At 44.7% G+C, this 288358-nt stretch overlaps 3 protein-coding genes across 6 annotated transcripts; 1 reads left to right on the top strand and 2 right to left on the bottom strand.

The window, feature by feature from the left end:
* Positions 1-39095: 39095 nt before the first annotated feature.
* LOC122923153 (protein kinase C theta type-like) lies at positions 39096-41804 on the bottom strand. The gene is made up of 4 exons (XM_044273884.1): positions 41643-41804; positions 40110-40363; positions 39814-39876; positions 39096-39654 (listed from the first exon to the last, which is right to left on the bottom strand). Exons 1-4 carry the CDS (start codon positions 41802-41804, stop codon positions 39096-39098), a joined length of 1038 nt encoding a protein of 345 aa, XP_044129819.1.
* A 5889-nt stretch (positions 41805-47693) lies between these two features.
* On the top strand, positions 47694-254111 carry KIAA2012 (KIAA2012 ortholog). 4 transcript variants are annotated; one of them, XM_044273881.1, is made up of 28 exons: positions 47694-47980; positions 73924-74205; positions 93358-93520; positions 96127-96285; positions 104146-104336; positions 105742-105925; positions 112729-112832; positions 117122-117332; positions 123134-123283; positions 134060-134251; positions 141361-141495; positions 145018-145086; positions 169055-169140; positions 170448-170504; positions 188383-188547; positions 190034-190156; positions 191394-191471; positions 191624-191758; positions 202133-202247; positions 205981-206148; positions 213384-213480; positions 221879-222038; positions 229963-230104; positions 231428-231771; positions 232876-233078; positions 233465-233637; positions 250691-250910; positions 253748-254111. In XM_044273881.1, exons 1-28 carry the CDS (start codon positions 47894-47896, stop codon positions 253905-253907), a joined length of 4353 nt encoding a protein of 1450 aa, XP_044129816.1. In that variant the 5' UTR covers positions 47694-47893; the 3' UTR covers positions 253908-254111. The 4 variants fall into 4 exon arrangements, with proteins under 4 accessions (XP_044129816.1, XP_044129815.1, XP_044129814.1 ...); XM_044273880.1 differs by having other exon boundaries at positions 170448-170516; positions 202136-202247; XM_044273879.1 differs by having other exon boundaries at positions 170448-170516.
* Positions 254112-261370: 7259 nt separating this feature from the next.
* SUMO1 (small ubiquitin like modifier 1) lies at positions 261371-283345 on the bottom strand. The gene is made up of 5 exons (XM_044273878.1): positions 283191-283345; positions 272260-272337; positions 266354-266431; positions 265611-265682; positions 261371-261986 (listed from the first exon to the last, which is right to left on the bottom strand). The coding sequence occupies exons 1-5, from the start codon at positions 283200-283202 to the stop codon at positions 261921-261923; spliced, it is 306 nt and encodes a 101-aa protein (XP_044129813.1). The 5' UTR covers positions 283203-283345; the 3' UTR covers positions 261371-261920.
* Between the last annotated feature and the right edge of the window lie 5013 nt (positions 283346-288358).

Genomic DNA, 288358 nt, shown 5'->3' with positions numbered 1-288358 from the left:
CCTTCCTTCAGGTGCACTGGGTGGGGTCTTTTGTATGAGTTTAAATTACGCCCCTTCCCAGTGTCCTGTGCGGGTTATAGCTTCTATCTTTATCTTACTCTGAGGAAGGAAGGATTTGCTATTTTTGCTCAGCTACCAAGATAAGTTGGTTTTGTTTTCTTTTTGTGTTCTGTCTAGGCTGTTAGAGAGACACCTGCCCCCTCCAGGCCTGAGGAAGCAGGCTGTCTCTTTTCCCCTTTCCACCATCTTAGTTCAGAGAGAGCTGGTAGGGATTTGTCAGGAGGTTACCTTTATCCCCAGCTTCTGGCCTAGACGCTTGTTTTGTGGTTTTCTGTGTGTCAATTGTATCTTGTATCCTACCCAGCGTGACATTACTTTCTTTTTCTTCCTTTTAGGATTTAAAATGCACACTGGTACAACCATTGATGTGCCGTTGTTTTCTCCTACCCTCACTCTGCAACAGAATACCGATACTTTCTTTCCTTCCTCAGTATCTTTAAGTATTGAGGATTTATCTTTCTTTGGACGTTCTTCATGTAGTGGTGTAGGATGGTGTCCTCTGCAAACGCTGCATGTGGACTTTTTCTTACACTCCTTAGTAACATGGAATTTTCTTAGACATCCGAAACACAGTTGGTTATCCAGTACAATTTTTTTCTTTTCTTCTGGGGACTTCTCCTTCAATTGTTGGCACTTGTGTATGGAGTGGTTCTCTCCAAAGAACATACATTTAAAGGTAGTCTGAAGATTTGCCGGTTCTGTCTCTCTACTGATCCAAGTAGTGACTTTGAACTTGCTCTCGTAGGTATCTGGACCTTTAGCTGCTGTGTTGGTTGCAAAGCTAGTTGCTTTGGCACGTCTTATCTCTCTTGCAGGCCTTTCTTCTAAGGTTTTTAAGAGGTAAGATGATGTTACTTTATTACATGCTATTTGTGCTTCCTCATTGATGAACTCAGAGAACTCTTTAAAACTTGGAAAGTTCTTACCTAGATCTAACTGTTTAGTCACATAGTGATTCCATCTAGAATCCACTTCTTCATGTAGCTTAGTTAGCATCCTTTGGTTTTCTAGATAGTCGTTCAGTACTTCCAGTCCTTGAACATGCAGGATGGCATTGCTGCATGCTTGCAGGAAGTCACCATACTTTTGGATTCTGAAGTGTTCTTTAGGACATGTTTTAGGCCAGTTATTCAGTTTCTCTCTAAAGGATCTTTGTACTAAGAAAGGATGATCATATCTTGCATTCAGTTTTTCCGAAGCTTGCTTGTAGGCTTCATTGTCTCTTCTATAGAAGTTACCTTCAAAAACTTCCTTGGCTTCTCCACCAACATATCTCTGAAGGTAGAATAACTTGACTACTGGACTTAAGCAATGATGCTCAATTATCATTTCAAAGCTTGCCTTCCACTCTATGAACTTCAGTATGTCTCCTGAAAATACAGTAGGTTCCGGAACGGGAAGTCTAGTGAGGACTGTTCTCTGTGGTCTTGCTGGCACAATGGTTGTAACATTCTCTTGACTGTTGCAGTGACATCTAGGAATAAAATCATCCAGTTCTATTTTCGCATTTAGTTCTGAATTAGGGGAGTCCTCTTCTTCATTTTTTCCGTTAGAGATAGAAGGTAAGTTCACACACCTTTTTCCTAACACTGGACTAGATCTCTCTTTGTCTTTCTGAGCAGGGATGGAAGGATAATGACTTCTTTCCTCACTAATTGCTGGAGATTTCCTTCCATTCTCCTGGAGGTATGGAGGAAAATAAGAGTCTGTTTCTTTACTTGGTACAGATTTAAACCTAACACTACTCTGATTCATATCCTCTTTGTGTACTCTAAGTCTGGCTTCTATGATATTAACTTATTTTTGCCTTTCCAGACTTTTCATCTGTTGGCGCTGTGCCTTGATTTCAGCTTCCTTTTCAGCCACCAGTTGGCGCTGCGCCTCGATGGCAGCTTCCATCTCAATTTCTGCTCTCTTGACAGCAAGTTGTTCAGCTAATTCCTTTATTTTGGCTAAAGTATTTGAGGACTCTGATACGGGGGGCGGCACTTCTGCTAGCAAAGAAAGTCCCACTTGTAATTGTGGTTCCACCTAAGGACCTAGCATAGTCTCTCATAAAGAGCTCGCTCATTCTCCTTCTTGCTTTAACTTCATGGTTTTCTGCAGATGATAGTTCTCTCATAAGCTTGACTAAATCTTTAGTGACAGCAGTACATGTGTCCATGTTCTTTACAATGTCCTGGGAAGCTGTCGTATGCGACCGCAGGGTGACATATGCTGCCATAAGCTCTGATTCAGAGTCTTCTACTGTCTCTACCATAATACTCAAGTTCCCTTTTATACTTTCTTGTTTTAACTTTCCACGAATGCCTTTGATGTATAATTTCCACTTCTCATACATTCTGGCAAACTTTTTTCCTTTTAATGCTGCTTCTTGCTCCAAATTTTCCAGCATCTTTGGGTTAAGTTTTCTGGCACGTGATGAACGTCTTGGTTTATCTGTTTGTGCTATATTTGAGGCAAGACTAATGCTGCATCAGACTCTTCTAACTCAGACAGGTTCTCTTGCTCTTCCCCCTCTACTCTATCTTTGCATCCTCTAACAGTGGCATAGTAATATCAGGTTCAGACATTTTACTTTAAATGCTATAACAATCAATACAAATATTAAAGAACCTTTCACTTTAAATGCAATACTCACAAATGCAGAAATAAATGACTTTCACTTTAAATACTTTAGAGTCCGTGTAATACAAACTGTCCTTTGTTTTACTTTATTCCTAAACACGAAAATGTCTCTTAATGCCAAAGCCTATATGCAAAGATAAGTAATAAAGGAAAGCTCTGACCTTATTCTGAAGAGCAGGATACTGTGATCTGTAGGTTGCTGAAACAAATATCAGTCTTAAAGGAGACTGGTCTTTTCTTGATGTGATACAATGCTCTGTGCTGACTTGCGATGCACCGTGCTGACTTGCGATAATCTGTGCTTAGATATGCTGTCTTGCAATGCGCTGGCTTGGATACACTGCTTGTGATGTTCTGTGCTGACTTGCGATGTGCTGGCTTGGATGCACTGCTGCAGGCTCTGGGCCTAGTGGTGGGAACTAGCTGGCGGCAGTAAGTAGCCTCTTCTTGGAAAGCGGTGCGGGCACTCTAGTTCTGGACTTTGCGTCTCTTTCTCTCTCTAGGGATCGCAGGAGGGTTGGCGCTCTTTCTCTGACTGTTTTGCCTTTGCCGTTCTGCCACTTTAAGAGTCGGCTGTAGTTTGACTAATGCACACGTTCTATGGCCTCTATGGTAGCTCCACTGAGGTGTCTTTGCTTGCTCACTCAGGGATCAGTTGCTGCGCCGCGGTATATGCTGGCGCTCCGCTGCTCTAATGTGCTCTTTTCTGTGCAATTTGAAGAGCGCTATTGCTTCGCCCTCTGAGGGTAATAGTTCCACTGTGGCAGGCACAGCACTATGAAGTGCCTTTTGCCATGTGACATTAGAAGAATTTTGGTATCTCTGACTTTTAGTCTAACCAGACTGTCTATTACTCTGTAATTCCTCCAGCGTGGTTCTATGGAAACAATAGGTTTAAAGAGCACACCAAATGCTTGAAATAACTTTTTTTTTAACTTCAACTTTTTTTCATATATAACACTGCCGCCTCCGCAGCAGATATGCATAAGATGGTGGTTCAACTGTTCAATCTTGTGTACGAAAGCGCAAGGGGCCGCCATTGACGAAAGATATGTGTCACCGAGGTTTCTGGCCTCGGTGAGGTAAGAGACAATAATTTTAAGTGTCAGAGGCAGCTAGTGCTGACTGACACTATTGGTTTATTTAGTGTGGCTGTAAAGCCGATCCGGGCCAGCTCTTACTGGGAGCAGCCAAAGTGCAGGTGGCTGGCTGTTCCCCACGTTCCAGGCTGGGTTTTAGTTAGGGATATAAAACCCAGCCAGCAGTCTCAGGTGGTGTGGATTATCCTCCATTCCACAGTGAATCTGTGGAGTCTCTGTGGTTTAAGATCTGCATGATGTGTGCTGTACTAAAGGGCTAAGAGCCGCATTGCTGGGAAGCAGGCACTAAAGCCTGTTGGGGACTGCTACTGCCAAAACCGCTGACAAGGTGATTGATTTTTGTTCTGTGGACTTGCCATGGTGTGAATGAACACCAAGACGGCGAACTGTCATTTTTGTTTACGTGTGAATAAACACTGCATTGTTTAAGTCAAAGACTTTGTTTTTGCCTCTGTACTGCGTCCGCTAATCTGCCTACCAGAGCAAATCCCCACAATTGGTGGAGGATGCGTGTAAACGCAGTAAGGCAGGCCTGAAGGCCGAAAAAAATAAATGTTTTTCCCCGACACAAGTGCATGTCCTACATTAAGCCGGCAAGGTTACGACCCGTGTTCCCTGACAAAATGGAGGTGGTCGTGAAAGCCCTTGTGGAGGCTAACTTGCAGCAGCGGGAGGCTAACAAGTAGCAATAAGAAACTAACCAGATATTGCAACATGTAATGGTGTTGCAGGCGGCAGGAGCATCCCAGAATGTCCACGATGCCCGAAATGCTGTCCGCGCAGCAATTCCTAAGATTACCCCCTCGGATGACGTCGAGACCTATCTGGCGGTCTTCGAAAAGGTGGCTGTGAGGGAAAAGTTACCCCGAGACCAATGGGCTGAGGTCTTCGCTCCGTTCCTGGTATCTGGTCCCCAGCAAGTATTTTATGAGCTTCCTGAATCAAGAGGTCGACTACCTGACAGTATAAGGTGAGATTCTGGCGAGACTCGAGGTGAATGTATTGGTCCGGGCCCAGCGGGTGCATCAGTGGGAATTTAATCCGGCTAAACCCGCCAGACCACAATATTATGATCTGCTGCACCAATTGTAAAAATGGCTGCAGCCTGACAAATTGACTCCCACTGCTATGTTGGATCGGCTGTTGGCGGATGTGTTTTGGAGGGCTTTGCCATACCCTCTCCAGCACTGGATCGGCCAGGTGTCTCCGGATAATGCCTTGGAGATGGTCGACCTGGTGAAGCGATACGAGGCCACCAGAAATCTGCAGGGGGGTTCTTTTGGGATGGGGCCAGGTAAACCCCGGAAAACTCCACTCCAAACCCAGCGGCTGGTGCCAGCCAAACCCGCCATGGAAGTACCCCCTGCAGACCCAGCTCCGGTGGTCTGCTGGCGGTGTCACAAGCATGGACATATAAGAGCTGACAGTCCTCATCGGGGTGAACCCATGGATACCAACTATGGCTACCACCACTCATTGTATGCCAGGAAGCTGTGCATCACAGGTACCTCAGAGACTGTAGACAATAGTCACCTGTGCTAGGTGGAAGTGGGGGACACTCTGGCAGTGGCACTGCTGGATTCAGGGAGCCTGGTGTTCCTGGTAAGACCTGCCCTGGTGAGGCCCACCGAGTATACTGGCCGAAAAGTCAGCGTTGTCTGCATGCATGGGCACTTAAAGGTCTATCCCACTGCCCTGGTCTCTCTATCAACGGTGGCTGGCAGGTGGACGAATGTGGTGGCCCTCGCCACCAAGTTACCATATGAGTTAATAATAGGGAGAGACTTCCCCGGTTTCCCGGCACTATGGCCGGATACGAAAGTTACCGATACCCAGGAGTGTGATGGTGGAAGACGTGGAAAACTTGCCGCCGGGTCCTGAGCTGGCAGATCTCAATGTCTCTGTGGATAATTTTGGTACAGCACAGCACCAGGACCCGACTCTGGTGCCCAAGGCGTATCGCAAGCTCGTATTGGAGTTAGCCCACCAACATGTTTTTGGGGGACACCTGGGCCAGCAGAAAACGCAGGATCGGATTCTACAGTGGTTCTACTGGCCCAGTGTGTTCAGAGAGGTGGAAGAGTATTGCAAGTCTTGCCAAGCCTGTGTAATGCACCGAGCTGTTTTGCGAGGATCTCAACTGCGGAATCGTGTTGCATTAACCAGTGCCCAAGACCCAGAAGGAAGTGAGGTTATAGATCAGGTTCAGTAGTGGATTCCCAGGCGGCTCTCTCAAACAACTGAGCGGAGAGTTAGGGATCCTGACATCATACACCTGTTCCCTGCTCTGAATGTATTATTAGCGGCGAGATGCCATACGCCCTACAGGTGGATGTAGTAATTCATTTTGATGTAGGCAACAGTTATAGTCCATAAATCTTGTTTTCCATAACACACACCTCACTTGCATAAGTTATACAGAGAACAGAGTGCCTTGAATATTATTGTTTAGTTGGAAGGTACTGATAGTCCAGGTTATATTCAGCCACTGAATTCATTATACTTGCGGTTTGGTAGAGTCCTCAGTAGCGTCCCGGATTGCCAGGGAGGTTAGCGGAGTGAGGAATAAGGTTCCCAGGGGTTCCGGGGTCCGGATCCAATGCCTATGGGGGAGGCTTCTGTAGCAGTATGCACGGTGCACACTCCAAATTAGTGGAACACTGTGCATAGCTGCCACGGGGCTTATATGGGGTAGCTCCGCCCAGTGGGAGGAGTCGCTGTGCTGCAGATGGAACCACCCTGCCGATCGTTACAGTACCCCCCTCCCAAGGGAACCCCTCCGGGGTACCCTAGAAGGGGAGGGCCGGTCGGGGAACCTGCGGTGAAACTCCCTTTGCAATTTTGGAGCGTGGACATCATCAGCCACCTCCCAGGAATCATCTTGGGGACCATAACCCTTCCATCGTATGAGGTACTGGAGTCTCCCCCTCCTCCTTCTGGAATCCAAGAGCTCCTCAACCTCGAACTCTTCATCACCTTGGACAATGACCGGAGGTGACGGGGCAGGGTTCCTGCCCGGGAAAGGGTTAGGACGAAAAGGCTTCAGCAAAGATACGTGAAAGGTGGGGTGTACCTGAAAACGAGGAGGTAGAATGAGTTTCATCGTGTTGGGGTTGACGACCTTCTCGATACGGAATGGTCCCAGGAACTGTTTCCCCAATTTTTTAGAAGGAGTACCCAAGCGGAGGTTTTTGGTGGAGAGCCAGACGGAGTCCCCTGCTTGATATGGGGGACTCGGCCTCCTGCGTCGATCATAATAACATTTTTGTCGATCTCTAGCTCGGATAAGGTTTTCTTTAAGCTCCTTGAGGGTCTTCTGTAATGTGGAGATGTAATCTTCAGTAGCTGGCACGTTAGTAGGGATACTCATCGGAGTGAGAGGAGAAGGGTGAAAACCGTAGTTCGAGAAGAATGGAGAGTGAAGAGTGGAGGCACTTTTGGAATTGTTATAGGAGAATTCCGCGAGAGGAAGCAGGCGCTCCCAGTCGTCCTGAAGATATGAGCAGTGACAGCGAAGGTACTGCTCGAGGCATTGGTTTACTCTCTCAGTTTGTCCGTTTGTCTGCGGGTGGTATGCACTGGACATCCGATGGTCTATCTGGAGTTTCCCACAAAGAGCCTTCCAAAACTTGGAGATAAATTGTGAGCCTCTGTCCGATATCAGTTTAGTAGGCACTCCATGTAGACGGACGATGTTAGTCACAAAAACCTCAGCAGTCTCCTTCGAAGATGGTAATTTTTTCAGGGCCACAAAATGTGCCATTTTTGTTAGTAGATCCACAACAACAAGTACGGTATTATGACCATGTGAGGGAGGAAGATCAACTATAAAATCCAGTGATACCCACTCCCAGGGTCTGGAGGGTATCGGGAGATTCATTAGTAGGCCGTAAGGTTGCTTACGATCATGTTTGCAGGTGGCACAAATCTCACATGAGGCGACGTAGTCCTCAATTTCCTGTATCATGTTGGGCCACCAGTAATATCTGCGGACTAAATCCACGGTTTTGGAGATGCCCGGATGACCCGCCATGGGAGTATCATGGCATAGTTGAATTACTTGTGTTGTAACGTTTGGTGGTATATATAGATGATTTCCCTTATAATAGAAACCTTCATCATCCTTACGGAGTCCTGGAGGTAGATCGTTTTCATTTAGGGTTAGACAGTCCTTGAGTCTTTGTCGTAGAGCTACAGTGGCGATAATTTTTTTGGGTGGAATTACCCACGAAGGGAATTCTGCTCCTGGATGGGGATCATTCAAACGAGATAGGGCGTCTGCCTTTCCGTTTTTTGAACCGGGTCTGTATGTGATTTGAAAATCGAAGCGGTCGAAGAAGAAACTCCACCTCACTTGGCGAGAGGATAATGTCTTACCCGTCTTTAGGTATTGGAGGTTGCGGTGGTCTGAGTATATGGTGATTGGGTGTGTTGAGCCTTCCAATATATGTCTCCAATTTTCCAACGCGTTTTTTATTGCCAGAAGTTCTTTTTCCCCTATGGGGTAGTTAACCTCGGCCGGATTGAGTGTCCGGGAGAAAAACCCTACCGGATGTAGGGGCGTCATTAATGATGAACGTTGAGATAAGACAGCTCCAACAGCATGTTGGGAAGCATCCACTTCGAGGACGTACAAGTTGTTAGGGTCAGGTATGGTGAGAATGGGAGCGGATGTAAACCTGTCCTTCAGTAGTTGGAATGCTTCCTGAGCTTCTCCATTCCATATGAACCTCGTGTTGATGCTTGTAAGTCTGGTGAGCGGTTTTGTAGTTGCAGAGTAATTCTTGATGAATTTCCTATAGAAATTAGCGAACCCCAAAAACCTTTGAAGTGCCTTTCTGGATCCTGGAGTGGGCCAATTTTGTATACATTCAATCTTTGTCTGGTCCATCTGAATCCCCTCGGGGGAGATGATGTAACCCAGGAACGGTAGTGTAGTCGTATCAAATACGCATTTCTCGAATTTTGCGTACAGGCAATGGGCTCTCAAACGTGCTAATACCCAACGCACATGTCTTCTATGGTCTTGGATGTTGTCTGAATAAACCAATATGTCATCGAGGTAGACAATGACACAAACATCCAGTAGATCTCGAAAAATATCATTTATAAAATTTTGGAATGTTGCAGGTGCATTGCACAGTCCGAACGGCATCACTTGGTACTCAAAGAGTCCGTAACGGGTGCGAAAAGCGGTTTTCCACTCGTCTCCTTTTCTGATCCTTATCAAGTTATAAGCTCCTCTAAGGTCCAGTTTGGTATAGACAGTGGCAGTGCTGAGACGTTCAATCAGTTCGTTAATGAGAGGCAGTGGGTACCTGTTCTTTACCGTCACTTTATTTAGGGCTCTATAGTCGATGATAGGACGGAGGCTGGAATCCTTGTTCCGAACAAAGAACATTCCCGATCCTGCGGGTGAAGTAGAGGCCCTAATGAATCCCTTTTTCAGGTTTTCCTCTAGATACTGTTTGAGGTGGTCTAGCTCAGGTTTCGCCAATGGGTAGATTCTCCCCTTAGGTATTTCACTTCCTGGAAGTAGATCTATGGGACAGTCGTATGTCCTGTGAGGCGGAAGCATCTCTGCATTCTTTGAACTGAACACGTCGGCGAAATCCTGGTAGTGGTCTGGTACCTGGGTGCCGCCAACCAGTAGTATGGAATTTGTAGGATAACAGGTCTCCTGGCAATACCCCGAATCTAACCGTACCCTTCCTTGGTCCCATAGTAGTGTTGGTCTATGTAGTTTTAACCAAGGTAGTCCTAGTATGATAGGGAATAGAGGGGAGGGTATAATGTCAAAGGACATAAATTCAGTGTGGTTGTTTTCACAGGTCACCATTATAGGTAAGGTTTGGTTTTGAACTGGGCCTGAGGCCGAAGTAGTACCGTCAATAAAACTCACGGACAACGGGGAATTCTTTTTGATCAATGGAATTTTATTTCGCTTAATCAACAGCGTATCGATAAAATTTCCGCAGGATCCTGTATCCACCATTGCGTCAACGGTAAGACGATTTTGGTCCCACTGTAGAGTAAGAGAGGTGTATAAGTAACCCGGGGTTCTGATCTGGGGATCTACGATTTTACATAGAGAGTATCGCTTACCTTCGGACTTCTTCCGTATTACCGGGCAATCTTCTACCCCATGGCCTTCGGAAGAGCAATATAGGCAGAGATTCAGGTTGCGTCTTCTGGTTTTCTCTCTTTCTGTTAGAGGGCCCCTGAGGGCAGCTATCTCCATCTTTTCTTCAGGAGGATGCATCTCGGTTTGTCTACTGGGAGGTAGATATCCATAGGACCGCTCTGCTCTGCGTTCACGGAGACGCCTGTCGAGGATGGTGACACGTTGCATAAGATCTTCTAGGGTGAGGGGCATGTCACCTCTTGCCAACTCATCCTTCAGTGCTTCGGAAAGGCCGAGACGGAACTGGTTCCTAAGACTGAGATCGTTCCACTCAGTCTCCCGAGCCCACCGCGTATATTCCGCGATAAAATCCTCAACAGGTCGTCTGCCTTGTTTAATGCTCCTGATGGCGGATTCCGCCGTCAGCTGCTTGCTATGGTCTTCATACAAGAGGGCCATGATTGTAAGAAATTGGTGGTAGTTGTCTAGGACGGGGTCCTCCCTCTCCAAGTAGGTATTTGCCCAGGCTCTGGGCTCCCCCCTAAGAAAGGAGATCATAGTGAGGACTTTTATCCGGTCAGTAGGGTAGGTCCTAGGACGAAGCTCAAACATTAATTTGGAAGCATTAATGAAATCTCGGAACTGCTTGCGATCGCCTGAGAATAGTTCCGGAGGACTGACCATTGGCTCAGGTCCCTCCCTTGGGGGGTTTGTGTTCTGTGCGACAAGGTCTCGCAATGTCTGGTTCTCTAGTTGCAGGTTCTGAACATCCTCTGAGAGGTTCTCAACCTTTTGTGAGAGGATGACGATGTGTCGTGCTAGTTCCGCTGGATCCATTGAGGTTCCACTAATATGTAATGCACCGAGCTGTTTTGCGAGGATCTCAACTGCGGAATCGTGTTGCATTAACCAGTGCCCAAGACCCAGAAGGAAGTGAGGTTATAGATCAGGTTCAGTAGTGGATTCCCAGGCGGCTCTCTCAAACAACTGAGCGGAGAGTTAGGGATCCTGACATCATACACCTGTTCCCTGCTCTGAATGTATTATTAGCGGCGAGATGCCATACGCCCTACAGGTGGATGTAGTAATTCATTTTGATGTAGGCAACAGTTATAGTCCATAAATCTTGTTTTCCATAACACACACCTCACTTGCATAAGTTATACAGAGAACAGAGTGCCTTGAATATTATTGTTTAGTTGGAAGGTACTGATAGTCCAGGTTATATTCAGCCACTGAATTCATTATACTTGCGGTTTGGTAGAGTCCTCAGTAGCGTCCCGGATTGCCAGGGAGGTTAGCGGAGTGAGGAATAAGGTTCACAGGGGTTCCGGGGTCCGGATCCAATGCCTATGGGGGAGGCTTCTGTAGCAGTATGCACGGTGCACACTCCAAATTAGTGGAACACTGTGCATAGCTGCCACGGGGCTTATATGGGGTAGCTCCGCCCAGTGGGAGGAGTCGCTGTGCTGCAGATGGAACCACCCTGCCGATCGTTACAGCCTGCCAGATAACCAGCCCCCAGCAACATTTCCGTAGTCCCCTGGTCCTTCTCCCGATTATTGAGGTTCCATTAGAGCGGATCACTATGGATATCATAGGCCCAGTACCGAAGTCCGCTAGAGGGCACCAAGACATCTTGGTCATCCTCGACTATGCCACTCGGTACCCGGAGGCGGTGCCACTGCGTCATACATCAGCCAAACTCATAGCTAAGGAGTTAATGGAGATGTTTTCCTGAGTGGGTCTGCCTAAAGAGGTTCTGACTGACCAAGGAACCCCTTTTATGTCCAAGGTCATGAGATAACTCTTTAAGTTGCTCCACATAAAACAGTTGCGGACATCCGTCTATCACCCGCAAACGGACGGCCTGGTGGAGAGGTTTAATCAAACATAAAAAAATATGTTAAAAAGAGTGGTGTCTAAGGATAAGAGGGACTGGGATCTTCTTCTGCCCTATCTCATGTTCGCAGTGCGAGAGGTGCCTCAGGCCTCTACTGGGTTCTCGCCCTTCGAACTGCTATACGGCAGACATTCCCGCGGTCTGTTGGACGTGGCCAAAGAGGCATGGGAACAACAACCCACACCGCACAAAAGTGTTGTTGAGTATGTCACCCAGATGTAAGGGTGGATGCAAACAGTGTTACCTCTGGTTAGGGAGCATATGGAGGCAGCGCAGCGAGCCCAAAGTAGGGAATATAATTGGCAGGCTCGGGTCCGGAACTTTAACCCGGGTAATCGGGTATTGGTGCTGGTACCAACCGTAGACAATAAATTTGTAACTAGGTAGCAGGAGCCCTACGAGGTACTTGAAAAAATTGGAGAGGTAGATTACAAGTTACATCACCTGGGGAGGCGAAAGTCGGAGCAGGTGTACCATGTGAATCTGCTCAAACCCTGGAAAGATAGGGAAACCTGTACGGAAGACAGCCCACGTCCAGGGTTTCTAGGCGAAGCGGATTCGGTCCCTCTATCTGAAGCAAGGGAAGCAGCTGCCACAGTGACAATTGCCGACAGCCTCTCCTCTAAACAGGCGTAGGAAGCCAGAGAGTTCGTTAGTCGGAACACGGATGTGTTCTTGGACTTTCCTGGACGCACTTCCATAATCCGACATGACATTATCACTGAGCCTCAGGCAAAAGTCCGGTTAAAACCATACCGGGTACCCGAGGCTCGGTGACAAGCCATCACGGAGGAAGTGCAGCTAATGCTACAGCTAGGTGTCAGGGGGTGAATGGGCCAGTCTTAATACCCAAGCCGGATGGGACATTGCGCTTCTGTAACGACTTCTGCAAACTGAATGAGGTGTCCAAGTTTGACGCATATCCCATGCCCCAAGTAGATGAGCTTTTTGAGAAGTTGGGCCAAGCCCAGTATTTTTCTGTGTTGGACCTTACTAAAGGGTACTGACAGGTACCCTTGACGGAGGCTGCCAAGGAAAAAACATCTTTCATCATGCCAGAGGGGCTGTATCAGTACAAGGTATTACCCTTTGGGCTACATGGCGCTCCCGCCACGTTTCAAAGGCTAATGGACATTGTACTCCATCCACATCGTCGGTACGCTTTGGCGTACTTGGACTATATCGTTATCAACAGCACCGACTGGGAAAGTCACCTACCTAAAGTACAGGCTGTAGTGGACTCCCTTAGGAAGGCTGGCTTAACCGATAACCCAAAAAGGGTTAGAAGAGACCAAGTACCTGGGGGTATGTAATTGGGCGCGGAATTATTAAACCTTGAATTGAGGCAATTCGGAATTGGCCACGACCGGTCACTACTCGGCAAGTAAAGAGAAATATATTTCAAGGAGAGCACTAATGTCCCAAGTTTTTGGAAGCCCACGGTCACCAGCAGTAAGACTCTTTTCCGCTGTCAATAATAGACATAAGAATACAGATGAAATGTGACCAACGTCTTCCTTTGTGCAAGATTTATTTTCAACCAACACATCAGACAGGCAACGTTTCGGCTTCAACTAAGCCTTTCTCAAGCCATACTAAAATCCACAAATTGTGAGCATATATACCTCCCACAAGGGGTTGTGCCAAAATTTTCCTCCAATAAATGCTTAGTATACAGTCATATATATCATCATATGGTCAGGGGTGGATTAAGTGCATGATAGGCCTGGGGCTGTCTACCCAACTTGGGCCCCCCTTTTTCTGTATGAAGAGGCTGCTGTGCTTCGTAAGCACCAAAGTCTCTTCCTAGGCCATATGACATTGTTCACATGGTCTTGGTGCAGCTCTGTCCCATCTGAGTAATTGGGTCTGAGCTGTAATACCAAGCAGAGTGCTATCAAATGGACAGAGCTGTGCTTGGTAAGGAGCAAAGAGGCTGAGGCGCTCACTGGAACATCGCGGTCTCCTCAAACAGCTGATTGGTGGGTGTGCCAGGAGTCACTAACCTGTGTCCCAGTCGGCGCTCACTCGTCCATGGTGCAGGCACGCTGCGCACACACGTCAGTATGCTGCGTCCGGGCACAGGCGCGGCGCGATGACGTCATCACACCCGCCTGCGCTGGGATTTTACTACCGCATAGGCTTCAGGCCTACTAGTCCTGAAGCCTATGGCGGTGATCAGCGGATGACGGAGAGGCAGGGAACTATACGCTCCCGTGCCCCGCAGTAGTTTGTGGGCGCTTGTGTCAGCGTTAGGCCCCCGAGAGATGCCAGGCTCGGGGCAACCGACCCAAACGCCCCAATTATAATCCACCACTGCATATAGTGTTATCCCATATAATAGACCATTTTATACATGTTCTTCTCACCAACAATAGTGCATATGTGAGCTGCAGTATGGCCACCACCGCCTGTCTCCTCAGCGTCCCTGACGATCCACTGCGCATGTCTCCGCTCATTGCGTCTTGCGTCTCGGTATATCCCACTGCGCATGTCACGTCCCTTCTTTTTTGGTTTCACACAACTTTATTGACAGGGACAGCGGCATAAAAATCCCTGTTTTCACATTATATATGCTCTCATGTACACCGCAATGTGAAGAAGTCAAATATTAACTCCTTCCACAGCGATTTCACATCCATGGATCTTGGCCATATACTGGTAGAAATGGCCTTGCAGTTCGCCCGGCGGTCGTTTCGCAGCAAACTTTGCTTGTTCGCGATTCGCCGAACATTCGAACATATGGAGATTTTCGCGCTCGCTATATTCTTTTACATTGTGAAGAACTTTGACTCATGACACATCCATCAGGTGGTACAGGACAGCCAATTAAGACTTTTCAGCACATGGACATATCCCCTACCTTACAAATAAACCTGAACTGGCCGCCATTTTACATTCAGTGTTTTGCCAGTGTAGGAAGAGGTTGCTGCGTGGAGGGACAGGCTGTTAGGGACACCAAACTCTAGCTAATAGGGCCATAAAAGTATTTTTAAGGACTGGTATAGGTGTGCTATCGAGAGGGGTGCGATATACTTATAATACACTTTTATAATGAGTCAAAAACACATAGATCTATATAGTGATCACCTGGAAGTCAGGGGCCTAGGGGCTAGGGGGTTACTAGGGCCATTTTTATATAGGGTAAGGTTCTGGATGGGGTTGCTCTTATCAGGGCGGATGCTCTGTGGTTAGGCTATCAGGGCCATAATAGCACCCCCCTGTAGTGCAATATCAGAGACAGTTCTTTGCCCACCCTGTCCTTCAATACCACATCATCGTCTATCCCAGGGATAGATGTTTTTTGCTTTCCCTCCGGGATTCATGGATGTGCACTGGAACCCGCCGAATTGTGGTAGGACATATGGTTTCTGATTTGGTGCCGCCGAGCACTTGTTACTGCCTACCACATCTATGCTTTTTGCTTAACTTTAATAATTTAATTTATTTTCATTTTGAGGGATATCACATGTCCGCAAAATGGGTCCGCATCCATTCCGCAATTTTGTGGAACGGGTGCAGACCCATTCATTTTCAATTGGGCCGGAATGTGCTGTCCGCATCGGCATTTGCGGATCCGCACTTCCGCATCCGTGCTTCTGTTTCCGCCAAAAAATAGAACATGTCCTATTCTTCTATTAGGCATTTTCTATTATAGTGCCGGCGATGTGCGGTCCACAAATTGCGGAATGCACATTGCCGTTGTCCATGTTTTGCGGATCTGCCAAACACTTACGGACGTGTGAATGGACCCTCATAGTAACATTATTAAAGGTTAAGTTTTATCTTTATGTATATTCTAATGGACTATAGTGCATTTGTATTGTGTGGCAGTTGTGTGCGGTTCTGCTGCGATACTGCAGGTATATAGAGGGACAAGCGTTATTGGAGCAAATAATTTCTACTGGTGTGATATACCAGTCATCCCCCAAAAAACTGATTGAAGCGAGGTGTTATATACTAATATACTTTCTTTATAGTGCATTTGGGTACTGCATAGTGCATTTGCGCATGCGCGTCCGCGAAAATTATATTGCCGATATTTCACATAAAAAAAATAATAATGAATGGAGATTGCAAATTCGATTAATACATCGGGTATGTCACTGTTCATGTTGTGGGACTATTTGTGCACTTCTAGTAATTATTTCTTGGCTGCAAATATGAGATGAAGGTTTTTCAGGTTCGCCTGCTATTAAAATGAATGGGACCCGCCGCGAACTTGCGGTTCGCGAACATTTGATCGCGTTCGCAAACCGTCCCAGCAGATGTTCATCCATCACTATATACTGGCTACTATTCTATGTTTGTTCTAGTACATATCAGGATATCCATACATATCACCAACATCCCACCCCTGTCAAAGTTTATTTGCTGTGGAGACATGCGCATATTGCCACCATTCCGCAGCTCACTATAAAACAAAAACATAACCCAATATTAGCATATATATATATGCACTTATCATTTAGTGATCAAGTTACTTAATAAAATACACCATAGTACCATGTTACAATGTTATAAAATGCATTAACATCACCCCATAAAATCCCATATACCTAGGATAAAACCATACAAGGATAACAGGGGCATCATAGGTGACTCACATTATATTCTACATTCAAACCCCTCAGCTGTAATGTCTGCAGCGTATGAATCCATCTGAGTTCCTTCTGCTGCAGAAGGGCTTCTCTATCTCCACCCCTGCATAATGGGGGTACAGAGTCAATGACCCTAAACCTCAACTGGTTTACAGAGTGTCCTTTTTCTTTAAAATGTTTCGGTATCGGCAACTCTATAATCCCCTTTCTAATCGTACTTTTATGCTTATTGATTCTCTCTTTCACCTCCATAGTTGTTTATCCTTTATACATCATGCTGCATAGACATGTTATTGTATATACCACATAGTCTGACCTACATGTACAGTACAGACTAAAAGTTTGGACACACCTTCTCATTCAAAGAGTTTTCTTTATTTTCATGACTATGAAAATTGTAGATTCACACTGAAGGCATCAAAACTATGAATTAACACATGTGGAATTATATACATAACAAAAAAGTGTGAAACAACTGAAAATTATGTCATATTCTAGGTTCTTCAAAGTAGCCACCTTTTGCTTTGATTACTACTTTGCACACTCTTGGCATTCTCTTGATGAGCTTCAAGAGGTAGTCACCTGAAATGGTCTTCCAACAGTCTTGAAGGAGTTCCCAGAGATGCTTAGCACTTGTTGGCCCTTTTGCCTTCACTCTGCGGTCCAGCTCACCCCAAACCATCTCGATTGGGTTCAGGTCCGGTGACTGTGGAGGCCAGGTCATGTGGCGCAGCACCCCATCACTCTCCTTCATGGTGAAATAGCCCTTACACAGCCTGGAGGTGTGTTTGGGGTCATTGTCCTGTTGAAAAATAAATGATGGTGCAACTAAACGCAAACCGGATGGAATACCATGCCACTGCAAGATGCTGTGGTAGCCATGCTGGTTCAGTATGCCTTCAATTTTGAATAAATCCCCAACAGTGTCACCAGCAAGGCACCCCCACACCATCACACCTCCTGCTCTATGCTTCACGGTGGGAACCAGGCATGTAGAGTCCATCCGTTCACCTTTTCTGCGTCGCACAAAGACACAGTGGTTGGAACCAAAGATCTCAAATTTGGACTCATCAGACCAAAGCACAGATTTCCATTGGTCTAATGTCCATTCCTTGTATTCTTTAGCCAAAACAAGTCTCTTCTGCTTGTTGCCTGTCCTTAGCAGTGGTTTCCTAGCAGATATTCTACCATGAAGGCCTGATTCACACAGTCTCCTCTTAACAGTTGTTCTAGAGATGTGTCTGCTGCTAGAACTCTGTGTGGCATTGACCTGGTCTCTAATCTGAGCTGCTGTTAACCTGCGATTTCTGAGGCTGGTGACTCGGATGAACTTATCCTCTGCAGCAGAGGTGACTCTTGGTCTTCCTTTCCTGGGGCGGTCCGCATGTGAGCCAGTTTCTTTGTAGCGCTTGATGGTTTATGTGACTGCACTTGGGGACACTTTCAAAGTTTTCCCAACTTTTCGGACTGACTGACCTTCATTTCTTAAAGTAATGATGGCCACTTGTTTTTCTTTACTTAGCTGCTTTTTTCTTGCCATAATACATAATTCTAACAGTCTATTCAGTAAGACTATCAGCTGTGTATCCACCTGACTTCTCCACAACGCAACTGATGGTCCCAACCCTATTTATAAGGACACAAATGGCATACACGTCCCCTTATCTTGTTTCTTTCTCTTATTCTGTTTCATCACACCTCCTCCCTTATCACATGCTAACATCTGTGTGCCCAGTCGACACAGAAGGGCACCTGGGTATCCCTGCTGTATAAATCTGGCACACATCTCATCAATCCTTATCTGCACTTTACCTTCATCCGACACAATACACCTAACCCTCAAGAGTTGGCTCCAGGGTAAAGAATCCTTCATATGTTTTGAATGATTACTCCAATAATATAGCATGTTATTCCTATCAGTTGGTTTCACAAAAATGTCTGTCTTAATCAATCCTTCTTCTATGTACACAAGCACATCCAGGAATTGGATTGATTGTTGTGACCTAGTCATAGTGAAGGCAAGTAAAGTCGTTCCTGGGAATGGTGGGATACTATATGAGGTTTGTCCACCACTTTGCTACAGTCGCCGCACCATTGACAGGCTTTTTGAAGTGGCGCAAGTCAGTGATGGTCTAGTGGAATGAGAAAGAGGAAAAGGCTTTCTCCGCTCTGAAGTCGGCCCTGTGTGGTTCCCCGTGTTGATTACGCCTGACTTCAAGAGGGAGTTTGTGGTATAGACAGATGCCTCTGAAGTAGGCCTCGGAGCTGTACTCTCTAAGGACATCAATAGGGAGGAGCATCCTGTTGTTTTTCTGAGCCGCACACTTACCCCAGCCGAGACTAGGTACAGTATAGTGGAGAGAGACTGCCTGGCCATCAAGTGGGCACTCGAGTCTCTCCGCTATTATCTGTTGGGGAGAAAGTTACGTCTGGTAACCGACCACTCCCCTCTCAATTGGATAAGACAAGGCAAAGAGAGCAATGCTCGGGTCACCAGGTGGTTTTTGTCTCTACAGAACTTAAAGTTTTCTGTGGAACATAAGGCAGGCAAGTTACAGGGAAATGCAGATGCCCTGTCCCGGGTACACTGTCTGGTGGGTTTTCACCCCCTCAGGGTTGAACAAAGGGGGGAGGAATGTAGGAAAGCGCAAGGGGCCGTTATTGACAGAACATATGTGTCACCGAGGTTCCTAGCCTCGGTGAGGTAAGAGCTGGCAATTTTAAGTGTCAGCGGCAGCTAGTGCTGCTGACACTATTGGTTATTTATTGTGGGAGCAGCCAAAGTGCAGGGTGGGTGGCTGTTCCCCACGTTCCAGGCCGGGTTTTGGTTAGGGATATAAAACCCAGCTCAGGTGGTGGGGATTATCCTCCATTTCACAGTAAATCTGTGGAGTCATTGTGGTTTAAGATCTGCATGATGTGTGCTGTACTAAAGGGCTGAGAGCTGCATTGCTGGGAAGCAGGCCCTAAAGTCTGTTGGGGACTGCTACTGCCAAAACCGCTGACAAGGTGAATGCTTTTTGTTCTGTGGACTTTCCATGGTGTGAATGAACACCAAGATGACGAACTTGTGAATAAACACTGCATTGTTTGGCCTCATGCACACGACCGTTCTGTTTTTTGCAAATGGGCCGCTTGTTCCGTTCCGCAAATTGCGTATCCGCAAAACACGGAAGCTGCCCGTGTGCCTTCCGCAATTTGCAGAATGGAACAAGCGGCCCATTGTAGAAATGCCTATTCTTGTCCACAAAAACGGACAAGAATAGGACATGTTATATTTATTTTGCGGGGCTACGTAACGGAGCAAAGGATGCGGACAGCACATGAAATGCTGTCCGCATTTTTTGCGGCCCCATTGAAGTGAATGGGTTTGCGTATGATCTGGTATGGTTGTATGCAATTTGGATTGCAATATGGAATTAGAATTTGGATTGTTAACTTTGTAGTTTGCAATTGGTGGAACTGTAAGTAAACACACATACAGTATTATTCACTTTCCTTGACTTTTTATGTATTTTGGTACCTCACAACCTGGAATTAACATGGATTGTTTGAGGATTTGCATCATTTAATTTACAGAACATTCCCACAACTTTGAAGATTTTTAATTTTTTAATTTTTTATTGTGAAGCAAACAACAACTAGGAAAAAATAACAGAAAAAGTCAATGTGCACAACTATTTATCCCCCTAAAGTCAATACTTTGTAGAGCCACCTTTTGCGGCAATCACAGCTCCAAGTCGCTTTGGATAAGTCTCTATGAGCTTGCCACATCTTACCACTTGAAGGTGAATGTGACGAATACCAGACCTCGTGCCCTCTTGAAGTCACCTACGTCGAGCTCACGAGATACGGTATGGTTAGGGGTTACCAAAGCGTGACATTACGCCCTCCAGAGGAGCAGGTAAGGTCAGCTTGATACAGTTTACTCAGACACCTCCTGTCCACGCGGGCACAGAGGGGCAACGAGCTGAGAGCCTTTTCACTGCCGCTGCGAAACAGCACCTTCTCAGCCCGGGTATACTGCGACCAGCTTCTCATTTGATCTCATTTGATATAAGCCCGGTCCACTAACAGGATTTTATAGGGTGAGAAACCAACTCTATGGAGTGTATGGCTTATTGTTGTTTCTATGTACAGATACTCCAGTCTCTGCTGTGAAACTCTGCAGCTCCTCCAGGGTTACCTTAGGTCTCTGTGCTGCCTCTCTGATTAATGCACTCCTTGCCCGATCCGAGTTTTGGTGGGCGGCCGTCTCTTTGCTGTTGTGCCAAATTCTTTCTATTTGGTTATAATAGATTTAATGGTGCTCCTGGGGATCATCAAAGATTTGGATATTTTTTTTATAACCTAACCCTGACTTTTACTTCTCACCAACATCGTCTCTTACTTGTTTGGAGAGTTTCTTGGTCTTCATGGCAGTGTTTGGTTAGTGGTGCCTCTTGCTTTGGTGTTGCAGCCTCTGGAGCCTTTCAAAAAAGGTGTGTATATGTAATGACAGATCATGTGACACTTCGATTGCACACAGGTAGACATCATTTCACTAATTATGTGACTTCTGAAGGTAATTGGTTGCACCAGAGCTTTTTATGGGCTTCCTAACAAAGGGGGTGAATACATACGCACATGCCAATTTTCTGTTTTCTATTCCTAAACAATAGTTTAATTTATATGTTTTTCTCATTTCACTTCACCAACTTAGACTATTGTGTTCTGATCCATCACATAAAATTCAGATTAACAAAACATTGAACTTAAGGCTGTAATGTAACAAAATGCGAAAAAAATCAAGGGGGGGTGAATACTTTTGCAAGGCACTGTAACTGGTTCAGTATACAGTTCTAATCACTATATTAACAGTAGGAACATTATATAACTGTTTTAAATATCTATTTTAGCCTCTCTGATTCCATAAAACACAGCTCTTAGTGGAGTAAATGTCTGTTCAGCTTCTCTCCTCTGGTTCTAGCAGCTCCTGCTAGGGGAATTTCCCACACAGGCTGTGTGTGAGGCTGGCTGTGATTGGTCAAGACTCCTGCTGTGTGTGAGGCTGGCTGTGATTGGTCTAGACTCCTGCCCAGCAACAACAGTTTAACTCTATGCTTTCTGTTGTTTCTGCTGTGTCATTGAGCTTACCTCACATCCATATAATGAATCGTAAAGGCATATTATCTTTTCTGCTTATGTGAACACAATATATAACAGTTATATGACATCCAAACATGAAGTCACTGTAAATAACTCTGCTTTTTGCTCTAACACACAAACATAGGAACTGTATTAAGGTTATTGGCAGGTCTAGCTGTATAAACATATAAGCTATGTTAGCAACCTAGGACAGGTCTTAGGTGGCCAGCTACACAAGGTCACAGGCATCTCAGGCAGCAGGGTAGAAAAGCCCTGTGGCCTGTACGAAAGACTGAATGTCATTTTATTTTTTTCTTCTTTACTTAGCTACTTGGGGAGCATACTACTGGGGCACTATAGGGGAAATTACTAGACGAAGTCCAAACAGCATGCTCACTTGGTGTTGTGGCCCGCATCTCACCTCCTAAGCTCCTATCAGTGGCGTTCTAAATGGGGGGGGGGGGGGGGTCCGCCCCAGGTTCCGTCTCCCAGGGGGATGCCAGAAGCAATGAGCGCTTCCATCAATACAAATGGAAGTGCTCATTGCTGGAACGCTGGGAGTTGGGTCCTGTCATTTTCCCCTCCTTCAGGCAGACAGCGCACAGAATAGTGAAGCAGGAAGACTTCTCTCTGCTCCACCATTCAGTCAGCAGGCAGGGATCGCGCTGCTAGCATGTGTGGGCGAAGCCTGCAGTAGAGTTGTTGCGATTAGATTTTGATACCATAAAAAAGTATTGCGATACTCGATACCATTCTATACCACGTGAAAAAAACAGCAGCAGCAGGAATTATTTTAATACTGGGGGGGGGGGGGTTGTGGGGGGCGGGCGCACTACGCCACCGATGACAATTAACTTTTAATACAGGAGTCGGATGCCTGCAGCAGATCAGCGGCAGTTAACACTTCAGGTGCTGCACCTGAGCGGTTAACTGCCTCAGATCACGGTTTCCGGCTATGTGATTTTGCTGCCGGCACCTGCCTCCTGTATAAAAAAATAAAGACGACCTTTCATGGGTTCGGACTTTGTTAAGAAGCAGGCTACATAGAGCGGCGCCCAGGGATCTCCCTGCAGTTACTATTATTCCTGGGCGCTGCTCCGTTCGCCCGCTGTGGCCCAGTTACCGTCTCCTGCTCCGTATGCTAATTAATGCTATGGGAGCAATTGGAAGGAGACATCAGCTTCTCTCCTGGGCATTCCTTCTCCCTGGCTGTGACGTTCTGCACTGCGATTGGACAGCGCTACAGCCAGAGAGAAGGAATGCCCAGGAGAGAAGCTGATGTCTCCTCCCCATTGCTCCGATAGTAGTAATTAACATACAAAGCAGGAGACTGTAATGGGGGCACAGCGGGCAAACGGAGAGGCGCCCAGATATAATAGTAAGTGCAGGGAGATCCCTGGGTGCCGCTCTATGTAGCCTGCTACTTAACAAAGTCCGGACCCATGAAAGGGGTGCGCAGTGCGCCCGCCCCTCCTCCGCCCCTCTCTCTTTATTGGCAGCGCAGTACAGGGGGGAGGGAGGGACTGCTTCCTTCTCCTCTGTGTTGCGGAGGTAACATGAGCGAGCTGACAACAGCGCACTCATGTTCTGTGATTCTAGACTGCGCAGCAGCACAGCCCAATATAAAAAAAATGGAAATATAGTATTGATTCGGTATCGAAATTTCGATACACGCAACAACCCTAGCCTGCAGCCCGGTAATCTGCATAAACTCTGCCCACACATTTCTGCAGAGCAATCTGTGCCTGCAGGGAAGAAAGGACTGTGAGCTTCAGGAATGGGGCAAGAGGAGTAGGTACTGTGTTTTTTTTTTGTTTTTTTTTTTTAATACAGAGGGGGCACAGAGTGCTTTATTACTATGGAGGGGGCACAGAGGAGTTTATTACTATGGAGGGGGCACAGAGGAGTTTATTACTATGGAGGGGGCACAGATCCAGAGGGCATTACTACAATGAAGGGGGCACAGTGGCCATTATTACTGTAAAGGGGGAACAGTGGGCTATATTACTGTGAAGGGGGAACAATGGGGATTTCTACTACAGAAGGAGAACAGAGGGCATTTCTAGTCTAGCACAGTGGGCATTATTACTGTGAAGGGGGCACAGTGGTCATTATTACTGTGAAGGGGCACAGTGGGCATTATTACTGTGAAAGAGGCACAATGGGTATTTCTACTACGGAGGGGGCACAGAGGGCATTACTAGCAGAGTGGGCATTACTACTATTAAGGGGGCACAATGGGCATTATTACTATAAAGGGGCACAATGGGGATTTTTACTATGAAAGGGACACAATGGGGATTATTACTGTAAGGGGGCAAAATGGGGAATATTACTGTGATGGGGCACAATGGGGTTTATAACTGTGAAGGGGGAAAATGCAGATTATTACTGTAAAGGGGGCACAATGGGGATTATTACTGTGAAGGGGGCACAATGGGGATTATTACTGTGAAGGGGGCACAATGGGGATTATTACTGTGAAGGGGGTACAATTGGGGCATTACAATTGTGAAAGGGGCACAGATAGGAAATAATTACTGTGAAGGTTGTACAAATAGGGCAATACTACTCTGAGGGGGTACAATTATTTTTTGGAGTATTGGGGGGGCCTGAGAAAGAACCCGCCCCAGGTGCCAAACACCCAAGGCACACCACTGGCTCCTGCTCCATATCCTGCAGACAATTAAAGGAGCAGGAGGACAGAATGTGGCAGCTGTTGATGGCTATCACAAAGGGACAGCTTCTGGAACAGTATGTTGTGCTGCACTGTGGTATTTGGTTCTGCTGGATCAGTATTTTGAACTGCACTATGGTATTGCTGTCCCTGCCTATTTGTGTTGCCCAATCTACTTGTGTTGCCCCATATTCTATCATTTTGGACGCAACTGCAAAAATGGGCCATTTTCATTCTTTTTTTCAGGGTCACCTTAAGTTACCATTCTGCCCCTGTTCTGTAATCTTGATTTCCAAATAAAATGCTAAATTTACTTTCATCTGAAAACAGGACTTTGGATCATTGAGCAGCAGTCCATCCCTTTTCTTTTTAGCCTAGATATGACGCTTCTGACATTGTCTATGGGTCATGAGTGGCTTGACAGAAGGAATGCGACATTTGTAGCCTATGTCCTGGACACGTCTGTGTGTGGTGGCTCTTGAAGCACTGACTCCATCTCCAGTCTACTTCTTGTGAATCTCCCCCCAAATTCTTAAAATGGCCTTTTTTTGTTTAACAACCCTTTCAAGGCTGTTGCTTGTGCACCTTTTTCTACCACACTTTTTCCTTTTACTCAACTTTCCATTAATATGCTTCAATACATCACTCTGTGATCAGCCAGCTTCTTAACAGTGGCCTTTTGTTGCTTACCTTCCTTTTGGAGGGTGTCAATGACTGTTTTCTGGACAACTGTAAAGTCAACAGTCTTCCCCCTGATTTTGTAGCCTACTAACCCAGACTGAGGGACCATTTAAAGGCTTAGGAAACCTTTGCAGTTGTTTTTGGTTGATATGCTGATTAGAGCGTGACATCATAAGTATTCAATATTGAACTTTTTAACAATATTCTAATTTTCTGAGATACTACTTTGGGGATTTCATTAGCTGTAAGCCATAATAATCAACATTAAAATAAATAAACTCTTAAAATAGATCACTCTGTGTGTAAGGAATCTATAGAATATATGCATTTTACTTTTTGAATTAAATTACTGAACTAAATTAACTTTTCAATGATATTCTAACTTATTAAAATGCACTAGTATGTCGGCTGGTAGGAGGTTTGTGTGCCAAGTCTGTTTTTTTTAGTTCAAGTCTGGAATCTTGTAAGCCAGGCAGATATTTTGTAACACTGTACTGTAGGGGGGATATTACACTGCGTGATGTATGGGCAATGAGAGCGCTGATGGATGATAAAACATCCACTGCAACTCGTTTGCACTGGCCTGATTACACCGGCCGATGTAAAGGAGCAGACACCTTGATTATTGTTTCTGGGCAGCAGATCGCTGTCCGCACAGCACAATAGATCTGTATCATCCCCATACAGTAGAGGTGATCACTGCATATAAATGCAGCTCTTTACCTCCACTGACGAGCAGGTAATTGTCGGAAAGTAAAAGTGGATTTACACTGCCCGATATTCACCAATCCGAATCTGCCTTTCTAAATGTTCCGCCGATCACCCGATGAATGAGCAAAATACTTGTTCATCGGGTGATCCTGTTGTGTTTGCAGTCTAAACAGGAATCTGCTGCCTAGTGCAGCTGTATAGAGATGAGTGATCGCAATAGCGATCCCTCTTCCTCACACTGTTTGTTCTCCTTCACTGAACAAACATCCGACTGTTGGGAAGGAACTCTTCCTTCCCAACAATCGGCATTAGCTCGGCCCGTGTAAACCCTCCTTAATACTTGCTTCCAAACAATTGCCTGCTCCATTGGGCTGTGTAAAACCACCTTTAGATATCCATTAGTTACTGTTATGTTTTTGATTATAGTGCTATATAAATGATATTAAAGAAATGACATTGATGATGGTCTCACCTAGCTTTCCCACAATAAATGCCCAAGATACATTGGTAGTTAACCGTGTATTGGTGACTTGGCAGATTTGCAATTTATGGGTCAAAAATTATTGGTGAAATGCTTTACTTTTTTTGATATACATACCATCATAAACCAGTGCAAACCTTACAAGAAGCAGCCAATTGCTGGGAAGGAAACATTCCTTCCCAACAACTGGATGCTTGTTTAGTGGTGGTGAAGCACTTATTATTTTCCATGCAGCAATCACCTCCACAGTATGAGAGCAATCGCTACTGCTATCGCTCATCCTCATACAGCTGTATTATCTGCCCGACAATTGGGCCGTATAAAGGTCCCTTTTAAATGGGACAACGAACTGCTGATCGCTAGCGGAGGAGACAGGTGCATTTACATGCAGTGATCTCCTCCTAACTAATAATAGCTAATGCCATCGCTCTTCCCCATACTGTCTATTTCCTGGCAGCAGGTCGTGTTTACAATACAGGATCTGCCACTGGGAACTGATGATTTTTTGTGCCGCCCAAAAGATAAAAATACCGTAATCGTCATTTACACCGTTAGATCATCACTAACGAGCGTTACTAGTAACACTTGTTAGCGATGATTGTTTCAATTGTCGTCCCATGTAAAGTGCCCATAAGCCCGCCAATACAGTAATGAAACCTGGACCAGTGGTGTTTGCATGTAGATGGCTGCAGCAGATAAGATCCCTGAGCTAATAATACATAGCAATGAAAGGAAGCAATGTGATTTATCTCTGTACACACCGGATTGTATGTACTTTCTCTTGCCCTCTGAATTGTTCAGTGTTTGTCAAGCACGTTTTCACTTTCTCTGCTGATTTCATAAGATGAATTGAAGGTTTCTCTGCTGGTTTCTTAAGATTAACTGATTGTTTAACCTAAATGATCTACAAGTACGCTTGTCATGAGTGGTAGATAAATGTAAGATGAATCCACCAATTTCAGCAGGATCGGATGAGGATCTAATAAGTATGGAGACAGCTCAAACCCTACATTCATGGCAAGAAGCATCAGATATGTTGGTGTCTGGCAGGGACTACTTCACCTAATAAAATAAACTTACACGCTAGCCGATCCATGTCCAAGTGCACGTTTCTGAAGGAGTGGGGGTAGCTATCAACAAAGACTGCTTTGTCTCATTATCTGAGGTAGGGGTGCATATTCAATCAAATACATAGTTGGCAACAGTCACACATTTTCCAGGATTTTACCTAATTTTACCAATTCTGGCAAATCTAGGTTGTTCACATATGAAAATGGGAGGGGCTAATGTAAACCCCAGTTCTTCAGTGGAACTTCCCGATTTGGATTGGCGCATGGTCGTGGCTTATATGCACCTTAATTTATCAACGCTAATGTTAGTATAAAAGTATGAAAATAGGTGTTCCATGTACAAGAGATATTACTGTCTCCATGGCTTGAAAGGATCTTCTTTGGAGATAAATGTCTTATACATCTAAGGCTACTTACATGCCAAGAGGCGACTGGACAAAATCGACAGCACACTGTGGTTTTTGTCCAGCCGCCTCTCGGCTTTTTTGCCTAGTGAATGGGTCGGGAGCGGACTTTTGGCGGCATGGCGGGCTAGCGTTAGCATGGATCCGTCATGCTGTTCCCCCCGCCGGAAATGCCTGCCGGACCCTGCTGCCGCAAGTGTGAAAGTAGCCTTATACATACTTTTGTAATCTAGAACCATTTTTTTGACATTTGTAGGAGCATAATGAGATTTTATGGGGGATTCAGCCCGCCCAACCCTATGCAGGTGCAGATTGCTATGGAGAAATACAGATAAAAATGCAAAAACACAAATGCAATCGCACACTGCAACCAGCACTCTGCCCTGCCTTTATGCTGGATGTTGAATAAGGCATTGGTATACATTTTGGCCAAAGCGTAATAAGCCACTCACCACGTCAAGTCAGTATAAAACTGAGTCTGCTTATATAGCACCTACCAGTAGCCATTTGGCTCCAGGAGAAGTATATAGTGGGCTCAGCATGCATGTTGGTACTTGCATCCCTGGATCCGATGAAAGCTGTAATGGCACCGGACAGGGTTAAAAGCAGAGTGTGCTTGGCGTGCATGCTGTACCTACACTCCCTGGACTTTGTGTGGCTGTCATGGCCCATAACAGGTAGGAACTAGTGTTAGGGACCACTCATGAAGGCGACCTTGACGTGGTGAGTGGCTTATTACGCTTTGGCCAAAATGTACACCAATGCCTTATGCAACATCCAGCATAAAGGCAGGGCAGAGTGCTGGTTGCAGAGTGCGATTGCATTTGTGTTTTTGCGTTTGTATCTGTATTTCGCCATAGCAATCTGCACCTGCATAGGGTTGTGTGGGCTGAATACCCCATATTTTTTCTTTGTAGTATATATTGGAGGCGTGGCGATCTCTAAGCAGTCATGCACACCTGACCAGTTAGTATGCCCTGGAGGCTGGTTTTAAAGTCAGTATAAAACTGAGTCTGCTTATATAGCACCTACCAGTAGCCATTTGGCTCCAGGAGAAGTATATAGTGGGCTCAGCATGCATGTTGGTACTTGCATCCCTGGATCCGATGAAAGCTGTAATGGCACCGGACTGGGTTAAAAGCAGAGTGTGCTTGGCGTGCATGCTGTACCTGCGCTCCCTGGACTTTGTGTGGCTGTCATGGCCCATAACAGGTAGGAACTAGTGTTAGGGACCACTCATGGAGGCGACCTTGACGTGGTGAGTGGCTTATTACGCTTTGGCCATAATGAGATTTTGTTTAAATGTTTCCTCATTATATCTTCAAATCAAATAACATTTTTTCTTTTTACTCTTTTTAAGGGGTGGTCTGGCTGCTGTGACTTTCACAAGAACACAGGTCCTACTTCTCACAATACATGATCCAATGGGGGAATAGGCTCTTCCCTAAACAAGGATGGAGAGTCCACAGTGCCGCGGGCTTCTTTTTCTTATCTCATCCCCTCAAATGGGATCCCTGTTCTTGACATCATGGGCACTACCACCCGTCAATTGTTTATACCATATTTGATGATAATGTAGAAAATGTTAATTGCAGGAACACCTCTTAAACTAATCTACTTGGGGACAAATCACCACTTAAACCAGTCATTGGATGAAGTGGCGCATGTTACCATGTCCATACCTGGACAGAAGTTAAAAAGCTGGATGATTTTGAAAAGTGACCCAGGACACAGAACTGAAACTACAGTGAATGGGTAAGTGTGGTCTTTCATAAGGTAATCCATGTTAGAAGACATAAGTAAACAGTTAACATTTCCCAGAATACCCCTTTAAGTCCCCGCTGCCTTGATGATTGTCTATGGCAATACCTCTGACTACTGCTAATATCTTTCCCAGTCAGTCAGTAACTGATTAAATGCTGCAACTGAAGAGACCACCAGCAAAGAAAAAATAAAGGGATAAAGGACTTTCTCGTTCAGAACTCTGGGAAACCCCTTCCGATCACAGTCATTTCATTAGTTTTTTGCTTTTGTTTTTATCTCCCGCCTTCCAAGAGTCATAACTTTTTATTTTTCCATCACCATACTCATATGAGGGCTTGTTTTTTTGTTTTGATGGCACCATTTAATATTGCATATAATGTACTGAGAAACAGAAAAAAAATGTATGCCGTATAATGGATAGAAAAACACAATTGTGACATCATTTCTTGAGTTTCGTTTTTACAGCATTCAGTTTGTGGTAAAGATGACACGTTAATTTAAATTTATATGGTTTTGTTATGTTTTACTACTAAATTAAAAAAACTTTTTAAAAAAACAGAGCAATATTAATTTGCTTTTTGTCACCATATTCTGACTTTTGTACTTTTCCATCGATGGAAGTTTGTGAGTTTTTGAGCTTTGCATGATAAATTGAAGATTTTTATATTGGTATGTATTCAATTTTTTGGGAGAAGAGACAAAAAAAATAGCAATTCTGGCACTGTGCCCTCTACTGCAGCTCAGTCTCACTGAAGTCGGGGACACAATCATATCTGTCACTTACAGGGACATAGTCAGGGCCGGCCTTTGGGGTGTGCGGGCTGTGCGGCCGCACAGGGCGCCATAGCAACAGGGGCGCCGGGCGGCCGACAGCCCGCAATGTAATATGGGCAGGCGAGGCGGCACTTATGTTTTCCCACGGGCCCGGCGCCCGTTGCGGTTTAAAAAAAAAAAAGTTGCTTATATAAGTTCGGGGCGGCTGGCGGCGCCCCTCATTCTGCGCCGCCTGAGTGGCTGAGGCTGAGCGCTTGCCGCTCTAAAGAATCCTGCCTGCGCCTGTTAATGTAGTGTGGCCGAGCTCTGTTAGGTCCGCGGTACAGGAGCTTTTGTTTCCTGTACCCGGCCGGACTGACAGGAAGTGCTCACTTAGTGTGCACTTCCTGTCAGTCCGGCCGGGTACAGGAACAAATGCTCCTGTACCGCGGATCGAACCAGAGCTCGGCCACGCTACCTAGAGGTGGAGGTGGGAGTAGAAAGAGAGTGAACAAGGGGGAGGGGGAGGGGGAGGAAATAATGGAGATGTGATTGGGGGGTAAATAATGAAGAGTGATGGGGGGGGAATAATGAGAGTGATGGGGGGGAAATAATGAGAGTGATGGGGGGGGATAATGAAGTGTGGGGGGGAATAATATGAGAGTGATGGGGGGGGGAAATAATGAGATGATTTGGGGGGGGGAATAATGAGAGTGATTGGGGGGGTGGGAAATAATGAGAGTGATTGGGGGGGGGAAATAATGAGAGTTGGGGGGGGGCATATGAGAGTGATGGGGGGGCACTCCTGCTGTGCTGGGGGGCCCTACTGCGCGTGATGGGGGGGAATATGCAGTGCTGGGGGGCATCATGCGAGTGATGGGGGGCCTCTAGAGGTGTTGGGGGGCCCTCCTGCGCGTGCTGGGGGGGGCACTCCTGCGCGTGCTGGGGGGAGGGCCCTCTGCGCGTGCTGGGGGGGGGCCCTCTCTCGTGCTGGGGGGGGGGCCTACTGCGCGTGAGTGGGGGTGCCCTCCTGCCGTGCTTGGGGGGGGCCCTCTGCGCGTGCTGGGGGGCCCTCCTGCGCGTGTGGTGGAGGGGCCTCCTGCGGTGCTGAAGGGGGGGCCCGCCTTCGCGTGCTGGGGGGGCCCTCCGACGAGTGCTGGTGGGGCTCCTGCGCGTGAATAGGGTTGCCTCATGCGCGTGCTGGGGGGGGCCTCCTAGCGCCGTGCTGGGGGGCCCTACTGCCGTGCTGAGGGGTTGGCCCTCCTGCTCGTGCTGGGGGGGGCCCTCTGCGCGTGCTGGGGGGGCCTCCTGCGCGTGCCCGGGGGGCGTGTGGCATAATGCGCGTGCCCCCGGATAGGGGGGGCCTCATGCGAGTGACAGGGATAGGGGGGGAATACTGAGAGTGAAACAGGGAGAGGGGGGATACTGAGAGTGACAAGGGAAGGGGGGGGGGAAGAGTGACAAGAGAGGGAGGGGGGGGGGGGAGAGAGTGACAATGGAGTCCCCAGAGCCAGACTGCAGCCAGAGTCCAGATCATCTTATTGTCCTGGTGGTAAGTAGACAATGCAATATGTTTATTATTTAATTGTTTAGTTATTAATACTACATTGGAAACGAATTTTCTCAGCTGGACACCGGCCGACACTGCGCATGCGCTGGGAGCCTCACCAGCGGTTAGGGTAGGGAAAAAGCACTGGCCCGTACGTAATTTTTCCCTTCCCTAGCCGCTGGTGAGGCTCCCGGTGCATGCGCAGTGTCGGCCGGTGTTCAGCTGAGAACATCCATCCGATCACTGCGCCTGCGCATTGGCCCATAGTTTTTCCCTACCCTAACCCCGGCGAGGCTCCTGGCGCATGCGCACTCTGCTGTGAAATTTCCCTAACCTGTTGTTGTGCGCCTGCGCGGCGCTGCACACCTCCTCACGTCATGTCCGGTGCGACCGGAAGTGACGAGGGTAGGGAAATCTCACGAACTAGGGAAGTATAACATTACACCGGCCTTTGGGGTGTGAGGGCTGGTAACTACTTGGTTGGATAGTCAGCCAGCCAGCTTATGCCATGATGCCAGCAACAAGCAGTGTTTTTTTTTTTTTTTTGGGGGGGGGGGGCGCCACAAGGTTAGCTCGCACAGGGCGCCTGAACACCTAAGGCCGGCCCTGGACATAGTCAGTGTCGTAGCCAAAGGCTCATAGGCCCTGGTACAAGAGTTCAGCTTTGGCCCCCTTCCCTCAGTGCTTTGTGGACAGGGCCAGGGAAAAAATAGAAATGCTTCCCCCCCATGCAAAATTCTTGTTCTATGAACAGCTCTGTGGTTCCTTCTCCATTCACAGTGCTTGTTCCAGCACTGGAGGCTGCAGAGAACATGTAATTGGTGAAGGTTCGAAGTGTGAGACCCTCACGGTTTGGTTATTAATGACCTATCCTGAGGATAGGTCATCGAAATCGAGAGTCTGGAAAAAACCTTTAATGGGGTTGCCTGATGCTTTATAAAATTTTACGGGGAAACAGCCAAGCACATAAACTGAAGAAAGAAGTTGAACTCACCTGTTTAATGTCCCTTCGATGCAGACCTTTGTGTCCGGTTCTCCAAGCTCCTGGTCCCCGTCAGACCAGAATTAGAAGATTATGTCACATTCATGGATCATGTGACCACTCAGCCAATCACTGGTATCAGCAGTCACTAGTGCATGAACGTCACATGAATAGCTAAGCAGTCATGTGATCCATGGATATGATGTCATGGCTTCCGTTCCTACAGGACCCATAGCATTGTACTCGAGGCACCTTTACCCGGTGAGTTTAACCCCTTTAGCATTTAGCTCTGATTTAACCATGTGCATTGTACCTCTAATGTGACATCACTATTTGCATTATCATTATGCTTTGACATCACTGTATGTGCTATCTCTGTAGTGTGACATCACTAAGTTTATCATCTATATAATGATGCCATGTTTGGTAATAGCTGGTACTGTAAAAAGACTGAGCTGCAATTCCAGACTATCAAATGTATGGCACTGTGCCACGTAAACAATAAAGGGGGTGCTGCGTTTAGTCAGCACCTTGGAACCAAACCTGAGTTCAGGAAATGTTTTTTTACAGCACAAATGAATTTATGAAGTTATTGCGCAAAGTCTCGCGAGACTTTGCGAAGCAATAACTTCGGCTCATCGTAGCCAATGCATTCTAATACTGTAGGGAGCTCCTATTCCGTAAAGTATTAGAACAAAGTTTTATGCGAATCGACTTCGGATGTTTCATCCGAAGTCGAGTTGCTTATCCCTAATTATAATGAGGTGTCTGACAAAGCTGGCTGACAACCCCTTGGAGACTATAATAGCAGTATTTCTGGTTGTCATCCATCTTTCCCAGAGACAGATTTAAATAAAGAACAGAATGGAAAAAATCGGGAAGCAGGAGAGCAGTGTGCATGGAGCAAGGTGTGATCTGTGCCTGCAAGTGGCGGCATTATAACAGACAAGACCTCTATGAGCAACATCTGGACCCCACACAGGCAAATGATCCAAGCCCTGAACTCCATATTATGACCATCAACCTCTATCTTGTTCCTTCTTGAGTATATTTGTAGGCTTGTGAAGAAGGCTGTTACACTTCTTCTCCAGTGTCCAACCAACGTTGAAATCAAGAGGAATAATATGATCTTCTGCAACTTCCTAGGCCCATGCCAGATATGAAGTGAGATCATGAGGGAGGGTTAAGAGAATACTAACTGAGGTGCTGTGGATATAAAATGATGTGGAATTACAGACACCATAACCAGATGTGCATATCATATGCTATTAAACAAAGACCTTCATTTATAAATGAAGCTTTATATTCTAGCTACCATGCCATGACTGGTGGATAGTGGGGAGGTGGTAGCCAGGGGCGGGCTGGGACGGGGGGCAGGGAGGCAATTGCCCCCCAGGCCGCACTAAAGTATGTGAAATGGGGGGGAAGTGACATGGGGGAGAAATGTGACATGGGGAGAAATGTGACATAGGGGGGGAAATGTGACATGGGGGGGGAAATGTGACATGTTGGGTGAAATGTGACATGTTGGGTGAAATTTGACATGGAGGGGGAGAAATGTGACATGGAGGGGGAGAAATGTGACATGGAGGGGGAGAAATGTGACGTGGGGGGGTGAAATATGACTTGGAGGGGTGAAATGTGACATGGGGAAAAATGTGACACAACCGGGGTAATGTAAAAAAGAGGGGGTGATGTGACATGGAGGGGGAGAAATTTCACATTTCTCCCCCTTCCGTGTCACATTTCTCCCCCCTCCGTGTCACATTTCTCCCCCTCCGTGTCACATTTCTCCCCCCTCCGTGTCACATTTCTCATCCAACCCTATGTCACATTTCTTATCCCACCCTATGTCACATTTCTCCCTCCTCCATGTCACATTTCTCCCCCCTCCATGTTACATCACCCCCTCTATGTTACATCACCCCATGTTACATCACCCCCACCGAGTTCTGGTGGTGGTGGTGTGGGGGCGCCAAAATGTAGCTTCGCTTGTGTTGGCAAAAATCCTTGCACCGGCCCTGGCTGTCAGGCGCTCTGTGATGTCACTCTGTGCGAGCCTTCACAGCATAGCTGACAGCAGTAGGGTGCAGATCTCGTTGGAGGAGAGGAGCGGTGGTTTCCAGGAGCAGGAAGGGTAAGTATTTTTTTATTTTTATATTTATGAGGCTCATGGACACTTCTAGGGGCAGATGAGAGGCACTGGGGGCTGATGGAGAGGCTACTGGGGGCTGATGGAGAGGCTGCTGGGGGTTGATAAGCTACTGAGGACTGATGGAGAGGCTGCTGGGGACTGAGAAGCTACTGGGGACTGAGAAGCTACTGGGGGCTGATGGAGAGGCTGCTGGGGGCTGAAAAGCTACTGGGGACTGAGAAGCTACTAGGGGCTGATGGAGAGACTGGTGGGGGAAAATTATTACTACTAGGAGGTATTATGCAGAGCTTTACTACTACTGGGGGGCTATGAGGAACATGATTAATAGTATGGGCACTATAGTGGCATTATTACTACTAAGTGTGCTCTGGCAGAGAATTATTTCTATTAGTGGGATTCTGGAGAGCACTGTTACTTTGTGGGCACCCTGGCATAGTATCAGCTTAGCACAATTATTTTTGGGGGACATTATCTTTATACTATTAGTGTCTGGGCACAGTTATTTTTTAGAGTACTGTGTGCCAATAATTGTCGAAGTGGGCACTATCTGTGTGGTAGTAGTATTTCCAGGGGGACTGTTTCTGCAGTATAGTATTGGGGGTGGCAGGAAAGGGTGTTCAGAAGATGTGAAGATGATGGAAATGTGAGAAACTAATGTCTGTTTGTTAATCTCTGCAGAAACGGGAGATGGCTGAAAAATCATCATGGCGGTCTGGTCTGAATGTAGAAGATAAAGAAAGAGAACGTCTACAACAAAGGTGACATCACTGGATGTAAGAGGCCGGGGGCGCTATGTAGGCGAGGAGATGCTCCGGCTCCTACATCTGCCATTTGCAGAAGGAGGATTCATAACTGGGTGAGGAAGGCCAAAGGGGGCAGCAGGCCATGGGCGGGTGGCAGATGGTGGGGGGAACCACAAGCCTTGAGCAGGATCTGGGGAGGGAAGAGAGCGGAGGAGCTTCCTGGCTGTAGCCTGCTGTTAATTGTATAATATGAAGCAGGCAGTGCAGCCAGGACAGGCCCTCCCCTCTCCGTATGATGTGTAGAGACAGGCCTCAACAATAGAATTTCAGCTGTACAGTGTTTGTTGGGAGTGGCCTATTATATGTAGGAGGGGCTTTTAATAATGGGCGGGGCTAAAAATGGCCCACTTGACTCGATTTCCCCCCCAGGACTAAGGCTGCCAGCCCTCCCCTGGTGGTAGCTCACAGGTGAGCAGGTCCAGCAGCCATTAGTGTGACACCATCTGCTCACTCTTGTCCTGCCGCACAGACATCTCCTCCTGTGACGATCTCTAATGTCGCTGACTGCTGGCTTACATGCTTTTTGCTGGCTGTTTACAGTGGAGAGCTTAGAAGAGGCTGATCCTCTGGTGTGAATTATGGACTCTACTATGAGAATGACACCATCGATGTACATAAAGGGTATCGCCTTTTCACCTTGTTGCACTGAAAGCACAGAGCCCTGTGTTACTTATGTGCGGTGTCACTTTGACAATCTGTGCACACGCAGTACAGGGGAACAGTGCCCAATTCATTTATGCTCGCTAAGGTGACCAAAACCTTTCCCCAACTGATTCCAAAAATTACAGTAATTTTCCCTATACTTCTGGGACAACGTAGGACAGTCAGCGTCCCATAGGATTACTTTCCACATAATCTGCACGTCTTGATTTTTGGGAATACAACATTGGGGACATTAACCACATTTATCAGAAGACCACGCATCTAATGGAAATAAAGACACGGACACACAGATGTAAGGGAGGGGGCAAAAACTAATATTTTATTTTTACTGGTTATAGGAGGTGGGATTTTAAGGCTGAGTTGATCCAGAGGAAGGCGAAACCCCTAAGAGGAAAAGAGCCAATTATCCTCATGTAAGGGGGAAAATTCCTTCCCGACCCCAAATATGGCGATCAGAATAATTCCCAAGATCAAAGCCAATGTCTAACCTATCTGATTTCTATAGATTTTATTTTAATATTAAATTTTAGATTATAAATCTATTTTAGTACTATGTACTGTATATTAAAGTGTGATATGTAAAATGTATGTAACTAAACCTATTTATAGACTGTTGATCCAGAGGAAGGCGAAAACCCCCTTGAGGAATGAGCCAATTGTCCTCTTTATAAGGGGGGAAAATTCCTTCCCGACCCCAAATATGGCGATCAGAATAAAATCCCAAGATCAAAAGTCACTACCTAACCTATCAGATTTTTTTTAGATTGAATATTAATAAGAATTTTATGAATGTATTTTATCACTATTTACTTAACATGTTTGTGTGAAATGTAAAATGAATAAAACTAAACCTAATAATAGACTGTTGATTCAGAGGAAGGCGAAAACCCCCTTGAGGAATGAGCCAATTGTCCTCTTTGTAAGGGGGGAAAATTCCTTCCCGACCCCAAATATGGCGATCAGAAAAATCCCAGGATCAAAAGTCACTAACTAACCTGCTTAGTATAAAGAAAACAATATATTTAAAATATATTTTTACTACCCTAATACTGTAATATTTGTATGTTAGCTAATAATTTATCTATTTTTTTTGTTTTATATTATGTTTTTTATGTGACTATGCAGATCTATAATACTAAACCTATTTAAGGCTGAGATGATCCTGAGGAAGGCAAAAACCTCCTTGAGGAATAAGCCAATTATCCTCAAGGGGGAAAAATTCCTTCCCGACCCCAAATATGGCGATCAGAACAAGTCCCAGGATCAAAGCCACTATCTATTTGTCCTATCTGTCTGTGTCTATACTCATATATATGTGTCTATAGTTGTGTCTGTACTTGCGGTTTTGTGTCTATACTTATATCTATGTGTCTATATTGTATCTATGTGTCTATTATGTGTATCTATACGTCTATACCTATATCTATCTATGTGTGTACTGTTGTGTGTGTGAGGTGTGCTACTTACCAGGCCTGTGCAGAGATGTTACAAGAAATCAGTGAGTTCAGGGATAACAGCCGCTCCGGTAAGATCACTACTATCTGCCCCAGGGATACAATATGCGGCTGTTTTTCCTGAACTCACCAAATGCCAGATGGAATCAAGCACAGGCCATTCCTGGGGCGTAGAGGGTCTTCAGGAGGTCTTCAGGAGGTTGTGAAGTCTGATGCCAGCCAGGTATTGGAGGATGCCAAGTCAAGGTCCAGGGCAACAACATGATGGAAAATCAGCAGCATTAAGATGTTATAGAGAGGATGTTATAGGCAAGCCGAGGTGTTATACAGCAGCAGAGATGTGTATCAGGAGGCACAAAGCTCTGGGCAGTAGGCACGGGCTGATCCTGCAAGACGTAAGAGAGAAATGTTAGTTTTATGGTTTACCCATTTATGGATATAGAAAAGTCACTAGTGTAACATGACAACAAAGGCTATATTCACTTCTGCGTCAGAGGCTCCATTTGGGGCCTACATCATAGAGTTCGCCAAAAATGGCTGAGGAAAAAGTCCTATGTGTTCTTCTGAATGGAAACCAAATGGATCCCATTTTTGTAAATAGTATCTGTTAGGCTCCAATCCTGTCAGTTAGGTGCTGAATCCAGCACTTACTTTAGTATTGTTCTTCTGCTTCTATAAAGGAGCAGAATAGCGGAAATACATAGCACTGATGTGAAAGCAGCCTTATCCTGATCAGATGTCTACCTGATATCTAAAAGTGTGAATTTCTGAATAAGGCTCAAAATATATATTTACTATGAGATTATAGTAGGAATTTTGCAAATATGGGAGTCATGATGGAGATCATGATAGTTGTCAACCAGAATTACCAAAAGCAGATATAACTCAGGAGACGATGACTCAGAGACCGCTGATATTTTAAAAGAAATGTTCTTTCTAATAAAGTCTCAAAGGTATGTGAAAGGTAGTTACAATGTATGGGTATCATGGTAGGTGTATGTAGCTAAGTATGTATAGGTATATAGATATATGTATAGATTTGTACAGGGGGTGCTCACCAGATGGTAACGGATCCCTTCACAATTTGGATCTTTTCATCACCCTAAGAAAAAACAGAGGCATAGTAATTGTCAGGAGCAATCAGAACGAAGTACAGGAGGGACTAGAAGATTATGGACCAGACGATACTAGAGGATTCACCACCATTACAAGTAAGCGCTGATACTGGTCTGGTCCTGGTCTTCTCTTGCTTTATCATTAGAATGTCACCTGTATTACATATATTTCGCAGTACAGGGAGTAACATACTGATGAGTAATGTCTCCATTATATCATCAGTGTAAGGGGAGGCAGGATTCTATAGGACCTCATGTTCTCATGACATCATCAGCAGAGGAGAGGGATCTTACCGGGCCAAGCTTGGTGACACATAGGAGAATCCAGCCACGGGGTGAAGTGGTGTTGTATCCTTCGGCCACTGCAGATATTTGTTCTCCAGAGCTGCCCTGAATGGTATACATGGCGGCTGTGCTCTCCTCTCCTCCAGTTCCTCCCAGACAATGCTGTTAAAGAATGGATGGTGTCTGATGTTCTTATAGACACCCAGCCGCTTGTCAGGGTTTTTACGCAGCAGTTTTTTAATAAGATGTTGCACGTCGGCGTCCAGCCAAGATGGGATGTATGGCTTGGCTCTGGTGATGGATTTGTACGCCTCTTTCCTGATGGGGCCATAGTAAAATGGGGAGCGTCCTGATGACATCCTGGACACTACAATCCCCAGGCTCCACCAGTCAACTGCTGTGTAATACTCCATTCCGACAAATACCTCAGGGGCCATAAAACAGTGTGTACCCGTCACTCCACTGGTCTTATTGGAGGAGGTGACACCATCTTGGGCCAGCCCTAGGTCTATGATGCGGATGTGTCCATCTTTATCCAGCATGATGTTCTCTGGCTTTATGTCTCTGTAATGAAATAAGATGACACATGAAGAAAGGAGAATGGTGAATGGGTCCAATGTAGCAGTGATACAGGAGACATAGGATATCAGGACTCTGGGAAAGCTGGGTGCATTGTTTCCATTATTACAAGGAAATAGGGTGATGTGAGCAAGTTCTTCTTACCGGTGGACGATGTTGTGTCCATGGAGGAACTGGAGGCCACATACAATCTCTGCTGTGTAGAATCTGATGGAGCGAACAAGATGTAATGTCAATGACATGAAATCCATCTCTAGTAATATCATGTTATTACCAAATTGTCTGTCACCACCAGCATAGTAGAGACGCTGTTTATGGCAGCCTGTATTCCCTCTATTCTTCACATTGATCTCTATCTGACCTGTCATGTCCCCTTCTATTCTCCAGTCACTTTCTTTTCAGTATTTGCCCTTCTGTCTCCTGATCAGTCATTTACTCACCTTACATTGTTGATGTCCAAGTAGCCGCACATTTTGATTAAAGCCTCCAGGCTGCTGCCGGACAGATACTCTGTGATGAAATAGGCCCGCTCCTGAGACTGATGTGCGGCATAGAGATGGCATAGGAATGGGCAGTCTCGGGCCTCCAGGAGTATCCGTCGCTCTCTCCTTAAAGCTACTGCATTGTCCCCTGTTTTTCTAATACTTTTGATAGCCACATAGGTGTTCCGGCGGGGGACTGATGCCAGGAGCACCTGAAGAAACAAATGGAAGTGGTTACAGGGCAATTCTTCTACATTTATTACATGGGGGATTTATCTCAAGAGGTTTCTGGCTGTTCAGCTGCCTAAAAAAGAGGGGTGAGGGAAGTGGTCTTCAGTCAGGTCAAAATCCATACTCTACAACTGTGCAAAAGTGAGCGAATATATTGTGGTGTCTGCTCTTGGACACGTTATAGAGATTTCTCTTTTGCCATACCTCATAGATATAACTATAGAAAGCTGTAGGCAGGACTGTGGGATTATGGGGGATGTTATTACAGATCTACATCCACATTAGATGCAGTACGGATGTAATACAAGCATATGTGTATGTGTGTGTGTGTATATATATAGCAATATATCCAACAAGTGTGAACAGCACAGCAGTGTTCCATGATGGCGGGTGCCAATTCCTTCAGTAAAAGAGTGTAGTTTATTCACCAAATAACAATGCTTCGGTTCGCACACTGCTTGAAAAAGGTTCCATTGTGCGAACCAAAACATTGTTATTTGGTGAATAAACTACACGCTTTTACTTAAGGAAGTGCAGTGGATTTTCTTGAATTGTATATATATATATATATATATATATATATTTGGGGTAATTTATCAAACTAGTGTAAAGTAGTACTGGCTTTGTTGCCCATAGCAACCAATCAGATTCCACCTTTCATTTTCCAAAGGAGCTGTCCAAATTGAAGGTGGAATCTGATTGGTTGCTATGGGCAACTAAGCCAGTTTTGCTTTACATCCGTTTGATAAATGACTCCCAATGTCCTTATTGTAGCCTACATGGGCTAAGTAAACAACAATGCACTTCTCCCAAACTCCTCACCCCCTGAGATCAGCTCTCCAGCACTGGAATCCCCCTTTCTGGCAGATTAGACCTAATGTGGAGGCTTATTACAGGGCAGTGCTATAGAAGGAGCTGCGGATACCAGTCACACATATGGATATAATGTTACTGGAGGGTCTGAGCACTGGAGATATGACATATAAACAAGGGAAGATGGGGGCTGAGAATTTTCTGGAATCTGTCATTCACCCTAATGTAGAAATGTACAGTTGGCATCTTAGGAGTCTGAAATGGCTGATAACAGAAAACAATAGATTGCATCTAGCTGCCCAGGAAATAATGTAAAATTAGGATAACTGTCCCTATAGCAAGAAATAAGAAGTTATAAAACTTACTATGCCAAAGCTGCCCCTACCCAACACCTGATGGAAGGTGAAGCGATTGATGTTAAATTTGGGGTAGGGGCTGGATGATTACAGGGTCCTGGCTGCCTCCAGCCCTTGGCTCCTCATCCTCCAATATCCTGTCATCTTCTCTCCTCTTCTTCATCTCCTTGGATCCGTCTTCGCAGTCTTCCTCCCTCTTCCTCTTCTCATCTTCTCTCTTCTCGCTGTCTCCTCTGTGTCCAGTAGACGCCATGTTCGCTGCTCCTGTTCAGTCCAGTCGCTGCCGCTGACAGTTGAAAGTGAACGGCAGTTGGTCGTGTGCAGGTGACTTGAGGTCAGAGGTCATGGAACCTCCGGTGGCACCTGCTGCCAGTGGTCCATAGACCTGCTCTGCCATATACACTGATGTTGGCATCAGTAGTGGTGGTCTGCTGTCCAGAGGAGACATTGGAGACATTCATGGCTGCTTCTTCTAGTGCTGTATTATTAAGAGATGGGGCAGGGGATGGGACTTCTATGTCTGACATAGCAGAGGTGCACCTGGCCAGTAGCTTCGGGTGTCCTACTGAATTCAACTGTATGGCAGTCCTCAGGACAGTGATAGAGTTTAATACTGTAGTGAGGTATGGAAGCCCATGGCTCCCTGCCCTGCTATTTACCCTCATAGGCCACAGGCAACTATGAGGCAGTGTACAAATGTCACAAGGTCACAGGCATCTCAGACAGCAGGGTGGAAAAGCCCTGTGGCCTGTACCAAAGACTGACTGTCATTTTATGTTTTTCTTCTTTACTTAGCTACTTGGGGAGCATACTACTGGGGCACTATAGGGGACATTACTAGACGAAGTCCAAGAAGCATGCTCACTTGGTGTTGTGGCCCGGATTTCACCTCCTAAGCTCCTGCCAGTGGCGTACTAAGGGAGGGCACGTGGGGGACGGTCCGCCCCAGGTGCCGTCTCTCAGGGGTATGCCAGAAGCAATGAGCGCTTCCGGCAATACAGATGGAAGTGCTCATTGCTGGAGCACTGATAGCTGGGTCCTGTCACTCACCGCTCAACTCCTTGCGCTCCTCCCCGCCTTCAGGCTAGCAGCACACAGAATGGTGAAGCAGGAAGACTTCTCCCTGCTCCACCATTCAGTCTGCAGACACGGATTGCGCTGCCGGCATGTGTGGGCAGACCCTGCAGCACGGTAATCTGCATAAGCTCCACCCACACATTGCTGCAGAACGATCTGTACCTGCAGTGAAGAGAGGACTCTGAGCTTTAGGAACGGGGCAAGGTACTGTGTTTTTTTGTATTGTTTTTTTTTAATACAGAGGGGGCACAGAGGGCTTTATTACGATGGAGGGAACACATAGGATTTTATTACTATGGGGGGGGCACAGAGGAGTTTATTACTATGGAGGGGGCACAGAGCCAGAGGGCATTACTACAATGAAGGGGGCACAGTGGCCATTACTACTTGAACTTTTTAACAATATTCTAATTTTCTGAAATACTGACTTTTGGGATTTCATTAGCTATAAGCCATAATAATCAACATTAAAATAAATAAACTCTTGAAATAGATCACTCTGTGTGTAATAAATCTATAGAATATATGCGTTTCACTTTTTTAATTAAATTACTGAACTAAATTAACTTTCAATGATATTTTAATGTATTAAAATGCACTAGTATGTCGGCTGTTAGGGGGTTTGTGTGTCAAGGCTGTTTTTTTAGGAATCTTGTAAGGCAGACAGATATTTTGTAACACTGTACTGTAGGGGGGATATTACACTGCCTGATGTATGGGCAATGAGAGCGCTGATGGATGATAAAACATCCACTGGAACTGGTTTGCACTGGCCTGATTACACCGGCCGATGTAAACCAAATACGGGAGGAACGCTCGTTTATTGGGTGAAATAATTGTTGGAGCACACACCTCGATTATTGTTTCTGGGCAGCAGATCGCTGTTCACACAGCACAATAGATCCATATCATCCCCATGCAGCTCTTTTCCTCCACTGACGAGCAGGTAATTGTCGCAAAGTAAAAGTGGATTTACACGGACCAATATTCGGCAATCCGACAATTAGCCCTTCCGCCAATCACCCGATGAATAACCAAAATACTTGTTCATCGGGTGATCCTGTTGTTTTTGCAGTCTTAACCGCAATCTGCTGCCCAGTGCAGCTGTATGGAGACGAGTGATCCCAATAGCGATCCCTCGTCCTCACACTGTGAAGGAGATCGCTGAATGTAATTGCAGAGGTCTCCTTCACTGAACGAACATCTGACTGTTGGGAAGGAAATCTTCCTTCTTAACAATCGGCTTTAGCTCGGCCGTGTAAACTCACCTTTACGCTTCCTTCCCAACAATTGCCTGCTCCTTTGGGCTGTGTAAACCTACCTTTAGATATCCATTAGTTACTTTTAGGTTTTTGATGATAGTTCTATAAAAATTATATTAAAGAAATTACATTGATGATGGTCTCACCTAGCTTTCCCACAATAAATGCCAAAGATACATTGTTACTCATCCGTGTATTGGTGACTTGGCAGATTTGCAATTTATGGGTCAAAAATTACAGTTGAAATGCTTTACTTTTTGATATAAATACCATCATAAACCAGTACAAACCTTTCAAGAAGCAGCCAATTACTGGGAAGGAAACATTCCTTCCCAACAACTGGATGCTTGTACAGTGGTGGTACAGCACTTATTTCCCATGCAGCAATCACCTCCACAGTATGAGAGCAACTGCTACTGCTATCGCTCGTCCTCATACAGCTGTATTATCTGCCCAACAATTGGGCCGTATAAAGGTCCCTTTTACATGGGACGACAATCTAGCAAATTGTCAGGAAGTTAGCGCTCCTTCACGACGATCTGCTGATCGCTAGCGGAGGAGACAGGTGCATTTATATGCAGTGATCTCCTCCAGAGTATGGAGAGGAGCGATGGCTAATGCCATTGTTCTTCCCCATACTGTTTCCTGGCAGTAGATCGTGTTTACACAGCAGGATCTACCACTGGGAACCGATGATTTTTTGTGCTGCCCAAAAGATACAATTCCCCGATGAACGAGTGTTTTGCTCGCTCATTGGGTAATCATCATTTATACCGCTAGATCGTTTCAATTGTCGTCCCATGTAAAGGGCCCATAAGCCCGCCAATACAGTAATGAAACTGATAGAAGCCTGAACCAGTGGTGTTTGCATGTAGATGGCTGCAGCATATAAGATCCCTGAGCTAATAATACATAGCAATGAAAGGAAGCAATGTGATTTATCTCTGTACACACCGGATTGTATGTACTTTCTCTTGCCCTCTGAATTGTTCAGTGTTTGTCAAGCACTTTTTCACTTTCTCTGCCGTTTCATAAGATGAATTGAAGGTTTCTCTGCTGGTTTCTTAAGATTAACTGATTGTTTAACCTAAATGATCTACAAGTACGCTTGTCATGAGTGGTAGATAAATGTAAGATGAATCCACCAATTTCAGCAGGATCGGATGAGGATCTAATAAGTATGGAGACAGCTCAAACCCTACATTCATGGCAAGAAGCATCAGATATGTTGGTGTCTGGCAGGGACTACTTCACCTATTAAAATAAACTTACATCCTAGCCGATCAATGTCCAAGTGCACGTTTCTGAAGGAGTGGGGGTAGCTATCAACAAAGACTGCTTCGTCTCATTATCTGAGGTAGGGGTGCATATTCAATCAAATACATAGTTGCTCAACAGTCCCACATTTTCCAGGATTTTACCTAATTTTACCAATTCTGGCAAATTCATGTTGGTCACATATGAAAATGGGAGGGGCTAATATAAACCCCAGTTCTTCAGTGGACCTTCCCGATTTTGATTGGCACATGGTCGTGGCTTATATGCACCTTAATTTACCAACAATAATGTTAGTATGAAAGTATGAAAATAGGTGTTCCATGTACAAGAGATATTACTGTCTCCATGGCTTGAAAGGATCTTCTTTGGAGATAAATGTCTTATACATCTAAGGCTACTTACATGCCGGATAAAAACTACAGCACACTGCGTTTTTTGTCCGGCCACCTCTCGGCTTGTTTGCCGAGTGCATGGGGCCGGAGCGGACTTTTGCCGGCATGGCGGGCTAGCGTTAGCACGGATCTGGCAGACTGTTTCCTAGCCGGAACAGCCTGCCGGATCCTGCTGCCGCAAGTGTGAAAGTAGCCTTATACATACTTTTGTAATCTATAACCATTTTGTTGAGATTTGCAGGAGCATGATGGCATTTTGTTTAAATGTTTCCTCATTATATCTTCAAATCAAATAACTTTTTTAAAAACTTTTTTAAGGGGTGGTCTGGCTGCTGTGACTTTCACAAGAACACAGGTCCTACTTGAGGAGAATAGGCTCTTCTCAAAACAAGGATGGAGAGTCCACAGTGTCGCGGGCTTCTTTTTATTATCTCATCCCCTCAAACGGGATCCCTGTTCTTGACATAATGGGCACTCCCACCCATCAATTATTTACACCATATTTGATAATAATGTAGAAAATTTTAATTGCAGGAACACCTCTTAAACTAATTATTTTTAGGGTACTTTCACATTAGTGGCAGGGGACTCCAGTAGGCTGGTTCCGGCGGGTGAACAGCCTGTCAGATCCGTCCTGCCGCTAGTTCATGTGTGCCCCCGGCGACATAGTACGGAACTCCGCCCCCGCCCCTATTATAGTCAATGGGGACAGAGCGGCAGTCCGGGGGGCACACAAGGACTGATCCAGCATTCCGGTATTTTGAATGCCGGATCCGGCTCTAATACATTCCTATGGGGAAAAATGCCGGCATTCAGGCAAGCGTTCAGTTTTTTCCGCCGGAGATAAAACCGCAGCATGCTGCAGTTTTCTCTTTTGCCTGATCAATCAAAATGACTGAACTGAAGACATCCTGATGCATCCTGAACGGATAACTGTCCATTCAGAATGCATGGGGATATGCCTGATCAGTTCTTTTCCGGTATAGAGCCCCTGTGACGGAACTCTATGCCGGAAAAGAAAAACGCTAGTGTGAAAGTACCCTTAGGCGGATAAACCTCCAGAGCAGGAGGGATGACCGGATTCTAAATCGCCGGTATTCATAAATGTCCTCCTTTGCGCTTTTTAGGTTCTTGGTCAGTAATCTGATTAAATTCCTAAAACTTCTGTGTAAACATTTCTAAGTTACCATATATCTAGATGAACAGTGTAAGGTTACCATTATAGGAGGTGCCGCTCAGCTTTCCAACACTATGGCATACCAATGCTGCCTAGTTGTTGTGGTGGTGCGCATCAGAGTCGCATTTTTTGCGGCTCGGGTGCGGACCCATTCACTTCCGTTGCTCCATTCCGTGGCCCCGCAAAAAAAATATAGCATGTCCTATTCTTGTCCGTTTTGCGGACAAGAATAGGCATTTCTACAATGGGCCGCCCGTTCTGTTCCGCAAATTGCTGCTTCTGTTTTTTTGCGTATCCGTGGTTTGCGGACCACAAAAAACGGCACGGTCGTGTGCATGAGGCCTTATGTCATTAAATATTGCCCGGATTTTTTTTGCCTGCATATATAGCCATATTTCACTTTATGAACTGAAGGAAAACCAGGTGACAACCCCTATGGAAACACGAATAGTTAAATTACTCAGCTTTCCTGAAAGCAGAAGTAGGAAATGGCCAAGTAGTCTTCTTTTTGTTAATATAAATGATTCAAGAGGACAACTATATTTGCTAACAATGTTTCTGAAGTTTGGGAAGGGGAATATATTACTTTATACCTGACATATAATAAAGCATCAGCTACTTATAAATGTAGTTTTATAAAATATGATTATTATAATGCGTTAGAACAGCAAGAGTCCGTTCAGTGCTACTCTTCTATTTATACAGGGGTGAAGAACAGGGATGGGAATGCGCTGTATAATTTAGTATATGCCAAGTAATTGCACCACTTTTACTGCTGGTATTTGCACACATCCCTGAGGGCTCTGATCTCCTTCATTGCTACCAAGGTAACACCAGAAACAATCTCTTTTAACAATAAGGAACAGAGAAGAGTTTCAGAGAACGACTTGGGACAGTGCCGTCTATGGCAACCAGTGCAGGGCAGACAAAACAAACTGTGAGCAATGGGCGGGACTGGAAATCCTGACACAAGTCTTTTCTAATATACAGATCCATCTCTCCGGCTGGAAACAAATCACTGGATCATTTTGTGTGTCCTATCCCCCAGGATTTATTACAAGAAGGAGAAGGCTTTCCCCTCGGGAGGCTGGCAGCCCTGGCACGTGAGAGTGCAGGATCTGGGAGGACCACCATTGCTGGAGGTCGGCCATGAAAGATGTCAACTCTCTCACTGCTGAGCCGTGGGAATGCCCAGGTGGTCAAAACCTCTCAAGAGAAGCTAGTGGTTCGCTATGAACCTGAGGTGAGATGGATATTTCACATAATCAACATGGGTTGTTGTTTTTTGGTCAGTTTTGACTATACATACAGTATATGTTTATATACAGTATATATATATATATATATATATACTTGTGACTAAAATTGGTCCATGTGCTTTCTGACAGGCCAGGACCCCTACAGTGCTGGGCCGCTTCTAATGAATTATCACTCATACAGGTTGTTTTTCTAATTACATAAAAGTCATGTATCTCCAGAGGAGGCAGCAAGTGCTGTGATGACCTTTATTTAAAAAAACTGGGGAAAAAGTTAAGCAATTGTCCTTAAAGTGTCACTGAACTTTTTAAAAACGTAAGATATATCATAGCGAAATATCAAAGGTTTTCATCTATGACGGTCAAAGTGCTGAGGCCCCCGCGATCTCTAGAACGAGGAGAGAGAACTGCTCAAATAGCACGCTCTCCTCTCTGCAGGAGACGGAAGTGAGACAGGTTCATAGACTTTCTATTAAGCATGTCTCATGCAGATTGGAGCGAGAGCTTTGCAAGTGCTTCTCTTTCCTATTTCTTGCAATCAGTGGGGGTAGCAGAGTACAGCAGGTGACTATTTCCAGCAGTCTCATAGAGAATGAATGGATTGGCAGGGCGCATGTGCATCCTGCTGCTTTGTCAGGACAGGAAAATGGGACCGCTCGTTCTCGTGATTGGTGGGGTTCCCAGCGGTCGGACTCCCACGATCAGTTACTGTGGATAGGGGATAACTTGAAGACTTTGCACACCCCCTTTAAAGCTGCATTTACATGCAGCAGTCATCAACTCCGTATGAGGATGAACTATCAGTACTACAAATGAACCCCTGTACAGATGTAACGTTTCTCAGCCCAGGGTGTCATGCCCCCAAAACAACAGATTACCCAACAAGCAATCATTTTGCTAGCTTCTCAGGTGAGAAGCAATGATCGAGAACAAGCGTTTGTATAAACTTTTGTTCATGATGACTTTCCTTATAATCTCATGTAAAGGGGCTTTAGTACAGAATTTCTTTTTTGCCAATAAGGGTACAGCCGCACGGCAACATGTGTCGCATGACAGCAAGACACAGAAAAATCGCTCAATGCAAAAATACGCATGACTTGTCTGCAACTTGCTGTTGTGCGACTATTTTAAAACTGTGATTTGGCTGTGAAAACAGTGCCAAGTTGCAGGCAAGTCACTTGATGAACGCAATTTACATTAAAATTAATGGCGTAAAAGTTGCAATTCACTTGCGACACAAAATGTATTAAGTCTGGATTTTTTGCAACTGTCACATTGCAATAGCAGCATGTCGCCTAACGCACTGTGACACTGTTGACATCATTATGTACAATGACGCACAATACATGTCGTCGTATATCCGTGCCCTAAAGGGGTCTGCAAAAGGTCAAAATAACTAACAACTAGCATTATCACTATCAGCTGATAATGGGGAACTGGCGGAAGAGGAAAATATGTTCAGGGAAATGACAGAATCTATAGCATAAGCTGCTTGCTTATATACATATGTATGTATATGGGTCTCCTTCCCTCTGTAAAGATATTACTTTTTTGACTCCCAAGTGATTGTGTGTCACCATCCTACACAGTTTATCTTATCACAAACCCTCAAAAAGTAACTTTTGCGCCTCACCAAAATACTGTATAAACTGATGCTTTGCACCCGTGTGCCAAGGCCAAATAAAAGCTATTAATGGAGCACAGAATTAGAGTCCATTCACATGTCCGCAAAATGGGCCTGCATCCGTTCCGCAATTTTGCAGAACGGGTGTGGACCCATTCACTTCTGTTCCGAGGCCCGCAAAAAAAAATAACATTTTTATTATAGTGCCGGCCATGTGCGGTCTGCAAAATGCGGAACGCACATGACCAGTGTCCGTGTTTTGCAGATCCGTAATTTCAGGACCGCAAAACAGTTGCAGACGTGTGAATGGACCCTAACATGGAGACACTGGAGCTATAGATTTTGTAAGAGAGTTCAAGGGATGATCGTGGATGATAGATATGTGTCACCGAGGTTCCTGGCCTCTGGGAAGTAAGAGCCGGTTTCATGTGTTGCTCGTTGACTCGTTGCTATTTAGTATGGCTGTAATAGCTGATCCGGGACAGCTCTTACTGGGAGTAGTCAAAGTGCTGGGTGGGTGACTAATCCCCACGTTCCAGGCCAGGTCTTGGTTTTGGGCTATAAAACACAGGCAGCACTGTCAGGTGGTGTGGATTACTCCTCTTTGACAGTGGAGCTCTGTCAGTCTCTGTGTTGGGACCAGGGAGTTTGGGCCTGCATTAAGGCCTGCCACCTTGTTGGTGTGAAAGCAGGTGGATTATGCTTTGTCCAAGGACTTCTTCTTTTCTGCATGGTGTAAACAAACATAGAATCACAAGGTTTTCCTTGAAACAGACTCTTTTTTTGTAATTTACTTAATATTATTATTATTATTTATTATTAAAGCGCCATTCATTCCATAGCGCTGTGCATATGATAAGGGGTGCAAATACATAATACAGACAATTGCACTAATCATAAACAAGATGAGTTACAAACTGGTACAGAAGGAGAAAGGGCCCTGCCCGTGAGGGCTTACAATCTACATGGTATGGGAGAAGGACACAGTAGGTGCGGGTGAAGCTGGTCATGGCGGTATAGAGGCAGCAGGGTCACGGGTTGTAGGCTTGTCTGAAGAGGTGAGTTTTCAGGTTTCTTTTGAAGGATTCCATTATAGGTGAGAGTCTGATATGTTGGGGAAGCGAGTTCCAGAGTATGGGGGATGCACGGGAGAAATCTTGGAGTCGATTGTGGGAAGAGGCGATAAGAGGAGAGGAGAGAAGGAAGTCTTGTGAGGATCGGAGAGTGCGTGTGGGGGTGTATCGGGAAATTAGCTCACAGATGTAGGGAGGGGACAGGTTATGGACGCCCTTGTATGTATTTGTTAGTACTTTGAAGTGAATTCGTTGGGCAATGGGGAGCCAGTGAAGGGATTGGCAGAGGGGAGAGGCAGAGGAGTAATAGGGTGAGAGGTAGATAAGTCGGGCAGCAGAGTTGAGGATAGATTGGAGGGGTGCGAGAGTGCTAGATGGAAGGCCACAGAGGAGAATGTTGCAGTAGTCTAGGCGGGAGATAATGAGGGCATGTACAAGCATTTTCGCTGATTCAAAGTTAAGGAAAGCACGGATGCGGGAATTGTTTTTGAGTTGGAGGCGGCAGGTAGTGGATGTGGATGTGAATTAATGTGTGAATAAACTCTGAACTGTTTAATTCAAAGACTTTGTTGTTGCCTCTATACTGCGTCTGCTAACCTGCCTATCAGAGCGAATCCCCACACATTATAAAATGTGGATAGGACTAAGGTAATTTTTTTACACACGGTCATGAGCCAGGGAATCAATGGGCTTGGATATTTGCTGTTGGGTGGTACCAATTTGGATTTTTTCTAAATGAAATATGTGAAAATTCTAAGTACCTGGCTCCTCAATAGGTCCATCTGGCTTCTGAATCTCCAGTATTTTGTCTCTTCCTGGTTCAAATGTATTATATTAGCGTGAAATAAGGAACAGTCATTGAAAACTGTACATTAGAAACTGGAAATGTCAAACTAGTTCCCAAGATGAATGTGTCATCAGAAAATGAACTATTGTTTAACCCCTTCTACCCTAGGTCTGTTTTCACCTTCCTGCCCAGGCCTATTTTTGCATATTTGACCTGTGTCACCTATGTGGAAATAACTTTGGAATGCTTTTACTTGTCTAACCGATTATGAGATTGTTTTCTCGTGACACATTGTACTTTATGTAAGTGATACATTTGAGTCAATATTTTTTTCCTTTATTTGGAAAACACATAAAAATTTACTGGAAACTCAGAAAAATTCACTATTTTTGAAATTTTCTATATTTAAGACAGCATACCTGTATAGTATATACCTAATAAAATAGCTATGAATCATCATTCCCCATATGTCTACTTTATGTTGGCATCATTTTGTAAATGTAATTTTAATTTTTTAGGATGCCAGATGGCTTTGAAATTTAGATGCAAATTTTAGATTTTCCAGAAATGTTCCAAAACCATTTTGTTTAAAGAACCAATTCAGTTATTAAGTCTTAGTCTTGAGGGGATTACATGATATAAATTGACAATAAATGACCCCATTTTAGAAACTATACTACTCAAGTTTTTCAAAACTGATTTAACAAACTTTTTTAACCCTTTGGGTGTTTCACAAGAATGAAATGAAATGGAGATAAAAAAAAAAAATTTTGCTTTTTTAGGCAGATTTTCCATTTTCATATATATTTTCCTGTAACACAACAAGGGTTGACATCCAAACCAAAGTCAATATCTATTTCCCTGATTCTGCAGTTTAGACCTCATTTGTGGCTGTGAACTGCTGTATGGGCACACGGCAGGGCACAGTGTGCAAGGAGAAACATATAGATTTTGGAGCGCAGATTTCACTGAAATAATTTTCAGGCACCATGTCACTATTGAAGACACTCTGATGCACCACTACAGTTATACATCTCAAAAAGTGACCCCATTATGGAAACTACACCCCTCAAGGAATCTTTCAAGGCATATAGTGAGCACTTAGATCCCAAAGGTGTTTCCTAGAATTAGGAAACACTTGACTGTTAAAATGAAAAAAAAAAAAAAAATTTCTAGCAAAAGTGACTTTAGGCCCACATTTAGGCGAATTTTAATCGCGAATATCGCCAATTCGAGAATTCGCTAAGATTTTGAATATAGTGCTATATATTCGTATTTGCGAATATTCTAGATTTTTTTTCATCTGAACCATGATCCCTCCCTGCTTCTTGCTTGTTGGCCAATGAGAAGGCTGCAATGTCTTTGTCTGAGCTTAGCAACACCCCTAGCAACCAATAGGAAATATAGGATTACACTTACCGGTAATCATTTTTCCTTGAGCCTATGACAGCACCCATGGATAGCATCCGCCCCCTTCCTCAGGACAGGAAACAGGAAGCACAGCCTCTTCAAAAGGGAGGTACAACCCCCATCATGCCAGTCCTATTCCAAGAACTAAGGAGACAAAAACACTACACCACAAATCCACAACAGAACAAATGCTCATCTCTGTGTGCAAACACACGTATACATCTCCCTATATATTCTAAAATTCTTTCTTTCTTTTTTATTATATATTTTTATTTATTTATTTATATATATATATATTATTTTTTTTTCTTGTAAGGGAGGGAATTAGGCGGGTGCTGTCATAGGCTCAAGGAAAAATGATTACCGGTAAGTGTAATCCTATATTTCCCCCCTCGCCTATGACAGCACCCATGGATATCTAGGCGAGATCAACCTAGGGTGGGACAACTGCTTGGAGGATTTTACGCCCAAATCCCAAACCCTCCTGTGAAGGAAGCTGCAGCCTATAGTGCTTAAAGAAGGTATGAGCAGAACTCCAAGTAGCTGCTCTGCAAATCTGGTCAATAGAAGCGGAAGCTCTTTCTGCCCAGGATGTAGACACTGCTCTTGTTGAGTGTGCTCCAAACCCGGCAGGAGGAGGAACCCCTTTAGAGGAATATGCCAGATAGATGGCTTGTTTTATATACCTGGCTATGGACTGAGAGGAAGCAGGGGAGCCCTTCTTCTGTCCCTGAAAGGAAACTACCAGCTTAGAGGACAACCTCCATTCCTGAGTGGCCAAAAGGTATTGGATTAGACACCTTCTAACATCGAGGCAATGAAATTCCCTTTCCTTCTGATTCTTGGGTGAGGAACAGAAGGAAGGTAAAACTATATCCTGAGACCGATGAAAGGATGATGAAACCTTTGGAAGGAAGGCAGGGTCAGGAGATAGAATAACCCTATCTTCTAAGATATTGAGATACGGTTTTTCGATAGAGAGGGCCGAAATCTCACTCACTCTTCTAGCGGAAGTAATGGCTAGCAAGAAAACTAATTTAAAGGTCAAGATTTTAATAGAGATGTCCTCAATGGGCTCAAAGGGATCTCCGGTTAAGGCAGACAGGACTAGGTTCAAATCCCAGGGGGGAACTCTGGATTTCTGGACGGGAGCGAGTCTAGAAATTGCAACTACAAATCTCTTAATCCAGAGGTGGTCTGCTAACTTATACTCAAAGAGAGCACTTAAGGCAGAGATATGGACCTTTAAAGTACTGGGCCTCAGCTTTTTATTCCAGCCTTCCTGGAGGAAGCTCAGGACTAGAGGTAACTCCGGGGGATCCAAGACATTAACTGGCCTGTTTGCAAATCGAAGGAAGGCCCTCCAAACTCTCAAATAGATTTTTGAGGTAACAGGTTTTCTGCTGGATAAAAGGGTGTCTATCACCTCCCCGGAAAGACCCTTCATCTCTAGGATCTGCCTCTCAACAGCCAGGCTGTCAAGTGCAGGCTCTCCAACTGTGGATGAAGTAATGGTCCCTGAACTAGTAGTCCCGGGAAGACGGGAAGTACCCAGGGGTCTGCTACCGACATCCTCCTTAGCCAGGAAAACCAGACCCTCCTGGGCCAAAAAGGGGGCTATAGTAATTACTAGGGCCTTCTCCTCCCGAATCTTCTTCAGGACTCTTGGGAGTAGCTTTATAGGAGGGAAGGCGTACAGGAGGCCCACTCTCCATGAATGCGCCAAAGCGTCCACTGCCGTGGGCCGCTCTAGTGGGGATAGAGAGTAGAACCTTTTCACTTTTCTGTTTCCCCTTGTGGCAAAGAGATCCACCACCGGGAGACCCCAGAGAGCCACGATGTCGTTGAAGACCTGTTGATCTAGGGACCATTCCCCCTGCCGAACACAATGCCTGCTCAGAAAGTCTGCCTTCACATTCTCCTTTCCCTTTAAGTGTACCGCCCTGATCGATGGAAGGAAATCCTCTGCTATCTCGAAAATCTCCCTGGTGAGAGACATTAGATCTGGCGATCTCGTCCCCCCCCTGACGATTGATATAGGCTACTGCCGTCATGTTGTCGGAGTAGATTAAGATGTTTCTGCCTTTTAAAAGGTGGAGGCACTTCTTCAAGGCCATGAGGATCGCCAGGAGTTCCTTGAAGTTGTGAGATCTGGGAACTATCTCCTGATCCCACTGTCCCTGCAGAAGTAGAGATTCTGTGTGAGCTCCCCACCCCCAAGGACTTGCGTCTGTAGTCAGAGAGAGGGGATCCTGCCTTGACCAAGGGACTCCTCTCTGAAGGTTGGAAAGGTTCTGTCCACCACTCTAAATCTTTTATTGTACGAGTTGAAAGGTAGAAGAGGGAATCCAAGGATAGGGGATCTTTGTCCCAAACTCCCAGGATCTGCAGCTGAAGTGACCTTGAGTGGAAGTGGCCCTCTTCTTTAGTAAATCTGCAACTTCCAGACGCAATGCTTCTAGCTTCTCTGGGCTGGAGCGATAGTCCGTCAAAACGAACCTTTCTGGAGGAGTTCTCAGGAAGTTCAGGCAATAGCCCTGTGAAATGATTGAGAGGATCCAGGGGCTGTTTGAGATCTTCCGCCATTGATCTGCGAAGAGGGAGAGACGACCTCCAACCGGGCATCTGGCGTCATTGCGGAGGCTTCTTAGAGGCCTCTCCACCTGAAAAAAGAAACCCTTTGCTCCTTTTGGGCGCATTACCAGACTGCCTGGGAGTTTCTCTTCTCTTAAAGTTAAATCTGGCCGACTGAGAACGAAAGGGCTTTTTAGGAGGCTGCTGATGAATAGAAGGGAAACCCTTTTTTCTGTCAGAGGCCTTTTCCAGCAGATCATCCAACGTGGGCCCGAAGAGAAATTCACCCTGACAGGGAATAGCACATAATTTCGCCTTCGACCCTGCATCCCCCTTCCAGTCTTTTAGCCAAATCGCCCGACGGGCGGAATTTGAAAGAGCTGCGGCTCTTGCTGACAGCTTCAGGGAGTCCACTGAGGCATCCGCTAAGAAGTCAATGGCACTGTACAGAGTTGGGAATGACGAGAGGAGTTGTTCCATTGGCGCTCCTTTCTTCATCTGCTCCTCCATCTCCTTCATCCAGACCTTTAAGGACCTGGCCACAGAAGTGGCGGCTATAGCGGGCCTAAAAGAACCAGCCGTCGCCTCCCAGTTCTTTTTTAAATAGACCTCTGCTCTTCTGTCCATAGCATCTTTTAGAGTTCCCGCGTCTTCAAACGGGAGGGCTGCTCTCTTAGAGATTTTTGCTACCGGAGCATCCAACTTTGGGGCTCTATCCCAATCAGCAGAGGCTTTGTCCTCAAAGGGATACTTCCTTTTTAGGGCAGAAGGCACGAAAAATTTTCTGTCCGGCCTGCTCCATTCATTCTTAATAACCGAAGTTATGTTCTCGTGCACATCAAAACATTTCAATCTTCTGGGACCTAGGCCCTCGAACATGGAATCCCTCATAGACTGGGGTTCTGCTTGATCATCAAGCCCCATAGTTGCCCTGACAATCCCGACTAGAGCATTAATGTTCTCTGGGAGGAACAAGGGTCTCCCCGCCAGCTGCTCGTCCTGCGAATGATCCGAGGATGGAAGTTCTCCCTCCTCCTCTAACCCGGATAATAGCTCCTGATCGCTCGAAGCGGGAATAGAGACCGCGGCGGAAGTACTAGGGCGATCTTCAAGCAGATTACTCAAGGATTCTTTAACTGTTTCTCTGACTTCATCCTTGATAATCTTCTTTAGGCTTGATAAGAGAGAGGGGGCCTCATCCTCCAATAATTTGCCTACGCAGGCCTGACATGCAGGTTTGCCCCAACCGGACGGTAGCCTCCTTTTGCAAATAGCACAGCCCCGCTCCTTGGACCTTGACCCCCTTCTCTCTTTAGAAGTCTAAACACATAAAACAAAGACAACCATCAGGTACTGAGATGAATGGAAAATGCAGGGCATTCGCCCCTCTTACCCCCACCGGTACCGAGGATTCGTTGGTGGTTTCAGTGGGTTCTGCGCGCTGTGTGGGCTCCATTTTCTGCCAGTGGCTGTCATCCATGGAGTTCACTGCAGGCCAAAACACCAGCCTGCAGTGAGAGCTGGCTGGTTTTTGAACTTGCCGGGCGCGCGCCAGCACCCTCCCCTTCCGGTCCAAGGCCCGCCTCCTCCCACTGCCAAAAGCCGGAGGCCAAGATCCAGCGCCGACTGATGACGTCAGCGCCGGCCTGACCTACCCGGAAGTATGCGCGCCGCGCTCGCGCGAACGCCAGCGGCAGCCGAACATACGGCACGGCCGCAGAGGTTCGCCAAGCCGGGGACACCGAAGCAGCCCCGACGGGGGAGTGACGGGACGAGAGGGAGTCCAAAGGGGCCAGACTTCAGCAGTGGCTTCCGAGGAAGACTTACGCCGCTCGGGTAGGCCCTCCTCCCACGGGTATCAACCAAGGGGCTCCCGCAGCTCTGCTCTTCAACCGCTGTGCATCCACCCTGTCCCTTAGGACAGGAAACAGAACTGGCATGATGGGGGTTGTACCTCCCTTTTGAAGAGGCTGTGCTTCCTGTTTCCTGTCCTGAGGAAGGGGGCGGATGCTATCCATGGGTGCTGTCATAGGCGAGGGGGGAAAGTTGCCTACCCCTTACTATATAAGAACCTCCCCAGCAGCCATTTTCTGCATTTTCTTGCAGTTCTGAGAAGAGACAGCAGTGTCATTGCTGTGCTCTCTGCTTTGCTGTGTCATTACATTAGATAGTTAGTTAGCTTATATATATATATATCTATATATATATATATATATATATATATACAGATAGTTACTGGGAAATGTCAGTGTAGGTTAGATTGTGATATAGTGTAGGTTCCAGTGCAGGGTGTTAGGTGGTGTGATAGGTTCTGCTGTGCATACATACATGCTACAGACATAGTGCTGTGATGTTACAAGGTCACAACAATACTTAGTGCACCAATCAGTAATATGTCTGGAAACTACACCCCTCAAGGAATCTTTCAAGGCATATAGTAAGCACTTTGACCCCCAAAGGTGTTTCCTAGAATTAGGAAACACTTGACTGTGAAAATGAAAAAAAAAAAAAAAATTCTAGCAAAAGTGACTTTAGGCCCAAATTTTTCACTTTCACAAGGGAGAACTGGAGAAAATGCACCCCTAATGTATTACCCATTTTCTCCTGATTACAGTAATACCCCATATGTGCTTGCATACTGCTATATAGGCGTACCACAGGGGTCAGAAGTAAAAGAGCACCAAATGGCTTCTGGAAGGCAGATTTCACCGGAATAATTGACAGGCGCCATCTTGCATTTGAACACACTCTGAAGTACCCCTAGAGTGGAAACCCCTAAAATGTGACCCCATTCTGGAAACTACACCCCTTAAGGAATATTTCAAGGTGTGTAGTGAGCACTTTTATCCATCAGGCGTTTCACAGAATTAGGAAACACTAGGCTGTAAAAATGAAACATTACAGTTTTGTCCAGAAAAAGTTGCTTTACATCCACATTTTTCACTTTCACAAGGGGTAACAGGACAAAATGTACCCCACATTTTGTAACCCATTTCCCCTGAATACGGTAACACCCCACATGTGCTCAAAAAGGAATGCATGAGCGCATGGCAGGGTTCAAAAGGGATGGAGCACCATAGGGCTTTTGGAGGACAGATTTTGCAGGATTGGCTTTTGGGAGCTATGTCGCATATGAAGACACCCTGAGGTACCCCTATAGTATGAACCCCCAAAAAGTGACCCCATTCTGGAAACTACACCCCTTAAGGAATGTTTCAAGGTGTGTAGTGAGCACTTTGATCCATCAGGCGTTTCACAGAATTAGGAAACACTTGGCTGTGAAAATGAAAAATTAAAATTTTTTCCAGAAAAACTTGCTTTATACCCACATTTTTCACTTTCACAAGGGGTAACAGGACAAAATGTACCCCACATTTTCTAACCCATTTTACCCTGAATACGTCAACACCCCACATGTGCTTGTAGCCTGCTCTATAGCCTGAATTGGCAGACATGGATTTTAGGTGCCATGTTGCATTCTAAAAATTCCTGAGGTCCCCAGACCAAGAAGTGACCACATTTTGGAAAGCGCACCCCTGTACGAACATTCTAAGGGGTGGAAAGGGCACTTTTGACCTAACAGTTGTCTCACAGAAAAGAATATGTAGTGGTTGTTGGAAAGTGGGTATGCAAGCGAGGTGGACTAGATCAGAGATAGGCCTCATGCACACGACAATCTGCGGATCCGAAAAAAAAACAGAAGCTGCCCGTGATGCCTTCCGCAATTTGCGGAACGGACCGGGCGCCGGCAATATAAATGCCTATTCCTCTCCGAAAAGCGTGGACAACAATAGGACATGTTAGATTTTTTTAGCGGAGCCATGGAACAGAGCCACGGATGCGGACAGCACGGATGCGGACCCAAACAACGGTCGTGTGTATGAGGCCATATGGAAATATTACAGCAATTATAAAGGATGAAATTAATAATTCATGGATGAGTGGTAGTTTCAGAAACAATCCTTTATGCAGAGGCCAGGTTGATCAGGGCAGGTGTTGCACTGATAAATGGTGTCCTTTCGTATTCCCCTTTTGTAACAAACCCGGCATCTTTTTTGGGTCTTTCCCCTCTTCGCTGTTTGTGGGACTTCATCAGGGAAATGTTGTCCTGGTACAACTCGGGCACTATGACCTCCTGACTTTGGAGAATTAGGGCCTTGATGACCACCTCTTGGAACTGAAGGAAAGTTCCTGTGTGGCCTGCAGCTCGGTGTAAAATGTGTGCATTGTACAGTGCCATCTGTACAATGTATATGGCCAGCTTTTTGTACCACACCTTAGTTTTACGCATGGCACTGTAGGGCTTCAACAGAACTTGATCAGACATATTAACCCCTCCCATGTGCCTGTTCTAATCAAGTATGCAGTCTGGCTTGTTGACAGTGGTAGTAGTACCTCGCACTGTGCCGCAAGCCACATTACCTCTGGCCTTTAGGGACATGAATAGGGGGATGCTGGTGTAATAGTTATCCACATTGAGGTGGTAACCTTATCCAGCTGTGGGTGCAGTAAATCCCACACTATCTTCCCAGTAACTCCTAAGACGGGGGGGGGGGGGGGGGGCGCCATTCAGGTGGTTATATCCGGGAATCTTTCCCTTCATAAACCCGGAACTTGTAGGTGTACCCCGAGGTACGTTATGTGCGTTATAGTTAGAATGTAGGAATTTCAAAATGGATTAAAATCTTGAGCGGGACATGGCCATATTGTAAATTGGAGTGTGGTACAAGACATCTTAGCTCCAATATTGTCTCATTTAGTTTTTTTTTACCAGGCCCATATGCAGCAAGTGTCCCAAAAACGTCATAATGTCGGCTGCATTTACTGTGGTCCAACCAAGGCGTCTTGCATTTGAGGATGTCGGATTTTGAGCAATAAACTGCTGGGCGTATAATTTTGTTTAGGTCACCATCAAATTTATGAAATCATCAGAGAAAAAGATTTTGAAAAAATCTATTTTTTTGTGAATCCTGTGCAGTCAATCTGGATTCCAGAGTTTCCCACTAACTCTGGAATTTAGGGCTTATAGTTCTCAGGCGGTGTGGTCCATAGGTGATCACTGGTGGGGGCTACTTCATCTCCCCTGGGGCATCTCCTTGAGGGTTCCTCATCACCAGATGATGATGGAGTATTGGAGTAGAGGAATGTTGCATTCTCTTCTCCCTCACTTGTAGAGTCAGTTTTAGAGGCAAGGATGGCGTATGCCTCTTCAACGGCGTACATTCTCTGGGATGGACGGGACATTTTAATTTTTATTGGTGTGTGTAAAGTGAAAAGTGTCAGGGGGGTGTATGTAGTGATTTAACACGTGAGGGGGCTTGTAATGAATTTAAAATAAAATTTACGATAAAGAAAAAAAGAGATAGAAAAGAGAAAAAGATAAGTGAAAGAATAAGATAAAAATTTAGAAAAAAAATCTAAACTAGTACTAACTAAAATTGACTTATATACACTGAAGAACAATATAAACGCAGCACTTTCGGTTCACAAATCTGTCTAAATCTGCGTTAGTGAGCATATTCTCCTTTGCCGAGATAATCCATCCCACCTCACAGGTGTGGCATATCAAGGTGCTGATTAGACAGCATGAATATTGCACAGGTGTGCCTTAGACTGCCCACAATGAAAGGCCACTCTAAAATGTGCACAGTTCTGCCCTACTGAGGGGGGGGGGGGGGGGGGCAGAAAACCAGTCAGTATCTGGTGTGGCCACCATTTGTCTCACGCCGTGCAACACACCTCCGTCGCATACAGTTGATCAGGTTGTTGATTTTCTCCTGTGGAATGTTGGTCCACTCCTCTTCAATAGCTGTGCAGTAAAGCAATTTTCGTAATGCTTTCTAAATGCTATTAGGAACAGTTCAGGCAAGATGGCAGCCCCCATAATCATGTTCAGGAAATAGAATAAAAAATCTGCAATCAGAAAATAAAACCAGATAAGAAGAAAAGTATTTGTGTTGCCATCTGGTTTTAACTGGCAGATTAAAATTTTGGTGACAAATTTCCTTTAACTGGCTCCTTCCCATAAACACTGATGACCTGTTTGATCTTACCTGGTATTTCCTGTTCTGGAAGGGAAGAGCCTTCTGGAGTTCTCCTGATCAGGCATTGCCGGATAGTACCACATGCCCGCCAGATCCCATTATAGTGATATGCCGGGATTTGGCGGTACAAAAACTGCTGCACGCAACGGTTTGTGTCAGGCTGAATCTCTGTGTTCTCTACCAGAGAGCTGTGCCGCAGATGTGAAGTTAGCCTAAGCTGGTTGAGACTTTTGGTGGCCAAAAAGGCTTATTTAGACCATGTTCTGTTGACCATTGGTGCCTTTTAATTGATCTGTCCTTTTGGCCAGAAAACTAACATCTGAAACTCCTAATGTCCGGCCAGGTTTAGGGCTCGGTCACCTTTGTGGATGTTCGGAACTATTTACTGTGAAATGACCTGGCAATGGCATTATAGGAGAACATCATGTAAAGTTTAATTTGCTAGTGATCGGAATCAAACTTGAGGGACACTACACACAGAGGAGCACCAACTACTGGCTGATGCACAATGTATGGCGTACAGACGCACGTACACCCTATTCCTTAGCAATGCTTTCCTTACTAAAAAAGGTATTAAATGACCCGTCCATTCGTGAGGTGTCTTATTTCTAATTAGTAACTGATTTTGTCCATTTTTCTTTTTCTTAAAGGGGCTGGCCCCTTTCTGGCTACTTTTGACGAATGTGTATGTAAGATGATTATATGGCACTTACTAATATAGTCTTTGTAGATATTCTGTGCTGGTTGCTATATTTCATAAGCCATGTCCCCTTGCTAGGTAAATCTTTTGTGCTGTCCACATAGAGGTCCGGTCCATAAGATGGCCGCTGATGGAGGGTCATGTGACCAGGCACATCACTCACCCACCTCCCTTCTAACACATAGAGACATAGAATGTGTTGGCAGATAAGAACCATTTGGCCCATCTAGTCTGCCCAATATACTAAGTACTATGGATAGCCCCTGGCCCTATCTTATATGAAGGATGGCCTTATGCCTATCCCATGCATGCTTAAACTCCTTCACTGTATTTGCAGCTACCACTTCTGCAGGAAGGCTATTCCATGCATCCACTACTCTCTCAGTAAAGTAATACTTCCTGATATTACTTTTAAACCTTTGTCCCTCCAATTTAAAACGATGTCCTCTTGTAGCAGTTTTTCTTCTTTTAAATATTCTCTCCTCTTTTACCTTGTTGATTCCCTTTATGTACACATGGCACCTGCACTCAACTCCCAACAGCAAGTGTAAATGGAAGGTGCAGAATATTTGAATGGAGGAGACCGAGTGATTTGTCTTGTCATATGACCGTCCATTAGCAGCCATTTATGGACAGGACCTCCATGTGGACAGCACAAAAGAATTGGCCAACAAGGGGCATAACCTTATGAAATATAGAAAATGGCACAAAATATCTACAAAGGCTATGTTAGTAAGTGCCATATAGTCATCTTACGTACACATTGGTCAACAGTAGCTAGAAAATGGACAACCCCTTTAAAATACGGTATATCTCCAAAACAAAAACAAAAACAGAATATCAAAACTGCTAAGTGTGAACTAGGCCTAATTAAGATCTGTCTGATTTAATTAGGCCTAGTTCACACTTAGCAGTTTTGATATTCATTTTTTTTTGTGCTTTTATTTTACAAAAGTAGAAATGGACCCTTCAAATAAAAGTATAATTGAAAGCCTTAGTTTATTTTTTTTGTATTATATATTTTTTTGCAACTGCATCCAAGATACAAAGTGTAAACTGGCCCTTACCATAGTAATGCCTCATGCACACTGCTATACCGCTCAGTAGCACAAAGTGGACTTTCTGCAGTAAGACTATCAACAAATTTGGAAACGTCAAATTTTACATTTATAAAATAGTTGTTAAAAATATAAACACACTTTTTCTTGCTTTTAAAATATTTGTTTATTAACAGTTTTCAAACCAAAAAGAAATAGAAACTTACAATTACATCAAATGAATGGTGACACATTAGAGGTATTACATATGAAATATTCTAATAATCTGACAACTATGTAACACATTTTAATGCTTAGTTATGATTTCCCAAATACCAAAGCTGCACCACTGAGAGATGAAGGTAATGACACGTCCCCTTTTGATTTCCCTCAAGTCCAGTTTGGTCATGGAGACTTTAGGTAGCTTCAAATCACTATCCACTTCAATGTTCACACATATCCACACATAGTTGTCGCCATTGAAACCATTTAGGAGGAAGATGTATTGATCTAAATACACAAACCAGAAGAACCAATTTCATCAGAATCATTCAGTAGTGCAGTCTCAGGCTCAGGGTCTGTAGCTTCCAGGGACCATACCCAAGCATAAAAGTGAAATCTTAAAAAAACATTTTCACAATTTTGATTGTAGACCTGTTAAACTTTTTTCTTGGTCCACATTAAATGGGAGGCTGCCAGTAAATGTTCAGACATTTACCTGATGCTTTCCATGCCCTCCATAGTTGTCATTGACAGGTGACAGATACGGTGTGTTCACAAGTGTAAGAAGGCCTGGGCTCTGTGAACAGTCTCAAGAGCTCTTTGCTCTGATTGATTTTGGGTGCTTGTGGGGACAAATGGAGCACTGTAGTCTGCACGTCCTTATCTCTACACAAAGTGTGATTAATGAGATGAAAAATGGTTCCTGTGAGCTGTCACAATTTGTGTCTGAAATCGGGACAGATTTTCACCAACACTTAATAGAGGTGCACTTTGGATAGCAAACAGCTGACTTCATTTTGGTATAAGTTTGGGCAGAGGTGGACACAGGCAGCAAAGAGCCCCTGTGTAAAGGATGTACCTGCCCCCCCTCAAAACCACACATACAAATATAAACATATATAGTACAGACCAAAAGTTTGGACACACCTTCTCATTCAAAGAGTTTTCTTTATTTTCATGACTATGAGTGTGCAAAGCAGTAATCAAAGCAAAAGGTAGCTACTTTGAAGAATTTAGAATATGACATTTTCCGTTGTTTCACACTTTTTTGTTATGTATATAATTCCACATGTGTTAATTCATAGTTTTGATGCCTTCAGTGTAAGTCTACAATTTTCATAGTCATGAAAATAAAGAAAACTCTTTGAATAAGAAGGTGTGTCCAAACTTGGTCTGTACTGTATGTGCAAATAAAAAACATCTTGTGAATATGTTTACAATCTGTATATACACTCACCTAAAGAATTATTAGGAACACCTGTTCTATTTCTCATTAATGCGATACCAATCACATGGCAGTTGCTTCAATGCATGTAGGGTTGTGGTCCTGGTCAAGACAATCTCCTGAACTCCAAACTGAATGGGAAAGAAAGGTGGGCTATAACAGCAGAAGACCCCACCGGGTACCACTCATCTCCACTACAAATAGGGAAAAGAGGCTACAATTTGCACAAGCTCACCAAAATTGGACTGTTGAAGACTGGAAAAATGTTGCCTGGTCTGATGAGTCTCGATTTCTGTTGAGACATTCAAATGGTAGAGTCCGAATTTGGCGTAAACAGAATGAGAACATGTATCCATCATGCCTTGTTACCACTGTGCAGGCTGGTGGTGGTGGTGTAATGGTGTGGGGGATGTTTTCTGGGCACACTTTAGGCCCCTTAGTGCCAATTGGCCATCGTTTAAATGCCATGGGCTACCTGAGCATTGTTTCTGACCAAGTCCATCCCTTCATGACCACCATGTACCCATCCTCTGATGGCTACTTCCAGCAGGATAATGCTCCATGTCACAAAGCTTGAATCATTTCAAATTGGTTTCTTGAACATGACAATGAGTTCACTGTACTAAAATGGCCCCCACAGTCACCAGATCTCAACCCAATAGAGCATCTTTAGGATGTGGTAGAACGGAAGCTTCGGGCCCTGGATGTGCATCCCTCAAATCTCCATCAACTGCAAGATGCTATCCTATCAATATGGGCCAACATTTCTAAAGAATGCTATCAGCACCTTGTTGAATCAATGCCACGTAGAATTAAGGCAGTTCTGAAGGCAAAAGGGGGTCCAACACCGTATTAGTATGGTGTTCCTAATAATTCTTTAGGTGAGTGTAAATTCCCTTCATACTAGTTCACGCCTCCAACTCTGCCTAAAGCATAACTATACACACCCAGTGGCGTAGCTATAGGGGTCGCAGCGGTCGCAATTTCGACCGGGCCGCTAAGCGGTAGGTAGTCTTTATTTTTTTTATGTAAAAAAATGGTCTGCGTCCGGCTTCATACCGAGGGGGGACATGAATGATGATCAGTGGTGCCGTGTGGCAGTGTGTCTGAATTCAGAAGGGCCCAGACCGGCCATAATATGGCAGCAAATAATGAGGAGCCCGGGGCAAATGAAAATGAAATACTCTGTGGGCAAAAATCGAAATGTATAGAGGGAGTGGGCGGGGCAAAATGAAATATAGTAAGAGTCTCACTATATTTCATTTTGCCCCCTTTCTCTCTATATATTTTTAAAAAATTGCCCACAGAGCATTTCATTTTCATTTTGCCCCTTCATTATTTTCTGCCCCTGGCTGCCCTCATATTGCCGGCTTGGGCCCACCTTTCTGAATTTCTGCCGCATGGCACCACTGATCATCATTCATCTCCCCCCCATCCCTCATATGAAGCCAGTGTGCGCCATACATTAAAAAATAAATAAAAAAGACTCTAGTGGCTAGAGTATTATTATTTTTTTAATGTACGGCTTCATACAGAGGAGGGGGGGGGAGGGTATGGGTAGGGGCAGAGGCAGAGGCTCGCGAGGGGGGCCCCAATTCAGTTTGCCCTGGGGCCCATAGAACTCTAGTTACGCCCCTGTACACACCCAGTACCCTTAATGCTCTGCCGGTCTGTGTAGGACGCACCGCTCCTCCTCATACACAGACCAGCAGTGTGATGTCTGACACTACATCCTGCTACTGCTGTGGATCCAGGTCCATATTTAGATTTGATGCTGCCCTAGGCACTTTAGTGCCAGCTTTCTCCCTCCAATGAAGTTCACAGCTGATGGTAAAATGCTCCTAGGCCTTCAGCTATCCCTCAGGACTCCCTCATACAGTTGGACAATTAAAGGACTGACCTGTTACGTGTGCGCTTGGCAGCTGAAGGCATCTGTGTTGGTACCATGTTATTATTTGCCTGCATTGCTGGGAAAAATGATGTTTTATTATATACAAACGGGTGCTTTACCATTACACCTAGAGGCTCCGCTCTCTCTGTAACTGCTGCGCCCTCTACACTTTAACATGGCCCGGTGGGATGACATTTTCGCTGCCAGGCCCTGTCAAAATAGACAGGGAGCGGCAGTTGCAGAGACAGCAGAGTTTCTAGGTGTAATGGTAACGCCCCCGTTGCTCATAGAGGATCATTTGCATATATTCAAATATTCATATTTTTTTCTCAATAATGCAGGCATATATGAACATGGGCCCAACACAGACCGGCACTGATGGGTGGCTTTAGCGCTGCCCTAGCCATTTTTCAGGCTAAGGCAGCGCTAAAGCATGTCCATTAGTGCCAGTGACATCATCAGGCTCACTGCCAGGCGGAAGCGACCCCCAAATTGTATCCCCAGTGGTAATAAGGCTCCCTACAGTGCCCTTAGTACTAATAAGGCCTCCCTATAGGGAACCTCTTATAATCTATAAGGCACTTCTATAGAGCCCTCAGTAGTAGTAATGTCCTCCACCACTGCCCACAGTATTTATAATGTTCCCTGCAGTGCCCCCTGTAATTATAAAACTTCCTGCTGTACCCCCTGGAATTATAATCATCTCTGTAGTGCCCCCCTAAATTATAATGCCCGTCCTCTATACCATGCAGTCCCATGTAAATAACACCAGTCCTCTCCCTCCAGTCCCATGTAAATAACTTCTCATTCTTACAGTTCTCTATAACATACAGTTCAATGTAAATAATTTAAACCCCCTCCAACACATAGTTCCATATAAATAACATCACTCCTTACCCTCCAGTCTTCTAAAATATCCAGTCCCATGTAAATAACACCAGTCATCTCCCTCCAATTTTCTATAACATACAGTCCCATGTAACAGGTCTCCACTGCTGGGTGCTGCCTCTTTCTGCACTGGTCACATGACTGTGACTTCCTCACAGGTCCTACCTCCACTTCCACTGCTGAAAAGATCACATGACTATGATGTCATCGAAGGTACTTCAGCTATGGAGTGTAGACACAAACGTGCAGCAGATTCACAGTAAGTGCTAATCAGCCCCCCCCCCCCCCCCAAAAAAAAAAAAAAAAAAAACCTCTGCCCCTCCCCACTCCCTAAAACTCCACCCCTCCCAACCTCCACACCAAGGTGCCCAGTTTACCCCATTGGCAGGAGGTAGGGAATGAAAAATATGATAAGATAAAAAAAAAAAAAAAAGCCTCTGCTGGCACTGGGATAGATCATCTCCCTTGCTGGGCCCCTGTGCAGCTGAACCAGCTGCACAGGTGGTATGTCCGCCCCTGAGTTTGGGCGCTAAGGCGGAGATTTATCAAGACCGGTGCTTTCTGCGTAATTCTTTATATCCCCTGCATTGTGGGAGGGTGCACCTAATATACAGCAAGGCACACGCCTCGTCATATATTAGGCGCATCCTCCGGCAGTCCATGTGCTGTAAGGGATCGTCTCTTCTCAGGGGGTCACACTCACAGATATCTCACCAGACAACGGATTTGCATGTCCAAACTGTGCATTTATTTTGACAGTCTTCTTATAAAGGATAGTCCAGTTATACATCACTGGGCGGGGTGAGGTTCCCGCACCGCCAACACTTAAAATACAAATAAACTCCTGCCCATCTAGGCGCTACCTAAACACAATACGTCCCTATCTCACTCATAGAGCTCAGTTCACACATGGACAACATATGCGGCTTTCCTCAGCCAACATAAATACTGCAGCCTCAAGGCTGTGGCAACTCCCGTACCTTTTGGGGGAGTGTGGCCCAGTAGTCCTCCAGACGCTGGGCGTGCAACCCTCGTTCTATAGGTGTCGCTAGGTCCTTCAAACCTCAGGCTATTCAAAGCCTTGTGGCCCCCCCAGTCCTCTTGACTGAGACCACACACAAAGCCTCTGCTTCACAAAAGTCTCACTCTCCCTCCTCAGACTGACCTACTCTGAGGCGCTTTATGCAAGCCTGATTACAGCAGGCCTCACCTGCGAACACCTCAGGTAGAAAGAAAAACCCATACTGGAAGGGTGTGGACTGGGAACTCCCTTTACCAAGCCTAGCCACCAGTCCAAGTAAAATCCAGCCCAGAAAATGTATACAATAATGTCTCAGCAAACTATGCTTTGCTGAGACTACTGCCACTCTCTGGATTTTATCTGTCTCACATATCTGAGATACCTGAAGTGGGACAACACACCTTCCAGCACTGTTCACATTACCACAGTGCCTATACAGAAATCTGTTGTGGCCGATGACAACGCCCCCTCCCCACCCTTGATACTCCACCTTTTTGTGACTTTTTTACACCAGAAATCAGGCACAGGGAGTGATGACAAGTCTCCCCCTAAATTTTACAGTTTCAGTAACGCATACATTGGTGGATTTGAGATGTTGTGCTTCCATAACACAAACAATCATAAGATTGTAGGATAAAGGGGTCATCTCACTTCAGCAAATGGCATTTATCATGTAGAGAAAGTTAATACAAGGCACTTCCTAATGTACTGTGATTCTACATATGCTTCCTTTGCTGGCTTGATTCATTTTTCCATCACATTATACACTGTCTGTTTCCATGGTTACAACCACCCTGCAATCCAGCAGTGGTGGTCTTGCTTGCACCCTACAGAAAAAAAAAATGGCCTATGAGAACTGCCGTGGTCCAAGCCACCAGAGAGGCCAGTGTTTTTTACTATAGTGTGCTGGATTGCAGGGTGGTCACAACCCCTGGAAAAGAGCAGTGTATAATGTGGTGGAAAAATTAATCAAGCCAGCAAAGGAGGCAATAAGGACAATCACAATACATTAGTAAGTGCCTTGTATTAACTTTCTCGACGTGATAAATGCCATTTGCTGAACTAAGACAACCCCTTTAAGCACAAAGTTAATAATTTAGTAAGCTAAAAAGAAAAAAAAACAACAGCTATACATTGGAATTTCTGTATACCCCAATCACCTATAAGCAGAGTTTTATATTTTTATATACAGTACAGACCAAAAGTTTGGACACGCCTTCTCATTCAAAGAGTTTTCTTTATTTTCATGACTATGAAAATTGTAGATTCACACTGAAGGCATCAAAACTATGAATTAACACATGTGGAATTATATACATAACAAAAAAGTGTGAAACAACTGAAAATATGTCATATTCTAGGTTCTTCAAAGTAGCCACCTTTTGCTTTGATTACTGCTTTGCACACTCTTGGCATTCTCTTGAGGAGCTTCAAGAGGTAGTCACCTGAATTGGTCTTCTAACAGTCTTGAAGGAGTTCCCAGAGATGCTTAGCACTTGTTGGCCCTTTTGCCTTCACTCTGCGGTCCAGCTCACCCCAAACCATCTCGATTGGGTTCAGGTCTGGTGACTGTGGAGGCCAGGTCATCTGGCGCAGCACCCCATCACTCTCCTTCATGGTCAAATAGCCCTTACACAGCCTGGAGGTGTGTTTAGGGTCATTGTCCTGTTGAAAAATAAATGATGGTGCAACTAAACGCAAACCGGATGGAATAGCATGCCGCTGCAAGATGCTGTGGTAGCCATGCTGGTTCAGTATGCCTTCAATTTTTTTAATAAATCCCCAACAGTGTCACCAGCAAAGCACCCCCACACCATCACACCTCCTCCTCCATGCTTCACGGTGGGAACCAGGCATGTAGAGTCCATCTGTTCACCTTTTCTGCGTCGCACAAAGACACGGTGGTTGGAACCAAAGATCTCAAATTTGGACTCATCAGACCAAAGCACAGATTTCCACTGGTCTAATGTCCATTCCTTGTATTCTTTAGCCCAAACAAGTCTCTTCTGCTTGTTGCCTGTCCTTAGCAGTGGTTTCCTAGCAGATATTCTACCACGAAGGCCTGATTCACACAGTCTCCTCTTAACAGTTGTTCTAGAGATGTGTCTGCTGCTAGAACTCTGTGTGGCATTGACCTGGTCTCTAATCTGAGCTGCTGTTAACCTGCGATTTCTGAGGCTGGTGACTCGGATGAACTTATCCTCCGCAGCAGAGGTGACTCTTGGTCTTCCTTTCCTGGGGCAGTCCGCATGTGAGCCAGTTTCTTTGTAGCGCTTGATGGTTTTTGTGACTGCACTTGGGGACACTTTCAACGTTTTCCCAATTTTTCGGACTGACTGACCTTCATTTCTTAAAGTAATGATGGCCCATCGTTTTTCTTTACTTAGCTGCTTTTTTCTTGCCATAATACAAATTCTAACAGTCTATTCAGTAGGACTATCAGCTGTGTATCCACCTGACTTTTCCACAACGCAACTGATGGTCCCAACTCCATTTATAAGGCAAGAAATCCCACTTATTAAACCTGACAGGGCACACCTGTGAAGTGAAAACCATTTCAGGTGACTACCTCTTGAAGCTCATCAAGAGAATGCCAAGAGTGTGCAAAGCAGTAATCAAAGCAAAAGGTGGCTACTTTGAAGAACCTAGAATATGACATATTTTCAGTTGTTTCACACTTTTTTGTTATGTATATAATTCCACATGTGTTAATTCATAGTTTTGATGCCTTCAGTGTGAATCTACAATTTTCATAGTCATGAAAATAAAGAAAACTCTTTGAATGAGAAGGTGTGTCCAAACTTTTGGTCTGTACTGTATATTTATAAATATTTTTATATACTATAGATATTTTTCCTTTTTTGTGAAGAAACTCCTGTATGGTGCAGAATATGACGGTGCCATATAAATAAGTGGTGTGGTGTTATAGTGCACCACTATTTATTGCCATGTATATGGGATGTATTTCATATTTTGAAACATCTTGCAGTCTCTCAAACAGAGGGAAATTGGATTTGGCAAAGCTGTTTAACAAAGGAAGTTGACGTAGCCGCCATGATGTGTGAATAGTATGAAGCTGTCATCCAGCAGCTGTGCTCTAACACCTGATACGAATTTTGATGGTCACTTTGGTTTGTGCCTTTGATCCTACGTATGGGTAGAAGCCAAAGGTTTAACATTTTTTTCATATGTTACATCCTGTCTAGTAACGTAATCATGTTACCAGCATGTAAGGCGCAGTCATTCACTATAAATGACTGTGGATCTGCGTGTAGCAGTAAGGAATGTGTCAACATTGAAATAGTGAAGATTACAATCTGAAATTTAATTACATTTAGGTAAGGCTACTTTCACACCTACACTTTCTCTTTCCGCTATTGAAATCCATCATAGGATCTCAAAAGTGGAAGAAAACGATTCAGTTTTGTCCCCATTCATTGTCAACGGGGAAAAAACTAAAGTCAACCAGAATGCATTCCGTTCCAGTTCATTACGTTCCCATGACGCACACAAAAGCACTGCAAGCAGCGCCAGGGGATACTAAACAAGATGGATCTGGCGTCCATTGACTTACAATGGATTTAGTGACGGATTCGTCTTGTTCATTTGGGATATAATACAACCAGATCCGTTCTAAACGGATGCAGATGGTTGTATTTTTACTGTGTTTTTGCTGAACCCATGATGGATCCAGCAAAAATGCAGATGTGAAAATCGCCTAAGTGCTACCTGACTATCAGGACTATATACTACAACCACCATCATTGTTGCTGCCAATACGTTGCTCTTGAAAGAACATTGCACTGTGATATACAGTACTTTGTAACTGTGCTTTTGCTGTTCTGTACTACTACTACTACTCCCTCTATTAAGGCCACGTTCACATCTCCGGCAATCTGATCCAGCATAAATGCCAGCTATTAGTGGTACCAAGAACCATTACATGTCCAGCTGAAACCTGAAATTTATGCCGGAAAGAGGCCGGATCACCTCCGGACCTAATTACAGTCATTGGGTGGTGAACTATAGAATCCGGCAAAAACTGTCAGGCTGCTATCTTCCAGAACAGCCTGCCGGAGATGTGAACGTGGCCTAACTCAGTAAAGACCGCTATTTATTGCAACCTGCAGCCTGATTATAGACTCCATCATCTTCCTGCCACTTCATCTTCTGGATAGGTCATTGGTATCTGATCGGTGGGAGTCCAACATCCGGGGCCCCTGCCGATCAGCTGTTTGAGAAGGCAGCGGTGCTCCTGTGAGTGCCACGGCCTTCTCTCGGCTCGCCAAGCACAGCGCTGTACATTGTATAATGGTTGTGTTTGGTATTGCAGCTCAACCCCATTCACTTTCATGGGGCTGAGCTGCTCCTAGGCCACGTGATCGATGAACATGTCGTCACTAGGAAAAGCAGAGAGAAGGCCGCGGTGCTCCTTCCATTCAACTGTGCATGGCCCGGGGAGCGTCAAAGTGAAGACTGTCACTGTGAGTTGTGAGCACTACTACCCATCCCAGGGCCACAACTAATACTCCCATCCTCTTTACCCTACGCCTCCCCAAGGGGTCGCTGCACCTGCGGCCGGCGTGCTATGTACCCCTGTACTAGACTTTTTGTCTGCATATAGTGAAATCGGCCCCCGTATGCCCAGCTGGAGAAGAAAAATACAATATGGGCTGTATATCTGCCAAAATTCATAAATGCATAAAACAAGTAACAAGAAACACAAAAATTGCTCTTTGTGAATCCAGCCTTAGGCCATGAGCACACAAAGAGGCTATTTGTCTTTGCAGAGTTACCCTGCTGCATTTCCCATCTGTTACATGAGCATTTTGCCATGGATTAACCCCTTTTAAACATCCACAGCGTGCCATCAAATCCGCATTGATTTTTTTTTTTGTTTTCCATAGAAGGTGTATGGGGTTTTGTGAAGCACCAAGTACACATGGCCTCACTGTAGTTCTCATGCATAAAAACAGCTCTTAGATTTTGTGCAGACTAAGCCTGCATTTTGCGTATAAATCAAATGTATCCATAGTGCCTCATCCACCAGACTGTGTCCTTTTAGCCTCCGTTGTGTGTACAGCCCCTGACAAGTGCTGGTTTTAGCTACAACCAATGAAAGTCTCGTTTTCAGTTTCCCAAAGCACATGGGGAGAGATTTATCAAAAGAAAACTGACTTAGTTGCCCCTAGCAACCAATCCAATTGATCCTTTCATTTTCCAAAGAAGCTCTGAAAAATGCAAGGTGGAATCTGATTGGTTGCTATTGACAACTAAGCCAGTTTCCCTTTATACCAGTTTTAATAATCTTCCAATAGTTTGAAAATGAAAGTGGTGATCTGATTGGTTGCTATCGGCAACCCTGGCAGGTTCACCTCATGGCTGATGTATTTTGATGTGAATTGTGCTCCAGCGTTCTGTTTTCTCATTTTAGGACTATTTCAACTGGAAGTCCCGTCAGGATTTTGACATCAGAAGATTTCTTAGTGGTAGATGTGCTTCCATTCACTACTGGGCAGTGCCAACTCACAAGACGTACAGCACTAGGAAGGGGGCACTGGTTCTGTATTCCGAGGACCTGGCTTTGCCAGCATGGCATGAATCCCAGGACAGGAGGGTAAAAAGAAGGCAGCGCTACAAAAGGAAGAGTTATCAGACTGAGCTCAGCACTCTTCAAGATTTGACTGGAGCTATTTTATCTTATGGAAGAAAACAGGTACATTTATTGAGGGGAAAAATACCTTTTCTGCATGATAATAACCCGTAAGATTTCTATTTGGTGCAGTAATCAAACCACAGCTGATCTGGATTCTTGGAAGAGGAAATATATTGTGTCATGTCATAAATACAAGGGCTATAGATTAAAGGGGCTTTCCAGGAGTTCAGTATTGATGGACTATCCTCAGGATAGGTCATCAATATCTGAACGGTGGGTGTCCGACTGCCGACACCCCCGCCGATCAGCTTTTTGAAGAGGCTGTGCTGCTTCAGTGAACATCGGCCAGCGACATCATATTCACCAGTCACAAGCAGTGATGGCCAGTTCGCAGTGTTCGCCGATGAACACATGCGATCTGCCATCTTTATTCCCAAGTCCGGCGATGCAGAGGTAAGTCTGTATCTGTGCCTGCGCCGCGAGCCGCTCTGAAATACATACGGTCACCAGGAGCAGGCAGTTCCGAGAACAGCCCGATGAAGGCTGTTCTTGGAACTGCCTGCTCCCGCTGACCGCATGTGTTTCAGAGCGGCTCACGGTGCAGGCACTGGTAAGGACTTATCTCTGCATCGCCAAACTTGGGAATAAAGATGATAGATCGCATGTGTTCGTCGGCGAACACTGCGAACTGGCCATCACTGGTCACAAGGCCTATTCTGCAATACCAAGCACTGCCACTATACACATACCCCCTCAACCTTCCCGGATCTGGCAGGACAGTCCCAGATTTCGGTGGCTGTCCCGCAGTTCTGAAACAGCTGAGGTATGTTGCACTCTCAGCTGATTGTAATGGTGAAGCAGAGAGCCGTCCGCTCCCCGCTTCGCCATACAGCTCGGCTGCCACTCCCCCACTTTCCACTAACCTCCTCATCAGGAGAGTGGGGGCTGTGGAGCCCTGAGAAGGACTTGTTCTTTCAGTGTCTGCAGTCGCTAAAGGACCTCTGATGACGTCAGCAGGCAGAGCTCAGCATTTGATGAACCTGCAATGATGTCACGGTCATGTGATCAGTGCATGGAAAAAAGGAACTTAGAAGTGGAGAGAAGGTCCTGCGACTGATTTAATGTAAGATGCTGAGAGCCTGGGATATGATGAGAGTTGTAGTTCTCTTAAACACCCTCTCTGCTTGGAGGGAGAGACTGAAGCTATTTACCTAGCACTTTAGGTTTGAAGGGAGGGGAGTGATGATTTAACATCATGTTGGAGGGGGCTGGAGAGAGGTAGTGATGTAATTTACATGGGACTGTACATTGGAGGAAGCTGCGGGAGCGAGTGATGTTATTTACATGGGACTGTATGTTGGAGGGGGCTGGGGGAGGAGTGATGTTATTTACATGGGACTGTATATTGGAGGGGCTGAAAGAAGGGGAGCAATGTTATTCAGCATATATGCACATGGATGCAAACAATGGTCGTAGCAGAAAGCCATTTTTATAACCAATTAAAGTCTATGGGGCTAGTCATACAGCCGTTTCTCTAACAGCCAAAGAGTAGCAGCTGTCAGAAAGTAGAATATTTTATTTTTGGACGTGAAATCAATTGGACTGTTTTAAAGGGCTTCTGTCACTCCACTAAATTCATTATTTTTTTTTTGGTCTCCCTACAATCCTTATGCTGCGATTTCTTAATATATATAGCTATTACACTGTTTGGTTCAGTAGTTCTATCAAAAAACGGACTTTTATATTATGCAAATTACCTCTCTAGCAGCAGGTAGGGCGGCTACCTGCTGCTAGCAGCCGCATCCTCCATTCATAATGACGCCCCCTCCTCATGTTGATTGACAGGGCCAGCGGACGCGCTCGTCCTCTGACTGGCCCTGTCTTCGTTTTAAATCTCGCGCCGGTCTTCAGTTGGCGCAGGCGCACTCAGAGGATGACGCTCGCTCGGCCGCTCCATCCTCAGTGCGCCTGCGCCGGGTGTACATGTGACGTCATCGGCACAGGCGCGCTGAGGATGGAGCGGCTGAGCGAGCGTCCTCCTCTGAGTGCGCCTGCGCCAACTGAAGACCGGCGCGAGATTTAAAATGAACTTTTTTAGTTCTTGGACTTGGACATGCAATCCCTAATTGCTTATATAATATGCAATCCTTTGATCGCTCATATAATATACAGAAATACTAGCGTGTAAAAATGACATAATACCTATTCAACACTGCCAAAAGTAGGAACAAGTAGTTGTCCATACATAGCAGACCTAGGGGAAATGTTTAGGTCCCTGGCCGGCATAGCATCCCCTTGGCACCACGCAATCACATTGCAGGGGTATTAATGGGTTGAGGGAAGAAGTCCCCTCCTCTCTCTAACCACTTATATGTCACAGTCAGCATTAACAGGGGCATCTAAGGGGTTAAACAAGTGATAGTGTGGGAACTACTGAACCAGAGTCATAAAGGCCTGTTCACATGGTGGAATTTGCCAGCGGAATTTTGAAAGGGACACCACGTCAAAATTTCAGTGGTGTCTGGAGGCAATTCTGCAGTTCACGAGCTGGAGGTTTAAAGCCATGGTGCTGTATCCAGACGAACGCCACTGCTTTAGGCGCAGGTGTCAATGGAGCTAAGCTGCGAGCAGGTCCACGGCATTCAAATCAAACAACTGCAGCAGTTTCTACTGAAGAGTATGCAGTGGATTTTGACAGCATCAAAACCACATGAATGTACCCTATCCTCAGGATAGGTCATCAATATCAGCTATTTGAAAAGAAGGCCGCACCCGTACGAGCGCTGCCTTCTTTTCATTGTTTACCTGCTTGTCGTCACAACTGCAGCACTGAGCAGTGTAATTACATCTCAGCTGTCCAATTTGCTTTTAAGGGACGGATGCTACCTATTCAAGTGAATGCTACAGAGCCGTCCCATTGAAGTGAATTGGTAAGATGTAATTTCACATACCCACTACTATGATGCTGACGACGAGCAGGTAAACAGTGAAGAGAAAGCAGCGCCCAAACTAACACTGCTTTCTCTTCAAACAGCTGATCTGTCCCCCCCCCCCCAATCTGATATTAATGACCTCTGCTGAGGATAGGTCATAAATACAACATAAAAAAACAGACCTCCCCTTTAGGCCCCCTGCACACGAACGTGTGCTTCCCGTTGCCGTATTGCGGATCCGCAAAACACAGGTGCCGTTCCGTGGGCATTCCGCATCACGGATGCGGACCCATTCACTTGAATGGGTCTGCAAATCCAGAGATGCGGAATGGTGCGGAACGGAAACACGGAACGGAACCCTACGGAAGCACTACGGAGTTTCGTCCCGTACTTCCGTTCCGCAAAAAGCTAGGACATGTTATTATATAAATTGTATAAATTATACATGAATCGTGATTGCTGTATGTACAGATCATTGTAGCAGTTCATAATGATAAAGGTTGCATGCTCATTATTTTTTTTTTTTATTATGTCTTTTTATTAACATTTGGTTAAATTAACAGAACAAAGAAACCCCCTTCACATACAAATCCATACCCTCCACTCCGCTTTCAAAAGATGGTAACATTGTCACCACATATAGCAGTGGTTTGTACATCCGTACCTCCCAGCCCACAATACAATAAAGCAGCAACATATATTGCATACAATAGTGTCCATGGGCGAAGGGTTCAGCTCGCGTCCAGTGGCAGTGCTAATTATTCGATACCTGGTTATACTGTAGCATAAAACATATGGGTGTTGATGACCCAAGCTTTGTTTGTCTGGTATTTAATAGGATAACAGATGTTTGGGGGTAAGACTGGGATTTGTGATGTTTTTACACCCACAAGTAATATTCCATATAATCCATAAATCTCAAGCAGCTGTGTTTTTTAATTCAATCTATTTTTATTAGTTTTTAACGTTTTAACAAAATTAAGAGATAAAGGCACATGAACGATCTAGACAGGGAGAAACAGAAGGAGCACAATTGTGAGAGCCCTTGTGATGTGTAAGAGGTCGTTCAAGGCTTCAAAATGCAATGCAGGAACAAAACAGATGTCCACCAAAAGAACCTTGGGGACCTCTAAAGTGGGAATGCGAAAGTGCGCCTGAAACAAAAAACAAGAGAAAAGACACAGAATAACACATACAGGTGATACTGTCGAGGGATGGATATGTAAAAAGTTGGTTATTGTGAAAAGATATTGGGATAGATTTATTAAAACTAGTGTAAATGAAAATTAGCTTAGTTGCCCAAAGCAACAAATCAGATTCCACCTTTCATTTTTCACTAGTTGCTTTGGATAATAAAAGGTGGAGTCTGATTGGTTTCTATGGACAACTAAGCCAGTTCTACTTTACACCAGTTTGATAAGTCTCCCCCATTGTACTTGAGAGGAGGAGAGTGTGGCCTCAATATTTATTATAAGCCATCCTTGGGCCCCAGACTGCATGATTTCTGGCCAATTATCAGGAATATGAACACTCGTTGATCGGCATCTTTCAGCAGCACATCTCCCTTCTATAGAAGAAAGTGTGAGAGGAACAACAGCAATAGCCATCATTCCTCCCTCACTCAAAGTTTCCCATAGTCTGTGTAATCAAACCACTGCAAACAAGCGCCGATTTGCAAACCACTGCAAACAAGCGCTGATTATCTACCATCGGCGCTCACACTGCTTAAAGATAGGGCAGTATACTTTAGACAAGCAGATAATTGTTCAGGTGATTGATGACACGAGTAACTTACCAACACAACACCAATAATAATGGCAAGTGCAACGTGCGCTCGCCCCTAGGGCCCTCTATATCACGTCCCAGGTGTAATAGAAATGCTGAGTGGTGTAGTGCGGCCTAAATGTCTCTTTATGCATGTCACGGTGCTCCTATCTGGATACCGCTGGACCCCAGGCTTTGTAATAATTGAGGAATTTGAAAGAATAACGCACAAACTGGCAGGCAAACTCAACTCTGCTTTATCTCTTTCTCTCCGATGTACTGACAGGCTAGCTTAGTAACTTTGATTCCTTCTTTATGCTATACTCCACTCTTTAGTCTGACTTCGTTTCAGCTAAGGAATAGGTTAGTGACCTGTCAGCTCCAAAATGTCTAAACCAGAATAAACTAGAACTACCACCCCTCTTTCTGGTAGCAAGCAGGACTGGCCCACTTATGCCCAAAGGGTGTAGAATGGAATGGTGAGTTCCATTCTGTCTAAGATAGCTCTGCCAGAAACGCTGTCACCTGCTGGTGAACCAGGCATATTACATGTATAACAGTTGCATAACAATAATATAGATGCACATTGTGGTGAACCTGGAACAGAATACATACAGTCAGGTCCATGAATATTGGGACATCAACACAATTCTAACAGTTTTGGCTCTATACACCACCACAATGGATTTGAAATAAAACAAACAAGATGTGCTTTAACTGCAGACTGTCAGCTTTAATTTGAGGGTATTTACATCCAAATCAGGTGAATGGTAAAGGAATTACAACAGTTTGCATATGTGCCTCCCACTTGTTAAGGGACCAAAAGTAATGGGACAATTGGCTTCTCAGCTGTTCCATGGCCAGGTGTGTGTTATTCCCTCATTATCCCAATTACAATGAGCAGATAAAGGGTCCAGAGCTCATTTCAAGTGTGCTATTTGCATTTGGAATCTGTTGCTGTCAACTCTCAAAATGAGATCCAAAGAGCTGTCACTATCAGTGAAGCAAGCCATCATTAGGCTGAAAAAACAAAACAAACCTATCAGAGAGATAGCAAAAACATTAGGCGTGGCAAACAACTGTTTCGAACATTCTTAAAAAGAAGGAACGCATCGGTGAGCTCAGCAACACCAAGAGACCCGGAAGACCACGGAAAACAACTGTGGTGGATGACCAAAGAATTCTTTCCCTGGTGAAAAAAACACCCTTCACAACAGTTGGCCAGATCAAGAACACTCTCCAGGAGGTAGGTGTATGTGTGTAAAAGTCAACAATCAAGAGAAGACTTCACCACAAGATGTAAACCATTGGTGAGCCTCAAAAACAGGAAGGCCAGATTAGAGTTTGCCAAACGACATCTAAAAAAGCCTTCACAGTTCTGGAACAACATCCTATGGACCAAGATAAACTTGTACCAGAGTGATGGGAAGAGAAGAGTATGGAGAAGGAAAGAAACTGCTCATGATCCTAAGCATACCACCTCATCAGTGAAGCATGCTGGTGGTAGTGTCATGGCGTGGGCATGTGTGGCTGCCAATGGAACTGGTTCTCTTGTATTTATTGATGATGTGACTGCTGACAAAAGCAGCAGAATGAATTCTGAAGTGTTTCGGGCAATATTATCTGCTCATATTCAGCCAAATGCTTCAGAACTCATTGAACGGCGCTTCATAGTGCAGATGGACAATGACCCAAAGCATACTGCAAAAGCAACCAAAAAGTTTTTTAAGGGAAAGAAGTGGAATGTTAGGCAATGGCCAAGTCAGTCACCTGACCTGAATCCGATTGAGCATGCATTTCACTTACTGAAGACAAAACTGAAGGGAAAATGCCCTAAGAACAAGCAGGAACTGAAGACAGTTGCAGTAGAGGCCTGGCAGAGCATCACCAGGGATGAAACCCAGCATCTGGTGATGTCTATGCGTTCCAGACTTCAGGCTATAATTGACTGCAAAGGATTTGCGACTAAGTATTAAAAAGTGAAAGTTTGATTTATGATTATTATTCTGTCCCATTAGTTTTGGTCCCTAAACAAGTGGGAGACACATATGCAAACTGTTGTAATTCCTACACCGTTCACCTGATTTGGATCTAAATACCCTCAAATTAAAGCTGACAGTCTGCACTTAAAGAACATCTTGTTCGTTTCATTTCAAATCCATTGTGGTGGTGTATAGAGGCAAAAATGTTAGCATTGTGTCGATGTCCCAATATTTATGGACCTGACTGTAGATTACATTTATGTTAGACTATTCAAGATAGTAGCAGGGTGCAGGAGGGTTAACACCACTCTGGGGTGTTACACAAGCATTTACAAGCAGGGAGTATCGTGTACATATTTCTAGATATTCGATCATATACTCGCCTAAATGATGATCGCTGACGGTGTTAAGACAGGTCTAGTGCTGAAAGGTCACACAATACACTTTTACATAACCATAATTTATTAACGACAAACAATAATTTACTTGTTCACATGAACGATTTCAGAAACGTGGAACAGGTGTTTTTAGTAAAATTGTTCAGTTGCTACATACAGTACTATCACATGGTTATTGTTTACCATGAATCTCTAGCGTTCGATTTGTAACCGATTATCTACTTTTCCTCCCCAATGAGCCTCTAGCCTCTCAGCTATATAGTTCTTCAAGGTAGAAAAGCTGGTCCACCTTCACTCTCCAATCATCAATAGTAGGAGGTTCTTTCTCTAATGAATAGCTTGGCTGCTTGTATGAGCAGTGTTTAGCAGGCCTATAGTCTTCAGAAGGAAGCCAAAGAAGAACAGTCTCAATCAACAGGGGTATTTTCCGGTTACAAATTGGTTTAATATTATTTTTAAAGGACATCTGTCAGCAGATTTGTATATGAAACTGGCTGACCTGTTACATTTGCACTTGGCAGCTGAAGGCATCTGTGTTGGTCCCATGTTCATATGTGCCCGCATTGCTGAGAAAAATGATGTATGTTACAGACCACGTACACTTTTCTTGATTTAGGATATTAATATTTATTGCAAATGCAAGATGAAAAAAAATTGCACATTGTAATGGAACAAAAAATATGATGTAGTGAAGTTTCACTAAATGGTGTAAAATTGGTGTAAATGGTGTAAAATTCACCAGAAACTGAAACCCTCAAGATCCTAAAAATCCTGTACTGCGGTGCAGTAATTAATGGAACTTATAACCGTAGTGTAAAAGGGCAGTGGGAATTTTATTCTAAACATTAATTTTATTCTTCTCCAAAAGGTTACCCGTGTAAGATTTATAGAATAACCTTTTATAAAAATAATTGATATTCACACCCCAACACAGCTGCCAGCCTGGGAGCAAGCTATAAGCCAGATATGTCCCCAAAATCCCATGCTCCCCCTCTAGACTGGTGGGTTAACCTAAGCTCCTCATACCTGCCCCTGGAGGAGGCTGCAGGTCAGAACTAAGCCCCCAATGAGAAAGTCTGGGCTTGTCTTTTCCCAGCCTGCTTGGTTTTCTGCCTAAGGAAGCTCCAGTGATAACTGTTCATATATGGAGCTGATCTGAACAAAGGAAGCTCCAGTGATAACTGTTCATATATGGAGCTGATCTGGCAGGGCACACCTATGAAGTGAAAACCATTTCAGGTGACTACCTCTTGAAGCTCATCAAGAGAATGTCAAGAGTGTGCAAAGCAGTAATCAAAGCAAAAGGTGGCTACTTTGAAGAACCTAGAATATGACATATTTTTTGTTGTTTCACACTTTTTTGTTATGTATATAATTCCACATGTGTCAATTCATAGTTTTGATGCCTTCAGTGTGAATCTACAATTTTTATAGTCATGAAAATAAAGAAAACTCTTTGAATGAGAAGGTGTGTCCAAACTTTTGGTCTGTACTGTATATATCTGGAGCTTCCTTTGTTTATATCAGCTCTATATAGGAACAGTTATCCAGCTCACCCCAAACCATCTCGATTGGGTTCAGGTCCAGTGACTGTGGAGGCTAGGTAATCTGGCGCAGCACCCATCACTCTCCTTCAAAATAAATGATGGTCCAACTAAACGCAAACCGGATGGAATAGCATGCCGCTGCAAGATGCTGTGGTAGCCATGCTGGTTCAACATGCCTTCAATTTTGAATAAATCCCCAACAGTGTCACCAGCAAAGCACCCCCACACCATCACACCTCTTCCTCCATGCTTCACGGTGGGAACCAGGCATGTAGAGTCCATCCGTTCACCTTTTCTGCGTCGCACAAAGACACGGTGGTTGGAACCAAAGATCTCAAATTTGGACTCATCAGATCCAAAGCACAGATTTCCACTGGTCTAATGTCCATTCCTTGTGTTCTTTAGCCCAAACAAGTCTCTTCTGCTTGTTGCCTGTCCTTAGCAGTGGTTTCCTAGCAGATATTCTACCATGAAGGCCTGATTCACACAGTCTCCTCTTAACAGTTGTTCTAGAGATGTGTCTGCTGCTAGAACTCTGTGCGGCATTGACCTGGTCTCTAATCTGAGCTGCTGTTAACCTGCGATTTCTGAGGCTGGTGACTCGGAGGAACTTATCCTCCTCAACAGAGGTGACTCTTGGTCTTCCTTTCCTGGGGCGGTCCGCATGTGAGCCAGTTTCTTTGTAGCGCTTGATGGTTTTTGTGACTTTACTTACTTGGGGACACTTTCAAAGTTTTCCCAATTTTTCGGACTGACTGACCTTCATTTCTTAAAGTAATGATGGCCACTCGTTTTTCTTTACTTGGCTGCTTTTTTCTTGCCATAATACAAATTCTAACAGTCTATTCAGTAGGACTATCAGCTGTGTATCCACCTGACTTCTCCACGACACAACTGATGGTCCCAACCCCATTTATAAGGCAAGAAATCACACTTATTAAACCTGACAAGGCACACCTGTGAAGTGAAAACCATTTCAGGTGACTACCTCTTGAAGCTCATCAAGAGAATGCCAAGAGTGTGCAAAGCAGTAATCAAAGCAAAAGCCGGCTACTTTGAAGAACCTAGAATATGACATATTTTCAGTTGTTTCACACTTTTTTGTTATGTATATAATTCCACATGTGTTAATTCATAGTTTTGATGCCTTCAGTGTGAATCTACAATTTTCATAGTCATGAAAATGAAGAAAACTCTTTGAATGAGAAGGTGTGTCCAAACTTTTGGTCTGTACTGTATATATACAGTGGGATGCGAAAGTTTGGGCAAACTTGTTAATCGTCATGATTTTCCTGTATAAATCGTTGTTTTTTACGATGAAAAATGTCAGTTAAATATATCATATAGGAGACACACACAGTGATATTTGAGAAGTGAAATTAAGTTTATTGGATTTACAGAAAGTGTGCTATAACTGTTTAAACAAAATTAGGCAGGTGCATAAATTTGGGCACCACAAAAAATAAATGAAATCAATATTTAGTAGATCCTCCTTTTGCAGAAATTACAGCCTCTAAATGCTTCCTGTAGGTTCCAATGAGAGTCTGGATTCTGGTTGAAGGTATTTTGGACCATTCCTCTTTACAAAACATCTTTAGTTCATTCATTTGATGGCTTCCGAGCATGGTCAGCTCTCTTTAAGTCACACCACAAATTTTCAATTATATTCAGGTCTGGGGACTGAGATGGCCATTCCAGAACGTTGCACTTGTTCCTCTGCATAAATGCCTTAGTGGATTTTGAGCAGTGTTTAGGGTCGTTGTCTTGTTGAAAGATCCAGCCCCGGCGCAGCCTCAGCTATGTCACTGATTCCTGGACATTGGTCTCCAGAATCTGCTGATACTGAGTGTAATCCATGCGTCCCTCAACTTTGACAAGATTCCCAGTCCCTGCACTGGCCACACAGCCCCACAGCATGATGGAACCACCACCATATTTTACTGTAGGTAGCAGGTGTTTTTCTTGGAATGCTGTGTTCTTTTTCCTCCATGCATAACGCTCCTTGTTATGGCCAAATAACTCCATTTTAGTTTCATCAGTCCACAGCACCTTATTCCAAAATGAAGCTGGCTTGTCCAAATGTGCTTTAGCCCACCTCAAGCGGCACTTTTTGTGCTGTGGGCACAGAAAAGGCTTCCTCTGCATCACTCTCGCATACAGCATCTCCTTGTGTAAAGTGCGCCGAATGGTTGAACGATGCACAGTGACTCCATCTGCAGCAAGATGATGTTGTAGGTCTTTGGTGCTGGTCTGTGGGTTGACTCTGACTGTTCTCACCATTCGTCGCTTCTGTCTATCCGAGATTTTTCTTGGTCTGCCACTTTGAGCCTTAACTTGAACTGAGCCTGTGGTCTTCCATTTCCTCAATATGTTCCTAACTGTGGAAACAGACAGCTGAAATCTCTGAGACAGCTTTCTGTATCCTTCCCCTAAACCATAATGGTGAACAATCTTCGTCTTCAGGTTATTTGAGAGTTGTTTTGAGACCCCCATGTTGCTACTCTTCAGAGAAAATTAAAAGAGGAGGGAAACTTACAATTGACCCCCTTAAATACTCTTTCTCATAATTGGATTCACCTGTGTATGTAGGTCAGGGGTCACTGAACTTACCAAGCCAATTTGAGTTCCAATAATTAGTTCTAAAGGTTTTGGAATCAATAAAATGACAACAGTGCCCAAATTTATGCACCTGCCTAATTTTGTTTAAACAATTATAGCACACTTTCTGTAAATCCAATAAACTTCATTTCACTTCTCAAATATCACTGTGTGTGTCTCCTATATGATATATTTAACTGACTTTTTATATCGTAACAACCAACGATTTATGCAGGAAAATCATGACGATTAACAAGGTTGCCCAAACTTTCGCATCCCACTGTATATATATATTGGGGGTCATATATTTAGACTGGTGTTTTAGCCGGTCTTAATAACTGTATGCGTTAGATTATGAAGAGAGGCCGGCCTCTACATAACTTCAGCGCATCCACCGCTGGTCTAAATGTATGCGAGCTTCCTTGCTGGCTTAAATTTAGACCATTTTCTATGCCTTCCCCGCCCACGCCACGCGCCCCTTTTTTAGACCTGGTGTGAGCGGGGGGGAAGTCTGGGAGAAAACCCTTTGTGCAGTAATCTGCAACAGATATACGCCAGAAAACTGGCATATATCTGATAATAAATGACCCCCTGGTCAAGTTCTGGTTTGGATTTATTCACTTTTGAAAGTTGTATGATTCAGAGAAACATTCACTTCCCATTTTCTGTTGCTATTGAAAGTAACTGTAGCTTTAATAAAAGTGATGCATGTTGGCAGATTGATCTGGTTCTGCATTTTCTGCTCACTGCTCTGCTCAATGAGAAGGAAATATGCCAATCAGAACCTGTTAAAAAGTGTCCTTGAGAAAGCAGCGGATAGCTACAACCTGTTCATACATGCCCCCAGTCTGGGAGCTTCCTCAACTGTTTTCAGTAACTGGCTCCACTGTGAACACAATGACGGCTTTGTGACTTGTGGAAAGCACTGTAGTGAAAGATATTGTCATTTCGCATTACTTGCCATGGAAAGTGAGCATTCACGTAGCATGGACATAATTTACATTTTCCAAGCAAAGATGCAGCAAAAATGTTAGATATGTGAATTTACTAGAACAGGTCTGTGTCCACTGTTGATGGGCTGGTATCCAGGGGCGTAACTACATTTGACTGGGCCCCACAGCAAATTTTTGAACGCCCCCCTTTCCCCCCCCTCAAGCAACTTGTTTGCAACCCCCAACTCACGTGCAAACCCCACTTCTGTGGCTAGTTGAGATTGGACTCTCAGACAAGGCATAGCGGCCGCCCCGTCCGTTTTCTAAAGTGTCACTGTATATAATTTATTGTATAATACTTTTGGGGGTGCTCTGACAATAAAATCTTTTAGTCTTCCTCCTGAGGGCAGCCACTTCCCCTGCTTCCCCTAGAGCTACGCCCCTGCTGGTATCTATAATAAGCGTATATATGCGCAATACAGTTATATATTGTATGCTACTAAATGGAAACAGGAAACTCCAGGAAAACCAAAGTCTACTAGTGCCTATCCTCTTCCTTTAATAAAAAGTGCCCTGTCCTGGCCGCCATCTTTTTGTTCTTGCTAGATAGGACTGGTGGTGTTCTTGTATCAACACTTCTCAATGAGAGTGACAAGATGTCCATAAGAGCATTGGGCTCTAGAGTTATCACCCACCTGCTGGCACTAAGCAGAAGAGTTGAGGAACCCACCGATGAATAAATTTAATAGGAAGCAAAATTCTTGAAATTCCCATTTAGAGAGAAATGTACCATTTTAGGTGACTTATTTTAGGTATTTTTCCAAGTTTTATTATTTGTTCATTTTTTTAAATTTTTTTAGTTGGTTTCCAATAGTTATGTGATATTTTGGCATGTTTTGTATATAAACTCTATTGTTATTAATGACACTGTGGCAGGTTTTTCTTCACGGTGTAAAAATGTTTGTTTAGTTATGATTAGCGATGTCTGAGAACAAGTTTTTGAAGGGAATGCATTGTTCAGTATTGCTGAAATATATTGTTGAGAGCTTACCAGTGAGATCTGTCCTAATACACGTCTCAACAGACTTTACCGAACAATGGTAATTGGAATAGCTTAGCAACAAAGAAATACAAACTCGACTAGCACACACCTAAACTTAGTATTAAACTAACATACAACTAAATCCCTTTCCTACATCCCATCACCTTACAAGACATTCTATATACAACCGAAACTGATGAAGACCTAAGCTCTAACAATCTGTTATTGTGTAATGTAAGGGGATCGCTTTACTTCAGGGGGTCACGCTCACAGACATCTTCACCAGACACCAAATTTAAGGTCCAAACTTGTGATTTATTCAGGACACTTAAGCCAATACAGGTAATGAAGTCGCAGCTTCACCTAAACATGTGTGACATCCACACAAAACAATAAACACTTACCGGCTAGGCTACATAGCACAGTTCACACACTGTCTCAGGTGTGGCTTTACTTCGCAAAATAGTCCACCCAGGGAAGTGATCAGGCGTTACATAGCTTTGTGGTCCCTCAGTCCTCCTGACTGAGACCACGCAGAGCCTCGGTAGGTCTCTGCCTCCAAGTTACTCTCTCTTCCCCCAGACTGACAGCCTGTGACAGGTTTTTATTTCCCCGTTAAAATCCCAGATGAGACCTGAATATCCCTCAGGCTTAGGGGAAAACAGGCCCTGGAATGGGGTGGACTGGGGAGGTCCCGCTTCCAAGCCTACCTTCCCCAGGCCAATAAAATCCAGCCCATGAACTACAAAAAAAATATAGCTTCAGCAACTATGTTTGCTGAAGCCAGTACCATCCTGGATCTTATTTACCAGATGAGGAACCTGGGTGAGATATACACCCCTTCCTGGACTTTCTCACACATTTCACTGTTCACATCACCACAGTATATACAGAAATTGCAGAATATTTTGTAGTCATGTCAGATTTAAAAAGGACCTTTAAAGGTCTTGTCCCATTACAAGAACTTATCCCCTATCCATGGGATAGAGGCAAGAATCTGATCTTAAAGACGGAGGCCCTTGTTCCCCTATTTGAATGGAGCTTCAGACAAGTGTGGACAGCGGGGGCACCAACAGTCGGACACCCACTGATCAGAAAAGTATCCTCTAACCTGTAGATAGGGGCTAAGTTCTTGTAATGGGATAATCCCTTTTTCTGGCAAATCTTGCATTCCCTGTGAACTTTGAATTATGTCATGGAAATGTATGAATAACTGGATGTTATCATCCTCCTTGTCAGAGGCGGATTGGGAACTTTAAGTGGCCCCCATGTTGTCGGAATTGATGGCAGTTGGAGCCAATGCAAACATGCAGTGGTAGGGGGAGCCTAGGGGGAGTAGGCAGGTCTCATGTACAAGTAAGTAAGGAATTCCACAAGTAGAAATCTCTATCATCTGCAAACTTAAAATGTTATAAAATCTCATCCACACACTGCAAGAAGTTTCCTACATCAAGTCTGCAGATAACTTTACAAAGGTGACGATTTTAAATTACATTGCCATGCTGAGGATTTGAGCCATGGATTTCACCCTTTTACAATGCACAGGGCAGCATTTCCAAACTGAAATCCGCATCAAATTCTTGACAATTTCGGCATGATACACGGTAGATTTTCGAAACCTGTCAGTGTGACAACATCAGTGATGATGAGAACAAATAGCTGGAGAATTTTTATAGGTCTGATTGAGGTCAGGTCAGTGTAGTGTGCACTTGCACCTGGATTCGATTCACTCACCTGACTACAGGTCAGATGCGTGAGTCTTGTGTATATATACACAGTCGATTCATATTATTATGACTACCAGCTGATATCCAGAGTAACCCCATGTGCAGCATGGACAGCAGCTAGACGGACTGGCAGTAAATCAGTAAGGCCCTTGTAGGTTGTCACCTGGAGCCATTCTGACTGCAGTACATCCCACAGTTCTGAGGGGTGTTTGGGGGAGGATCCATAGAGCGAACACAACAATCAAGGTGGTCCCACAGATGCACAATTGGGTTCAAGAATTAGGTGCCAGAGTAATACTTGGTCATACTTTTCCACCCAATGTTACATTTTGGAAGGGTGGAAGATCTCATCCACCTCTGGGAAGAAAATAAGCAAGTATTGATGTATGTGATCTGCAAAGATGAATATATACCCAAATCGATTAAGACTGCCTTTCACATTTATGAGTAGGCCCAGACAATGCCATGAAAACATTCCCCAGACCATAATGCTGCCAACTCTGGCAAATTGCCCCTTTTATCCATGACCACAACGAGGGATACGTGTCCAGACAGGTTATATACCCACCAAGCCAGATCACAACACGTGCCTTCCTTCATGAGCTACACGCTGCTAATGTCGAAAGTAGGAAGTGGTCATAATAATGTGACTGTGTATATATGTATTATACAGCACATGCATCCACAGGAAACACAGAAGAGGAGTAGGGGTGTAGAACAAACACAGTAAGGATTGTCATTGGCCAGCATTATTAGCGTCTTCTTCACACTGCGGCTGTCACACACTGAACGTCTTGACACTTGCCAGCATCACAACCCTGTGATCCATCAGGTCCTTATGTACCCAGTCTATTGAAGTATTACTAACAGGAAGAAACTGAGGAAGGCGCCAGTGGACCGCTATGCAGTGGCCCACTGGGAATTTTTTCCTTTAGGGCCTACTGCCGATTTGCCTTTTTTTAAAGAGTCATACTTCTAATGGTCTAGCCCTGTCCAGCAAGTACTCACAGTGTCCAACAGTGAAGGAACACCCTTTTTTGATTAAAGGGTTATTCCCATCTGGATATTTATGGCATATACACAGGAAATGTGTGGGTCTCAACTCTAGGAGAACAGGGCCCTATCTTAACCCGCTGTCAATTATGAGGTGATTGAGTGGCTTTCTCCATTCACTTCTATAGGAGTTCCCAAAATAGCCGAGGGCGCCTGCTTTGTAATGACTATTATTCAATTTATTCATACATTTCCAGGAGCAATAACAGAGGATGTCACAACACAGAGTTCTAAGAAAAGATACTCCAGCAATGTTATTTTATGGGGAATTCAAGAATTTGCACAGTGTACGTGGTGTCGGCAGCTAAGTATTCACACAAAAACAGAACTGTAAAAAACAGTAAAAAAACTATACCAGTGGCTCACCCTCTCAGATAAAAAATATAGGTGCTCTTTCTGCGGCGCACCCTCCGCCATGTATATTCAAAAAGTACCAATAATAATGAAGGTGACAGGCACTAAATATCCTCGGGCTGCATAGATATATCACTCAAATGTATATATGTACACATACATAGTTTAGTCTCCATAAAAACCGATTAAAACAGATAGTAATTCACATTAAATAAAATATTGAACATGATTAATAACATAAAATATCTCGCTAATATATCAATAGATGATAACCTTAGGCCCTAGATAATCCACACATATATGACAACAATTGGTATATACTGTGATTTTTTATAAATAAAAGTACATAATCGGTCCGGACGACTATAATAAAATATATGGTGTGCTATATATTGGATGAATGGATATGCAGGTTTGTCAACGGTAACAAGAAAGTAGCCAACCCCTTCAGCAATCAGTCACGTTTGAGCCCCTAGATTAGATCACCTAATGAAAGATGTATACACGTGGATCCTCAAGATACAATGGCCTCAGGATTCAATATTTGCAGCATGCAATGATCTTTCCTGGGCCACCGTAAGTTTAAACCAGACTCAACATACAATGCCTCAGACTCAGACCCAACCAATCACCATGGGCATTTCTTTACTAAAACACCTGTATCGGTTGTCTAGTATCTCCTCTTTACAGTACAGTGCCGATACTACATCTCCGATACTGCCCTCTGTCTGTACCAGTATGAGCTACTCCTGTAGGTGTCGGGTGAGGGTGGCTCTGTTTTATTTTTCTGGTGCATTGTGTGTTATACAGGACCCTGAAGAAGCTCCCGTCCTCTTCATAGAAAATGATTTACAGCTTCCAGCATCTCCTCCTGACTGATATATGTAAGGACTTGCATTATCTGCCTTAGATATTTGCTTATTCTTCTTAAATCATGGGATGACATTTTGGGGCTTTGGAGTTATGGGCTCAAGTTACAATGGTTTCAACATACAGCGGTCGTCCAGGAGCTAATCTTTATTGTAAGCTGAGGGATCACTGTACTTACCTTTTACACACCGCTATAGTCCTGTGCCCTGGGTCCCATTCCGCTATCTTCCTTTCCCTGGCTTGTTTTGTCCCAGTGGTAACATGTCCCTAAGTAGCGCATTACTGTTTTTTCCTTGTTGCTTTCTGAGAGTCATATCTTTTTTATTTTTCCATTGACATATGCCATATGATGGATGAGTTTTTTATCAGCACCATTTTTGGTACATACAATTTATTAAGTATTATTAACTCTTTCTGCAGGGGTACTGGAAAAAAAAAACATAATCCCACTATTGTTTCTTACATTATACATTTTAAGCCATTCATCAGGTGGTATAAATAACACTAACTTTTTGTCTGCTATTTAGTAATAGCACTATTTTACCAGTTTTGCCGGAAAAAAAACCCACTTCATTACATTGTTGAGTCACTATATTCATATCTTTTCTCTTTTTTCATCAATGGACCCGTGTGGGGGCTTATTATTTTTGAGTTCCTTTGTAGTCTGAGTAAGGAAAATGTATGAAACTCATTAGTGCATCTGATTAGGCTCCTTGTATAGATTTTATTTTACATTTTATATATCTGTATGGCATAAATCTTTGGATTTGGTACTGAAGCTATATTGGTGCCGGACCTTCCTTTCTTGCATGTTCATAAAGCTGTATCTCCATATTGCCTGATCACTTGTGAATTGGTGTGCTGCCCATTGCTTTGTCCTGCTGGATACCTTTTGATTCCTAATTGTTAGCCTCAACATCACTGGGACTGGTAGTGTGAAATGACAACTCCTGAGCCCAAGTAGGGCTTCCAAGATTGCCCTTCCTATGAGAGTTGTTTGAAGCCAATATTTTCATATCAGGAAATCACATTATGAGCAACTGAATTGCTGCCTTTGGAAATTAGGGAGAGAACAGAACATGGTACCCTCCTTTCAACCTATTCAGACTACCTACTCAGAAAGTGTCTTGAACTGCCAAATGCACAGGGAGCATCAGAGGCTGCGCAATGATGTAGCCATCTTAGATGGTAGAAGAGGAGCCTGGGCATCAGTGGATCTAAAGATGAAAAGGAGGTCACTAGGGAAAGTGATCTGTTTGTTCTCCAGTTATTGAGATTTTTTTTTTTTCTAGAATGGCTTTAAATTCCCCTAACTTCCCTGCAGTCTTAATATGCAGAATTATTTTATGGACTGTCATTAGATGCTACGCCACTCTGCAACAGCTACTTTGATAAGTCAATTTACAAAAGTACAGACTACCATGATTGGCACCTGTATTAAAGTTGTCTGCAGGATAGCTGTGGTAAATTCCGATTCACTTCAATATTAACCTTATATTGGGGAATTGTTCATAATTTTTTTTTTTTTTAGGCAATTACAATTCTTTCTCCATAATCCTCCAGGGAAGAATGTTGCAGTTTTGCTTGAGTCTGGGTTGGAGTACTTTGCACTAAATGTATCAAATGTCGTATGGTGTTTGTTAAATTTGGCACATCTGAAAATGGTATTCCAGTTTTTCTACACCACTATTTCAATAGTTGCAAATCATAAATCTGCCTTAAAAGTGGTGTAAGCAGAACCAGTGTTGTAGCTGAGATCAAAATGTTGCAAAATGTTGTGCTCGGTACTGCCTGCAATATCACATATGACATTTTGGCTCCAAAATCCGTGTGCCCAAGGTTTCATACGTCTTCCATAGCGTATTCTGGTTAGTAGTTGTGTGTTTTTTTGTCTGCATCTTATTTATAGATATATTGCAATTAGACATTGCTGGGAACATATAACCAGCATAACTCGGATTAATCCACGATTGCTGTGACTTCCTGACTAGCGCGGTGTTGTCTTTCTTTAGAAGGATCAGACTGAGCCTTATTGGCAGCCATACCTGCATTTTCTGAATAAAGAGGATGTTCACTGTAGAAGACAGATCCGGCCTGGCTATTCACCAAAGAGATATCTTACCCGTCTCTTCCAAACATGGGATCCAAACACAGTTTACAAGCTACAACAAGAAGGTCAGTGAGCACTGGCATCAGTCACTTTCATGTCTTAATACAAATGGATCACCTATATTTTGTTAACTTCTTATTTCTAATCTGTTTTTATTTTCTGACTGTAGATTTTTTTTTTATTGTATTTTCTTTACATGCGCCCTTGCTCCTCCTGCTTCCTCTGCTAGTCCCTCCCTCCACTTGATTGACAGGACCAGGTTCCTGCATAGTCATCTTGCCTGGTCCTGTGAATAAAGAAAGAGAGGGAAGGGCTGGCAGGGGAAGCAGCAGGAGCAGGGTTGCACAGAGTAGTTTGGGCGACTTTGTGTACTTTGTACTGTTTATATGCATATGGACGCAACAGTCGCAAAAAATCCAGACGTCTCAAGTCACGTGCGATTTTTCCTCATGTGTAACTTTGTACCTTGGATCTCTATGCAAGTAATTTGGAGGTAGAAAGGTCAGGCTTCTGCAAGTATGCAGATATGTAAATAATTACAGGTGTGGTCTAATTAGACACTGGGTCTTGCCACAAGAGGGAGTAAAAGTGATTCCCCCACTGTCCTATAAAAAGACTCTCAGAGTGTACTTATGGGTAGTGTACCTATTGGTGAGAGATCATTTACTGCTCAATATGCCTCTACAATGTACTCAACGACATTTTTCCCAGTTGACAGACTTTGAGAGGGAGCGCATCATTGGACTGAGAGAATCAGGATGGTTGTTTTGACGACTTGCCTGCCATCTAGACCATACTGACCTAGCAGACCACAAGTAGAAAGGATAATTTGATCAACTGATAAGGATGAGCAGCATCCACAGTTTTGTTGTCTACCATCCAGACACAGGTGGCACCTTCTTTACACACCCCTGTCTGTGTCTAGACCATTTCCAGGAGCTTAGCAGAAGGAAATTTCCATGGTAGCACCCATTATGTGTCCTGCCATTGACAGCCAGCCACCGTCGCCATTGTTTGCAGTGATGTCATGAACGAGCAACCTGGACTGCAACTAACTGGAATGGTATCATTTTTATCGAGAAATTCAGGTTCTGTTTGGTCTCCTATGACGGTTGGTTTGCAGTATGGATGCCTCATGGTGAGTTCTTAAATTCTACCTTTGTTGTGGAGCAGCACACTACTCCAACTACTAGTGTGATGATCTGGGGAGCCATCTCATACGTTAGTCAGTCACCCCTAGTAGTAAGTAATATGAGGGACACTAACAGCTCAGCGATATGTACAGGACCAGCTTGGAAACCAGCTCCTACAATCTACAGGCCCAGCTGTAACATCTGTGGGCAAATGTGCTGCAGATACCATACTGAACCTGTATGCCTCCATGCCCAACCATATCTCATCTGTATCCAGGCTAGAGGCGGCTCAATAGGGTATTAGAGCCTCCTTTCAATTATAGAGTTTTACCCAATAAACGTATCCTTTCTCTCTATTATTTTAATCACACGTAGAAAGTTTAATTTGATTCCTGCAAGTCCTTCTTATTGCCTTATTTTTTGTCAGTGAGAGTATTAAGAAATATTAATCAGCACAGAGCTTGAATCTGTTAATTCTAAATTAAAGAAAAGAAAATGTTGTTCATGGGCGGATATTCAAATTAAAGCCGGATTCATACTTAATATTTTAGTCAGGTTTTTATATTTTTGCTTTGTTTTTTCTCAAGTTTTTTTTTTTTTACAAAAGAATACAGGGAACACCAGATCCTGGTAGTTTATTTCTAAAATCATACCATTTTCTTTTCTGGCAATTTACCCTGTGTTTATCGCATTGCAATTTTTGGAGCATTTTTTGTAGGTTTATAAAACACAAAATGTAAAGGAGACCTGACAGAAAAGTGGAGCCCTCTATCAACTATTGTCAGTGACAAAAGCTGATAGAGGGTTCTACTTTTCTGTCAGGTCTCCTTTACATTTTGTGTTTTATAAACTTACAAAAAATGTCACAATGATAACCACAGTGTGAAAGCCTACTGAAAAATAAAGCATTACAGTTTATAGACTGAACCAATGGCTATCCATAAATATCAGCCACAGAACATCTTTCCTATTGTTTTAATGGAGATCATAACTTTACGAAAAATTATGCAGGAATTGAACATTTTCTCATAGGTTCACAACCTTCTAGCAGTACTAGTTTTATTTGGCGTGACTTACATTTTACTTTACATTTTTCTTTATCTTGCTATAAAAAATGTTTATGCAAATGTCCCCAGTAATGTCATTTCACATGGTCTACGTTTATATATGTTTGCATGCTTTATAGGATAGATTCTATGTGTTATTGGTCATTTAGGTTCTGGTAATGGATTTTTTACAAGATATGACTGCATTAAAGGGATTACATGGAAACAGGCAATGTTTAGTATGACAGCAAAGCTCTAAAAACTGCTCCTATTGTATTTGAGGGACTGGCCTGACTTCTTATACTTTCGTTGTATCCTTTATTTGGCTTTGTCTACATTTTTCCATGTCTTAGGAAAGGGAAGCAGTTAAATTGTAATAAAAGCAAGTTTAAAAAAAATATTACAAGTAAATCTGCAAAGTTCTCAAACAGGTTTTAGGATGTGAACCGACAGACCGGTCAAGAATGAAATTTGTGTTTTTGTTTTTTTCAGGAAGCCTTAGAGACTCAGTACAGCTTCAAAAACTCACAGCCTCAGTAGACAGCGGTGGAAGACATCCAGATTTGTCATCTACTCCATTAAAATATAATCGTTTACCTGTCTTTACCTGCTTACCTTACTGGAGCAATACAGATGTGTTCACCAGTCCAGGTATCCTTTAATTTACTAATCGCTTTACTTGCGTTGCGTTGTATCTATTTGTCCAGATTTATTAATCCTGTAGATGGCGTAAACATAGACTCTCTAGACCTGCACCAGATTTATCATAGTGGCTCAGGCTGGATGATAAATGTTGTGCAGGGAAAGACACTTTTTTCTGGCTGTATACAAACTATTGGTTGGCTTACTTGGAGAGAGACACTTATATCAGAATTGTGGAGCATCTTAGGCCCCCCTTTTCCCATGAAGCTCTACCCCTGTCCACTAAGCCTCTCCACTAGTCAAGTATGTCAGAAAAAAGTGTGGAAACCTTAAATCCGTCAAATTACACAACATTTTAGAATTTTTTTGGCATATAAGTATATCTGGTCCATTGTTGTAGTAGTACAGAAGAAAAGTATATATTTATTACCATATTCTATGGCTTGCTTGCCATTTACTTCATTAAAGAGGACCTTTCATCCGTTTCGCAAAAGTCTAATTAGGGTGTTATCTTTTAAGGCGGCCCCCACTGATACCATGGCAGTTTTTATTTTTTTCAAAAGACCCCCTCATTTGTCCGCTGTGGCCCGCTGTTGATTTTGGCACCTTGTATTATAAGGAGTATCAGAACAATGGAGGAGGAGACTGAGTCTTTCTCAGTGGGCGTCTCCTTCTCCCTCGCTGTGACACTCTGCGCTGCGATTGGACAGCGCTACAGCCAGGAAGAAGGAGGTGCCCATTGAGAAACCCTGGCATCTCCTCCTCCCTGTTCCGATGCTAGTAATTAGCATACTGAGTAGGGAAAATACCAGAGGGCACAGCGGGTGAACAAAGTGGCACCCAAGAATAATGGTAAGCACCATAGGATCCCTGCTTTATGCCCTACCTAACGTGCTACTTATCTTATAAAGTTTGGACCCATGAAAGGTCCTCTTTAATATCTTTATTACTTTGGTAAGACATTTGAATGATCACAGATTACAACCAGATCATAGTGTACATCTGGGCCACAGCTGCAACATCTTGTTGGTGCTCTGCATAAAGTTGTCCATACACATTAACACTGTCAGCGGAAACCTCATTTGGTCGACAGCTATCCCTCCCAACCACCCGCATACATGCACACTGGACTCGACTGAGCATTCATGTTTTCTCAATGGGGAGAATAAAGTAAAGCTGACCATTGACATTAAATGAATTGGAGCATTAAGATACGAGCAGACAGTTATCTTGAAAGGACTTTTCCTTACCAATAACTGCCTATTCGTCAGTGGAGTTGAAGAGCTAAATTTAAATGCAGCAATCACCTCCAGTGTATGAGGACGACAGTGATAGCTACTGACGTCACTCCTCCTCCTACAGAGCCATTGTTTCTAGACAGCAGATCACTGTTCACACAGCATAATCTGCTGCCCAAAAACAATGATTTAATGTGCAGCATGAAAGAGTGTTTTGCTCGTTCATTGAGCGATTGACAGCATATTTTCATGGGAAGTTTATTGGGAATGAAAGTTTGTAATAACGTTCATTACAGCAGGCATATGCATGAGGGGATCAGGAGTGATAGCAGTCTGCCAAATGCATGTTTGGCCAGCAGCTATCTTGCTTGTGTGTACATTTGTGGTCAAAAGTTTTGAGACCGACACAAATTTTGGTTTTCACAAGTTTACTGCTTCTGTTTTTATGGTGGCAATGTGCATAAACTCTAGATTGTTATGAAGAGTGATAAGATGAATTGAAATTAATTCAAAAGTAATTTATTGCCATGAGAATTAACTAAAAATATTTTCACAGCATTTCAGCCCCATTTCAGCTAACATTATTTCAGTGACCTTCTCCTTAGCTCAGGAGAAAGTGTGAACAAGGACAAGGCAGCTGCTATCACTCTATCATGCTGATTAGATTAGAAGAGTAGGCTGGTTGCTTTAAAAGGGGGTGGTGCTTGAAATCATTATCTTCTCCTGTTAATTATGGTTATCTCCAAGAGGACACACAGTTCACTGCTTTAAGTCAAAGGGGCTTCCCATGCAAGGCCATTGCTGTTTGGAACTTATACCTAAATCAGTGTTTTATCAGATCATCAAGAGTCTTGAGGAGAAAGGAGAAACGTTTAATTACTCAAGAAAGTCCAGCAAGTACCAGGACTATCTCCTAAAGAGGATTCAGCTATGGGTTGCCACAAGTGTAGAGCTTGCTCAGGAATGGCAGAAGGTAGGTGTGAGTGCATCTGGACACACAGTGTGGTGAAGGCTTTTGGAGGACGTCCTGGCATCCAGAAAGACAGCAAAGAAAACACTTCTCTCCATGAAAAACATCCAGGACAGACTGACATTCTGCAGGAATTACAGGGATTGGATTGCAAAGGACTAGGGTAAAGTTATTTTATCTGATAAAGTCATCTTCGGACTGTTTGGGACACCTGGAAAATGATTGTTCTGAGAAAAAGAGGAGAGCGATACCATGAATCCTGTGTTAAGCCAACAGTAAAGCATCCTAAGACCATTCATATGAGGGGTTGCTTCTTATATAAGGGAGTGTGCTCACTCACAATTTTGCCCAAGAACGCTGCTATGAATAAAGAATGGTATCAAAACATCCTCCAATAGCAACTTCTCCCAATGATCCAGGAGCAATCGTGATAAACAGTGATTTTCTCAACATGATTGAGCACCAGGCAAAAGTGATAATTAAGTGGCTTATTGAACTAAACATTGCAATTTTGAGTCCACGGCGAGGAAACTCCCCAGATCTTAATCCCAACAGAATTTGTGATAAACTACAAGCACTGATTAGGCAAGAATGGGTTGCCATCAGTCATTAGTTGGCCCAGAAGCTGATACCCAGAGTGCCAGGGCAAATCTCAGAAGTCTTGAAAAAGAAGGGTCAACGCCTGAAATATAGTGTTTTTGTATAAACTATTATATAAAATATTCTTTGAGTCTTTGCATACAATATTGAGTCTTTCTCTATGTTGATAAAAATTACAAAACATATGAAATGTGTATAATAGTACTTCAGTATACAAAAAGATAAAAAAAATACTGAAGCAACAAACTCTGTGGAAACCCAAAAATTTATGTCAGCCTCAAAACTTTTGGCCATGACTGTATGCTTGGCCTAAGTCATTGCCAGACTACTCAGGCAGAAGCTTATCTCCAGTGAGAACAACAGGATTGCACAAGTTTAAAGCCAACAGCCTCATCCTTATTGTCACCACCAGACATCTGAGAAGCTCTGACAGGCATTTTTCAGAACCTCCTCCTTGAGGTTCCTTTTGTTTTGCTTTAATTTTCTCATCTCGTTAGCCTCTCTCAGCTGTCATGTAGTTGCACTGATTGCATCCCTTTAAATCCCTTCCCATACTGCATCACTTTGCGGTTTATACAGCTTCCTGGAGTGTATGCATGCTGGATGCTACTACTGAGTCTTCTACAGATAAGTTTTGTTCATTCATTTGTATTTTCCTGTTTGCTGGATCCCAGGTGACCCTGACTCCCTCCGTATCAAGTGTATGGAGCCGGTGGTCGTGTCCCCTCACTATTATAGGGTGTTCAGGTGTTATACAGTCGAGGAACGAGGATATGCGATCATCTCCCATTGAGATTTTTGCATAGGCTGAGCAGTTAGGGAGAGAGCCAGGTCTGTTGCAGGGCTATCCCTTTGGTTCCTTAGTTTTGGATCCAGTCAGTCGGATCTTCATTTTATGTCTTCTAGTTTTCTGTACACCTTCCGTGACATTATAAACCGCCAAAACCATCTTAAGCATGAATCCGGTTTCAACCTTGATTGACCGCATGCAGGGTCTTTCACTGGAGGTAGAAGATCTCCGGAAAACTGTCTCTCAGTTTGAGGTGACCGTTTCTGCTTGCGTTCATGGAATTTGTTCTGAGCCTAAAATCTCGCTTCCGGATACGTTCTCTGGGGGTAGTGAGAAATTTGTTTGTTTTAGAGAGGCTTGCAAACTCCTTTTTCACCTACTTCCCCATTCCTCTGATGATGAGGAGCGGAGGGTGGGGATCATCATCTCGATGCTCAGGGATAACGCTCAGTCTTGGGCCTTTTCGCTGCCAGTGGGGGCACGGCCCCTCCGTTCAGTGGATGAATTTTTTTTTAGCCCTGGGTCAGATATATGATGATCCAGATTGTATTGCTCTGGCTGAGTCTAGACTACGTCTTTTATGTCAGGGTAAACAATCCGCAGAGATATACTGCTCAGAATTTCGGAGATGGGCAGCTGATACTGGTTGGAATGATGCTGCACTCCGAAGTCAATTTTGCCATGGTCTTTCAGAGGGATTGAAAGATGCAGTTGCCTTTCATGAGAGACCTACCTCCTTGAACTCTGCCATGTCTCGGGCCGTTCGTATTGACAGGCGTCTTAGAGAGAGAGGAGAGATCACTCCTTCCTGTCATACTCAGTCCAAGGACAGTGTGGCGGTCTCATTCAGTGCACAGGGGTCTCAGTCGCTCTCAATCCCTTCTGAGCAGGGGCCCATGCAGCTGGGTTTGCTTGCCTCTGACAATAGAGGATTCAGCTCTCATAGGAAGGTTTGTTTCTGTTGTGGAGGTATAAATCATTTGGCAAATGTTTGTCCCTCTAGGAGATTCAGGCAGATTTTTGAGAGTAATAAAGAAGCAAAAAGAAAAAAATCCTCTAAAAACATTCCATCTGTTACTATTGGCAAGGTTGATGCGGAAATTGAAGGTTTTCAGTTTGCTTGTAGTTCCCATTTTGTCCTACCTGCCAGGATGGCGCTAGAGAGCAAGAACATTTTTTGTGATATTTTTGTAGATAGTGGAGCAGCTGTCAATCTCATTGATAGTCAATTTGCTATAACTCATGGTTTCCAGGTATGCACTTTGGGAAAGGATATACCTGTTTTTGCTATTGATTCCGTTCCACTTTCTCAGAAATCGTTAAAGGGCATAGTTCACAATATCCGTTTGATTGTGAGTGATACTCATGTTGAGGACGTGTCATGTTTTGTCCTAAGCGGGTTGCCTACTCATCTAGTGTTGGGGCTACCCTGGCTCACTAAACATAACCCCACCATTGATTGGCAAGCGAGGCAAATAAATGGTTGGAGTGACTTTTGCAGAGAGAATTGCCTCACGACATCTGTTTCTGAGGTTTCTACTAAGACTGTACCATCTTTTCTCTCTGAATTTTCAGATGTGTTTTCTGAGAGTGGTGTTCAGGACTTGCCCCCTCACAGGAGGGAGTACGATTGCCCTATTAATCTCACCCCAGGCGCCAAGCTGCCTAAATCTCGTTTATACAATCTCTCCCAACCTGAAAGGGTCACTATGCGTGTTTATATCTCTGAGAGTCTGAGAAAGGGACACATATGACCCTCAAAGTCACCTGTTGCCGCTGGTTTTTTCTTTGTTAAGAAAAAAGATGGTTCTTTAAGACCATGTCTGGATTTCAGGGAGCTGAACAGTATCACAATTTGTGACCCTTATCCGCTTCCTCTGATCCCGGACCTGTTTAACCACATTGTTGGGGCTAAAGTTTTTTCCAAGTTGGATCTAAGAGGGGCATACAACCTGGTCAGGGTCAGAGAAGGAGACGAATGGAAGACGGCCTTCAATACCCCTGAGGGCCATTTTGAGAATTTGGTTATGCCTTTTGGTTTGAGGAATGCTCCAGCCGTCTTTCAGCATTTTGTGAACAGCATTTTTTATCATTTAATGGGGAAATGTGTATTAGTGTATCTAGATGACATTTTGATTTTTTTCCCCTGAATTTAAAACTCATAAGGAACACTTACATCAGGTCCTCTCCTTCCGTTACCCATTCCTTGCCGTCCTTGGACACATCTGTCCATGGACTTCATTACGGACCTGCCTCGTTCCTCGGGGAAGACTGTGATTCTGGTGGTGGTGGACCGTTTTAGCAAAATGGTGCATTTCATTCCTTTTCCTGGCTTGCCCAATGCTAAGACGCTGGTACAGGCATTTATTGATCACATTGTCAAATTGCATGGTATTCCTTCAGACATAGTCTCTGATAGGGGCACACAGTTTGTTTCCAGATTCTGGAAGGCTTTCTGTTCTCGCTTGGGGGTTCGGTTGTCATTCTCTTCTGCTTTCCACCCGCAGTTGAATGGCCAGACAGAGCGCGTCAATCAGAATCTGGAGAATCAGGAGGATTGGTGTTCTTTTTTGTCCCTTGCTGAGTTTGCTTTAAATAACCGTCGTCAGGAGTCCTCTGATAAGTCACCATTTTTTGGTGCATATGGGTTTCATCCGCAGTTTGGGACATTCTCTGGAGAGGGGTCTTCTGGTTTACCTGATGAGGACAGATTCTCCTCGTCTTTGTCATCTATTTGGCAAAAGATTCAGGATAATCTAAAGAGCATGAGTGAGAGATATAAGCGTGTGGCGGATAAGAGACGTGTGCCTGGTCCGGACCTGAATGTTGGTGATCTGGTGTGGTTGTCTACTAAGAATATCAAATTGAAGGTTCCCTCCTGGAAGTTGGGTCCTAACTTTATTGGGCCTTACAAAATCTTGTCCGTCATCAATCCTGTTGCCTACCGTCTTGATCTTCCTCAGACTTGGAAGATCCATAATGTTTTTCATAAGTCCTTATTAAAACCTTATGTCCAACCCATTGTACCCTCGTCTTTGCCTCCTCCTCCGATTGTGGTTGATCGCAATCTTGAATTTCAGGTCTCTAGGATTGTGTATTCTCGTGTTGTCTGCGGTTCTCTCCAGTACCTCGTTCATTGGGAGGGTTATGGTCCTGAGGAGAGGATGTGGGTCCCATTGACGGACATTAAGGCCACTCGTGTCATCAGGGCTTTCCATAGGTCCCATCCTGAGAAGGTGGGCTCTGAGTGTCCGGAGTCCACTCATAGAAGGAGGGGTACTGTCACCACCAGACATCTGAGAAGCTCTGACAGACTTTTTTTAGAACCTCCTCCTTGAGGTTCCTTTTGTTTTGCTTTAATTTTCTTATCTCGTTAGCCTCTCTCAGCTGTCATGTAGTTGCACTGATTGCATCCCTTTAAATCCCTTCCCATACTGCATCACTTTGCGGTTTATACAACTTCCTGGAGTGTATGCATGCTGGATGCTACTACTGAGTCTTCTACAGATAAGTTTTGTTCATTCATTTGTATTTTCCTGTTTGCTGGATCCCAGGTGACCCTGACTCCCTCCGTATGAAGTGTAGGGAGCCGGTGGTCGTGTCCCCTCACTATTATAGGGTGTTCAGGTGTTATACAGTCGAGTAACGAGGATATGCGATCATCTACACTTTGAGATTTTTGCATAGGCTGAGCAGTTAGGGAGAGAGCCAGGTCTGTTGCAGGGCTATCTCTTTGGTTCCTTAGTTTTGGAGCCAGTCAGTCGGATCTTCTTTTGTGTCTTCTAGTTTTCTGTACACCTTCTGTGACACTTATTTCCTCCAATATTTATCATTGGAGGAGAGATTTGGGAGGCCCCATATACTTTAGATGGCCGGTCCTGCTGAGTACAGCCAACATTAAAAGGGGTCCATCACCAGCAACATCCCTGTGTAACCAAGCCTAGTGCCAAATAGGTATTATTCACCAGATTACAATGGTGCCTTCTTATGTTTATCCAGGCTTCCCTGCAATAATCTCTCTTCTTATCAATATGCAAATTAGGTATTCAGTGCAACTGACTGTTGATTGACAGGGTCAGGCAGTAGGCACGTAATCTCTCCTGGCCCTGTAGTTTCACATATTGCACATATTTAGTGTTGAACTTATTGAAGTATTTTACACTTATTTGTTACATATTGTGGGCATCGGTGTAGTCTTTGTGTGCTCTGGAAATGTCACATCTGAACAATACAAATTTATGAATGCTTTTTTTTTTTTTTGCTTCTTCTAGGGAATTACACCCAATTGGAAGAAGAGGCTGAGAATGAAGAACTGGAATATGACAAGGAAATCCTTGAAATATATGGAAAAAAATCAACTCTACCAAGTACAGCGGCCCTCAGAAAATCCAGTCCAGAGGCAAGAGATTGTTATGTTACACAGAGTTCCTGGAAAGTCAAAGAGCAGAGCAATTCACATATGGTAAATGTACTAATAAACTAAATATCAAGACAAATAGAATAGGACAAAGGGCAAGTGAAGTAGGGTAGCATCCTAAAGTGTTACTAAAGAGGAGGAGGGCAATTTAAGAATAAAAACCAAACACAATTTTGCCTTTAACTTTTTTCATACAACTAATTGGATGCTGTTTCAGAGTCCAGTGAGTTCATCCCTTCAGGGCAGTAAGGGAGCATTGCTTAACTTCAGGAAACAAGGGTGCTGGGGAGCATTCTGAAACCCCATACCTAAGCACCTGGAGACCTTGTCCTGACCTTGTGTACCAGAAGGTAAAGGGTTTTCTGTCTTGGACAACACTTTTCCATGTGCATTGTTATGGCATATGTATACCTGGATTTATTATGTATTTATTTTATGCACTTATTTAGCGCTGACATATTCTGCAGCGCTTTACAAACATTAGCATCAAGCTGTCCCCAATAGGGCTCACAATCTAAGTTCAATCTAAGATGGATCATGGCAATCCCCATAGTATACCCAGTGAGCAGTTACTCTTCTGTGTCAGACTCCCTTTTATATATAAATCTTTATACCATTTCTATATAATATGATTCAATAAACACCCATTAAGTTAGACTAAGGCTGGGTTCACACCTGAGCGTTTTACAGTGCGTTCCTACGCGCTGTAAAACGCTCAACAGGCAAAAACCAATGCTTCCCTATCGGCATGGTTCTCACCTGAGCGTTTTACAGCGCGTACGAACGAGTACGAACGCGCTGTAAAACGCCCTACGCTCCAAGAAATACAGGAGCTTCTTTGGGGCGCATTGTCGCGCGTTCACGCACATAGACCTAGCGGGAACACGCGACAATGGGCGTTTGCTTGTTTCCTCAGCACATATGTAAACGCCCGACACGCTTGTAAACAGCGCTTATCGGGTACGCTTATGTGTGAACCCGGCCTTAGAGAGGTAGAAGGTTGTGAATCAATGGAAAAGGAAGGCCAAAGAAGATAAGCTCATCTGGAAACGAGATTTTTCAGGCACTTTACCCACTTTCCATTCATTGCTTACAACAGAAATCATGAAATACAATTCTATTTTATCTCTCTTGTCTTTGTTAATTATATTCTTTTGAGATGTCATCTGCAATGCCCCAGAAAACCTCTCATTAATTCTGACTTTACTCTTTATTCAAACATTCAACACAATAGGGGAAAACACTATACATCGCTTACTATATTTGGGGGTTGTTTTGGAGCTGACAGATTCACCTATCGGAGCTGACAGATACATTTATTATAATTTACACCAGAAATTATTGTCTAAAATTTAACAGTTATTAAGAATTGTGTACATTATACTGCAATGTAAATTGGCAAATAAAATGCCAGTCTTAGTAAATTTCCTTCATTTTGTTTTTTTAACAGGGAGAAGCACAACAGAATCAGTCAAGTGGAGATGATACAACAGGCTTTATGACTGACCGCCATGAAAAGCCTCCAGCACCTGTAGATGTGTCTTTTTTTATGGAAAATTCTGCATTTCATTATGGAAAGCCTCACATGACTTTCTATGGTGGCCCTTTTGCAGGGCAAAGAAAGCACCCACACAGTGAGTAACTGTCTCAAAGCAACTACCCACTTATAAATAAAAACCTGATATGTAATTCAGTACCTACAGGGGATGATTACACATGATGCAGTTTATCTTCCTCGGATCTTGCTGCTTGGTTGCTTTTTAGTTCAGCTCCATTAGGGTAGAGCTGTGACTACAACTTAGCTACACTGTCTACAGGAAGTCTGGAGTAGTCTGAGGCACACCTCCTGTGTCTGCCTCCTCTTATTGGCTGCTGTGTATAAACACAAGTCTATCACATGCTCACCAAAAATGGATAAAATAATTATAAAGAACACCACTCACTAAACCACCAGTGAGGAAAAGATGATTAATTGATAGCTGTGACCCAGATACTGAGGAGGTTAAAGGGTTGTCCGCTTATTTTATATTGATGACCTGTCCTCAGCAGAAGTGTAGCTAGCTTTTCCAGCACCTGAGGCAAGGATTCAGCATGGCACTCCCCCTTCATCCATCTCCTCACACACACACACACACTTGCCACTCAAGTTTACATAAAGCTCCATCCAGTACATTACTGTACTTACCCAGTTCCACCTGATAAAATCTGCCATAGGTTACAAGGCTGTACCAATACACCTTGCAATAAATGAAAGAACTAACTGGTCCTACAGCATCCAGGGTTTCACTGGCGTGTCGGCTTGATGTCCACTGGATTTGGAACAAGGTCCCTGTGGTTATAAAGAAAAAAATAATAATTATATAAACAATCTCTAGCAGGATTGTTAGCCCTGTAAGACCGAGCCACCCCAATGCATGACAGGGTAATCTAGAACACTGCTTTTCCCTTAGTGGCACCACATAGTACTTATGCCCGCCTTGTGCCCCCTCACAGTAGAAATGCCCACACTGTGCCTCCTTCACAGTACTAATATCCACATTGTGCTTCCTAACGTTAGAAATGCTCACATTATGTCCTAGTAGTAATATCAATATTATACCCTCTCACAGTATTTATGCCCACATTGTGCCTCCCTCACAGTAGTTATGCCCACATTGTTCTCCTCATAGTAGCTATGCACACATTATGCCCCTTCACAGTAGTTATGCCCACATTGTTCTCCTCATAGTAGCTATGCACACATTATGCCCCCTCACAGTAGTTATGTCCACATTGTGCCTCCTTCGCAGTAGTTATGCCCACATTGTGCTCCTCATAGTAGCTATGCACACATTATGCCCCCTCACAGTAGTTATGTCCACATTGTGCCTCCTTCCCAGTAGTTATGCCCACACTGTACCTATTTCACAGCAGAACTGCCAACACTGTGCCTCCCTTACTGTAGATTTGCCGACATTATGCCCCTTCTCAGTAGTTATGTCCTCCTTGTGGCCCCGTCACAGTAGTTATGTCCTCCTTGTGCCCCTTCATTGTAGTTATGTCCTCCTTGTACCCCCCTCACAATAGTTATGTCGTTCTTGTGCCCCCTCGCAGCAGTAATGCCCACCTTTGGCCCCTAGTGCCCCTTCAGCTTCATAAAAATAAAAAAAAGCACAGAATTCTCACCTGTTTCTCTGATGATCAGCACATCCAGCATTCCCAGCAGCAGATGCATTCACATACACACATCCCAGTGCTGGCTGTGCAGGAGGCTTTGTCCAGGCTTGCACGGCTCCTCTCACACACCGAGCAGTGTGATGTGCGACCTGCTGGGGAGTGCCGGAGATCAGCGGAACACTGAACCGCCCGAGAGTGCCATCAAGCCTCTGCGCCTGGGGCATGTGCCCTGTTTGTATTGCCCCTCACTATGCCCCTAGTCCTGAGGATAGGTCATCAATATCAGATCAAGGGGGGCTGACCCCCGGCTTCCCTGCCAATCAGCTGTTTGAAGAGATTGCAGCGTTCGTACGAGCGATGCTTTCTTTTCACTGTTTACCTGCTCACCGTCGCAACTGTAGCAGTGAGCAGCTGTAATTACAACGGCTCCGTCCTATTCACTTGAACACAAGGAAGCCGTCTTATAGAAGTGAATGAGAAGGCTGAAATGTAATTACACTGCGAGCAGGTAAACAATGAAGAGAAGGCTGCACTCATATGAGCACTGCAGCCTCCTGACACAGCTGATCGCTGGGGGTGCTGGGAGTCGCCCCCCCACTGATCTGATATTGATGATCTATCCTGAGGATAGGTGATCAATATAAAAAAAAAGCAGACAACCCCTTTAGGGCTTAGTATGGAGGGAGTCTGGAGATTCACTTTGAGACCTCTTACCAGCATGACATCTAAAACTGGACCACAGTAAATTATGTATAGTGCTGTGAGAAAATATCTGCTCCATTCCAGATGGCCTATGTTATTTCCCATATTTTTCAAATTATAATGGTTCTAACAAATATTAATATTAGTCAAAGGAAAAATTATTAAATATTTTTTAAAAAAATTATTACTGTGTTTTGGAAGAAACAAATCATCCAGCATCCATAAGTAAAATGGGGGTTCTGCCTTTACATAATTCGACTGTGTTTAATTTATACTGAAGGTGCCAATGTACACTCATTGACCAAAAAAAAAATATAACACACCAATCAGGATTTGTTGGAATCAAATGAAACGTTCTATGTGTGAATGTCATGATTATATATGTAAGTGATTATTATAGCATAATAAGGATAACTTTATTGGGGAAAACTGTATAATAGAAAGGAGGCTCTAGGACCCTGTTGGGCCACTTCTTGCCTGGATACAAGATGAGATACAGTTGGGAATGGAGGCATACAGGTTCCATATAGTGTTCTGATGCACATTTGCCCACAGATGTTGCAGCTGGGTCTGTAGATCCTGCTTGTGGTTGCCGAAGGGAGGAGGCATAAGATAAGAAGGGAGGGGCCAAATTCCAATGAGTACCTTTTAGGAGGGCATTTTTTTACGCATTTGGATTCCAAACTACTTCTCACGCTTTAGGGCCCCTAAAATGCCAGGGCAGTATAAATACCCCACAAGTGACCCCATTTTGGAAAGAAAACACCCCAAGGTAAATCTTAAAGATATTCATTGGAATTCGGGCCCCTTTGTGCACCTAGGCTGCAAAAAAGTGTCACACATGTGGCATCGCCGTACTCAGGAGAAGTAGGGCAATATGGTTTGGGGTTTATTTTTACATACACCCATGCTCGGTGAGAGAAATATCTTTGTAAAATGACAACTTTGTATAAAAAATGGGAAAAGTTGTTTTCTACAGAGATATTTATCTCACCCAGCATGGGTATATGTAAAAATACACCCCAAAACACATTGCCCTACTTCTTCTGAGTACGGCGATACCACATGTGTGACACTTTTTTGCAGCCTAGGTGTGCAAAGGGGCCCAAATTCCAATGAGTACTTTTAGGATTTCACAGGGCATTTTTTAAACATTTGTATTCCAAACTACTTCTCATGCTTTAGGGCCCCTAAAATGCAAGGGAGTATAAATACCCAACATGTGACCCCATTTTGGAAAGAAGACACCCCAAGGTATTCCGTAAGGGGTATGGTGAGTTCATGTAAAATTTAATTTTTTGTCACAAGTTAGTGGAAAATAAATAATAATAATCATTTTCCGCTAACTTGTGACAAAAAATAAAAACTTCCATGAATTCACTATGCCCATCAGCGAATACCTTAGGGTGTCTACTTTCCGAAATAGGGTCATTTGTGGGGTGTTTCTACTGTCTGGGCATTGTAGAACCTCAGGAAACATGACAGGTGCTCAGAAAGTCAAAGTGCGTAAATTAATTTTTTTGCACCATAGTTTGTAAACGCTATAACTTTTACCCAAACCAATAAATATACACTTATTGCATTTTTCTTTATCAAAGACATATAGAACAATACATTTAGAGAAAAATGTATATAGAAATGTAGTTTTATTTGAAAGATTTTACAACAGAAAGTGAAAAATTTCATTTTTTTGCAAAAAGTTCGGTCAATTTCGATTAATATAAAAAAAAGTAAAAATGTCAGCAGCAATGAAATACCACCAAATGAAAGCTCTATTAGTGAGAAGAAAAGGAGGTAAAATTCATTTGGGTGGTAAGTTGTATGACCGAGCAATAAACCGTGAAAGTAGTGTAGTGCAGAATTGTAAAAAGTGGTCTGGTCATTAAGGAGGATTAAGCTAGGGGGGCTGAAGTGGTTAAAGGCGCTTCTTACCTCAGGAAGATGCCTGAGGAACTCATGTTTACTAGCTTGTCTAGTTCCAAGTTTGGAGGTGTTTTTCAAGTTCTGCATTGCTGTGTATCGGACCCTGCTTTTGGATTAATCAGATTTTGCCTGTTTGCTACCTGCCTCTGACCTCGGACTTCGTTCACGACCTTGCTTGTTCACTGCCTGCCCTGACCCCGGACTTCCTGACCACATACTTCCCCTTGATGCTTGCACCGATATCTCTGACCCCCTGGTCAGCTGCCACTGACTCAGGGACTGCTCTGGAGTGGCACCTGGCAATTACCCTAGCGGCCCAAGCCTATCCCTCACCATCAGAGGCTCTAGTGAAGACCAGGTAGTTGCTTAGTCACACCCCTCCGGAGTATAGCCAGTCAGTGGCACAGTGGGTCCACACCCGCTTGCCGGTGACGTCACCAAGCTTCCTGGCAGCCCCATGGAGAGCCCGTAAGTCACCGGAACTCTTGAAAATGCCTTTGCCCTGCGCAATGCTCAAGTCAGGGGGGCTGTCTGGGTGAAAATGGAGGTATGAACCTGGACAACCCCTAAGTTGTCAACTCTTGCCTGACAGATAATGTTTAATATTGAATTTCTTATGGGTGATCATGCAAGAATATGGGGAGATCAGAAGGGATAGCTGTCAGCTGAACATGCATTTGGCTAATATCTATTAAAAAAAAGTATATACAGTACAGACCAAAAGTTTGGACGGACACACCTTCTCATTCAAAGAGTTTTCTTTATTTTCATGACTATGAAAATTGTAGATTCACACTGAAGGCATCAAAACTATGAATTAACACATGTGGAATTATATACATAACAAAAAAGTGTGAAACAACTGAAAATACGTCATATTCTAGGTTCTTCAAAGTAGCCACCTTTTGCTTTGATTACTGCTTTGCACACTCTTGGCATTCTCTTGATGAGCTTCAAGAGGTAGTCACCTGAAATGGTCTTCCAACAGTCTTGAAGGAGTTCCCAGAGATGCTTAGCACTTGTTGGCCCTTTTGCCTTCACTCTGCGGTCCAGCTCACCCCAAACCATCTCAATTGGGTTCAGGTCCGGTGACTGTGAAGGCCAAGTCATCTGGCGCAGCACCCCATCACTCTCCTTCATGGTCAAATAGCCCTTACACAGCCTGGAGGTGTGTTTGGGGTCATTGTCCTGTTGAAAAATAAATGATGGTCCAACTAAACGCACACCGGAGGGAATAGCATGCCGCTGCAAGATGCTGTGGTAGCCATGCTGGTTCAGTTTGCCTTAAATTTTGAATAAATCCCCAACAGTGTCACCAGCAAAGCACCCCCACACCATCACACCTCCTCCTCCATGCTTCACGGTGGGAACCAGGCATGTAGAGTCCATCCGTTCACCTTTTCTGCGTCGCACAAAGACACGGTGGTTGGAACCAAAGTTCTCAAATTTGGACTCATCAGACCAAAGCACAGATTTCCACTGGTCTAATGTCCATTCCTTGTGTTCTTTAGCCCAAACAAGTCTCTTCTGCTTGTTGCCTGTCCTTAGCAGTGGTTTCCTAGCAGATATTCTACCATGAAGGCCTGATTCACACAGTCTCCTCTTAACAGTTGTTCTAGAGATGTGACTGCTGCTAGAACTCTGTGTGGCATTGACCTGGTCTCTAATCTGAGCTGCTGTTAACCTGCGATTTCTGATGCTGGTGACTCGGATGAACTTATCCTCCGCAGCAGAGGTGACTCTTGGTCTTCCTTTCCTGGGGCGGTCCGCATGTGAGCCAGTTTCTTTGTAGCACTTGATGGTTTTTGTGACTGCACTTGGGGACACTTTCAAAGTTTTCCCAATTTTTCGGACGGACTGACCTTCATTTCTTAAAGTAATGATGGCCACTCGTTTTTCTTTACTTGCTGCTTTTTTCTTGCCATAATACAAATTCTAACAGTCTATTCAGTAGGACTATCAGCTGTGTATCCACTTGACTTCTCCACAACCTAACTGATGGTCCCAACCCCATTTATAAGGCAAGAAATCCCACTTATTAAACCTGACAGGGCACACCCGTGAAGTGAAAACAATTTCAGGTGACTACCTCTTGAAACTTATCAAAAGAATGGCAAGAGTGTGCAAAGCAGTAATCAAAGCAAAAGGTGGCTACTTTGAAGAACCTAGAATATGACATATTTTCAGTTGTTTCACACTTTTTTGTTATGTATATAATTCCACATGTGTTAATTCATAGTTTTGATGCCTTCAGTGTGAATCTACAATTTTCATAGTCATGAAAATAAAGAAAACTCTTTGAATGAGAAGGTGTGTACAAACTTTTGGTCTGTACTGTATATGCCCAGTATAATGCAGCATTTTTCATAAGAACATCTTGCCAACAGACATGCTGTACATGCTTTACTGTAGTTATTGGGAATGTGTTTGGACCATCTGAACAGTTATCGCCCTGGAATATTTCTAGTTAGGTTTTATGAATCTGAAAACCTGCAATTTAGATTTTACTGTATATTTAGCTTCTTCTTTTTTTTTATGAAACACAATTGGCCATGTAGTTCTTCTGCATTTATCTCTAGAAGTATTAGCATTGCCAAAACACAAACCGGCTTTGTGCTGTATATCTTATGTAATTTGGTAATCATTTGCTACACAGGTAAACAGCATAAGGATTATTTAGAACATCTTCCAGAAGGAGGATTCTTGCCACCAATTTCTCAGCTCCCCAGTGCAGAAGTCTTGAAAGATCCAATTACTAAGGTAGGTTTCAAATGTAATCTTTGTTGTAGCATTAATTCCTAGCCCAGTTTTAACCCACAAGGTATCGGGATTGTGCGGCACAATCAGGAAGCCTCAGATACTGTGAGGATAACCTCTTTAAAGGGAACCTGTCACCTCCAAAAACCACCCCAATCTGCCAGCAGTACCTGACAGTAGCCAGCAGTGTGTTTCCGACGATAATTTTCTTCCTGAAGGTCGATGTGGCTAAAGCTCAGAAAACTTTATTTTATCCCCTGCCGGCGTGCTTCTCTAGTCATGCTTGAAGTCAAGAGGGCAGCGGCCTCCTTGCTTCAAGTCAAGATAACCACACACACTTCCCTGCCCCTTCGCTGTCACTGACAGCCGGTAGCTCGGCTGGCTTTGCCAAACTCTGCATAAGCGCTGTCAGTCACAGCGAAGGGGCAAGGAAGAGAGCATGGTTATCTTGACTGAAGCAAGGAGGCCGCTGCTCCCTTGACTTCAAGCATGATTAGAGAAGTACGCCGGCAGGGGATAAAAGTGTTTTCTGAGCTTTAGCCACATCGGCCTTTAGGCAGAAAATTATCGACGGAAACACGCTGGCTGGCTACTGTCAGGTACTGCTGGCGGCTTGGGATGGTTTTTGGAGGTGACAGGTTCCCTTTAAGAAAGGTTTCTGTAACTAACCATTATTCCAATCAAGAGTGAATGTGCATGCAGAACATCTCTCCCCTGAGGATTTGGAACAGGATTTCTGTAACACGTGAAAGGGAATGTGTCCCCAGCAATGTATCTTTTCATTAAACCAGTTTTAAAGGATTTTAGTTGTTTTTTTCACATTATCTATATTTTTGAAAATATCCTGAAAGTTTTTTTATTGTGTAATAACACTTACTGTTCTGTAAGATTACTTTTCAGTAGTCATCTCATTATTATCACAAGCAGGATTGTAATGACAGGTAAAGAGATGATGCCAGATCTGCTTACCGCATGATGTGAAACAAGCCTTAAACAAGCAAAGCTGAAGCTCAGGCAGATGCCTGCCCCTATACCATGTACAGAAAACCAATAAAAAATACATTCAGAAAATAAAGACTAGAAGAAATATGAATATGTACCTGGTCATAATTAGTAAACACACTGGCCCAGATTTATTAATGTTAAAGTTGGTGTAAGTTTAAATAGGCTATATAGATCTATAACAGATTTATCACAGGGGCTCAGGCTGGATGGTAAATCTGATGCAGGGACGGACACTTTTCCCTGACTCTATACCAACTATTGGTTGGTTTACTTTGAGACAATTTTTACACCAAAATTACACCAAGTTTTTAATGCAAAATGGCGCATCTTAAGCACTGCCCCCTTTCCCATGAATCTCCACCCACTTTCCACTAAGCCCAACCCCCGTTTTTGTCTAATAATGAAAAATGATTGATTCTGTACCACCTCACCCTGCCATTCCTGGTCTTTTTGTTACAGATTTATTCAATGATGTGATGCCCAAGGGATGAGACCCACGGGCTGCCAGTCACTACCACACGACACAAAATCAGCACAGATTAAACATTACTGTGCCAATTACCAGATTACCATCACAAACAGTAAACAGTAGGGACTATGAGTGGCAGGGTCCCTTAACCCTTAGGATACCGGAGGTTTTTTCTTTGTGTTTTCATTTTTCTTCCCTATCTTCCTTGAGCCAAAACTTTTTTATATTTCTGTTCACATAGCTGTATGAGGGCTTATTTTTTTGCGGGACAAGTTGTACTTTCAAATACCACTATTAATTATGGCATACAATTTAGTGGAAAGTGGTAAAAAAAAATCCCAAATGGGGTGGAATTGGAAAAAAACACAGTATTACGGGTTTTGTTTGCTCAGCGTTCCGTTTGTGGCAAAACTGACCCATGCACTTTATTCTCTGGGTCAGAACAATTACAACAATACCCCAAATGTATATGTTTTTATGTCTAAATAGTGTAAAAAAAAATAATACTTTGGGGAAATTTTTTTTTTTACATCACCATATTCTGACCCCTATAACTTTTTTTTATAGGTATATCTACTGAGCTGTGTGGGGCTCATTTTTGGCAGAACAATCTGTACTTTTTATTGATACCATTTTGTAGTGTGTGACTTTTTGATAACATTTTATTACATTTTTTAGGTAAGAGAAGCAATAAAAAATGGCAAATTGGTGATACCCATGATGTTTGTATAATTTTTTCATGATTTTGAGGCTCATATATGAGCCTATAAAATCTTTTTTTTTTTTTTTTTTTTTTTTTTTTAACAATAATGTATTTTTAAACTGCCATTGAGAATTGCTCATTTCTTCTGTTGGCCTGCCATCTGGTGGCCAAAATAAGAATTGCAGTTTGAATGTTAGCCTCTTCAGCGAGGCTGAGCCCATTTAAACCAATGACCAGCATCCTCATTGGCCGCAGGGGATGCTGGTAGGATTCCCGAAAGCACGTACTTCAGAGTTTTTGCACATTTAGATACCGGGATCTCACTTGCATTATTGACAGTCGCGGTAATTAGCCGCAGGTCTCTGCTGTTCGAAACAGCAGAGACCTGCCGGCCATGATGCCCGCTGCACATGCGACCGGGCGCCATGTTTGCCAAGGCCCATTGACACTGCAATCTGCAATTGAGCAGAGTGACGATTGTTAGAGAGGAAGTGTTCCTTCCTTACAATTAGCTGCTTATCAGTGAAGGAGACATTTACATGCAATGATCTCTCCCACAGTATGGGGAGTAGTGATTGGTAATGCCATCGCTTGTCCCCACACAGAATCATTGTTTGCTGGAAGCAGAGTGTTGTTTAAATGGCACAATCTGCTGCGCCAAATGATGATTTAGGTGTCCGCATGAAAGAGCCAATTGGTTGGATGCACCTTACTGTAATTGACGGCACCTTTATACTGGCAGATTATTACTAACGAGTGTTTATTGTTAGCGATGACCTGCCTAATGTTTGGGGAGTGTGAAAAGGGCTATTAATGTAGGAATCAATAGGCTAAAGTACAAATATAATTTAATATAATTTAACTGATAATATAGTAAATGCTTGGAACAAACTCCCAGCAAACATGGTTGGAAAATCAACAGTAAGCGAATATAAATTTGCCTGGGATAAACATATATCTATCCTAAAATAAAAAGGACACAATATAAGGGCATGTGGACTAGATCGGGCATGTGGTCTATTTCTGCCATCGTAATTCTTTGTTTCTCTGGATATTACACATTTTTCAGTGTATTAAACTTTAGTTTTACATCCTCTGCTAGTCTTATTGATGAGTCTGGACCCCCAGTGATCAGGCACTCATCCTGTGCATATATGATAGATTTCATCTTGGGTGAAACTGGCTGACCTGTTACATTCACACATCCGTAGTGTATTACTGATCCGCAAAACACCCGGCCGGCATCCCCATAGAACTGCCTATTATTGTCCGCAATTGCGGACAAGAATAGGACCTGTTCTATTTTTTTCAGGAGCCGTGGACCGGAAGATCGGGGCCGTGGATCCGTTTGGCTCCGCACCGCCAGGCGGACACCAAAACGCTGCAAGCAGCGTTTTGGTGTCCGCCTCCAGAGCGGAATGAAGGCGGAACAGAGCCAAACTGACGCATTCTGAACGGATCCTTATCCATTCAGAATGCATTGGGGCTAAACTGATCCGTTTGGGGCCGCTTGTGAGAGCCTTGAAACGGATCTCAAGGCGGACCCAGAAACGGTGTGAAAGTAGCCTAATAAAGACAAATTGAAAAAATGATTTTTATCTCAAAATAAGTATAATACTATAATAAAAAAAATTGCCCCCTAAGGTGTACATAGCCTTTAAATATGATATACATTATACTAGTAAATCAGGACCATTTTTTGTAACTTACAGGGATGTTCTGTAGACATTTGTTGTAGCAATTGGTTACTACTTTTGAATTAGCTTCTGAGCTTTAACAGCTACTTTCCCACTCACGTTTTGGCTTTCTGTTTGTGAAATGGGCTCTCACAAGTGGTCCAAAACGGATCAGTTTTGCCCTAATGCATTCTGAATAGAAAAGGATCCGCTCAGAATGCATCAGTTTGCCTCCGATCAGTCTCCATTCCGCTTTGGAGGTGGACACCAAAACGCTGCTTGCTTTCTCATAGTTATACAACTATTCACTGCACTCCATACATGAACACAGTACAGAGATGTGAGTTTGCCAAAAATCATTGACACTCATCATTGATATGAATCCATACACTGAATTTTTCATGGTTCCGAAAACATGTTAGAATAATTTATTTTGCAGGTGCAAGAATCCTTAAAGCTACCTCGAATTATTGAAGAGCCTTCCAAAATTCCTCAAAGAAAGAGAAGACGGCATGCCACTGACCCACCAAAGGAACTCTTGATTATACCATTACTTGTACGTTTTGAGAATCAGAAAGTAAACCAGGAGGAGCAGACAGGCATGGGGGAGATCACTAAGAATGGAATTTATAACTCTAGTAATAATGAAGGTATAGTACACTCTGTTATAATCTAGTATAGTAGTGGAATAGGCTGCTTCTGAGCCTACCTCACGGATTCAGTCATTCAGAGTTGGTTTTTTCCATCAATGATGTAGAGTTGACGGTAGGTAAAATGGGTTTGTTGGGTGCCAGTGGTATTTGTCCTAGTAAGCAAATCCAGTAATCCAATCATATAAATGGAAATCAATACCCAAGCATGAACAGAGCCTTAAGATGGGTATACACATTAGACATAAGTAGGTTGATGGTTCAACAATCTTTTGTCCGACTATCTAAAGAATCTTTCAGACACAGCCAACACTTTTCAGACAATGATGATCTGTCATTGGTCGGCTAAAAGGATTGTTCCACCTGACCAATGATTGTTTTAGATGTAACTGTATGTTTTTATCATCTTCAGGCTAATATTTATCGGTACTTTTACCCTACCATTCAGGTATATGTATGAATAATGCAATTCATGCTTTTCTGTCATCCCACAGTTACACTTGCTAACGCCATGATATTCATCATGATTTACTAAATGTCTTGCTTTGATGAAAATGTGTGAGTGTAACCAGATAATACCAAGGATTCAGGGGGAACTATCTCTCCTTATGGAGAGCTCTTATAAACCATGAACGTTCCTCTGAAATTCTGGAAAGAAGGTATACAAATAAGCTCTTATAAAGCTCTGCCTATAATGCCACCATATGTAAGGCAGCTATCCTATAAGTCAATGTTCGACCTTTTAAACAGGCCTTGAGACATGACTTGAATAATAATTAAGATAGCACCTCATCTGCAGACAGCTGTTTCAGGGTGATTGCCCCTCATCAGTGCAGAGCAGAGAGTACTGGCTAAACTGGGTGAGAGACCTAGGCCAGGACTCTCTGTATCTCCTAAATGGTGTCTTACAGGCCAGGCAAGAGGCAAAGCTTTCTAAAAGCTCATTTACATACTCTCTTCCCAGAATTCCAGATGACAGTTTCCTGGCCTATAAGACTCCTCATGCCAATTAAGCTCTCTCCATATAGAGCTGTAGGAGCACATTTATTTAGAGCAACATTTTAGATGCTGGTCTTAATAAATTCCCATAACTGGTGATGGTTCCGCTGAAGTTATGAAGAGGCGCCGGCCTCTCTATAACTCCAGTGCATCCAGCGCCACTTCTAAATCTATGACAGCTTCCGAGCTGTCTTACATTTAGACCATTTTCCATGCCTTAAACAGGCGTAGAAAATAATAAATGAGCCGGGCCTGCTAGCCCGCCCCCTTCCCCGTTCACACCACGCCCACAATTCTAGACCTGGACTGAGCGGGACGAAGTCACAGATAGCACTGAAATACACCTAATTTAGGCATCTTTCAGGATAAGAAATGACCCCCATAGTTTCCTCCAAATCCTGACCTAGGCATCTCACCCTGTTAAGCCAGTACTCTCTGCTCTGCACTGATGAGGGGCATTGAACCCAAAATAACTGTCTGCATATAAGGCGCTGGCTTAATTATTATCCAAGTCTTGCCTTATATTTGGTTGCATTAGAAGCAAAGCTAGCTAAAAACTAATTTGCATAGCCTCTTTTGAGATAATACCAAGACTTGTACCCTTTATAGCTCACTCATGAACTTTATCTTAGGAAGAAGCTTCTTGCTGGCCTTTTTTCCTGTCCTTCTACCTCCTGATCCTTTGACCTCTTTCTTTTCTATCTTCTTATGTCACTTCCTACATCCACTGCCCCTACACTGACCTGCACTCCTAATCTATCTCTGTCAGTTGTTATCTTTCCTGCTCCATACTGTACACTTCCTCCTCCTGTTTTTCGCTAAAAGAATGCAATTTTTTTTTTTTATATCTGAGCTTTTTTATCTTCCCAAGAACCATCTTGAATACATCATGTTTTATCTTCAGTTTGACAATCTTTAATTTTTCTTTCTGTTGTGGTTATAGATTTAGCATTATTATAATTAAACTGACCAATAGCAAAAAATCTAATTGTTTACAGACTGTTTGGATTGGTCATTTACTTCTTTCTGAAATGGACACAGAGTATATTCACTCACTGCAGATTTGTTGCAGAAGTTTCTGCGACTGTCCCATTCATCTGCATGGAGTTTGCATTAACCTGTCTTTGAATATGGTGTTTTGACTGACTAAAGCTTATCATAGATATTATCTTCTTGTTTGAAGAGCATGTAGTGTTCAGTGGGATCAGCTAACAATCTACTATAATATCCTTGGACGCCATCTGGTTATCCTCTGAGAAAAATACCATGTACTATATATTTACTTTATATTGGGCGCTGAATCTCCTTACAGTGACCATTAATGTATGGAGGCTTATTGGTAATGCTCCATAAAAAACTAATATGCAAAGAGAAAGAGAACTATCTCACCAGCGCCACCTATTGGACGTATCTACCTATCAGTCAAGATCCGACTTTCCAACAAACCTTGGGATATAACGATAATATAGCCAAACCAGATAGCGATCAGTAGACAGCTGTTTCGGGGTGCTTGCCCCTCATCAGTACGGAGTAGGATTCTGGCTGGCTTAGTGCAATGTCTTGGAAGAAGCTTAGGCAGGGTGATGAATCTCCTTAAAGAGACCCGTCCTGTAAGGATAGGTGGCACTGGCGAGATGTTTCTCCTTCTTGGGAGATACCTCTTTACTTAATATTAAAAGGGTTTTCTGAAACCCAAAAAATGAGCTGGTGGTCAGAGATATTATTAAACCCCCACTGTTCCAGTACCAACAAATACATTCCCAAATTTTCCATGTGACCCCAGAAGTCAGACACTGGCCTAGATAACATAATGGGCTACCTTATATCTGTGCCCTTTTTGCGGCAGTTCAGGGGAAATGGCAAAAGTAATTGTGTCTCCCACATGTAGGACTTTGAGTTGAGAGCAAAAATTTAATTAATTTTCCAGAACCCATAGCCAAATTACAGTCTATGAAAGGAGTGGCCAAAAGTTTGCAGCAAATAATCTACTTTTTGTGGAGCCTGGGTTATGTGATCTTCTAGAGGAGTAGGATCATGGCCATTTGATGCCTGGAACATTAAAGAAAAACATAGTGAGCTACCTATTTAAGCTACATCACTTTCTATATTACGGTATGGCCATGCTACCCATCTATGTACTAGTCACTAGGGAGTCCTTGAGACACATATCAGCTAATCACTGGTCTATATTCACAGGTCTCCATATTACCAAGTTTCCAAAGCCTTTCTAATTATAGTGAGCAGAAAAAAGTGACAAGAGGCTCACTGAGGGACAAACCGATGGAGAGGCAATCTTCTCAAATCAGAGTAGGACAGCCTGGTGAGCTAACATGATCTACTAATAGTAGAATGAAATCTACTATTTGGCCACCACTGGTCTACAGTATGCTGTAGATGCTCATTAGTAGTGATGGACGAACATCGGCAATCACGATCAAATGTTCGCGAACCGCAAGTTTGCGGCGGGCCTCATTCACTTTAATGACAGGCGAACCTGAAAAATCCATCAGCTCATATTTGCAGCCACCAAATACTTAGTAGAAGTACACAAATAGTCTCACAAGTGACTAGTGACAATGACATACTAGAGGGGGATCAATGACAAAAATTCCAACAAAAATATGTGTCTTAATCAGGGGACATTTTTATGCCTCTTAAAGGGAAATTCTCTTAAATATGCCCTGTTGCGCTACCTAAATGCACTATATAGAAAGTATATTATTGGAATATACCACCCCTGCTTCAATCACTTCTTTGGGGGGGCAACTGGTATATCACACCAGTAGAAATGATTTGTTCCAATAACGCTTGTCCCTGCAGTATCGCAGCAGAACCGCACACAACTGCTGCAGAATACAAATGCACTATAATATACTTTCTATGTTAGAAAGTATATTATAACATTGTACAAGGAAGGCAATCTATTAGAATATACATAAAGATAAAATGTAACCTTTAATAATGTTACTATTAAAAGATATCCCTTAAAATGATTAGCCCCGCCCAGGCCATTTAATACTAGTCGTGACGTCACTGGGCCTGCGGTAAACAGTGAGAAGGCCGCGGCCCTCCTGGAGGGCCGCTGCCTTCTCAAACAGCTGATCGGCGGGGGTCTTGGGTGTCGGACCCCCGCCGATCAGATGCTGATGATCTATCCAGAGGATAGATCATCAGTTTAAACAAAGTGCAGAACCCCTTTAAGCAAAAAGCATAGATGTGGTAGGCAATAACAAGTGCACGGTAGCACTAAACCAGGTTCTTGGCGGCACCAAATCAGAAACCATATGTCCTACCACACTCCGGGGGGTTCTAGTGCACATTGATGAATCCAGGAGGGAAAGCAAAAAACATCCATCCCTGGGCTAGATGATGATGTGGTATTGAAGGACAGGGTGGGCAAAGAACTGTCCCTGATATTGCCCTACAGGGGTGTGCTATTCTGGCCCTGATAGCCTAACCACAGAGCACCTGTCCTGATAAGAGCGACCCCGTCCAGAACCTTACCCTATATAAAAATGGTAAGCCCCTAGCCCCTAACTTCCAGGTGATCACTATATAGATCTATCTATGTGTTTTTGACTCATTATAAAAGTATATTATAAGTATATCGCACCCCTGTGTGTATCACACCTATCATTAGCACACCTATACCAGTCCCTAAAAGGACTTTTGTGGTCCTATTAGCTAGCATTTGGTGTCCCTAACAGCCTGTCCCTGCTCCACACAGCAACCTCTCCTTACACTGGTAAAACACTAAATGTAAAATGGCGGCCAGATCAGGTTTATTTATAAGGTAGGGGGTATGTCCATGTGCTGAAATGTCTCAAATGTCCTGTACCACCTGATGGATGTGTCATGGATCAAAGTTCTTCACAATGTAAAAGAATATGGCGGACGCGAATATTGCCATATGTTCGCATGTTTGGCGAACTGCGAACGAGCAAAGTTCGCCGCGAAACGACCGCCGGGCGAACCGTCAGGCCATTTCTAATCATTAGACAGCTGCCTGCATCTGTCAGTTCCAGGCTGTTAAAAGTGGCTTGAATTAGAAGCACCAGGAGGGATATCAAGTCATTTAATTCCTTAATTGTTCTCCTTGTTAGATGTATAGAGGTTTTATTTTATTTTTACATTTTAGACTTTTTTTAAAGTGATCTGTTTAAGAAATGTGTAGTAGTTGTTCCACATTATGGATATGCTGTTTTTGGTGATCAACACAGAAGAAGCCACATGCTCATATTCTTTGAAGGTCCTGCTCATCCAGCTGCAGAATGGAAATGCTGCTTAACCTCAAACATTTCTTGTGGCCTGCAGAATCTTTAGTGATGAGGCGCTCTGTCAGTTCTCAAAGCTTTGAATTTTACTTCTTGCATTCCAGGACATTCATTTCTATTGATTATTAGCCAAGCAGACAACCATTAGATGCATGTGTGATCTTAACCTTTTTTCTCTGATCATATAAATGAGCAGAACGGTTAAAATTTTGTACAGATGCCAATGGTCCACCAGTCTAATGCTTAACATTTAAAGAACAAAAGGCCTCTGAAGATGACACAGGAACATGAGCTCCTGTTTCATTTCTAGTGTATACTAACCCTAAATAAACATATATACAAAGTATTCCTTTTGGCTTTGATCCAAGGTGGACAAATAATTTGTGGAACCTCTTTTTCTTCGTATGCTCCTCTTGAACGGTTTAGTTCTATATGGTAGCTACATTTCGTTTACTTGCTTAAGATTCAGGTGTGCAATCTACTTGTTCTCTATTGTTTCAATTATTGAATAAGATTTTGTGCTTGTAGAACCTGCTGGTGGTAAATCAAAGAGCGAGGAGGATTTAAACGAAGAGCAAATGGACCCCCCACCTACCGGTGATGTACCCATAGCAGTTGCAGAGAGCAGATTCAAAACGCTTCAGATGGATATTGATTGGAACTTGGATCCTAACACAGGTAACCCATACTTACATTTGCTAAATGAACGGACACTATCTGTGGAAAGGACACGTAAAGGCTGCAATAAGGAATAAACCATTTACGCCTTATAATTGCCTGATCCTCAGAGGAGGTGAAGCTGCACTTTCATGTAGCAATCATCTTCCCTGTATGGGAATGAGCGATCACTAATGCAGTTGCTTACTGCTGGTTTCCAAGCTCCTTCTGGAAGTAACACAAGAGCAAGAACTGGATGTGGGAGCCTCATAGATAGGGTTTTTATATCTCAGCATCACACAAAGCTGAGATCAGCTTGTGCAAATGAAAGCATTAGTCGAAGTGATGTAGAGCCTACGGGCTTTGCGCTTTTTGCACAGTCAAACCTTCTCCAGAGTGACATAAAACTGGGTTATACTGGTGAATAAATAAGCCTATGAGGGTAGAGCTCCTGGTTGACATAAAACCGTAGTCTTAGAGCTTTTTTACATAGGCTAATAGAGCAGGCAATGATCGGGAATGAAGAACGTTCCTTCCCAATATTTGCCCACTTGTTAGCTGCATTTACATGCAATAATGATTGCTCAGAATACTAAAGTGAGCACATTATCAGCAAATGTAATTCTATTAATATGCAGTTAACTTCACTCTTTTTTTTTACTTCCCCAAAGCTTCCGCTATAATATGTCACTGGGACTGAATATAAAGCAGTGTATGAGTCATATATACAGACATACTTCACTAGCAATTCCAGTACAATCTTTGGCACTGGATCAGGAAACAATACGTGACAAAACTAAACTAATTGAAAACCTTTGTTTTTTGAAGAATTTGGCAGAGATAATTTGTCTCTTTAGGACTCTTGTGCTGGAGTATTCTCAGAGAGTGTTGAAATAAGAATCCATGAAGTGTACAGATGATCTCAGTATAAAAAGAAGATGACTGATTAGCCTCTTGAGCTTGTATAGTTCCATCCACAATCAATTATAAAGTATTTTTAGGTTAAGTAACTGGTATAAGTTGCATTTAAATCCTGTAGGTTTTGTGGTTTATTATAGGTCTGTATTTCAGTTGATAGATTTCTTTTCATGTTTTTTACATTTCCATTAAGTGCTTGCCGACCGCTCATTGAGTATTAATGTTCAGGCTGTCCGCACCTATGTCTGCAAGGATGTTCCTGAATGTCCTTACAGAAACGGCAGCTGCACACATTCACATGTCTGTAGTGTATTGCAGATCCGCAATACACCCAGCCAGTGGCGTAGCGTGGGTTGCCAGCACCCGGGGCAAGCCATGTATTGCACCCCCCTCCCAACCTGTGGACATGCCCCTTTTACAGATAATGTAGTAGTCCTATGTAACACCACAGATAACATGGTGGTAACTCTCTGAGTAAAGATAATGTGGTAGATGGGTATAAGGCCCCAGAATTCAGAAAACGTACACAGTGTGACCTGAAGTCTGGGGCCAGGATGCGGCAGGGTGGGCCAAATTCTCAATCCACCCCCCAACCCTACCGTGAAACAAATATGTGTTTGGACATTACATACATCACTAAAAAATATACAGTATAATACAGCATCACATACCTCATCCATCCAGTGAGATCTCCTGTGATGTAGACTTTCCTCAGCGTCTTCATTCAAGATAAGACCGCCGTGATACCTTCTTTCAGCAGCGTCTCATCTCTGCAGAGCTTTATTATTATTAGTTATTATTATATATAATGGCCCCCTCTGTATAATATATAATGGCCCCTCTGTAATATTAGGCTATATAAAGAGACATTATATATCCTAATAATAAGGAGGGGGACATTATATATTATAATAATACAGGGGGTTCATTATATATTATAATAATACAGGGGGGTTCATTATATACAGTAATTATACAGAGGGTCCATTATATATCCTAATATTACAGAGGGGTCATTATATATAGTAATTATAAGGAGGGGCCATTATATATATAATAATAATACAGAGGGGGGCATTATATATCCTAATATTACAGAGGGGTCACTATATATAATATACAGGGGGGCCATTATATATTATAGTTATACAGAGGGGCCATAATATATAATCATTATACAAGGGGGCCATTATATATTATACAGGGCATTATATATTATAGTTATACAGAGGGGCCATAATAAATAATAATTATACAAAGGGGCCATTATATATAATAATTATGCAAGGGGCCATTATATATTATACATAGGGGCCATTATACAGTATCTTATAATTATACAGAGTGGCTATTAATAATGGGCCCTCTATATAATTCTAATATATAATGGCCTCCCTGTATAATTATTGTATATACTGCCCCCCCCCCCTGTATAATTATTATATATAATGGACCCTCTGCATAATATAAAATGGCCCCCTTGTATAATTATTATATATTATGGCCCCACTGTATAACTATAAATTATAGTTATACAGTGGGGCCATAATATTAAATAATTATACAGGTGGGCCATTATATATTAAAAATATATAGAGGGCCCATTATTAATAGCCTCTCTGTATAATTACAATATATAATGGCCCCTATGTATAATATATAATGGCCCCCTTGTATAATTATTATACAGTATATTATGGCCCCACTGTATACTATAATATATAATGGCCCCCCTGTATAATATATCATGGCCCCTCTGTATAATATAAAATGGTGCCCATTCTTTCTAAATATACCGGCCTCCTTTGTATCTCTTCTGCCCACCTCCATAGTGCCCCCAGTACTTACATTTAAAAAAAATATACTCACCTCTCTTCATCACCTCTTGTAGTCTTTGCTAGGGCGTTCCGGCGCAGGCAGTCAGGAACACATGACCATGCCCTCCTGCGCCGCGTCATCACGTCATCTCGCGAGACCTGGCGCAGGAGGTCACGGTGATATAATCGCAATCTCCTGTGCCATTCTACACCTTCTTAAAGCTTTAGGCCTGGCCTGAAGCTTATGTGGCAGAACGGAGGGGATGGGAGTCATAGGCATCCATCACCCTCATTATACTGCCTTCTGCCCCCCATGCTACGCCCCTGCACCCGGCCAGCACCCTCATAGAAATGCCTATTCTTAGAATAGGACATGTTCTATATTTTTCCGGAGCTGCGCGCGCGCTCCGGAAATACAGATGCGGACAGCACACTGTGCGGCCCGCATCCATTCGGTCCCCATAGAGAACGAATGGGTCAACACCCGTTTCCCACAATTGCGGAACGGATGCGGACCACAATTGCGCACGTTTGAATGGAGCCAAATAGTGCACCTAAAGGAGTGCTGTCAGTCATAGCTGGGCTCCCCAAAAAAAAGGCAGAGACAATTTTTTAACACCCGTTTCCTCCCGATGGCTGTATACACTGCTCTAAATTAGCTCTGTCTATACAGATCGGGAAGTGGCAATGCCGCTTCCTGCTACGGTATTATAAATCATATGTTCACTGGGGGCCAGGTTACTGCATAAGCTACTAGGTCATAGCAGACCCAGTTCAGTTGTGCAGTGAGGCTTAACAGCAGGTGCATGCCTAGAAAAAGCTGGACCCCATAGCAAATTTTTGAATGCCACCCTCCCCTGACAAACCTTCCCGCAACCCTCCACCCTTGGCTTATCCCTTGCTGGACGAGTCATTGTGAAGAGTTTACGTTACTGTATGCCACACAGGCCTTGTATGCCCCCTTAGTGCCCCACACAGTAGTTATTTCCCCTTAGTGCTCTCCCTACAGTTAAATGCTCCCTTAGTGCCCCTTTATTACCTCCACACGGTAGTCATGTCCCCATAGTGCCCCCTTCACAGTAGAATTTCCCCTTAGTGCACCTTTCACAGTGGTCAGCCCCCTCTTAGTGCCACCTTCAGAAGTCATGCCCAATTTATTAGCCCTACAGTTATGCCTCTTTCTTTCTCCCACACAGTAGAATGCCTCTTTAGTGCCCCCTTACTGTAGTGCTGCCCTCTTACAGTAATTATGCCCCTGTAGTGTTAATAAAATAAAAAGCAGTAATAACCCCTGGGCTGAGTAGGAGAGCACACAGGCCAGAGGATGATCCTCGGCCCATGTTCACTTCTACTCAGCATCTCACCAATTGGCTAAGAGCACAGCCAGGGAATGAGGCCCAGGCCGTAGTGGCTGACAGAGCTGTCATCCATTATGGCCCGGAATTTACCTGCCAGTACACACACAGAATAATAATTACTGTGTGTGTTTGTGTGTGTACTGGCAGACAAGGCCACTGCTCAACAGACTTTTACAACGTCTCTGCAGGCTGTATTCCCCCTTTAACAGGGGCTAATAAGTCAGACCCAGTTAAAAAATTTTATCTTGTATGACCATATAAAAAATAAAGACAAAATAAAAACTAAAAAAATAATAGTCAAAACGCCCTGACATGTTACACTGCAGATTCTAGCCCTTACCTTGTGATCATAAACTATATCTCCTATATCATATCTCCTATATCAAAACAACTGTTATAGAAAGGACACATTATTTTAGTTGCACCTTGTGTAATTAAAAAAATTTAAAAACACGAGAAACAATTTTTGTGCCTGCATGAAAGATAGGATCACCCGATGAACGAGCGTTCTTCAGGTATTTAGTGGCACCTTTACAGGGCAAAATTTTCAGGGAACAAGCGTTAGCAAGAATGTTCGTTGCCGATAATCTGTCAGAGAGTCTGCCCATGTAAATTCACCTTCAGGAGTCCTGGGTGTGCATTAACATATAGCGCACTGTTTGCTTACTGTGGTAGAATGTGAGTAATGAGATAAAAATTACATATTTACTTTTACAATAGTTTATTTTTTTATGTGGTAGAATGTGAGTAATGAGATAAAAATTACATATTTACTTTTACAATAGTTTAATAGTTTTTATGGTAGCAGATTCCCTTTGACTTTATATGGTGTGAATTTTCTACTCAAAAACAGCACATCCTAAACTGGCGAGGCATATGGCTAGGTGAGGCGCAACTCGTCTAAATCTTGGACTTAAAGAGGACCTGTAACAAGGGATGAGCGAACTTGCATACCGACCTGATCCGTTATGCTGCCCATAGACTTCTATTATGACGGATTGCAAAATGGAATCCATAACAGAATTCACCCAGAACCTGAACTTGTAAACAGCACGTTCGCTCATCCCTACCTGTAACCTATCCTGATATGTGTTTTAGCAACTAATTATTTCCCTCTTATCGTAACAACTTGTGCTATTCCTTTATTATTCCTGCTAGTGCAGCAGCCAGGTACGGGTGGATAATATACTGTACTTGTCGTTACGCCAATTGCAGCGTGCACAGGGCCCTTCCAAGGTGTTATAATGCACGTCCCAGATTAGGAATGCCATAGTGGTGTAATGGCCTATAATGTCTCTGTAGTTTGGTGGTAGTTGTGTCACAATGTCTCCTACCTGGGTACGGCCGGACTCCTGGCTCACTTGCAATAAATGTGAGTGTAGTGATAGTAGGAGTAATAGAAGAACTTTGCTGAATAAATGATGTCCAGACCTTTAGATAAAGTTCAAACGTTGCTTTACTTGAAATAACTTGCATCAAAGCGGTATACAGCTTTGGTCTCTTGGTCCCAGCAGGTTTTGGCAAGGATTGTCAGGAATGAATACTACTACTTTAAATGTGACTTCTGCTGTGTGGGGACAGACTAGCTGTAGAGGGATAAGCTTCCCTTAGGCCTCTGGACTTTCTTCCTGGAACTCTGGAGTTTGTCTGTAGTTTATGCTTTCCTCATCCAACAGAGCTGAAGGTGCTCAGACTGGGAATATGGCCAAGTCTCAGCCGAGAATAAGTCCTTGCTATCTTCCCTATGCAGGGGAACTACACACACACACACACACACCCAACCCCTAGCAGGGGGGTGGGCTACATTCTCTCTAACTTCCTTCTCCACCCATACTGCAGGATGTGGGTCCAGCCCACCTCTCCACAGAGGGGGAGCTAAGCTGGAATAATCCATTCCAACTCAGATACACTAAACTGTAGCTTATACCTGCCAATGAGATAAATATAGTTTAAAAAAGCACATAGCTTTTAAATGGCTGGTGACAGAAAATGAGCAACCCATTCCTAAAATGCTATATTGAAAATCAAATCAGCACAGAATGAACTATTTAGATTCTGATTCACTTATTTGATACACTTAACATTTATTTTCAGAAACTATTGCAAAATATATGACAAGCAGATAAGCCAAAGATCTTTAGGATGTGGCATATGATGAGTATGTTAAATGTGAACTGTAAGCTGCAAATGTAAATCGGTTCAACCAATGAAAAGTGTTCACTTTCATTCTGAATTGCCGGCAAAAATGCTATACATTATATAATGCATGCCCATCAGATTGCTTTGGCAACAGTTTCATTCAAAGAAGCCACAAATCATTTCTCTACTTTTCTAATTAGCTCTCTGTATTTAGGTGTGAGATATTTGGGCAATGTACAGTACAGTCTATGCTCATTAAAACAAGCTTAAATATTAATTGAGATAGAAAAGATTCATCCATCTCAATAATTGGCAGACTTTTCATCATTACCTATGAGCAACCCCTTTTTGACAGTTCCTAAATGAAGCCTGTCTTCACTTATTACATTGCTTTAGAAATCTTTTTAACCACTGGTTTTCAGCAGTTGTGACTAGATGAATCCCAAACTGGTAATTTTAAGGGATTTTTTCTCCACTGGTAATCATTTTTCAGAATGGAATGAAAAAAAATAAAATAAAATCTAATCTCTTTGCCGATCTCTCGCCACTCCCATTCTGATGCTTCCCTTGTCCCCTGGTTTCTGCTCATCTGTCTCAGCATGCAGGAAATAACTAATCAGCCAATCACTGGCCAAGGCTAAGTAGTTATTTCCTGTGTGTAGAGATGAACTGGGGAATCAGTGAAGTTGGTATCAGGTTGCAGGGTTTTTGTGTCCGGTCACAAAATGGAATGCTGCCGGAACAGAAGACATCCTGATGCATCCTGAACGGATCTTTTTCCATTCAGAATGCATGAGGACTAAACAGATTTTTTTGGGGGGGTATTGAGTAGCCTAACTCGGGAACAGAGCCTGAGAAAAGAAAAACAGCGTTTTAATCAGCTGAACCACAGCTGTGTGTCTATGCAAACAGCTGGATAGGAAAGTTGCTGGTGACAGATTCCCTCTTAAGTTTATGATGTTCAGACCTTTAGAACATTTGAGATGAGTTAGTACATGCTGGAACAACATGTCTGTCTTTGAAGTGTTAAATGCACTTGTGTGTTATTTCTGTAAAGCCTGTTGGTAGGCATATTACTAATGCACCTTATTGTCATATGTTTTATATACTCTTTGATATAATTTTTTTGCTTAAAAATACATGTGAGAACGTTTACGTGAAGTGCATATTTATTGCATCCAGAACACATATTAGGTCAGTTTCAACAGACCATAGACATTTCTAGCATATCTTTTATATATTGGGAGAATGGCGGGTGTCTGAAGCTCGTTCCATCCCTCAGGCAGCCAATGGATTGCTTGGCTGTTTCTATATAGGCTCTTTCAGGGGTGGACTGGCCATAGACACTACAGTGAAATTTCCTGGTGGGCTGAAGCCCAGGCATATGTAACAAACGAGCCCTCCTCGGGCATATTTAACAATCTGATGCTCTCAACTCTAATTAATGATGGGAACATCAGGTACTTATGTATCCAGCCAGGTACCACAAATGCCCTCCTGAATTCAACTGTATTACCATTATCCAGATAGTGATACAGTTGAATAATGTGGCTGGCACAGGAGCCATGGCTTCCTTCTCCGCCATTCACCCCACCTGTGGCTTGCATTGCATATGGTATGGCTAAGCACCCCCTACTTGTGTTGCTCCAACCTTCTGTCACTTTGCCTAGGTCACTTTTAGTTTATTTCCAGGGCCACTGTAAGTTGCCAGTCCGCCACTGGCCTCTTTAAGACGAGCAATATGAAACCTGTGTTCTGGATGGATGCCTTCCATGTGCGTTTTTTTTTTTTTCTCGCAGATCCATTGACTTCAGTGAATGAGTCTTGTGGGAAAATAGGAGTGGGATGGTGCGTGTTTTCTCTTTATGGACCATGCAGAAAATCAGTCATATGCACTTTCATGGTTCAGAGTTTAGCCCGCTTGCTGTCTGTTTTACACATGGACACTACCCAGTCGGGAAAATTGTATGAAAGAGCCCAACTCCACACTTGCTCTCTTGTTTTCCTAATTTCCATAAAACTGAATGGAGAGGAGCCATCCATCCGTCTATTTTGCCTCTGCATGGATGTGGGGGCTGGCTCACCAAGCAGATATGTAGGTGGAGGTACTAGAGATGGAACTTCCTCGTACATCATAAGGATATGCCAGTATTTTACTTTTTTTTTGTCCTTTACAAAATCAAACAGATACACATTTCATAGGTATAATATAGAAAAATACCAGTACTATAAAAGGACACATTTACAAAGGGTTATTTTAAAAACATATTTTTGGCAGTAGTATGCCATTGAAATCTCCATATTGATGAGAAATAACTACTGCCAATATACATATATGTTTTAATTTCTACAGTAGATGCCTTAGTTACTGTATATTCAGCAATACTTCTTTCTCATATGGAACTTATATAGAACCGTCTCTACTTCATATGGATTAGATGTTGCTTACACCAGACATATATCCTTCACTCTATAATCCATAAAAGGCATAAATGTGCAGCGGCCAGGTACTGGTGGATAATATTCTGTATTTGTTGTGACGCCAATTGCAGCGTGCGCAGGGTACTATCCCAGGGCCCTTCCAAGGTGTTATAACGCACGTCCCAGGTTAGGAGTGCCAGAGTAGGGTAATGGCCTATAATGTCTCTGTAGTTTGGTGGTAGTTGTGTCACAGTGTCTCCTACCTGGGTAAGGCCGGACTCCTGGCTCACTTGCAATAAATTTGAGTGTAGTGATAGTAGGAGTAATAGAGAAACTTTGCAGAATAAATTATGTCCAGGCCTTTAGATAAAGTTCAAATGTTGCTTTACTTGAAATAACTTGCATCCAAACACTATACAGCTTTGGTCTCATGGTCCCAGTAGGTTTTGGCAATGATTGGCAGGAATGAGTACTTATGCTTTAAATGTGACTTCTGCTGTGTGGGGACAGACTAGCTGTAGAGAAATAAGCTTTTCTTAGGCCTCCGGACTTCTCTCACAGATGGATTCTCAGGGGATGCTTTCTTCCTGGAATTCTGGAGTTTGTCTGTAGTTTCTGCTATCCTCATCCAGCAGAGCTGAAGGTGCTCAGGCTGGGTATTTGGCCAAGTCTCAGCGGAGACTAGGTCCTTGCTGTCTTTCCTATGCAGGGGAACTCCACACACACACCCTACCCCTAGCAAGGGGTGGGCTAAACTCCCTCTAACTTCCTTCTCCACCCATACTACAGGATGTGGGTCCAGCCCACCTCTCCACAGTCCATTCCAACTCAGATACACTAAACTGTAGCTTGTACCTGCCAATGGGTTGCTGCCACCTGCTGGTAGCCAGGAAAATTACATTAACAATTGCATTTAACATAGATTTATATGCACATTTGTGGAAGACATATGCAAAATAATATCTGATGACAGTATAAAGGCTCTTAGGAGATAGTAGCGGGGTAGAGGCATGTAGTAACACAACTCTGAGGTGTTACAAATGTATATAGTGGGAACCAGGGACGGACTGGGAACTTAAAGTGGCCCTGGAAAAAAAATAAAGTGTCCCCATGTTGTAAGGGGGTCCAACTTGACAGAAGGTAAGCAACACAAGTAGGCAGGGTAGCAATACCATAGCACAAAATACCATCCCAGCAGAACCATATACCAGAATGCAGCTTAATCTATTGTCCCAAAAGATGTCCCTCCATGATGGCCATCTATAGATGCCATTTTCTGTCCTCCTCCTCCAGTTGTCTGTGATTAAGATATGGAGAAGGGGCTCGGGAGGTGAGATGTAGGCCACAGCAATTGAATTCAGGAGGACATATTCGGTTGCTGGGCATATATACGAGTACCTGATTCTCACAGTGTTATTTACCTCTGAGAACTCATTATGTATCCAGCCAGTGGCAGAGAGAAGGACTTGGGTGGCCCGCTGTGCATCACCCCATCAAGAAATTTCCCTGTAAGGTCTATAGCCAATCCGCTCCTGGTGGGAGCCCCCTTGTTAGAATTTCATGTAAATATGAGGTGACTATATGATATAAACATTGGTGTAACTACAACTGACTGGGCCCCACCAGCAACTTCTTCGCAACCCCCAACTCACGTGCAACCTCCACTCCTGTGACTAGTCAAGACTGAGATCTTAGACAAGGCCCGGCAGCTGCTCCGTCCGTTTCCTACAGTGTCACTGTATATAATGCCATTGTATAATACTGTTGAGAGGGCCCTGACAATAACATTTTTTAGTCTTCCTCCTGAGGGGGCCCCTTATGGGTCTGGCCCCCAAAGCTACACACATGCATATAAATACTGTCCCACTACTGGATTCTAATGACAAGAGAGAGTTATATGAAATTGAATTAGTTCTATATCGGTCTGCATTGTGGTTTATGGTGTTTTAGTTCCTCAGAAGAGCTTGGGGTTGGGACAGAATTTTATATAACTAAAAATCGTTATCCAGTGACATATATGAAAAATCTGGAACAGGATAACAGTGTATGCTCCATGTGAAATCGATGAAGGAAACATGTCAGAATCAAAGTGCCATGGTGTCCATTGTAATGCACTTCATTTTGTTATTGTTTCTTTTGACAAGGTGGTGATCTTCCAGCCCCAGAGGCCCCTCCACTAGGTTCTCTACCTCCGATAAATAGCAAGAAGAGACCTGGGAACCAAAGCAGCATGGCAAATTTAAAGGCAGCCAATGCTACTAGTAGTGCCAGTGCAATAAACCCAAAAGGTTTGCCAACTGGTATCATTAGAGGATCTCTCCCAGAAGAACTCAAAGGTAAGAAAGAATTGTGATGGTGTGAAAGATCTTCCAGAACCGAGTGCACTTTATACTGGTGTTTGTAAGATGCACCATTCATGTGATCTATGCCAAACTGCCTTTTGGGAAATGGACTTGTTCTTCAGATTATTTAACAGCTGAAAACTAATATGACCCAGACATCTTCCTGGTTAAGGCCTCTTGCACACGAACGTTGTGTGCCCGTGGACGTATTGCGGCCTGCATACGGCCGACTCCGCAATACATGGGCACTGGCCCATGTGCATTCCGCATCACAGATGCGGACCCATTCACTTGAATGGGTCCGCAATCACGGAGATTCGGAACAGAAGCACGGATCGGAACCCCACGGAAGCACTACGGAGTGCTTCTGTGGTGTTTCTGTCTGTGCCTCTGCACCGAAAAAAATAGAACTTGTTCTATTTTTTTGGGGTGCGGTAGGATCACGGACCCATTCTAGTTGAGGCCTAACAGTAATGTGTGTTTGCATGCCCATACAGTGGGTAATGATGTCACAATTGCCTTACTCTATGTTCTGGTGGACCATTGGGTGATTGGCACTCCGGCCTACTTGATGAGTATATAGCATGTTTATCCAGATCACCATGGATTTTACAAACCAAGTGAGCTTTGGCATCTACCAAGGTTTGCTTGGTACTGACACCGGCCCTTATTTCAAGGTCTGATGCATAGACTTGTATATTCCATTCCAGTCATCCTCCACACTGTTTTTTTTCCAGTAGGGGAAGGTTAACATGCATTTTAGTAGCATTGGTTTAAATTGGGCCCTTTTGTACAAGCGTTCTTCCAGGTGATTTTTATATTTAAAATCCTTTAGAGAAATAAGCCTGAAAAAAAACACAATTCCTCGACTTGCTATATTTTAATAAAGGCACCACTGACTCCAGAAACACCAGCAAAACTCCCGAAACTATACTTTTGTGTATGTAAATATTTTCATATTTTTCATATTGCCATAGTCTGCTACCATACATCTAGCTGAATCAATTTAGACTCCAAAAGTGCAGTACAGTGCTATATGTGATACTGACCTTAACCAGTTGTTGGCCTTGGAGCTGACAACCCCTTACCCCAATCTACGGACTTGTGCCCCTGAACATAGAAAAGAAGACTCACCTGTTCATAGTCCCGCTGCTGCTCTGTTCACCATGGGGCCAGGAATTAGCTGAGTTCCGTGACTGCTGCAGCCAATCACAGGCCTCAGAGGTTGCATCAGCATGAATGGTACCTCAATGACATAATGTGGCAGGTCTTCTTTTTTATGTTCAGGGGTGCAGGTCTGTAGCATAGGCGCCAACACCTCCTATAAAAACAGCTCTCAATAAAATGTAGTTGCCTTGTTATGTCACTATTATTAAAGTGGTCTTCCTTTTTTTATTTACAGCTTAAATAATCACTGTACCTGTAACATATTTTGCATAAATCAATAGTACAAGCTAAAATAAGAAACTGTTGTAAGGGGTAGCTCTGTTTCACTGGGGCTGCAACCACACACTTCTTTACGGACACCAGGATTTAGGGGCCAAACTGTGCTTTATTGTGGCACATGGCATGACGAAAAAACATACTAAGCCAAAATAAAACACCTTGCCCGTCTGGGCTCTACCTAAACACATAAGTTTCCCTGACTCACCTCTAAGTACCGCTTAGGCTGGGTTCACACCTGAGCGTTTTACAGCGCGTTCCTACGCGCTGTAAAACGCACAACAGGCAAGAACCAATGATTCCCTATGGGAATGGTTCTCACTTGTGCGTTTTACAGCGCGTACGATCGCGCTGTAAAACGCCCGACTGTCAAACAAGTGCTTGAGCTTTTTTTTGGGCGTTTGTCGCGCGTTCCCACACATAGATATTCGGGAACGCGCGACAATGTGTGCACGCCTGTCTCTGTATGTGCGATTGTAAACGCCCGTACAATCGCGCATACAGAGCGCTCGTTTCAGAATGCTCAGGTCTGAACCCAGCCTTAGGGTCAGGGTCTCAGGCTCCAAGCCTTAGCAGGTTCCGCTCATCAAGCATCAGTCCACACAGGGGAGAGATCAGGTTTCACATAGCCTTGTGGCCCCTCAGTCCTCCTGACTGAGACCACACACAAAGCCTCTGCTCCAGGATCACACACACTTCCCCACACTGACACACTGAGGTTGGTTTTATGCCAGACTGATTACAGCAGTCTTCACCTGTGATCACCTGTCAGGGAAAACCATGCCCTGGAATGGGGGTGGATTGAGCGGTCCCACTACCAATCCTACCATCCCAATACAAATAAAATCCAGCCCTGAATAAATAAAGAAAAATAGCTTCAGCAACTAGGTTTGCTGAAGCCAGCGCCATCTTCCTGGATTTTACTTATCTCATCTAGGTGAGATATGCACCCCTTCCAGGGCTTTACCATGCACATTCCAGTTTACCTCACCACACTGTGTAATATATCTTATATGAGAAATAGGCCTCTTTCTCCACTTATCAGCCACCTATCTTCCCCTCTGCCTCCTGAAATGATCAGCCATCCTCAATTCACAGCTAAAATACACCTTGAGAGATGAGACAGATTATCGGCTCACTGAGAGATCAGGTAACATGCTGCCCATTAGAAGTCTACAAAAAGACGAGAGAAGAAGGAATGAGCTGCTGCTGGCTCTATCTCACCCCAGTGCTAGATTCATAGCAGCACTGCTCAGTACTGTTGTATAATGCTCTCCATGCTGCTGATTCTTAGAGTGTACTAGAGAGAGATAGAGGAACAAGATCTCCTCTTCTCTGGGTCCGCTTGTGAGATCCGTTTCAGTTCAGCCCCAATGCATTCTGAATGGATAAGGATCTGTTCAGAATGCATCAGTTTGGCTGCGTTTGGTCTCCGTTCAGCTTTTTATGCGCACACCAAAACACTGCCTGCAGCGTTTTGGTGTCCACCTGACAATGCGGAGCCAAACGGATCCGTCCTGACTTACAATGTAAGTGAATGGGAACGGATCCGTTTTCACTGACACAATATGGTGCAATTGAAAACTGATCCGTCCCCCATTGACTTTCAATTTAAGTCTGGACAGATCCGTTTTGACTTAGACTTCTTTTTAAATGAATAATGCAAACAGATCCGTTAGGAACGGATACAAGCGTTTGCATTATTGGTGCTGATCAGTCTGTGCAGATGCAAGACGGATCCGCACCAAACGCGAGTGTGAAAGTAGCCTAATCTCTGCCCGTTAGTTTAGGGGAATCTGACAATAGAGATGCAGACAGGAGATGGGAAAACTGGTGAACGATTCTAGGTACAAGTCATATAATGTCCAGAAAGTGTTATTCCTCATGTACACAAGACAGCTTATTCTGAAAGGTCACTTGAAACAACAGGTACACTTTAATGTCTGTGTTTAAATATATATTTCTGCATGTTTGTATTGTCCGTTTTTTTACCTTTTAAGATCTTTGCTGTTATTGAAAGGAAACATTGATTATGCACATAAGGATAAAAAACTTGTACAGACCTAATACTTCTAACAGATGTTAGTTTATTACAGTTGTATTAAAAAACACTCACTGGCCTTCAGAGAGACTCCAGCAGCATTTCACTGGCATGGTTAATTGCTGCTTGCGTACCTGAACATCTGGAGTTCATTTTTTTTATTTCCTTAAATACTTGAAGGTTGCCATCTCCTGCTACTGAGAATACTCAAAATTTTCAGCTTTGTTGTGACTCTTTCCTAGCAGATAACTAAAGCGATACTTGTAGCCGTTATATTTCACACGGTCAGTATTTTCCATCAGTATTTGTAAGGCCTCTTTCACATCTATGTTACCAGTCCCTGGCAGGCTGTTCCGTCAGAGAACAGCCTGCCAGAGCTTTCTAGATTTGGCATAGCTGAATGTTACAGCATGTCTCGAACCAGCGGGTGTGAACCCACTGTGCCAGGTGTCCTACCTCCTCTAAGGGTGTTGTCTAAGTGAACCCCTTGATCTTCCCAGTACTCCTGATGTTGGGGATAGACTTTCCTGAGGGGAACACCAGGTTGCTACCTCTTGAGGAGTATTGGCACACGAGGGAACTGGTCCAGGTAGACCAGGAGGTACCTGAGCAAGGTACCAGAGGCACAGGCGTTGTCAGCAGGCCAAGTCGTAACCAGGAGAAACAGTGCAGGACAGGATGGGATGGGCAGGATGAGGAAGAGGCGAAGTCAAACAGGCAATAGGTCAGGGCAGGCGGCACAGGTAAGGGTCAGGCAATCCGGATCGGCAACTGGAGAGTCAAGGCAAGCAGGCAGGGAACAAACAGGTAGCATAGTCCAGGAATACAAGTACGAGTTAAGAACATAAGCAGATATAATAAACCTTAGCAGGACACAAGGACCTTGACACTGAGGCATCTGGGAAGGGGGCTGAACGACCTATATATGTGCAGAAGGGTTAGGATTGGTCAGCGAGGTCACATAACTTAACCCATAAAGTACCGGCCCCTTAAGGAAGTTCTGCAGGGAACAAGCATCAAGCATGCTGTGGCCAGGGCTAAGAGGAAACTGTAGAGCAGATCCCAGAACAGCAGTACCTACACAGACAGTGCCCAGGACTGCAGCTGTGAATGGGAAGCACTGGCAGCAGATCACCGCTGAACACGGCACCTGGGACCGCAGCGGTAAGCAGGGGAACAGCGGCGCACATCAGCCGCTGTTTCACCGCAATGCTTGCAGGACCCTTTGACAATAAGAGGATCCAGCAGAGATCTGGCCGCTACTCTGCAAATATGCAGGATTCAGTCAGACAAAAATCATTGCATGCAATGCATGCAGTGTTTGTCTGTCCGAATCCTGGCATATTTGCCGGATGGCAGCCAGATCTCCGCTGGATCCCATTATAGTGAATGGGGCTGGTGGGCATTGCGGTAACATTCGGCCATGCTGGATCCAGAGCTCTCTGGCAGGCTGTTCTCTGCTGGAATAGAGACTGGTAACGCTAGTGTGGAACTAGCCTAAGCCAAACTAGGAAAGGAAGCTACAGAGAAAAAGTATAATGGAAAGATTTGAGCCTCTTCAGTGTTTTGGACTCACTTGTGCTCGTGGCTTACAAATACAGGTAAAAAATACAGTATAAGGCCTCATGCACACGACCGTTGTGTGCATCCGTGGCCGTTGTTCCGTTTTCCGTTTTTTTCCACTGACCCATTGACTTTTAATGGGTCCGTGGAAAAATCGGAAAATGCACCGTTTGGCATCCGTGTCCGTGTTTCCAGTCCGTGAAAAAAATAGGACCTGTCCTATTTTTTTCACGGACAGCGGTTCACGGACCCATTCAAGTCAATGGGTCTGTGAAAAATCACGGATGCACACAAGATTGTCATCCGCGTCCGTGATCCGTGTCTGTTTTTTCCTATCATTTCAAAGGCAAACTTGACTTAGATTTTTTTTTGATTTTTCATGTCCGTGGATCCTCCAAAAATCAAGGAAGACCCACAGTAGAAAAAACAGACACAGGTCACGGAACAACGGAAACCGTTTTTGTGGACCGCAAAAAAAAACTAATTTTTTGGTCCGGGAAACACGCTCCGTGTGATGTCTGCATTTGCTGGACCCAACACTACTCCTCTGAAGCAATCTCTCAGCATCATAATTACTGCGAGTTCCTGTCTGAATGTGGGTCTTCTGTATAATGCTGTGATTTGAGTAAGAGGAGCAGTGTTCGGTCCGGGAAATGGAGCCGTCAAATGGAGCCTGTTTCCCAGACCCACACTTGTGTGAAACTGGTCTCAGACTGTCTGAGTTTACTCTGTCTACAAATTAAAGTATTAATAAATCTGGGACATTGTAAGGTGTTTTATATTTCACTGTAAACTTTCATGTAACATCTGGCCACAGCAATTTTAGGCAAGAAAAATTGCACAAAAACACCAGGAAAACCATGTCAAATAAATGCATTTTTTCCCCCAAAGCTGCAATCACATGCAGTTTTTTGTGGCAGTTGCAGATTCAAAGAAATTATTTGTCTTCTTTTTTTATCCACTCCTAACTTTGGCTCAAAAAAACTTGCCACACAAAACAGCATTTGTGATTCCAACCTAAAGGTGGCCACAGTGACAATTTCAGATAAATTAAAATGACAAACCACTGAAACACCGCTTCCATTATTTATGACCTATTGTGGGCCTCCATTGATTGGCTGCAGATCTGTAGTTAGCCTTGACAAATTTTACACCAACATTACCCAACAACAAGCAAAAAAATCTAACATGGTTGATAAACTTTTTAACAGACATATGATGTTGACCATCACACTCATTATTGCCATGTAAAAGGTAGCAACGGGTAGCAGAAAATAGGTTACATCTCCAGGTTATGACCAACTTTATCTGTTCAACCAGTTGATATGAGGGCAGTTTTTAACAAAAGCCATGGGGGCAGAACTAGTCATAAAAGCATGCTCGGTTACAGGGGCGTAGCTAAAGGCTCATGGGCCCTGGTGCAAGGGCTCAGCTTGGGCCCCCCTTCCCTCAGTACTTTGTGGCCAGGGGCAGGGAGGCACATAGCCTTCATGCTGCCTTTGGCAAAAATTGAGATGCCTTGCCCCCCTAGCCAAATTGTAGACCTAACCTCTTCCCTCCAGCCAGTGGTGTAACTTGACCTGCATGCACTTTCTATAATACTGGTGTCTTCTTATGCAGCACAAGGGTCTTTGGGCCCCCTCAGGTCCTGGGCCCGGTAGCGACTGCTAACTCTGCACCCCCTATAGCTACACCCCTGCTCAGTTATAATGTTTGATTGGCCATTTATCCCATAAACTTCAGGTTAGAACTGAAGTTTTTCTGACAATATCCAAAACAGCAAATGAAAGGACCTTCCTTTTAAAAAAGAAATTAAAAAAATGTTTAGGTTTAAAAAGTGTACAATTTTAGTTGTTTTTTTTATAATTGTATGTATATTAGTAAAATATATTTAGATGTTTATTATATTGGGTGTAGCTAGTGATTTTTCTTTTCTCCCTCTATACAATAAAATGTTGCAGCTGTCTAATAAATATAAGTTATCTGTGATAATTCCCTCTATACTCCTAACTATAGACTAATAAATCTGTTCCATGTATGTCTGCTTTTTTTCCAGAGTGCTGTAAAGGCAGTTCTGTAGGGAGCCTTATAATGGGTCCTGACGGGGAGATAGTCTGCCTCTCTCTGATGGGGGCAACACGGGATGCAGACATTCCCATTCGTTTTGATTTCATTGCTGAGGAAGAAGAAGGTAAGATTTATTGTACTATATGGATAGATATGCCCCGATTTTTTATGCCATAGTTTTATTCCTGTAGACAACCCCTTTTCAAAAAGAAGCCGGAGTGGCCATCAGCAGATCGTCATATGTCTGACTTCCCTCACCATTGGCAATCAGCCATCTCAGGAGGATACTGCACATACTTCCCCTGCAACTGTCACTAGCATTACATAGTGGTCATTCAAATAAATGGCTCTCCATCTCATGCAAGGATAGGCTGGGTCCACTGGAGCAAGTGCTGCTCTCCATTCTCGCACATGGAGGAGGGGTCTATGACATCTTAATAGTTAATACAAATATAGAGGCTGTCATCCAGAGCCAACGCCTTGAAATGTGTGTTTTTTTGGTTCCAAGGAATAATGAATTAAGTTTAGTATGCCATAGGCTTAGATAATACCATTAGTTTGGTTCTTCCAGGACCTAATAGAAAATCTGTCTATCGATCTATCCCATATCTATATATATATCTTTCTATCATCATCATTTCATATACAGTATATCTATCTCCTATCATATCTCATAGCTATCTATTTTATATATTTATATCTCATATATGTCTGTCTATCTGTCTGGTATCTATTTATTTCATATCTATCTCACATCTATTTATTCATATATATCTCATATCTTATCTATCTCATATCTATCTCCTATCCATTTCATGCCTGCCTGTCTTATAAGTAATCAGGATCTGTAATGTATCTGGCGGTCCTTTTGTCCTGTGAGACAGACATACAAGGTCTATTAAATGTTTGTATGTTCTGTCCTTGGTTCCTTTATGAAGAAGGCGGGTTATTAGGAGGGGGGCTGTTTTGGGGGGCTGCTGACAAGTACAGATGTAAAAACATGTGTGTTCCATTTATAGAACTACTCTGGTGGGCTGTGACGGCCTATCCTGACAAAATTAACCCTTTGTTGCACTCTAGGGATAGTACAGCCATCACTTACTCCTTATCTTAACAAGATCTACAACATTTCAAGTATTACACCAACCATTTTGTGCACAGTGGAAAAGTTCTCAACAACAGGGGCTAAATAACCTTAATATTCTGTATTATATACTGTTGGAATAATGGACTATAGAGGCGGCCAACTGGAAACTGAAATATTATTAGGCTAGAATTCACTACTGATTTATGGCCAAGGAAAAAAGGGTTGGAAGCGAAGTTCATTGTTGGTTCGCAGGGGGTTCTTATTAGCGATTACTGAGCCACAGGGGACAAACCCGTTTTAAAACTCCCCCCCCCCCCCCTCTCCTTATGTCTTCAGTGTTGAGTTAGACTGGAGAGGCGCTCCTCCTCCCCTTCATGTTTTCACATAGCCGTCCACCCCCTGGTTTTGGCCCTTCTACTCATCGGCTCCAGACTAAATCAATAGTCCACACTTGCAGGCTTGACTCCATCACACTGTGATTGTCAGGAAGGAAAACAAACCTCGCTGACAAAGGTCCCAGCAGACAGCAAAGAATACAAGCCTGGGCGAATGTCAGACAGATGTCCAGAAAACAGTCCTGAAAAGAAAATATCCAAGGCACTCTGTTAATATTAAAAGATTTCACTTTTTTTCAGACATCGAAGATGTTATTTTCGCCTTCTTTATGAGGTTATTAGCTAAAGGATGTTAATTGTGGGACCTGCTGCAGACTCCCCCATTTAACAGTACTCTGTTAGTAAACACAACTGAAGTTACCACATATGTTCATCAGGGAGCGGCCAAGGCCATCCGTGTTCTGGGAGCTAATTTTCATTCACTTTTCTTATTTTCTTATTTCCTTTTTTTGTTTTAGTCACCGTCTCTTTATTAAAATTTATAGAAACACTGCCTTCTCTCCGTTAACCAGACCTGGCGCAAGATCATCAAAAGGATTATTAGATACTACTGCAAAGTGATAACAACGTTTTATTACTTTTTTCATGAGGAAAATATTTATTGTATGTTTGTATTTAAAATATATTTTTAAAAAAAGTAAAATCCAGGAAAACTGCTTTTAGGGCTCTTTCACACAGTCAGTATTTGGCCAATATGGTCAGTATTTATCATGTAAAACTAGGATTGGAACCTACAGAGCAAAAGTATAATGGAAATATGTGCGGCTCTTCTGTGTTTTGGCCATTCCTGGTTTTGGCTTACAAATCCTGACCGTCTAAAAGTGGCCTTATGCCTCATGCACACGACCATATGAATTTTGCAGTCCATAAAAAACGGATTCGCAAAAAATACGGATGACGTCCGTGTGCATTACATATTTTGCGGAACGGAACAGTTGGCCACTAATAGAACAGTACTATCCTTGTCCATAATGCGGACAATAATAGGACATGTTCTATTTTTTTGCGGAACGGAAATACGGACATACGGAAACGGAATGCACACGGGGTAAGTTCTGTTTTTTGGGTGGACCCATTGAAATGAATGGTTCCGTATACGGTCCGCAGAAAGAAAATATGTTCGTGTGCATGAGGCCTTAGATTGTTTCATATTTTTTTTTTGTTTTAGTTTTTTCTAATAAAAAAAAACGCTGTTTGGTTTATTAACAAAAGTCATCACAGTCTGCTTTACATTTTGTCCAGTCAAAAATATAATGGCACTACAAACAGTTTTTAGACAGTTTCCTTGCATTAGTTTTTTGATCTATTAGATTTTTCTTAAATTTCAACATGCTCTGAGTGGTGCATTTTCTGGCACCAGATGAGGAGTTATGGTGGCAGGTTGGATAGCAATCGATTGGCATGAGCAGGCACTTGTGGATATGTACTAGGTGTTCATAGTGTTAAAAGCATGATATTAGTCTGGCCTAGTGGTGGTTTTAATAGGTGTCTGAGCCGTAGTCCCTCACTTTGCAGCAGTGTCTGTAGAGCTGTAAAATCACTCTTCTTTCTTGACACACTGATGCTTACTGGAAGCTGTGCTCTGTAATTTGATGGTCTCTCTGGAGTGTTGGCCCACTCCTACCAACGGGGAAGAACAGGGTGATTAGCCCTTTTCCTGTCAGCCATTCCTTCCTCTAGCAGGAACATATGGCCAATACATGAAAATACATAACAATGACAATACATAACTACATTTGTAGATACCCCCAGGGGTACTGAATTGTCAGCACATCGCTCGGTGAAAACAGATTTGTTGCCGCCAAACATTGAATTTGAAAGGGGGATGAATGATCGTAGTATCGATTGTCCAGGGGATAATTGCTGTATGTAAAAATGCAGCTTTAACAACTGGGCAATAGTCAGAAACAAACGCTCTTCATTTCCAATCAGCATCCTGTATAGTGGCCCATGAATGTGAACCATTGCTTTATAAGGTCTGAATATTCATCTCCTTTTTGATAACCTTCCATTCTGCTTCTGCTATGGAGGCCAGAAATACACAAGAGCTGAGTGTTAATTGGGAAAGCTGCGTAATCAGTGTTACATGAATGATGTCACTTCAGTCTGCATTTCATAAAGACCATGCTCCATTGTAAACATGTCTTATCTGTGTGACTTCTAGATTGCCTTCCAGTGGAATCTGCAGGTCAGGAAGAACAATGGTCTGGTAGTCAGCAGGATTCCGAGAAAGGTAAGAAACCCTGCAGTGTACAAGATAACTGGGTATCAGGAAAGAAGTTTCAATGACTGATAACTAATGGGGCTGATACAATAGGGGTGCATTGACATAGCCCGATACTCAGGGAAATGATCGGGAATGAACCATTAGGCGGGGTTCAGACCTGAGCGTTTTACAGCGCGTTCCTACGCGCTGTAAAACGCTCAACAGGCAAGAACCAATGATTCCCTATGGGAATGGTTCTCACCTGAGCGTTTTACAGCGCGTACGATCGCGCTGTAAAACGCCCGACGCCCCAAGAAGTACAGGAGCTTCTTTGGGGCGTCTTGTCGCGCGTTCCCGTACATAGACTTCAGCGGGAACGCGCGACAATGGGCGTTCACTTGTCTCTGTATGCGCGATTGCAAACGCCCGTACAATCGCGCATACAGAGTGTACGTTCAAGTACGCTCAGGTCTGAACCCAGCGTCACTGCCAGCTCGTTCAACAGCAGTAGAGCTAAATTGTCAGGCAGCAGTATGGGGATGAAAAGTCACTACTGTGATCATTCATCTCCATAAAGATTCATTGTTTGTCGGCAGCACATCCCTATGTACACAGGACGGTGTGCTACTGGGAAACAATAATTTTACCTGCGCATGGAACATGCAATAACCAAAGAACAAGCATTTTGCTAATTCGCCAGATGATCTGCAGCACATTTACACTGGACACTTATAGGGAACAATTGCATGAACGTTCGTCACCGATAATTGTTTTGATCCCCCCCCCCCCCCTGTAAAAGGGCTCTAAAGGCCCTATTACACCTACAGATAATCACTAAGATCATCGTTAACAACTGTTTGTATGAACACTTGTAAGTGATGATCCGGCAGTGTAATACCGCCGCCAATTACCTGAACGAGTCTTTTAACATGTATCAAAATAATTGTTTGCCAGCATCAGATTGTGCTGTGTAATCATCACTCTGCCACCGGCAAACAGTGATTCAGTATGGGGACGAGCAATGGTATTAGCAATCGCGCCTCCACATACTGAGGAGGAGATTTCTGCATGTAATAGCAGCAGTCTCCTCCACTAGCGAGCAGGCGATTGTCAGTAAGGAACGCTTCCTTCCCGACAATCGCCTGAAAAATCTGCAGGTGTAATATACAGCAGGCAATTGTTGGGAAGGAAGCATTCCTTACTGACAATCGCCTGCTCGCTAGTGGAGGAGACTGCTGCTATTACATGCAGAAATCTCCTCTGCATGTAAATGCTGGCAAACAGTGATTCAGCATGGGGATGAGCGATGGAATAAGCAATCGCTCCTCCCCATACTGAATCACTGTTTGCCAGCAGCAGATCCGTGATCAGATGGCACGATCTGCCGCCGACAAGCAAGGATTTTTAAACCTGCTAAAAGTATTACACTGCCAGATAATCGCTAAAGGAAGTTCATACGAACGCATATTAGCGATAATCTGAGCAATAATCTTCAGGTGTAATGGGTCCTTTAGACATACTGTTGATAACAAAATTAATAGTTGCAGTTAAAATGGCTTCCCGTGATTAATGGGGGTCCCAGCATCCCCGCCGATCAGCTGCTGTAATAAGCTTTGGCACCTCAGCCAGTCAACCCAACCTACACAAGCTCTGCTCACTATGTAGTGGCCGGGCCTAGTTACTGCAGCGCCGCTCCTATTCACACGACCACGCCGTGTTTTGCGGTCCACAAATTGCGTTTCCACAAAACACGGATACTGGCACTATATAGAAAATGCCTATTCGTGTCCATGGTTTGTGGACACGAATAGGACATGCTCTATATTTTTTGCGGGACTGTGGAATGGAACTACGGATGCGGACAGCACACTGTGTGCTGTCTGCATCATTTGTGGCCCGATTGAAATGAATGGGTCCGCACCCGAGCAGCAAAATAGCAGAACTGATGCGGACCCAGAATTACAGTCGTGTGAATGTACCCTAAAAGAAGGGCTTTTTCCCCCTATGCTGGTTGACGCCAATTCATAATTTTTCCACCTCACCCACAGGTAGGTATGTTTGTTTGCTTCTGTGATAAATATTAAGGCTATCCTCACATCAGCGCTTGTTATTTCCATTTTTCTGCTCCGTTATAGGAGCAGAAGAACAAAAATTATCGAAGTGCCGGATTTGGCTCATAACAGTATCAAACGGATCCTAACAGACCCCCACTGAGTATAATGGGATCTGTTAGGTTTCTATTTAGGAGAATGTTTTTGAAGCAGAGAAAAAAGTCCTGCATGCAGGACTTTCTCTCCATTATTATTAAAAAATTCTGCAACAGAAGCCCTAAACAGAGCTTCCGGCGCACATGTGAAAGCAGCCTAACACTTAGAAATAACACAAGTATAATAAGTCATGCACATGTATGTGCAGCTCTATTTCCAGCTTTTCAGTGTGTACACAAGCTGTGACTGAAACAAAGCCTATATGTGATCTGCATTGTATAGGGGTAGCGGTGAGCAATAAACATTTCTTGAATGGAGTGACTGAAGGTCAGAGTGTCACCGCGTCCTGAGCACTGAGAGCAGTGTGGAGAGCGTGCTCAGACTGTCCCAAATCAAGATGATTGTTATTGTGCCCCTGTGGCTGTAACAGTGCGTAACTAAATTTTATTTAAAAAAAGGCCAAATTCCTCTGGAGGTCTGGAAACAATAAGGCAGATGGTAACCCTGACATCACCGATAAGTGTTTCATCCCTGTTTTTCAGGACTGATTTTTACCGCATGTTGAAGTGATTACAGATCTTTTTCCAGCAATAACTAATTGGTCCTCATGCATTTTTTTTAAAATAAAGCTGCCTTCCTTCAGGGTTTTTGTTGCCTTCAACCTAATACCTCAGCTCTGTCACATGAATTCAAAGGTGGACCTACCGAATTCCTGTAAACTTGCACATTTAACTCTTGGGCTGCCAAAAGAGTTATCAGTTTCTATAGTTTGCCGAGGGACCTAAAGTAGCCTTTTTTTGCTATTGGTAAAGGGGGTTGTCTGTGATTTGAAGAAAATGTTCTATGAGCAAGATGTGGTTTAAAAATAACCATCGCGTATCCATTAAATCCACCCCTGTCAGGCACCACCGTGCGAGTGGTCCATGCTGGTCCTGCAGCCAAGACGTTGACCTGACTGCAACAGCCAATCGCATAACAGTAATATGCCATGCATGCAAGCGTCACTGCTAAGGCCAGTGATTGGCTGCAGCGGTCACGTGAATCATTGTCTCTTGTAACAGATGAGGTTTACTACAGACATGTCAAAATATCCATCCTTATTCATATATTGCACTGTTGTAGTTAAAAGACTGCAATAAAACAGTTTAAAAAAACCTTTTTAAACGGGTTGTCCAGGTTCAGCTCTATACCCATATTTTCACCCAGGAAGCCCCCCTGATGTTAGCATCGGAGCATCTCGCGCTCCGATGCGCTCCCTTGCCCTGCGCTATATCGCGCAGGGCAAGGGCTCTTTTGTTTACAATAATACACTGCTGGGTGGAAGCTTCCACTCGGCAGTGTGTTCGGTGACGTCTCCGGCTCTGATGGGCGTGCTTTACTGGCTTGGGCAGCGCTAAAGCCCGCCCATCAGTGCTGGTGACGTCACAGGGCTTCCTGGCAGCCCCATGGAGAGCGCGGTACCTCACTGGAACTCCTGAAAATGCCTTTGCCCTGCGCGATTTAGCGCAGGGCAAAGGAGAGCATCGGAGCATGAACTGCTCCGATGCTCAAGTCAGGGGGGCTGCCTGGGTGAAAATGGAGGTATGTCCAGGTTCAGCTCTGACAACCCCTTTAACATTTAGAGTCGAACACGAAACAATGTAACCAAGCATAGTAAGATAAGCGAAGAAAATACATGGTTAGCAAAACTCAGCAATGGAGCAAAAGACATATTTAAGCCCCATGCACACAGCAGAGCCGGGTGCAGAAACCCTGTAAGCCTCTGTGTACCTCTTTAAGTAGCAGCAGAGCTTCATAGAAGTCTATGAGCAGCCTAGTACATATTCCATTTGGCAGTAGAGGTTGTCGCCGCTGTAAGGCCTCTTGCACAGGAATGTATTTTCTTTCCGTGTCCATTCCGCTGAGTTCACACTTCAGTTATTTAGTTATTTGGCCAGTTATTTCCATCAGTTATTTTGAGCCAAAACCAGACGCAGGTCAGGCTACTTTCACACTAGCGTTCGATCGGATCCGTTCTGAACGGATCCGATCATAATAATGCAGACGGAGGCTCCGTTCAGAACGGATCCGTCTGCATTATTTTAGCATATAACAGCTAAGTGTGAAAATAGCCTCGTACGGATCCGTCCAGACTTTCAATGTAAAGTCAATGGGGGACGGATCCGCCTGAAGATTGAGCCATATTGTGGCATCTTCAAACGGATCCGTCCCCATTGACTTACATTGTAAGTCTGGACGGATCCGCACGCCTCCGCACGGCCAGGCGGACACCCGAACGCTGCAAGCAGCGTTCAGCTGTCCGCCTGTCCGTGCGGAGGCGAGCGGAGCGGAGGCTGAACGCCGCCAGACTGATGCAGTCTGAGCGGATCCGCTCCATTCAGACTGCATCAGGGCTGGACGGCTGCATTCGGGTCCGCTCGTGAGCCCCTTCAAACGGAGCTCACGAGCGGACCGACGAACGCTAGTGTGAAAGTAGCCTCAAACATACAGAACAGGTGAATATCTTTCCATTAGGCCCTTTGCAGACGAGCGTGTTCAGATTAGGTCCGGATGCGTTGCGGATGTGTTCATTCAAGTCCATTCAGTTTTGGTTTCCGATCGCGTTCAGTTTTTATTGCGCGGGTGCAATGCGATTTAATGCGTTTTGCATACGCGTGATAAACAACATCTCTTAGCAACCATCCGTGAAAAACGCATCGCATCGCACTTGCTTGCGGATGCGATTTTCACGCAGCCCCATTCACTTCTATGGGGCCAGCATTGCGTGAAAATTGCAGAATATAGAGCATGCTGCGATTTTAATGCAACGCACAAGTGATGCGTGAAAACCAACGCTCATGTAAACAGACCCATTGAAATGAATGAGTCCGGATTTCGTGCAGGCGCAATGCATTCGCATCACGCATTGCACCCGCGTGGAAAACTCTCTTGTGTAAAAGGGGCCTTATACTTTATCTCTGTGTAGGTTTCACTACAGATTTTAGCTCACAATAACTGATGGAAATAACTGATCAAATAACTGAAGCGCGAACTCTGCTTTAGACAACAATGTGCATGGCCCTTACTATTGAAAGAAATCTAGATTAGATCATACTTTTTGCAGTAATTTATCTATTACTGATGCACATTTAGGACACCCATTTTATGCGCCAGAACCAAGGACTGCTCTGTAGTGAGTTTTCCGCGAGGGTGCAATGCGTGACGTGAACGTGCTGCACCCGCACTGAATCCTGACCCATTCATTTCAATGGGTCTGTGTACATGAGCGTTTTTTTTTCACGCATCAGTTCTATGTTGCGTGAAAACCGCAGCATGGACTATATTCTGCGTTTTTCACGCAGCCCTGGCCCCATAGAAGTGAATGGGGTTTCAGGGAAAAACGGGTACGATGCGTTTTTAACTGATGGTTGCTAAGAGATGTTGTTTGTAAACCTTCAGTTTTTTATCATGCGCGTGAAAAACGCATAAAAATGCATTGCACCCGTGCAGAAAAAACTGAGCAACTGAACGCAATCGCAGACAAAACTGAAAGAACTTGCTAACAAAATGGTGTGAGTTTCACTGAACGCGTCCAAACCTAATCCGTCACACTCGTGTGAAAGAGGCCTGAGGGGCTAGCAGACCGATCGCATCCACACATGACATGGGTGACCATTTCTATGAGGGAATTGTGTGGCTGGTCTGAATTTCCTCAAGGCATAACAGCTAATCACTAGGGGTGAGAAAATCTGGAATCGGCTTCTTTTAAAAAAAGGATTACCTTCATGAAACAACCCCTTTAATGGTGTGGTCATTTTAGGCAATCTCTTCTTATATATCCAATCAGATGGACATTCTCTGCTCCGCAGCAAACCAGATCACCTATACTTGTTTCCCTTTCTCCTAGTTTTTGATCTGTTTCTATTTCACGTTAGAGATCCCCAAATGATGTTGCAGACAGACAGTAATTTTTCTTCTACTTCTTCCATCTGCCTTGCGCTTCTTTCCATTTTTGTGAATATCACAAATATGCAGTTATGCCCTTTGATGTTTCCCACGCACCTTGTCCAAACCTATTAGTATCTTTGAGAACAAGAAACAGAGTTAATACAGGTCACATTCCTAGGTCTTTGGTAAAGAAACACCAGTTACCGAGCTTCCTTTGCCAGTCTGACTTCTCCGTGGTGTCTGCTTCTTGTTGACTCGATAGGGTAACCCAATTCCACTACACATTTAGACTCCTTTGGCTTCTCAAATCAACCCTTTGTGTTTCTCTCTGGCCCTTGTGAATTGACAGAAAACAGATAAATTTTAACTGTTCTTTTATTGAACAGGCCAGCTTCTGATTGTAGGGCTGGGGGAAGGGTAGAAGAAATAATAATTTGCCATTTTTTTGCGGTTTCCTCTTGAAATGGTCTCCATCTGCTTTGCATTATTACTGTTTGAAACGTGCCGGGGAGGAGACTCTGTCTCCTAGGTACTAGTGTGGTGAAATTGCTTATAAAAAGATATATAAAAAGTATTCATATTAAAATTAAAAAGAGAAGCCAAATGCCATGGGTATAACTACTACGATTATACAGCCATTGTGGTTTTTTCAGGAATGCTGTTTGTAATCATAGCGTAAAGTTTATAATATTATAAAATTAGGTGCAGTTATGTAAAAAGAATCCCATGAAGGTTTGTTGTGGAAAGCTCTCATCTACGTAACGGTTATAAAAACTGTTATAATTATCAACCATCTTTATTGTATCCATTGCTTTCAGATGAAATGTATTGGAACATTTATCACACAAGCTTTAATATTTCTAGTGCTACAGGTATAGCACTTAACTAATCTGCAAAAAATGTGGGGCAGTGCACAAGCATAAGAGGTCATTTACTAAGACATATAAACCACTTTTTGGCGTGTACAGTGCTGCCCATAATTATTTTTTGACGGGAAATGACATCGGTGTCTCCCAAAAGATAATAAGACGATGTACAAGAGGCATTATTGTGGAAAAAAAAATAAAAAATTTCTCAGCTTTTATTTATATTTGAGCAAAAAATACAAGATGTTCAGCACTGTGGAAAATCTCAGAGGACGTGGTCGGAAGCCAAAAGTGCTGCCCAGGAGGTTAGTTAGAGAGGTGAAAAAGAATCCAAGGATCACCACCAAGGCCATCCTGGTGAATCTGGGCTGTGCTTGTGGCAATGGACTTTGCAAAAGCTCGTCTGGACAAAAAAGAAGACTTCTGGTCTTCTGTGTTATGGTCAGATGAAACAAATATTTAATTGTTTGGTCACAATGATGTTTCCTTCATTTGGCGTAAAAAAGGAGAAGCCTTCAACCCAAAGAACACCATCCCCACTGTCAAACATGGTGGTGGGAACCTAATGCTTTGGTGGTGTTCTTCCGCCAATGGACCAGGGAACCTAATCACAGTAAACGGCACCATGAATAAAGAGCAATACATGATTATTCTCAACGACAACATCAGGCAGTCTGCAGAGAAACTTGGCCTTGGGCACCAGTAGACATTTCAGAATGACAATGACCCAAAACACACAGCAAAAGTGGTGAAGAAATGGTTAGCAGACAACACCATTAATGTTTTAGAGTGGCCCAGCCAGAGTCCAGACTTGAATCCAATTGAGAATCTGTGGAGGGAGCTAAAGATCAGGGTGATGGCAAGAAGACCCTCCAACCTGAAAGATTGGGAGCTCATTGCTAAAGATGAATGGGCAAAAATACCTGTGGAGACATGCAAAAAGCTTGAGTGCAATTATAGAAAGAGTTTGATTGCTGTAATAGCTAATAAAGGCTTTTCTATTGATTATTTAGAAGGGTAGGAATAATTTTGGACTGGACACTTTTTGCTGAAATGTAAATAAAAGCTGAGAAATTGGTTATTTTTTTCACAATAATGCCTTTTGCACCTCGTCTTATTATCTTTTGGGAGACACCTATGTCATTTCCCATAAAAAAATTACTTGCTGGTTGAATAAAAGTAACTTTGAGTCAAAATTTGCCTGGGGTATGAATAATTATGGGCAGCACTGTATCTGTCGCAGTTTGTGGCGCAAAGGTTATTTGTGACACAATCTGTGACTTTTCCCCATTCACACAGGTCTAAAATAGAGGGCGTGGGAGCTGGCTTACATTTAGGCCGACGCCTCTACATAAATTTGTTGCATCCACTGTAGCTAAAGGGGTATTAACCCTTAGGCTCCCAGCGCTGTACATGTACAGTGCTGGGAGGGTCTTTAAACATGGCGCCTGCTCACATGTGCAGCTGGCGCCATAGCTGGTGGTCCTCTGCTGTTTCAAACAGCAGAGGCCCGCGGCTAATGCCTGCGACTGGCAATAATGCCGATCGCAGTCATTTAAGCCTTTAGATGCTGTGGGGAAGTGCGACCACGGTATCTATATAGCGAAAAACCCAGAAGCGTGTGGCTAATGGGGAAGCCAGTCATACATTCTAATACACGAGTCTCTCTGAAGAGACCCAGTGTGTAAGAGCTGCAGTTCCTATGTTGTCCAGCAGGTGGCAGGCCAACATAGGATATCACCAAATTCAACTTGTACTGTCATTGTATGGAAATACAGTATAAGGCTACTTTCACACTTGCGTTCAGGGTTCCGCTTGTGAGTTCCGTTTGAAGGCTCTCACAAGCGGCCCTGAACGGATCCGTACAGCCCCAATGCATTCTGAGTGGATGCGGATCCGCTCAGAATGCATAAGTCTGGCACCGTTTGCCCTCCGTTCCGCTCAGCAAGCAGACACCCGAACGCAGCTTGCAGCGTTCGGGTGTCCGCCTGGCCATGCGGAGCCAAATGGATCCGTCCAGATTTACAAGGTACATTGACACAATATGGTGCAATTTCAAACGGATCTAACTTTCAATGCAAAGTCAGGACGGATCCGTCTGATGAACTTTTAGATAAAAAAAAATTCGGAAATATAATACAGACGGATCCGTTCTGAACGGATACCATCGTTTGCATTATAGGAGCGGATCCGTCTGTGCAAACACCAGACGGATCCGCTTCCAACGCAAGTGTTAGCTGTAATAAATCTGCATATTGTAGCCCCTGGAGGGGATATAAAAAAAAGTTTAAAAAATGTAAAAAAATATTTTTTTTTAATGAAAAATTGAAATCACCCCCTTCCCTAGAATAAAAAAATAAATACATCAAAAATAAAACACATAAACATCATGGGCATTGCTGCATCCAAAAATGCCCATACTATCAAAATATAAAAAATATTTATACTATACAGCGAATGGAATAATGGAAAAAAGTTTCAAAATAGGCAATTTGTAATTTTTTCATTGCTTCTCTTACCCAAAAAAAGGAATAAAATGTGATAAAAAAAAATCACATACTCCAAAACGGTTTCAATAAAAACTACAGATCGTCCCGTAAAAAATGAGCCCCCAAACAGCTCAGTAGATATAACTATAAAAAAGTTATGGAAGTTACAATATGGCCATATTTTACAAAGTTTTTATTATTTTTTGGGTATTAAAACACATACTGACCCAGAGAATGAAGGGCACAGGTCAGTTTTTCCACATAGAGAACGCAGTAGGAACAAAACCCATAAAACCCATAAAACTGTGGCAGAATTTGGAATTTTGTTACCGATTCCCACTACATTGTATGCCATATTAAATGGTGGCAATAAAAAGTACAATGCAAAAAACAATCCCTCATATGGATATGTGAACGGAAAAAATAAAAAGTTATGGCTCCAGGAAAACAGGGAAGAAAAACGAAAAAAAACATTCGGTATCCAAGGGGTTAAGACCGACGTCTAAAATGCTGGTCTTAATAAATGACCCCCAATGTCTGTTAGTGTACAGCAACAAAAGCGGATTTTCTGCAGCAGAATTTCCACCGTAGATTTGCACATATTTTGCTGCAGATTTGTCAGGAACTTCATCTTCTGCATTGCAAAGGGTTAAATCCACGGTGGAAATCTGAAGCACGAGTTGACATGCTGCGGATATAAAATGTGCACAACAGATCAATTTACGCTGCAGATATTCTTGTCCTGTCATTTCTTAACATCTCATCCACTTTGCTGATACTGTGAAACACTGCATTTTGGCCACATGCAAATCCGCAGAGAATATATCCCATGTGCTTGTACTCTAAGGGCTTGTTCACACGACCGTGCCGTGTTTTGTGGTCCGCAAATTGCGGCTCCACAAAACACAGATACTGTTAATGTGCCTTCCGCAATTTGCGGAACAGAACAGACGGCCCTTTATAGAAATGCCTATTCTTGTTCGCAAAACGGACAAGAATAGGACATGACTTCTAATTTTTGTAGGGCTGCGGAACGGAGCAATGGATGCGGCTTAGATGCGGAACCAAACCACGGTCGTGGGAATGAGCCCTAACAATGAGTTTGTTTTCAAACATCTTTTCCAGTAAACTGAAATATCTGTCCAGTATCTTGATCCGTATCCCGATAATGAAAAACATTTGAACACTTGTCAGATGAGGGTAAAACATTCAGGGCACATGCACATAGGACGGACACTCTGCAGATTTGTCGCTGCAGATAATCTGCAGCAAAATCTGCAACAAATCCACAGCAGAATTTCCATTATGAAATTGCTGCAAAATCCGCAGCAGAAATTCTGCTGCAAATAGTCTGCAGAAGGTCGACCCTTTTCAACTGTACCCTAAGGCCTCTTTGATACGGGCGTCGCGTGTTAGGGCCAAATAGGATGCGGGTGCGTCGCGGGAAAATTGTGCGAGTAGGTACGCAATTGCAGTCAGTTTTGACTGCAATTGCGTTCCGATGTTCAGTTTTTATCACGCGGGTGCAATGCGTTTTGCACGCGCGTGATAAAAAACTGACTGTGGTACCCAGACCCGTTAGGTGTTCTGTGTTCTATCTTCATTCAGCAGGACCTGCACTGACGTCACCGCGCTCACCACGTTGTGAGCGGGATTACGTCACCAAAGGTCCTTTTGCAGGTCCTGAAAGAAGAAGCAAGAAGAGGATGCCGACTGCGCGATCAATTGGAACAGGTAAGTTTATTTCTTATATTTTTAAACACCTCAATCTATATTTTACTAATAATTCTGTATTAAGAATGCTATTATTTTCCCTAATAACCATGTTATAGGGGAAAAAAATAAAATATACAGTATACAATAAAATATACAATAAACTAACCCAAACCCAAACTTCAGTGAAGAAGTCCAGATTCGGGTCTGGGTACCACAGTCAGTTTTTTATCACACGCGTGCAAAACGCATTGCACCCGCGCGATAAAAACTGAACATCGGAACGCAATCGCAGTCAAAACTAACTGCAATTGCATATCTACTCACACGATTTTCCCACGACGCACCTGCATCCTATCTGGCCCTCACAAAGCCTCTTTCACATGGGCGATTTTTCCACACGGGTGCAATGCGTGAGGTGAACGCATTGCACCCGCATTGAATCCAGACCCATTCTTTTTTATGGGGCTCTGCACATGAGCGGTGATTTTTATGCATCACTTGTGCGTTGCGTGAAAATCACAGCATGTTCTATATTGTGTGTTTTTCACGCAACGCAGGCCCTATAGAAGTGAATGGGGCTACGTGAAAATCGCAAGCATCCGCAAGCAAGTGCGATTTTCACGCACGGTTGCTAGGAGACGATAGGGATGGGGACCCGATCATTATTATTTTCCCTTATAACATTGTTATAAGGGAAAATAATAGCATTCTTAATACAGAATGCATAGTACAATAGGGGTGGAGGGGTTAAAAAAAAAATCTAAAATAATTTAACTCGCCTTAATCCACTTGCTCGCGCAGCCCTGCTTCTCTTCTGTCTTCATCTTTGCTGTGTAATAAACCTACAAACACCTCTCTGTTAAGACTAGACAGCAAAAACTTACCACCTGTACAGCATACAACATAGCAACAAAAAAGCAAGTGGAGATAGTATACCAAAATATCAATTTATTATCAAATATAAAATATGGGAAAAGGACGGGATGGTAAACAGAATACAAAGAAGCGAAGGGCAGTGTACACAACTGCATATACATCAATTATGTCTGTCTTGATCGCCTATGACCCTTGGACGCTGTGGTGCTATTCACGGACATCCAGCTATAATTGATGTATATGCAGTTGTGTACACTGCCCTTCGCTTCTTTGTATTCTGTTTACCATCCTGTCCTTTTCCCATATTTTATATTTGATAATAAATTGATATTTTGGTATACTATCTCCACTTGCTTTTTTGTTGTTCATCTTTGCTGTGCACAGGAAAAGGACCTGTGGTGACGTCACTGCGCCATCACATGGTCCATCACCGAACCCAAACCCGAACATCTGTGAAGAAGTCCGGGTTGGGGTACCAAACATGCCGATTTTTCTCACGTGCGTGCAAAACGCATTACAATGTTTTGCACTCGCGCAGAAAAATTGTGCATTTTCCCGCCACGCACCCACATCTTATCCGGGCCAAAAACATGACGCCCGTGTGAAAGAGGCCTAAGTCCACCTGCACATGTTGCGGAATACACACAGTTTTTGCTGTGCGGATTCCTATGCTGAAAAACCACAGTGCATTACAATACCAGCAAAGTGTATGACGTTACACAAATCTAATGTACATTTTGAAGATTTTTTGCATGCAGTAATTGAACATTATGTTTGCAGTTTTAGAAATTGTCGATTTTGGTGCAGATATGCTGCATAAGTGCAAATAAATCAGCACAAAAGTTTGTGCGGGTCTTATGGGTGTTCACCCACACTCGTGTGGATTACACTGCGGTTTTTCTGTGAGGATTTCATGTACAGTACCAGCAAAGTGTATGAAATTATACAAATCTCATGTACAGTACACTTTGCTTTTTTCTTAGGTGCAGAAATTAATCAAATCTGCACCAAAAAACGCATCTGCACCTTGTGCAGCCACCCTAGGGGAGTCCTACACAGACAGACAGCAGTTTATCTCCACTCCACTGTCAGATGGGTGACCCCCACAGATCAGCTGTAATTGAGTCACTCTCATCATCTCAGCTCCCACTGCACTGCTTTGGATGTGAACTAATATAAAAAATGTCCTGTAAGGCCACATGCACACGACCGTTCCCTTTTCTGCGGTCCGAAACCGCGGATCCGCAAAAAATGGAAGCCACCCATGTGCCTTCCGCAATTTGCGGAACGGAACGGGCGGCCCATTGTAGAAATGCCTATTCTTGTCCGCAAAACAGACAGGGATGGGACATGCTATATTTTTTTGCGAGGCCATGGAACGGTGCAATGTATGCGGACAGCACACTGAGTGATGTCCGCATCTTTTGCGGCCCCATTGAAGTGAATGGGTCCGCATCCGAGCCGCAAAAACTGCGGCTTGGATGCAGACCCGAACAACGGTCATGTGCATGAGGCCTAACTCAAGTGGTATTAGATGAGAAATACAAAGCATCTGTGTAGCCAACATTTTGTGCCAATTCTAAAGGCGTCCATACACCTACAGCGTCAGCTGAATGTTTGTACAACTGACAGCTATCTCTCCCGATTCCGCCTACTTATACATGCTGAGTTCATGCGAATAGCCTCTCCCATGACAACAAAGAATCAGGCATGTTGAAACTCAATACGCCCAATCCTTACAGTGACATCTGTTGGGGGAAGAGTCAGTACATTCCCATATGCATAAGATAAGTCGGCAGATCCCCCTGAACTAGTGGGTTTAGCTGGCATTTATTTTATTCATGTATGGCCACCTTAACATGAGGTTAGGTTATTAATGCCGGATCCGGTACCAAGTTTTCATGAAATTGCGGCATTGACGGATCCAGTTTTCCAGTCTGCACATGCGCAGACCTTTAAAAATGTGAAAAAAAAGAAAAAAATACCGGATCCGTTTTTCCGGATGACACCGGAGAGACGGATCCGGTACTTCAATGCATTTGTCAGGCGGATCCGGATACAAATTATATCCGTTTGCATACAGATTTCCGGATCCGGCAGTTCCAGCAACAGAACTGCCTGCCGGATTAAACTAACGCTAGTGTGATAGTACCCTTAGTTGGTTCTGAATCTTAAAATGTCAGATAGGAATGCTATAGTGCTATAGAAGAGAGAGAATTTGGAGGTAACCTTGACTTTTTAGGCCATGTAAGGCTACTTTCACACTTGCGGCAGAGTGATCCGGCAAGCAGTTCCGTCGCCAGAACTGCCTACCGGATCCGGCAAAACGCATGCCAACTGATGGTATTTGTAAGACTGATCAGGATCCTGATCAGTCTTAAAAATGCCTGATCAGTCAGAAAAATGCATTGAAATGCCGGATCTGTTTTTCCGGTGTCATCCGGCAAAACTGAGCCAGCATTTTTTTTTTCACCGAAGGACGGATCCATGTGATTGGACCATGTGATTGGACCATGTGATGAGCTCACTGACGTCACCACACGTCCTGAAGAAAGAGCAGAGACCGGCAGCTATGGAGGAGGTGAGTTAATTTTTTTTGTATTTCTTAACCCTCAATTGACCTTCTACTAAGCATTCTAACCATGTTATAAGGGAAAATAATAAAATCTACACTACAACTGACCCAAACCTGAACTTCATTGAAGAAGTTCCGGTCTGGGTACCACATTCAGTTTTTTCTCACGCGCATGCAAATGCATTGCACTTGCGCGGAAAAAACTGAACAACGCAACACAATCGCAGTCAATCCTATCCATCCCCAATCCTATCCATCCCCAATCCGCCTATGTGAAAGAGGCCTAATAGTTCATATCTACATATTATTTTGTTCCATACACAATGGTGGTAAAAATGTATGTATTTTATATAAGGTCTTAAAGGGGTTGTGCCACGAATATAAATGTATCCTGCCCAACAGAAATCGCTGTTATATCACTTTCCTTAAATACCACCCTTTATCGAAACTGCCTTATTCTAAAGTTATTAGCCTACCACTGCAGCAATTCAGTTTTGATATTCAGTTACTGTTGGTTATGTCCTGTAGTGGAGCCTTGTATACAGGACGCACATGCTCACAGCGCTTCTTTTCCTGCCCTTCAATAACCACTCCTCTATGGGCAGTGTCAGTTATGGATGGATTGATTAGTGCCACATGTCCAGCTGATGTCACTGTCCTAAGGGCCCTTTCACACTTGCGTTGTCCGGATCCGGCGTGTACTCCACTTGCCGGAATCACACGCCGGATCCGGAAAAACGCAAGTGTACTGAAAGCATTTGAAGACGGAGCCGTCTTCAAAATGCGTTCAGTGTTACTATGGCACCCAGGACGCTATTAATGTCCTGGTTGCCATAGTAGGAGCGGGGAGCGGGGGAGCGGTATACTTACAGTCCGTGTGGCTCCCGGGGCGCTCCAGAATGACGTCAGAGCTCCCCGTGCGCATGGATGACGTGTTCCATGTGATTACGTGATCCATGTGCTTGGGGCGCCCTGACGTCACTCTGGAGCGCCCGGGGAGCCGCACGGATGGTAAGTATGCTGCTCCCCCACTACACTTTACCATGGCTGCCAGGACTTTAGCGTCCCGGCAGCCATGGTAACCACTCTAAAAAAGCTAAACGTCGGATCCGGCAATGCGCCGAAACGACGTTTAGATTAAGGCCGGATCCGGATCAATGCCTTTCAATGGGCATTAATTCCGGATCCGGCCTTGCGGCAAGTCTTCAGGATTTTTGGCCGGAGCAAAAAGCGCAGCATGCTGCGGTATTTTCTCCGGCCAAAAAACGTTCCGTTCCGGAACTGAAGACATCCTGATGCATCCTGAAAAAAAACTGTCCAAGGAGCAATGGGAGATAGAGTACATAAACTTTAGAGTGAAAAGTAGTTTATGCATAACCCATTTAAGGTTACCATACTTCTTCAGTAGTTGTCTTCTAAAAGACCTATTTATCCCGACTCCCCTATACACATGCATGCTCAGTTTAGCCGAGTGTACATGTACTGTATAGCCAGCGGGTAAAGGAAAGTTAGGGTCCTATTAGAGGGGCAGATACTTTTTTTTATTACCGGGCAGCAAGCAACGATTTTGCGAGTTCTTTGTTTTCAAAAGATGTTCAATTACACAAAACAATAATCCCAGAATATTTTTTGCTGTTTGCTTATCATTGTGATTATTGCGCTTTCGCCCCTAGAGCATTTACATTGTTAACGACTGGTGTTTACATGACAATTTAAGTAATAATCTCTGCCTAATAGGCCCTCTGTCTGGTCAAGGGACCCCCATTCACATCGTTGGCCAAACCTGGCGAGAACGGGGGGTTTGGCCACCATTTAATGTGTATAGGGGGGGCTCCCAACTCTCCCCTGACATCATCTAATTCTAAAGGATCAGGCAAACTGATAGTTTTGCCTGATCCTTTTGTTCTCCCGGGAGATAAGTCATAGCCAGAAGTGTCTGGCAACAGCTTTCTCCTCTTACTCCACTGACATCACATACATGAGTTAATGGCCGCCTCTGTATGCCTTCTTTACTCATTTGTGAAAGAATTAGGCTGCAAACTGTATATAGACTCTCATAAAATAGTGAATTGCCTCTTGATGGGATGGCAGGGAAGCAAAATGGCCTTTTCAGGGGCGAGACTACTGTTATAGTGGCTGCTATGGGGCCCACAGTAGCAGGGGGCCCTCTCTGTCATGACCAGGCCTTGCTTGCCAGTACACACACATATACAGTGTAATGCTGTGTGTGTGTACTATCAGACAAGGCCCGGGCTGTAATGTATGGGGCCCAGCCTTTTCTAGATTCGCCTCTGGGTCCTTGAAATTCTTCATTTGCGCTTCTGTATTCTCACGAGTTACATTGTAACAATCATCTCAGAGAACGTTTTAAGCACATCCAATAAATTAGCCCAAAAATGCATCAGATTTCAATCACTTGGAAGCAGTTCTTTCAATGCCATAGAAGCACAGATCATTGGAACCAATACATGGTATTAACACATGTGTCGAATTATCTGTTGGGCTATGGTAAGTTTTCATTTGGCTGACGAGAGGCAGAGAGAAACAGTCTTGTAAACTGATAGAAGGGAGAGCTTTCCTGTTTTCTTTATGTATTGAAGCCTTGAAGAAATCCTTGTTATATATGTTGTATGCGTGAGTAGTAAGATAGAGACAATGGGGCAGATTAAGGGCTCATGCACACGACTGTATGTATTTTGTGGTCCGTAAAACATGGATCCGGTAAAAATATAGAAGACGTCCGTGTGCATTCTGTATTTTACGGAATGGAACAGCTGGCTCCTAATAGAACAGTCCTTTACTTGTCCGTAATGCAAACAATAATAGGACATGTTCTATTTTTTTGCGGTACGGACATGCGGACATACGGAATTGGAATACACACGGAGTAACTTCCGTTTTTTTTGTGGACCCATAGAAATAAATGGTTCCGCATACGGTCTGCAAAAAAAACAACATTCATGGAAAGAAAATACATTTATGTGCATAAGCCCTGATACTGCAAACTGAGCCAGAATTCTGGAGCACAGGACTTACACCACATTTAGGGCTCATGCACACAGACATATTTTTCTTCCGTTTAGTTATTTTTCTTTATAGGTCCATATACGGAACCATTCATTTTAATGGGGCTTAAAAAAAAGGGAAATGACTCCGTGTGCATTCTGTGTCCGTATGTGTGCCTGTCTGTTCCGCAAAAGAAAAATAACATGTCCTATTATTGTCCGCATAACGGACAAGGATAGTACTGTTCTATTAGCGGCCAGCTGTTCCGTTCCGCAAAATACGAAATGCACATGGCCATCATCCGTATTTTTAGCGGATCCATGTTTTGTGGACCACAAAATACATACAGTTAATGTCTAAACAACAGATCTGCTGCCCAGATACAATGCAGCTGTATGAGGACAAGATAGCAGTAGCGATCACTCATTCTCATACTGTGGAGGTGATCGCTGTATGTAAATGCCGTGCTTCACCTCCTCTGAACGAGCAGCCAGTTGTCGGGAAGGAACACTTACTTCTCGATAACTGGAGGCTGGTTGGAGCGTGTAAACCCCTTACACATTAAATAGCTGTCGGTCTAACAGTTGTTTGGCCGATAGTTAAGGCCTCTAGCACACAAACGAATTTTATTTCCGTTTTCGTTCCGTTTTTGCGGTTTCCATTTGCAGTCCATATGCGGAACCATTCATTTTGATGGTTCCGCCCAAAAAACTGAATGTACTCCATGTGCATTCCGTTTCCGTATTTCCATATATCCGTTCCGCTAATAGATAGAACTTGTCCTATTATTGTCTGCATAACGGACAAGGATAGTTCTGTTCTATTAGGGGCCAGCTGTTCCGTTCCGCAAAATACAGAATGCACACGGGCGTCATCTATATTTTTTGCGGATCTGTTTTTTGCGGCCCACAAACATAAGGGCGTGTGCAAGAGGCCTAAGTATCCAAACTCCCCCATACATACCGTAAACACTTTCGGTTCAGCTGTGTATTAATTGGGGAGCGAGGGGGGAACCCTCCACTAGACACTTCTGGCAGCAGCTTATCTCCTGGAAAAACAAAAGGATTGAGCAAAAATATTGATTTTACCAGATCCTTCTCTCATGCCGACATTATCTGTCATGGAATAGTTGGGATGCCCCCATACATATTGTTGAATCTGCTGTTCTTGGTGGGTTTGGCTATCAATACACTAATGTGTATGGGGGCCTTAAAGAGGACCTGTAACCACTACTGATGTGTATTTTACTAACCACTTGCATCCCCTGTATTGTTATGACTCTATAATATTACAGTCCATTATACTTGCTAGAAATTCTAAATGAATCACTAGCAGTTTGCAAGTTCAAGATGGGTGTTACCAATTGAGGGGGGTGTCCCTGCGCAGTCTGACATTTTTCCGTCAGCGCTGCCAGTGTGCAGGGACATACCACCAAGTGGTAAAAGTGGTAATACCCATCTGGACCTTCCTTGTAAACTGATAGCAATGCATTCATAACTTTTAACAGGAATGGCACAACATAGAGCCATAAGAATAGATGATCTAGAAATGTTATTATGTGGGAAATACAAGTAGTCACTGAAATGTAAGGCATGTACCGGGGTGGGTTCCCCAGGATACAGCGCAGTCACGAACGAGAAAAGCAACTCTGACACCAGCTTTTGTAAAACAGACTTTTTGCTGTAACGGGTTATCAAGGGAGGCTGAGACCCCTGTGTCGCACAGCACGAGTGCCCTCCGATGGTAGTCGGAAAACACTTGAGCAATTTATCTACTGCGATCAGAGCTAACTCTGCCTCGCCATACCTGTTATTACCCTAAAGAAAATGCGAATAACTGTTTGGGTGTGTAGGATGGGTTAGCCTGCGGTGCAACACAAGAGCTTACAATCTTGCAGCATGACACAGAATTCCCCACTTTCTGGGCAAACACATTAAACTGGCTGGAGTTCCTGGGAGGAATGATAACAACACTTTCGGTCTGACACAAGATAGTGGACCTAACTAGCTAACTACAAGCCGTAACTCAGTCTCTAGGCGCCAAAACTTCTATGAGGTGCATGCACGAATTTACTGACCCGGGTCTGTACTGTATTCGCTGGCGGCTCCGGACCGAAAAACAAGTCCCTGCCACAACATGCGATCCTGCAGGGTTTGTAACTTTGCTCCTCCGTTCTCATCAGCTTCCTGAAATCGATGCTCTTTCCTCGGAACAGGATCTGGTTCTGGAACAAATGGTGAGGTCACTTAACTGCAGCTCCAATCGCTGAAGAACGCTCCAGACCTGGGTGCAGACAGATCCTCATTTTCTGGACGGACTCTGGGACTTGGACTGCGATCAGCCTGCTTCAGCTGCAATTCCAGCCACTTCAGGACTCCCTGACGCCTGGATTTGACCGGATTCTGTTCTCCAGCCCCTCTGCCTCTCTCCTAAGATGTCTGCTGCTCTGCCTCCTGCTTCTTCTCCAGACCGAGCAATTGAATATTCAAATACTTGCACAATGTTAGCTGTGTTAAGAAACAGCGGCATCTAGTGGCCAAAACACAGAATGACAGTGCTAATGAATCAGTATTCATACAATGGTGACTGTTTCTCCATCTCACAGAAACACACAGGTCAGGAGAGGTGACAGCTCCTTTTTAAGGCCGCTGCCCATACACATTAGATAGCTGACCACCCCTTAAACAGAGATGACCCCCATTCTCTCTTAGATGCCGGCAGGATAACCATTTGAATCAGATTGACGTTTTCATTTTATTGCCATAAGGGTTTTGTGTGATTTGGGTACAGCTGCATTTTATTGTTTTTGCCTAACTATCCTATTTCTATGTAACGCCTGCTTTTCTCATTGGTGTCTGTATTTAACGGTTATATATTATATATTCACTTGCATATTTCATCTCAGAAGCAAATCGGCACTTCTCCAATATGTAATTGTTATTTTGCTCCATTATTGTCTGTATTCCTAGTACATATCATGTTCTGCACAACTACTTCCACTTGCATAACCTCCGTACTGTCAGTGGCTGAAAGTGTAGAAAACCTTCAGCTTTGAAGTGGAACAACCAGATGCTTCATATCATATCATGTCTGTGACCTTGGCCCATTTACAGCAACTCCCTCCAGGGTTTTTATGACAGAGGCCCCAAGTTTTATAATTGAAGGCAGTCAGCTCTTTAACAATCACTATTTATTGGCAAGGCATTAGTGTTATCAGGGGTATTATAGGTAAGGCTACTTTCACATTAGCGGTTTTTGCGGATCTGTCATGGATCTGCAAAAACGCTTTCGTTACAATAATACAACTGCGTGCATCTATCATGAATGTATACGGTTGTATTATGTCTTATATAGCCAAGACGGATCCGTCATGAACTCCATTTAAAGTCAATGGGGGCGGATCCGTTTTCTATTGTGTCAGAGAATACGGATCCGTTTCCATTGACTTGCATTGTGTGTCATGACGGATCCGTCTCGCTCCGCATCCCAGGACGGACAGAAAAACGCTGCAGGCAGCGTTTTGGTGTCCGCCTCCAGAGCATTCTGAGTGGATCCTTTTCCATTCAGAATGCATTAGGGCCAAACTGATCCGTTTTGGACCGCTTGTAAGAGCAGTTGCCCCTGGCCCAGTTGCTCCTGGGGGGCCCAAGGCAACTGCCTCTTGAGCCCCACTGGCCACTGTAGGGGCCTTCATGGGTCCATAATTTATTAAAGGGGTATTCCCATGTTAGACAATAGGGGCATATCGCTAGGATTTGCCCTGATTGTCTGAGATATATTGAGAACGGAGCGGGGAGCGCTGTGGCTGGAGGACGCAAGATTTCCCGGGGTCCGTCCTCCACCAAGCGCTAATCCCCGCCTCTCCCATAGAAGTGAAGGCCCATGCTCCCATTTCTATGGGGCAGACGGCAATAGAAATGAATGGAGGGCGACTGCGCATGAGCAGTGCGCCCTCCTTCACTTTCGGTGCTCCGTTCTCGATCTAGGTGTGGGTCCCAGCGGGTCCTAGTGATATACCCTTATTGTCTGAGATGAGAAAACCCCTTTAACTAATTAGCAGGACATGTAGGGCATACATGGGGGACGGAGCGGCACCCAGAAATACTAGTAAGTGCAGGGACATCCCCCATGTATGCTCTAGATGTCCTACTACTTAGTTAATAAAGTATGGACCCATGAATGCGGCAGCACTTGTGTTCTCCCTCTTGCTCAGGGTCCAATCAATATTAAAGATAACCCTGGTGAGAGCCCATTACAGATCTCACAAACGTGTGAAAAGTAGCCTAAGCTGGCAACACACGCCACCCCACTTTAAAGATAGTGATGGCATCCTGGGTCTGGCAAGCTATGCGACCCCTGTGTCAGTGCTGGATGGCTTGGTGGTTTTGGAGCCTGGCTGTCTGTGCTGTATCAGGAGCTCAAAGAGAGGTCGGACAGCTGCCTCTCATCACAGAGCAGCCCTCCTCATTATATGTCTCTTTCCCATGGCTCTGTCTTCACTGCCGCCTGTACACAGTGCAGGGAGAGCCTGGACCTTTCAGCCATCACAAGCCAAGCTTTGAAGTTTTCAAATCCTTTCCTCTTCCAGGAGCCAGCCGTGGAGGAATGTTTTTAGAAACCTATCATAGCTCTAAGGAAAATGCATTTGAGAGAAAACAATTGCAAATGGGCGGTTTTGTGGAAACATTTTTATTATATCACCTTATCAAGTAACATTTTTTTTTCTGGCAGTAATTCACTCTCCCAGCTTTTCTAATAAAGTGGAATGAGTCGGATAACCATTAAAGGTGCCAAGGGCTTGCTTCCCAGAAAAACTACTGTAGTGTAATATTAGAAAAAATTATCTACACTATGCAAGGTGTTTGCCTGTTGATACAAATCAGTATCCATAGATTAATGGTCTATGAGAACATTTTGCATTATATTGTGTTATTGGAAATGTGGCAACTTTTTGCCTTGGAATTTATTGACTTCTAAATGGAGAAAGTAACAAAAGAGGGAGCCCAAGTATTGTCACTGTACAACACTCCCCTCTAGTGGCAATGAGCGGGTACTGCTGTGCTAGTATGATGGTTTGCTTTGTCTTCTAGGGGCCTGTGTTACACCAACAGATTATCTGACACATTTTCTGACCAATCACTGGTCAGGTGGCCACCTCTCCATTCACATCTATGATAGTTTTGGAAGTAGCCGAATCAGCGTTGTGCTATTTTCTGCACTCCCACAGAAGTGAATGGAGGGTGGCCGTGCTTGTGCGGTGTGCCCTGGTTCACTTTAGGGTAGCCATTCTAGAGATATATGCAGGAGGAACCTGCACCTGTCAGACATTGGTGGCATATCCTAGCAATGGACCAATCCCTTTAATGCAATTCATAGCTTATTAACTGATCTACCTATGCTACCATTGAATGTATGATTGTAAAGCAGTGCAGAACATATTGGCAAAATATAAGCTAGGATTTGTATTAGGCATCATTCACACGACCGCATTTTCAGTCCACATACAATCCGCATTTTTTGTGGATCACACACAGACCCATTCATGTCTATAGGGATGGAAAAAAATTGGACAGCACACACTGGCTGTCGTTGAGAACCCATTGTTTTCAGTGGGTCCGTCTTCTGCATTTTATTGACATAGGGGGTCATTTATTAAGACCTCTCTGCCACTTCTAAAAAATGGTAAATGAGACAGTCCTGCCGGCCCTACCCCTTCCCGACCTATGCCAAGCCCACCTGGAATGAGTGGGGAAAAGTCGCAGATTGCGGTGTGATCTGCAGATGAAATATGCCTAATTTAGCCGAATTTCAGCTTGATAAATAACCCCCATAATCTATCTCTTTATGGAATGAACATATGGATGCGCAAAGCACACGTATGATCCATGTGTTTTTCACATCTGTATGTCCGTTCCCCAAAAAGATCCAGAACATGTCCTATACTTTTCCATAAAATGCCATCAGTTGACCCATTGAAGCCAATGGGTCTGCAATAAATGCGGATGCAACACAGGCTGCATCCGTATTTTGTGGATTTGTGATTTGCAAAACTGATTTGATCGCATAAATGAGGCCTAAATATATCACATAAACTGACTGTTGAAAATTTTTTACACCAGCTCTGAGGTGTGGTGTATATTTGAGGATAGCCACGCGCTACCTCTAAGCTCTGCCCAATTAGAGTGATTGGCTAAAAACTGTCATAATTTGTAATTTTTTAGGCCAGTTTTCTGCCATAAAGCAATGATAAAGCCCTACCTGTCTCTTCTGTGGATCATTGATATAAAATTACTATGAGAAAAAAAAAATGTAAATGTTGTCTTCTGTTTTCAGAGCAAGACAGTGATAACCCACCTTCTCTCCGGGACTGTTCAGGCTCTTCAGAAAGAGTGTCCACACCTCCCTACCGCAAAGGAAAGGTATTACCAAATAAATTCTGGAAGTAAAACCTCACCTTTGAGTACAGAATCCAGACTTTGTGCTCTGATGGATTGCTGGAAAGCTCTATGGGTTATCATAACTGACAGCGACAGCCAGATAGTGTGTTTTGCATTATCTGGTTGTCGTTGTCAGTCTCTTGGACTGTGAATGGAGTGGCATCATGCATGGTTGACCACTGCATGCGGGGCACGGTCAAAAAGTTTTTATTATTTGTCATGGATCTTTTCTAACATTATTAAGCAATAATTGTCTTGATTACTCTGAAACATGCAAATTGTGATCTGGACAACACGATTGTAGACTCTGATGAATCTGTCGCACAGGTGTGACAAACAGACCTAAGGCCGCGTTCACATCACCATTTTGTTTTCCGTTCTTCTGATTCGCCAGAAGAAAGATAAAAAAACGTATCCTTTATTTTGAGCATCCTCAATGCATTCATTTTTGTCAGTTCTGTCTAAAATCCGTTATTTTTGACGAAGCGATAACGGATCTCAGAACGAGCTGACAAAAACAGATGCAAAATAAGCACAACAGATGCTCAAATTAAAGTATCCTTTTTTTTTTTTTGTTCTTTTGATGTTTTAGAAGAACGGAAAACAAAACAGTTACCTTTTGAAAACGCCCATGTAAAACGCTTCTTTCCAAAGATAAATTAGCATCTTTAGTGTCACTAAGTGGGTTGTCCAGCCTAGGAGCCAACAATCCTAATGGAAGGAACTGGTGCCCAGTTAAAAAAAAATTAAAAAAGGAACTGTCTGCAGTCCCACCATTCCCACTGCCCCATTCCTAGCTATTTGGCTATTCTGGTACCCACCTGAGAAGACGTGGGTTGATCCCATGACCGCTGTGGCCAATCACTAGCACACTGTGCAAGCACGTATGATCACTAAAGCCAGTAATTGACTGTAGCAGTCACGGGACCAAGCCAATCCTGGTGCAGCGGGTACTGGAAGCAGCCAGGAACAAGGCAGCGGCAAGTAAGCCATTCCATCCATTGGGGGTTGTTAGCTCCTAGGCCAGACAACCTCTTTAGCAGTCACAAGAAAAACCTGTGCAGTTGTGTGATAACTAGGATGCCTTTTATGCCAGTGTTTACCTACTACACACTAAACTTGCTCCTCTGACTTTTAATATCCCTGAAATGGAGTGATTTATTATGCCATACTTACGTGATAAAATACAATTTTTAAAAATGCGCTCTGCTTGCTTCTGAATATGCCCAATGTATTTTGTTTGTCATTCTTTATAAGTGCACGTTTGATTTTTTTTATGTATATTTTAGAAGGGAAAAAGGAAGAACCCCAACAGTGAGTCATCTCTGCAAGGGGAAGGTACTGAAGTGAGTGTACAGGTGATGATATACTTTCATATACAATCATTTGGTGTTTGAAAAATACTATAGGGCCAATTCTTAGAAATATGAACAGTTATGATAAATGAAAAATTGTATTTGGATAATGAGGGCTACTGCTTATTTATATGGGTTGCAAATTATAACACGGACTAGAGAAACACGTCAGCATGAAAACTGCAAGATTTCAGGATTATTCTTAAAGGGGTTTTTAAGGAATTAAGAAAATGAAAGTACCTATATATTACTTTATTATAAATATATTACCAAATACCTTTCATTAATTATAATGGCCCTTTTTTCTGGGGCGCAATCATTAGGAAAAATAAAATTGCCGCCATCCTATTAATACACACAAAACCTGTCCTAATTAGGCCTCATGCACACGACCGTTGTGTGCACCCGTGGCCGTTGTTCCGTTTTCCGTGATTTTCTGCGGATCCATTGACTTTCAATGGGTCAGTTGAAAACTCAGAAAATGCACCGTTTGTCATCCGCCTCCGTGATCCGTGTATCCTGTCCGTCAAAAAAATAGGACCTGTCCTATTTTTTTGACGGACAACGGTTCACGGACTTATTCAAGTCAATGGGTCCGTGAAAGAACACGGATGCACACAAGATTGGCATCCGTGGCCGTAGGTTACTTTCATACAGACGGATCCGAAGATCCGTCTGCATAAAAGCTTTTTCAGAGCTGAGTTTTCACTTTGTGAAAACTCAGATCCAACAGTATATTCTAACACAGAGGCGTTCCCACATAGTGATGGAGACGCTTCTAGTTAGAATATACAATGAACTGTGTACATGACTGCCCCCTGCTGCCTGGCAGCACCCGATCTCTTACAGGGGGCTGTGATCCGTACAATTAACCCCTCAGGTGCCCCACCTGAAGGGGTTAATTGTGCGCATCATAGCCCCCTGTAAGAGATCCGGGGCTGCCAGGCAGCAGGGGGCAGACCCCCTCCCTCCCCAGTTTAAATTTCATTGGTGGCCAGTGCGGCCCCCCTCCCTCCCTCTATTGTAATAAGAACATTGGTGGCAGTGTGCGGCCTCCCCCGGCCCCCCTCCCTCTATTGTAATAAGAACATTGGTGGCAGTGTGCGGCCTCCCCCGGCCCCCTCTCCCTCCCTCTATTGAAATTAGAACATTGGTGGCAGTGTGCGGCCTCCCCCGGCCCCCTCTCCCTCCCTCTATTGAAATAAGAACATTGGTGGCAGTGTGCGGCCTCCCCCGCCCCCCCCCCCCACCCCCCGATCATTGGTGGCAGCGGAGTTCCGATCGGAGTCCCAGTTTAATAGCTGGGTCTCTGATCGGTAACCATGGCAACCAAGACGCTACTGCAGTCCTGGTTGCCATGGTTACTTAGCAATAGTAGAAGCATCATACTTACCTGCTGGCTGCTGCAATGTCTGTGTCCGGCCGGGAGCTCCTCCTACTGGTAAGTGACAGTTCGTTTAGCAATGCGCCGCACAGACCTGTCACTTACCAGTAAGAGGAGCTCCCGGCCGGACACAGCAGGTAAGTATGATGCTTCTACTATTGCTAAGTAACCATGGCAACCAGGACTGCAGTAGCATCCTGGTTGCCATGGTTACCGATCGGAGCCCCAGCGATTAAACTGGGACTCCGATCGGAACTCCGCTGCCACCAATGATCGGGGGGGGGGGGGGGGGAGGCCGCACACTGCCACCAATGTTCTTATTACAATAGAGGGAGGGAGAGGGGGCCGGGGGAGGCCGCACACTGCCACCAATGTTCTAATTTCAATAGAGGGAGGGAGAGGGGGCCGGGGGAGGCCGCACTGGCCACCAATGATATTCAAACTGGGGAGGGGGGGTCTGATCTCTTACAGGGGGCTATGATACCCACAATTAACCCCTTCAGGTGCGGCACCTGAGGGGTTAATTGTGCTGATCATGGCCCCCTGTAAGAGATCGGGTGCTGCCAGGCAGCAGGGGGCAGTCATGTACACAGTTTGTAGTACACAGTTTTCACGATGTAACTCATATCCGACAGTATATTCTAACATAGAGGCGTTCCCATGGTGATGGGGACGCTTCAAGTTAAAATATACCATCGGATTGGAGAAAACTCACATCCGATGGTATAAAAGGGACTCCAGACTTTACATTGAAAGTCAATGGGGACGGATCCGTTTGCAATTGCACCATATTGTGTCAACGTCAAACGGATCTGTCCCCATTGACTTGCATTGTAATTCAGGACGGATCCGTTTGGCTCCGCACGGTCAGTCGTACACCAAAACGACACCGTGGATCCTCAAAAAATCAAGGAAGACCCACGGACTAAAAAAACTGTCACAGATCACGGACCAACGGAACTCCATTTTGCGGACAGTGAAAAAATACTGTTGTGTGCATGAGGCCTTACACAGGAGGACAAGTTAAAGAGCTGCACCATCTTCCTCTCTTACTTGTCAGGGATTATGATCCTGAATACAGTTTAATATGATCTTCAGATGAATCTCTGTGGGAATGGAGTTCATGAGGAGACAAGAAGTACAGAGAGGATAGTGGGGGTGTAGATAATGAGCAGCAGTCTTTGTATACAGTCTCCATTACCACAGTCTGTCCTGTCCACCCTCTCTGTACTTTAGCTGTCTCTTCCTGAACTCCATTCCCACAGAGATTCAGCTGTATTCAGGGTGACAAGTAGAATAGAGATGAGGATATGGCAGCTCTTGTCCTCCTGTGTGATTAGGACAGGTTTTCTGTGTACTAATAGGACTGCGGCCATTTTATTTCTCCTAATTATTGCTCCCTAGAAAAAATGAACTATTAAAACTAGAGATGAGCGAATCAAAGTTGACGAAGCGGAATTTGATCCGAATTTCAGAAAAAATTTGATTTACACCGAATCCGAATTTCCTGATGCTTCGTGGTAAAGAATCGCATTTTTTCCTCAAATAGCTGCTGCACATGTTAGGACATGGGACAAAGAACTCTGGGAACAAGGGATCACCCACAATGCTATGCATGCAGCCAATCAGCAGCCAGCCAGCCCTGTGAGGTCACAGCCCTATAAATAGCCTCAGCCATCTTGGATTCAGCCATTTTCCAGTGTACTTAGTGCAGGGAGAGGCGTTAGCAGGCGCTAGGGAAATTTCTAGGAAAGACTTAAAAACTTTTATTTTGCTGAATGAAGTTCAGGGAAAGATCATTAGAAGTGTAGAGAAAGGATAGGGAGGAATTATTCAACACTATAAAAGGAGAACAGGGTCCAATAGGGGACTGTACATCCTGGATTATAGGAATAATCCTATTACACCTTGCTGCACTGACGGGGGATCCAAATTGCCATTATACTGCTGCTTTTAGGTTTGCAATAGATGATACCTCTGTAATTCCAGCAAACCGTTCTTGTTGTTGGGGTGCAAGTGCTGTATGATACAGCCATTAACAGGGTGTATTACTAGAAAATATTTCTACATCTTATTAGTCCTTGTGCGTTGCAGTTATATGTTCTAAAGCCTTTTTTGGCATGTATAAGTGGGGAAAAAGGGGCTTATTAGCCGTTCAACGGTGCAGTTATATGTTCTAAGGCCTTTTTTGGGTTGTGTGGTGAAGTGAGAAAATTACAGCCTTTTTTGGGGTGTATTAATTTCACTTTTATTTCTTTTAACAGTATGTCAGATAGAGAAGTGCCAGGCCATGCACAGATGAGGGGCAGAGGCCTGAATGTTTATGGCGCAGGCATAGGTCGCAGCAGAGTAAGGGGGCGTGGCAGCAGGGGTCACTTTAATTGGCCTGAGCTCCCGGTGTCATCTAGCGGTCATGTCTTGACAAGCAACCCAGAGGTTCTTGAATGGTTGACTCGGTCATCCACTTTGTCCCAAGTGACATCAGACTCCCCCACACAAGAGTCGGTGGGTTTGTCAGACAAAACCCTTAGTTGGCATGGCCCACGAGCAGGCCCTGTGCCCTCACCTGTCCTCAACCTGCCTCTGTCCTTTTCTGTTCCCTCAGCCAGACAAGTATTATATGCTGTGGGCTCAGCTCCACTATACAGCGAGGACAAGCTACTAGAGGACAGTCAGCAGCTACTGCCCAGCTAAGATCTGGAGGAGACATCCACAGCTTCCTCCGGTAGACGGGCAAGTAGTGATGAGGAGAGTGGCGTGGGAGCTGGTGTTGTGAACGGTGAGGCTGCTGGCTCAGAGACCGTTGAGGAGGACATCAGTGATGTAGCAGACAGTATGATGTAGCCGATCGCAATTGGGAGCCGGGTGATAAAGGGGCTTCATCATCATCGGGAGAAGAGGGTGACAGCTTGAGCGTGAGGCAGCGGTGGAGCCAACAAGTCGGTAGCGTGGCCGGGAGTTAGCAGGGTGGCCGCAGTGGGAGGTCGGGAGACAAACGTGCCCTGGGTAGACCACCCACTTCACAGGAGCCTACCTGCTCGGAAAGTAGTGGTGCAGGGGTTCACAGAGGCAGCAGCGGTAGCAGTCAGTCAGTGTGGAGTGTTGAGAGTTAAATCACCTACTCGGCGGTTTGGCAGTTTTTTGTTGAGCCGCGGGAGGAGGTGAACATGGCCATTTGCCGAATCTGTGGGCATAAGGTGAAGCGTGGCCAGGGTGCCAATGTTGGCACCACGGCCCTGCTTCAACATATGCAGCGTCACCATAAAGTGGCCTGGGAGAACCGTGCTCCAATGTGGTAGTCCAGCCTGCCACATCAACCGCTGGATCACCCAGTGGCACGCACCCGATTTCAGGCAGTCAAGGCTCCACTACCTCAGCCAAATGGAGCTGTCTATCCTTCCCATCATCTGCTGGTCCTGATGCTCCTCCTCCTCCTCCTCGTCAGTCATTCCGTCAGCAATCGATCACCGAAGCGATTGCCAAGAGACAACAGTATGCGTGCACTCATCCAACGCGCAGAAGCTGAATCTGCTCCTGGCCAAGTTGCTGGTGCTGCAGTCCCTCCCTTTCTAAGTGGTGGACTCTGCTCCTTTCAGAGAACTGATGGCTTGTGCCGAGCCAAGGTGGAGACTCCCAAGCCATCATTTCTTTGGCAAAAAGGCAGTACCAGCCCTGCACACGTATGTAGAACAGAAGCTGGGCCAGTCCTTGAGCCTGTCGGTGTCTGCCAAAGTGCAAGGCAGCGCCGACATGTGGAGCTGTAACTACGGTCAGAGATAATACATGTCCTGCACAGCCACACCAGCAACTTGACCAGGTGACGCGCTTCCGCCTTCACGTTCTCTAGCCGTTGGTCCTGGGACAATGTCCGCCTCTACCTCCTCATCCTCCACCATGTCCTCAACCTTCACTGCAGGGACAATTCACAGTGCCCCTCCAGCATACCACATGTGCAGGGCACGGTGGTGTCATGCTGTTCTGCACCTAGTTTGCCTGGGCAAACTGAGTCACACAGGGGAGGAACTGCTCCGCGTCCTTCATCAAGAAATTGAATCCTGGCTTTCTCTGCGACAACTCAAAATTGGAACCATGGTGACCACAGGAAGAACATGGTGTCGGCGATGCATCAAGGAGGGCTGAGCCTTGCGCCCTGCATGGCACACATGTTCAATCTGGTTGTCAAGCATTTCCTAAAGTCTTCCACCCATCTGCAAGACATCCTGAAAATGGCCATAAAAATTTGCACGCACTTTAGCCACTTATACACCTCAAAGCACACCCTCCTTGAGCTGCAGCAGCAGAACGGCATCCCCCCACACAGGCTGGTATGCAACGTTTTCACCCTTGGAATTCCACCCTCCATATGTTGGACTGACTATACGAACAGAGAAAGGCTATAAATGACTTCTTGATGATCCAAGCAGACAGGAGTACTCCCCTGTATAACTTCAATGTCAGCCAGTGGCAGCTCATGGATTAAACCTGCCGTTTGCTCAGGCCCTTTTAGGATGCCACGTTATTTGTCAGTCGCCAGGACTACGGGATAAACAACGTAATTCCACTGCTTCATATCCTGGAACAGATGCTGGTAAATCTGGCTGGTCAGGGGACTGGAGACGTGGTGCCTACATTTCACGGCTACATGAGCCCTGTGGGGGCTGAACTGGAGGAGGAGGACATTGGAGCACAAGCAATGTGTAGCGAAATGGGTGGTTTTTCTACACAGGTGACAGGAGAGGAGGAGCAGGAGCAGCCGGAGGAAGGAAGATGAAGAGGAGGCAGAGGACCCAGACACACCGTGGCAGTATGCAGTGGAGATGGAGGCAGGGTGTCCCTCCGAGTCACTTGCGCAAATGGCCTGATGCATGCTCAGTTGCTTGCATAGTGACGGCCGAATTGTCACCATTCGGCCGAGGGATGACTACTGGCTCTCCACCATGTTAGACCCTTGCTACTGGTCCAAAATGGGGGCCTTTTTAAACACGCTGAGAGGGAGGACAAACTGAAATATTATCGAGACATCCGATATAGTCAGTTGGCCACTGCCTTTCTGCATCATCATCCATCTTCTCGCAGGTTTGATCGGGGTGGGGGGGGGGCCCTCTGCGCTCACGTTCCACTGCCATGGCTGCTTATGTTAGCCCAGCAGTCCGTGCCAGCGCTGCTGCCTCTAACCACAGGCAAGGGCACAGGGCTCCCTCTTTCCCTGCCACCATGCGCCGTGCTGATTAGCGCGGGCAGCAGGTAGCTTAACCCCTTAAAGGGATTCTGTCACCTCTCATAACACAAATTCAGATTTTAAACCAGTCATGCTCCACAGATTACCTTGAATCGGCTTTGCTGTTCTATACTGTAATCCGTCCAGTAGTTTTGCTGAAAAACGACTTTTGTAATTATGCTAATTAATCCTGAAGGTGCCCAGAGGGGCGTTATGTTCCACTTTGTGTGCCCAGTAACGCCCCTCTGCAGTGCCCAAAACGCCTTCCTCCTGAATCCCTTACCGCCCACAGCGTCTCATCCCTCTCCTCCCCCTCCCTGATGGCCGAGCGAAGTCTCGCGCAGATGCAGTACCCACTGAGGGCTGCGCCAGTGCGATTTGCTGGAGACTGAGGGAAGAGCGAGCATCGGACGTCACTGGGCCTGGCGCATGCCCAGTGACGACGTTGAAGCTCCTGCCCTCAGTCTCCAGCAAATCGCACTGGCGCAGCCCTCAGTGGGTACTGCGTCTGCGCGAGACTTCGCTCGGCCCTCAGGGAGGGGGAGGAGAGGGATGAGACGCTGTGGTGGTTAGGGATTCAGGAGGAAGGCGTTTTGGGCACTGCAGGGGGGCGTTACTGGGCACACAAAGTGGAACATAACGCCCCTCTGGCCACCTTCAGGATTAATTAGCATAATTATAAAAGAAACACCCCATATGTGGGCATAAACCACTGTACGGGCACACTGCAGGGCGCAGAAGGACAGGAATGCCATACGGTTTTTGGAAGGCAGGTTTTGCTGGACTGTTTTTTTTTTTACACCATGTCCCATTTGAAGCCCCCTGATGTACCCCTAGAGTAGAAACTCCATAAAAGTGACCCCCATCTAAGAAACTACACCCCTCAAGGTATTCAAAACTTATTTTTACAAACGTTGTTAACCCTTTAGGTGTTCCACAAGAATTAATGGAAAATAGAGATACAATTTCAAAATTTCACTTTTTTGGCAGATTTTCCATTTTAATAATTTTTTTTCCGGTTACAAAGCAAGGGTTAACAGACAACCCAAACTCAATATTTATGGCCCTGATTCTGCAATTTACAGAAACACCCCATATGTGGTCATAAACCGCTGTACGGGCACACGGCAGGGCGCAGAAGGACAGGAATGCCATACGGTTTTTGGAAGGCAGGTTTTGCGGGACTGTTTTTTTTTGACACCATGTCCCATTTGAAGCCCCCCTGATGCACCCCTAGAGTAGAAACTCCAAAAAAGTGTCCCCATTTTAGAAACTACGGGATAGGGTGGCAGCATTGTTGGTACTAGTTTAGGGTACATATGATTTTTGGTTGCTTTATATTACACTTTTTGTGAGGCAAGATAACAAGAAATAGCAGTTTTGGCACCGTTTTTACATCATGTGATATTTTTATAGACCAGGTTGTCACAGATGCGGCGATACCTAATATACTTTATTTATGTAAGTTTTACACAATGATTTAATTTTTGAAGCAAAAAAAATCATGTTTTAGTGTTTCCATATTCTGAGACCCATAGTTTTTCAGTTTTTGGGTGATTATCTTGGGTAGGGTCTCATTTTTTGCGGGATGAGATGACGGTTTGATTGGCACTATTTTGGGGTGCATATGACTTTTTGATCGCTTGCTATGTGACCGGATGCCCACTGAATGATTTCAGCGCGCATCCTGTTCCGATTAACCCCCGCCACACCGCAATCGCGTTTTAAACCCATGACGTACCGGTACGTCATGGGTCCCTAAGGCCTCATGCACACGACCGTTGTGTGCACCCGTGGCCGTTGTTCCGTTTTCCGTGATTTTCTGCGGACCTATTGACGCACCGTGCGGCCCCCCTGCCCCCCCTCCCTCTATTGTATTAATATCATTGGTGGCACAGTGTGCGCCCCCCCCGGCCCCCCCTCCCTTCTTCTATTGTATTAATATCATTGGTGGCACAGTGTGCGCCCCCCCCGGCCCCCCTCCCTCTATTGTATTAATATCATTGGTGGCACAGTGTGCGGCCCCCCCGGCCCCCCCTCCCTCCCTCTATTGTATTAATATCATTGGTGGCCCAATGTGCGCCCCCCCCCCGGCCCCCCCTCCCTCTATTGTATTAATATCATTGGTGGCACAGTGTGCGGCCCCCCCGGCCCCCCCTCCCTCTATTGTATTAATATCATTGGTGGCACAGTGTGCGGCCCCCCTCCCTCCCTCTATTGTTTTAAACCCATGACGTACCGATACGTCATGGGTCCCTAAGGCCTCACGCACACGACCGTTGTGTGCACCCGTGGCCGTTGTTCCGTTTTCCATGATTTTCTGCGGACCTATTGACGCACCGTGCGGCCCCCCTGCCCCCCCTCCCTCTATTGTATTAATATCATTGGTTGCACAGTGTGCGCCCCCCCCGGCCCCCCCTCCCTTCTTCTATTGTATTAATATCATTGGTGGCACAGTGTGCGCCCCCCCGGCCCCCCTCCCTCTATTGTATTAATATCATTGGTGGCACAGTGTGCGGCCCCCCCGGCCCCTCCCTCCCTCCCTCTATTGTATTAATATCACATGTCCCAATGTGCGCCCCCCCCCCGGCCCCCCCTCCCTCTATTGTATTAATATCATTGGTGGCACAGTGTGCGGCCCCCCCGGCCCCCCCTCCCTCTATTGTATTAATATCATTGGTGGCACAGTGTGCGGCCCCCCTCCCTCCCTCTATTGTTTTAAACCCATGACGTACCGGTACGTCATGGGTCCCTAAGGCCTCACGCACACGACCGTTGTGTGCACCCGTGGCCGTTGTTCCGTTTTCCGTGATTTTCTGCGGACCTATTGACGCACCGTGCGGTCCCCCTGCCCGCCCTCCCTCTATTGTATTAATATCATTGGTGGCACAGTGTGCGCCCCCCCCCAGCTCCCCCTCCCTTCTTCTATTGTATTAATATCATTGGTGGCACAGTGTGCACCGGCCCCCCCTCCCTCTATTGTATTAATATCATTGGTGGCACAGTGTGCGGCCCCCCTCCCTCCCTCTATTGTATTAATAACATTGGTGTCACAGTGTGCGGCCCCCCCGACCCCCCGCCCTCCCTCTATTGTATTAATATCATTGGTGGCACAGTGTGTGGCACCCCTCCCTCGCTCTATTGTATTAATATCATTGGTGGCACAGTGTGCGGCCCCCCCGGCCCCCCCTCCCTTCTTCTATTGTATTAATATCATTGGTGGCACAGTGTGCGCCCCCCCCGGCCCCCCCTCCCTCTATTGTATTAATATCATTGGTGGCACAGTGTGCGGCCCCCCCGGCCCCCCCTCCCTCTATTGTATTAATATCATTGGTGGCACAGTGTGCGGCCCCCCTCCCTCCCTCTATTGTATTAATATCATTGGTGTCACAGTGTGCGGCCCCCCTCCCCCCCTCCCTCCCTCTATTGTATTAATATCATTGGTGGCACAGTGTGTGGCACCCCTCCCTCGCTCTATTGTATTAATATCATTGGTGGCACAGTGTGCGGCCCCCCCCGGCCCCCCTCCCTCCCTCTATTGTATTAATATCATTGGTGGCACAGTGTGCGGCCTCCCCCCCCCCGATCATTGGTGGCAGCGGAGAGTTCCGATCGGAGTCCCAGTTTAATCGGTGGGGCTCCGATCGGTAACCATGGCAACCAGGACGCTACTGCAGTCCTGGTTGCCATGGTTACTTAGCAATATTAGAAGCATCTTACTTACCTGCTGCGCTGTCTGTGACCGGCCGGGAACTTTTTTTTCATGTCCGTGGATCCTCCAAAAATCAAGGAAGACCCACGGAAGAAAAAAAGGTCACGGATCACGGACCTACGGACCCCGTTTTTGCGGACCTGAAAAAAAGAACGGTGGTGTGCATGAGGCCTAAGGGGTTAACTATAGTATCTGTGTTCCATGCCAGAGTTTGCTTCCTGGTGGAGACTTGTACTGGTGTTTGAAGCTTGGATAGGTGTGTATCTCTTCACCTATGAAGCAGCACATACACGCCCTCTGTCTCACCAGCCTATGGCTGGATTGCAGGAGGTATTTAAAGGCGCTTCCTACTACAGGAAGATGCCTGAGCAACTCATGGTCTCTAGCGTCAAGTGCAAAGGTGTTTTTTTCTTGTCTGCTTCACTGTGCACCAGACTCTGCTTATTGAACTCCTAGACTTTGCCTGTTTGCTGCCTGCCTCTGACCTAAGATCTCATTTATGGACTTTGCCTGTTTGCTGCCTGCCTCTGACCCTGGACTTTGCTTACTGACCTTTCTTGATTGCTGCCTGTCCAGACCCGGATCCTCCTGGCCACGCACGTCCCCTCAGTGCTTGCATCGGGTACTCTGACCCCCTGGTCAGCTGCCACTGATTCGGGGACTGCTCTGGAGTGGCACCTGGCAACTACCCAAATGGCTCAAGCCTATCCTCACCATCAGAGGCTCTAGTGAAGACCAGGTAGTTGCTTAGTTACGCCCCTCCAGAGTATAACCAGTCAGTGGCACAGTGGGTCCACTCCCGCTTGCATAACAATGTATTTGACCCTTCTTCTGATCTGTCAGAAGGAAATAAAAATGAGACACACAACGGGTTCTGTCTGTGTAGCAGCTGTAAGGCCTGTATGGTTCCATCAGAATTGGCTTATGATATGGTAGCCAAAAGCAGGAGTGGGTACAAAACACAGAAGACATGAAAATATTCTCTGTTTTGAATCCACTCCTGTTTTTTTTTTTTTTTGGCTTCAGCAATACTAATGGATTACTGACCAAATGCTGACCGAGTGAAGGCGGATGCTCCACAGACAGGATCTGTTTTTTGGGGGGTTATTGTGTTCTGATGGATCAGAGGAAGGGCAAAATAATCAGTGACGTCAACACAAACGTACTGCTGACCCTCTCCACTCTGTCAGGGAGGCTCTACTTGTATAAGCATTTAATAGTCAGGAATCAGCTGACGACGGTGTAAAAGGAGTGTGCTCTTTCACGCTATAGTAGGATCTTGGGCCTCTGCACGGTTCTTTATACCTGCCGCTAACATCGACCTGTAAGGCTGAGTTGACACTTGACTTATTTAGTCAGTTTTGGCCCCTAACTGCCCAAATAAGTGAAGTGTGCAGTGATTCTAGGAGCGACGCCTGTCATCTACATGTCATACTGACTCACAGTAGTGTTTCACTACCACAGCAGACTCCCTATGGATGTTACTGCAAAGCACAGTGTTCTATACCACTATACAGGCTCTCTGCAGCCAGGAAATAGCTGTTTTTTAACGCGATTCCCGCAAATAAATTCAAATCTAATTATAACTAATGAAAGGTATTTGGGAATATATTTATACTAAAGTAATATTTAGGTATTTTCATTTTCTTAATTCCCAGAGAACCCCTTTAATGATGACGCATTACCCTTAAAGAGTTATTGCTGCAATTTCAAGTTATCCTCCATCCACAGAATAGGACATAACTATTAGATCGATGGAGGTCCTACCGCTAGGACACCAACAAATCATGAGAATAAGGGCCCCGTGCCCCCCCCCCCCCCCCCCCAAATGAATAGGGAGTCAGAAAGGGCATATAAACTGACACTCCATTCATCTCTATGGGATGGCCAGAGATAGCCAAGTACAGTGCTCGGCAATTTACAACAATCTGCACAAGAGAACGGTACAAAAATTTGACATTGCAGATTTAAAAATCTGCACAGCAAGTCAATTTCCACACGGAACGAATATTTGTAAAATCTCATACACTTTGTTGGTACTGTTTTACGCAGCAGTTTTTCCACAGTGAGGCTATAGGTAGCCATTGGTGGCATATTCACTATGGAAGCAAAGCATGAAACTGCTATGAGGAACTATAAGGTCAGGGCTGGCCTGATGCTGGACTCTTTCTTCTGCTTTCCAGCATAAAAGCAAGGCATTTTTCTGTAACTGCCACTAGGGGGAGTGCTATGCACGGAGTCCCCCTGGTGGTGTAGTATGGGGATGGGCGATTGGTAATGCCATCGCTCCTTCTTATAAGGACTCTTCGTTTCCCGGCAGCAGATCGTGTTTACACAGCAGTATCTACTGTCGGGAAATTAGGATTTTCATATTCACACAAGAATCCAATTACCCAATGAACAAGCGTTTCACTCGTTCATCTGTTAATCGGCAGTACATTTACAGTGCCAGATCATTTCTAACAAGTGTTACTATGATCTATGCGATTTTCAGACTGTGTTAAGGGCTCTTAAGATTGATAAAGAGAAGCAGGAGACTTAAGGGCCCTTAACACGGGCTGAATCCCATAGATCATAGTAACGCTTGTTAGAAATGATCTGGCACTGTAAATGTACTGCCGATTACCAAATGAATGAGTGAAACGCTTGTTCATTAGGTAATTGGAGTTGTTTAGTTTTGCGCCAACTTTCAGTGCCGGACCTACAGCAGAACAGCTGATTGGAGGGTATGGGGTGCAATGTCAGACTGGGGATCCTGGGCTAATAGATTTTCAATCAAAGTAATAGACCCTAGTGGCAAGTGATTAGCTCCCAAAAAAAATTCTCCTGGACCTTTGGGGCCCACTTTGGCTTCAGAGGATTGTCTGGTGGTCCAGTCCAGTCAGTCTGACCCTGGCGGGGTGTTGGAACTGTATAAAAGGGTACAGCGGAAACAATAAAAATGCTGCCGAGATATGCCCCAGGTTTTATTTCTGGACCCCGACCTCTCTGATGTTATCTTGAGAGATCCAAGTATAACCTACCGCAAAGGCAGGAGTATAGGAGATAGACTGGTCCATAGCCATTATTCTTACTCAAACCCCTGGGTATGTTCCGTTGTGGTGGCTGCAGGGCATGTGACTTTGTGACCACTACAAAAGTAAATCATTAGTCTGACACAGAGACACTCGCTGTACCTGAGTGCACACAGCAGGTCATGGCGGCATTACACTGTGTCGGTGACTGAGAGGGTGAAGATTTAGGTTCATCTGCAGAGCAGAACTGGGAGTTCAGCAATGGAAATGAGGGGTTCACTTCATACCCAAAGCACATGTTACTGACAGCACTGTCACTTCTCACCTAAAGTCATCGTTTCCGCAGAAGTCACCTTTTGTACAAGACCGGGCCCCCTTCCTCCAGCTGCGTGGTCTGCCTCTGTTGGATGTACACCGCTGGCTTTACCTCTTAATTTTTTATGTTTTTCAGTAGAATCTGTATAAGGCCCCATGCACACAACTATATTCGTCTTGCAATCTGCAAATCGCAGATCCGCAAAAATATGGATGTTGTCCATGTTGCATCAACATTTTTTGAGGACCCATTGACTTCAATGGGTATGTGGTCCTCTCAATACAAAAAATTTCCATATCCACAGAATATCTGGGACCACCACTGATCACGAGAACTGGATCCTGTGTCCCCTTTTGAATGAAGTGTTAGGTCGAGCATGCACATAGCTACTCTGTTAACTCTCTATGTGACTTCTGGAGATAACCGAGTGCAATGCTTCGCTATTTCCAGAAGTCCCATAGACAATAATGCATTAATGAAGCAGAAGGGAATGTGGTTGACCTACCATTCCATTTCTTTGGGGACACAGGATGCCCATTGTCATGATTATGGAGGACCCAGCAGTCCCCACCGATCAGATACTTATCCCCTATCCTATAGGTAAAACCAAGAAAGGCCATCATTATCTGAACAGCAGGGGTCTGACACCCTGCACCCCCATTCGGTTTACTATGAAGATTCATAAAGAGGCTCAGACACATCACTACTTAATATAAACTGACTTCTTTATTAACTGCAAGGTATAAAATGTACAGTAGATGTTCTCATTAGAAGTTAGGGCACTCCTCTTAATTGTGGCCCTGTTGACGATGGGCCTTTGACTCATAAAGAGTTGGGCCTTTTAGCACTCAGGAGAGAAAAAAAAAACTGTGGAGGAAACCTCTAGGGAACCATGGTTGAAGGACTGCCCTTCCCTTAGGCGGTGGAGGAAAACGATGGTACGTCACAATGACAGTAGATTTTTCCTTGAATCAATGGTGAATGTCAAGTGCGTTGACTTCTGCAGAGACCAAGCCTGGAATCTGCCTTTTGATGCAGCAGGAAGCTCACTTCTTCGGTGAATACATCTGACTGCGGAAAGTCTGGTAAATGACAAGTCCAGTGGTGAATGCAGAGACCGAGCCCGGAATCTGCCTCTTAATGCAGCTGGAAACTCACTTCTTTGGTGAATACATCTGTCTGGGGAAAGTCCAGTGAATGTCAAGTCCAGTGGTTATTGCAGAGACCAAGCCTGGAATCTGTCTTTGATGCAGCAGGAAACTCACTTCTTTAGTGAATACGCCTGACTGCAGAAAGTCTGTGGGTGAATTCAAAAACCGAGCCCAGAATCTGCCTCTTGCTGAAGCGCAGGTCATCTGATCCTGACACGGTGGCCACCATATTGTTGACTTGTGGTAGAGTGATCACGTCCAGCTGTATCAACCCATATGCTTATCATTGTCATTGACTGTTATAGCTATTATTCTTGTTCTGAGACCTACTGCTGTATCCAACATAAACAGAATACACCATATAATTGTGAGCTGATTTATTTGAATATATCTTTATAGGGTTTGGAGTTTAGAGTGGGGGACACTACTGTGTGGGGGGCAGAGTGGTGGACACTACTGTGTGGGGGGCAGTGTGGGGGATACTACTGTGTGGGGGGCAGTGTGGGGGACACTACTTTGTGGGGGGCAGCGTGGGGGGACACTACTGTGTGGGGGGCAGTGTGGGGGAAATTACTGTGTGGGGGACACTACTGTGTGGGGGACACTACGGTGTGGGGGGCAGCGTGGGGGGACACTACTGTGTGGGGGAAATTACTTAAATGTAATGTTGATAAGTGCAAGATAATGCACCTGGGGCGTAAAAACCTAAGAGCAGAATATAAAATCAGTGATACAGTCCTAACCTCAGTATCTGAGGAAATGGATTTAGGGGTCATTATTTCAGAAGACTTAAAGGTAGGCAGACAATGTCATAGAGCAGCAGGAAATGCTAGCAGAATGCTTGGGTGTATAGGGAGAGGCATTACCAGTAGAAAGAGGGAGGTGCTCATGCCACTCTACAGAGCACTAGTGAGACCTCATTTGGAGTATTGTGCTCAGTACTGGAGACCATATCTCCAGAAGGATATTGATACTTTGGAGAGAGTTTAGAGAAGAGCTACTAAACTGGTACATGGATTGCAGGATAAAACTTACCAGGAAAGATTAAAAGACCTTAACGTGTATAGCTTGGAAGAAAGACGAGACAGAGAGGATATGATAAAAACTTTTAAATACATAAAGGGAATCAACAAGGTAAAAGAGGAGAGAATATTTTAAAGAAGAAAAACTGCTACAAGAGGACATAGTTTTAAATTAGAGGGGCAAAGGTTTAAAAGTAATATCAGGAAGTATTACTTTACTGAGAGAGTAGTGGATGCATGGAATAGCCTTCCTGCAGAAGTGGTAGCTACAAATACAGTGAAGGAGTTTAAGCATGCATGGGATAGGCATAAGGCTATCCTTCATATAAGATAGGGCCAGGGACTATTCATAGTATTCAGTATATTGGGCAGACTAGATGGGCCAAATGGTTCTTATCTGCCGACACATTCTATGTTTCTATGTTTCTAAACCTGAGCAGATATCCACCCAATGTAGCCATCGGTACAATTCTTTCCCAGCTCATGCAATAAATATACACAGCGACAGTGTGACCCTAAGACAGCAGTATAGCAGTGTATAAGAATAGTGTCTGGTATGAGGTCAGGATATAATTACTTATATTGGAATTTAGCTTTAACTAGAAGTTTTAAGGAGTTTTATAACTTTTGAATTGTTTTCTCAGTCACGGCGCCATTACTATATCTACTCCCTCCTTCCCATGGCACTTTGGCCAGTGCGGTACAATAAGTAGTGTGAAGCTGTGGATGAAAGAGCATACGGAAGAACCCAGTCAGACACCCCTGAGCCGCCAGATCCTCTCTCATCTCCTGTATGATCTGGCACCCTGCTGGGAGACCATGCACTATTTATGAATGCACTCTCTGAATATTTACTACTTTGGAAAGTATGCAAGCCTTGAAGTCCTCAGGTTTCATGTTGTCAGGTTTAGCGGATATAGGTGAGCTGTGTCTTATAGCTCCAGGCGCCTTTGTTTAAAAGTGGAAATTTATACCATCTGGCAGAGAGCAGAATTCAGACCTGCTAATTGTTCTCAACTTTTGGGGGTAAATACCTGTATATGTTAAAATGAGTGATGGTAGCCTTATATCATATTGTTATTTGTTTAAAAAAAAAAACACAGGAAAAATGATTCTTACAAAGTGTTTGCTATAGGTGACTACATTCAATCCTATCTATGTCATGCAGGTACTTTTAGCAATAGAGACATTTAAAGGGGTTCTCCGGGAATTATTTAAAATGGCCACCAGTAACCTGTCCTAGACTGAGCAGGACTGGTTGCCTCCAGAGCTTGTAGAGCTGACGAGGGGGGTGAGGAGACTTGGCCTCACTACACACTACGCTCTGGCACTTGCATATACTACACAATGGTGAGTGTTCCTGTCAGGCTGTTGGTATGATTGGAGTAGTAAAGGGGGTGTCAGTGCAGAGAGTGCTGCTGTGGCTGGCACTGTGATTTGGGCACTAATATGGTTATGGCAACACTGCTGTGATGGGTACTGTCATCATTTCATGATGGGAGTCCGCCAAACCAGGAGTCACTTGTTAGCGTCTCTTCATTCTGGCTTATATAGGACTATCCTGGGCAGAACACCCTTATACATGACATCCTAATAGGGCACATAGATAGGAGTTGTCCTGACATGACTCCTACAAACATTACGAGCATTAGGGTACTTTCACACTTGCGGCAGAGGAATCTGGCAGACAGTACTGTCGCCGGAACGGCCTGCCGGATTCGTCAAAACGTATGCCAACTGATGGTATTTCAAGACAAATGCATTGAAAGGCCAGATCCGTCTTTCCGGTGCCATCTGGAAAAACGGATCCGGCATTTTTTTCATGCGCAGACTGAAAGGACAGATCCAGCATTGCGGTATTTTACAAAAAATCTATTGTATGTTTTTTATACTTTTATTTTTGGAGATTATGGCTATAGAAGCTGTGTGAGTTGTACTTACACATATAGAATGGCCTTACATACGATTGTGTTTTCTTACATCTACTGATTTTTTTCTTTAGAAAGTCTTCTATATTGTCTTATTACTGCACAAACTATATTTCTTTTCTAGGAACTTGAACAACATAGGTTTAGTGAAAAAACTCACAAAGGGCATAAGAAAGATGTCAGTAGTGGGATGAAGAAGGACAAACTGAACAAACTGACTGAGGAGGAAAGTGCTCAAAGGGGAGAGGATGTAGAAGAAAGAAATTCAAGGACAAGATCTCCAGAACAGGTGCCAGTATTCACGTATAAATATTTCTCACTATTGTGAGGAAGCATCCTTATTATATAAATTTTTTAGACAAACGGCATGACAAATGACATCTACGTTTTTTTTTTAATCTGGCATAAAAATAGGTAATTATACCAAATTTTAGGGTGTTAATACACTAAAAGTCAGATTTTTCTAAAATGTCATGTTAACTACATACACTGTATACATCAAATAAAAAATACTTAGCATTTAATTCAACTTAAAGGGGCATGTATCGAAATGGCCCCAGTATCCCTTCATAGAGCGTGACTAGCACCGGTTGCCTCCATTTCTACAGCTACTGGGGGAGGGGGGCCAGTTGAGTGGGCCTCGCTACACTGCGCTTCGGAACTCTGCTATACAATAGATAGTAATGATGTGATCCTGTATCATGGCTGAGCAGCCTGACAGGAACAGGGAGGAGGTACGCAATCCAGCTCCCCGTTCCTCTCACGCTTTTCAGCCATGACAGAGGATTGCATCATTACCTTCTATAGTAGAGTAGCGGGGGTGTATGTCAATATTCACCCCCATTCCCCTGCTAACCAGCTGTGGAATACAGAGATAGAACTTCTCCTGAGTCCTCTCCATTATGTGCACATGCACAAGAGTCTTCTCAATGCATTCCATGGTTGTTTTTCAGATGCTCTGCAGGGGAATGGAAGTGCGTATCAAAAAACGAATTGCTAATCTGGAGTCATCGGCAGATGTCCTATGTATGTGTTATTGTTCTCATTAGGGCTTGCCGGAAGTGACAGATTTCCTTGGGATAGGCCATCAATAGCTGATCAGCAGGGGTCCGACACCCCATATCTCTGCTGATCAGCTGTTTGGATGCATCTCCTTTGCCACAAATCAGTGCTGGAACTACAAAGCATCATTAATTGTGTGAAGGGAGCCGCAAGGGAAACAGCACTGCAGTAATGAGCTCTGTCAACTACACAGTTGGTGGAGCTGTGCAGTTCCAATGCCGAATTCCAGCAACAGAACTACACGCTCAATGGAACGTGACCTCACATGCGCTGCTTGCTGTTCCTTCACTTTGGGATCCCATTCTAGAAACATAGGTAGGTGCCAGAGGCAGGACCCGCAAGTATCAGGCATTTCTGGCAGATCCTAGCGATAAGCCACAAATGTACCAGATGGGAATACCTTTAAGGTGTCTAAATGCCACAACCACAACCTAGTATATGGTTGCACCTAATCCTTTAATATTCCAGCCATTTATTGCAGTGGCTCTCTGCTGTGGCTAATAGAGGAAGAATCCCCCTGTATGGCGTTCATATCTATTAATAATGGATACGCAATATTAATAAACAGAGGGAAAGAAGAAGGGTTTGTTCTAATATGACAATCCCTTTATGGCTACATCATGATGACTATTCTATAATCTGATGTAGTTCAGGCAGGAATCAGATCCCACCAGAAGAAAGCAGGGACACCAACAATTTCTGTATCACAACAGGAAAGCGAACACTATTCTGCAGAAAATGGTTCTGAAGAAGGTGATGAAGCCTCTAGTACAAGTGTCAATGATTTTCAGGATCAATACATTGAAGAAGACGGTACACCTGACCAAAACATGCAGGTATGTTTCAAACAACAAAGCATTTGCACACCCAAATTAGATAAAAAATAGACTTTCTGGTTTTCAGTTTTTGAAGGCGACATACACATGGCAGATTTGTACACACCCTATGCAGAAGCTGAGCTGCAGTACCAATAACAGCCATACTAGCATGTATATCACTGTACCTGAATAATCAGCGAAGGTGATGGGCACTAGCTATCATATGTAGATGGCCTGTCCTAAGAGTCATGCCTTTAATGTCCCAGATGGAAAACCCTTTTAGAGGAGTTATTTCCATAATTTACATTTATCACCTCTTCAGTGGATGTGATAAATGTTTCCATCACATTATACACTGCACGTTCCAATGGTTACAACCACCCTGCAATCCATCAGTGGTGGTCGTGCTTGCACACTATAGGAAATAGCGCCGGCCTCTCTGGTGGTCGGGACCGTGGGAGCACACAGAGACTGGTGCTTTTTTCTATAGTGTGCAAGCACAGCCACTGCTGGTGGACTTCATTTCTAGATTTTTGATTTGGCAGAGAAATTTAGTAGGCATTTAGGATGTAGGAATTTAGTAGTGGGAATTTAGTATAGTCGCAACCATGGAAGCGAGCAGTGTAATGTGATGGAAAAATGAATCCAGCCAGCGAAAGAAACAATATGGACTATACCAATACATTAGTAAGTGCCTTGTATTAACTTTCTCTACATAATAAATGCCACTTGCTGAAGAGAGAGAACCCCTTTAATGATAATGTATTCAGCTGATTGCTTGAAGGCTATAGACACCTTTTGGGACATTTTCCTTATTATTACATTGTACTTATGTTTGGCTAAAAATAATTTTTCCACTTGGTTTTTATTAAAAATTTTCAACTCTAGAGCTGCTCTGATGGTTCATCCTATATTCCGTCTTTTCTCTAGGTTGCTGACAGCTTATAAACACTCATTTCAGCTAAATTCTTCAGTTTAGTTTAATCATAATTTAGCTTAAATTTGTGCTTATGAGCTGTCAGGAGTGCAGAGATAAGAGCTGCACATCCAGCCTCTTATGGATTTCAGTGAAAATCATAATGAATAGTCTGTAGAGGCACTGAAAACTGAAGAAAAAAATATGGTAAAAATGAGTTTTAGCCCAGGATAATAGAAAGCAATAAAAAAAATTGCCCTGAAATGTGTCCATAGCCTTTCAGTACGTGCCTAGTATATTTCATTTAATATATTACATTTCCTTTCTAATTCGGGTCAGCCTTCACAGGAATACATTCAGCCACCAAAAAGCCCTTACAGCCAACCACAGGATCCTACATCTTTTAATAAAGCACCGGTATGTACTACGATCATGTATGTAATAAATGATGTTCTAGGCAAAATTATTTATCATAACTACAATAAACCTTTAAAAATTGTTTCATTCAACAACTCAGTGATTGACACAAAAATACACTAATTTGCTGTACTGCACTCCTCTCTTATCAGATACAAGCAGAGGCTTCTAGCAGGAGCACATCGGACAAAGAGCAGCTGGATTCGACCATACTGGCATTAGAGCAGGGGTCTTCTTCATACGCATACACTGACAAGCTGAATAACAAGAGACACAGTGTCCTTACAGTATGTGGCTCAATTTATAGTCTGATCATTTTCCTGAGAACACCGTAAACAGCTTTATGTCTTACCTTGGATGTGCTCAGTGCTGTACTTATGCAATATTTGAGAGGGATGTCCAGCATTTCACTGTGACTGTATGTGCAATCACTGTATATTGTTTGGGGTAGAAATGCAACCCTGATTAGTTCTGGTTAGATAATAGTCTGTGCTATTATAATAGTCTGTGCTACGTCCAGCTGTGGCAGATTTGCTGCGGATCTGCAGTGTGGATTCTGCATTGAAAATCCACAACAATTTACAACAAAGTGAAAGTCGGTGGGATTTTCTAATCCCATCCACAAGTATAAGAATTAGGGGCAGACTGGTCATAGACTCTGCAGGGAAACTTCCTGGTGGGCTGATGCCCAGAGGACCACCTGGGCCTCACTCAGTCACCAGCCAGGTAAGTAATTATCGGACACTCTCTGAGGCCACAGGTGCCCTCCAGACTCCAGATGTATTGTCATCCTGAAGCCACTAGAGGAGGACAGAAAGTGGCACCTGGCACTGGCCACCACAGAGGTATGGCTTCTGGGGAGGAATTTTGTGCTGCATGGTCGTATTTGGTTCTGCTAGGGCAGTATATGAGTTTGCTGGACCTGTCTAATTGTATTGCCCTTCTGCCAGCTTGGACCTGCCTACAACATGGGGCCACTTTTAGTTGTTTTTCCAGGGCCACTTTAAGTTCCTAGGCCACCCCTCATCAGGGCATGTTCATTCTTGAATTTCGCTCTTTGCAATGGTTTGCTGCAGATCATGTATCTCAGCCTACTGGAATGCAACACATTGCAAAGGGTGGAATCCACAGTAAAAATCTACAACTATTCCGCACAAGAATGAGTGTACTGTGGATTTGAAACTCAGCACAATGCTCAGATTTTTGTTTCCAGGTGAACAGCCTGGAATTTAGAATGATACATTGTAGAAAAGTAGCAGAGATTTGTAAAGGTGTACTGTACAGTGACCCCTCAAGTTACAATATTATAGGGGTTGTGCAAAGTTTGTTATCCCCTATTTACAGGATTGCGGATAAGTAGCTGATCGTTGGGACCACAAAAGATTCCTAGAATGGGGATCCCGTTTTCCTCATGATGGAGCGACAGGTTCCGCATGTGTTCCGCCACTCCATTCATTCATTTTCTATGGGAGCCAGAGATTGACGACCCTTATTTGGACCACCCTTACTCCATTGAGATCCCCGTTCTTGAAATCATTGGGGTCCCAGTTGTCAGAACCCCAGAGATTAGCTAGCTTTACCCTATCCTTTGAATAGAAGATAACTTATTAGAGATGAGCAAATTTCTAAAAAATAAGATTCGGCCGGTTCCCCGAATTTTTATTCTCAGTGAATCGCATTAAAAAACTGCTATTTCCTGGCTGCAAAGAGCCTTTATAGTGGTTTAGAACACTGTTCCTTGCAGTAACATGCATAGGGAGTCAGTATGACATGTAGATGACAGGCGTCGCTCTTAGAATCACTGCACACTTCACTTATTTGGGCAGTTATGAGGCCAAAACTGACCAAATAACTCAGCCTTACAGGTCAATGTTAGCGCCAGGTATAAAGTACCGTGCAGAGGCCCAAGATCCTACTATAGTGTGAAAGAGCACACTCCTTTTACACCAATACACTGATTCCACATAGTTTCTACAGAACCTGTTCTATTAAACGCTTATACAAGTAGAGCCCCCTCGACAGAGTGGAGTGGGTGTCAGCAGTAAGTTTGCATTGATGTCAATGATTATTTTGCCCTTCCTCTGATCCATCAGAACAATAACCCCCAAAAAACGGATCCTGTCTGTGGATCATCCACCTTCACTCGGTCAGCATTTAGTCAGTAATCCATCAGTATTGCTAAAGCCATAAAAAACAGGAGTGGATCAAAAACAGAGATGACACGTGAATGGAATATTTGCAGGTCTTCTGTGTTTTGTACCCACTCCTGCTTTTGGCTACCAAATCATAAGCCAATTCTGATGCAAAATAGGGACCATGTCATGCAGGCCTTACAGCGGTTACATAGACAAGATCCGTTGTGTGTCTCATTTTTCCTTCCTTCTGACAGATCAGAAGAAGGGTCAAATAAATTATGATGTCAGCCAGGCCTAAAGGCAAAATAGTGGCCCAGTCATGAAGTAGGGAGGGTGGGAACAGCATGAGAAGTCCACAGAGTGACCCTATGACATAGTGGTGAGGTGGGAGCAGCACGAGTAGACCACAAAGTGGCCCAATGACAGAGTCTGGAGGTGGCAGCATCATCATCAGGAGGGGGCCACAGAGTGGCATAATAACAGTGTGAAGGTGGCAGCAGCAGCATCAGGAGTCCACAGAGTGGCCCAATGACAGAGTGTAGAGGTGGCGGCAGCATCAGGAGGATGCCACAGGGTGGCACAATGACAGTGTGGAGGTGGCAGCTGCAGCATCAGGAGACCTGAGTAGGGAGGTGGCAGCAGCATCTGGAGACCACAGAGTGACCCGTTGACCTAGTGGGGAGGTGAGTGGCAATACCAGTACCAGTTGAAGATGGTGGGTGAAAGAAGGAGCACTTGGCATCAGATGTGTGGCATCAGGCGGATGGCAACATCAGAATAATAGCTGAGGCAGGCAGCCAGAAGAAACCGGTCTCTTTTGTCAAAGTGTTGGTGTGGCACCATGGATGATCTAGTCTGATGCATCAGGCATTGGTGGGTGGCAATCCTGGCTTATCCACGCCTGATTTATCTTGACAAAGGTCAGTCTCTCCACATTTTGGGTGAACAGGCGAGTTCTTCTTGGGGTAACTATGGCCCCCGCCACACTAAACACCCGCTCTGATGCCACACTACTGGCCTGGCAGGACATCTTTTCCAGGGAAAACTCTGCCAGTTGCGGCCACAAATCCAGTTTGGCTGCCCAGTATTCCAGAAAATCTTCTATGTGGAATGGCAGGGTGCTGTCCAAGTATGCCACCACCTGCTGGTTCAGATCCTGCTCCAGGTCTAGCTGCTGCTGGTGAGTAGTTTATTCACTAGGAGGGAGAAGAAAGCTGCTCATCAGCTACCCCCCCCCCCCCCCCCCCCCGGTCAGACCTGCGAGAGGATGGACGATGACGCAGATAGGCAGCGGCCAACTGACTACATAGGATGTCTTTATAGTAGTTTAGTTTGTCCTCCCTCCCAGCACGTGTAAAAAAGGCACCCATTTTGGACCGGTAACGAGGGTCCAACAAGGTGGAGAGCCAGAAGTCATTCCTCTGCTGACAATTCGGCTGTCATTACGCAAGCAAGTGAGCATGCATCGGGCCATTTGTGCAAGTGACTCGGAGGGACTCCCTGCCTGCAGCCCTCCATCTCCACTGCATACTGCCACGGTGTGTCTGGGTCCTCTGCCTCGTCTTCCTCATTGTCCTGTAGCTCCTCTGGCTGCTCCTGCTCTCCTGTCACCTGTGTATAAAAAAACACCCATTTTGCTACACATTGCTTGTGCTCCAATGCCCTCCTCCTCCTCCAGTTCAGCCCCCACAGGGCTCATGTGGCCGTGAGATCTAGGAGCCACATCTCCATTCCCCTGACCACCCAGATTTACCAGCATCTGTTCCAGGACATGAAGCAGTGGAATGACGTTGTTCATCCCGTAGTCCTGGAGACTAACAAATAACCTGGTCTCCTCAAAGGGCCTGAGCAAACGGCAGGTGTCACGCATGAGCTGCCACTGGCTGACATCAAAGTTACACAGGGGAGTACTCCTGTCCGCTTAGAACATCAAGAAATCGTTATTGCCTTTCTCTGTTCATATAGTCGGTCCAACATATGAAGGTTGAAATTCCAACGGGTGGAAATGTTGCTTATCAGCCTATGTTGGGGGATGCCGTTCTGCTGCTGCAGCTCAAGGAGAGTGTGCTTTGTGGCAGGGGCGTAACTAGAACTGACTGGGCCCCACAGCAAATTTTTTACAGGGCCCCCCTCCCTTAGGGTCCATTCAGACGTCCGCAAGTGCTTTGCGGTCCACAAAATGCGGATCTGGAAAACACAGATACCAGCCGTGTGCGTTTCGCATTTTGATAGTTCCCTATGATAGAAATGCCTATTCTTGTCCGCAATTGCAGACAAGAATAGGACATGTTCCATCTTATTTTGCGGGAGCCGCGGATTGGAACTACGGATGCGGACACAACACGGTGTGCTGTCCGCATCTTTTGCGGCCCTATTGAAATTAATGGGTTTGCACCTGTTCCGCAAAATTGTGGAACGGATGCGGACCCAGAACAACGGACGTGTGAATGGACCCTTACTTAAAATAAAACCTTTGAAAAAACCTATTTGTCTTTGTATCACCATTTTTTGACAGCTAAAACTTTTTTTTAGATTTCTGCCTAAAGAGCTGAAGCTTTTTTTCAAGTGGATGTAGTTTTTATTGGTACCCTTTTTGAATTAAAATTATTTATATTTTTTAATAGTGAAGACATTTTTGGACATGGCAATGCTTTTTTTTATGTGTATTTACCTATATTTAAAACACTGTGAAAGGGGGTGATTGGAACTTTCATCCCAACCTCTGCCCACTCCTTCCTCTGCCAGCCTCCTGTACTATAGCATGCGGTACGTGGCAGCCTCCCCTCTCTGCCTCCGCTGCTCTGCCATATACTAGTGCTTATTATGACACACATATGCATGCATCTGATGCCAGCCCAGAACCATCCTGGCATCACATTTGTGTATATGTAACTTAAAAGAGTGCCATAATAAGCACTAGTAGATGGCGCAACAGCAAGCAGAGAGGGGAGGCTGCCACGTACCGCATGCTATAGTACAGGAGGCTGGCAGAGGAAGTGTGGGCAGAGGTTGTGATCTGGCTACCTGGCAGCTACATGCTGAAGGCTTCAGCATGCAGCTGCCAGGTGGCGATCCCAGCCTCTGCCAGCCTCCTATATTATAACAGAAGCAGATGAATGCATTTTATTATATAGGAGGCTGGTGGGACTGGGATGGCAGCCTGTGGCAGCTACATGCTGCAGCCTGCCATGGCTGCACACTCAGAACTTTTTCTGCTGCTGTAACTGGTCTTACCTCTTCTCCTCTCCAAGTCTGTGAACTTGACAGACTAGGAGAAGAGGAAAGGGTTAACTACTTTGACTCTGCCCTGCCCTCCTCTTTCCTCATGCCCAGAGAGGCCCCAGAACCACTGTGTACTAGTGCAGCTGCAGCAGCAGGCAAGGGGGGGGGGGGGGGGCACATACCTGAAAAGTGCTGTGCAGCATGCTTGTTGTGCCTCCCTTCGCTCGCCTCTCTGCCATGATGCGCAGCTTCTCCCAGCCTCCCCGCCCCTTGAGGAGGACTTCATTTGGGGGCGGGCTGCCACTGTGCTGCCTGAAGAGATTAGTTTGCATAGCGTGCTGCCGACTTGTTCTCTGGCAGGTGTCACGCTATGCAGGCAGAAGAGGCAGCGAGTCAGCAGAATGCAGATAATCATGGATGGAGTTGCTCGCCGAAGCGGGCCCTGTGTTGATGAATGGGGGTGTAGGATGGATGGGAGGGGTGGGCGGGCCTGGCCCCTATGTGACCGCACCAAATGTAAAGGGGAGGGGATTTGGAGGGGTTGTTTTCGGGGGTGGGGCCGGCCGGAAAATGTAAAGTTATGTACACACAGTAAGTGTGTGTGAGACACTGCTCCCGGGCCCCTTGTCAGCCCGGGCCCCGAAGCAGCCGCTTCCCCTGCTTCCCTGGTAGTTACGCCACTGCTTTGTGGTGTACGAGTGGCTGAAGTGCATGCAAAGTTTCCTGGCCATTTTTATGATGTCTTGCAGATGGGCAGAAGACTTCAGGAACCGCTTGACAACCAGACTAAACACATATGCCATGTAGGGCGCATGGCTCAGACCTTCTTGACGCAGCGCCGACACCATGTTCTTCCCGTTGTCAGTCAGGTCACCATGGTTCCGATTTTGAGTTGACGCAGAGAAAGCCAGGATTTGATTTCTTGATGAAGGACACAGAGCAGTTCCTCCCCTGTGCGACTTTGTTTGCCCAGGCAAACGAGTTGCAGAACAGCATGACACCGTATTGCACTGCACATGTGGTATGCTGGAGGGGCACTGTCAATTGTCTCTGCAGTGGAGGCTGAGGATGCAGAGGCGGACATTGTCGCAGGCCCAACAGCGTGAGAACGTAGTGGCGGAAGCGGTGTCACCTGGCCAAGTTTCTGGTGTGGCTGTGCAGGAACCACATTTATCCAGTAGGTCGTAAGGGATATGTATTGTCCGTGACCGTAGTTAAAGCTCCACACATCGGCGCTGCCGTGCACTTTGGCAGACACCGACAGGCTCAAGGACTGGCCCACCTTCTGTTCTACATGATCAGGGCTGGTACTGCCTTTTTGGCAAAGAAATGACAGCTTGGGACTCTCCACCTCGGCTCGGCACAAGCCATCAGTTCTCTGAAAGGTGCAGAGTCCACCACAGCTACATTATCATCATCGAGTACTGTCTGCACGTCACTGATGTCCTCCTCAATGTTCTCTGGGTCAGGAGCTGACTGCTCGCAACACCAGCTCCCACGCCACACTCATCACTACTTGCCTGCCTCCCGGAGGAAGCGGCGGATGTCTCCTCCACATCTTGGCTGGCCAGTAGCTGCTAACTGTCCTCTAGTTGCTCGTCCTCGCTGTATAGTGGAGCTGAGCCCACAGCATATAATACTTCTCTGGCTGAGGGAACAGAAAAGGACAGAGGCAGATTGAGGACAGGTGAGGGCACAGGGCGTGCTCCCAGGCCATGCCAACTAAGGGTTGTGTATGACGAACCCACCAACTCTTGGCTGGGGGTGTCTGATGTCACTTGGGACGAAGTGGATGACCGAGTTAACCATTCAAGAACCTCTGGGTTGCTGGTCAAGACACTACCACTAGATGACACTGGGGGCTCAGGCCTCTTGCTGCAACTCCTGCTGCCACGCCCCCTTACTCTGCTGCGACCTGTGCCTGTGCCAGAAACATTAAGGCCTCTGCCCCTCCCCTGTGCAGGGCCTGGCACTTCTCTGTCTGACATACTGTTAGATCAAATAAATAAATAAAAAGGAAATTAAAACACTCCAAAAAAGTCTGTAATTTTCTCACTTCACCACACAACAGCTAATAAGCCCCTTTTTTCACTATTACACGCCAAAAAGGGCTTTAGAACATATAACTGCACCGCTGAAGGCAAATAATATATATTTTTGTGCCACTAATACACACCAAAAAGGGCTTTAGAACATATAATTGCACCGCTGAACAGAAAATAATTAAAAAAAAATTGCCACTAATAAATGCCAAAAGGGGCTTTAGAACACATAACTACACCGCTGAAGAGAAAATATATATATATTTTTTGCCACTAATACACACCAAAAAAGTCTGTAATTTTCGCACTTCACCACACAACGGCTAATAAGCCCCTTTTTTCCCACTAATACACACCAAAAAGGGCTTTATAACATATAACAGCACCGCTGAACAGCAAATAATATATTTTTTTGTGCCACTAATACACGCCAAAAAGGGCTTTAGAACATATAACTGCACCGCTGAACGGCAAATAATATATATTTTTTTTGCCACTAATACACGCCAAAAAGGGCTGTAGTTTTCTCACTTCACCACACAACAGCTAACAAGTCCTTTTTTTCCCTACTAATACAAGCCAAAAAATGCTTTAGAACATATAACTGCACCGCACAAGGGCAAATAAAACGTAGAAATGTTTCCTTGTAATAAACCCTGTTAATGACTGTATCAAACAGCACTTGCACCCCAATAACAAGAACGGTCTGCTGGAATTACAGAGCTGTATAATGGCAATTTGGATCCGGAGTCATTGCAGCAAGGTGTAATAGGATTGTTCCTATTACCCAGGCTGTAAACTCCCCTACTGAACCCTGTTCTGCTTCAATACTGTGGAATGATTCCTCCCTATCCTTTCCCTGAACTTCTATACAGCAAAATAAAAGTTTTAAAGTCTTTCCTAGCACTGTCCCTAGCGCTTAGTACACTGGAAAATGGCTGACTCCAAGATGGCTGAGGCTATTTATAGGGCAGTGACATCACAGGGCTGGCTGGCTGCTGATTGGCTGCATGCATGGCATTGTGGGTGATCCCTCGTTGCCAGAGTTTCTTGCTCCATGTCCTAACACAAGCAGCAGCCATTTTAGGAGAAAATGTGATCTGTTACCACGAAGCATGAGGAAATTGGGATTCGGTGCAAATCGAATTTTTCCTGAAATTCGGATTGAATTCCACTTCATCAACTTCGATTTGCTCATCTCTACTTATAATCTTGGCACAGCCGCTTTAATTGGCTCCCGGATGACCATGATATGTTGAAACCATTGTAACATGAGTCCATAAATCTATAGAAAACTAGTAAATGGTTCCAAAGCTGCAAAATGTCATGTCAAGATAAGGGAAAGTGAAAATTTAAGAAAATAAGCAGGATAACTAAGGGCTCTTTCACACTTGCGTTCTTTTCTTCCAGCATAGAGTTCCGTCGTCGGGGCTCTATGCCGGAAGAATCCTGATCAGTTTTATCCTAATGCATTCTGAATGGAGTGAAATCCGTTCAGGATGCATCAGGATGTCTTCAGTTCCGGAACGGAACGTTTTTTGGCCGGAGAAAATACCGCAGCATGCTGCGCTTTTTGCTCCGGCCAAAAATCCTGAAGACTTGCCGCAAGGCCGGATCCGGAATTCATGCCCATTGAAAGGCATTGATCCGGATCCGGCCTTAAGCTAAACGTCGTTTCGGCGCATTGCCGGATCCAACGTTTAGCTTTTTCTGAATGGTTACCATGGCTGCCAGGACGCTAAAGTCCTGGCAGCCATGGTAAAGTGTAGTGGGGAGCGGGGGAGCAGTATACTTACCGTCCGTGCGGCTCCCGGGGCGCTCCAGAGTGACGTCAGGGCGCCCCACGCGCATGGATGACGTGATCACATGGCACGTCATCCATGCGCATGGGGCGCTCTGACGTCATTCTGGAGCGCCCCGGGAGCCGCACGGACTGTAAGTATACCGCTCCCCCACTCCCCACTACTACTATGGCAAGACTGCCATCCGTCTTCAAATGCTTTCAGTACACTTGCGTTTTTCCGGATCCAGCATGTAATTCCAGCAAGTGGAGTACACGCCGGATCCGGACAACGCAAGTGTGAAAGAGGCCTAAGGCAGATAAAGCAAGTCCTTACATATATCAGCTGGAAGCTGTAAATCACTGTCTATGATGAGGACAGGAGCTTCTTCGTGGTCCTATATGGCACACAATGTTCCAGAAAGCTAAAATAGAGCTGTCCTCGCCTGCTGTCTAAAGGAGCCGTTCATCCTGGTACAGAGGGCAGTACAGGAGATGTAGTACCGCACTATACTGTAAAGAGAAGCTACTGGTCAAACAGTATTGATTTTTACCAGTAAAATGGCCATGTTGATTGGTTGGATCTGAATCTGAGACAATGTATGTTGAGTCTAGTTTCCGCTTACGATGGCCGAGGAAAGACTATTATATGCTGGGAAACTACCTATCACCCCGAATATTTCAGCATTAATAGCCCTAGTTAACCAATATATGCAACATGAATGTATATATGCAGGTTCATATCAGGAAAGCTCCCTGGCATTATAAAGATGGGAGTTGTGGTGCGCGTCTCACTATGCGTCCAGTATACCATCGACTGCTTTGTAATCATCAAGGTCCTCTTTGAAACATGACTGGAGGAGGTTTTGGTGAGTGGCTTTGTCAAGACACGACTAATGCTTTAGCCTTGTTTACTACTCATGAAAATAATGCACAAACTTTAAGGATGTCAGCTTTGTCTAGATGACATCTTAAGTGAATGCTTGTATGCGTTTATCTGTACTGAAAAACCTAATAAAAATCTGAAAGTTTATAAAAAAAAAATAATTATATGCTGAAAATGTTGTAGAGACATTCCATCATAATTGAAGTCTATGGCCTGCATAACGGATCCGTCCCGTTTCCGTTATGCAGGAGAGGACATAACAGAAACGGAATGGATCCGTTTTGCAGCCCATAGTCTTCTATTATGATGGAATGAATAACGGAATGCCTCTAAAGGCATTCCGTTATGCAATCCGTCATAGAATTGCGTTATGGTCCGTGGTAACTGAATCCATAATGCAATTCTGCTTCTACCACCAAACGAAGAGTGAACGAATTTCAAAATATGAAATTCGCTCATCTCTAATCCCCAGGCCATTGTATCTTGAGGGGCCACTGTACTTAAATACACGTAAAGAACAAATGGCTGCATTCACTTACTGGTATGTTGTAATAATGCCCAATTAGAGGTATTTTCATTAATTCTTTACTTTATAGCAGAAAGATTATCATAAATCAGGCCAAGAGAAAGAAAACGAGCGAGGAGAGCAACAGCAAATAAAACATGAAACAGAACAACGGACAAAAAAGGAGGGCCACCATCCTTTACCAGGTGACAAGTCATCATTTTTAGTTTTACTTTTCAAAACAATCTAAAATAACTAGCCCACCAGGCTTACTCATGGACTACAAGGGTCAGCAGAAGACAAATCCATTTGGAGCCAGTCACTTGTCACAAGGGTTTATCGATAAATCTCCTGTTTGACTTATTTGGGATTTATGACCTGTGTGTAAAAAATAATCAAAAAGGTTTATGATGCAATTACAATGGACATGTGCAGGCCTTTTTTAACACTACATGTTTTTTTTTTTCAGTTTTTGCAGCCGTTTTTTGCGTTCTGTATACAGTCCGTATACAGAACCATTAATTTCAATGGTTCCGCAAAAAACAATGTACTCCGTATGCATTCCGTTTCCGTATTTCCGTTTTTCGGTTCCGTTCAAAGATAGAACATGTCCTATTATTGCCCGCAAATCATGTTCCGTGGCTCCATTCAAGTCAATGGGTCCGCAAAAGAAAACTGAACACATACGGAAATGCATCCGTATGTCTTCCGTATCCATTCCGTTTTTGCAGAACCATCTATTGTAAATATTATGCCCAGCCCAATTTTTTCTATGCAATTACTGTATACTGTATATGCCATACGGAAAAATGTAACGGAAACGGAAAAACAATGGAAACAAAAAAACGGATCCGTGAAAAACTGAATGCAAAACACTGAAATAGCCATATGGTAGTGTGAAAGAGGCCTAAGTGGGGGCTGGGGTCTCAGAATGATTTCCATCACTGGAAGTCCTTTACTGGGGAAGCCCCTATCTAAATTAATCTGAGCACCTTCCCTGGGCTGAAAACTTCACCAGACTGGATCGCTCAACCAATCTTAGGGACCTTTTATGTGGGACAACAGAGTGGGCAGTGATTGGGAAAGTTCATTAGCAGTTATTGCCCTTCTTTTGCTGCATTTACATGAAATCGTTCCACCCTATACAGCTCCATTGTTTGCTGGCAATGTGCTGCCTGCCAACCACTGAATATTTTGGTGCTTTTTGATGCCACATGAAAGATGAGATCACTCAACAAACTAGCATTTGCAGATGTTTTGCTAGGTTTTGATTTGGCTGCAAATGTATAACTAAGGCTGTGTTCATAAAAACAGATTTATTTCAGTTTTTTGCTGTGCATTCTGTAACTAATACAAAATACAGTAGAATGCAGATGTGCCCACCTTTACCTTGGCTCTAATTTGGTTAAAAAGATTCTGTCACCTCGTTTTCGGTTATAGAGCTGCGGACATGCACAGCTAGATCGCCGCTAGCATGTCTGCAATATACCAGTCCTATAGGGCTTTTATTTAGTTTAAAAAATGATTTTAGAGATATGTAAATGAGCTTTGTAAGGTGCCCAAGGGGCTGCACTAACCTTCCTGGTGCCCAGCCACACCCCCTGTGAAGGAGCCCAGCACCGCCTGCGTCCTCCAAATCTCCTCCTCTCGTCACAGTTAGATTGCCGTAATGTCGCGATGTGCGAGCTCGCGCATGCGCAGTGCCTGTATAGTGTTCCTTCCCTGTGCTGGCATCGGAGGACATAGGCGGTGCTGGGCTCCTTCACAGGGGGGCGTGGATGGGCACCAGGAAGGTTAGTGCAGCCCCTTGGGCACCTTACAAAGCTCATTTGCATATCTCTAAAATCAATTTTTAAACTAAATAAAAGGACACAGCCCTATAGGACATGCTAGCGGTGATCTAGCCGTGCATGTCCACAGCTCTATAACCAAAAACGAGGTGACAGAATCCCTTTAAGGACTCTATATTGTATTAATTTTGTTTCATGACAACATGCTGTCAAAATCCTTGACATGCAATACACAACACAACCACTGGTTGGCAGCACATAGGCAAACTTGCCACATGATTCAAGTGTATAGGAATGAGCAGTCCCATACAAGTGAATGGGACGGCTTATGTGTAATTATACCTGCTCACTGCTACAGTGTCGATGGCGAGCAGGTAAACAATGAAGGGAAGCAAGCTCTTGCATGGAGCACAGCCTCCTCTTCAACCAGTTGATCGCCGAAGGTGCCAGGTGTCGGACCTCCGCCGATCTGATATTGATGACCTATCCTGAGGATACATCATCAGTATTTTAATTCCCGTAAAATCACTTTAGACATGAGAATGATTGGTACATAAAAAGAACAGTCATGCGAAAATAAAGACCTACATATTTAAAGGGGTTATCTGACTTGCACTGCACTCCTGGCCACTTCTGGGATCACTTGCTGTACATTGAGGACATGATCTTACATGGTGTAAGAACAGCGCATGCGTGCTGTGGGTTCTAACTCCAGAATAGGAATCAAGTGCCAAATGTATGACACGTGACCCGGAAGTGGCCCACACATGGGTTAGTGCAAGTCGGATAACCCCTATAACGGTTGGATTGTTATTTAAAGCAGAATAGCTTCAACTTAGAGAATTACAATTACGAGTATTGTTACCACTGTTCCTTAGTAAACCTAGTAATAGTTTTAGGCCTGTATTACACCAACAGATTATCTGACAGATTTTCTGACCAAACATTGGTCAGATGGCTGTATACACACACGGATCTTTTGTTATACACACCTATTGGTCACCCAGCAGTAGAAAATGAAAAAAAGCCCTTGCCCTGCACGATCCAGCGCAGGACAAGGGGAGCATCCAAGCTCTGAACCCGGTCATTAATATCTATAAGGACGCCTGCACACAGGTGCGGGTGAATGCACATAAGATCCACAAGAATTTCTGTGCAGATTTATGTGTGTTTCTGCAGCATATCTGAACAAAAATCCGCAAATTCTAACAGCAGATTTGATGCAGTTTTGCTGCAGATCCCATCCTTGAGTGGAAAAAGGTGAAATCCGCAACTAAAACCGCAAACATAACTGCATGCTGCAGATTTGGAAATCGGGTCAATTTCCGTACAGAAAAAATTTGCAAAGTGGACATGAGATTTGTGTAATTTGATATACTTTGCATGTTCTGTACTACGCTGCGGTTTTTCCACACGGGAATCTGTGCTGAAAAACGGCACGTATTTCACAACTTAAGGGTAAGGGTATTGCCACGTGTGCAGGTATTTTAATGCAGTTTTTGAAGGCACAACCAGGAGTGGAGAAAAAAAATTAAATAGAGAGAAGTATCTGTACCTAAGGCTCCATTCAGACGTCCGTAACATGTTTAGCGGATCCACCAAACACGGACAGCGGCAATGTGCGTTCTGCATTTTGCGGACCACACATTGCCGGCACTTAGAATATGCCTATTATTGTCCGCAATTGCGGACAAGAATAGGGCGTGTTCTATTTTTTTCGGGAACGGAATTGCGGACCTGGAAGTGCAATTCCGTATCCGGGCAGCACATCGTGCTGCCCCATAGAAATCAATAGGTCCGCAATTCCGTTCCGCAAAATGCAGAACGAAATTGCAGACGTGTGAATGGACCTTAATACTTTCTCTCCTTTGATGATGCACCCCTGATTTTGGCTTAAAAAACGACATAACAAACTTGCACATGTGGCCATACCCTTACCCAGAAAATCCCTTGCTTTACCAAGTAAATGGTTATTATAAAGAATACTTTGGTTTCTGCTGACATTCAGAAGGAAAATGTGTAAAGTGTAGACATCTTTACCAATGTGGAAAATCTAAGATAAGAAATAAATCAAGACAATTTATTTTTAATGAGGGTAAGAAAACCATTGACCTTATTTCATACTTCTACCACCTTTATGTTTACCCAGATGCCACAAACATCAGACCAAGACTAATGGAGGAGATATCACATCATGAAAGTGCATCTTCTGAACCGGATACCATCAGCTCACAAGAAAGTGCAGACAGTGATCCTGCAGCCCCCTCTACTGGCCAGGATCCGAACCACAGTCAGACGTCTGGACAAGTCATTAAAGGTACTATTGGTCCTCTGGTTGATCACATTTAGGACAAGAAACAGCTCCTGCTATTTCATATTATTCATCTAAACATCTTAATATTTTTTAAGTTGGATTGTGTTTTCAATTAATTTGTGTTTATAATGCATAAACCAGGAACAATGCCTGGTGGGGTTGATCCTGCTGAGTATAAGCATACCTTTTTAATGCAGATCTGTAGCAACAATACTGAGCAATTCACCTTTTAATGTTTATGCAAATGAGGGATTCAGTGCACCCCAGGGTGGTCCTGAGCCCCTCGATATACCTTAGCTCCAGCTTTGTGCAATGATAAGCACTCCTCCTTCCCCTTGATCGTCAGACCTGTAATCTTGTGCTTTACAATATACTGTACATCAGTGCATGAACAGTATATCTGCTTCTTGCCCTACTGCACATGTGCTGATTGTGTAATGTATGGTGCAAGTGTGGGATTACAGGGCCCCGTGAGAGGACGCTGATGATTTCTGGCCCGTCAATAAAGGAAAGGGGGAGTGGCCATCGCTGAAGGACTCAGGTCCACCCCTCGGGGCCCTCATTTTCATAAACAATAAAATATAAATTTCCCAGAAACTGCAGAAAAAAGGTATTCTTTTACTCAACAGGATCAACCCTACCAGGTATTATGCAAAGTTTGATAGGGTTGATCCTGCATAGTTGGTTGGTCCTCCATGCTCAGATTGCCTGTTCTTTAAAATTCAAGTTTATGCTTGCATTTAAAGGGGCTGTGCCACAAAAAATATTCTACATTTTTCAAACTAGCACCTGGATCTCAATTTTGTTAAATTTAGCATAGCAACTGAGCTATTTAATAAACTGGATCTGTATAGCGCCACCTGCTGTTTGTTCTTTTACTTATTTCTCTGTCCACCTCATTTTGGTGGTCGCACATGCTCAGTTTAACCACTTCAGCCCCGCTAGGTGAAACCCCCTTCATGACCAGAGCACTTTTTACACTTCGGCACTACACTCCTTTCACCGTTTATTGCTCGGTCATGCAACTTACCATACAAATGAATTTTACCTCCTTTTCTTCTCACTAATAGAGCTTTCATTTGGTGGTATTTCATTGCTGCTGGCATTTTTACTTTTTTTGTTATTAATCAAAATGTAACGATTTTTTTGCAAAAAAATGACATTTTTCACTTTCAGCTGTAAAATTTTGCAAAAAAAGACGACATCCATGTATAAATTTTTTGCCAAATTTATTGTTCTACATGTCTTTGATAAAAAAAAAATGTTTGGACAAAAAAAAAATGGTTTGGGTAAAAGTTATAGCATTTACAAACTATGGTACAAAAATGTGAATTTCCGCTTTTTGAAACAGCTCTGACTTTCTGAGCACCTGTCATAATTCCTGAGGTTCTACAATGCCCAAACAGTAGAAAACCCCCACAAATGACCCCATTTTGGAAAGTAGACACCCTAAGGTATTCGCTGATGGGCATAGTGAGTTCATAGAACTTTTTATTTTTTGTCACAAGTTAGCGGAAAATGATGATGATTTTATTTTTTTTATTTTTTCTTACAAAGTCTCATATTCCACTAACTTGCGACAAAAAATAAAAAATTCTAGGAACTCACCATGCCCCTCACAGAATACCTTGGGGTGTCTTCTTTCCAAAATGGGGTCACTTGTGGGGTAGTTATACTGCCCTGGCAATTTAGGGGCCCAAATGTGTGAGAAGAACTTTGCAATCAAAATGTGTAAAAAATGGCCGGTGAAATCCAAAAGGTGCACTTTGGAATATGTGCCCCTTTGCCCACCTTGGCAGCAAAAAAGTGTGACACATCTGGTATCGCCGTACTCAGGAGACGTTGGGGAATGTGTTTTGGGGTGTCATTTTACATATACCCATGCTGGGTGAGAAAAATATCTTGGTCAAATGCCAACTTTGTATAAAAAAATGGGAAAAGTTGTCTTTTGCCAAGATATTTCTCTCACCCAGCATGAATATATGTAAAATGACACCCCAAAACACATTCCCCAACTTCTCCTGAGTACGTCGATACCAGATGTGTCACACTTTTTTGCTGCCAAGGTGGGCAAAGGGGCACATATTCCAAAGTGCACCTTTCAGATTTTGCAGGCCATTTTTTACACATTTTGATTGCAAGGTACATTTGGGCCCCTAAATTGCCAGGGCAGTATAACTACGCCACAAGTGACCCCATTTTGGAAAGAAGACACCCCAAGGTATTCCGTGAGGGGCATGGCGAGTTCCTAGAATTTTTTATTTTTTGTCACAAGTTAGCGGAAAATGATGATTTTTTTTTTTTTCTCTTTTTTCCTTACAAAGTCTCATATTCCACTAACTTGCGACAAAAAATAAAAAATTCTAGGAACTCGCCATGCCCCTCACGGAATACCTTGGGGTGTCTTCTTTCCAAAATGGGGTCACTTGTGGCGTAGTTATACTGCCCTGGCAATTTAGGGGCCCATATGTGTGAGAAGTACTTTGCAATCAAAATCTGTAAAAAATGACCGGTGAAATCCGAAAGGTGCACTTTGGAATATGTGCCCCTTTGCCCACCTTGGCATCAAAAAAGTGTCACACATCTGGTATCGCCGTACTCAGGAGAAGTTGGGGAATGTGTTTTGGGGTGTCATTTTACATATACCCATGCTGGGTGAGAGAAATATCCTGGCAAAAGACAACTTTTCCAATTTTTGTATACAAAGTTGGCATTTGATCAAGATGTTTATCTCACCCAGCATGGGTATATGTAAAATGACACCCCAAAACACATTGCCCAACTTCTCCTGAGTACGGCGATACCAGATGTGTGACACTTTTTTGCAGCCTAGATGCGCAAAGGGGCCCAAATTCCTTTTAGGAGGGCATTTTTAGACATTTGGATCCCAGACTTCTTCTCATGCTTTAGGGCCCCTAAAAAGCCAGGGCAGTATAAATACCCCACATGTGACCCCACTTTGGAAAGAAGACACCCCAAGGTATCCAATGAGGGGCCTGGCAAGTTCATAGAAATTTTTTTTTTTTTGCATAAGTTAGCGGAAATTGATTTTTTTTTTTTTTTCTCACAAAGTCTCACTTTCTGCTAACTTAGGACAAAAATTTAAATCTTTCATGGACTCAATATGCCCCTCAGCAAATACCTTGGGGTATCTTCTTTCCAAAATGGGGTCAGTTGTGGGGTGTTTGTACTGCCCTGGCATTTGAGGGTCTCCGCAATCATTACATGTATGGCCAGCATTAGGAGTTTCTGCTATTCTCCTTATATTGAGCATACAGGTAATGAGATTTTTTTTTCCGTTCAGCCTCTGGGCTGAAAGAAAAAAATGAACGGCACAGATTTCTTCATTCGCATCGATCAATGTGGATGAAAAAATCTCTGCCAAAAAAAAAAAATGGAGGGGAAAGGCGTCTGCCAGGACATAGGAGCTCCGCCCTACATCCATACCCACTTAGCTCGTATGCCCTGGCAAACCAGATTTCTCTATTCACATCAATCGATGTGGATGAATAAATCATTGCCGGGATTTTTTATTTTTATTTTTTTATATATATATACAAAGTGTTTGCCAAAGCATAGGAACGCCGCCTCCTCCTCAGCTCGTATGCCTTGGCAAACGTATCTGTCACTGCAGAGGAGAAAATCCCGTCTTGCAGCGCCGCATACACCGACTTGCGTGTAATCTGACAGCAGCGCAATGCTTCTGTCAGAATGCACATCGGTGCTGCAGCTGGTCGATCGGTTGGTCCACCTGGAAGGTAAAAAAAGAAAAAAGAAAAAAGAAAAAAAAAATAAAAAAGAAAAAACCAGGCCGCAACGCAATAATTTTATTAACTTTGCAACAGAACATATAAACTTTAACTTTTTTAACTGAACATTAACGTGTTTGCTTACTGGTGTGTTTTTTTTTTTGTTTTTTTGTTTTTTTACCTTTATAGAACAAACCTCTCCTTCCCCATGGGTCAATGTGCAAAGCGCAAATCGCCCAAAGATGTGGCGAAGTGCGTTATGCACTTTGTCCCATGTGAAAGGAGACGTTTGCAGCAGCAGTGAGTGAATGGGCCCTAATAGCCCTGTGTGCCTGTCCTGGTGAGATGATCCCTATGCTAATAGTGTACCTGTGAGTGGTACTTCCGGAAACACTCTCCAAAGCATAGGGCAGGGTGGTCCGGACAGTCAGGACAGAAATAGCGGGTGTCACGCCTTATTCCACTCCTGCTACAGACACGACATATTTTTCGGGGTGACTGTTGGGTTGAGGTACCAGGAACGACATTGGGGAAATGTCGCTCGTGTAGACGGCTACGGAACCTCCTGGATACAGGAGGTTCTCGATGATCTCTTCCTGAAATTTGAGGAAGGATCCAGTTCTCCCAGCCTTACTGTAGAGAACAAAACTATTGTACAGAGCCAATTGAATTAAATATACAGACACCTTCTTATACCAGCGTCTGGTGCGTCGGGAAACTAAATACGGAGACAACATCTGGTCATTGAAGTCCACCCCTCCCATGTGGAGGTTATAGTCGTGGACTGAGAGGGGCTTTTCAATGACACGGGTTGCTCGCTCAATTTGTATTGTCGTGTCTGCGTGAATGGAGGAGAGCATGTAAACGTCACGCTTGTCTCTCCATTTCACCGCGAGCAGTTCTTCGTTACACAGTGCGGCCCTCTGCCCCCTTGCAAGACGGGTGGTAACGAGCCGTTGGGGGAAGCCCGCGCGACTAGTTCGCGCGGTACCACAGGCGCCAATCCGTTCTAGAAACAAATGCCTAAAGAGGGCCACACTTGTGTAAAAATTGTCCACATAAAGATGGTACCCCTTGCCGAATAAGGGTGACACCAAGTCCCAAACTGTCTTCCCACTGCTCCCCAGGTAGTCAGGGCAACCGACCGGCTCCAGGGTCTGATCTTTTCCCTCATAGACACGAAATTTGTGGGTATAGCCTGTGGCCCTTTCACAGAGCTTATACAATTTGACCCCATACCGGGCGCGCTTGCTTGGGATGTATTGTTTGAAGCCAAGGCGCCCGGTAAAATGTATCAGGGACTCGTCTATGCAGATGTTTTGCTCTGGGGTATAAATATCTGCAAATTTCTGGTTGAAATGGTCTATGAGGGGCCGAATTTTGTGGAGCCGGTCAAAAGCAGGGTGGCCCCTGGGACGGGAGGCGGTGTTGTCACTAAAGTGCAGGAACCGCAGGATGGCCTCAAAACGTGCCCTGGACATGGCAGCAGAGAACATGGGCATGTGATGAATCGGGTTCGTGGACCAATATGACCGCAATTCATGCTTTTTTGTCAGGCCCATGTTGAGGAGGAGGCCCAGAAAAGTTTTAAGTTCGGAAACTTGGACTGGTTTCCACCGGAAAGGCTGGGCATAAAAGCTTCCCGGGTTAGCGGTGATAAATTGTGTGGCATACCTGTTTGTTTCGGCCACAACTATGTCTAAAAGCTCCGCAGTCAAGAACAGCTCAAAAAATCCCAGGGCCGAACCGATCTGAGCTGTCTCAACCCGAACTCCAGACTGGGCAGTGAAAGGGAAAACTACGGGTGCGGCTGAAGTTGGGGACTGCCAATCAGGGTTTGCCAGCACCTCTGGGATTCTAGGGGCTCTACGGGCACGTCTTTGCGGTGGCTGCGACGGGGTCACTACTGCACGTGCCACCGTACCAGCTTCAACTGCCCTTCTGGTGCTCGCTACTTCACCAGGTTGTACGGCAGTGCTGGTACTAGGTCCAGGGAGGGCTGGGCTGCTGGTGTATGCCTCACCACGTAATCCGACAGCACCAGCCCCACTCTGCTGCTCTTGAAGCGGATCCTGCGCAACCTGCGGTCTAGCGACACGGGGCCGGGTACGCCTGGTGGTATCAGGGACCTCAGCCTCCTCGTCCGAACTTTGGGTCAGAGAGCCACTGCTTTCTACAGGTTCGTATTCTGACCCGCTGGATTCATCAGATGAGGGTTCCCACTCCTCATCCGACTGGGTCAGAAGCCTGTAGGCCTCTTCATAAGAATACCCCCTGTTAGACATGTGGGCAACTAAATTTAGGGGTATTCCCTGAGACTACCCAAGAAAAAAAAAGCAAGCCTGTCTTACAAAGGGGAGGCTAGCGAAGTACCGGAGGCCGCTGCGGTTGATAAAAAATATCAAAACAGATTTTTTTATCGCCGCAGTGCGTGTAAAGTGAATGTGCAGTGATCAAAAAAACATTTTTTTTTGTCACTGCGGTGGGGCGGGTGTGGGCGACCGATCAGGCCTGATCGGGCAAACACTGCGTTTTGGGTGGAGGGCGAACTAAAGTGACACTAGTACTATTATAGATCTGACCGTGATCAGTTTTGATCACTTCCAGATACTATAAAAGTACAAATGCTGATTAGCGATACGCTAATCAGCGAATAACGGACTGCGGTGCGGTGGGCTGGGCGCTAACTGATCGCTAACTACCTAACCAAGGGACCTAAACTATACCTAAAACCTAACGGTCAATAACAGTGAAAAAAAAAAGTGACAGTTTGCACTGATCACTTTTTTCTTTTCACTTGTGATTGACAGGGGTGATCAAAGGGGTGATCAAAGGGTTAATTGGGGTTCAGGGGGGTGATCAGGGGCTAAAGTGTAGTGTTTGGTGTACTCACTGTGAAGCCTGCTCCTCTGCTGGATCCAACCGACGAAAAGAACCAGCAGAGGAGCAGGCAGCCATATATCAGATCATATTTACTAATATGATCTGATATCTGGCACTTTGATTGGATTTTTTAAAAATCAGCAACCTGCCAGCCACAATCATTGGCTGGCAGGTTGCTGACGAAATACTGCTGTGCGAAATGCCGGCGCAAACTGCGCATGCGCGCGCGCATATTCGCGTCATCTCGCGTCTCGCGAGATGACGCGTATATGCGTGACTGTGCGCAGCGCTGCCACCTCCGGACCGCACATCTGCGTTAGGCGGTCCGGAGGTGGTTAAACCTTCAACTGCCACCAGTCATATCTTCTGTTAGAAGCTGTTGCCAGTTTCAATGAAAGAGCTGCAGCAGACAGGACATGCCCCCTTAGAAAGGACACGTCTCCCTGAGCTGCCAGATGGAAATAAATCTAGCAGAACAATTGGAGCAGTGAATGGGGAGATCCCTGGATACATGTGAGGTACAGGGCTGGTTTTAGTGTTGTTAGAAGGAGATTGTCTGATGGAATAACCCCTTTAAATTACTAATCCTTGAATTTTCTTTACTAGGCTCAGGAAAACAACCAAAACTAAAACCCAAGACCTCAGAAGTCACAAAGGCACAAAATCCAAAGCCCAGTAATAAAGATGGAAATGATCCTGAAATGTGAGTACCCTGCCTGGAATCATCAAAGGTTCTTAGATGTTTTAACCTTTATCCAGAATTCTTACTTTTTCTCTGAGATCCTTGATCTTCAAATAACATTTCTACATCTTCTCCATACTGTGAACTAGATCAGCTGCAAGAGATATCCTATTCTCTTCAGTCGTCAGTAAATTAATTAGACTCTAAGGCTACTTTCACACTGGCATTTTGTTTTATGTTTTTGAGATCAGTTCAAGGCTCTCACAAACGGTCCAAAACGGATCCGTTTTGCCTTAATGCATTCTGAATGGATAAGGATCAGTTGCATCAGAATGCATCAGTTTGCCTCCGTTCCGCCTCCATTCCGCTCTGGAGGCAGACACCAAAATGCTGCTTGCAACGTTTTGGTGTCCGCCTGACACACAATGTAAGTCAATGGGGACCGATCCGTTTTCACTAACACAATCTGGCACAATAGAAAATGGATCCGTCCCCCATTGACGTTTTGGCTAGGTTACAGATAATACAAACGGATCTGAACGGATGCATGCGGTTGTATTATCTGAACGGAAGCATTTGTGCAGATCCATGACGGATCCGCATCAAACGCGAGTATGAAAGTAGCCTAAGGAGGACTTCCATTTTATGTGATTTAAAAAAAATATATATTTCATTACCAAAGATGTATCTACAGCCTTAGGCCTCATGCACACAAACGTATTCTCTTTCAGTGTCAGTTTTTTTTGTGGACCGTATGCAGAACCATTCATTTCAACGGGTCAAAAAAAACAACGGAAGGTACTCCGTATGCATTCCGTTTCCATATGTCCGTATTTCCGTTCCACAAAAAAAAAGGACATGTCCTATTATTGTCTGCATTACGGACAAGGATAGGACTGTTCTATTAGGGGCCAGCTGTTCCGTTCCAGAAAATACGGAATGCACACGGACGTCATCCGTATCTTTTGCGTATCCGTTTTTTGTGGACCGCAAAATACATACGGTTGTGTGCATGAGGCCTTAGTTGCCACTATGGGGCTCAGAGGCTGACGTAGCCCACTGTAAACCACCAACCTAGACCACCGGGGATTTTAAGTATTAACCCCTAAACCTTCCTAGACCAGTAAGGATACTATTATAACGTCTAAATGTGATAGGCAGTACATATAGAAAGTTACTGTGGTGAAGGTGTGGATGTGGTTTTACTATCCTTGTCATGGGCAATTTGGATACCCCTCATTTAAAATCCATGTGGCCTTGAACGTTGTACCTTTTTGAGCGGAAAACCCAGGTGCAGATTTACTAATCCTGTTTAAAACGTAGACAGCATACATTTAGACTGTGTGGATCCTTTATCAAAGACCGGCTTTTTACGCCATTCTTTGATTTCCCCTGTGTTGCTGGAGTATGCGCTTAATTTATGACTTGCCCATGCCTTATCCTTAGGCCTCATGCACACGACCGCATGTATTTTGCGGTCCGCAAAACACGGATCCACAAAAAATACGGATGACGTCCGTGTGCGTTCCATATTTTGCAGAATGGAACAGCTGGCCCCTAATAGAACAGAGATATCCTTGTCTGTAATACGGACAATAATAGGACATGTTCTATTTTTTTGCGGAACAGACATACAGAAACGGAATGTTTTTCAAGACCCATTAAAATGAATGGTTCTGCATATGGTCCGCAAAAAATCTGGAATGGACACGGAAAGAAAATACGTTTGTGTGCATGAGACGTAAATTAGGCATAGAGGGTCATAATAAATAACCCCCAGTGAGTCTAAAGATGCACCATTTTTATCATGCTGTATGATACATTTGTTTTGCATCAGATCATTTTTATAGAGTTTTTATAACATACAAAAATGACAGTAACAACCCCAAAGCACGGTATTCCAGAATACAAAAGAATATCGAAAGTACAATATTTCACATTGATATCCCCCTAAACCCGGAACCCTTAACCCCACTCCTGTGCAGCAACCACCAGCAAATGAGAAAAAAAAAACTAAAAAACTTAATTAGACTTACCGGTAATTCTGTTTCCTTGAGTTAACCATGAGATTGACCCCTTGACCTCTGTAGGGGCAGGAACACAGATTACTTAGTAGGGAGGGAGACTGCTTGCAGGACCTTCTGTCCAAAGGTCAAATCAACAGAAGCAGACACATCAATACGATAATATCTTATGAACGTATTTATATTAGACCAGGTGGCGGCTCTACAGATTTTGTCTAGGGTAACGCCAGCTCTTTCAGCCCATGAAGATGCCATTGCTCTTGTGGAATAGGCTCTTATATTTGTGGGACTAGTAAGGCCTGACATTTGGTAACAGCAGGATATAGTTCACCTAATCCAACGACCTATAGAAGCCTTGGATGCTTCTCACCCCTTGTTTTGACCAGCAAACTGAATAAGAAGATTGTCATCTTTTCAGAATTTTTTTGTCGCTGCCAGGTATTGTATAATAGTCTCCCTGACATCCAGGAGTTGAAAATGTTCCTCAGATGACATCTTAAGGAAAAGAAGGGAGGACAATTTCTTGGTCTCTATTAAAATCTGTGACGACTTTTGGAAGAAAACCCAGATCCAGTTTCAAAACTATCCTGTCCGGAAAGACAGAGATAGGGTTCTCAGCAGGAGAGAGACTGAATCTCTCCCAGGCGTCTAACTGATGTTATAGCTATTAAGAAAGCAGCTTTGAAAGTAAGATGTTTAATTGAAATGTCCTGTAAGGGAGTAAATGGAGATTTCATTAGACCTTTCAAGACCAGGTTTAAATCCCACTGGGGAATCCGTGGGGTTATAGATGGTCTTAGTCTAGAAGCAGCTCTTACAATTCTTCTTATCCACCTATGGCTGGCTAGATTTGTATCATAGCATGCACCCAAAGCGGATATCTGTACCTTTAGTGTACTGGGTCTGAGGCCCATATTTAGCCCCCTCTCGAGAAAATCTAAAATCTTCTCGATACTTGGGGGAGAATTTATTGGTGAATCTTGTCCCAGCCAACTGCAGTATTTTCTTCCAATTTTTTAGATAGATTGCTGAAGTAACTCTTTTTCTGCTGGCTTTTACAGTAGTAATAACCTTTTCTGAAAGACCTTTACTCTTTAAGATCTCGCGTTTAGGATCCATGCTGATAATTGAACATGCTGGGATCTTGATGAAGGATGGGACCCTGTGATAGAATGTCCTTCTGGAGAGGTATTTTCCATTATCTTCTGCAGTAATAATTAGGGCCCAGGGAGGAAAAGCATAAGCGAGGTTCCAGGTCCAGGTGAAAAAGCGTTGACTGCCAATGGGGTTTAGAGAACAAAACCGCGCCACTTTCGTGTTATTTTTTGACGAAAATAGGTCTATTTAAGGGACTCCCCATTTTCTGGAAATTTTATGAAAAATTTCTTTATTTAGGGACCACTCCCCTGGGTCTAAAGTTTTTCTGCTGAGGTAGTCGGCTTCTATGATTTCTGAACCCTTTAGATCAGGCATGTCCAAACTGCGGCCCTCCAGCTGCTGCTAAACTACAACTCCCAGCATGCCTGGATAGCTTACAGCTATTAGGGCATGCTGGGAGTTGTAGTTTAGCAACAGCTGGAGGGCCGCAGTTTGGACATGCCTGCTTTAGATGGATCGCTGTGACTGAAAGTACATTTCTTTCTGCCCAGAAGAATATTCTTTCCGCCAGACCCTTTAGGCTTGGAGAATTTGTGCCCCCCTGGTGTTTTAGGTAGGCCACAGTTGTTACATTGTCGGGGAATATTTTTAGATGTTTTCCAGACAATAGTTTTTGGGATACTTTTAGAGTCTCCCAGACAGCTCTCAACTCTCGATAGTTTGATGATCTTTGTTTTATTTCGTTTGACCACCTGCCCTGGTAGTTTGAGGAGGCTACCTTTGCTTCCCAGCCCGTGCCTCTTGCATCTGTCACGATCTGGACTTCTGGATTTCTCAACCAGGTTATGCCCCTCGACAGAGTCTTCTTTTCCGTCTAGCAGTTTATATCTGACTTTACACGTTGGGGGATGGTTATCTTTTTCTGTCCCACTTCCCTAGTATCCAGGATTGAGTTATTATAGTATTGGTATGGCACTAGGGTGATGCACGAGGTCATCATTCCCAGAAGGCTCATGGCATTCCTGATAGAACACTGACTTTGGGATTGGAATCTCTTTATCTTTTCCTTGAAAGATACCAACTTTTCTTGTGGTAAAGATGACATCTGAGGTATTTTTGAGAATTTTTGTGTATGGGGACGTGGTAATAGGCGTATTTTAGATCTATGGACGTCATGAAGGCTCCATTTTTGATTAAAGGGATAATGGAAGATATAGACTCCATTTTGAATTTCCTGTAGGTAATGGCTTTGTTTAACCCTTTTAGATTTATAATAGTACAGGAAGACCCATCTGGTTTTTGGACTAAAAAAAGGTTTGAATAATAACCTTTTCCCTTTTCTAGTTCGGGAACTTCTAAATCTAAGACTCCCTTCCAAATTTTTTCTAACACGCTCTGGCTGTGGGAGGTTATCCAGGAACTTCTTTGGAGGGGTTGAGGAGAATTCTATCCTGTATTCGTTTTTTATGATGTCCAAGGTCCACTGGGATAGAAAACTTCTCAATCTTCCCCCAACCTTGGCGTCATTGTTTATCGGATTGTTTATTTTGGGGATTGAGAAGGAAACCTCTGCCTTTCCCCCCATTTTGATAGCTCCAACTCCACGATTTTGCTTTGCCTTTATAGGATTTGGACTGAGGGTTAAAGGAACGAAAGGGCTTCTTTTTACTTTCCTCAGGGAACCCTTTCTTTTTGTCAGCTGCTTTTTTGAGAATAGAGTCTAAGACCGGTCCAAAAACGGATTCTCCAGAGAAAGCAATAGAGCATAACTTAGCTTTAGATTTTCAGGAAGTCTCTTGGTACAAGATGCACATCTAGAGACTTTGGATTTAATTCTGGGCTCTTTCAATCTCTATAAGAGAGTAGTAACCAGGTATCAGAAGACCATACACATTAAGCATGTCAAAGTGATACATATTCTCCCCAGAGGGGAACTTACGGTTGGAGTAGCCAAGGGGGGGTCTGTAGAATCCATCTGGCCTGCAGGGGCATCAGGAGCCGACATCCTATCCTGGAGTAGGAACACCACACTTGAAGCAGCGATGCCTGTTGAATCTGCCACTTTTAACCGCAGGCCTCGCAACTGACATCATCAGCGCGCGCGTGCGCACACGTGGGTTCCAAGCTCTGCCCCCCCCCCCCGTGTCCTCTTCACCTCCCACAGGAGGTCTCTCTGTGAGGTGCCCCCAAGGGACAGGAAACACTGAGGGTGAGAGTGGGTGGTGGCCTTTTAAACTCTGTGTTCCTGCCCCTACAAAGGTCAAGGGGTCAATCTCATGGTTAAGGGCTCTTTCACACCTGCGTTCTTGTCTTCCGGCATAGAGTTCTGTCGTCGGGGCTCTATGCCGGAAGAATCCTGATCAGTTTTATCCTAATGCATTCTGAATGGAGAGAAATCCGTTCAGGATGCATCAGGATGTCTTCAGTTCCGGAACGGAACGTTTTTTGGCCGGAGAAAATACCGCAGCATGCTGCGCTTTTTGCTCCGGCCAAAAATCCTGAAGATTTGATGCAAGTCCGGATCCGGAATTAATGCCCATTGAAAGGCATTGATTCGGATCCGGCCTTAAGCTAAACGTCGTTTCGGCGCATTGCTGGATCCAACGTTTAGCTTTTTTAGAGTGGTTACCATGGCTGCCGGGACGCTAAAGTCCTGACAGCCATGGTAAAGTGTAGCGGGGAGTGGGGGAGCAGCATACTTACCGTCAGTGCAGCTCCCGGGGCGCTCCAGAGTGACGTCAGGGCGCCCCACGCACATGGATGACGTGATCGCATGGCATGTCATCCATGCGCATGGGGCGCTCTGACGTCATTTTGGAGCGCCCCGGGAGCCGCACGGACTGTAAGTATACCGCTCCCCCGCTCCCCGCTCCTACTATGGCAACCAGGACTTTAATAGCGTCCTGGCTGCCATAGTAACACTGAACGCATTTTGAAGACGGATCCGTCTTCAAATGCTTTCAGTACACTTGCGTTTTTCCGGATCCGGTGTGTAATTCCGGCAAGTGGAGTACACGCCGGATCCGGACAACGCAAGTGTGAAAGAGGCCTTAGCCGTCATGGTGGACGAAATGGAAAAATAGGCAATAGGTTATAAATCTGTCAATAGTCCCTATTATACTATAGAGCAGGCATGCTCAACCTGCTGCCCTCCAGCTGTTGCAAAACTACAACTAGTTTTCCAACAGCTAGAGGGCCGCAGGTTGAGCATGCCTGCTATAGAGGGTAAAATCCCTGTAGTCAGTCCTAATATACTAAGATTGTGTGCTTCTGATTCTAAGGGCAGACAATCCATAATATTCTATCCAGTTGCCATTGATCAATATATATTTTCATATCTTTTGATGAAAATTCCTTTTTCTAACTTGAGTAGACTCTGGATTCTTTTCATGAGGGCACAGAGAGTAGGGGCCTCTGGGTCTTTCCACAGAGATGCTATTAGTTTTCTAGCCAGGTATAACAGCTTTGCTATTGCCATTTTATCACCGTCCTGCAGGGGTAGATTATCCACATATCTCAACACACATGTTAAAGGGTTTCTGTCATGAGAAATAACGTTATGTAGCTGACTGACATTAGCGATGTGCTAATGTCAGCAGTACATAACAGTGTGCTTTATAACTCCCTGCCTGCCGCCGTTCTCTTAAAACGTCCTTCACTCACTGTGCCTGCGACGAATACTAAACAGGATGGCGCAGGATTTACAGGACACTGAGGAGAACTCGAAAGTCAATCAACTGGGTGTGCCAAATGGTGCGTAGACCGAGCCTCTAGGTGCTGAAGCAAAGCTCTAATAGCACCTAGAGGCTCATTAGCATATTTTAGTCTTTATTTTAAGAGAACGGTGGCAGGCAGGGAGTTATAAAGCATACTGTTATGTACTGCTGACATTAGCACTGTCACGGCCTATGGTATGTTGTGTGACACTTTCCTTCATTTGGTTGTGGTGTTGAGTGCGTGTGATGGCAGTGTCCCAACCCTATGACTGATCCCCAGGACATGATTGTCACACATGCCGTTGCCCGCAGCAACAGGTGAAGTGTGTGGTTCATGTGTGTATTCCCCTTTAAGTGGCCGTCTTCCCTTGCCTTGTGTGTGAAGGGTTAATTCCCTTCTGTGTGTGTGAACACTGGGTGTGGCTACTTGGGCCTATAAAGCCTCAGTGTTTAGCACGTGTCTGGGGGGTACTTCAGCTATGGCTAGCTGGAGTAGCCTCCTGTCTTATTTCACCTGCCAGTCGGGGCCACCCTTGTGGTCATACTGTCACGGCTGAGGATGGGTAAAACCCTCAGCCGTTAACATCTTCTGGCATCGCACGGCTGAGGGTTTTCCCCATCCTCAGCCGTGACAGTATGAAGTTAAAGTTGATGTGATGTTCAGTTTATGTTTTCCTTTGTTTTTCTGTGCAGCTATGGATCTGGGTTCCTGTGTGTGGATGTGTGTGTGCTGAGTTCTATTTGTATTGTTGTGGACTTCAGCTTGCCTGCACACGGATCCAGTCAGCAAGGCTGTGGCAGGTGGCTGGAACTAGTGCAGCACCTGCCATATCCATAGGCCTGTTTCTGTTCCCCTTTTTCCTGCAGCTTGGCCAGTGAGACTCCTGTTCCTCCGTGTCCAGAAGGAACAGGTCGTCTTACCCTTCACTCCTAGTTCAGGGACCGGTCGGAGGGTGAGTAGGGATCCGAGGTTCCTGAGCATGGGCCCTCCTACCTTCAAGGTCGGCCCATGCAGCTAGGAGTTAGGGACGGATTAGGGATGTGTTAGGAGGTGACCTGTTCCCTAATTCTGTTGTCCTGGCCGAGCAGCCGTTAACATCTTCTGGCATCGCACGGCTGAGGGTTTTCCCCATCCTCAGCCGTGACAAGCACATAGCTAATGTCAGCCAGCTACATAACGTTATTTCTCTTGACAGAAACTCTTTCTGTGGTATAGAGACCTGGTAAACTCTTTTGAGTTCATTCATCAATGCGGATCAAAAGACTAACCGTTTTGGACAGCTCAATTATAGCTGAATGATAAATTTAGTGCATGGCTAAATTGCCAGAGGTAGCAGAGCCCTGTACTCCCTGTCTATTCATCAGTTTTATAGACTTCGAATGGAGCAGCAATGAGCATGCTCAATGGCCTTCCCATTCGTTTGATCGCTGGTAAGTTGACATTTTGGGACAAAACCTTTTACTATTGTTGAACTGGTAAATGTCCAGCTGAAGACTAATATATCATGCTTTATCATTGGGAATTCTGTTGCATGCTGCTTAAAGTCTTTCTTTAAGAAATCTAAACTATTATGCTCTTAGTTTTAAAGATGTGGAGAAAGTGTCCTTTGAGAGGAAAGAGAATGTGCCTGTCACTCCACAGCAGACCGAAGTTAAACAGGAAAACAGCCACACTGATGAGAAGCCACAATTAACAGAAGAAGAAGAGCTGGCACCTCTCCAGGAAATCACCAGCGCTGTGGTCAGTATGCTGCAGGTTGCCACTACTACTACACTCACATCTATCTCTATTCACTGGATAACAAAATATTGATTGCAAAGGAGTTCAACAAAAATGAATTGTGACTAGAGATGAGTGAATTGAAGTTGACAAAATGGAATTCGATCCGAATTTCAGGAAAAATTCGATTTGCACCGAATCTGAATTACCCCACGCTTTGTAGTAACGAATAGCATTTTTTTCCTAAAATGGCTGCTGCACGTGTGAGGACATGGAGCAAGGAACTCTGGGAAGGCGGGATCACCCATAATGCCATGCATGCAGCCAATCAGCAGCCAGCCAGCCCTGTGATGTCACAGCCCTATAAATAGCCTCAGCCATCTTGGATTCAGCCATTTTCCAGTTATACTTGGTGCAGGGAGAGACGTCAGCAGGCACTAGGGACAGATCTAGAAAAAACCTCAGGGAAAGATTATTCAAGGTGTAGGGAAAGTATAGGGAGAAATCATTCCACAGCATTTATGTTGAACAGGGTTCAGTAGGGGAGGTTACAGCCTGGGTAATAGGAACAATCCAATTACACCTTGCTGCACTGACTGGGTACCCAAATTGCCATTATACAGCTCTGTAATTCCAGCAAACCGTTATTGCTATTGGGTTGCAAGTGCTGTTTGATACAGCCATTAACAGGGTTTATTACAAGGAAATATTTCTACGTCTTATTTGCCCTTGTGCGGTGCAGCTACTGTATATGTTCTAAAGCATTTTTTGGCTTGTATTAGCGGGGAAAAAATGGTCTTATCAGCTGTTTTGTGGTGAAGTGCAAAGATTACAGCTCTTTTTGTTGTGTATTAATGGCAAAAGAAAAATATATTTGCCGTTTAGTGGTGCAGTTATATGTTCGAAAGCCCTTTTTGTTGTGCATTAGGGGCAAAAGTAAAATATATTTTCCATTCAGCAGTGCAGTTTTATGTACTAAAGCCCTTTTTGCCATGTATTAGTGGCAAAAGAAAAATATATTTGCCGTTTAGCGGTGCAGTTATATGTTCTAAAGCCTTCTGTGGCGTGTATAAGTGGAAAAAAATAAGGGCATATTTGCCGTTCAGTGGTGCAGTTATATGTTCTAAAGCCCTTTTTGTTGTGTAATAGTGGCAAAATAAAAATATATTTGCCGTTCAGTGGTGTAGTTATATGTTCTAAAGGGGTTTGTGGCATGCATAAGTTGTGGGGATCCGCTTTGGTAGTTAGGACTAGCGGATGCAGTATAGAGTACACAGTTCTTGAATCAAACAGTGGCGTTTATTCAATAAAAGTCACCTTTTCTCCTGGGTGTTAATTCACATCCTGTTAGCAGTTCAGCCTCATCAAGTCCATAGGCGACCTGTTCGCCTTTAGAGGGGCCTGAGTCCTCCAGTCCGGCTCAAACCACAAATCCCAGCACAGCCCTCAGTTCACAGCATACAGTCTCCTGAGCTCCACTGCCAGAGGGCTGGTTTTTATGCCTGGCAAAACCCGGCCTGGAACATGGGGAGTAGTCACCCACGCAGCACTTTGACTACTCCCAGTAAGAGCCGTCCCGTATAAGCTATGACAGCCATGCTAACTCTCAAGGTGTCAATTAGCAATAGCTGTTGCTGACACATAACATACCGGCTCTTACTTCACCGAGGCCAGGAACCTCGGTGACACATAACTTCCATCCACGAAGATTTCAGATACCTTCTTACATACCTTCCCCCCTTTGTTCAACCCTGAGGGGATGACCACCTGCCATACAGTATACCGTTTCTCTGCAATCGGCCTTCCCTGTGTTCCACAGAGAACTTAAAGTTCTGTAAGGACAGGAACCACCTTGTGACTCGGGCATTTCTCTCTTTGGCCTGGCTGATCCACTTGATAGGGGAGTGGTCAGTCACCAGGCAAAACTTTCTCCCCAACAAATAGTAGCGAAGAGGCTCGAGTGCCCACTTAATAGCCAGACACTCTCTCTCCACTATACTATACCTGGTTTCGGCTGGGGTGAGCTTGCAGCTTAAAAAGAAAACTGGATGCCTACTTCGGAGGCATCTGTCTGTACCATGAACTTCCTATTGAAGTACCCGGGGCATGGGATATGCATCCAACTTAGATACCTCGTTTAATTCTCGAAAATCATTACAAAACCACAACGTCCTGTCCGGTTTGGGTATCAGTACTATAGGGCTGGCCCACTCACTTCGAGACTCCTCGATGACGTCTAGTTGCAGCATTAGTTGTACTTCCTTAGAGATGGCCTGTTGCTGAGCCTCGGGTACCCGGATTATGGAAGTGCTTCCAGCGAGGTCTGAGAACACATTCGTGTTCCTGCTGACGAACTGCCTGGCCTCCTGAGTCTGTTTAGAGGAGAGGCTGTCAGCAATATTCACTGTGGCAACTGCTTTCCTTACATCAGACTTAGGGGCTGGAACCTCTCCCCCTAGAAAACTCGTCCGCGGGCTATTGTCAGTACTGGTCTCCAAATCCTTCCACGTAGTTTACTTCTTCAACCTTTTCGAGTACCTTGTAGGGTCCCTGCCACCTAGCCATTAACTTACTGTTCACTGTCGATACCAGAATCAAAACCCGATCTCCCGGGTTAAAGATCCATACCCGAGCCTGCCGATTATACACCCGAATATAAGCTTGCTGCACTGCCTCCATATGTTCCTTTACCAGTGGCAACACGGTTTCCATACGTTCCTGCATCTGGGTGACATATTCATTAACACTTTTATATGATGTGGGTTGTTGCTGCCAAGTAGTTCGAAGGGCGAAGACCCAGTAGAGACCCGGGGCACTTCTCGCACTGTGAACATAAGATAGGGCAGAAGGAGGTCCCAGTCTTTTTCATCCTTAGCTTCTACTCGTTTTAACATAGTTTTTAACGTTTGATCAAACCTTTCTACTAGTCAGTTTGCGGGTGATAGACAGATATCCGTATCTGTTTGATTTTCAGCAACTTACAGAGCTCCCACATGAACTTAGACATAAATGGTCAGTCAGAACCTCCTTGGGTATCCCCACTTGGGAAAACATCTCCATTAACTCTTTTTCTATGAGTTTGGCCGATGTATGTCGCAGTGGCACCGCCTACGGGTACCGAGTGGCGTAGTCCAGGACGACCAAGATGTGTTGTGCCCCCTGGTGGACTTCGGTACTGGGGCTACAAGATCCATACCGATTCTTTCAAATTGTACCTCGATAATCGGGAGGGGCACTAAGGGACTGCGGAAGAGGTGCTGGGGTCTAGTGGTTTGGCAGGTCGGGCAAGACTTACAAAAGTCATCCACCTCTCTAAAGACACTGGGCCAGTAAAACCGTTGTAGTATCTGGTCCTGTGTCTTCTGCAGTCCTAGATGACTCCCGAGAACATGTTGGTGGGCTAACTCTAACACAAGTTTTCGATAGGCCCCGGGCACCACCAACTGTTCAACAGGTTCACCCCACAGCTGGTTTACCCGATATAGCATATTCTGGTGGACCACGAAATGGGGAAACTTCGATTTGGCCCCAGGTTGTTGGGGTACACCATCAAGTATTACCACTTTCTCCCAGGCCCGGGATAGGGTTGGGTCTTGGCGTTGGGCTGTACCCAAATTCTCCCTGGAGACGTTGAAGTCTGCCAACCCAGGACCCGGTGGCAAATCCTCCACGTCTCCCACCATTACCATATGCGGGGTTGTCTCCCCCTCTTCCACTGAAGTGGCGGTCACCCCTACTGCTGGCCCTTTGGCCTCAGGTTCCCAGGGTTTTGGCTGTCCCCTTGAACAAGGCCAATCTCCTGGGCTTATTCCTGTCTCAGTGGCATCCGTAACTACTCATAACCGGCCATAGGGCAGGGAAACCTCGAAAGTCTCTCCCTATTATGAGTTCATAGTGGAGATTTGTGGTGACTGCCACTTTGTGTGTCCACCTGCCGGCCACCGTGGTTAGAAACACCAGCGCGGTGGGGTAGTCTTTCAAGTTTCCATGAATGCACATCACCCCAACTTTCCGGCCAGTATACTTAGCGGACCGCCCCAGGGTAGCCCTTACCAGGGTCACCAAGCTCCCTGAGTCCAGCAGTGCCTCCGCTTGAGTGTCTCCCACTTCCACCTGACACAAGTGGTCTAAAACCTCCGGGGTACTTGTGGCACACAGTTTCCTAGCATATAGCGATTGTCGGTAACCACAATTAGTGTCCATGGGCTCAACCCGATGAGGACACTCAGCCATAGTGTGGCCAGGTTCCTGACACCACCGGCAGATTAACTGGGTCCGGCCCATAGGGGGGTAACCTTCCGGGGGGGGGGGTTTCATTGGCTAATACCGGTGGGCCTGGGGTGGGGAGTTCTGGAGTTTCCTTGCCCTCCTCCCAAAAGAACCCCCATTGAGATTGTTGGTGGCCTCATAGCATTCCAACAGGTTCACCATTTCCAGGGGATACCTGGCCGATCCAGTGCTGGAGAGGGGTGGCAGCGCCCTCCAGAATATGTCAGCCAATAGTCTATCCAGCATAGCCGTGGGACTCAGCACATCAGGCTTTGGAGTAAGTCACAATACTGGGGTCTCGCGGGCTCAGCCGGCTTAAACCCCCACTGATGTACCCACTGGGCCCAGACCAACAAATTTACCCCCAGTCTTGCCAAAATCTCACCTTTTACCTTCGGGTAGTCGGCCGCTTGATCATCCGGCAAGTCAAAATACACCCACTGGGACTCTGATGCCAGTAAAGAGCGACAACCTCAGTCGACTGGTCTCTGAGCAGCTTTTCCCTGGTGGCCACTTTTTCATACATCGCCAGGTAGGCTTGTCTGCGGGGGTCATTTTAGGGATCACTGCACGGACTGCTTTCCGGGCATCGTGGACGCTTGGTGTTGCTCCTACTGTCTGCAAAGCCATTACGTTTTGTAGCAGCAACTGGTTGGTCTCGTGCTGCTGCTTATTAGCCTTCCGTTGGTGCAGGTTGATCTCTTGCTGCTGCAAATTAGCCTCCATGAGGGTCTTCACAATAGTGGAAAAATAAAAATATATTTGCCGTTCAGCTGTGCAGTTATATGTTCTAAAGCCCTTTTTGTAGTATATTAGTGGCAAAATAAAAATATATTTGCCATACAGCGGCACAGTTATATGTTCTAAAGGCTTTTGTGGCGTGTATAAGTTGTGGAGATTCGCTCTGGTAGTTAGGACTAGCGGATTCAGTATAGAGTACACAGTTCTTGAATCAAACACATTGGTGTATAACAAAATGCAGATAAGCTGTATCACAAAACACAGGTGGCTTGGTGTTTGTTCACACACAAGGAAAGTCCATAAACAATAAAAGTCACCTTTTCTCCTGGGTGTTAATTCACCCTCTGTTAGCAGTTCAGCCTCATCAAGTCCATAGGCGACCTGTTCGCCTTTAGAGGGGCCTGAGTCCTCCAGCCCGGCTCAAACCACAAATCCCAGCACAGCCCTCAGTTCACAGCTCACAGACTCCTGAATCCACCACACCTGGCAGTGCTGGCTGTTTTTTATGCCTGACAAAACCCGGCCTGGAACATGGGGAGTAGTCATCCACCCAGCATTTTGACTACTCCCAGTAAGAGCCGTCCCGGATCAGCTATGACAGCCATGCTAACTCTCAAGGTGTCAATTAGCAATAGCTGCTGCTGACACATAAAATACCGGCTCTTACTTCACCGAGGCCAGGAACCTCGGTGACACATACCTTCCATCCACGATGATTCCAGGTACCTTCTCACAAAGTGTAAAAAAATATGGGCCTATTTACCGTTCAACAGTGCAGTTATATGTTCTAAAGCCCTTTTTTGTGTGTGTATTAGTGGGGGGAAAAAAGGCTTATTAGCCGTTGTGTGGTGTCAGGCTCTGCACAGGGGAGTGGCAGAGGCCTAAATGTTTCTGGCGCAGGCACATGTCACAGCAGAGTAAGGGGCATTGGTAGCAGGGGTCACTTCGAGAGGCCTGAGCTCCCAGTGTCAGCTAGCGGTCGTGTCTTGACCAGCCACCCAGCGGTTCTTGAATGGTTGACTTGATCTTTGACTTTGTCGGAAGTGACATCAGATGAAGGAAGGAAAAATGAGACTCACAACGGATCCTGTCTGTGTAGCAGATGCAAGGCCTGTATGGTCCCATCAGAATTGGCTTGTGATTTGGTAGCCAAAAGCAGGAGTGGGTACAAAACACAGAAGATATGCAAATATTCCATTCACCTGTCATCTCTGTTTTGGATCCATTACTGTTTTTTTGGGCATTAGCAATACTGATGGATTACTGACCAAATACTGAGTGAAGGCGGATGCGCAACAGACAGGATCCGTTTTTTGGGGGGTTATTGTTCTGACGGATCAGAGGAAGGGCAAAATAATCAGTGATGTCAACACAAACTTACTGCTGACACCCTCTCCACTCTGTCGGGGGGGGGGGGGGGGCTCTACTTGTATAAGCGTTTAATAGAACAGGTTCTGTAGACATCTATGTGGAATCAGCTGTCGACGGTGTAAAAGGAGTGCACTTCTTCTTGGCACTAACATCGACCTGTAAGGCTGAGTTGATACTTGAGTTATTTGGACAGTTTTGGCCCCGTGACTGCCCAATAAATGAAGTGTGCAGTGATTCTAAGAGTGACGCCTGTCATCTGCATGTCATACTGACTCGCAGTATTATTTCACTACCACAGCAGACTCTTTATGCGTGTTACTGCAAGGCACAGTGTTCTACACCACTATAAAGGCTCTCTGCAGCCAGGAAATAGCAGTTTTTTAACGTGTTTCGACTCGTTCGGATAGAACCAAATGATTTATTTTTTATTCGGCGAACCAGCCGAATCAAATGAAAAAAAAATAAAAATCGCTCATCTCTAAGGGTACTTTCACACTAGCGGCAGGATGGATCCGACAGGCTGTTCACCCTGTTGTATGCGTCCTGCCACTATTTCGCCGTGCCGCTGGACTGCCTGCTCCGTCCCTATTGACTATAATGGGGACGGGGGTAGAGCTCCGACGCAGCATGGCAGTGCACGGCGAAAGGCCGCCGGATTAAAAGTACTGCATGTCCGAATTTTTAGTCTGGCGGCCTCTCGCCGTGCTGCGCCGGAGCTCCACCCCTGTCCCCATTATAGTCAATGGGGACGGAGAGGCAGTCCGGCGGCACGGCAAAATAGCGGCAGGACGGATCCGACAGGGTGAACAGCCTGTCGGATCCGTCCTACCGCTAGTGTGAAAGTACCCTAATTGTGACTTTAACTAGACATAAAAGGGGCTCATAGATGAAGCCAGGTAAGCCTGTTTTTTTAATCTAAAAAAGTCGCAAAGTGTGTTTTTGTGACTTTGGTGTCCCTTCAGCAATTCCTCATGAGTTCTGTTTTCTAGATGATAACGTCAGATTAGACCAGGATTATGACTCATTTATGTTTCGAGATTTTTCAAAATGTCACATCTTACAACAGGTCCTACCCAGTTTTCTCAGCTGTGTGGCTACAATGCTAGTTTGTAAAACAGGATAGGTCATCAATATTAATTACCGGATGACCCCTTTGAGGCCCCTTTACACGGGTCAATGATTGGGAAGGAAAGCTCATTCCCAATAATTGTCCTGTGTGACATTCCACCAATCGCTCGGTGAACAAGCAAACACTTCTTCATCGGGTGAAAGCCATGCTGGTGCAGTCACCTAAATCATTGTTTCTAGGCGGCAGATTGTCCTGTATAAACAGCTATCTGCCAGCCAGAAACAATGAATGTGATCGGGAATGACCAAATGTTGTAGCAATTGTTTGTCGCCATAAAGCAGAGGTGATCACTGCATATAAATGCTGCTCCTCTGACTAGCAGGCAATTATCGGGAATTAATGGTTTGTTCCAATAACTGCCTGTAGTGTTGGCCCATGTGAAGGGGTCTTTAGATATATCCCTGCTTTAATATGGTTAATGTTGCTTGTTTGTAGGCAAAAGACACTACAAAGCTTAAGGGAAAGAAGAAAGCCAAAAATGAAAAGGCACCAAATCCAGAGAAGGCTCAAGCTTCACCAGCCAAAATAGTAAATCAGAAAGCTGGAGCAGAGCAAGGAAAAGCTGCTTTTGTTGTTGGTAAGTGTTTTGCCAGAATTACCGAGCTCCCCAGCAGTGGACTATATAAATTGGGATTACGACTAATATCAAATGTTTGGGAATTTCTTGTAAGGTGTAGAATATACATTCTGCCTGGTTTGCCAGGGTACATGATGTAGGCTAGTTTCACATCTGCGGCATGGATTCCGGCAGACTGTTCTGGCAGAGAACAGCCTGCTGTAATTTTCCAGATCCGGCACTTCCGGATGAAAACCGAATGGCTGCCAACCCCATTAAGTCCGGCAGAGATCCAGCAGCATTCCGGCAAAAATGGGGAGAATCAGCCGGACACAAACCACTGCCTGGCATTCTCTGCCGGATCAGGCGGCTGGATAGCCAAGCTGCAAATGTGAACCTAGCCTCAGTGGGATAGTTTCCATGACTTAAGATTCGATGTGCATGGGCCACTAAGATAAATTTGTTGCATCATTAGACTGCCTGTTTACACTGTCTACACGTTTCACAGGATTAGTAAATCTCCCCAGTGGTTCCCACAGCAGAGAGCTCTAGGATCACACCCAAAAAGAGATCACTGTCACTTTCCAGGTATAACAGCCAGGCATCTATAAAATACAAAATTATCAGGCGATAAATTTAATGCGCCTGATCCATCTTCCCCCCTGATGTCATGTTAGGAGAGTGTCAGGAGATTCCCATACACATTAGATTGTTAGCCAGGTTTGGCCTAGGAAAAACAGGAGACAGTTTAGGGGGAAAAAATACACTTGACTTGCAAAAAATGAATCTGGCTGATCATATAATCTCCTTGTATTTTGGGCCAAACCCCACTCAAATTTTCCAACTGGGTGGATCACATTTTTGTCAGTGATCATAAACTGCATTACATTCTCAAACAATGGTCAGGCAAAATGGACAAAATCTGTAATTTCGGCCAATATTTATCTCATGTGTTGGCTCCTTAAGATAGGCGATAAATATTTTTTCAGCGGTGGCCCTACTCCTAGAACCCCTGCTGATGAAGAAAGGGGCAAGGTACTCATCTCCTTCATTGTTTATATAGGAACAACTGTGTACAAACAATTCTGGCCCTGCCTGATACTGCAGCGCAGTCCCATTCACTTGAAGTTAGGCTAGGCCATCAATATGAAAGTCCCCAAAAAAGCTTTCATGGTTCCTTATACATCGTATCCTTTTAAAAATGGTACTGCACTCCTTATATAATTACAATATATAGTACTGTAGTTACTATATCCTTATACATAGTTCTATTCATGGGCCAGTTATCTCTCATCTTCCTATGTGTTGTCTTCCACTGCCATGGTATCTTATTCTATTTTACAGGGAAACCCAAAAATAAGAAAGGAGAAAGCAACAACTCTTATCGAAGGAAACCTTCAATACAAGTGATGGTGGAAGATACCAGTCATGAAACTCAGGAAACATCTGAAGAGATACAAGAAGAGGAGGACAATGACACAGAAAAAAGTGAAGACTCTTATGTTGTCATTGAATATCACGAGAGAACCCCAACTCCAACACAGTCCAAAGATATTCATCCTGAATCCGAATCACCCAAGGCATACAACCAGATATCAGAACAGACAGATGACAACCAGGTTACGGCCACCCTTGAAGTAACAAGTCAAGCCAATGAAGATGATTATTCAAATAGTGAAACATCAGAGGTACCTTCTGCTTTTTCATAAAATACTATTGATCACTTGTATGGCCTTTTCTGCCTCCTATTCCAATGCTTCCTGGGTTCCCCGCCAATCTCTGCTTCCTGGTCACAGAAATGCCAATCATTGGTTGAGGCAGGTCATCACTGTGGCCAGTAATTGGAGACCAGTAAGTACAGATTGGCAGTGGACTGGGAAGCATCGGAATGGAAGTGGTGAATTATTCTTTCCTCTTTGATAGGTGTAGGACTAAAATTTATGAAAAGCAGTAAAAAATAAAAATCACATTTGTTAATATGTATGAATTGTTGTAGTGCCATGTGATTATATGTATCAGTTGACTAGTGCTAATTGTGAAAACGCACAGGCGGATCCATAGTAGACCACTGAAGTACAGTATGCCACGGTATAACTCTACTATAATCAGTGCTTCTAGGGGACATAGCATAGAGTATGCCAGATGCTTAGAGAGATTTTGGTTGAAGTTTTCCTTTAACAGTACTGATTGGGTACTATAGTACTAATGTAGTCTGTAAAACCCAAACTGAACAGTACTGCTTGTACATAGCCAACATGGCAGAAGCCCAGTGAGTTTGAAAAATTCAGGTGCCTAAAACTTTCTGAGCTTCAGATGTGTAAGTAAACCGTCTGATACTTCAATGGGCTATATGCCATATATCTATATCAGGGACAGTAGAGGGCCCCTGTGGAAGAATAGCGTGTGGACCTGTGCTGTTTAAAGTGGACCTGTCACCACAAAATGCATTGTAACCTGCGGGGCAGCATGTTATACAGAAAGAGGAGCTGAGCAGACTGATATCTAATTTTGTGGGAAAAGATTCAGTAAAAATTTTTTAACTTAAGACCACCCATGTGAACAGCTGTTATTAATTTTAGGCCAAAGGAACCTTAGTGCCTTTTTTTTATTGTGGTATGGGCCCCTGTCAAGTTACATAGGCTGCACCAATTGTTTGTTCACTCCTGATCCATGTAGAATGTCATAAATGGTAGATCAAATCATATAAAGTATATAAATATGAAATTGGTGAATTAAATGAATTGTATTTTGTCTTAAATTATCTTCTAAACATTTATGTGCTTAATTGTTAGGTCACAAGCAGTTCTATCCGCCAGAGGAGGTCATCAAGAGCCCATGAGATCTCAGAGAAAGCAGAGAGGAGAAGACTTGAGGTCGAAAGGAAAAGAAGAGAACGAGAGGAACAGTTACGCCTAGAGAAAGAGCAGCAGGAGAGACTAGACAAAATGAAGGAAGACCTTGAGCAAGAGCAGCTAAGAAGGGCAGAGGAAATACGGTCAGTATAACCCCTCATGAACACGACCATATTAATTTCTATGGTAATGCGGCTTCATCACTGGTGAACACAGTACAGTACACTTTTTTTAAACAAACCCATAACCAACATAAAAATGGGATTCTTTACTGTAAGAGCAGTGAGACTATAGAACTATCTGGCAGAGAAGGTTGTGATGGTGAACTCACTGCTTCCTGTATGAGATCCGAATTTATGTCTGGGTAGTTAAAGCATTTCATAATAACCTCTTCTATTTCCCTTAGTAATAGACTTTTTGTGGACTCCTTAACTTCTGCAGTACAATCATGAGTAGTGCAGTGCAATGAATTGTTGGGTATTAGCAATGATAGTCATTAACACTAATCACTACACTGTTGTCTCACCAGTCTGCGGAAGAAACAAGAGGAAGAAGTAAGGCAGCGCCAGGAACAGGAGAGGGCTTACAAAATGCAACTGGAACAGCAAGCACTAGAGAGAGCGAGGCAGCAGCAAGAGGAACACCGTCGCAAGCTGCAAGAAATGCAGAGGAGGAAACAGCAGGAAGAGATGGCAAGAATAGGTAAGATGAGAACATAAAATAGATAGCCTGACCATATAGCACACCATGATGTGTCAAGCACTTTCAGAATTTTGTTAGTAGTAGGACACTGGCTGTAAAACAATCGTACTACTGCTCTACTACTGCTGTCTTCAAATACACTTGAGAAGTAACAAGGTCAGCATGCTGATCTGCCACTGGTTTTGCTCTCATGGATTTAAGCCGTTTGAACATAGTAACACGGTTTATAAGGCTGAAAAAAGACATCCGTCCATCCAGTTCAGCCAATCATTCTGTAATGTTGATCCAGAGGAAGGCAAACAAAACCCTTATGAGGTAGAGTTTTCCTCATTTTAGGGGGAAAAAATTCCTTCCCGATTCCAATCAGGTAATCCGAAAAACTCCCTGGATCAGCAACTCAGCTCTAGTAACTATAACCTGTAATATTATTACACACCAGAAATACATCCAGGCCCCTCTTGAACTCTTTTAGTTAACTCACTATCACCAGAGAGTTCCATAGTCTCACTGCTCTTACCGTAAAGAATCCTCTTCTATGTTTGTGTACAAACCTTCTTTCTCCTCGTCACACTTACAGTCCTGGGGATCAATAGATGATGGGAGAGATCTTTGTACTGACCCCTGATATATTTATACATAGTTATTAGAATTCCCCTCAGTCGTCTTTTTTCTAGAGTGAATAACCCTAATTTTGATAATCTTTTTGGGTACTGTAGTCCACCCATTCCAGTTATTACTTTAGTTGCCCTCCTCTGAACCCCCTCCAGCTCTGCTATGTCTGCCTTGTTCACAGGAGCCTAGAACTGTACACAGTACTCCATGTGTGGTCTGACTAGTGATTTGTAAAGTGGCAGGACTATGTTCTCATCACGGGCATCTATGCCCCTTTTGATGCAACCCATTATCTTATTGGCCTTGGCAGCTGCTGCCCGACAATGGTTTCTACAGCTTAGTTTGCTGTTCACTAAAATTCCTAGGTCCTTTTCCATGTCAGTGTTACCCAGTGTTGTACCATGTCGTATGTACTGATGACTTGCATTATTCCTTCCCATGTGCATAGCCTTACATTAAACCACATATGCCACTACTCTGCCCAAGCCTCCAATCTATCCAGATTCCTTTGTAGCAGTATACTGTTCCTCTTCCGTGTTAATTACTTTACACAGTTTAGTGGCATCTGCAAAAATGTATATTTTACTGTGCAAGCCTTCTACATGATCATTATAAAAAAAATATTGAGAATAGAGAATAGGGCCCAATATTGACCCCTGTGGTACCCCACTAGTGACAGTGACCCAATCTGAGTGTGTACCATTAATAACCTCTATTATTGAGCCAGTTACTTACCCACATACAGACATTTTCCCCCAGTCCAAGCATTCTCATTTTATATACTAACCTTTTATGTAGTACAGTATCAAATGCTTTGGAGAAGTTAAGATATATGACATCCATTGATTTGCCGCAGTCAAGTATAGAACTTACCTCCTCATAGAAACTGATTCAATTAATTTGACATGACTGACCCCTCATGAAGCCATGCCGATATGGTGTTATTTGCTTATTTTCATTGAGGTACTCCAAGGTACTCTTATAAAACCTTCAAACAGTTTACACGCGACAGATGTTAAACTTACCAGCCTATAGTTTCCGGGCTCTGTTTTTGGACCCTTTTTGAATATTGGTCCTTAAATATAAAATAAGGGTCTGGCTATGACATTACGTAATTCTCTTAGGATACGGGGTGTATGCCAACTGGTCCAGGCTATTTGTCTATTTTCATCTTTTTAAGACCCTACTGTACTTCTTCCTGGGTCAAATAGGGCAATTTTAATTTACTGTTACATTTGGCATTTCATCTGACCGTTTTCTTTCCTCAGTGAATACAGTGGATAAAAAAAATTTAATTGCTTTGTTTTCTCCTCACCGTCCTCTGCAACTCCCCCTCCCCCCACACTCACTTTGTAAAGGACCGACAACTTCAGATTTATACTTTTTACCATTTATATAATTGAAGAACATTTTAGAGTTAGTTTTACTCTCTTTGGCAATTAATCTCTCGGTCTCTAGTTTAACTGCTTTTACATATTCATTTTTTTTCCTTATAGTTTTTCAATGTTTGCTCACTACCCTCTTGTTTTAGTGATTTTAATGCTTTCGTTTTATCATTTATTGCTTTCTTTACAATTCTATTTATCCACATTTTTTCTTGGTCCTTAACCTTTTATTCCCATAGGGTATGTACCTCTCACAATTAGATTTTAGGATGCTTTTAAAAAAATATCCCATTTTGTGGTTGTATGTTTATTTTTGAAGGCTTTGTCACAGTTAGTTAGGCCTATAGTTGGCTAAATTCTGCATTTTTTGAAGTTTGGTATTTTTGCTCCGCCATGAAGAATCACTCTTTTTAATGACGGTTGAAGGTTATTAGTTTATAGTCACTAAAATAATCACTAAACATCCCTCATTGTGACATGCAAGCATGCTTTAAAACACACACTTCTAAACATGAAAGCACACATTTAGAGACTTGCTTCTAGATGTACCAGCATGCTTTCACATTCATAACTCTACTAATGCAGGCATGCTTTTACAGTACACACATTTCGAACACACAGGCACTCTTTTACTCCACTGTACATTAAACTGCACATATGAAATTGCATGTGTGTGTGTGTGTATATATCTGGTATATGTCTGGTAGACAGGATTAGCGGACGCAGTATACAGGGAGTGCAGAATTATTAGGCAAGTTGTATTTTTGAGGATTAATTTTATTATTGAACAACAACCATGTTCTCAATGAACCCAAAAAACTCATTAATATCAAAGCTGAATATTTTTGGAAGTAGTTTTTAGTTTGTTTTTAGTTTTATCTATTTTAGGGGGATATCTGTGTGTGCAGGTGACTATTACTGTGCATAATTATTAGGCAACTTAACAAAAAACAAATATATACCCATTTCAATTATTTATTTTTACCATTGAAACCAATATAACATCTCAACATTCACAAATATACATTTATGACATTCAAAAACAAAACAAAAACAAATCAGTGACCAATATAGCCACCTTTCTTTGCAAGGACACTCAAAAGCCTGCCATCCATGGATTCTGTCGGTGTTTTGATCTGTTCACCATCAACATTGCGTGCAGTAGCAACCACAGCCTCCAAGACACTGTTCAGAGAGGTGTACTGTTTTCCCTCCTTGTAAATCTCACATTTGATGATGGACCACAGGTTCTCAATGGGGTTTAGATCAGGTGAACAAGGAGGCCATGTCATTAGATTTTCTTCTTTTATACCCTTTCTTGCCAGCCACGCTGTGGAGTACTTGGACGCGTGTGATGGAGCATTGTCCTGCATGAAAATCATGTTTTTCTTGAAGGATGCAGACTTCTTCCTGTACCACTATTTGAAGAAGGTGTCTTCCAGAAACTGGCAGTAGGACTGGGAGTTGAGCTTGACTCCATCCTCAACCCGAAAAGGCCCCACAAGCTCATCTTTGATACCAGCCCAAACCAGTACTCCACTTCCACCTTGCTGGCGTCTGAGTCGGACTGGAGCTCTCTGCCCTTTACCAATCCAGCCACGGGCCCATCCATCTGGCCCATCAAGACTCACTCTCATTTCATCAGTCCATAAAACCTTAGAAAAATCAGTCTTGAGATATTTCTTGGCCCAGTCTTGACGTTTCAGCTTGTGTGTCTTGTTCAGTGGTGGTCGTCTTTCAGCCTTTCTTACCTTGGCCAATACTCTCTGAGTATTGCACACCTTGTGCTTTTGGGCACTCCAGTGATGTTGCAGCTCTGAAATATGGCCAAACTGGTGGCAAGTGGCATCTTGGCAGCTGCACGCTTGACTTTTCTCAGTTCATGGGCAGTTATTTTGCGCCTTGGTTTTTCCACATGCTTCTTGCGACCCTGTTGACTATTTTGAATGAAATGCTTGATTGTTCGATGATCACGCTTCAGAAGCTTTGCAATTTTAAGAGTGCTGCATCCCTCTGCAAGATATCTCACTATTTTTTACTTTTCTGAGCCTGTCAAGTCCTTCTTTTGACCCATTTTGCCAAAGGAAAGGAAGTTGCCTAATAATTATGCACACCTGATATAGGGTGTTGATGTCATTAGACCACACCCCTTCTCATTACAGAGATGCACATCACCTAATATGCTTAATTGGTAGTAGGCTTTCGAGCCTATGCAGCTTGGAGTAAGACAACATGCATAAAGAGGATGATGTGGTCAAAATACTCATTTGCCTAATAATTCTGCACTCCCTGTTGAGGCAACAACAAGTTCTGTGGATCAAACAGTTCAGTGTTTTATTCACACTTTAGACAAGTGACAAAAGAAACAGTCATATTCAAACAAAAAGACACCTTGCGGTGTTGGTGGTAATTCTGCCTCACAGAGTCCTTGCTGATAGCAGCACTAATCTGTTTTCACGCCAAACAGGTAGCAAGCCTTCATCCAGACCAAGGCTCTCAGATCCCAACACAGAAAACTGCTATTTAAGGACAGCCAGGTGCTGCCAAAACCCAGACCGGTATTTAAAATCCGGTCCGGTATTTGACCTCACCTGGCTGTAAATCATCCCAGCAGCACATGTTTTCCCAGACCAAACCTCTCACTGTGTCATATACCTCCCCCCTTTGTTCAACCCTGAGGGGGTGAACACGCACCAGACAGTGTAACCGGCCTGCCCTGTGTTCTACCGAAAACGTAAAGTTCTGTAGGGAGAGAAACCATTGGGTGACCCGGGCATTTCTGTCCTTGGTCTGGCTCATCCAGTGGTCAGTCACAAGGCAGAATTTTCTCCCTAATAAATATTAGCGGAGAGATTCTAGTGCCCACTTGATAGCCAGGCACTCTCTCTCAACTGTACTATACCGGGTATCAGCTGGGATGAGCTTATGGCTGAAGAAGACAACGGGATGCTCCTCCCCATTGACTTCCTGAGACATCTTCGGAGGCATCGGTCTGTACTACAATTTTCAAAGTTGAAAAAGCCTCTTCCGCCTGCTCATCCCAGTTAACCATCACTGACTTGTGTCCCTTCAAGGACGCGGCTAGAGTAGCAAAGTGGGGAACAAACCTAATTTAATAGCCCACCATTCCCAGGAATGACTTTATTTGCCTAGTGTGACAGGTCGGGGCCAATTCCGTATTGCCTCTATTTTGTTCACTTGGGGTTTGATGACTCTGCGCCCAATGACATACCCCAGGTACTTAGTCTCTTCTAACCCTATGGCGCATTTTTGGGGGTTAGCGGTTAGGCCAGCTTTCTGAAGGGAGTCCACTACAGCCTGCACTTTGGGTAGGTGACTTTCCCAGTCGGTACAATATTGTCCAGATAAGCCGAAGCGTACCGATGATGTGGACAAAGCAAAATGTCCATTAGTCGCTGAAATGTGGTGGGGGTGCCATGCAAACCAAAGGGTAAGACCTTATATTGATACAGCCCCTCAGGCGTGATGAAGGCAGTTTTCTCTTTTGCAGCCTCCGTTAAGGGCACCTGCCAGTACCCTTTCGTGAGGTCCAAAACAGAAAAATACCGGGTTTGTCCTAACCACTCTAGGTGAGCTCATCCACCCGGGGAATGGGATATGCATCGAATTTGGAAACCTTGTTAAGTTTTCGAAAGTCGCTACAAAACCGCAACGTCCCGTCCGGCTTGGGTATCAATACTATAGGACTGGCCCACTCACTTTTTGATTCCTCAATGACGTCTAGCTGCAACATTATCTGCACCTCCCCGATATGGTTTGTCGCCGAGTCTCGGGCATCCGGCATGGTTTTAATCTGACTTTTGCCTGAGGAGCAGTGACAATGTCATGATGGATTATGGAAGTGCGTCCAGGGAGGTCCGGGAACACATCCGTGTTCCGACTAACGAAATCCCTGGCCTCCTGAGTCTGTTTAGAGAAGAGGCTGTCAGCAATTTTTACTGTGGCAGCCGCCTCTCTTGCATCAGACAGAGAGGCCGGTACCTCTTCTCCTATAAAACCTGGCCGTAGGCTGTCTTCTGTACAGGTTTTCCTATCTTTCCACGGTTTGAGTAAATTCACATGGTAAACATGCTCTGGCTTTCGTCGCCCTAGCTGGTGTACGTTGTAGTTTACATCTCCAATTTTCTCGAGTACCTCGTAGGGCCCCTGCCACCTAGCCAGGAACTTACTGTCCCTGATCACCCAGGTTACAGATCTGGAACCGAGCCTGACTATTATTAACCCGACTCTGGGCTCGATGAGCTGCCTCCATATGCTCGCTAACAAGAAGCAACACTGTCTCTATCTGATCTTGCATCTGGGTAGCGTACACAATGACACTTTCATGTGGAGTGGGTTGTTGTTCCCACGCCTCCTTGGCCAGGTCCAAGACACCGCAATGGTGTCTGCCATATAGCAGTTCAAAGGGCGAGAACCCAGTAGAGGCTTGGGGTACCTCTCGCACTGTGAAAATGAGATAGGGCAGAAGGAGGTCCTAGTCCTTCCCGTCTTTAGACACTACCTTTTTCAACATATTTTTTCATGTTTGGTTAAACCGTTCTACCAGACCGTCGTTTGCTGGTAAACGGACGTCCGTAGTTGTTTTATGTGCAGCAACTTACAAAGTTCCCTCATCACCTTGGACATAAAAGTGGTCCCTTGGTCGGTCAGAACCTCTTTAGGTAGTCCTACTAGGGAAAACATCTCCATTAACTCCTTAGCTATGAGTTTGGCCGAGGTATGTCGCAGTGGCACCGCCTCCGGGTACCGAGTGGCGTAGTCTAGAATGACTAAGAAGTGTTGATGCCCTCTGGCGGACTTCAGTACTGGGCCTATGAGGTCCATAGCTATTCGGTCAAACGGTACTTCGATAATCGGGAGAGGTACTAGGGGACTACGGAAATGTGGCTGGGGCTAGTTATCTGGCAGGTCGAGCAAGACTTACAAAACTCTTCCACTTCTTTGAATATGCTGGGCCAGTAAAACCGCTGTAGAATACGATCCTGAGTTTTCTGCAGCCCCAGGTGACCCCCGAGAACGTGTTGGTGGGCTAGATCTAACACAAGCTTGTGATAAACCTTGGGGACCACCAACTGTTCAATAGGTTCACCCCGTAGTTGGTTTACCTCATATCTTGATGAACCACAAACCGGGGAAACACTAACTCTGCCCCAGGTTGTTGTGTTTCACCATCTACTATTAACAAATTTTCTCAGGCGCGGGATAGTTTTTTCAGTACTGCACCAGGCAATTACACCATTTCACTTCATTCTGTGGTGCATCTTTCTTAGCATTTAATAATAATTTTTAGAACCTTCATTTAACAGCCTACTGGTCTTCATAAATTTCTTGCAACATTTGGTACTATTTCAGCAAAAATAATGGTAGGCTAGTCTGGTCATGGCATCTTGAGGCTGACAGTCGGTGGATGCACCATCTGCTCAGGGCCAGGCCCTACTGTGCAGAATACAGAGGGTTGATGTTTCAGTGCTGCACAATATTTAAAGGCTTAGGGAGAGGCAGAGGAATGGATGCTCTAGCTATACAAGAAGTAAAACGGGCAGATTATAATGAGGCCCAGAAATTGAGAATGGACCACAAGATGGGGGGGGGGGGAGACAGGCTTGACCATGGGGTATAGCTGATGCCACTAGTAGGGGGAGACTAAGCACAAAAGTGCGAGCTCCATCCTACAGCTATATCCTTCCTACAGGGACTAAGCTAAAACAGTTAGTGCAAAAGCAATAGAACAAGCGAGAACAAACAAGAAACCAAACAATGTACAAACCCAGAACCACGTGGGCCATAAGAGGCCCGTAAAAGAGAGAACAGGTGGGAGCTGTGTTCCCCAATGAACGGAAGAGAAACAGATTTTACGGTAAGTACAAAAATCTAGTTTTCTCATCCGTATCATTGGGGGACACAGGCTTGCTTTACAGAGCAGAAACCCTCCGGACAATTAGAGAACCGCCATCTATAAAACTCTACCCCCCAGAGAATTGTCAGTGGACGCAAAGGTGTGTACTCTGTAAAACTTTGAAAAAGTGTCCAAAGACGACCAGGTAGTCGCCATGCATACCTGAAGGGCTGACGCCCCATGATGCACTGTCCAAGAGGCCCCTACTGCCCGAACAGAATGAGCAGTAACCCGAAGGGGGGGGGCCAGGTCGTTGATGAGGTATGCCTACACAATGGCCAAACAAATCCATCGGGAAATGAAGGCTTTGGACGCAGCCAACCCTCATCTTGGCCCCTCTGGAATGACAAATAGCAAATCTGTCCGTCAGAGAGATGACGTCTGAGACAGATAGATACGAACAGCCCGTACTAAATCCAGAGTGTGAAGTGACTGCTCACGAGGGTGAGACGGCACAGGACAAAAGGAAGGAAGAATGATCTCTTCATTGAGATGGAATGCCGACACAACCTTTAGAAGGAAGAACTGAACAGGGCGGAGTACTACCTTGTCCTGATGGAGGATCAGGAAGGGCGACCAACAGGAAAGAGTTGCTAGTTCCGACAACCTACGGATGGAAGTGATTGCGACTAAAAAGGCCACCTTGTAGGACAGGAAGTGAAGGTACGTACACCTGTTGCAAAGGCTCAAACGGAGATGACTGAAGAGTGCTGAGCACCAGATTAAGGTCCCAAGAATTCTACAGAGGAATGTAAGGGGTGCGCAGCGTGCACAACCCCCTGCAGAAAGGTCCAAACCGCAGAAAGCGAAGCCAAGTTCCGCTGAAAAAGAACGGAAAGAGCTGAAACTTGCCATTTGAAGGAGCCGAGAGCCAGCCCCAAGTCCATGCCCGACTGCAGGAAAGACAAGTCGCGGAAACGAGAAGCAAATGGAAGACAGCTGGTGACGCTTGCACCAACTAAAGTAGGACTTCCAGGTCCGGTGGTAGATTTGAAAGGACAGCTGCTTCCTGGCACGAATCGTGGTCTGTACAACAGTATCCGAGAAACCCTGAGCCCTTAGTACAGCAGCTTCAACAGCCATGCCGTTAAATGTAGAGACCCTACATTCGGGTGGAAGATCGATCCCTGTGACAAGGGATCTTACCGAAGGGGAAGACGCCAGGATTTGTCGGAGAGGAGGGTCACTAGGGATGCGTTCTACACTCTGCGCGGCCAATCATGGACCATGAGAATGACAGGCAGACCTTCAGACCTGATATTCCGGAGGAGACACAGAATGAGAGGAAGAGGGGGAAACGTGAACAGACTCCATGGGATCCTTGGACCGAGCGACGAAGGTCTCGACCTTGTGGCTGAAGTTGGAGGCTATGTGATCCACGTCCGGCCGACCCCATCACTCGCAAATGGCCAGAAAAACTTGTGGGTGAAGAGCCCATTCGCCGGGATCGTGATGCTCCCGGCTGAGGAAGTTGGCGATCCAGTTGTCAACGCAGGGATGTGAACTGCTGACAGCGCCGGAACATGGCACTCCGCCCAGCTGAGAATCAGTGCTGTTTCCGCCATGGCTTCCGGGCCACAGCCATGGAGTTGTCAGAGTGGACTCAAACTGGATGTCCCCGGAGATGGTCGGTCCAATAAAGAAGAGAGAGAGAAATCGCCCTCAATTCCAGAATGTTGATTGGGAGGGAGCGCTCCTTGCGTGACCACATGCCTTGACCGGATAGATTTTCCAACACTCACCCTCATCCCCGGAGGCTTGCATCCATTGTCAGCACTATCCAGCAGAGGGGAAGGAAAGAGCGGCCCGGCATCAGCATCGGGGAAATCAACCACCACCTGAGGGCCCGGTGGGTCAGGGCAGGGAGACGTATGAGACGATCAAGGGAGGCTGGGGAACGGTCCCAATTGGTTACAATGGCTCGCTGAAGAGTCCTGGTATGGAACGGAGGGGACTGCTTCGAAGGCAGAGACCATGTGACCCAGACCCTGCATGCAGTGATAAATTGGAAGAGGACAGGGTCGCAACAATGGGAGAATCTGAAGACTGAGAGTGGATAGATTCTCCGGGGGCAAGAGTACCTTGGCCTGACAGGTGTCTATTAACATGGCCAGAAAGGTTAGCCACTGAGATGGATAAATACATGACTTTAGCAGGTAAAGACTTCGTAAAGACTCTGGGAGCTGTGGCCAGGCAAAACGGGAGGGCCACAAACTGGTAGTGAAAGGGACCCACTGCGAACCGGAGATGGGGATGTCTATCATGGACATGTACTCCCCCGGTTGCATGGACGCAAATGACCGATCTCAGAGACTCGATCAAGTGGTGGAGCCGAAGGAAGTGGTTTAGTGCTTTGAGGTCCAGAATGGGACGGGACGTACCCTCCTATTTGGGGACCACAAAGAGATTGGAGTAGAACCCGCGATAGGAACCCGCAGGAACCAGGACGATCACTCCCTGCCGCAGCAGTGTGTGGATAGCTTGAAAAAAAGAATTTGCGGCAGAGAGAGAGGTCGGAGGAGACTAGCAAAAAAAATCGGGGCGGAGGGGGGGAACCTGAATTCCAGTTTGTAACCCTCTGAGATGACCTCTCTCACCCAGGCATCCGAGACATGAGCCAGCCAGATATGACGAAATAGATGAAGACGGCGCTGAAAGCCGCACGTCATGCAGAGGAGGTCTTGGGGTTATAGGACTTGGAGCCCTGTTGACGGGGACGCCAGGAAGGACGAGGTTTGAAGGAAGGCTTGCGCTTCTGATCCAGGGTAGACTTGTCGGTTGGCCGCTTGGGGCTGGAGAAACTCCGAAAGGGGCTAAAAAGAGGCCTTTTTCGACTTGTTGAAACGCTCTCTGTTAGTGGTCTTTCCCTCTGTAGTGTCAGAAATTATCTCATTCAGGCGTTTGCCAAAAAGTCTGCTGCTGGTAAATGGGGGAGTTGTCAAGGCCCGCTTTGAGGCATTATCTGCCGTCCAGCAGGAGAGCCATAGGGTATGGCGAATAGCCACTAAAAGGGCTGATGAGCGGGCCATTAGTCTGGCCGAGTCTACAGAGGCTTCTCAAATATACGAACTGGCATGGGAGAGCTACAGGGCAATATCGGAAAGTTCCTCCGAGGGATCCCCAAGTATAGACCCTGACGCAATTTATTTGCCCACTCACCCATAGCTTTGCTCACCCATTTAGAGGCAAATACCGGGCGCAGTGCTGTGCCCACTGCTTCAATGGATGATTTCGCAAAAGATTCAAATTTTTTATCCCTGTGATCAGAGAAGGAGGCCCCATCCGCCATAGGCAAAGTGGTATGTATTGCCTAGCAGGATATTGGAGGATCAACAATAGGTGAGGACAATCACTTCTTAGCTAAATCCTCAGGAAAAAGATTAAGGACTAGAGTTGAGCAGACACCTGGATGTTCGGGTTCGATGAGTTCGGCCGAACTTGAAAAAAAAAAAGTTGGGGTTCGGAACCCGAACTTGACCCCGAACCTCATTGAAGTCAATGGGGACCCAAACTTTTTGGCACTAAAATGGCTCTAAAATAGTCTTGGAAAGGGCTAGAGGGCTGCAAAAGGCATCAAAATGTGCTTAAGAGCATGGCAACTGTTCTGCAAACAAATGTGGATAGGGAAATGACTTAAAATAACATCAAATACAGAAAAATTAAAAATAACAATCTGCATCCAGGAGTAGGAGGTTGAAGAGGCAGTGGATGGGTGGATGTGGCGGTGTAGGTGGAAGCGGCAGTGAAGGAGGTATATATAGGTAGCCAATACTGATTTGTGTTATTTTTTATTTTTAAATTTCAAAATATTGGAACATATAACAAAATAAAACAAAGAATAAGTGCACTTGAGTACAAGAATGGATGGTTGAGGCTGGTATAAATGTCTATTCTGCACAAGGTATGGACAAGTCCTGTGGGATAAACGTAAACGTAAGCTTGTCCATAATGGCTGTGGCATGTGATAATGCTCTCTGCCGTGCTAAACACAAGTTCACACTATACACTGGCTGCAGGGCAGGTCAGCACCTCCAAGGCTGACAAAGCTTTTCCACATTTGGGCCATGCTAACCCTGCCTTCTCAGGTGCTGGCGGTGCCCCAGCTGGGTTGCCGACCTCTTCTGCCTCCTCTGCCTTCGCCTGGTGCTTCCACTGTGCCCCCACTGTCAGGTGGGAATGCCATCAGCAGGGTGCGCTTGTAGTCACGCATCTTCCGATCAGTAACAGATGTTTTCACTAAATTTAGTTCCTTGTGAGCAATGCAGAGCAGGGGTTCATTCAGGGCAAAAGGTTTTTTTTTTTTTGTCACCCAGCAATAGAACAGAGGATTTTGAGAGATTTAGGCCCCTGTCACCCAGGCACAGCAGGGGTTCATTCACGGCAAAAGGGGGTTCATGTCACCCAGCAATAGAACAGAGGATTTTGAAAGATTTAGGCCCCTGTCACCCAGGCACAGCAGGGGTTCATTCACAGCAAAAGGGGGTTCTTGTCACCCAGCAATAGAACAGAGGAGTTTGAGAGATTTAGGCCCATGTCACCCAGGCACAGCAGGGGTTCATTCAAGGCAAAGGGGGGTTCATGTTACCCAGCAATAGAACAGATGATTTTGAGAGATTTAGGCCCATTTCACCCAGGCACAGCAGGGGTTTGTATACACCAAAAATGGTAAAATGTCACCCGACAATTGAAAATACCAATTTTTCAACTTGGCACTAAAATTGGCACTTTTTTTCATTAAAATGGCTCTAAAATAGTCCTTGAAAAGACTAGAGGGATGTAAAAGGCAGTAAAATGTGCTTAAGAGCATGGCAACTGCTGTGCAAACAAATGTGGATAGGGAAACTTAAAATGAAATAAAATAACTAAAAATTACAAATTATTAACCTGCAACTCAGAGAAGGAGGTGGATATGGAGTCGGAGGTTGAGGAGGCGGTGAATGTGGTGTTGTAGGTGGAGGCAGCAATGGAGGAGGTAGCCAACAATGTTTTTTTTTTTATTGGGGTAGGTAGCCCCCAAAATATTGGGACAAATAAAATAAAAATAAAACAAAGAATCATTGCACTTGACTTGAGTACAAGAATGTATGTTTGATGGTGGTATAAATGTCTATTCTGCACAAGGTTCAGACAAGTCTTGTGGAATCCAAGCCTGGTTCATTTTAATGAACGTGAGCTTGACCACGTTTGCTGTGGACAGGCGGCTGCATCTGTAATGACGACTCCTGCAGTGCTAAATACACGGTCAGAGAGTACCCTGGCTGCAGGGCAGGCCAGCACCTCCAAGGCATACAGGGCAAGCTCTGGCCATGTGGACAATTTGGAGACCCAGAAGTTGAATGGGGCAGAACCATCAGTCAGTACGTGTTGGCGTGTGCACAGGTACCGTTCCACCATGTTGTTCAAATGCTGCCTCCTGCTAACACGCTCCATATCAGCAGTTGGGGCCAGTTGTTGCGGCGAGGTGACAAAGCTTTTCCACAGCTGCGTTGGCGCTGACACAGCTGCGTTGGCGACCTCTTCCTTCTCCCCTGCCTTCGCCTTGTACTTCCACTTGTCCCCCGGCATCAGTCAGGAATGCTCTCAGGAGCGCGTCTACCAGCGTGCGCCTGTAGTCGCGCATCTTCCGATCACGCTCCAGTGAGGGAATTAAGGGTGGCACATTGTCTTTGTAACAGGGATCCAGCAGGGTGGCCACCCAGTAGTCAGCACACGTTAAAATGTGGGCAACTCTGCAGTCGTTGCGCAAGCACTGCAGCATGTAGTCGCTCATGTGTGCCAGGCTGCCCGGAGGTAAGGACAAGCTGTGGGAGGCGTATCGTCTGCGTCCTCCATATCCCCCCAGCCATGCACCAGTGATGGGCCCGAGCTGCGTTGGATGCCACCCTGCTATGAACATGCTTCATCCCCATCCTCGTCCTCCAGTAGTGGGCCCTGGCTGGCCAAATTTGTACCTGGCCTCTGCTGTTGCAAAAAATCCTCTTTCTGAGCCACTTCTAAAAGACTGGCCTGAAAGTGTTAGAGATGACCCCTCTTCCTCCTCGTCCTGGGCCACATCCTCTTCCATCATCGCCCTAAGTGTTTTCTCAAGGAGACATAGAAGTGTTATTGTAACGCTAATAACGGCGTCATCGCCACTGGCCATGTTGGTGGAATACTCGAAACAGCGCAACAGGGCACACAGGTGTCGCATGGAGGCCCAGTCATTGGTGGTGAAGTGGTGCTGTTCTGCAGTGCGACTCACCCGTGCGTGCTGCAGCTGAAACTCCACTATGGCCTGCTGCTGCTCGCACAGTCTCTCCAGCATGTGCAAGGTGGAGTTCCAGCTGGTGGGCACGTCGCATATGAGGCGGTGAGCAGACAGCCAAGCGGCGGCAGGATGAGAACGCCGGAAGCGCGCACAGACGGCCCGGGGTAGTTGTGAATGAATTTCTGCACCACCAAATTCAGCACATGCGCCAGGCAAGGGATGTGTGTCAAACCGGCTAGTCCCAGAGCTGCAATGAGATTTCGCCCATGATCGCACACCACCAGGCCGGGCTTGAGGCTCACTGGCAGCAACCACTCATCGGTCTGTTGTTCTGTACCCCGCCACAACTCCTGCGCGGTGTGGGGCCTGTCCCCCCAAACACATTAGTTTCAGAACGGCCTGCTGACGTTTACCCCTGGCTGTGCTGAAGTTGGTGGTGAAGGTCTGTCGCTGACCGGATGAGGAGGTGGTAGAAGAGGAGGAGGAGGAGGAAGCCGAGTAGGAAGAGGAGGCAAAGAATGATGCCCTGCAATCCTTGGCGGCAGAAGGACATGCGCCAAACAGCTCTCCTCCTGGGGCCCAGCCGCCACTACATTTACCCAGTGTGCAGTTAGGGAGATATAGCGTCCCTGGCCGTGCTTACTGGTCCACGTATCTGTGGTTAGGTGGACTTTGCCACAGATGGCATTGCGCAGTGCACATTTGATTTTATCCGATACTTGGTTGTGCACGGCTCTCCTGGAGAAGTAGTGGCGGCTGGGAACGACGTACTGTGGGACAGCAAGCGACATGAGCTGTTTGAAGCTGTCCGTCTCAACCAGCCTGAATGACAGCATTTCAAAGGCCAGTAGTTTAGAAATGCCGGAATTCAGGGCCAGGGATCGAGGATGGCTAGGTGGGAATTTACGCTTTCTCTCAAAGGTTTGTGAGATGGAGAGCTGAACGCTCCCGTGTGACATGGTGGAGATGCTTGGTGACGGAGGTGGTGTGGCACAGCGTGCAAACCACTCGGGTCTTGTCGTCAGCACATTGTGTGAAGAAGTGCCATGCCAGGGAACTCCTTCAAGCTGCCTTTGATGTGCTCAGTCCCTGGTGACGGTGGCCAGTAGCAGGCGAACTGTTTGGGCGACGGCTGCTCTGCTTTTGCACCCTGCTCCCGCTTTTGCTACGCTGTTGGCTCGGTCTCACCACTGCCTCTTCCTCCGAACATCAGTGGCACGACCTTCATTCCATGTGGGGTCTAGGACCTAATCGTCCCCTGCATCGTTTTCCACCCAGTCTTCCTCCCTGACCTCCTTTTCGGTCTGCACACTGCAGAAAGACACAGCAGTTGGCACCTGTGTTTCGTCATCACCAGAGACGTGCTGAGGTGGTATTCCCATGTCCTCATCAGGAAACATAAGTGGTTGTGCGTCAGTGCATTCTATGTCTTCCACCCCTGGGAAAGGGCTAGGTGGATGCCCTCGGGAAACCCTGCCAGCAGAGTCTTCAAACATAAGAGACTGCTGCATGACTTGAGGCTCAGACAGGTTCCCCGATATGCACGGGGGTGATGTGACAGACTGATGGGCATGGGTTTCAGGCGCCACCTGTGCGCTTTCTGCAGAAGACTGGGTGGGAGATAATGTGAACGTGCTGGATCCACTGTCGGCCACCCAATTGACTAGTGCCTGTACTTGCTCAGGCCTTACTATCCTTAGAATGGCATTAGGCCCGACCAAATATCGCTGTAGATTCTGGCGGCTACTGGGACCTGAGGTAGTAGGTTCAGTAGGACATGTAGCTGTGGCAGAACGGCCACGTCCTCTCCCTGCACCAGAGGCTCCACCAACACCACCACAACCACAACCGCATCCCTTATTAGATGTTTGCCTCATAGTTAGCGTTCACCAAGCAAAGTAAAAAGTGGTTAAGTCTGTTAAAAATAATTAACTGCCAATAAAAACCGTGATGTAGGGTAGTGCACTCAAATTATATAATTTTTACTCTATATGACAGCGGTATTTGTGGCCTAAATGTGACACTCACTTATGCACATGTAATCCCAGATGTGCACTATATCAGAGGTTTTTTTCAGCCCAGTATGCCAAAGCCTCCATGGGGCTCATTCACATAAAAGAACCTGAGAAGTGAAGGGGTCTTCTCACCTGTCTGGCGTGTTCTGCCCCCCTGGTTCCAGCCGGGTCACCACCTTCGGTGTGAGGCCCCTTGGGAGGGCTGCTACACCGGAACAGAGGGGACTTAAAGGGATTCTGTCACCAGTTTTTTGCCCCTCCATTTAAAAATATGGTTATGTTCAGGGAGCTTATAACTTCCTAATGTGGTCTTATAACTGAAATCTGTAGGCTCATTTTGTCTAAAAAAATGTTATAACTAACCTGTCATTCATCCAACTAAGGTGCCCAAGGGGATGTGCATGTCTTCCAGATGCCGCTCGCACCCGCTGCCGTTCGTGCCCTGCTCCTCCTTTTCTGACATCAGCGCCGCCTCAGAATCCTTTGTTACGCCTCCGGCTCTCCCTCACTCCCCCTCCTTCTCCTCTAACATCTCGCGCGTGCGCAGTGTGCCTGATGCGCCAGTGCGGACTTCTCCGTTCGGCTTCATGGACCTCCCGATGACCTGAACACTGGCGCCAGCCTGTGCGCACGTACGCATAATCTGCAAACCTGCAAAGCAGGGAGGTCTGTCTCCTACAGACACTAAGCTAAAACTGTTTTAGCTTAGTCCCTGTAGGAAGTGTATAGCTGAAGGGAGGAGCTCACACTTTTATGCTTAGTGTCTGCCTCCTAGTGGCAGCAGCTATACCCCATGGTCAAGCCTGTGTCCCCCAATGACATATGAGAAAGTAGGCTGAGGTAAGCTTTAAACTTTGAATTTCCAACTTTTTGCCAGAAATGGAGCGTCAGAGACAGAGAGAACAGGAGCGCCTAGAAGCAGAAGAACGTCTGCGACTTCTAGAAATGGCAGCTGAGGAAAGAGAGGAGTACCAAAGAAAGAAGCGGGAACGAGAAGAACAGGCCAGGAAGGACGCAGAGGAGAGGCAAAGGAAGGCAGAGGAAGAAGCCAAGGCTATAATGGAAGAAGCACAGAGACAGGCTCAACTGTTGGCCAAGTAAGTGTATAAGGAGAGTGCAAAATGATCCTGCTGCTTTTCTGGTCTTTTGACTGCAAACACTCTAATCTAGATGTAAACAAACTGTGTATACAGATCAGGAAGTGGCAATGCTGCTTTTTGCTCCAATCGTAGCGATAACATGTTCAGTAGGTCCTGGGTAACTGCACGAGCTGCTGTGTCGTAGCAGACATATTACTGAAGGCATTATTACATAAAACATTACCTTTAGTAAACACAAAGATAAATGATTACGCCAACACACAAGAAATACATAAAAAGGAGGGTCCAGGCACTACCCATGCAAAGTACAAATACTAAGAGACTTCACCCTAGATGCCCTCATATACAGAGCACCTGCCTTGAGAAGGGTGGCCCTATCCTGGAACCTGGCCCTATTGCAACATTTCATCACTGGCCCGATGTGATTTCCCCTGAATCAAGGCATCTGAGTGGTGTGAGCTGCTGCTGCAGTATCTGAAACTTGAAGACTTTTTTTTTTTTTTTTTTTGTACCATGAAAATGTTTAAAAAATATACTTTTTACAGAGAAGTGTGCTGGATTAATTTATTTCTGATACCAATAATGGTATCATTACTGATATTGACTTAGGTGACTGAAAACTGTTTTTCATCACCATTTGATTTGTTTCTCTAGCCAATGCATATGTATGTGTCCATCACTCTTAATATAATATTTAGTGGGCTGGTTTATATCTACAAGTTCATTTGGCATCTATTTTTGCCCCCAATGGTAGTCTCCTGATGAACCCATATTCATGGGGAAACGCATCAGGACAAAGTACCCCTTACAGTACAGGGTCAGTTACCCTGCTACATAGATTGCATTATAATTAATGCAATTTATATCCCTGTCCACTGTATTGTATTTGTACTTGGCATGGTCAGGTTTTTCTTTGTGTAGTGCATGCCAGGCGGCTGTATGCCTCCTGTAACTGGGGCTAATATGTCAGCCCCTGTTACAGAAGAAATCTGCAATGACTAAAAATAAAATGTAATGTTAACCCCCCCCCCCCCCCCCCCCCCAAAGATTTGAGACACTAGTCCACACCACAGCTTCTAATCTCATCCCCAGTGACTGTAACCTGTATATCCCCTGTATCAAACATACCGTAACAGAATAACAGAAAATAATTTTAAGAAAGTATGCTATTCACTTAGTATGCAATTTATTTATTTTTTTAAGAATGTGAAAAAGACTTTGATTCATTCATTGCATTTTCCTGATTATATAAAATGAAAAAAAAAAAAAAAAAAAGAGGGTGATTGGTAAATGGCCTGGTCTTAAAATAACAATACTAGCTAACTAAGGGTTATCATTAGAGATGAGTGAATTTTATATTTTTGAAATTCGTTCACGCTTCATTTGGTGGTAAAAGCAGAATTGCGTTTCGGATTCCGTTACCATGGACCATAACGCAATTCTGACAGAATACATAACGGAATGCCTCTAAGGCTTGGTTCACACCTGAGCGTTTTACAGCGCGTTCCTGCGCGCTGTAAAACGCTCAACAAGGAGAAACCAATGCTTCCCTATCGGCATGGTTCTCACCTGGGCGTTTTACAGCACGTACGATCGCACTGTAAAACGCCCGACGCCCCAAGAGGTACATGAGCTTCTTTGGAGTGTCTTGTTGTGCGTTCCCGTACATAGACTTTCGGGAACGCGCGACAATGGGCGTTCGCTTGTCTCTGTATGCGCGCTTGTCTCTGTATGTCGCTTGTCTCTGTATGCGCGAAAGCTCAGGTGCGAACCCAGCGTAAAGGCATGAAGGTTATTCATTCCATCATAATAAAAGTCTATGGCTGCAAAGAGGATCCGTGCTGGTACGGATCAGTTATGCAGGCCATAGACTTCTATTATGACTGAATGAATAACGGAATGCCTCTAAAGGCATTCTGTCATAGAATTGCGTTATGGTCCGTAGTAACTGAATCCATAACGCAATTCTGCTTTTACTACCAAACGACGCGTGAACAAATTTCATAACTAGAGATGAGAGAATTTCATGTCATCATGTATGCAGTGGCACTAAGTGCTCGATAACCAGCACTGTGTCTAATAAATCACCATGCAACATGCTTGGTCTAGTACACCAATATTTATCATATTCATAAATACAATGCTGTAAGGGATTTAACATTGGGACTGAAAGACCAGGTGATGTATAATCACCGACATGGGTACCACTGGGGCAGATCATGCAGCTGTTATGAGCCCCTAGAGAGCTAGGGCCATTTCAGTTGATCCTGTCCCCATTTTCATGGGTGGTGAGAACCTGCACAAAGGACACAGGGTTGCAATCTTGGAAAACAGGGATGTAGAAAATGTACTTGAGTCATGACATGTCGATATAGGCACAAAGGCCTCCTGTCACATCAAGCAAACATAATAGTAACTTTTTTTTTTTTTTTTATCATTACTGTGTCAGCCCCTGTCCTTTATATACTCCACTGTGTATATGTAGAATTACACTTAGGGTCCATTCACACGTCTGTATGTCTGTTTGCAGATCTGAAAAACACGGACACCGGCAATAAGTGTTCAGCATTTTGAGGACCACACAACGTCGGCACTCTTATAGAAAATGCCTTTTCTTGTCCGCAATTGCAGACAAGAATAGGACATGTTCTATTTTTGTGCGGATGAGGACAGCACATTCCGGCCCCACTGAAAATGAATGGGTCCACACCTGTTCTGCAAAATTGCGGAACAGATGCAGACCCATTTTGCAGATGTGTGAATGGACCCTTATGATTCTACAAGAAAATTATGGAGTTGTGTGTAGAGGGCTAATGCATCATTTATCTTCACAGGCAAACAGCAGCTCTGGAGCAACAGCTGCAGTTTAATCGAGGGCTTCTGCAGGAATCAGTTGGCATGGAACAGACACAAGGCATCACCAGACCTTGGGTTTTCTCCTATTTTGAGTTTCTGGAGCTACTTGGAATGCCTCTTCCAGTAGAAGGGGAGTAAGCTGAAAAATACAACACACATCTACAGGTTCAAATGAGGATTTCCCTATTCAACTGAAGTGGGTGAAACACCTAAAATATTGGGAAATAAGGCATGATATGAATTTCCATTTACCAGCTAGAAAATTGATTACAGCCTCAGGCCCACAACTAGTATTGCATAGTAACATATTACCACATACTTAAAATAAAAATAAAAAATACATGTGTAAATTTGCAGCTTTTTGGCACCACAATTGTCTTGGTACAATCCGTCGTATTATTTGTACATCCTATTTTCTATCCTTTTCACATTGCTTTGAGAAATCAATGCACAATTCACAAAAGATATCCAAGAATATGTAAACTTAAAGTGGCACTTTACTTTCATTAAACTTTTGATATGTTATTGGGATTGGTGTGGGTCTGAGCTCAGAGACCCAATGATTTCAGTGGGCTGCCACTTCTAGGCTAGCATACAGTAACGACAGGCCAAACCTAGCGACAGTGCTGCAAGAGACATTAATCTGATGAGAATAGCTGGCCCCGGCCTCCTCCTGACAATGACTGACAGGAAAGACTCTCAACAGACCCATCTCCCTTACAGTGCTGGCAGGTTCGGCATGTCAGAACTGTATACTAGCCTGAAAGTGACAGCCTAATGAAGTCATGAAAGCAAAGGGTCTATCACTAATACTATACTGCCCTGAGTGAGAGCAGAATAGCATAGTAGAGGTGACAGGTTCCCTTTAAGTAAGGCTCTCTAGAGCAGAAATATTGCACTATTCTTGTTTAATGAATAAAGGATTTTCCTGTGGATGCTATTTTTTGAACCCATCTGTACTGTATATAGACCCTGGTGTTACTTAGTTAATACAGTTAAAAAAACTGGATTTTTGTACTCACTGTAATATTTCTCATAGGATGCAAAGCATCCAACTCACAGCTGCTTGCAAAACCCTGCGACCCAGACTGGCATCGGCAGAGTCCGAGGAGTGGATGTGGTAAAACTTCGAAAACATATGGACAGAGGCCCAGGTAGTGGCCTTGCAGACCTGGGAAGCCGAGGCCCTAGTGGAGTGAGCGGTCAACCAAAAGGGAGGAACACTACCCTTTGCCACATATGCCTCCTTGACAGCCGACCAAATCCAACGGGATATGGTGGCATTGGAAGCTTGCAGGCCCTTACAAGGGACTACAAAAGAAGGGAGTACGACCGCCGGAAGGACTCAGTCAACCGAAGGTAGAGGCGAAGCGTCCAAACGGTGGAGAGAAATGTCTCTAGGATGAGAGGGGTTAGGGCAGAAGGATGGAAGAACAATCTCCTCATTAATGTGGAATGAGGACACCACCTTAGGGAGAAAGGAAGGGACCGGACACAGAACCAGCTTGTCCTGATGGAACACCAGGAAGGGGGACCTGCAAGAGAGCGCAGTCAGTTCAGAGACTCTGCGGATGGAGGTAATCGCCACAAGAAAGACGTCCTTACAAGAAACAAAGGAAAGAGAGCCTTCAAGGGCTCAAAGGGAGAGACCTGAAGGAGCATCAAGGACAAGGTTCAAGTCCCACGGTTCCACAGGAGAACGAAAAGGCAGAACACTGTGAGCAACCCCCTGGAGAAAGGTTCTCACTTGGAGGCGAGAAGCCAGGGGTTTCTGGAAGAGAACGGACAGGGTCGAAATCTGACCCTTGAGAGAGGCCAGCCGAAGACCCTTGTCAAAACCAGCCTAGAGGAAAGACAAGATTCTGGAAAGAGAGAGGTAAAGAGGATGAAACTGACCAGCTTCACACCCAGAGAAATAAGCCCTCTAGGTACGGTGATAAATTTTTAATGATTGGGGGTTGCGTGCGTGGAGCATAGTCTGGATAACAAACTCTGAGAGACCGTGGAACCTCAGGACCGCGGCTTCAACAGCCACGCCGTTAAACACAGCCGAGGTAAACTCGGGTGGAGTAGCGGACCTTGGGAAAGGAGGTCAGGACATAGAGGAAGCCGCCACGAAGTGTTGGCGAGCAGAAACAGAAGAAGATCTGCGTACCACGCTCTACGAGGCCAGTCTGGGGCCAACAGATTAGCCAGGACCCGAGCCACCTTCAGGTGTTTGAGGACCCTGGGAAGGAGCGGCATGGGAGGAAAGAAGTATAAGAGGCTGAACTGGGACCAACGAAGGACCAGAGCATCTGAAGCCAGCACATGAGGGTCCCGAGACCTTGCGAAGTAACGTGGAAGCTTGTGGTTCAGACAGGAAGCAAAGATGTCCACATCCGGAGAGCCCCAACGCTGACAGAGTTGTAGCAACACCTCCGGGTGAGGGGCCCACTCGGCCGGGTCAGGGCGTTGGCAACTGAGGGAGTCCGCTGCCCGATTATCAACCCCGGTGATGTGAACTGCGGAGAGGACCGGAACAAAGTTCTCTGCCCACCGTAGTATGCGTGAGGCCTCTTCCGTGACCCTCATGCTTCTGGTGCCCCCTGGTGGTTCAGGTAAGCCACAGCAGTGGAGTTGTCAGTTTGGATCCAGACTGGGAGTCCGGTGAGAAGGTGCGTCCAGTGGGAGAGAGCGCTAAAAATCGCCGAGCTCCAGGATGTTTATGTGCAGGGAGGATTCCACCGGTGACCACAGGTCCTGGGCAGTGAGGGACCCAAAGACAGCTCCCCAACCCACCAGGCTGGCATCTGTGGAAATCACCCACCAATGTGGGAGAAGAAAGGACTTGCCGAGAGAGAGCATGCAAGGTAGCAGCCACCAGCTCAACTCCCTGTGGACAAGAGGGGAAAGTTGAACCAGGCGGTCGAGGCATGACTGGGACTTGTCCCAGCTGGACAAGATCGCCAGCTGAAGAGGCCGGCAGTGGAATTGAGCAAAGGGAACCATCCGGCCCAGAACCCAGGTAGGGAATCACTGCCATTCCCCAGGTACAGAGGAGAGCGATAAGGGGAGCCAGGACCTTCGTGAAGACCCTTGGGGTGGACGCTAAACCGAAGGGTAGAGCCACAAACTGGAAATGCAGAGAACCTACCGCGAAGCGAAGGAACCGCTGATGGGCCAAGGCTAAGGGGACGTGCAGGTATGCGTCATGTATGTCGATGGACAACAGAAACTCGCCCTCCTCCGGGGAGGCAATCACTGACCTGAGTGACTCCGGACAAGGCGGTTGAGCGCCTTCAGATCCAGGATAGGGCCGAGGGATCCGTACTTCTTGGGAACCATGAAGAGATTTGAGTAAAATCCCTGGAAACTTTCCAAATCGGGAACTGGAACAATTACTTTGAGAGATTGAAGGGAATGAATGGCCTGGAAAAAAAACTGCTGCCTTTGTGGGAGGCGACAAAAAAAAAAAAACAAGAAAAAAAAGCCGGATGGAAAAACCTATCTTGTAGCCGGAGGAAACTACCTCCAGAACCCATGCGTCGTCCGCGCTTGTTCGCCAAAACTCCTGAGAAGGGGAGAAAGCGTCCCCCCACGCACGGCAAAGCGCAGTAATGCAGAAGAGGTTTTTGCAGACTGGGGTTTGGAAGGCTTGGGGTGAGAATGCCAGGCGGGCCTGGCTTTGAAGGAAGGCCCCGCCGACTTTTTGTCCAAGCGGGAAGAGGAGTCCCGAAAGGAACGAGAATTTTTGGACCGCAGAGCCGCCAAGAGAAGGCGACAGCGGCTTTGGGGGAGGAAGGAGCTTTTTCCTCACATGGCTTTAGAAATAAGTTCCCCCAAGTGTGTCCCCAAATAATTTTTCACCCTAAAAAGGGAGACGCATCTGCCGCCCATGTATGGAGCCAGACCGTACGGCGGATGGCCACAGAATTAACAGCTGCCCTGCTAGATCGGCGAGCCGATTCCAGGAAAGCATCACATAAGTACCGGGATACCTGAAGAAGCCGAGAGGCAAGAACAGAAACCTTCGCTTGAGCAGAATCCGGCAGGGACCGGATGAGCTGTTGGCCCAGACCACACAGGCTTTAGCAACGCAGGAGGCGGCAAAAGCAGGCTGAACAGTGGAGCCTGCTGCAACAAAAACAGACTTTGCCAAAGAATCAATCCGCTTATCAGCAGGATCCGACAAGGAAGCCGCATCAGCCAAAGGAAGGGTGGTGGCCTTGGCTAAGCTGACCACCTGAGGGTCTACCTGGGGTGGGACTGCGATGGAAGGGTGGAAAAAGAGAGTGTCCGAACCCTTAGAGGTTTGCAGGCGCTTATCAGGCTGACGCCACTCCTTGGCCAGGAGTGCGTCGAGACACGGGTGGTTAGGAAAAACCAACACAGAGCGTTTGGAACGGCAGAAAGACACTAATTTCTGAGTAGAGGATGAGGGACAGTCCTGCACTCGGAGAGCATCTCTAACTGCCTTAACGAGGTCCTGCATGGCCGCAGACAATGTTGAACTCTGCTCTGATGCTAAATCGGAGTCAGGTGTCCCCAGTAGCGACAGAAGACAAGACTTCGCCTGCCTCAGACTTGTCTGGGGAGTGGCCCAAGGATGAGCGGGACACGGCTGAGACTACTCAAGGTCTTTTACAGGACCTGGTGTCAGAGCAGGGGCGTGCCCCTTCAGCAACATGGTCCCTGCATGGGGCTGAAACTACCGCAAGTTGAGCAGGCAAGCGATTGCACCATGGACCGGGAGAGGCTGGCAAGATTCCCAATGGCTTGGGACAGACACCACAGAGGGGGCCATGGGGTCAAGGCAATGCGCAGAGCAAGCTAGATTGCGGGGAAGGCATCAGGAACCTTATTGCATCAGGAGCACATTTAATGAACAGCTACCCCAATAGGCACCCGGGTTTGGGGGTCTTCTCTGGCCGGAGAAGAAAACTGAGGGGGGGGGGGGGGGGGGGGGGGGGGAGAGAGAAAAGGTTAGCCAGGAAAGGCTATCCTACCAGGCCCCAGATGCTGTGTCCCAAGATGCGCTGCAGAAGCTAAAGAAGATCACTGGTTGAAGCAAGATGGAGTGTCTTCCTCTTCAGAAGCAGCAGAAGATACCGCCCTTATTCAGAAAAGCCGGCACATAGCAGGGATACTTCACCTGCCTCAGAAGGCCCCTCCCGATGTGAGGAGGAAGAGCTGCGCCAAAGCCCGAGATGGAAGAGGGGTGGGATAAGGGCGTGACCTAGCAGGCCAAAAAGCCAGGGGCTAAATTATAGAAAAAAAAAAAAAAAGGCCAGGCCGGAGGTCCGGACGTCGTGGGAGAGCGGAAGGGAGAGCCCCCTGACGGGGAAAAGGTTGCTGACCCCAGCAGGGGAGACGCAACACCCCAGGGAACAGAACTGGGGCCCTGGAAGGCAATGGGTCCAACCGGCAGGCTGTAGAAAAATTAGGTATTTGTGGCCAGGGAATGGATTAACCAACCACCCATACTGCTACATGAACGGTCCCTTAAAGTGCCCCTGCTGATTATTCTATCCCTGGAGAACAGACGCCCTGGCCAGGAGGTGGAAAGGGATGGTTACAGTACTTGCCCTCTGTTGTCTTCAGGCGCCGCAGGGTCACCCTATCAGCAGACTCAACACGGGACCCGTGGGAATGCTGGCAAGCCACTGCGGAGGCAGTAATGGGGACTGGGTGACCGGCGAGGTACTGAAGTAGCGTGCCCGCAAGGGGTGCAACTAAAGTGGCAGCCCACGATTGAGCACCCACCTGCAGCAGGTGAAAAACATCAAGATGAAAAATAAAATAACAGCAAGACCTGCAGAAAAAAGCAGGTCATATCTGCCTCCTATAGACACTAGGAAAAATTGGTTTGCTCCTGCATGTGCATGCCCAGATGGGAGGAGCCAACACTTTTTCCTTCTAGTGTCAGCCTCCTATATACCCATGGTGCTGTGTCCCCTAATGCTATTCACGAGAAATTAGATAAGTCCAAGGAAAAAGTGAATATGTGAATCTCAGAAGGAAGCGAGACTCCGATTTCTACACATTTTCATTAAGCATTAATGTCATTGAGATTAGGTGTTTCAACCACACCTATTTCAAACTAGTGTATTCATTCAAGCACCTTGTATGGATTGCGACTTTAAATGTAAGTTCACGCAAGTGTGTTCAGTCCAGGACACATGCTCCGATTAGGATGTATGATGCTGCGAGTTTGTGCCCGACCATGGGTCTACAGAACTGTACTCGCATAATGCCATGAGTACAGCACAGTAGACCCACGGTCAGGTATGAATTGACCACATCATAAGTCATTAAGATCTGTGAGCTGCGGTCAGTGGAGCAGTGTTTGAGACGGGAAATACAGCCATCATATGGAACGTGTTTCTCGGACCAAACGCACTTGTGTGAAATTTGCTTAAAGGGTAGGTTCATACATGACTGAAAATACAGTGGAAAACGCTATGAAAAAGTTATGTTTCTTGACCCACTCCACTGCAATTTAGTTTTTAATTCTTCTGAAGTCAGAAGAACAGAATTTTATTTTATTTATTTTTTCAATGGATCCTTTATTTTGAGCATCTGCGCTCATTTTGCATCTTTTTTGTCAGTTTGTCAGAGACCTGTTATTTTAGACAGGAGAAAAAGACATGCATGCAGAACTTTCCCTGTGTAAAGTAACAGGTCTCTGACAGATTAGGGGAACAGAAAACAAAACTGATGTGAACCTGGCCCAAGTACACAAATTCAGAATGGGCCGATAAGCATTAAAGTGCATGCAAATAGAAGTTGACTAACTTTTGCTGCAAGATAAGACTTTCGAAGTGACAAAAGCACAAGACCAGTGCTTTATAAAATGGGAGTTTAGGTTGTGTTCATGTTTGTGTGAAGTATGAAAATTTCCCTGGTAGTGATAGGGTCAAAAGGAGGCACAGAAAACGCCAAGACCACACACAAAAAACAAAACAAATGGGGGTCATTTATCAAACTAGTGTAAAGTAGAACTGGCTTTGTTACCCATAGTAACCAGATTCTGCCTTCATTTTTGACAACTCCTTTAGAAAATGAAAGGAGGAATCTGATTGGTTGCTATGGTCAACTAAGTCAGTTCTACTTTACACCATTTTTTATAAATGACCCCAAAAGTGTATAAATCTTGAGTACACAAAGACAAAGTGCTCGCTCTGACCCCAGTGGAAGAAGAAAAACCTTGCATGGGCTCCTGGAGTATAACGGCTTGTAATAGAGAAAAACCATCCAAGAAAGGGAAAATCTTCTAAAGCTTACATTTATTAATGTCCATTAAAATGACAGATTACGGTAAGAACCTGGTTGTTCAAAACACGTAGACCATTCTGTTTGGGTTGCTTCTGAATCTGTATTTTAATGGACATTAATGTAAGTTTTAGAAGATAATCCTTTGCTGGATGTTTTTCTCCATTTAAAAAAAAAAAAAAAAAAAAAGTTAACAAACACCTAAACTTACAGTCTATGCAGAGAAGCTGTAGGACCAGGACTACGTCGTCACAGGCTAGCAGTCCACAGATAAAAGCCCAGACCATAATTTTTGCCTACAATAATAATGGATTAGAGCGCTCACAACAGAAACTAAATGTGATCTCAAATTTTACAAAGGTTTTTTTTTTTTAATATTACTTCAGCCAATACAGATAATGCACTTTTTTTTTTTTTTTTTTTCTATTTTCTTAAAACCCATGCCCCACAAAAATAAGAGATACAACAAACAATTCTCTATACATAGGGGATTTTTTTTTAGCATGACCACTTCTAAAAACACAACTCCTAACTCTTCTAGGCAGGCGCTGGAACGATGAATGTATGGTGCCAAGGTTATTAGACTTTAATATGAAGCAGAGTCCCCAGTAAGTTCTCTCCTCTTGTCACAAAGTTACCAAGTAGACTCCAAGCTGGATCCTCATAGCCCAGAGGCAAAGATGACAAAAAGGCTTGAACTGGTGAAGTGTGCAGATGCTGCTCATCTTGGTACATAGTGTGGCTGCTGAAATGATGCGATCTTAAGGTGAAGACAGCAAGTGGATTACAACAAGAAAGGAAGCCATATGGCGGGGGAGGTAAACAACTTATTACAAAATAAAAAAATAATAAAATAAATCCAGAATGTCAAAAATTTCCAAAGGAAAAAATAAAACGCTAGATCGAGTGGCCCCCAGTCTGTTCCTGATAAACCTCAATAACGTCTTCTTCCTCCATGCCCAGCTGTAAGGGAAGAAGTCACAGGTAAGAGAAACCATGGCAGACAGTGTCAACTCCTCAGTCAGATCAAATACATACATACATACATACATACATACATACATACATAATGACATGACGTGGAAATGTCCTCCTGGGAACAGTACCATCTTCTGCTTACTAGTTTCTTGGATTAAGAATAACATGCACACTTGACCAACATCAACAAAAGCGTACAGTGGTGATGTGACATATTTCCGCTCTATAGCCACCTGCATATGGGTTGCCTTCAGAAGACAACCCCTTTAAAATCATACCTAAACCTCCTATTTCAATAAGCTGTGTACACGGAAGTTCATACACAGCCCATCGAAGTCTAAGGAGAAGGGAGAGGACGCATGCTGCAGCTACTACTGAGAAATTTATCGCTCCCAAGATCTGTATTATTAGGTGAAAATGTATCCAGCTGCCACCCCTTCTGCTGCAAGCCGATCTCTCCTGTATACAAGTCAGAGACCATGATCAGGGCAGCTCTACAAAGCTGAAGGCTTGCTTTTTTTCTGTGTGGCAAGCTGTAGTTTTTATTGGTATCGTTTTGGGGTACATACATCTTTTTGATCACTTTTTTTTCAAATTGTGAATTGCGGATCATTTTTATTTTTTTACTTTTTTCCTGTTATGGCATTCAAAGTTCAGGAAACAGGGATAATCAAATGTTGATTTTTATTGTTTATTTTTATATGGGATGGTGGTGATTTATTTTCTGATTGAATATCTGTTATTCTATTTCCTGAACATGATTAATGGGGGCGGACATCTTGCTTGAGCTGTTAACAGCATTTACAAAGCATTAAAAAAAAAGTTTTACGGCAGCCCCATGGGCCATAGACAGTGCTCAGGAGGGGGCATCATTGACTTCTATGGGAGAGTTTTCTAGGCATGCTCTGTGTCCTGTGCAGAGGTCATTGTACAAGGAAGGAATAGACAAGATTTGACGATCACCTACTGCGGATGGTGGATCCTGTCTTATCTATACACAGAGGTGATATCATTACAAACAGGTTTAGAATAATATATAACTGTATATAACTGCAGTAAAGCGATCAGCACAGACCAAGAAGTGGCGCCAATTATTCAACATAGTGGCCAGTTCGAAAACTGCAGGATTTTATCTTTTTTGTTTAATATATGGAATACATGGACAATTAAAAAACAAAAACAAAAATCTTTAAAAATTTGATTTTAACAGCAGGTCCTTTTCTGATGACACATTCCCTTTAATGAAAATAAAATATATTTTTTAAAAAATTACTGTAATAAGCAATCACAGGAAACTTGAATATGCAATCTTCTGTTCGTGTGTACCATAGACTGCAATAGAATACTGTTGCAGTCTATGGGATGTTTTCTGGCAGCCTGTCACGCTCTAGACAGCTTAGGCTACTTTCACATTAGCGTTCGGGGCTCCGCTTGAGAGTTCCATTTAAAGGCTCTCACAAGCGGCCCCGAACGCATCAGTCCAGCCCGAATGCATTCTGAGTGGATGCGGATCAGCTCAGAATACATCAGTCTGGCAGCGTTTGTCCTCCGCTCAGCTCAGTAGGCGGACACCTGAATGCTGCTTGCAGCGTTTGGGTGTCCGCCTGGCCGTGCGTCCAGACTTACAATGGAAGTCAATGGGGGCGGATCCGTTTGAAGGTGACACAATATGGTGCAATTTTCAACCGGATCCGTCCCCCATTGACTTTCAATGTAAAGTCTGGACGGATCCGCCTGCAGCAACTTTCACACTTAGAATTTATTTTACAATATAATGCAGACGGATCCGTTCTGAACGGATCCATTGTCTGCATTATATGAGCGGATCCGTCTCAGACGGATCCGCTCTGAACGCAAGTGTGAAAGTAGCCTTACTTTAACAGGCATGGGAGCGTTTACAAGGCCCCAGGCTGTCACAGCAACTAACTATTCCTAAAAGTGACAGTATTTGAAAATGCTCTGACCAAGCAGAGTGCAGTGCTCAGCTATCTCTGGCAGTCCCATAGAGAATGAATAGAGTGGCATCGTGCATGCTCCATCAAACGCCATTAAGTCAGATCAGTTGGGACTGATGATGTCCCAGAGGTTGGACTCTAATCGATCAGATACTTATCCCCCTGTGGATAGGGAATACGTTTTGATCTGGGTACAAACTCACTGATGCACAATAAGTATGTGGTACTTACTATACTTAAAGGGGTATTCTTATCTCTCCATTTCTCCGGTGTCTCTGCAGTTGTGGGGGGGTACTAAGCCTCTTAATTACGTGACTATTGAGAAGTTCATGCTCCCGAAGCCGCTATGAATATTATTACTAACAACTGTAGTAGCAGACACTAGATGCATATGCACCGTTATAGAGAAACTGGTGTCTATGCATGGCTGGAGTGGCTTACTTCCCAGTCAGTAGACTGTAGTTATGTACCGTATGTACTCAGCTTACTCTAAAATCAACACCATTATCCGCAGCACATGGTAACTGCCCCGATTACAGCTGTTCAACAGGGTGTGCCGAGAACAGCTTCTCCTCTGTTGCAGAAGGGAGGGAGATGGCTGGGCATGGAGATGTACAGGACAGCTAACAAGCTACTGCACAGAAGCCATCCTATACACAGAGCTGCAGAGAGGCGGCCAGGCTGGGAGCTTCTGTACATGATCTCCACATGTGTGCTCCCACATACCACTACAAACTCAGAATCTAAGTAGTGGTATCTGCGCAAGTGCAGCCATGGACCTGCATAGAAAGGCATGAGGCAAAACATCTCTAGAAAGATGAAAAAAAGAAAAATAAATGTATTTTAATCTCTTCATTTTCTATAAGGAACAGACTGAAATAGGATCAATGAGATGAAAATACACCCTTAGATCATTTATGGAGGAGTCAGAGAGTGTGTCAGGCACATTGCCTGGTAGGGTTTATCATGCTGAGTAAAATGATATATTTCTTTATTCTATAGCAGATATCAGCAACCTTCTGCTTGAAACTACAACTCCCAGCATGCACACTTTCTTAACTGTTCTTGTAACTCCCATGGATGTGAAAGGAAGATTCTGGGAGTTGTAGTTTGAGAACAGCTGGAGTGCCAGAGGTTGCCGATCCCTGTTCTATAGGGTGAACTGCTGCTGAGATGTATTACTTTTTATATTTATGCAAATGCCCTATTTTCAAGCACCAATCTAGAGCAGATCCATTCGGCAAGTGCCGAGTCGGCTCAGTAACTCGGCTCCAACGCAGTGGATCTGAGGAGCTCAGAAAGCAGCATTACATCCAATGCACAAGTGCTGAGTCACTAAACCAACTTGGCACAGGCCTGAGAACACAGGGCTAGACAAGATATCTAGCTCTGTCAATCAAATGGGAAGGGGGAATGCACGGAGCATGAGGGGGTTGTGTTAGCAGTGCTCCAAACGAAATAACCAGCCCCTTGGTGCTCGAAATAGGTAATTTGCATAAAAATAAAAATCTCTCAGCTTCAGTTCACTGTAGAGACAAAAGAAAGGTATAATTTTTCTGCGCATAATCAACCCTACCAGGCATTATGCCTGGTTTAATAGGGTTGTTCATGCTGACAGAAGCTCTTTAACAATTCTACAGCCTTGATTACTCACCTCTTTAGGGGTTTGGTGATCTGCAATCCTCTGCCCTTCAAAGAGAAACCTTAGAGAATTCATGGGCACGCCCTAAAAATGAGCAAATAAGTAGTTCAGAGAACATTATTTATTAAGTTATTACATAAAACACAGCAATGTCATTTTAATTTGACCGCTTGTGTCCCCCCATCCCAAGCCGTAGACAAGAGGCTGCAGAGGCCTGCATCATGAACTTCGGCAACCAGGAGAATATTAGTTTTTGACTTTTTTTTTTTTTTTTTTTCCTTCAGTGACCACTTTGGGCACATTACTGTCAGGAAAGAGACCACTGTGGGGGGTAAATGTGTGGTATATTACTGGACAGGCAAACCTGCGAGAAGGCTATGGCTCTACTGTGGCTGCCGCTGCCTTTCCAAACAGCCGATTTAGCGGGGTCCCGGGAGTCGGAACACACCGATTAGTTACTGATTATATATGAAAACCCTTTTAATCAAATCTAAGCTAGAACAAGTAGCCTATTCTAAGACTAGAAGCTTACTTAGATAAATCTCATACAGTGTAGAGGCATATTCAATGTCATCCCTAATATGACTGACAAAACAGTGTTTGTAAGTTTTCAAAAGGGCCCCAACACTGTCACGCCTCAGGTAGCTTGCAAGTCCGCCAATGCGCAACTCCAAGCCGATGCTCACAGTGTTGAAGCATATTATAGTGGAAACCGTAGACACCATCAATACTGATAGAAATTTTTTTTTTTTTACCTGTCTCTGACAGTAGGACTCTTTCAGCTTCTTCAGATGCGTCGTCATCTTTACCTTAAAGTGAATTTCACTGCTGTCCTGAAAAAGAAGGGTGCACTATAAAGACCTGAGTGAAATACAAGTGGATAAGACATCTAAAAGACAAACTTTGGAGAAACCAGGCCATCACCCGGCATCTATTCATGCCTACCTTTATCATGGGGTATGGGATTCATTTACCACACAAATGATCTAGTAGTACATTACACCAGACGTGTGCATACATTTAAAAGGGATTTTTATCTTAACAATCTCTCGCCACATGAGCTATTAGGGCACATGGACTACATTTCCTCCGCAGCAGGAGATACAAGGTTAAGAGAACGGCAATGTTCCCTGGCAAAGTCAGCTGTGATGTTTGTCTGTGATGTGACAACCCCTTTAAAGGAATCCATCACAAAACACCTCTTAATATAACCAGCTGACATGGGAGATGTGCGCTTGTCAGCTAAAACTAATGGTGTTGGTCCCATCTCGTTCAGTAGCCACAATGCAGAGAAAATTATGATTACACTTACTTGTTGTTTGATCTTTCAGGGACCCATTACGCCACCAGTAGGCAGGGTCCACCTCCCAGGAAAGGAAATCTGCAGATATAAAAAAGGTGGAACTTCCCACCATCCTCAGTGATTTATAGTGAAGAGGTCGCCAAGAGTGTTAAATCCATATCCAAGGATCCAGACAAACTTTTAAGCTGCATCTTCGTTTAGGTCTATTTTTTTTACTGCACACCCAGTGACACCTTCACCAATCCACCAGAAACCCCAGAAGGAGTATGAAAAAAGGGAGGGAGGAAATTAAAACAGTGCCGTCATGGGCCCTGGAAAACCAAATTACTAGTAAGTGTAATAGTCTTTTTTTCCCTCTTTAACAACGAACGCACCAGGATAGATAACGGAGGAGTAAAACAATCAGAAAGGGAATACCACCTGGGGAACCTTGCACTCAAAGTAAAGGCCAGAAGAAAAGTGATAGTGCTTAAAAAAAAAAAAAAAAATATATGAGAGGACGACCAAGTAGCTGCTTTACAGATGTCCTCAAAAGGTCACGCTCTTTCTTCCCAAGTTGTGGAAACTGATCTAGTCGTGTGGGCCATCAGTCCCGCCGGCATAGGTTTCTGCATGGAGAGAGAAACTAATCATATGGCCTGCTTTATCCACCTGGCTATGGAACATTTACTAGCCGATTTGCCCCTGCAAACTCTACAAAATGGGATTACCACCTTCTCCATTCTCTAGTTGGATCCAAGTAAGCTAAGACACATCTTTTAACATCCAGGCAATTAAACTACCTTTCATTCTGAGATGTCAGGTTGTCACAAGATTTACACCTGTTCTGTGTTTCTGACCCGTACCTGGTTTTGCCTATCACTGATGGAAATCACTGAAATGTGAACTAGGCCTAAGGATCTTAATAAGGGTGTTCTCTATAGGTTTAAAAGGGAGGAGGTTTAGAAAGCCTTACTGGAACCTTTCTTGAGACTAATTTTATGAAATGAGAAATTCAAAGATGACAAGCCAGTCTGACATCCCACAAATACACTAAGCGCTACGATTTGCACCTTCATGGTACTGTGACAACCCCCTATACAAGCCTTTCTGAAGGAAATCTAAAACCTGGGGTGGGCTGAGCTGGATACAGGCAGAAGGACTGACCTCTAAAAACTTGAAAAAGCAAACCACGTTCTGGCATAAACTCTCGAAGAGACAGGTCTCCTGCTTTTCAGCAACATGGACACTACAGAACCTGAAAGGCCCCTGCTTGATCCCCCTTCAAAAGCCATGCCACCAGGTGGAAGACCTTTAGGCCTCTTTCACACAAGCGTGACGAATTGACCCCAGATGTGTTCAGTGAAACTCGCACCATTTTGCAAGCAAGTTCAGTCAGTTTTGTCTGCAATTGCGTTCAGTTATTCCGTTTTTCTCTGCTCGGGTGCAATGCGTTTTGATGCATTTTTCATGCAAGTGATAAAAAAAAAAAACACATTGCATCCGCACTTGCTTGCGGATGCAATGCATCTTTCACTGAAGCCCCATTCACTTCTATGGGACCAGGGCTGTGTGAAAAAACACAGAATATAGAACATGCTGCGTTTTTCACGCAGAACTGATGCGTGAAAAACGCTCATGTACACAGACCCATTGAAATGAATGGGTCAGGATTCAGTGCAGGTGCATATCATCCGTGCAGAAAACTCGCTCTTGTGAAAGGGGCCTTAGAACGATAAAGACCCTGCATAAGGAAATATAGTACTTCTGGCAGAATCCAAGGGTTCGTTAATTAGAGCACTCCAAGCTCGATGAGGCAAAAAAAAAAAAGGAGCAATCAGAATTCTTGTTCTGTCCTCCCTTATCTTCCTCAACATTATGGGAATCAGCTGCAAAAGCATAACAAAGACTCCCACTCCGGCAAAAAACATCTACTGCTATCAGGTGGTCCATGGAACAAAATATGGCCACTAAAAAAAAAAAAAAAAAAAAAAATTATATATATATATATATATATATATATATATATATATATATATATATATATATATATATATATATATATATATATATATATATATATATATATATATATATATATTTCTGGCATCTGTGGTCACCATTAAGGGATAAAAAATTCTCAAAGGGAACCCCAGGGACAGATTTGCCTACTGACCACCATTCCAGGGACCGAAGGGTCTGATCGAACATCAGAAATATGCTGTCTAACCCGTCCACCTTCCCCTACCAAATCTGAAGATTCTCCGTCTGCACACATCTGGAATGAGCCTAGGCACACTCCACTGCTGGAATAAAATGTTACGATCCCTAATATCAATATCCTATGCCTTAAGACTTATTCAGACAACCGTATGTTTTTTTGCAGTCCGTAAAAATGCTGATCTTTTTTGGGGACAGTTCAGTCTGTCTGCAAAAAAACTGAATGCATACAGAATGTGTTCCATATGCATTCCGTTTTTTTTGCCGATCCATAGACTTGAATGGGACCACGGAGCAGAGTTTTACTGGCAAATATAGGACATGCTTCATCTTTTACATCTTTTGCAGTCCCACTGAAATTAATGGGTCCGCACCCGTTCTGCAAAAATGCAGAACAAAACATATGACCGTCTGAATGAGCCCTTAATGACACGAAAGGATGAGATAAGAGATCCTGAACCACTGACCTGTTCTTTGGAATCTTCTCTGGAGCCAGAAATGATCTTTGGGCCTCTGGGTCTATCTAAATCCCCAAAACAGTTGAGACTTTTGTGGTATCCTGAATTTTTGAGCATTTAAAATCCAACCCAGGGACAACAAAGTATCTAATTCGTACATGCTAGCCTGAAAGGTCTCACCACCAGGAAATTGTCCAGATATGGCACAAATAGGATGCGTCTCTCTCACATGGGCCACCATTTTGATCCCAAAGAGCAGAACTGCCCCTGAAGCATAGGACCACCCTTAGATATTTTGGGTGGGCCAGCTGAAAGGAAAGATGGTACTTTATTGCTTCCATCTTGTTCAGACCTCTTAGGTTTATAATTGTTCTGAAATCTGTTTATCTTTTTCAGCAAGAAAATGGTGGAGTAGAATCTGGTACCTCTTTCTGATACTTGACGCAAAATTAGCACTCCTTCCTCCAACTCTTGTAACCATAAATCGTTCCAGAGGGTAATTTTTGAAAACCAGCCTGAACTCCTCCACCAAGGAATATAGAATCCAGGAACCGTCCTTTTCTTTGGGAAGCTAATTCCCACTAATTGCATCTGCAAAAAAATCTGCCACTTTAGAAATGGTTGGAAGAGTACTCAAAATTTGCTCCCTAAGAGTCTGGTCGCTAAGGGCCCGAGCTGTACAAGTAGCTGCAATACTATATAAGGGACATATTAATTACCATGATCTGTCCATGGAATCCTTTAACGGACCCAAATAATAAAAAAAGACCTACAAGACACCTTTTCTTTAGGCCCATGTATCCTACGAGCACGATTCCAAATCCCAGCGTCAGATTTATCAAAGATTTACGCTTCACCGATCCTGGGTAGCCTCCATTCCCTAGAAATAGGTGCAGCTACATTCTTATGAATAAAGAAAAACCTTCTCCATCTTGCTTTCAAACATAATTTTCTGTACGGATCTGACTTCCTTAAGGTCTTCAATATTCATAGTACCCTAATCACTTTTAGTAGCTGGTCCACAGAAAAAAGTGCTTTCCACCCATGTCCTCCTCAGAAGAGGAAGTATCAGAATCTAAATCCTCACTCAACAACCCAGAACTAGAGACATCCAAGTAATGTAACACAGATGAGGATTTACCCATAGATATTCTATACCCTTAAAAATGCCAACTTGATTCACTGTTAAGGGCACTATGGACTTCTTCCCTGATCATACACTTGACCATAGAGTTTAGCGTATGCCGATGCCATCTTTGTTTTGCATAAAGCGCATTTCTTATGACGCATCTTAGCTGCTGCCTTCTTAGGGGACAAAAAAAAAAAAGGAACAAAACAGTCTCCCTATTAGCCTAATATACAGAACTTCTACGCTTCAAGCATAGATAGCATGGTTGTTGGGGCAGTGGAGTCCCGTTGTGCCTCGCCTGAACTCTCCATGACAGAAAAGGCTCCTGGCTGATTCTTATGCCCTTGGATTAGGCCATTTCCCCTCTAGGATCCTCAGACAGTCTGCTTGAGTTCTCCCACTGAAATAACTTTCTTGCCACGCTGAGCTGCACTTCCAGTCCTCTCCTTCTGGATCTTATCCGGAATCCCACAATAACCTGAAAGCACTTCAACCTGCACCCAGTCTCACGAGATCACATAGAATGACAATCTTGCCCCTGAACTGAGCAGATCCTAATCCAGCAACAATGAAGACCTTGAAGTACTACGTGGGGCTCAATCTTCTCTGATAATTTGTGGAAGGTGTGGAGTGGGGAACTCACCCGACGCACCCCCAAAGTCAAACCACCCCCTGTGCCTGAAGGTGTGCTTTTCCTAGGACAGGAAACCACTGAGGACGGTGAGAGGTTCCACCTTTTTCATATTTGCAGGTTTCCGCTCTTGGGAGGTGAATCCTCTCTCATAATGCCGTCATGGGTGAAGAAAAAAAAAAGTTTTAATAATATGCAAATTAGATGCCGGGCGCAATGAGGACCTTGTTGTCGCACTCACTCTCCTACAGGCCCTGCCGCCAGCACTTTGACTGAAAGAACCAAGCAGTGAAACTGTAATCACGCCTGCCCCCAAGGTCTAGCACCTGCAACTTAGGGGCCAGGTGTTATTAGGTCTTCACTGCCCAGCCCTGCCAGTCAAAGTTCGGGGGACGCAGCTTGTAGGAGAGTGAGCGGAGCCTCTGGAAAAAACAAAGTTCAGCAACAATGCCCTTGGGTGCACGCAGGGACTGATTTGCATATTACTAAATCTCTGGGTTTTCTATGCAATGAGGCCACAGAGCAAGATGGGACCAACACAGTTAGACTCACCTGACAAGGGCACATCTCCCATGTCAGTAGATTTTATTGAGAGGTATTTAGGATATGTTCAAATGTGGCAGGTTTCACACTTGTTACCATAGAATTGAATCTGGAAAATCAACAGCTTTTTACCATACCAGCAAAGCGGATGAAATGTAAATTGATACTGTGACTTTCACCCTTTCAAAGGCATAGGGTGAAAGCTGCAGCATAAAAATCTCCTACACATAGCCTCCCCACCCCAATTTGTTACAACCTATGGAAAGAGTTTATAACAGCCAGTTATTCAAAAACGCAAAGGAAAAAAAAAACAAAAAAACATAGGGTACTGTGTCTGCACAATAAAACGGCTTATTTCCATGTAAAAAATGCAGTGCACCGAGACATTATTTCCATACCTGGCCAATTACTTTCAGTTTAATATAGTCGCCTCCTTCCTTCTTATCTCCTAAGTCCTCACTGGATGGTTTGGCTTCCTGCAAAAGATGATGATAAATCCATAAAATTACTTTCTTTCACAAAGACATTGGGTTTTTTCAAAATATAAAATCAATCGTAAAAATTTTTGGTCTAAGGGCTCGTTCACACGACCGTTGGTGTCCCGTGCTCTGAACTGCAAACTGCGGTGCGCAATACAAAGGCAGCTTCCATGGGGCAGGCGCATGGGGATCGCAGATCCCTCCGTTTCGCAAAAAGATAGAACATGTTCTATCTTTTTGCGGTGCAGAGACATGGAACCTCAGAAAGCACGCCGTAGTGCTTCCAGAGTGTTCCGTTAAGCATCTCCAGATTTGTGGACCCATTGAAATGAATGGGTCCGCATCCGTGATGCAGAATGACAACGGAGCGGTGCACGTTTATTGCGGCTCTGCAAATGTGGTCCGCAATATGGGCACGGGACACCAACGGTCGTGTGAACGAGTCCTAATGCACAGGTGGCCATAGACATTAGATCATGACTGGACATACAGCTGGAATGATACCAGGAGTGCCTTAAATCTAAAGAAATGTGTGATCCCACCACAACCAGCTGGGTCTTTAATCAATTATCGACTGTGTATGAAGCATTTAAAATCGGCATTTTAATAAATATACAGAATATTTATAATACACAGAAGCAGCTGGGACCTGCACAGAGCAGCGCTGGCTCAACTTTTTCTGTCGAGCCCATAGAAGTGAATGGGTAGAGCGCTTGGTGGTGGCCGGACCGGAGTCCTCCAGCCACCACTTTGCAGGGCTCCGTTCCCGATATAGGTGTGGGTCCCAGCAGTGGGACCCACACCTATAAGACAATGGGGACATATCCAAGCGATATGAGACAACCCCTTTAAAAGGCAAAATGTGGAGGTCAAGAATGCACAATAGGAGAGACAGTTTCCTCTGTTCTGATCAACTGGTAATCACTGCATTTTCCGGCTCGCACTTATACAGACTTGCAGCCTTCAGCACCCCTATAGCGCTCCAGATGGTGTCCAAAATGGTTGCCAATGCGCCTTAAAATTTGTAGAGGGCGACAAGACTTTTTAGCCGTGTCGCCATTTGAGACAGGGCTACTGCGCTGTAGCTGAATATAGTGGCGGGGCATGGGAGCCAATAATTCATTCCTTGCCCCGCTGCCCCAGCGCAGGCGTTCACTCAGCAGCACAGGGGAGAAGGAAGCAGTCTCTCCCTCCCCCCTGTTGCCACCAATGAAAAGACAGAGGAGGGAAGGGACAGTGGCCACTGCGCCACTAATTATGTTAACTTACCCATTAATTCAAATACAGGAGGCGGGCGCTGGAGGCAGAGTCACATAGCAGGCTCCAGACCTCTATGACAGGGCGTCGCGATCAGTGGCCGTTAACCTCTCAGGTGCAGCCCCCCCCCCCGCCCCCCAAATCCAGGTATTAAAAACCATTGGTGGCAGAGGCCATATGGTCCACTCCCCTCCTCAGTAGCAGTTCCCATTGGAGCCCCAGCAGTGTAATCCTGGGGCACCAATCAGTTATCATGGCAGCCAGGACGCTACTGAAGCCCTGGCTGCCATGGTAATCTCCCTGCTGCTGTGTGCACAGAGCAGCAGGGAGTGTGTGAAGTCCTATTCACCCTAAGAGCTCTATTAGGGTGAATAGGACAAGGGTTGTAGCCCCTAAGGAGGCTAATAGTTAGTAAATAAATTAATAATAAATAAATAAATAAAAACACCAAAATATCAAGTATAAATCGCCCCCTTTCCCAATTTTACTTATAAAACTTATTACATAATCACCACATCCAAAAAGTCCAAACTATAAAAAAAAAAAAAAAAAAAAAAAAAAAAAAAAAGGTTTAGGAGCTAATGGCTCCTGTTCATTTTTTTTTGTCTGGAGCACTGCCCTAGTGTTCTGTGCACAGCGAGCGTAGAGCTGAATTACTTCTGGTTATGAACGTGAGCTACATGGCTCCTGGTGCCATCATTCTACTTCCAGACGTGGCTGATGACCAAACAACCCAGTCTCCTTCCTTTTAGCACATCACACGTTATGCCCTTTTGCTTTCTGTGGAGGTTATTTACCATATCTCTATGCCAGGTTTCTGGCATAGCAAAGTCCCAAATTTTGCAGCAAGTGCCTTTTCGGGACAAAATTGTGCCACGTGACATTTTTTTGTGATGATAGTCAATGGTGTCCAATGCGACACACTGCGACCCATTTTCCATTCCCCCAAAAAATCTGACGGATGGATTTTTTTGCAACTGTTGCACTGCGACACAAATCGAGTATGATTACAAAAGAAGATGACTTAAGCTACTTTCACACTAACATTTTGGCTTTCCGTTTGTGAGATCCGTTCAGGGATCTCACAAGCGGTCCAAAACGGATCCGTTTAGCCCTAATGCATTCTGAATGGAAAAGGATCCGCTCAGAATGTATCAGTTTGCCTCCATTCAGTCTCCCTTCCACTTTGGAGGCGGACACCAAAATGTTTTGGTGTCCGTCTGACGAAACTGAGCCAAACGGCAGTTTTCTCTGACAATAGAAAACGGATCCGTTCTCCATTGACTTTCAATGGAGTTCATGACGGATCCGTCTTGGCTATGTTAAAGATAACACAAATGGATCCGTTCTGAACGGATGCAGACGTTTGTATTATCTGAACGGATCCGTCTGTGCAGATACATGACAGATCCGTACTAAACGCGAGTGTGAAAGTAGCCTAAAACGTACACTTAAAAGGGTTGTCCGGGTACAGAGCTGAACTCGGGCATATCCCCTTCTTCACCCAGGCAGCCCCTCTTAGATGAGCACTTCATGCTCTGAAGCTCTCGCTTGCCCTGTGCTGAACCACGCAGGTCAAGGGCTTTTTCAATAGATCCGGCGATGTACCGGGTCTCTGCTAGGTGGAGGCTTCTGCCTAGCAGTGTTACCGATGCAGTCACTGGCACTAATGGGCGGGGCTTTAGCCCTGCCCTAGCCTGTAAAACAGCCTAGGGCAGGGCTAAGACCCGACCATTAGTGCCGGTTATGTCACTGGGAACACTGCTAGGCAGAAGCCTCCACCTAGCAAGTATGTAAACAAAGAAGCCATTGAAGCCCGTGAATGCTTCAGTGCTCATCTCAGAGGGGCTGTCTGGGTGAAGAAGAGGGATATGTCTGGGTGCAGCTCTGAAGCCGGACAATCCCTTTAATAAGTTGTTTGGATCTTACTCTGGTGTAGTTTTTACTAAATCTGGAGTATGAAATGCCAGTCTTAGTAAATGACCCCATTGCTTTTATGATTGTTCTCGCCTCCCCTAGGTATGAAATCAATGACGGAATCAAGACAACTAAAGGCAAAGGAGACCAAAACATGCTGCTCATTCCCAGCATTTCCCTTCCTAATGGAATTATCAGATCCAAATATGAACAGGTTAAAATTGCAGTCTTTTCTGTAGTGCCTGAGGCGACAGACCACAGGCAGCTAAAGGAATTGTTCCCTTATCCCCCCTCCTTCACTAGCGCCGAGATTCCTAATGTCCCATTTAAACAGTCTGTTCACGCTTCTTAATGTCCTTTCCTAACCAGGGATGCTGATTCAGCCCTGCACGGAGCGAGCTGCTTCCAGTATGTGGCATCAGCAGGTTCATCATGCAGAAAAGATGAGGAAAAATATTCTGCAAGGCAACGAGCGTCTAAAGCAGAACGTACCAGAAGGCGCATTCAGTCTGTGCTGCACTCACCTTCAGGAAACCTCAGCATTTACTAGGGACTGAATATATTCATGGCACGCCACATGTGAATGGACAAAGATGGCACTCACCAGACTTCTCTACTCATTGAGACTTATCTGTCCTTGTTGCCTATAGCCATCAATCTCAGCAGAGCTTTCATCTTATGGGAGCAGTTGAAGAAATGAATGCTGAGCTCTGATTGGTGGCTACGAGCAACAAGGACAGTTTTGATAAATAAGGGCCTAAAGCCCCTTCTCTGACACAGAGGTGTATATTGTACAGACTTAGGCCGCACGCACACAGTCATTTCCGGTCGTGGCCTGCAATATGTGGGCACCGGCCACGTGCTTATCGCATCACGGATGTGGACCCACCCATGCGGAGTGCTTCCGTGGGGTTTCTTCTCTGTGCCTCCGCACCGCAAAAAAAATTAATTTGTTAGCAGAACGCACACGGGCCAGTACCTGTGTTTTGCAGATCCGCAAAACACCACAGTCGTGTGAATTTAGACTTAAGGGGGTAGATTGCTATATTTGCACATCTGCATGGGGGCACGGGAGAATAGTCAGGTGGTACATGTGTGCCGCACTCTCCATTATAACCTAAGTGTTATTAAACAACTAAGCGCTCGCCTAGCAATGACGCCCCACATTTTGGATCTTTACATCCTATAAGTATAGTTTTTTTCTTTTGGGAACCCCCCACCCCTACCTCCTGGCCAGATCTGCAAAAGGTAAGCATACTTACCTGCTCCCCACCACTGGGTCTCTGCTCCTTCATTCCCCATCCACCTCACTCAGCTCCTTTGCTGTAACACCACTGCAGGCAATCACTGACCGCAGCAGTGACGGATCAGTCTTCAAAATGCGTTCAGTGTTACTATGGCAGCCAGGACGCTATTAAAGTCCTGGTTGCCATAGTAGTAGTGGGGAGCGAGGGAGCAGTATACTTACCGCCCGTGCGGCTCCCGGGGTGCTCCAGAATGACGTCAGAGCGCCCCATGCACATGGATGACATGTCCATGCGATCACGTCATCCATGCGCGTGGGGCGCCCTGACGTCACTCTAGAGCGCCCCGGGAGCCACTACACTTTATTGTCCCGGCAACAATGGTAACCATTCAGAAAAAGCTAAACGTCGGATCCGGCAAAGCACCGAAACAACGTTTAGCTTAAGGCCGGATCCGGATCAATGCCTTTCAATGGGCATTAATTCCGGATCTGGCCTTGCGGCAAGTGTTCAGGATTTTTGGCCGGAGCAAAAAGCGCAGCATGCTGCGGTATTTTCTCCGGCCAAAAAATGTTCCGGTCCTGAACTGAAGACATCCTGATGCATCCTGAACGGATTTCACTTCATTCAGAATGCATGGGGATAATCCTGATCAGGATTCTTCCGGCATAGAGTCCCGACGACGGAACTCTATGCCGGAAGAAAATAACGCAAGTGTGAAAGAGCCCTTACATCATGTAATCAATTAACATGACACAAGGGGAGCAGGTCACTGCTGCAGCCAGTGATTGGCTGCAAGAGTGTCAAAGCGAATGCTGACAGCAGAGGTCCTGGGGCAAGGCAGGGAGCCAAGGAGCTGGGACACAGCGGTAAAAAGCTTCCCTTTTGCGGGTCTGGCCAGGAGGGGTATTGCCAAAAACTCCTCAAAATATCATCAGCCCCTTCAAGCTCTTTGTCAGGCACATGGAGTTAGGCTAAATGTACATTTGCATCTGAGAAGTCATCGTCAGTATGTACCATGTCGATTTCCCAACGTTTAAGGCTACTTTCACACTGACGTTTCTGGGTCCGCTTGTGAGATCCGTTTCAGGGCTCTCACAAGCGGCCCAAAACGGATCAGTTCAGCCCCAATGCATTCTGAATGGATAATGATCCATTCAGAATGCATCAGTTTGGCTGCGTTTGGTCTCCATTGCGTTTTTTTAGACGGTCACTAAAACTCAGCTTGCAGCGTTTTGGTGACCGCCTGACCATGCGGAGTCAAACGGATCCGTCCTGACTTACAACGTAAGGCTACATGCACACGACCGTGCCGTTTTTTTGGGAACGGAAGGCTCATTGTAGAAATGCCTATTCTTGTCCGCAAAACGGACAAGAATAGGACATGTTCTATTTTTTTTGCGTGGCCACGGAACAGAGCAATGGATGCGGATAGCACACAGAGTGCTGTCCTCATCTTTTGCGGCCCCATTGAAGTGAATGGGGCTGCAAAACAACGGCCGTGTGCATGAGGCCTAAGTAAATGGGGACGGATCCGTTTTTCACTGACAATATGGTGCAATTGAAAACGGATCCGTCCCCCATTGACTTTCAACGTAAGTCAAGACGGATCAATTTTACAGACTTTTTTGTGAATAATGCAAACAGATCCGTTACGAACGGATACAAGCGTTTGCATTATTGGTGCGGATCCGTCTGTGCAGATACAAGACGGATCCGCACAAAACGCGAGTGTGAAAGTAGCCTAACTCAGATGCGTTTCCCTACAGCGACATACATCACCCAATGTAAAAAGAAACATATGTTTATTAGTGGTGGCCCTTTATAAAAGTGCACACTGCTGTGCTTTCCTATGCAACTGAGGGGAACGTATGCTGACCAATTCTACCCCAACTAAAGCCGAGGGGGCCACTTTCAGCAAATGTAGCCTTATGGATGTTTAATGTATACATTGGGACCTTATCCCAAATGTATGTAAGGCTAGGAGTCTGCAGCTGAAGCATGTACCAAGCATAACCACTGAACAGCACTGGCATCAGGCACCTGACATGGTGGCATAGAAAATACTTCAACTGCCAGCCATGGAAGTGGACCTGACCTAGTAGCATTTCCTATGCTGTTTGGCAAGTGGATCATACCAGTGCGGCTTGTGGTCATGCTCTGTGCAGAGTTCGGATGCGGCCTGGTAGAGGACAACAGGTCATTTATGACCAGCCAGCAGTACCTGTGGTAAAATCCATCCTCAGCTGCTCCCTGGCTATGTTCACGGGTCTTCCAGCTCCCGTCTGTCAACTTCTGAATGGATAGGGTCACATGCACTACCAAAAACTGGCCAAGTGGCACAAGTCAGCAGTGACATGCTGCTTGGGGACACGTTATTGCTAGGGCCAGTTAGTGGCTGTAGCGGTGTACATGAGGGGACAGAAGTCCAGTGCAGTAAGCTAGAACGGAACAGCGGAGAGCATGGATTTTTCCACAGGAACAGCTAGCTGGTGTGCAAAGATTAATGGCAAAACTCTAAATTATAAGGTAATTAAAGCTTTTGACTGGTCAAACAGTGAAATTTAAAGAGGGTCCGAACATTTTAAGATAACTATCTGAACATGTAGCGCGGCGCCCAGGGATCTCTCTGCACTTAATATCCCTGGGCGCCGCTCCGGCCCCGTTACCTTCTCCTGCGCTGTATGGTAATTGCTACTATCGGTAAACCAGGGAGGAGTGTGCCCTGTTTCTCTGTGGGCGTTCCTTCTCCCTGGCTGTAGCGCTGTCCAATAGCAGAGCTCACAGACAGGGAGAAAGAAAGAAAAAAGAAGAAACACACCTCCCTGGCTGTGACGCTCTGCGCTGCGATTGGACAGCACTACAGCCAGGGAGAAGAAACGCCCACAGAGAAACAGGGCAGACTCCTCCCTGGTTTACCGATAGTAGCAGTTACCATACAGCGCAGGAGAAGGTAACTGGGCCGGAGCTGCGCCCAGGTATAATAGTAAGTGCAGAGAGATCCCTGGGCGCCGCGCTACATGTCCAGATAGTTGTCTAACAATGTTCAGACCCATGAAAGGTCCTCTTTAAAGAGGCTTTCCAAGATTTCATTACTGATGACCTGTCCTCAGGATAGGTCATCAGTATCTGATCAGTGGAGGTGCGATACTCGGGACCTCCACTGATCAGCTGTTTGAGAAGGTACCTGTGCTCCTGTAAGTGCCACAGCATTCTCTGTGGTCACCAAGCTCAGCGCCGTACATTGTATAGCATCGGTGCTTGGTATGGCAGCTCAGCCTCATTCACTTCTATGAGACTGAGCTGCTCTAGGTCACGTGACCGATGATGTCCATGGCCTAGGAAAAGCTATGAGATGGCAGCGGCGCCTACAGAAGCACCGGTGCCTTCTCAAACAGCTGATATGCAGGGGTCCTGGGTGTTGGACCCACACCTATCCTGAAAATAGATAATCAGTAATTAAATCTTGGAAAATCCCTTTAATGTTATGCCAATACTTTCCATGTAGAAAGAGAATGTAATGGTATATCAGCAGGTTAAGCTACTTTCACACCAGCGTTCGGTGCGGATCCGTCTTGTATCGATAATACAGTCGCTTGCATCCGTTCATAACATATCTGTTTGCATTATTCATTAAAAAAAAAATATATATATATAAAAAAAAAAGTCTAAGTCAATTGCACCATATTGTGTCAGTAAAAACGGATCCGTCCCCATTGACTTACATTATAAGTCAGGACGGATCCGTTTGGCTCCGCATCGTCAGGCAGACACCAAAACGCTGCAAGCTGGGTTTTAGTGACCGCCTCAAAAGCGCAACGGAGACCAAACGCAGCCAAATTGATGCATTCTGAACAGATCCAGAATGCATTGGGACTGAACTGATCCGTTTTGGGACGCTTGTGAGATCCGTTTCAGGGCTCTCACAAGCGGACCCAGAAACGCCAATGTGAAAGTAGCCTTACTCTATAATAGGACTGATAGGGATCCAAGATCTCGGACCCCTACTGTTCTAGAGAATAACCGAACCAAGGTCCCCTCAACCTTCACCCTTCAGTCTATCCTCTATACACAAGAAAGGTCCAGCACTTAACCTGCGCTACCATAGAGCCTCAGGTAAGGCGTTGCTGTATAGTTTACCTATGTGTGGCACCTTCTACTTATTTTAGTCAAGTAGTGCATATAGCGCCAACATATTCTGCAGCGCTTTACAGACATTATCAAGCTGTCTCCAATGGGGATCACAATCTAGGTTCCCCATCAGTATCTTTGGGAAGAAACCACATTACCTGGAAGAAAACCCGCAAACACAGGGAGAACATACAATCTCCAAGCAGATTATATGAATCCAAGGCACCAGCCCTAACCACGGAGCCACCATGCTTATATAGAGGTATTGTACTCTAGAAGAAATGCTCCCTGCGGGTTTTTATTTTTTTGCTGGGCTCCTACAGGGGTTCAGTATGGTTCCAAAAACTTTGTGTGTGCAGTTACAGCTCCATACAATACGGAGGTTGTGCGTAGCCAAGGCCAAATACACGAGAGCTAACATGACCAGCTCCAACCAAACTCATTTCATCAAGAATTAGTTTACATCTTGTTCCCTCATATGAAGTGCATTTCTCAGACTGAATACATTTCCAGCGATGTCATATACAGAAGTCACTGCCCATGGTTCATGCTCAACTGTTCCATCTTCTTAAGACACAGCTATAATATCCAGGTCCTGCCTCAACAGAGGTCCAGTCTGAAGCTGCTTTACACTGCAGCGCTGCCTGCTTTGTACAAGCTCAACAGGTCACCGATGCTCCGACACTCAGGACTTTTAGGTCCCCACCAGTCAACAGCCGCAGTGGTGACCTGCATTTGGCTAAGGAGGTATCTCACTCAGGTTCCTGTCAGCTCAATGAGGAACAGAAGACCAGTGGAGACCCGGAAAGTGTCAGATTGGAGATGATGATGCTTTTTTTTCCTAACCCATTCTGCTCCTATCCCACCAGACAACCCCTTTAAGAACTCCTTTCTGTCACACCTTAGCTAGCTCTATATTTGGGATGGCTAGGTGATGGCCATTAGGGTCCACTCCACTCACATGGGCATATGTGTTTTGCAGATCAGCAAAACAGACACCGGCAATGTGCATTCCACATTTTGCGGACCGCACAACGCCAGCACTCATTGAAAATGCCTTTTCTTGTCTGCAATTGCGGACAAGAATAGTACATGTTCTATTTTTTTCCGGAACTGAAGTGCGGTCCCGCGAATGCAGATAGCACATTCCGGCGCCATTAAAAATTAATGGATCCGCACCTGTTCCACAAAATTGCTGAACAGATGCGGATGTGTGAAAGGACCCCGAAAGGTTTTCTGAGGTAATCAGTATCTGATCGGCGGGGTCCCGAGTGTCAGACCCCCACCAATCAGCTGTATGAGAGGGCACTCCTGTGAGCCCCGCAGCCTTCTCAGAGCTCACCAAGCACAGCGCCGTACACTGTATAGCAGTTATGCTTGGTATCCTGCTCAGCCCAATTCACTTCTATGGGGCTGAGCTGCACTAAGGCCACGTGACTGATGAATGTGATGTCATTGGCCTAGGAAAAGCTTAGAGAAGGTCGCAGCGCTCACAGGGGTGCTGTTGGCTTCTCTCTCAGCTGATCGGCGGGGGTCCCGGGTGTCAGACCCACACCGATCAGATGCTGATGACCTATCCAGAGGATAAGTCATAGTGTTGAGCAAATCAAGCTTCGGATCATCCATCTGAAGTCGATTAGTTCAAAAACATTGATTTTAATGCTGTCTCCGTACAACAATAAAATGTATTGGCTCCGCGAAGCCAAACTTGGTTTCACCCAAAGTAGGGCTTAGAGAGCCCGACTTCGGATTCCTAGTTTTAAGAGGTTTTTAAAGATATAGAAATGATTACTGAATACATTCACAGAAGTCTCACGCAACTTCCGGTGAAATGACGTTTGTCTCCATGGAGCAAATACAGTTTACAAACGAATCGACTTCGGATCAATGATCCAAAGCTCAATGCGCTCGAGACTAGTCATCAGTATAAAAATCTCAGAAAACCCCTTTAAGTCGCCATTGCAGGCTCTACAGGTAGGTTGTCTTGTCACCCAGCCTGTGGGGAGAAGAGCCCTTATATCATGGCTCTCCTCGCAGGGGCTGAGTGACTAGGTTACCCTGCTCTCTAGCTCAGGGGGAGGCCTGATGCAGGGCAACCAGCACCAGGCCTCTGCCCCGGGCACACAGCAGGGTACGGGCAGACGTTACGTAAGAGCTTCTGTCCGGGCGCACACCCGCTTACATAAGGACAGAAACAAGCCGAGCTGCAGCTGCGCATGTCCCGTCACTAGCGCAACCCTCGGCCCCTGCTTCTCCACATCTCACAGCGGGCACAGCCGGTCACCCGCCCCGCTGCCTCACCTGATCAGACATGCTGGCAACTGTCCCCCGGTGAACGTCCGGTGCTGAGAGCCGCTCTTTCCTCCAGGCACAATAACAGCACCAGAGACTCAAACAAGACTACAGTTCCTGTCTAAGGGGCTGACGTCACTTCCGGCGACTCGTGCCCGCCCACGTAGTATGACGTACGCAACGCCGAGATTTTGGCTGAATGGCGCGGGGCTCCTGCCAGGGTGGTGTCTGAGCTGGTCCTTACCAGGGATGGGACATAGCCCGCGCCTACTGCCTTGGCCCCCTAGTGGTCAGGTCCGGAATAGTGGTAGTATTTAGCCAGCTCAGGGTGATTTGGCTAAACTCCATCTTGCCGAAGGATCTGCTGCTCACCAGTGATGGGAGATAACCAGGCTGAAGCTGCTTTCTTGTTCACATCATTTGTATGATGTGAACAAGAAACTTATTGGCAGTAATAAACTTATTGGGAGTAATAAAGTTGCAGTGAGCAGTCTTGAAGGCGGCATTAAAATTGAAAAAAACTGGCACACAAATGGGCATCAAAGTGAGCACAAAAGAGTGGGGTTTAAAGGGTTAAATGTATTTGGGCCACTGATCTTGCTTTGCCAACATACAGGCGGTGATGCCCAGCATCGTATGCAGCTGAGACCAGCCTGGCTCGAACTGGTACTGGGCACGGGAACTGGCATTAAAGTGGGCAGATGGACACTTTTTACGGAACTGAACAGGTTCGCTTGCGTTCACATTTGTGGTTTATGTTTAGTTGTTTTGACACGTTTTCATATTGATCCCAGTTCTAGGTGAGGTTCATAGTGTTAAATGTATTGCGTGCATGGACCCTCACAGTCATAACCCAGTAGGGGGGTGGGTTACTGCCCAGACTGTGACTATTCAGACAATACACATAACACACGGTGAAAAATACGACCCTCACGTACAGCTGGCATCAACGTGATAAGTGAACATAAAGTACCGTCACACTGCTCCTTCAGTGAAAGAAATGTAAAGCAAAACACAAATGTGAACCCAACCAAACCTTTTCAAATCAATGAAAAGTGTCTGCCCAGTTTGATGCCAGTTCTTGTGCCCAGAACCTCTTCCTGCCAGGCTGAACTCAACTGCATACAATGCAGGGTAACAACCCTCTGTATGTCGGCATTGCAAGATCAGCAACCCAAATTAATTTAACCCTTTAAGGGCCGCTTCACACGAGCGGATGCCGTGCGTGGCATCCGCTCCGTGAAAGAGTGCCAAGACCCGCTGCAGACTGCAGAGGCACGGAGCAGTAACATGACTGTTAATGCTCCGTGCCTCTCTGTGATCTCTTTACTTCGAAATCACAGTGACAACTGTGATTTCGAAGTAAAGAGATCACAGAGAGGCACGGAGCATTAACAGTCATGTTACTGCTCCGTGCCTCTGCAGTCTGCAGCGGGTCTTGGCACTCTTTCACGGAGCGGATGCCACGCACGGCATCCGCTCGTGTGAAGCGGCCCTAAATCCCATTTTTGTGTTCACTTTGATGCCCATTTTTGTACCAGTCATTTCTGTTTTCATGCCGCTTTCAACTGATTTCCCTTGCCCGCTCACTGCAACTTGTTTCATTACTGGAAATTAGTTCTAAAAATTCCTAAAAAAAGATATACAAATGATTTGAATAAAAAAAAAATGTCCAAATAAGAAACTAACTTCAGGCGCACTGAGAAATAGCCAATTCTACAGAAAGGGGTCTATTACCCATCACCTGTAGGGATTTAGAGACCATTTATGCCCCTGGTTTGTCAGGTCACGTACTATGATGGTATTTAGGTGCTTCACAGTGAATTGGCTTAATCCCATCCTCTGTTAGGACCTGTCTGTTATCTTAAAGTTCCTAAACCTTTTGTGTCCTGGGGTCAGTTACAGTTAGTTTTTCGCAATAAAGTAGAACATATGAAAGGTAGAAAATTATATTTTTACATTTTTTTTTTTCATTTTACTCCTTATGTTTAAAAGGGTTTTCCGAGATTTTGATACTAAACAAAAATCACAGAAAAAAGCTAAAAAACAAAGATAAAAACATTCTGCATGATATGATAAATAAATATGCGGATGTCCATGGCTACATTTATGGAAAAAAAAAAATCACAAAAAAATAATAATAATGCACTAACAAAATATATGCAAGCATTATATATAGACTAAGCCCTCAATCTGATATATTAAAATTCTGAAACTGTTAGCCAATATATTTTGATCAAAACACATCTGTGCCTTCCTACCCCCACCAAGGTGGTCTCAGTCAGGCAGGTCCTATGCTAAACCTACCTATGCCGTTTGGCATCTATGTTCAGGAAAGCAGACCCTGCACATATAGTGAACTGCTACTAGTCTCCTCCATGTGCATCCAGCAACCAATGAGAGGAGGAGCAAGCACACCTATATGTACCCAGGATAAAATAGGAGAGCATTCACACTTGAAGGTGCCACTCCCTCAAGCATATACTACAAACTAAGGGCTTGTTCACACGAACGTTGCCCCTCTGTGGACCGCAAATTGCGGTCCGCAACACACGGGCACTGGCCGTGGGGCTGCTGCATGCGGATCGCAACCCCATTCACTTGAATGGGGTCCGCGATCCGCTCGTTTCACAAAAAGATAGAGCAAGTTCTATCTTTTTGCGGTGCGGAGGCACAGAACGGAACCCACGGAGGCACTTTGTAGTGCTTCCGTAGGGTTCCGTTCTGCACCAGATTTGCGGACCCATTCAAGTGAATGGGTCTGCATCCGGGATGCAAAATGCACAGGGCCGGTTCCCCGTGTATTGTGTTACCGCCATATACGGGCTGCAATACAGCAACAAAGGGGCAACGGCCATGTGAATGAGCCCTAAACAAAATCACAGATTTTGATACTGATGAATATCTGATCGGTGGGGTTATGTCACGGTCGCTCCTGTGAGAGAGGTGAGAAGATCGGATAGACTTGCTACATGTGAGGTAGGTCTGACAGGTCTCTCTGTTTTCCTCTATGTATGTTGTTATTTCGCAGGATCTCACCTCTCCTCAGGTGCCGCTCGTTATCAGTGATGAGGCATTATTTAGATCCGCCTCACATTTCTGACCGTGTGGTTGATAGTTTCTGCTTGGAGTTGCTGGTGCTGGTTTGTCTTGGATCGCCTGCTGCTCCATACATCTCTAAGCTTAGTACTTGTTGCCTTCGCTGTTTCTTATTATCTGGTGTGTGTTGTTTCTAGGCCTCAGGGAGACCCGGGTTCCTTCATTCTGGAAGGAACCAGCTGTCTCATCCCCTGCTACCTATCATGGGGTTCGTCAGTTTTAGCAGAGCTTTAGGTATTCGGTGTATGAGTATTTCCACCATCAGGATCTGCTCAAACTGGCAGGAGTTAGGGAAAGGCCTAGGGATTACTAGGGGGTCACCACCCCTCTTCCTTAGCTTTTGAGGCCTAGATTGTTGTCTATTCGTTGTGGTGTCTATTTGGTATTTTCCCTTCCCCTTAACCTGTGACAGGTTATGATACCAGGGACCCCCTCTCATCACCTGTTTGAGAAGGCACCGGTGCTTCTGTGAGCGCCGCAGCCTTCTTCCAGCTTACCAAGCACAGCGCCTTACATTGAATAGCGACTGTGCTTGCTATCACGCTCAGCCCCATTTTCCTTTCTTCAACTTTATCCTTGACCTGTCTGGTGTGTTCCTTGGTTTTCAATATTCTGTTTGATCACTAATGTTCTCTAACAAACCTCACAGAACAGCTGTAGTTATACTGAGAATATATTACACACAGGTGGACACTTTACTAATTTGACTTCTGAAGGTAGTTGGTCACACTGTATTTGAAATTTAGGGTTATCAGAGCACAAAGGGGTGAGTACAAATGAATGCCACACTCATATTAGAATTTATAAAAAAAAATAATTAAAAGCATGTGTGTGGCGAAACCAACCTCGCCACTGAGTTTTAGAGGGGCCTGCATACCAGCCTCTTGCCTCAGGATTATGGCCCATACTAACTTTAAAGGAGAAGAAAGACCGGCCGCACAGCTTAACCGCTACAGGACCGCCGTACGCAGGATTGCGTCCTGGCGGCGGCCCTGCTCTTCTGGGTGGACGTATATACGCGATAGCCTCCCGCGATAGCCGAGATTTCCCGTGAACGCGCGCACACAGGTGCGCGCGCTCACAGGAACGGAAGGTAAGCGAGTGGATCTCCAGCCTGCCAGCGGCGATCGTTCGCTGGCAGGCTGGAGATGTGATTTTTTTTAACCCCTAACAGGTATATTAGACGCTGTTTTGATAACAGCATCTAATATACCTGCTACCTGGTCCTCTGGTGGTCCCTTTTGTTTGGATCAACCACCAGAGGACACAGGTAGCTGTGCAAAGTAGCACCAAACACAACTACACTACACCCCCCCCGTCACTTATTAACCCCTTATGAACCACTGATCACCCCAGACAGACTCCCTGATCACCCCCCTGTCATTGATCACCCCCCTGTAAGGCTCCATTCAGACGTCCGTATGATTTTTACGGATACATGGATCGGATCCGCAAAACGCATACGGACGTCTGAATGGAGCCTTACAGGGGGGTGATCAATGACAAGGGGGTGATCACCCATATAGACTTCCTGATCACCCCCCTGTCATTGATCACCCCCCTGTCAGGCTCCATTCAGACGTCCGTATGATTTTTACGGATCCACGGATACATGGATCGGATCCGCAAAACACATACGGACGTCTGAATGGAGCCTTACAGGGGGGTGATCAATGACAAGGGGGTGATCACGCATATAGACTTCCTGATCACTTCCCTGTCATTGATCACCCCCCTGTAAGGCTCCATTCAGACGTCCGTATGATTTTTACGGATCCACGGATACATGGATCGGATCTGCAAAACACATACGGACGTCTGAATGGAGCCTTACAGGTGGGTGATCAATGACAAGGGGGTGATCACCCATATAGACTTCCTGATCACCCCCCTGTAAGGCTCCATTCAGACGTCCGTATGATTTTTACGGATCCACGGATACATGGATCGGATGCGCAAAACACATACGGACGTCTGAATGGAGCCTTACGGGGGGGTGATCAATGACAGGGGGGTGATCACCTCATATACAATCCCTGATCACCCCCCTGTCACTGATCACCCCCCTGTAAGGCTCC

The sequence above is a fragment of the Bufo gargarizans genome, unplaced genomic scaffold, assembly GCF_014858855.1.
Source record: "Bufo gargarizans isolate SCDJY-AF-19 unplaced genomic scaffold, ASM1485885v1 original_scaffold_1263_pilon, whole genome shotgun sequence".
Classification (NCBI taxonomy): Eukaryota; Metazoa; Chordata; class Amphibia; order Anura; family Bufonidae; genus Bufo; species Bufo gargarizans.
Note: the sequence above shows the minus strand (reverse complement) of the source record. Positions and strands in the feature narration are given on the sequence as shown.

What these genes read in the sequence shown, in the direction of transcription:
- LOC122923153 (XM_044273884.1), bottom strand. Translation starts at nt 41,804, where the DNA reads ATGGCGTCTACTGGACACAGAGGAGACAGCGAGAAGAGAGAAGATGAG. An exon ending in CTGGAGGCAGCCAGGACCCT is followed by an intron (nt 40,364 to 41,642) that starts GTAATCATCCAG and finishes TTGTTTCTTCAG; the next exon opens with GTGCTCCTGGCATCAGTCCC. An exon ending in TTGGACATCAACAATGTAAG is followed by an intron (nt 39,877 to 40,109) that starts GTGAGTAAATGA and finishes TCGCTCCATCAG; the next exon opens with ATTCTACACAGCAGAGATTG.
- KIAA2012 (XM_044273879.1), top strand. Translation starts at nt 47,894, where the DNA reads ATGTCAACTCTCTCACTGCTGAGCCGTGGGAATGCCCAGGTGGTCAAA. An exon ending in CATCTTTTAATAAAGCACCG is followed by an intron (nt 191,472 to 191,623) that starts GTATGTACTACG and finishes CTCTCTTATCAG; the next exon opens with ATACAAGCAGAGGCTTCTAG. An exon ending in AAAAGCTGCTTTTGTTGTTG is followed by an intron (nt 230,105 to 231,427) that starts GTAAGTGTTTTG and finishes TCTATTTTACAG; the next exon opens with GGAAACCCAAAAATAAGAAA.
- SUMO1 (XM_044273878.1), bottom strand. An exon ending in AACTGAAAGTAATTGGCCAG is followed by an intron (nt 266,432 to 272,259) that starts GTATGGAAATAA and finishes CTTCTTTTTCAG; the next exon opens with GACAGCAGTGAAATTCACTT. An exon ending in ATCACCAAACCCCTAAAGAG is followed by an intron (nt 261,987 to 265,610) that starts GTGAGTAATCAA and finishes CTTCCCTTACAG; the next exon opens with CTGGGCATGGAGGAAGAAGA.